The sequence below is a fragment of the Phyllobates terribilis genome, unplaced genomic scaffold (genome assembly GCF_046119375.1).
Source record: "Phyllobates terribilis strain yellow unplaced genomic scaffold, ASM4611937v1 Scaffold_1__5_contigs__length_1240528914, whole genome shotgun sequence".
NCBI classification, from domain to species: Eukaryota; Metazoa; Chordata; class Amphibia; order Anura; family Dendrobatidae; genus Phyllobates; species Phyllobates terribilis.
In genome coordinates this window covers 1,003,079,658-1,003,362,170 of record NW_027362761.1, presented here as the reverse complement: position 1 = coordinate 1,003,362,170, position 282,513 = coordinate 1,003,079,658, and the positions used below count along the sequence as shown (strand labels likewise).

Below are 282,513 nucleotides of genomic sequence, written 5' to 3'. Positions count from 1 at the left end.
AGCCTTCTCTGCTCCTCTTCCTTCCTTCTCCCTCTTCCAGGCCTGGGCCTCTGTTACTAGGCCCGCCTGCGGAGCAGAGCTCACGCTGAGCCCCTGCTCCCTGCCACTTCTGCTCAGACTTCTCTGCACTGAACTAAGATGGTGCCCACCTTTTATTCTCCCCTCTCAATGCACCCAGGAACTGCTTCCTCCCTGCTCCTGCACTACAGGGTTCCCCTTCCTCAGTGTTCCCTCCCCCCACTCCAGCCAGGGACAGGGACTGTCGTGCCCATCTCAGAGACATATTGGTCGCCCTGCCCCACGGCAATGTGGTGTAATGCATGCAGGTGTCGGGTTCTGATCCACACTCCATCCTTACCTGAGAGTGAGATATCACACCTCTGGGTGAGGTGCAATACCTCTGTAGCAACCGAGCCCTCAGGGTGCTACAGTTCCATTTATCTTCAGCCTAGGTGACGTATTGTGATACAGGGCCGTGATTTTGGCTATAAAAGGGTCCCCTAGAACCCTACCCCAAGCTTTTTAAGAGAATCATATATGGCGTGCCAGGAGACTCTATGGAATGCTTTCTCAGCATCCAACGAGAGTATCTAATTACAAATTTTTAACTGCATCTAGCCCAGGAAATACTTTGTGCCTAGTAGCAGTGTCTGCTAGTCAGCGGATTATCCTGGCTGTTAAGCAAGCTACACCACCTGTAGTTTGGACACTTAATTTTTCAAAGGAAATGCTTCGGGACCACGGGATACTCAGTGAAGAGCATCAGGAGGCACCCCAAGGCATAGGGGCTTGGACTGGCAGTAGGATGCCTTGCGGTGGACAGCCGAGCTCGATCCTTATAAAAGCTTTTTAACTGCAGCAGCTTTAGTGGACGCTACTGGAGCTGGAATTACGCGGCTGCTGGCATGAGACTTGCCCTCCAATAGATCCTTGTAAATGGATTTAAAGTGTATTCATTCAAATTAGAGAGAAAATTTAAATTAAAAAGCTTAGAGCTGCCTCCACCACAGGGGGGCTCGCTCGACCCACCAGCGGACAGGCACCAGTATTGGGAGAGGGGGGCTGGCCGTCAGGGTTCACCGCGGCTCTGGCACAAACCCGGCGACACGGAGGTGGCACGGGCAGGAACGGACTGAACGTGTCGGCTTCTCACTTTTTGGATTTTAGAAGGGCATGACATGCCTGTATTTGTGTCTTCCCCTCCTTTTACTCCTCCACCTCTTTTCTTTTCGCATGACTATATGTACTTGTCACTTTTCCATGTGTTAGTTGTGTCTTCTGAGCAGTTTGTCAGCTTTTGGACACCTTTGAAGGTGTTTTCTATGTGCTTTTGTTTGCCTGCCATTGGTTTTAACGGTGTTCGAAGGTGTTCGACGAACAGTTCGGCGAACACACGGGTGTTCGACGAACCGAACCGAACTTGAACACTACGGGGGTGGCTCAACACTACCAAGGACCTCTATGATCTGCAGTCAAATGCTCTACCACTGTGCTATACACCCAAAACTTAAAAAATGCACACTCTTTTTTTTTTTTTTTAAATTACATTAAAGCTATAAGAACTTTACAAAGCTTTACATTGTGATTACTTTTTTTCTTTCCGATGCATTTTTCTTCTCTAAAAATCTTTAATGAATTCAGAAAGTACAGACAAAAAAATCAGGAATTTATATTTCAGAAGTCAATTCTTAGTTTTAGAGTCTTCCAAAGTGCTAAAATTATCATCTTATAGATTTTTTACATTGACTTTTTACAGACAAGGTTTTTCTACCTTTTGGCTGATTTTTTAAATAGATTTCATATGAAGAAAGCACATCAATATGCATTCAACGTTATATGCCTAAAATGTTTTAATGAATAAACAAGTAATAAACCAAGAATTATTTGGTTTAAAAAGATTTATCTTCAGGGGGCACTTGGAGTTGAACCAATGACCACCTGAACTGCAATCAAATGCTCTACCACTGAGCTATACCCCCAAAACTTAAATAATGCTTACTCTTTTTTTTTTTTAAATTACATTAAAGCTATAAGAACTTTTCAAAGTTTTACATTGTGATTACATTTTTTCTTTCCGATGCATTTTACTTCTCTAAAAATCTTTAATAAATTCAAAAAGTACAGACAAATAATCAGGAATTTTTATTTTACAAGTCAATTCTTAGTTTTAGAGTCTTCCAAAGTGCTAAAAGTATCATCTTATAGATTTTTTACATTGACTTTTTACAGACATGGTTTTTCGACCTTTTGGCTGAGTTTTTAAATAGATTTCATATGAAGAAAGCACATCAATATGCATTCATCGTTATATGCCTAAAATGTTTCAATGGATAAACAAGTAATAAAACAAGAATTATCTGGTTTAAAGAGATTTATCTCCAGTGGGTATGCTGAGTTGAACCAAAGACTTCTTGATCTGCAGTCAATTGCTCTACCACTGTGCTATAACCCCAATACTTAAATAAAAGCACACTCTTTTTTTTTTTTTTTAAATTACATTAAAGCTATAAGAACTTTACAAAGTGTTACATTGTGATTACTTTTTTCCTTTCCGATGCATTTTTCTTCTGTAAAAATCTTTAATGAATTCAAAAAGTACAGACAAATAATCAGGAAATTTTATTTTACAAGTCAATTCTTAGTTTTAGAGTCTTCCAAAGTGATAAAAGTTTCATCTTATGGATTTCTAACATTGACTTTTTACAGACAAGGTTTTTCGACCTTTTGGCTGAGTTTTTAAATAGATTTCATATGAAGAAAGCACATCAATATGCATTCAACGTTATATGCCTAAAATGTTTTAATTGATTAACAAGTATTAAAGCAAGAATCATTTGTTTTTAAATTATTTATCTACAGTTAGAAGTTGGAGTTAAACCAAAGACCTCTTGATCTGCAGTCAGTTGCTCTACATCTGAGCTATACCGCCAATACTTAAATAATGCACACTCTTTTTTTTTTTTTTAATTACATTTAAGCTATAAGAACTTTACAAAATTTTACATTGTGATTACTTTTTTTCTTTCCGATGCATTTTTCTTCTCTAAAGATCATTAATGTATTCAAAAAGTACAGACAAATAATGAGGAACTTTTATTTTACAAGTCAATTCTTAGTTTTAGAGTCTTCCAAAGTACTAAAAGTTCCATCTTATAGATTTTTTACATTGACTTTTTACAGACAAGGTTTTTCGACCTTTTGGCTGAGTTTTTATATAGATTTCAAATGAAAAAAGCACATCAATATGCATTCAACGTTATATGCCTAAAATGTTTTAATGGATAAACAAGTAATAAAGCAAGAATTATTTGGTTTGAAAAGTTTTATCTTCATGGGCATTTGGAGTTAAACTAAAGACCTCTTAATCTGCAGTCAAACGCTCTGTCACTGAGATATTCCACCAATAGTTAAGTAATGTGCACTATTTTTTTTAATAACATTAAAGCTATAAGAACTTTACAAAGTTTTACATTGTGATTCCTTTTTTCTTTCCTATGCATTTTTCTACTCTTAAAATCTATAATGAATTCAAAAAGTACAAAAAAATTCTCAGCAATTTTTATTTTACAAGTCAATTCTTAGTTTTAGAGTCTTCCAAAGTACTAAAAGTATCATCTTATAGATTTTTTGCATTGACTTTTTACAGATAAGGTTTTTTGACCTTTTGGCTGATTTTTAAATAGATTTCATATGAAGAAAGCACATCAATATGCATTCAACGTTATATGCCTAAAATGTTTTAATGGATAAACAAGTAATAAAGCAAGAATTATTTGGTTTGAAAAGTTTTATATTCAGGGGGCAGTTGGATTCGAACCAAGAACCACTTGATCTACAGTCAAATGTTCTACCCCTGAGCTGTACCCCCAGTACTTAAAAATCATGCACTATTTTTTTTTTTTAAATTACATTTAAGCTATAAGAACTTTACAAAGTTTTACATTGTGATTACTTTTTTTCTTTCCGATGCATTTTTCTTCTCTAAAAATCTTTAATGAATTCAAAAAGTACAGACAAATAATCAGGAATTTTTATTTTACAAGTCAATTCTCAGTTTTAGAGTCTTCCAAAGTACAAAAAGTATCATCTTATAGATTTTTTACATTGACTTTTTACAGACAAGGTTTTTCGACCTTTTGGCTGAGTTTTTAAATAGATTTCAAATGAAGAAAGCACATCAATATGCATTCAACGTTATTTGCCTAAAATGTTTTAATGGATAAACAAGTAATAAAGTATGTATTATTTGGTTTAAAGAGATTTATCTTCAGCGGGCACGTGTAGTTGAACCAAAGACCTCTTGATCTGCAGTCAAATGCTCTGTCACTGAGATATTCCACCAAAAGTTAAGTTAAAAGCACTATTTTTTTTTAATTACATTAAAGCTATAAGAACTTTACAATGTTTTACATTGTGATTACTTTTTTCTTTCCTATGGATTTATCTACTCTAAAAATCATTAATGTATTCAAAAAGTACAGACAAATAATCAGGAATTTTTATTTTACAAGTCAATTCTTAGTTTTAGAGTCTTCCAAAGTGCTAAAAATATCATCTCATAGATTTTTTACAGACATGGTTTTTCGACCTTTTGGCTGAGTTTTTAAATAGATTTCATATGAAGAAAGCACATCAATATGCATTCAACGTTATATGCCTAAAATGTTTCAATGGATAAACAAGTCATAAAGCAAGAATTATTTGGTTTTAAAAGGTTTATCCTCATGGTGCAGTTGCAGTTGAACCAAGAACCTCTTGATTTGTAGTCAAATGCTCTGCCACTGAGCTATTCCCCAAAAAGTTAAACAACATGCACTATTTTTTTTAATTACATTAAAGCTATAAGAACTTTACAAAGTTTTACATTGTGATTACTTTTTTCTTTCCTATGCATTTTTTTACTCTAAAAATCTATAATGAATTCAAAAAGTACAAAAAAATACTCAGCAATTTTTATTTTACAAGTCAATTCTTAGTTTTAGAGTCTTCCAAAGTGCTAAAAGTATCATCTTATAGATTTTTTTACATTCACTTTTTGCAGACAAGGTTTTTCGACCTTTTGGCTAATTTTTTAAATCTATTGCATATGAAGAAAGCACATCAATATGCATTCAACATTATATGCCTAAAATGTTTTAATGGATAAACAAGTAATAAAGCAAGAATTATTTGGTTTTAAAAGATTCATCTTTAGGGAGCACTAGGAGTGGAACCAAGGACCTCTATGATCTCCAGTCAAATGCTTTACCTCTGAGCTATACACCCAAAATTTAAATAATGCACACTATTTTTTATTTTTTATTTATTATAATTACATTAAAGCTATAAGAACTTTACAAAGCTTTACATTGTGATTACTTTTTTTTCTTTCCGATGCATTTTGCTTCTCTAAAAGTCTTAAATGAATTCTAGAAGTACAGACAAATAATCTGGAATTTTTATTTTTCAAGTCAATTCTAAGATTTAGAGTCTTCGAAAGTGCTAAAAGTATTATCTTTTAGATTTTTAACATTGACTTTTTACAAACAAGGTTTTTCGACCTTTTGACTGATTTTTTAAATCGATTTCATATGAAGAAAGCACATCAATATGCATTCAACGTTTTATGCCTAAAATGTTTTAATGGATAATCAAGTAATAAAGCAAGAATTATTTGGTTTAAAAAGATATATCTTCAGTAAGCACTCAGAGTTGAACCAAGGACCTCTTAATCTGTAGTCAAATGCTCTACCACTGAGCTATACACCCAAACTAAAATAAAGCATACTTTTTTTTTTTTTTAATTACATTAAAGCTATAAGAACTTTAAAAAGCTTTACATTGTGATTACTTTTTTTCTTTCCAATGCATTTTTCTTCTCTAAAAATCTTTAATGAATTCAAAAAGGACAGACAAATAATCAGGAATTTTAATTTTACAAGTCAATTCTTATTTTTAGAGTCTTCCAAAGTGCTAAAAGTATCATCTTATAGATTTTTTACATTGACTTTTTGCAGGCAAGGTTTTTTGACCTTTTTACTGATTTTTTAAATAGATTTCATATGAAGAAAGCACATCAATATGCATTCAACGTTATATGCCTAAAATGTTTTAATGGATGAACAAGTAGTAAAGCTAGAATTATTTGGTTTAAAAAGAATTATCTTCAAGGGGCACTCGGAGTTGAACCAAGGAATACTTCATCTGCAGTCAAATGCTCTACCACTGAGATATACTCCCAATACTTAAATAATGCACACTCCTTTTTTTTTTTTTTTTTTAATTACATTAAAGCTATAAGAACTTTACAAAATTTTACATTGTGATTATTTTTTTCTTTCCGATGCATTTTTCTTCTCTAAAAATCATTAATGTATTCAAAAATTACAGACAAATAATCAGGAATTTTTATTTTACAAGTCAATTCTTAGTTTTAGAGTCTTCCAAAATACTAAAAGTTCCATCTTATAGATTTTTTACATTGACTTTTTACAAACAAGGTTTTGCGACCTTTTGGCTGAGTTTTTAAATAGATTTCATATGAAGAAAGCGCATCAATATGCATTCAACGTTATATGCCTAAAATGTTTTAATGTATGAATAAGTAATAAAGCAAGAATTATTTGGTTTTAAAAGTTTTATCTTCAGGGGCCAGTTGGAGTTGAACCAAGAACCACTTGATCTACAGTCAAACGTTCTACCCCTGAGCTGTACCACGAGCACTTAAAAATCATGCGCTATTTTTTTTTTTTAAATTACATTTAAGCTATAAGAACTTTACAAAGTTTTACAATGTGATTACTTTTTCTTTCCGATGCATTTTTCTTCTCTAAAAATCTTTAATGAATTCAAAAAGTACAGACAAATAATCAAGAATTTTTATTTTACAAGTCAATTCTCAGTTTTAGAGTCTTCCAAAGTACTAAAAGTATCATCTTATAGATTTTTTACATTGACTTTTTACAGACAAGGTTTTTCGACCTTTTGGCTGAGTTTTCAAATAGATTTCAAATGAAGAAAGCACATCAATATGCATTCCATGTTATTTGCCTAAAATGTTTTAATGGATAAACAAGTAATAAAGCATGAATTTTTTGGTTTTAAAAGTACAGACAAATAATCAGGAATTTTTATTTTACAAGTCAATTCTTAGTTTTAGAGTCTTCCAAAGTGCTAAAAGTATCATCTTATAGATTTTTTACATTGACTTTTTACAGACAAGGTTTTTCGACCTTTTTGCTGATTTTTTAAATAGATCTCATATGAAGAAAGCACATCAATATGCATTCAACGTTATATGCCTAAAATGTTTTAATGGATAAACAAGTAATAAAGCAAGAATTATTTGGTTTTAAAAGATATATCTTAACGCGGCAGTTGGAGTTGAACCAAGGACTTCTTGATCTGCAGTTAAATGCTCTGCCACTGAGCTATTCGCCCAATTATTAAACAGCATGCACTATTTTTTTTAATTACATTAAATCTATTAGAACTTTACAAAGTTTTACATTGTGATAACTTTTTTCTTACCTATGCATTTTTCTGCTCTAAAAATCTATAACGAATAGTGTTGAGAGAGCACTAAAATGCTCGGGTGCTCGAAGCTCAGGCCGAGCTCGCCGTGATACTCCGGTGCTCGACCCGAGCAACGAGCCCAATGTTAGTCTATGGGAGACTCGAGCATTTTTGCGGCTGCTCCCGCGGCAGTCTTTTAAAAGCCTAGCAAGTGCCCAAAACGATAGTGACAGTGCTCAAATGACATGGGGACAGCATGGGGATCGACCCAGGGAGCATTTCTGACCCCCAGGTCACTGCTGTTAACAACGTGGTCAGAGGTATTAAGTCACTTTTACAGGCTCAAAATAAAACGTTCAAAAACGAAAGTGAAAGTGCTTTCCTGTGAAATATGTTAAGGATAGTGTTGAGCGATACCTTCCGATATCAGGAAATATCGTATCGGATTGGATCGGACCGATACCCAAAAAGTATCGGATATCGCCGATTCCGATACCGGAAACCAATGCAAGTCAATGGGACACAAATATTGGAATGAAAATAAACTCTTTCTTTCCTTGTAGGTTAATTCTACATGAAGTAAAACAACTAAGAATAATGTAGAATGTATTACGCGAAAAGCCGGCAATTCAGCAGCGGCATACACCAGTACCCAACAATTTACAACAGAAAGAATAGAGCTTCACACATAGATTAGATAGATAGAAACATGTCAGTCACATATATATGAAGTACAGTGACAGTGTTGCTTACTGTACTTGTCATTTAGTGTAAAGGATTTATTTAAAAAAACAATTGTGTTTTCATGCACTGTCTCTTTAAAAAAGCCGACCGGCAATTCAGCTGCGGTACCCGACAATTTATAACAGACAGAATAGAGCTTCACACATAGATTAGATAGATAGAAACATGTCAGTCACATATATATGAAGTACAGTGACAGTGTTGCTTACTGTACTTGTCATTTAGTGTAAAGGATTTATTTAAAAATATAATAGTGTTTTCATGCACCATCTCTTTAAAAAAGCCGGCCGGCAATTCAGCATCTGTACCCGACAATTTAGAATAGAAGGAATAGAGAATCATGCATAGATTAGATAGATAGAAACATGTCAGTCACATATATATGAAGCACAGTGACAGTGTTGATTACTGTACTTGTCATTTAGTGTTAAAATAAAGGATTTATTTAAAAAAAAAATGGCGTGGGGTTCCCCGTAATTTTAGTCTCTAGCGGAGGTTAAGCAGACAGCTGGGGCAGATGTTTGAAGCCTGGGAAGGGGGTAATACCCACGGAGCTTCCCAGGCTACTAATATCAGCCCCCAGCTGAATACCTAGACTTTACTAGCTATTAAAATGGGGGACCCCCTCAAAAAAATGACGTGGGGTCCCCCCTAATTTAATAGCTAGCAAAGGCTAGGCAGACAGCTGGGGGCTGATATTAATAGCCCAGGAAGGGTGCCATGAATATTGGCCCCCTCCCAGGCTAGAAACACCAGCCGTCAGCCGACCCAGAAATGGCGCATCCATAGGATGCGCCAATTCTGGCACTTAGCCTCGCTCTTCCCACTGCCCTGTAGCGGTGGCAGTGGGGTAATAGGGTTGGGGTTGATGTCAGCTTATAATGCCAGCTGACATCAAACCCAGGTTAGTAATGGAGAGGCGTCTATAAGACACCCCCATTACTAACCCCATAGTCAAAGTTACAAAAAAACACAAACACCCAGAATAAAGTTGTAATGCACACGCCCGGGCTGAACGGCGTGTGCGTGTGATTGTAGTGATTCCACTGTACCGTACCGGAGAGTGCCTGGAGGGGCGTAACTAAGTGTCTGCCCGATCCGACCAAGATCGCATGATGGCATACGACGCCAGTGCACCAGGGAGGAACTGAGCAGAGGTACCAGGGTCTACTCCAGGTCAGACTCTGGACACGGCTGTTGGCCCACACCGGGGAATACAGGAACTGGAAGGTTTAGGCTGGCACACTGGTATGCAGATGGGGAGGTACTGGCAGGTACAACAGGTTGGAGCACAGAGAGGATAGAACCCAGTACAGACCTGGACTTCTGGAACAGAACCGCAGAAGCGGTATACAAACACAGCAGGTTGAGAGCAAGACGAGGCCGCCAGGAGCGGAGCAAAGAGTCAAAGCAGAGCGAGGCTGCCGGAGCAGCGAGCAAAGGGTCTGAGCAGAGCGAGACTGCCGGAGCAGCGAGCAAAGGGTAAGAGCAGGGTAGGACTGCCGGAGCAGTGAGCAAGAGGAAACAGAGCGAGACTGCCGGCGCAGCGAGCAAAGGGTCAGAGCAAACTACCGGAGCAGCAATCTAGAGGGAGCAGGGCGAGACTGCCGGAGCAGCGAGCAAGAGGGAGCAGGGCGAGGCTGCCGGAGCAGCGAGCAAAGGGTCAGAGCAGAGTAGGACTGCCGGAGCAGCGAGCAAAGGGTCAGAGCAGAGTAGGACTGCCGGAGCAGCGAGCAAAGGGTAAGAGCAGACTGCCGGAGCAGCGAGCAAGAGGGCAGAGAGCAGAACGAGACTGCCGGAGCAATGAGAAAGAAGGAGCAGAGCGAGACTGCTGGAGCAGTGAGAAAGAAGGAGAGAGCAGAACGAGACTGCCGGAGCAGTGAGAAAGAGGGAGCTGAGTGAGACGAGACTGCCGGAGCAGTGAGCAAGAGCAGAGCAGGACGAGACCGCCTGGAGCGGTGAGCGAAAGCAGATCAGGACGAGGCCGCCTGGAGCGGTGAGCAAGAGCAGAGCAGGACGAGGCCGTCTGGAGCGGAGAGCAAGGCAGAGCAGGGAGGACAGGGCTCTGTTCACACGGAACAGATAGGAAGGGAAAGGCAGAGCCAGATACCCACAGGGTACCTGCAGAGAAGTAGCGAGTGGACCACAAACTCACAAACGGGAGTACAGAGACAACAAGCAGGAGTTAGATACGAGTTCAGACTCTGCAGAAAAAGGAAAGGAACGGACATAGAGAAAAAACAGGTAAAAGATAGGAGAGAGTTCAGACTGGAACTGAGTGTACGGAGGAGACCGACACTGCAGCGGAATACAGGAGCGGGTCTGGGAATACGGCCCCCAGAGAGGCGGGATGAACAGGCAAGGAGCGTGTTCAGACAGGACAGACAAGATACAGGAGCAGGTCTAGGTAATCGGCCCCTAGAAGGCAGGAAGAACAGGCTAGGAGCGTGTTCAGACGGGCCTGGAAATAGAGCCTCCAGGATAGGCAGACAAGAGGCAAGGAACGTGTACAGACTGCAGGTTAGGGTACACAGATAGGACACAGTACAGACATGGGAACAGATACTGCAAGACAGGTAACATAGACAGGACCTGGCATGTCAGAGACAAAAGCCAACTGACAGGGCAAGATGCTCAGGCAGGGATTGATTGGAGCAGCTGGGTTAAATACCAGGTGACAGACAGCAATAGGCTGAGGACGCACAAGGGGTGTGACCCACAGCAGGTACAAAAAGCAGGAAGTGATCGGGCGCTGCCCTTAAGCAGCAGAAACAGACACAAACAGACAGCATGGAGGGAAGTCAGAGAGACATTCTCAAGTGCGTTCTCTTGCACAGTGGGAGATGGACCACTATGCAAAGACGCCGCCAGGTATGTTACAAAAGTCCTTTAATTGAAATAAACACACAATTCTTTATTGTTCTAAATTAAACCATACTTACCATCACGGCCATTCCAGCTGAAGCCAACGATCTCCTGCAATAAAAGAAAAATAATAAAGCAACCTCATCCTTACCTTTCCATGGTTCCCAGGACAGCTTCAGCTCTGCTACATCGAGATGAAAGGCTGGACCACCAGCCTGTCATCCCGCAGACACTGAGAAGCGCAGGCATGCTTGCGCTCCTCAGTGTCTCTCTGTGACGGCATCCAGATGAGCCGAGTTCATGTCCAATGAACTCAGCTCACCTCATGCACGTCACTGACAGCGTGGGAGAATTCTCCTGCACTCAGCGCTTCAGCGTGAGAATTTTCCCACGCTGTCAGTGACGTGCATGAGGTGAGCTGAGTTCATTGGACATGACCTCACCTTATTCACGTCACTGACAGCGTGGGAAAATTCTCACGCTGAAGCGCTGAGTGCAGGAGAATTTTCCCACGCTGTCAGTGACGTGCATGAGGTGAGCCGAGTTCATTGGACATGACCTCGGCTCATCTTTATGCCGTCACAGAGAGACACTGTGGAGCGCAAGCATGCCTGCGCTTCTCAGTGTCTGCGGGATGACAGGCTGGATGGCAGCGTTCTGCTGCGGTCCAGCCTGTCATCTTGATGTAGCAGAGCTGAAGCTGTCGTGGGAACCATGGAAAGGTAAGGTTGAGGTTGCTTTATTATTTTTCTTTTATTGCAGGAGATCGTTGGCTTCAGCTGGAATGGGCGTGATGGTAAGTATAGTTTAATTTAGAACAATAAAGAATTGTGTGTTTATTTCAATTAAAGGACTTTTTTCTGGGTGTTGTGTTTTTTTTAAATACTTTACTAGAAACTCATGGTGGTCATGTCTAATATTGGCGTGACCCCATGAATTTCGGGCTTAGGGCCAGTTGATAATGCCAAGCTGGCCTTAACCCCTTTATTACCCAGTGAGCCACCGCACCAGGGCCCTGGATGAGCTGGGTACAGCGCCAGAAGATGGCGCTTCTATGAACGCGTCATTTTCCGGGGTGGCTGCGGACTGCAATTTGCAGCGGGTGGGGCCCAGAAAGCTTGGGCCTCCCTGCGCTGCGGATTCCAGCCCCCAGCTGCCTAGTTTTACCTGGCTGGACACAAAAATAGGGCGAAGCCCCACCTATTTTTTTTTTAAATTATTTCATGAAATTCATGAAATAATTAAGAAATAAAAGGGCTTCTCTATATTGTTGTGTCCAACCAGGTACAAATAGGCAGCTGGTGGTTGGGGGCAGCCCGTTCCTGCCTGCTGTACCTGGCTGGACGCAAATATTGTGCGAAGCCCCACGTCAATTTTTTTTAAATTATTTCATGAATTTCCTGAAATAATTAAAAAAAAATTGACGTGGGGCTTCGCACTATATTTGTGTCCAGCCAGGTACAGCAGGCAGGAAAGGGCTGCGCCCAACCACCAGCTGCCTATTTGTACCTGGCCGGACACAACAATATAGGGAAGCCCTTTTTTTATTTATTATTTCATGAATTTCATGAAATAATTTAAAAAAAAAAATACGTGGGGCTTCTCCCTATTTGTGTGTCCAGCCAGGTACAACTAGGCAGCTGGGGGCTGGAATCTGCAGCGCAGGGAGGCCCAAGCTTTCTGGGCCTCCCCCCCGCTGCAAATTGCAGTCCGCAGCCACCCCGGAAAATGGCGCGTTCATAGAAGCTGGATGCTGTACCTGGCTGGCATACAAAAATATGGCAAAGCCCACGTCAAAATTTTTGGGAAAAATTAATTAAAAAATAAATAATAATTTAGGGACTGCATCTTAACTCCTCACATGTCATTTAGTGTTAAAATAAATGATTTATTTAAAAAAAAATTGGCGTGGGATCCCCCATAATTTTAGGCTCTAGCGGAGGTTAAGCAGACGGCTGGGGCAGATGTTTGAAGCCTGGGAAGTGGGTAATACCCACGGAGCTTCCCAGACTACTAATATCAGCCCCCAGCTGAATACCTAGCCTTTACTAGCTATTAAAATGGGGGACCCCCCCAAAAAAATGATGTGGGGTACCCCCTAATTTAATAGCTAGCAAAGGCTAGGCAGACAGCTGGGGGCTGAAATTAATAGCCCAGGAAGGGTGCCAAGAATATTGGCCCCCTCCCAGGCTAGAAACACCAGCCATCAGCCGTCCCAGAAATGGCGCATCCATAGGATGCGCCAATTCTGGCGCTTAGCTTCGCTCTTCCACGCTGCCCTGGTGCGGTGGCAGGGGGTAATAGGGTTGGGGTTCATGTCAGCGCCAGCTGCCATGAAGCTCAGGTTAGTAATGATGGGAGTCTATAAGACACCCCCATTACTAACCTACAAAGTGTTAAAAAGAAAAAACACACTACACCCAGAAAAAAATAATTTATTTGAAATAAAACACACAATTTTATTTAATTCTTAGTTTACTAAAAAAAATAGTTACCCGTCCACATTCCTGCGCTGATCTCCCATGCACAGCTGTCACATCTGGAGATGGTGACAGCTGTGCATGGCTGCTGTAAGCTCACACTGCCGGGAACACGTCTGCTTCCGGCAGCGGGAGCCACTAACTGAGGTCACCGGAGTGCATTCAGGCAGCGCAGCTCCGGAGACCTCCTTTACGGCACTGCCGTACCGTGGGAATTTCTCACGATACAGCAGGGCCGTAAAGGAGCTAACCGGAGCAGCGCTGCCTGAACTCCGGCGAACCCGCTTATGCAATGACGGGGCTGCTTTACGGCCCCATCATTCTAGCGCCGGCAGCGGTTCAGAGCGGTCACATTTTATGTGGCTGCTCTAAACTGAAGATCTTCGTGGGACACTTGTGGCCTACTACGGAGGGGTAAGGATAAGGTTGTGGTTTATTATTTTATATTTTATTACAGGAGATCGATGGCTTCGGGGAATTAGGTGTCTAGGTGAGTATAGGTGTAGTTTTTTATTTTTTACTTTATTTTGGGTGGCGATCGGCGGGGACAGGTAATGTATGAAATAATTTATTGTAGGCAACCACTGGCCACCAATGACATGTATTTAACATTTATTGGGGACACAGTAGGGCAATTTAAATAGCAGGATCAGGCTGATGGGAACTACTGCTCCCATCAAGCTGATCTGCTGGCAGGAGTGGACGGGGACAGACATAGGCCGATGGGAGTAGTAGTGTCACATCGGCCTATGTCTGCCTGCACGCACACACCCGCAGACATCGCACAGACACCGCACACACTCGCAAACATCGCACAGACACAGCACACACCCGCAGACATCGCACAGACACCGCACACACTCGCAGACATCGCACAGACACCGCACACACTCGCAGACATCGCACAGACACCGCGCACACCCGCAGACATCGCACAGACACCGCACACACTCGCAGACATCGCACAGACACCGCAGACATCGCACAGACACCGCGCACACCCGCAGACATTGCGCAGACACACGCACAGACACCGCACACATCGCACAGACACCGCACACACCCGCAGACATTGCGCAGACACACGCACAGACACCCCGCACACACTCGCAGACACACGCACAGACACCCACACACACCAATCATGACGGGCTGATCGTCTGGGAGGTGAAGCTGTGCGGCCAGCAAATCACTGTAATGCCCACAAACAACATGGCTGCGGCATTACAGTGACTGGCTGGCAATCCCTGAATGTTCATTGGCTCTGTAAAGAGCACCAAACATGCAGGACGGAGACCCGAGCTCCCGCCTGAGTAACCGGAAATGCTCGGTACTCGCCGAACATCCCGAGTAGCATGATGCTCGGGCGAGTACCGAGCAGTGTCGAGCATGTTCGCTCAACACTAATAACGAATTCAAAAAGTACAAAAAAATGCTCAGCAATTTTTATTTTACAAGTCAAATCTTAGTTTTAGAGTCTTCCAAAGTGCTAAAAGTATCATCTTATAGAATTTTTTAAATAGACTTTTTACAGACAAGGTTTTTCGACCTTTTGGCTGATTTTTTAAATCGATTGCATATGAAGAAAGCACATCAACATGCATTCAACGTTATATGCCTAAAATGTTTAAATGGATAAACAAGTAACAATGCAAGAATTATTTGGTTTAAAAACGTTTATATTTAGAGTGCACTGGGAGTTGAACCAAGGACCTCTTGATCTGCAGTCAAATGCTCTACCACTGAGCTATACACCCAAATCTTAAAGAATGCACACTCTTTTTTTTTTTAAATTACATTAAAGCTATAAGAACTTTACAAAATTTTATATTGTGATTATTTTTTTCTTTCTGATGCATTTTTCTTCTCTAAAAATCTTTAATGAATTCAAAAAGTACAGACAAATAATCTGGAATTTTTATTTTACAAGTCAATTCTTAGTTTTAGAGTCTTCCAAAGTGCTAAAAGTATCATCTTATAGAATTTTTACATTGACTTTTTTACAGACAAGGTTTTTCGACCTTTTGGCTGATTTTGTAAATAGATTTCATATGAAGAAAGCACAACAATATGCATTCAAAGTTATATGCCTATAATGTTTTAATGGATAAACAAGTAATAAAGCAAGAATTATTTTGCTTAAAAAGATTTATCTTCAGGGGGCACTTGGAGCTGAAGCAAAGACCTCTTGACAGCAGTCATATGCTCTACCACTGAGCTATACTCGCAAAACTTAAATATTGCACACTCTTTTTTTTTTTTAAATTACATTAAAACTCTAAGAACTTTACAAAGTTTTACATTGTGATTATTTTTTTCTCTCCGATGTATTTTTCTTCTCTAATAATCTTTAATGAATTCAAAAAGTACAGACAAATAATCAGGAATTTTTATTTTACAAGTCAATTCTTAGTTTTAGAGTCTTCCAAAGTGCTAAAAGTATCATCTTATAGATTTTTTACATTGACTTTTTACAGACAAGGTTTTTCGACCTTTTGGCTGATTTTGTAAATAGATTTCATATGAAGAAAGCACATCAATATGCATTCAACCTTATATGTCTAAAATGTTTTAATGGATAAACAAGTAAAAAAGCAGGAATTATTTGGTTTAAAAAGATTTATCTTCAGGCGGCACTCGGAGTTGAACCAAGGACCTCTTGATTTGCAATCAAATGCTCTGCTACTGAGCTATACCACCAAAACTTAAACGATGCACACTCTTTTTTTTATTTTTTTTTTTAATTACATTAAAGCTATAAGAACTTTACAAAGTTACACATTGTGATTATTTTTTTCTTTCCGATGCATTTTTCTTCTCTAATAATCTTTATTGAATTCAAAAAGTACAGACAAATAATCAGGAATTTTTATTTTACAAGTCAATTCTTAGTTTTAGAGTCTTCCAAAGTGCTAAAAGTATCATCTTATAGAATTTTTACATTGACTTTTTACAGACAAGGTTTTTCGACCTTTTGGCTGATTTTGTAAATAGATTTCATATGAAGAAAGCACATCAATATGCATTCAACGTTATATGCCTAAAATGTTTTAATGGATAAACAAGTAATAAAGCAAAAATTATTTGGTTTAAAAAGCTTTATCCTCATAAGGCAGTTGCAGTTAAACCAAGAACCTTGTGATCTGCAGTCAAATGCTCTGCCACTGACATATTGCCCCAATAGTTAAACAACATGCACTATTTTTTTAATTACATTAAAGCTATAAGAACTTTACAAAGTTTTACATTGTGATTACTTTTTTCTCTCCTATGCATTTTTCTACTCTAAAAATCTATAATGAATTCAAAAAGTACAAAAAAATACTCAGCAATTTTATTTTACAAGTCAATTCTTAGTTTTAGAGTCTTCCAAAGTGCTAAAAGTATCATCTTATAGATATTTTACATTGACATTTTACAGACAAAGTTTTTCGACCTTTTGGCTGATTTTGTAAATAGATTTCATATGAAGAAAGCACATCAATATGCATTCAACGTTATATGCCTAAAATGTTTTAATGGATAAACAAGTAAAAAAGTAAGAATTATTTGGTTTAAAAAGATTCATCTTCAGAGGGCACTCGGAGTTGAACAAACGACCACTTGATCTGCAATAAAATGCTCTACCTCTGAGATATACTCCCAAAACTTAAGTAATGCACACTCTTTTTTTTTTCATTTTTTTTTATTACATTAAAGCTATAAGTACTTTACAAATTTTACATTGTTATTAATTTTTTCTTTCCGATGCATTTTTCTTCTCTAAAAATCTTTAATGAATTCAAAAAGTACAGACAAATAATCATTAATTTTTATTTTACAAGTCAATTCTTAGTTTTAGATTCTTCCAAAGTGCTAAAAGTATCATATTATAGATTTCTTACATTGACTTTATACAGACATGGTTTTTCGACCTTTTGGCTTATTTTTTAAATAGATTTCATATGAAGAAAGGACATCAATATTCATTCAACGTTATATGTTTAAAATGTTTTAATGGATAAACAAGTAATAAAGCAAGAATTAATTAGTTTTAAAAGATTTATCTTCATGGGGCAGTTGGAGTTAAACCAAGGACCCCATGATCGGCAGTCAAATGCTCTGCCACTGAGTTATTCCCCCAATAATTAAATAGCATGCACTATTTTTTTAATTACATTAAAGCTATAAAAACTTTACAAAGTTTTACATTGTGATTACTTTTTCTTTCCTATGCATTTTTCTACTCTAAAAATCTATAATGAATTCAAAAAGAACAGACAAATACTCAGCAATTTATATTTTACAAGTCAATTCTTAGTTTTAGAGTCTTCCAAAGTGCTAAAAGTATCATCTTATAGATTTTTTACATTGACTTTTTACAGACAAGGTTTTTCGACCTTTTGTCTGAGTTTTTAAATCGATTGCATATGAATAAAGCACATCAATATGCATTCAACTTTATATGCCTAAAATGTTTTAATGGATAAACAAGTAATAAAGCAAGAATTATTTTGTTTTAAAAGATTAATCTTCATGGGGCAGCTGGAGTTGAATCAATGACCTCTTGATCTGCAGTCAAATGCTCTACCACTGTGCTATACCCCCAAAACTTAAATAATGCACGCTTTTTTTTTTTTTTTTTATTACACTAAAGCTATAAGAACTTTCCAAAGTTATACATTGTGATATTTTTTTTCTTTCCAATGCATTTTTCTTCTCTAATAATCTTTAGTGAATTCAAAAATTACAGACAAATAATCAGGAATTTTTATTTTACAAGTCAATTCTTGGATTTAGAGTCTTCCAAAGTGCTAAAATTATCATGTTATAGATTTTTTACATTGACTTTTTACAGACATGGTTTTTCGACCATTCAGCTGATTTTTTAAATAGATTTCATATGAAGAAAGCACATCAATATGCATTCAACGTTATATGCCTAAAATGTTTTAATGGATAAACAAGTAATAAAGCAAGGATTATTTGGTTTAAAAAGATTTATCTTCAGGGGGCACTCGGAGTTGAACCAAGGACCTCTTGATCTGCTGTAAAATGCTCTACCACTGAGCTCTACCCCCAAAACTTAAACAATGCACTCATTTTTTTTTTTTTTTTTATTACATTAAAGCTATAAGAACTTTACAAACTTTTACTATGTGATTATTTTTTTCTTTCCAATGCATTTTTCTTCTCTCATAATCTTTAATGAATTCAATAAGTACAGACAAATAATCAGAAATTTTTATTTTACAAGTCAATTCTTAGTTTTAGAGTCTTCCAAAGTGCTAAAAGTATCATCTTATAGATTTTTTACATTGACTTTTTACAGACAAGGTTTTTTGACCTTTTGGCTGATTTTTCAAATAGATTTCATATGAAGAAAGCACATCAATATGCATTCAACGTTATATGCCTAAAATGTTTTAATGGATAAACAAGTAATAAAGCAAAAATTATTTGGTTTAAAAAGATTTATCTTCAGGGGGAACTTGGAGTTGAACCAAGGACCTCTTGATCTGCACTAATATGATCTACAACTGAGCTATACCCCCAAAACTTAAATAAAGCACTCTTTTTTTTTTTAAATTACATCACAGCTAAAAGAACTTTACAAAGTTTTATATTGTGATTATTTTTTTCTTTCCGATGCATTTTTCTTCTCTAAAAATCTTTAATGAATTCAAAAAATACAGACAAATAATCAGGAATTTTTATTTTACAAGTCAATTCTAAGTTTTAGAGTCTTCCAAAGTGCTAAAAGTATCATCTGATAGATTTTTTACATTGACTTTTTACAGACAAGGTTTTTCGACCTTTTGGCTGATTTTTTAAATAGATTTCATATGAAGAAAGCACATCAATATGCATTCAACATTATATGCCTAAAATGTTTTAATGGATAAACAAGTAATAAAGCAAGGATTATTTGGTTTAAAAATATTTATCTTCAGGGGGCATTCGGAGTTGAACCAAGCACCTCTTGATCTGCAGTAAAATGCTCTTCCACTGAGCTACACCCCCAAAACTAAAATAATGCACTCATTATTTTTTTTTTTAATTACATTAAAACTCTAAGAACTTTACAAAGTTTTACATTGTGATTATTTTTTTCTCTCCGATGTATTTTTCTTCTCTAATAATCTTTAATGAATTCAAAAAGTACAGACAAATAATCAGGAATTTTTATTTTACAAGTCAATTCTTAGTTTTAGAGTCTTCCAAAGTGCTAAAAGTATCATCTTATAGATTTTTTACATTGACTTTTTACAGACAACGTTTTTCGACCTTTTGGCTGATTTTGTAAATAGATTTCATATGAAGAAAGCACATCAATATGCATTCAACCTTATATGTCTAAAATGTTTTAATGGATAAACAAGTAAAAAAGCAGGAATTATTTGGTTTAAAAAGATTTATCTTCAGGCGGCACTCGGAGTTGAACCAAGGACCTCTTGATTTGCAATCAAATGCTCTGCTACTGAGCTATACCACCAAAACTTAAACGATGCACACTCTTTTTTTTATTTTTTTTTTTAATTACATTAAAGCTATAAGAACTTTACAAAGTTACACATTGTGATTATTTTTTTCTTTCCGATGCATTTTTCTTCTCTAATAATCTTTATTGAATTCAAAAAGTACAGACAAATAATCAGGAATTTTTATTTTACAAGTCAATTCTTAGTTTTAGAGTCTTCCAAAGTGCTAAAAGTATCATCTTATAGAATTTTTACATTGACTTTTTACAGACAAGGTTTTTCGACCTTTTGGCTGATTTTGTAAATAGATTTCATATGAAGAAAGCACATCAATATGCATTCAACGTTATATGCCTAAAATGTTTTAATGGATAAACAAGTAATAAAGCAAAAATTATTTGGTTTAAAAAGCTTTATCCTCATAAGGCAGTTGCAGTTAAACCAAGAACCTTGTGATCTGCAGTCAAATGCTCTGCCACTGACATATTGCCCCAATAGTTAAACAACATGCACTATTTTTTTAATTACATTAAAGCTATAAGAACTTTACAAAGTTTTACATTGTGATTACTTTTTTCTCTCCTATGCATTTTTCTACTCTAAAAATCTATAATGAATTCAAAAAGTACAAAAAAATACTCAGCAATTTTATTTTACAAGTCAATTCTTAGTTTTAGAGTCTTCCAAAGTGCTAAAAGTATCATCTTATAGATATTTTACATTGACATTTTACAGACAAAGTTTTTCGACCTTTTGGCTGATTTTGTAAATAGATTTCATATGAAGAAAGCACATCAATATGCATTCAACGTTATATGCCTAAAATGTTTTAATGGATAAACAAGTAAAAAAGTAAGAATTATTTGGTTTAAAAAGATTCATCTTCAGAGGGCACTCGGAGTTGAACAAACGACCACTTGATCTGCAATAAAATGCTCTACCTCTGAGATATACTCCCAAAACTTAAGTAATGCACACTCTTTTTTTTTTCATTTTTTTTATTACATTAAAGCTATAAGTACTTTACAAATTTTACATTGTTATTAATTTTTTCTTTCCGATGCATTTTTCTTCTCTAAAAATCTTTAATGAATTCAAAAAGTACAGACAAATAATCATTAATTTTTATTTTACAAGTCAATTCTTAGTTTTAGATTCTTCCAAAGTGCTAAAAGTATCATATTATAGATTTCTTACATTGACTTTATACAGACATGGTTTTTCGACCTTTTGGCTTATTTTTTAAATAGATTTCATATGAAGAAAGGACATCAATATTCATTCAACGTTATATGTTTAAAATGTTTTAATGGATAAACAAGTAATAAAGCAAGAATTAATTAGTTTTAAAAGATTTATCTTCATGGGGCAGTTGGAGTTAAACCAAGGACCCCATGATCGGCAGTCAAATGCTCTGCCACTGAGTTATTCCCCCAATAATTAAATAGCATGCACTATTTTTTTAATTACATTAAAGCTATAAAAACTTTACAAAGTTTTACATTGTGATTACTTTTTCTTTCCTATGCATTTTTCTACTCTAAAAATCTATAATGAATTCAAAAAGAACAGACAAATACTCAGCAATTTATATTTTACAAGTCAATTCTTAGTTTTAGAGTCTTCCAAAGTGCTAAAAGTATCATCTTATAGATTTTTTACATTGACTTTTTACAGACAAGGTTTTTTGACCTTTTGGCTGATTTTTCAAATAGATTTCATATGAAGAAAGCACATCAATATGCATTCAACGTTATATGCCTAAAATGTTTTAATGGATAAACAAGTAATAAAGCAAGAATTATTTTGTTTTAAAAGATTAATCTTCATGGGGCAGCTTGAGTTGAATCAATGACCTCTTGATCTGCAGTCAAATGCTCTACCACTGTGCTATACCCCCAAAACTTAAATAATGCACGCTTTTTTTTTTTTTTTTTATTACACTAAAGCTATAAGAACTTTCCAAAGTTTTACATTGTGATATTTTTTTTCTTTCCAATGCATTTTTCTTCTCTAATAATCTTTAGTGAATTCAAAAATTACAGACAAATAATCAGGAATTTTTATTTTACAAGTCAATTCTTGGATTTAGAGTCTTCCAAAGTGCTAAAATTATCATGTTATAGATTTTTTACATTGACTTTTTACAGACATGGTTTTTCGACCATTCAGCTGATTTTTTAAATAGATTTCATATGAAGAAAGCACATCAATATGCATTCAACGTTATATGCCTAAAATGTTTTAATGGATAAACAAGTAATAAAGCAAGGATTATTTGGTTTAAAAAGATTTATCTTCAGGGGGCACTCGGAGTTGAACCAAGGACCTCTTGATCTGCTGTAAAATGCTCTACCACTGAGCTCTACCCCCAAAACTTAAACAATGCACTCATTTTTTTTTTTTTTTTTATTACATTAAAGCTATAAGAACTTTACAAACTTTTACTATGTGATTATTTTTTTCTTTCCAATGCATTTTTCTTCTCTCATAATCTTTAATGAATTCAATAAGTACAGACAAATAATCAGAAATTTTTATTTTACAAGTCAATTCTTAGTTTTAGAGTCTTCCAAAGTGCTAAAAGTATCATCTTATAGATTTTTTACATTGACTTTTTACAGACAAGGTTTTTTGACCTTTTGGCTGATTTTTCAAATAGATTTCATATGAAGAAAGCACATCAATATGCATTCAACGTTATATGCCTAAAATGTTTTAATGGATAAACAAGTAATAAAGCAAAAATTATTTGGTTTAAAAAGATTTATCTTCAGGGGGAACTCGGAGTTGAACCAAGGACCTCTTGATCTGCACTAATATGATCTACAACTGAGCTATACCCCCAAAACTTAAATAAAGCACTCTTTTTTTTTTTAAATTACATCACAGCTAAAAGAACTTTACAAAGTTTTATATTGTGATTATTTTTTTCTTTCCGATGCATTTTTCTTCTCTAAAAATCTTTAATGAATTCAAAAAATACAGACAAATAATCAGGAATTTTTATTTTACAAGTCAATTCTAAGTTTTAGAGTCTTCCAAAGTGCTAAAAGTATCATCTGATAGATTTTTTACATTGACTTTTTACAGACAAGGTTTTTCGACCTTTTGGCTGATTTTTTAAATAGATTTCATATGAAGAAAGCACATCAATATGCATTCAACATTATATGCCTAAAATGTTTTAATGGATAAACAAGTAATAAAGCAAGGATTATTTGGTTTAAAAATATTTATCTTCAGGGGGCATTCGGAGTTGAACCAAGCACCTCTTGATCTGCAGTAAAATGCTCTTCCACTGAGCTACACCCCCAAAACTAAAATAATGCACTCATTATTTTTTTTTTTAATTACATTAAAGCTATAAGAACTTTACAAAGTTTTACATTGTGATTATTTTTTTCTTTCCGATGCATTTCTCTTCTCTAAAAATCTTTAATGAATTCAAAAAGTACAGACAAATAATCAGGAATTTCTATTTTACAAGTCAATTCTTAGTTTTAGAGTCTTCCAAAGTGCTAAAAGTATCATCTTATAGATTTTTTACACTGACTTTTTACAGACATGGTTTTTTGACCTTTTGGCTGATTTTTTAAATAGATTTCATATGAAGAAAGCACATCAATATGCATTCAATGTTATATGCCTAAAATATTTTAATGTATAAACAAGTAATAAAGCAAGAATTATTTTGTTTAAAAAGATTAATCGTCAGGGGTCACTCAGAGTTAAACCTTGGACCTCTTGATCTATAGTCAAATGCTCTACCACTGAGCTATTCCCCCAAAACTTAAATAATGCACACACTTTTTTTTTTTTAATAACATTAAAGCTATAAGAACTTTACAACGTTTTACATTGTGATTATTTTTTTCTTTCCGATGCATTTTTCTTCTCTAATAATCTTTAATGAATTCAAAAATTACAGAAAAATAATCAGGAATTTTTATTTTACAAGTCAATTCTTAGATTTAAAATCTTCCAAAGTGCTAAAAGTATCATCTTATAGATTTTTTACATTGACATTTTACAGACAAAGTTTTTTGACCTTTTGGCAGATTTTTTAAATAGTTTTCATATGAAGAAATCACATCAATATGCATTCAACTTTAAATGCCTAAAATGTTTTAATGGGTAAACATGTAATAATGCAAGAATTATTTGGTTTAAAAAAATTAATTTTCAGGGGGCACTCGGAGTTAAACCAAGGACTTCTAGATCTGCAGTCAAATGCTCTACAACTGAGCTATACCCCCAAAACTCAAATAATGCACACTCTTTTTTTTTTTTTTTTTAATTACATCAAAGCTATAAGAACTTTTCAAAGTTTTACATTGTGATTATTTTTTTCTTTCCGATGCATTTTTCTTCTCTAATAATCTTTAATGAATTCAAAAATTACAGACAAATAATCAGGAATTTTTATTTTACAAGTCAATTCTTAGTTTTAGAGTCTTTCAAAGTGCTAAAAGTATCATCTTATAGATTTTTTACATTGACTTTTTACAGACAAGGTTTTTCGACCTTTTGACTGATTTTTTAAATAGATTTCATATGAAGAAAGCACATCAATATGCATTCAACGTTATATGCCTAAAATGTTTTAATGGATAAACAAGTAATGATGTAAGAATTATTTGGTTTAAAAAGATTTATTGTCAGGGGGCACTCAGAGTTGAACCAAGAACCTCTTAATCTGCTGTCAATTTCTCTACCACTTAGCTATACCCCCAAAACTTAAATAAAGCGCACTCTTTTTTTTTGTTTTTTTTAATTACATTAAAGCTATAAGAACTTTTCAAAGTTTTACATTGTGATTATTTTTTTCTTTCCGATGCATTTTTCTTCTCTAATAATCTTTAATGAATTCAAAAAGTACAGACAAATAATCAGGAATTTTTATTTTACAAGTCAATTGTTAGTTTTAAAGTCTTCCAAAGTGCTAAAAGTATCATCTTATAGATACTTTACATTGACTTTTTACAGACAATGTTTTTCGACCTTTTGGCTAATCTTTTAAATAGATTTCATATGAAGAAAACACATCAATATGCATTCAACATTATATGCATAAAATGTTTTAATGGATAAACAAGTAATAAAGCAAGAATTATTTGGTTTAAAAAGATTTATTGTCAGAGGGCACTCGGAGTTGAACCAAGGACCTCTTGATCTGCAGTCAAATGCTCTACCACTTAGATATACCCTCAAAACTTAGATAATGCACACGCTTTTTTTTTTTTTTTAAATTACATTAAAGCTATAAGAACTTTACAAAGTTTTACATTGTGATTATTTTTTTCTTTCCGACGCATTTTTCTTCTCTCATAATCTTTAATGAATTCAAAAAGTACAGACAAATAATCAGGAATTTTTATTTTACAAGTCAATTCTTAGTTTTAGAGTCTTCCAAAGTGCTAAAAGTATCATCTTATAGATTTTTTACATTGACTTTTTACAGACAAGGTTTTTCGACCTTTTGGCTGATTTTTTAAATAGATTTCATATGAAGAAAGCACATCAATATGCATTCAACGTTATATGCCTAAAATGTTTTAACGGATAAACAAGTAATAAAGCAAGAATTATTTGGTTTAAAAAAATGTATGTTCAAGGGCCACTCGGAGTTGAACCAAAAACCTCTTGATCTGTAGTCAAATTCTCTACCAGTGAGCTATACCCCCAAAACGTAAATCATGCATACTCTTTTTTTTTTTAATTACATTAAAGCTAAAAGCACTTTACAAAGTTTTACATTGTGACTATTTTTTTCTTTCCGATGCATTTTTCTTCTCTAATAATCTTTAATGAATTCAAAAAGTACAGACAAATAATCAGGAATTTTTATTTTACAAGTCAATTCTTAGTTTTAGAGTTTTCCAAAGTGCTAAAAGTATCATCTTATAAATTTTTTACATTTACTTTTTACAGACAAGGTTTTTCGACCTTTTGGCTGATTTTTTAAATAGATTTCATATGAATAAAGCACATCAATATGCATTCAACATTGTATGCCTAAAATGTTTTAATGGATAAACAAGTAATAAAGCAAGAATTACTTGGTTTAAAAAGATTTATCTTCAGGGGGCACTCGGAGTTGAACCAAGAACCTCTTGATCCGCAGTAAAATGCTTCACCACTTAGCTATACCCCCAAAACTTAAATAATGCACACTCTTTTTTTTTTGTTTTTTAAATTACATTAAAGCTATAAGACCTTTGCAAAGTTTTACATTGTGATTATTTTTTTCTTTCCGATGCATTTTTCTTCTCTAATAATCTTTAATGAATTCAAAAAGTACAAATAATCAGGAATTTTTATTTTACAAGTCAATTCTTAGTTTTAGAGTCTTCCAAAGTGCTAAAAGTATCATCTTATAGATTTTTTACATTGATTTTTTGCAGACAAGGTTTTTCGACCTTTTGGCTGATTTTTTAAATAGATTTCATTTGAAGAAAGCATATCAATATGCATTCAACATTATATGCCTAAAATGTTTTAATGGATAAACAAGTAATAAAGCAAGAATTATTTGGTTTAAAAAGATTTATTGTCAGAGAGCACTTGGAGTTGAACCAAGGTCCTCTTGATCTGCAGTCAAATGCTCTACCTCTTAGATATACAACCAAAACTCAGATAATGCACACTCTTTTTTTTTTTTTTTTTTAATTACATTAAAGCTATAAGAACTTTACAAAGTTTTACATTGTGATTATTTTTTTCTTTCCGATGCATTTTTCTTCTCTAATAATCTTTAATGAATTCAAAAAGTACAAATAATCAAGAATTTTTATTTTACAAGTCAATTCTTAGTTTTAGAGTCTTCCAAAGTGCTAAAAGTATCATCTTATAGATTTTTTACATTGACTTTTTACAGACAAGGTTTTTCGACCTTTTAGCTGATTTTTTAAATAGATATCATATGAAGAAAGCACATCAATATGCATTCAACGTTATATGCCTAAAATGTTTTAACGGATAAACAAGTAATAAAGCAAGAATTATTTGGTTTAAAAAGTAGTATCTTCAGGGGGCACTCGGAGTTGAACCAAGCACTTTATGATCTGCAGTCAAATTTGCTATCACTGAGCTGTACCCCCAAAACTTAAATAATACACAATCTTTTTTTTTTTTAATTACATTAAAGCTAGAAGAACTTTACAAAGTTTTACATTGTGATTATTTTTTTCTTTCCGATGCATTTTTCTTCTTTAATAATCTTTAATGAATTCAAAAAGTACAGACAAATAATCAGGAATTTTTATTTTACAAGTCAATTCTTAGTTTTAGAGTCTTCCAAAGCTCTAAATTTATAATCTTATAAATTTTTTACGTTGACTATTTACAGACAAGGTTTTTCGACCTCTTGGCTGATTTTTTAAATAGAATTCATATGAATAAAGGACATCAATATGCATTCAACATTGTATGCCTAAAATGTTTTAATGTCTAAACAAGTAATAAAGCAAGAATTATTTGGTTTAAGTAGATTTATCTTCAGGAGGCACTTGTAGTTGAACCAAGGACCTCTTGATTTGCAGTCAAATTCTCTACCACTTAGCTATACCCCCAAAACTTAAATAATGCGCACTCTTTTTTTTTTTTTAATTACATTAAAGCTATAAGAACTTTACAAAGTTTTACATTGTGATTATTTTTTTCTTTCCGATTCATTTTTCTTCTCTAATAATCTTTAATGAATTCAAAAAGTACAGACAAATAATCAGGAATTTTTATTTTACAAGTCAATTCTTAGTTTTAGAGTCTTCCAAATTGCTAAAAGTATCATCTTGACTTTTTACAGACAAGGTTTTTTGACCTTTTGGCTGATTTTTTAAATAGATTTCATATGAAGAAAGCACATCAATATGCATTCAACATTATATGCCTAAAATGTTTTAATGGATAAACAAGTAATAAAGCAAGAATTATTTGGTTTAAAAAGATCTATCTTCAGGTGGCACTCAAAGTTGAACCAAGGACCTCTTGTTCCGCAGTCAAATGCTATACCAATGAGCTATACCCCCCAAAACTTAAATAATACACACTCTTTTTTTTTTTTTTATTACATTAAAGCTATAAGAACTAGTGTTGAGCGAACATGCTCGACACTGCTCGGTACTCGCCCCAGCATCACGCTACTCGGGATGTTCGGCGAGCACCGAGCATTTCCGTGTTACTCGGGCGGGAGCTCGCGTCTCCGCCCTGCATGTTTGGCGCTCTTTACAGAGCCAATGAACATGCAGGGATTGCCAGCCAGTCACAGTAATGCCGCAGCCATGTTGTTTGTGGGCATTACAGTGATTGGCTGGCCGCACAGCATCACCTCGAGTATTTAAAACCGGGCGCCGCCATCTTGGACACAGTCGCTCCGGATCAGACAGTGTAGGGACAGAGCTGCTGATTTAGGGAGAGATATATCCTGCAAAATAGTTAGTGTAAGGTCTGTAAAGGCTGCCAGATCAAACAAACAGTCCTTCTCAGGACTAATATCCATCCCAGGTATATCAGGCAGGCAGGCAGGCTGTATAGGAGTTGCAGTGGTTATACCAGCAAACGCTGCATTACAGTCCTGTGTGCTGCTCCTGTTGCTGAAATTGCTGGACTTAGCTCCGGGGGCCAGGAAAAATTCTTTTTTTTTATCTAAATCCTCTTTTTTTTTCCTCCTTCACAATGTACAAATACCCATCTTATTAACCTTTTGGTGTCCCCCCCCCAAAAACAAAAAGTGTGCCTCTGATTTTTCAGACACAAATATATCTGTTGAAAATAGTCTGGTGTAGGCCAGAGAAATAGAAGTGTGGTTTTGCAGTTCCATGAGCCATTTGTATCTAAAAAAAACAGTTTGAGTGTGTCGCTCACTGTTCAGCCGCAAATATATATATTTAAAAATGTCTGGTATACACCAGTAAATTATTACTGTGGTTTTGATGTTCCACGGTAAAACATCTCTATTATCCTGTTTTTGGCATTTTTTGCTGTATAAAAATAATAATAGTGTCTCCCTGATTTTTCAGACACAAATATATCTATTGAAAATAGTCTGGTGTAGGCCAGAGAGACAGAAGTGTGCTTTTGCTGTTCCACGGTAAAAAATCTCTATTATCCTGCTTTTTGCATTTTTTGCTGTAAAAAAAAAAATAATAGTGTCTCCCTGATTTTTCAGACACAAATATATCTGTTGAAAATAGTCTGGTGTAGGCCCGAGAAATACAAGTGTGGTTTTGCAGTTCCACCGTACAAACCTCTGTATTATCCACTTTTGGGCCATTTGTATCTAAAAAAACAGTTTGAGTGTGTCGCTCACTGTTCAGCCGCAAATATATATATATTTTAAAAAGCCTGGTATACACCAGTAAATTATAACTGTGGTTTTGCTGTTCCACAGCAAAAAATCTCTATTATCCTGCTTTTGGCATTTTTTGCCGTAAAAATTAAATAGTGTCTCCTGATTGTTCAGACACAAATATATCTGTTGAAAATAGTCTGGTGTATGCCCGAGAAATACAAGTGTGGTTTTGCAGTTCCACGGTTCAAACCTCTGTATTATCCACTTTTGGGCCATTTGTATCTAAAAAAAACAGTTTGAGTGTGTCGCTCACTGTTCAGCCGCAAATATATAAATATTTAAAAAAGTCTGGTATACACCAGTAAATTATAACTGTGGTTTTGCTGTTCCACGGTAAAACATCTCTATTATCCTTCTTTTGGCATTTTTTGCCGTAAAAAATAAATAGTGTCTCCTGATTGTTCAGACACAAATATATCTGTTGAAAATAGTCTGGTGTAGGCCCGAGAAATACAAGTGTGGTTTTGCAGTTCCACGGTTCAAACCTCTGTATTATCCACTTTTGGGCCATTTGTATGTAAAAAAAAACAGTTTGAGTGTGTCGCTCACTGTTCAGCCGCAAATATATATATATTCAAAAAAGTCTGGTATACACCAGTAAATTATAACTGTGGTTTTGCTGTTCCACGGTAAAACATCTCTATTATCCTGCTTTTGGCACTTTTTGCCGTAAAAAATAAATAGTGTCTCCTGATTGTTCAGACACAAATATATCTGTTGAAAATAGTCTGGTGTAGGCCCGAGAAATACAAGTGTGGCTTTGCAGTTTCACGGTTCAAACCTCTGTATTATCCACTTTTGGGCCATTTGTATCTAAAAAAAACAGTTTGAGTGTGTCGCTCACGGTTCAGCCGCAAATATCTCTATTTAAAAAAGTGTGGTATACCAAAGTAAACAATAACTGTGGTTTTGCCATCCCACGGTAAAAAATCTCTATTATTCAGGTTTTGGTTGATTTTTCCGTAAAGAAAAACAGTAGTGTCTCCTGACTGTTGTGACACAAAAATATATCTGTTGAAAATAGTCTTGTGTAGGCCCGACATCCCAGTGTGGTTTCGCAGTTCCACAGGTCAAATCGCTGTACTATCCAGTTTTGGGCCTTTGGTATCTAAAAAAAAAGCAGTTTGAGTGTGTCGCTCACTGTTCAGCCGCAAATATCTCTATTTAAAAAAGTGTGGTATACCCCAGTAAACAATAACTGTGGTTTTCCTCTTCCACGGTTCTAATCTACTCTTTATTACCCTTTTTCCATTGAGAGTGCAAGTGTAAGCTATTTTACTTCATTTACAATGGGCAAGGCGCGTGGCAAGGGACGTGGAAGTGTACGTTCTGGTGATGGTTCGTGCAGAGGCCGGAGCCGTGGCCAAGGTGAAAATGTGCCACAACCAACAGCCACATCTTCTCGCTCCCACTTCTTGACCGAATTACTAGGGAAGCACAGAACAACACCCGTATTGAGAACTGATCAGTGTGAACAGGTTATTAATTGGATAGCAGACAATACTTCCAGTTACCTGGGCACCACCACCTCCGGTCTGTCTTCCACACGGTCAACTCTTAGTAGCCGTGAGTCTCGACCGCATACTCCTCCTCACCCTGATGCTCCTTCCTCCCACCATGCCGAGTGTCGTCAGACAGCAAGTGATCCCACACTTGGACACTCTGAAGAGCTGTTCACTGGTCCATTTCCATATTTGGGCCCCTCGCCTGATACGCTTGAAGTGGTGGAAGAGGAGATCCCATGTTGCGATGCCCAAATATTTGAACAGCCACGGCTACAGGAAGTCGACGTTGGCAATCTGTCACAAGAGGTGGACGATGACGAGACACAATTGCCAGGAAGTGAGGAGGAGGATCGTGGTGCGCAAGTGGAAGAGGAGGAGGTGGTGGATGATCTAGTAACTGACCCAACGTGGAAGGAGGACATGCAGAGTGAGGCCAGCAGCACACAGGGGGAGGGAGGCAGAGTACCCCAACAAGCAGGAAGAAGCAGTGTGGTGGCCGCAGACAGAAGGCAGGCAACCGTTCCCCGTAACACCAACATGAGGGACGTTGCCAGTACAAGCGGTAGGTCTTCCAGAGTCTGGAATTTTTTGAAAGACTCTGCTGATAACCCCAAAAAGGTCATATGTTCCACCTGCCATGCCAGCATCAGCAGGGGTGACAAAACTACCAGCCTGACCAGCACCAGCATGATCAGGCACATGGCAGCAAGGCACCCGACTTTGTGGGGCAAAACCCAGGGTCCACGACCAGTGTCAGCGGGTGTCACCACTGCTTCTTCCACTGTTGTGCGTGCAATAGAACCCCCTGTTGTGTGTGCAAGGCAATCCCCTGTCCATACTGCATGTAAAGATGCCCCCTCCTCTCAGTCTTCACTTGTTATGGCAGTTTCTCAAGAAACAGCATCAACGTCCACGTCCACGTCCCACCGCAGCATTCAATTGTCCATATCCCAGACCTTTGAACGAAAGCGGAAATTCACAGCTAACGCCCCAAAGGCCACAGTCCTAAATTCGCACATTTCACGGCTGCTTGCATTGGAAATGCTGCCTTTTAGGCTGGTGGAGACGGAATCCTTCCGCAATCTTATGGCGGTGGCCGTCCCTCGGTACTCGGTCCCCAGCCGACACTATTTTGCCCGGTGTGCCATCCCCGCACTACACAAGCACGTGTCCCAAAGCATCTGCCGTGCCCTCAACAACACAGTTACTGGGAGAGTCCACCTGACAACGGACACGTGGACAAGTGCTTGTGGCCAGGGACGGTACATCTCTCTGAGGGCACACTGGGTAAACATAGTGGAAGCCGGGACCCAGTTGGACCTTGGGACGGAACACATCCTCCCCACACCGAGGATTGCGGGCCCTATGTCAGTCAGAGTTGCCCCCACAGTGTACAGCTCCTGCGCATCCTCCTCCTCCTCCTCATGTTCAGCCTCCATCTCAGATATCACCACATCAGTTACAAGCTGGAAGCATTGCAGTACTGCCTCCGCCAAGCGGCAACAGGCTGTGCTGAAACTCATAAGCTTAAGTGATAAACCTCACACTGCTTGTGAGTTGTGGACAGCTGTGAAAGAGCAGGCAGATCTGTGGCTGAGACCGCTGAACCTACATCCCGGCATGGTCGTGTGTCACAATGGCCGTAACCTGGTGGCGGCTTTGAGGCGAGGTGAGATCACACACGTACCATGCCTGGCTCATGTGCTTAACCTCGTGGTTCAGCGGTTTCTTAAATCGTACCCCGAGTTGCCAGATCTGCTCGTGAAAGTACGCCGCCTGTCAGCTCATTTTAGCAAGTCGGCTACAGCTTCCGCCGCCCTAGCTGTGTTGCAGCAGCGTTTGCAGCTTCTGGCACACCGACTGGTGTGTGATGTCCCCACACGTTGGAACTCTACCCTCCACATGTTGCAAAGGATTTGTGAGCAGAAGAGAGTAGCTGTGGAATACCAGCGGCAACAAGGCCGTCGATTTTCAGGTCAGACTCCACACATGACACCTCAGGAGTGGACCTGGATGTCTGACATATGTACCATCCTGACAAACTTTGAGAAGGCCACCAAGATGGTGAGTGGCGATGACACCATCATTAGTGTCAGCATCCCACTTGTCTGTCTTTTGCAACGCTCTCTGCAGAGAATTAAAGCGGAGGCATTACAGCCAGAGTATGATGAGATGGATCAAGAAGCCGTAGCGGGCGATTACACACAGCCCAGCCTCATCTCATCCCAACGTGCATTGGGGGACAATGAGGGAGAGGAGGAGGAGGAGGAGGAAGAAGAACAGGAGCTGCTATCATGCGCTGTAGATGGTAGTACCTGTACAAGTGTCATACCGTCAATTCAGCGTGGGTGGCCTGAGGACAGGGGGGAGGAGGAAGAGGAGGAGGAGGAGGAGAGCATGGTCAGTCGTCATCTTGGTGAGGACACGGAAATCTTGCTCGTTACCAGTCTGGCACGCATGGCTGACTTTATGTTACGCTGCCTTAACCGTGACCCTCGCGTTGTCAAAATGTTGGGTGACAGTTATTACTGGTTGGTGACACTTGTAGACCCCCGCTACAAGGAGAACTTTCACTCTCTTATTCCTGAGGTGGAGAGGTCTACAAAAATGGGGCAATACCAGAAGGCCCTTGCTGCAGAACTCTTAAAAAAATTCCTTTCTGAACACGCTAGCGGCAGAGATCACAGTTCGTTGCCCAACCAAGGCGTACAGGCGAGAGAGATGCAACTCCAATCCAGCAGAGGCAGGGGAACACTGTCAATGTTCTGGGACAGTTTTCTGACACCCGCCCAGCTTACAGGTCCTGAGGCGCGGGGTACTCTCACAAGGAGTGGAAAGTTTCAAAAGATGGTGAGGGAGTACCTTGCTGATCGTACCAGCGTCCTCCGTGATTCATCTGTGCCTTTTAATTATTGGGTATCCAAGCTGGACACTTGGAATGAACTCGCTCTGTACTCCTTGGAGGTCCTGGCCTGCCCTGCCGCTAGCGTGTTATCGGAGCGTGTTTTTAGTGCCGCTGGGGGAATTATAACTGATAAGCGCACTCGCCTGTCAACTGACAATGCTGAAAAGCTGACCCTTATCAAAATGAACAAGGGCTGGATTGGGCCAGACTTCTCATCACCACCAAATGACAGCAGAGTAACATAAAGTCAAATCCACTGTGTTATTTCGGGAGGTGTATTCACATGCACCGCTTCACACCCACACATGGGTATACGCTTCCTCGTTTCGGCTGTTAAATCTTCTTCTCCTTATCCTCAGCCTCCACCACCACTATAAGACAAGGGTGCCAGCATTGCAAGTTCCTCCGTCCTAATTTTTGGCAACTTTTGCTGGGAAAACATAAGCAAATACCATGGGACACCCAGTCCCCAATAATGGGACTTAAGTTTGTAATATGCTGTACTGCATGGCTCTTGTAAGGGGCATTGCAAGTTGCTTTGTCCTAATTTTTGGCAGCTTTTGCTGGGAAATCATAAGCAAATACTATGGGAGACCCACTCCCCAATAATGGGACTTATGTTTGTAACATGCTGTACTGCATGGCTCTAGTAAGGGGCATTGCAAGTTGCTCCATCCTAATTTTTGGCAGCTTTTGCTGGGAAAGCATACGCAAATACTATGGGAGACCCACTCCCCAATAATGGGACTTATGTTTGTAGTATGCTGTACTGCATGGCTCTTGTAAGGGGCATTGCAAGTTGCTCCATCCTAATTTTTGTCAGCTTTTGCTGGGAAAGCATAAGCAAATACTATGGGAGACCCACTCCCCAATAATGGGACTTATGTTTGTAATATGCTGTACTGCATGGCTCTTGTAAGGGGCATTGCAAGTTGCTCAGTCCTAATTTTTGGCAGCTTTTGCTTGCAAGGCATAAGCAAATACTATGGGAGACTCACTCCCCAATAATGGGACTTATGTTTGTAATATGCTGTACTGCATGGCTCTTGTAAGGGGCATTGCAAGTTGCTCCGTCCTAATTTTTGGCAGCTTTTGCTTGCAAGGCATAAGCAAATACTATGGGACACCCACTCCCCAATAATGGGACTTATGTTTGTAATATGCTGTACTGCATGGCTCTTGTAAGGGGCATTGCTAGTTGCTCCGTCCTAATTATTGGCAGCTTTTGCTTGCAAGGCATAAGCAAATACTATGGGACACCCACTCCCCAATAATGGGACTTATGTTTGTAATATGCTGTACTGCATGTGACGCGCCCCCTGGGCCGTGTGTACACGTGTGAGGGATACCCGGTGCCGGGTCTCTGGGGTCTGTAGTCTCCGTGGCGGTGACCCTGTCCCGTGGCTCAGGCTGGTCAAACCAGTGGCAGTCTTTCTTAGGTTTTGAGGTTAATTGTCCGACTGCGCCACCCGTGGATTGCGGTCAGGGAGTACCACCGCTGTGAGGCAGACCGCTGAGGCTGGTGTTGTGTGCGCAGCATAGAATGGGATAACTCCCCTCGGGAATAGTATAGCCTCAGGGCAGTGAGTGTGGATGATGGGGGTGATGGTGTACGAGCGCAGCAGGAACGACTCAGAGTCTTTGCAGTGCAGTTCAGGGTCTTTACTGATGATTATAAGGTAGACCCTCCCTCGAGTACTGGCTAGCATAAGAGGCCTGGTCAGTCTGTGAGCAAGCAGGAGTTCCCGTGGCCAGGTGGAGTTGTAGGCCTCCCTGTCTGTCTGCACTCTTCCTGGCTACCTTGCTGTAAGCGGGTAGAAGTAGCCCACGTCCCTGAGTGTACCGTGTAGTGCTCACCCGTATGGCTGGTGACTTGGGGCCTTCTGTTAGCCTCCGCTCCACGACAGCGGTGCTGGTCCCTTGCTTGTGACTGAGCCTCCGGGCTTCTATGGCCAGAGGACCTGAAATTCCCTGCCGGCTGGTTTCTGCTGCTGGATATATAAGTCCTCACAGCTTCGGACTCCTGTGTCCAGTTCCTATTGTCTTCTGCCAGGGCGAGCTCTGCTCTGCTTCCAGCCCCTGGTCTTTAGCTCCTAGCTCCTACAGAGCTCCTTGCTGTTACTTTCCCTTGCTCTCACTCTGACTCTGACTGTTCTCTGACTCACTCAACCCCGCCCCAGATCCAGTTTATAAGGGCAGAATTCTGTGGTGACTAGACACCTGGGGTGCCACACATGGCTCTTGTAAGGGGCATTGCAGTTCCTCATAATTTTTGGAAAGCCTTCCATTCACTGCTTAGGCCAACAGTGCACGGGAGACCCCGTTGCTATAAATCGAAAAAAAGGTTTAGTTAACGCCCTCTGACCTCCATGTCATTTCCAACGGGCATTGGAGTGGCTCGAAATTTTTGGTAGGCATTGCACTCACTGTATGCCCTATAAATGTGTAGCCGAACTGCTCCTTTTGTTACAGAAACATATCCTACAAGACATATCTGGTTGACTGGCCTTATATTGATGTGAATGGTCCCTGTTCCTCCTGCTCTTTCTCCTTTGCCACCACCTCATCCATCATTTATCACCTGAAGCTTTGTTTTAACGGGAGTCATAGAACTGGGATAGTAGCAGGAAAACATCCAGCAATCCTCGGAGGAGGTAGGATATGCGCCAAAACGCGGACCACCTCAGGCCTAGCCGCTACTACATACATGCGCTTGCATTCCAAGAAAACAAAGCAGATGCTAACTTCTATCATCATCATCATGCTCCTCACCTAGGCACTCTCAACTCCCCTGATGGAGAAGCCAGGGCCCACCGGAGGAGTCTGGTTCTCTGGTGGGCTCGTCCAATGCTGCCCTAAAGCAGGCCATGCTAAGAAAAGTGTGGGGGAAGGTGACAGGAGAAATCAGGGTGGCTGGGGACTGAGTATGGACACCTGGCCGCCACCTGGCGGCTGGGGACCGAGCGTGGACACCCGGCCTCCGGGCGGCTGGGGACAGAGTATGGATACCTCGCTGCCGAAGCGGCCATGAGGTAGTGGCCAGCTTCGGCCTCCTCCAAACTAAAAGGCCCCATTTCAAGTGAAAGCTAGCAGTATGGTATTGCAGCCTGCGGGTGGGTGGGTGGTTGGCTGCTTATTTTCGCTTGCATTGCAAGGAATGGGGGAGGTACAATTGAACACTGCCCTGGGACAAGGACTTGCACGGGGATAGTTGCAAGTCTGCATCTTCTGATGCGGCAAGGATCACTTCTGATGGGCACACTTTTAGGCAGTGACCTGGGTGTCAGAGATGCTTCCAGGGGTCTTCCCCATGCTGTTCCCATGTCTTTCCAGCACTGTATGCATGTGTCACACAGCACATGGCCAGATAAGGTTGTAAAATGTTAAAATGACATTTCCCGGTGAACGCATTTGTCACGGTTGAAAGCAATACAAAAGTGCAAAAACGCATGAAAAATGCTACTTGTGAACATAGCCCAAGGTGTGGAGGAGAATTTTTGTTTTTAGTTATTTATTTTACCTTATACACAAGTTTTTACCCTGGAAAGGAAATTCCTTAACATATTTCACAGGAAAACCGTTTCAGTTTCGTTTTTGAACGTTTTATTGTGAGCCCGCAAAAGTGGCTTAATACCTCTGACCACGTTGTTGACAGCAGTGACCTGGGGGTCAGAAATGCTTCCAGGGGCGATCCCCATGCTGCCCTCATGTCTTTTGAGCACTGTCACTATCGTTTTGGGCACTTTTTAGGCTTTCTACAGACTGCCGGGGGTGCTGCCGCAAAAATGCTCCGGTCTCTCATAGACTAACATTGGGCTTGATGCTCGGGTCGAGCACCCGAGTATTACGGCGAGCTCGGCCAGAGCTTCGAGCACCCGAGCATTTTAGTGATCGCTCAACACTATCAGTCGTCATCTTGGTGAGGACACGGAAGTCTTGCCCGTTACAAATCTGGCACCCAAGGCTGACTTTATGTTACGCTGCCTTAACCGTGACCCTCGCATTGTCAAAATGTTGGGTGACAGTCATTACTGGTTGGTGACACTTTTAGACCCCCTCTACAAGGAGAACTTTCACTCTCTTATTCCTGAGTTGGAGAGGTCTACAAAAATGGGGCAGTACCAGAAGGCTCTTGCTGCAGAACTATTAAAAAATTCCCATCTGAACACGGTAGCGGCAGAGGTCACAGTTCGCTGCCCAACTAAGGCATACAGGCGAGAGAGACGCAACTCCAATCCAGCAGAGGCAGGGGAACACTGTCAATGTTCTAGGACATTTTTCTGAGACCTGGCCAGCTTACAGGCCCTGAGGCGCAGGGTACTCTCACAAGGAGTGGAAAGTTTCAAAAGATGGTGAGGGAGTACCAGCATCCTCTGTGATTCCTCTGTGCCTTTTAATTATTGGGTATCCAAGCTGGACACTTGGAATGAACTCACTCTGTATGCCTTGGAGGTCCTGGCCTGCCCTGCCGCTATCGTGTTATCGGAGCGTGTTTCTAGTACCGCTGGGGGAATTATAACTGATAAGCGCACTCGCCTGTCAACTGACAATGCTGACAAGCTGACCCTTATCAAAATGAACAAGGGCTGGATTGGGCCAGACTTCTCATCACAACCAAATGACAGCAGAGTAACATAAAGTCAAATCCACTGTGTTATTTCGGGAGGTGCTCTTCTCCTTATCCTCAGCCTCCACGACCACTATACCACCAGGGTGACTGTGGTCCATGTTGCCAGCATTGCAAGTTCCTCTGTCCTAATTTTTGGCAGCTTTTGCTTGGAAGGCATAGGCAAAGACTATGGGAGACCCACTCCCCAATAATGGGAATAATGTTTTTAATATGCTGTACTGCATGGCTCTTGTAAGGGGCATTAAATTCGTCTTGTTAAGCTACTGTGACCTCCACGTCTCTTCCAAGGGTCGTTAATATTGTCTTTTTATTCCACTGCGACCTCCACCACTCTTCCAAGTTGCATTAAAAGTGTCTTGTTAAGCTACTGTGACCTCCACGTCTGTTCCACAGGGCGTTGATATATTCTTTTTATTCCACTGTAACCTCCACCACTCTACCAAGGGGCATTGATATTGTCTTTTTATTCCACTGCGACCTCCACCACTCTTCCAAGGGGCATTAAAACCGTCTTGTTAAGCTACTGTGACCTCCACGTCTCTTCCACGGGGCATTGATATTGTCTTTTTATTCCACTGTAGCCTCCACCACTCTTCCAAGGGGCATTAAAACTGTCTTGTTAAACCACTCTGAACTCCACGTCTCTTCCAAGGGGCATTAAAACCATCTTGTTAAGCTACTGTGACCTCCACATCTCTTCCAAGGGGCATTAAAACTGTCTTGTTAAACCACTCTGAACTCCACGTCTCTTCTAAGGGGCATTAAAACCGTCTTGTTAAACCACTCTGAACTCCACAGCTCTTCCAAGGGGCATTGACATGTTGTTTTTAATTGTCTCTAACCTCCATGACTCTTGCAATGGGCATTGCATTTCCTCCTAATTTTTGTCAGCTTTTGCTTTTCAATGCATAGGCGAACACTAAGGGAGACCCACTCCACAATAATAGGTAGAAGGTTTTTAATACGCTGTAATCCACGTCTGTTTCAAGGGACATTGCAGTGCCTAATAATTTTTGGAAAGCCTTCCATTCCCTGCTTAGGCCAGCAGTGTACAGGAGACCCAGTTGCTATAAATGGAAAAACGGTTTAGTTAAGGCCCTCTGACCTCCATGTCACTTCCAAGGGGCATTGGAGTGCCTCGAAATTTTTGGTAGGCATTGCATTTACTGTATGCCTTATAACTGTGTAGCTGAACTGCTCCTTTTGGTACAGAAACATATCCTACAAGACATGTGTGGTTGGCTGGCCTGATATTAATGTGAATGGTCCCTGTTCCTCCTGCTCTTTCTCCTTTGCCACCACCTCATCCATCATTCATCACCTGAAGCTTTGTTTTAACGGGAATCATAGAACTGGGATAGTAGCAGGAAAACATCCAGCAATCCTCGAAGGAGGTAGAATATGCGCCAAAACGCTGACCACCTCAGGCCTAGCTGCTACTACATACATGCGCTTGCATTCCAAGGAACAGAAAGCTAAGGAGGTGGATGGCCTCATGATCATGAATAATTTACTCATTGTGTAGGAGGCCGACCACTGCTGCTGTCTACCTTCTGAACTTTGTGTTGAAGCCTGATTCACCCAGGACCCGCAATCCTCTATGTCTGGAGGACGTGTTGCATCCCAGTGTCCAACTGTGTCCCGGCTTCCACAATATTAACCCAGTGTGAAGGCGTCAGTGAGATGGACCATTCCTGGCCACATTCACTTGTCCACGTGTTTGTGGTTAGGCTGTCCTTCCCACTAAATGCACTGGGGAGGGCACAGGTAATGTTTTGGTATGTGCGCTTGTGTATAAGGCGCACTGGGACAAATAGCGGCGGCTGGGGACCGTTTATGGACACCCGGCCACCCCCACGAGGCTGGGGACTGTGTGTGGGCACCCGGCCGCGGGGCGGCTGGGGACTGAGTATGGACACCCGGCCGCCCCCTGGCGGCTGGGGACCAAGCGTGGACACCCGGCCGCCGGGCAGCTGGGGACTGAGTATGAATACCAGGCTACCGACGCAGCCATGACGTGGCGGCCAGATTCCACCTCCACATGCCTAAAAGGCCCAATTTCAAGTGCAAGCAAGCTAGCAGTATGGTATTGCAGCCTGGGGGTGGGTGGGTGGCAGGCTGCATACTTGCGCTTGTATTGCAAGTTATGGGGGAGGTACAAGTGAACACTGCCCTGGGACAAGGACTTGCACGGGGATAGTTGCAAGTCTGCATCTTCTGATGCGCCAAGGATCACTTCTGATGGGCACACTTTTAGGCAGTGACCTGGGTGTCAGAGATGCTTCCAGGGGTCTTCCCCATGCTGTTCCCATGTCTTTTTAGCACTGTATGCATGTGTCACACAGCACATGGCCAGATAAGGTTGTAAAATGTTAAAATGACATTTCCCGGTGAATGCATTTGTCACGGTTGAAAGCAATACAAACGTGCAAAAACGCATAAAAAATGCTACTTGTGAACATAGCCCAAGGTGTGGAGGAGTATTTTTCTTTTTGGTTATTTATTTTACCTTATACACAAGTCTTTACCCTGGAAAGGATGTTCCTTAACCCCTTTCCGACCTGGTCAGTAATAGTACGCACCAGGTCGGGAAGGCCGGTTCAGCGGGCGCTCCGGCTGTGAGCCCGCACTGAAGCGAGCACATGTCAGCTGATTATTGGAATCGCAATCCACCCGCAACTGTTAACATGTTAAATCTCTGACAGTGGCATTTAACTCGCGCTTCCGGGAGTCCTAAGCCCCGCCCATCAGTGACCCCGTCACGCGATCGCAGGTCACCAATGGGTGGGCATGACTACTCAGGGTCTGCAGCAGACACCTGTGGTTGTCATGTCTCAATTGCTATGAGCGCCACCTAGTCGTCAGCGCTTATAGCAAGTGAGCATTTCTCCTGCATACAAGCGATCTGCTCATCGCTTGTATGCAGTAGAAGCAATCAGACAACTGCTGCTTCTAGTCTCCTCTGGAGACTATAGAAGCAAGCAGAAAGTGTAAAAAAAAAAGTTTTTTAAAAAATAAAAAAAATAAAAAATATATAAAAGTTTAAGTCACCCCCCTTTCGCCCCATTCAAAATAATATATATATATATAAAAAAAAAATCACATACACATATTTGTTATCGCCGCGTTCAGAATCGCCCGATCTATCACTATAAAAGAAGAATTAATACAATCAGTAAACGGCGTAACGAGAAAAAAAATTTAAACGCCAGAAATAATTTTTTTTTGTCGCTACAACTTTGCAATAAAATGCAATAACGGGCGATCAAAACATCGAATCTACCCCAAAATGGTATCAATAAAAACGTCAGCCCGGCACGCAAAAAATAAGCCCTCACCTGGCCCCAGATCCCGAAAAATGGAGAAGCTAAGGGTCTCGGAAAATGGCGTCATTTTTTTTGTTTTTTTTAGCAAGCTTTGGATTTTTTTTTCACCACTTAAATAAAAAAGAACCTATACATGTTTGGTGTCTATGAACTAGTAACGACCTGGAAAATAATGATGGCAGGTCAGTTTTAGCAATCTGTGAACGTGGTAAAAAAAGGACCCAAAAAACAACTGTGGAATTGCATTTTTTTTGCAGTTTCACTGCACTTGGAATTTTTTTCCCATTTTCCAGCACACGATATGGTAAAACCAGTGATGGTATTTAAAAGTACAACTCGTCCCACAAAAAATAAGACCTCACATGGCCATATTGAAAGAAAATTAAAAAAGTTCAGGCTCTATGAAGAAGGGGAGCAAAAAAGGAAAACACAAAAACAGAAAGACCCATGGTCGTTAAGGGGTTAACATATTTCACAGGAAAGCACTTTCACTTTCGTTTTTGAACGTTTTATTGTGAGCCTGTAAAAGTGGCTTAATACCTCTGACCACGTTGTGTACAGCAGTGACCTGGGGGTCAGAAATGCTTCCAGGGGCGATCCCCATGCTGTCCCCATGTCATTTGAGCACTGTCACTATCGTTTTGGGCACTTTTTATGCTTTCTACAGACTGCCGGGGGAGCCGCCGCAAAAATGTTCGGGTCTCCCATAGACTAACATTGGGCTCGTTGCTCGGGTTGAGCACCCGAGTATCACAATGAGCTCGGCCCGAGCTTCGAGCACCCGAGCATTTTAGTGCTAGCTCAACACTAATAAGAACTTTACAAAGTTTTAAATTGTGATTATTTTTTTCTTTCCAATGCATTTTTCTTCTCTAATAATCTTTAATGAATTCAAAAAGTACAGACAAATAATCAGGAATTTTTATTTTACAAGTCAATTCTTGGTTTTAGAGTCTTCCAAAGTGCTAAAAGTATCATCTAATAAATTTTTTACATTGACTTTTTACAGACAAGGTTTTTCGACCTTTTGGCTGTTTTTTCAATAGATTTCATATGAAGAAAGCACATCAATATGCATTCAACATTATGGGCCTAAAATGTTTTAATGGATAAACAAGTAATAAAGCAAGAATTATTTGGTTTAAGAAGATTTATTGTCAGGGGGCCCTCAGAGTTGAACCAAGAACCTCTGCATCTGCAGTCAAATTCTCTACCACTTAGCTATACCCACAAAACTTAAATAAAGCACACTCTTTTTTTTTTTTTTTAATTACATTAAAGCTATAAGAACTTTACAAAGTTTTACATTGTGATTATTTTTTTCTTTCCGATGCATTTTTCTTCTCTAATAATTAGTGTTGAGCATTCCGATACTGAAATATCGGGTATCGGCCGATATTCGCGGTATCGGAATTCCGATACTTAATTCCGATACTTTTGCAATATCGTATACCGGAATCCGAAGTTCCCATAATGCAATGAGCCATTTTCATTTTATTCAGCCAATGAGGATCCTAAGAAGTGTGGGCACATCCTGTTAGGCATGTAGGCATCTTAACTAATGGCATGGCTATGATTGGCTGCTGAAATGATGTCATGATGCACTATAAAAGCCGCCGCCGCCATTTTGAGCTCACTCTGCTGTGAATTCAGTTAGGGATAGGATGCTGCTGTTCTGAGGGACAGTTTTAGCTACCTATTTGGTCTATTCTGCTTTACCCAAGCTACTTTATAAATCGCTGTGCCTTGCAGTGCTAGTGCACAGTTCTCTGTGCTGTTCACCGCTTTCTGCAAGGTCTCTGTGTGTGAGTGCAGCTCACCCTGTAGTGTGTGCTTCAGCCACGTCTGGTTATAGTGCACTCAGTGTGTGTCACTGCCTCATACATTGTCCTTTTTTGCCAATTCATAATTTTTCCTGATATCTCCTATTAGTGTGGTGGTTCCATCCGTATTCAGCTAAATTTGTTCCAAACACACTATATAGGAGTAGATAGAGAAATTTTTTTGGTCTTGCAGCGCTAGTGCACAGTGCTCTGCATCTGTACTGTTCACCGCTGTCTGCAAGGTCTGGTGTGTGAGTGCAGCTCACCCTGTAGTGTGTGCTTCAACCACGTCTGGTTGTAGTGCACTCAGTGTGTGTCACTGCCTCATACATTGTCCTTTTTTGCCAATTCATAATTTTTCCTGATATCTCCTACTAGTGTGGTGGTTCCATCCGTATTCAGCTAAATTGGTTCCAAACACACTATATAGGAGTAGATAGAGAATTTTTTTTGGTCATGCAGCGCTAGTGCACAGTGCTCTGCATCTGTACTGTTCACTGCTGTCTGCAAGGTCTGGTGTGTGAGTGCAGCTCACCCTGTAGTGTGTGCTTCAACCACGTCTGGTTGTAGTGCACTCAGTGTGTGTCACTGCCTCATACATTGTCCTTTTTTGCCAATTCATAATTTTTCCTGATTTCTCCTATTAGTGTGGTGGTTCCATCCGTATTCAGCTAAATTGGTTCCAAACACACTATATAGGAGTAGTTAGAGGAGCCTTTCTGCAGCATTGGGCCCTGCAGCCCCAGCCAGATTAGTATTAGCCTATTTTTTTCAGCCTCATCTATTGCATTGTAGGTTACCTTCCTACATTGTAATAGCTACAAAAAGTTTGTGATACTATCGTTATTACATCTTTAGGCACATCCAGTGTCTTTTTGTGACAAAAAAAACCTAAATAAAGTTCACCAAACACTCCACTTTACAGTTGTGTAGGCCACATTAGCTCATATTAAAGTCTAGTCCACACTTTATAAAATAAGTGTTTCTTATACCTGTTAGCAGCTGTTCAGGAATAAGCACACTAAGCCCTTAGTACTTTTCTGCCTATCTTTATCAGTCTACCAAGATGAAGAAGGCAGGGAGTAAGGCATGTGGTCGTGGGCGTGGGCGTGGGCGTGGAGTTTCTGCAGGGAGAGGACGTGAGGATTCTGTGCCTGCAGGGAGAGGACGTGGGGATTCTGTGCCTGCTGCGGGCACCAGTGACTCAGCATCCCCCAGTTTTACCAGGGAACAGTCCTTTATGCGCAGCTTTGTAGGAGCTAGCCATACCCCACTGCTGCGGGAGGACCAAATTGAAGCCGTTGTCGGATGGATGGCAGCTAACGCATCGACTTCAATTAGTTCCAGATCCTCTCAGGTCCTCAGCACTGAAGAGCACCCATCTGTCTCTTCACCACCTGCCAAATTGCCCAGGCAGTCAGAGAGCCCTGGACAGGAGCCATCTCTACTTCTGTTCTCTGAATCTCTTGGCTTGGAAAGAGGGGGCCAGCCAAGCAGAATTCGAGAATTTGAAGAAGAGGTAGTATGCAGTGATGCGCAACCGTTTTGTCTCTCTGAATCTGAAGAGGCGGGTGGGCCAGTGCCTATGGTCAGCAGCACACCTCAGTACGCATCTGATGATGAGACTCAGGTGCCACTTTCTGGTGCGTACTGTGCTGTCGAGACTACCCAGGAGAAGCAGTTGTTTGAAGAGGGTGGTGTAGATGATGAGGTCCTTGACCCATCATGGCGTGAGGGACAGGAAGGTGGTGGGAGCAGCTCTGAGGAAGAGATTCCCCGAACAGCCCAAAAAGGAGGGAGAGGGAGGGGACAGACTTGGTTGCCTGTAGCCTCCACTTCGGCACCCATTAGGAGCATGGCTCTTCCAAAATCCAAAGCGGGCGCTCCCAAGACTTGCAGTGCCTGGTCCTTTTTTGACACAGTTGCAGATGACATTTGCTTTGTCAAATGCAAGCTGTGTAATCAGAAGGTGAAAAGAGGGAAAAGTGTCAGCAACCTCAATACCACAAATATGTGGAAACATGTGCGGACCAAGCACGTGGTGGAGTTACAAAAACACACTGAAGACCTAGGCCAACCTACAGCGCCACCTACCACCTCTTCAGCTCGTGTTGTAGCCTCTTCCTCCAGCTCACACACAGCTGGTTCGGCTTCCTCACAGGATTGCCATGGAAGAATCTCTGGCACTGTTGTACAGAGACACAGTGTAATTCCACCCACAGCACCACTTTCCCAGTCATCCTCACACTCCCAGGCCAGTCTACAGCCATCGTTAGCACAGCCATGGGAGAAAAGGCGCCCATACTCGGCAAACCACCCCCGAGCACAGGCTCTGAATACTGGCATTGCTAAACTACTGGCCCTTGAAATGCTATCATTCAGGCTGGTGGAGACAGACACATTCTGTAACTTTATGGCATTGGCAGTCCCACAATACAACGTGCCCAGCCGATTTTATTTCAGCAGGCAAGCCTTCCCTGCCCTGCAACATCATGTGGAGGGAAAAATTAAACATGCGCTACAAAACGCCGTCAGTAGCAAGGTCCACCTGACCACCGATGCGTGGACCAGTAAGCATGGACAGGGACGATACCTTTCCCTCACTGCCCATTGGGTAAATGCTGTGGAGCCGGGTACAGATCTTGAGAGTGGCGCTGTACGTGTTCTGCCAACTCCAAGGATTGCAGGAATCCAGTCTGTACACATTGACTCCTCCTCATATTCCAGTTCCTCTGAATCAGCGCTGCAGGAGCCGTCACGGTCTACCTCCACATCGACCCGTGAATGGTTACCTGTTATGGTGACCAATATGAGCACAGCCGTGGCCAAACGTCAACAGGCCGTATTAAAATTAATTTCTTTGGGGAATCGAAGTCACACAGTGCAGGAGCTCTGGAATGCCATCAAGCAGCAGAGCGACGTGTGGTTTGTGCCAGCGAATCTCCAGCCAGGCATGGTAGTGTGTGACAATGGCCGAAATCTGGTGGCAGCTCTGGGACTAGGCAACCTCACTCACATCCCATGTCTGGCACATGTGCTCAACTTGGTCGTGCAGAGTTTTTTGAGGGACTATCCGGATCTTGATGCACTGCTTCACAAGGTCCGCATAGAGTGCGCTCACTTGCGGCGTTCCAGCAATGCAAGATCACGCATTGCAGCTCTGCAGCGCCGATTACGTCTTCCGGAACATCGCATCATATGTGACCTACCCACCAGGTGGAATTCAACGTTACATATGTTGGAGAGGTTGTGTGAGCAGCAGGCAGCAGTAATGGAGTACCAGCTGCAGCAGGCGCAAAGAAGTCGCAGTGCGCGCCGTTCACACTTCACCACCACTGAGTGGGCCTCTATGAAGGACATTTGTCACGTTTTGCGTGCCTTCGATTATTCCACGCGGATGGCGAGTGCAGATGATGCACTAGTCAGCATGACTATCCCCCTTATCTGCCTGCTTGAAAAAACACTGCAAGCACTAAGGGACGAGGTTTTGGAAGAGGTGGAGGATAAGGAGTCACAAATGCCATCTGCTTCTCTACAGTCTGCGCAACGTGGTTCCTCACAAAGGCCTAGGCAGGGGACACTTTGTGAGGAGGATGAGGAGGAGTCAATGGATGAGGAAGACATCTGTCCAGAGGAGGGAGGTACACAATGCTCTAGTAGTCAGTATCTAGAGCGAGGGTGGGGTGATGCAGAGCAGGAAGAGATCACGCCTCAAGCAGGGGACAGCGTTTCTTGGCCAGTTGGCAGTCTGCAGCACATGGTTGATTTCATGCTGCAGTGCCTGAGAAACGACCGCCGCATCGCCCACATTCTCAACACGGCTGATTATTGGGTGTCCACCCTCCTAGATCCTCGCTACCGGGACAGCTTACAAAGCCTCATAACACCGTTGAACCGGGAGCGTAAAATGCGGGAGTACCAAGACGCACTGGTGCATTCCATCATGTTCTCCATTCCAACCGAGAGCAGTGCTGCTAGTGCTTTACAAAGCAGCTCAGTGCGTCGAGGCAGTGGAGGAAGCTCTGCACAAAGAGGGAGCAGAAGCAGCGCCTCAGCACAAGGCAAGACCAGTATGGCCGAAATGTGGCAAAGTTTTGTGTCCCCGCCGCCACAAATGTCTACACCATCACAGACGGCTCCAGTCAGCAGGTGGCAACGTTTCCGTCAGATGGTGACAGACTACATGTCTTGCCCTCTTAGTGTACTCCCAGACGGCTCTTCTCCCTTCAAGTTTTGGGTCTGTAAGCTAGATTCATGGCCAGAGCTAAGTCAGTATGCATTGGAGGTGTTAGCTTGCCCTGCTGCTAGTGTATTATCGGAACGCGTCTTTAGTGCCGCAGGTGGTGTACTAACAGACCGTCGCATGCGACTATCCTCCGAAAACGTTGACCGGCTTACTTTTCTCAAAATGAACAAGGCCTGGATCTCTCATGAATTTGCCAGTCCTCTTCCAGAATAAATAATTGTTGGCAAAAGTATCCAGGTCTCCTGTTCTGTTCATGTTTCTACCACCTGAACTGCAATCCCTGAGCTCCAACACCTCCAGTTGGCGCTCGGAAGTGCCGTCTGCACAGTCAACACTTGCTGCCATGTCATTTTGGTTCAGTAACGTCAGCTGTTCCCCGGCTGTGCGGACGGCAATTTCTCCTGCTCTGTCCACATTCTCACTACTACAGATTTTAAAGTTGCTCCAATTACACCTCTGGCTCCTCTGTTTTCAGTATTATCCCTGAGCTCCAACACCGCCAGTTGGCGCTCGGAAGTGCGGTCTGCACAGTTAACACTTGCTGCCATGTCATTGGGGTTCAGTAACGTCAGCTGTTGCCCTGCTGTGCGGACGGCAATTTCTCCTGCTCTGTCCACATTCTCACTACTACAGATTTTACTACTACTGTTTCCGGGTAGTGTCAACGTCACTTTGCCTCCAATGCGTTGTCCTGTCGTGTTGTGGTTGGGTTAGCCGACTCTATGGTGCCTGCAGTTTAGGTGACTCCTATGTGGTCTGCGGGATCTGGCAATGAAGGCTGGTTCCATAGTGCCTATAGGACAAGCACCCCCTGTAGGACTGTGGGTTTTGGTAACTGCGGCCGGCTCGCGGCCATGAACTTTTTTTTACATGGGTACCTTCTGCTACCCATCTGGGTTCCAGTACCGTCAGCTGGTTCTCGGCAGTGCCTTTGGATTAGGTGCCTCCTTCTCGGTATCCAAGTTCCACCAACGTCTGCTGGTCCTTGGTAGTGCTTTCTGGCACAGGTACCTCCTGCTTAGTAACCGAGTTCCAGTACCGTCAGCTGGTCTTCGGCAGTTCCATTGGCTCTTGTACCTTCTGCTACCCATCCGGGTTCCAGTACCGTCAGCTGGTCCTCGGTAGTTCCATTTACTCTTGTACCTTCTACTACCCATCCGGGTTCCAGTACCGTCAGCTAATTCTCGGCAGTGACTTTGGCATGGGTACTCCCTCCTGCCCAGCCTGGTTCCAGCACGCCAGCTGTTTCCGGGTAGTGTCAACGTCACTTTGCCTCCAATGCGTTGTCCTGTCGTGTTGTGGTCGGGTTAGCCGACTCTATGGTGCCTGCAGTTTAGGTGACTCCTATGTGGGCTGTGGGATCTGGCAATGAAGGCTGGTTCCATAGTGCCAATAGGACAAGCACCCCCTGTAGGACTGTGGGTTTTGGAAACTGCGGCCGGCTCGCGGCCTTGAACTTTTTTTTACATGGGTACCTTCTGCTACCCATCCGGGTTCCAGTACCGTCAGCTGGTTCTCGGCAGTGCCTTTGGATTAGGTGCCTCCTTCTCGGTATCCAAGTTCCACCAACGTCTGCTGGTCCTTGGTAGTGCTTTCTGGCACAGGTACCTCCTGCTTAGTAACCGAGTTCCAGTACCGTCAGCTGGTCTTCGGCAGTTCCATTGGCTCTTGTACCTTCTGCTACCCATCCGGGTTCCAGTACCGTCAGCTGGTCCTCGGTAGTTCCATTTGCTCTTGTACCTTCTACTACCCATCCGGGTTCCAGTACCGTCAGCTGGTTCTCGGCAGTGACTTTGGCACGGGTACTGCCTCCTGCCCAGCCTGGTTCCAGCACGCCAGCTTTTTCCGGGTAGTGTCAACGTCACTTTGCCTCCAATGCGTTGTCCTGTCGTGTTGCGGTCGGGTTAGCCGACTCTATGGTGCCTGCAGTTTAGGTGACTCCTATGTGGGCTGCGGGATCTGGCAATGAAGGCTGGTTCCATAGTGCCAATAGGACAAGCACCCCCTGTAGGACTGTGGGTTTTGGAAACTGCGGCCGACTCGCGGCCTTGAACTTTTTTTTACATGGGTACCTTCTGCTACCCATCCGGGTTCCAGTACCGTCAGCTGGTTCTCGGCAGTGCCTTTGGATTAGGTGCCTCCTTCTCGGTATCCAAGTACCACCAACGTCTGCTGGTCCTTGGTAGTGCTTTCCGGCACAGGTACCTCCTGCTTAGTAACCGAGTTCCAGTACCGTCAGCTGGTCTTCAGCAGTTCCATTGGCTCTTGTACCTTCTGCTACCCATCCGGGTTCCAGTACCGTCAGCTGGTCCTCGGTAGTTCCATTTGCTCTTGTACCTTCTACTACCCATCCGGGTTCCAGTACCGTCAGCTGGTTCTCGGCAGTGACTTTGGCACGGGTACTTCCTCCTGCCCAGCCTGGTTCCAGCACGCCAGCTTTTTCCGGGTAGTGTCAACGTCACTTTGCCTCCAATGCGTTGTCCTGTCGTGTTGCGGTCGGGTTAGCCGACTCTATGGTGCCTGCAGTTTAGGTGACTCCTATGTGGGCTGCGGGATCTGGCAATGAAGGCTGGTTCCATAGTGCCAATAGGACAAGCACCCCCTGTAGGACTGTGGGTTTTGGAAACTGCGGCCGACTCGCGGCCTTGAACTTTTTTTTACATGGGTACCTTCTGCTACCCATCCGGGTTCCAGTACCGTCAGCTGGTTCTCGGCAGTGCCTTTGGATTAGGTGCCTCCTTCTCGGTATCAAAGTTCCACCAACGTCTGCTGGTCCTTGGTAGTGCTTTCCGGCACAGGTACCTCCTGCTTAGTAACCGAGTTCCAGTACCGTCAGCTGGTCTTCGGCAGTTCCATTGGCTCTTGTACCTTCTGCTACCCATCCGGGTTCCAGTACCGTCAGCTGGTTCTCGGCAGTGACTTTGGCACGGGTACTCCCTCCTGCCCAGTCTGGTTCCAGCACGCCAGCTGTTTCCGGGTAGTGTCAACGTCACTTTTCCTCCAATGCGTTGTCCTGTCGTGTTGCGGTCGGGTCAGCCGACTCTATGGTGCCTGCAGTTTAGGTGACTCCTATGTGGGCTGCGGGATCAGGCAATGAAGGCTGGTTCCATAGTGCCAATAGGACAAGCACCCCCTGTAGGACTGTGGGTTTTGGTAACTGCGGCCGGCTCGCGGCCTTGAACTTTTTTTTACATGGGTACCTTCTGCTACCCATCCGGGTTCCAGTACCGTCAGCTGGTTCTCGGCAGTGCCTTTGGATTAGGTGCCTCCTTCTCGGTATCCAAGTCCCACCAACATCTGCTGGTCCTTGGTAGTGCTTTCTGGCACAGGTACCTCCTGCTTAGTAACCGAGTTCCAGTACCGTCAGCTGGTCTTCAGCAGTTCCATTGGCTCTTGTACCTTCTGCTACCCATCCGGGTTCCAGTACCGTCAGCTGGTTCTCGGTAGTTCCTCAGCTTTCTTGTACCTTCTGCTACATTTCCAAGTTCAAGCTTTTTGAAATGGTTCTTGGTAATCACTCTTGATCTCCCTGACGAGGACCCTGAAGATGAGGACCCTGAAGACCAACCCTAAGAAGACGAGGACCCCGAAGACAATGACCCTGAAGACGAGGACCCTGAAGACCACCCCGAAGAAGACGAGGACCCTGAAGACCACCCCGAAGAAGACGAGGACCCTGAAGACCACCCCGAAGAAGACGAGGACCCTGAAGACCACCCCGAAGAAGACGAGGACCCCGAAGACGAGGACCCAGAAGACCAACCCGAAGAAGACGAGGACCCCGAAGACGAGGACCCCCGAAGACGACGACCCTCAAGACCACCCCGAAGAAGACCAAGAAGATGACCCTGAAGAAGTTGACCAAGAGGACAAAGAAGAGAAGACAAGCACCAAGATACAGAAGAACAAGAGACAGAAAACCAAGAAGCAGAAATACAAGAAGCTGCAGAACAAAAAGCGGAAGAACATTAAGCATAAGACTAAAAATCAGAGCAAAAGATAATATCTAAATTATAAGCAGAAGATGACTAAGCAGTGTATGGGGGTGAGTCCGTTCCTCCTCGTGGTGCCCCTGGAAAAGACCTGCTGCTGCAGGCCAAACTGAACGCGGACAAATCCTGTTGTAAATCTTTTGTGACGGGCAGAACGAAAGGTGTAATGTCCAACCTTTTATAGATAACAACTACAGGAATGCCTGTCACAAATAAGAATATGATGAAGAAGAAGAATATGAAAAAGATGAAGAAGTAGAATATGAAGAATGGAAAAAAAAAGAAAAATACGAAGAAGGTGAAGAAGAAGAAGATGAAGAAGGTGAAGAAGAAGAGGATGAAAAAGATGCTGAGGATGATGAAGGAGAAAGTGTGGGAGAATTAAAAAAGAAGGTGAAGAGCATGGAAGTAGTGAAACAAAAATATCTGACAAAATATTGAAATACTTAACATAGTCAATATTTCCGTAACTCAGAACGTCTTAAAAAAAATATTAATTCCTGCTATTCCATTTGATTGGGCTAAACCTCTATGCCTTTATTGTCTCCCCCACCTCCCCCAATACATTCTACATTATTCTTAATTGTTTTCCTTCATGTAGAATTAACCTACAAGGAAAGAAAGGGGTTATTTTCATTCTGATATTTCTGTCCCATTGACTTGCATTGGTTTCCGGTATCGGAATCGGCGATATCCGATACTTTTTCGGTATCGGTCCGATCCAATCCGATCCGATATTTCCCGATATCGGAAGGTATCGCTCAACACTACTAATAATATTTAATGAATTCAAAAAGTACAGACAAATAATCAGGAATTTTTATTTTACAAATCAATTCTTAGTTTTAGAGTCTTCCAAAGTGCTAAAAGTATCATCTTATAGATTTTTTACATTGACTTTTTACAGACAAGGTTTTTTGACCTTTTGGCTCATTTTTTAAATAGATTTCATATAAAGAAAGCACATCAATATGCATTCAGCATTGTATGCCTAAAATGTTTTAATGGATAAACAATTAATAAAGAAAGAATTATTTGATTTAAAAAGTTTTATTGTCAGAGGGCACTCGGAGTTGAACCAAGGACCTCGTGATCTGCAGTCAAATGCTCTACCACTGAGCTATACCCTCAAAACTTAGATTGTGCACACTCTTTTTTTTTTTTTTTTTAATTACAGTAAAGCTATCAGAACTTTACAAAGTTTTACATTGTGATTATTTTTTTCTTTCCGATGCATTTTTCTTCTCTAATAATCTTTAATGAATTCAAAAAGTACAGACAAATAATCAGGAATTTTTATTTTACAAGTCAATTCTTAGTTTTAAAGTCTTCCAAAGTGCTAAAAGTATCATCTTATAGATTTTTTACATTGACTTTTTACAGACAAGGTTTTTCGACCTTTTGGCTGATTTTTTAAATAGATTTCATATGAAGAAAGCACATCAATATGCATTTTAATGGATAAACAAGTAATAAAGCAAGAAATATTTAGTTTAAAGATAATTATCTTCAGGGGGCACTCAGAGTTGAACCAAGGACCACTTCATCTGCAGTCAAATTCTCTACCACTTAGCTATACCCACGAAACTTAAATAATTCACAGTCTTTTTTATTTTTTATTAAATTAAAGCTAGAAGAACTTTACAAAGTTTTACATTGTGATTATTTTTTTCTTTCCGATGCATTTTTCTTCTCTAATAATCTTTAATGAATTCAAAAAGTACAGACAAATAATCAGGAATTTTTATTTTGCAAGTCAATTCTTAGTTTTAGAGTCTTCCAAAGTGCTAAAAGTATCATCTTATAGATTTTTTACATTGACTTTTACAGACAAGGTTTTTTGACCTTTTGGCTAATTTTTTTAAATAGATTTCATATGAATAAAGCACATCAATATGCATTCAACGTTATATGCCTAAAATGTTTTAATGGATAAACAAGAAATAAATCAAGAATTATTTGGTTTAAAAAGATTTATCTTCAGGGGGAACTTGGAGTTGAGCCAAGGACCTCTTGATCTGCAGTCAAATGCTCTGCCACTGAGCTATACCCCCAAAACTTAAGTACTGTACACTCTTTTTTTTTTTTTTAAATTATATTAAAGCTATAAGAACTTTACAAAGTTTTACTTGTGATTATTTTTTCTTTCCGATGCATTTTTCTTCTCTAAAAATCTTTAATGAATTCAAAAAGTACAGACAAATAATCAGGAATTTTTATTTTACAAGTCAATTCTTAGTTTTAGAATCTTCCAAAGTGCTAAAAGTATCATCTTATAGATTTTTTACATTGACTTTTTACAGACAACGTTTTTCGACCTTTTGGCTGATTTTTTAAATAGATTTCATATGAAGAAAGCACATCAATATGCATTCAACGTTATATGATTAAAATGTTTTAATGGATAAACAAGTAATAAAGCAAGGATTATTTGGTTTAAAAAGATATATCTTCAGGGGGCACTTGGAGTTGAACCAACGACCTCTTGATCTGCAGTCAAATGCTCTGCCACTGAGATATACCCCCAAAACTTAAGTACGGCACACTCTTTTTTTTTTTTTTTTAAATTACATTAAAGCTATAAGAACTTTACAAAGTTTTACATTGTGATTATTTTTTCTTTCCAATGCATTTTTCTTCTCTAAAAATCTTTAATGAATTCAAAAAGTACAGACAAATAATCAGGAATTTTTATTTTACAAGCCAATTCTTAGTTTTAGAGTCTTCCAAAGAGCTAAAAGTATCATCTTATAGATTTTTTACATTGACATTTTACAGACAACGTTTTTCGACCTTTTGGCTGATTTTTTAAATAGATTTCATATGAAGAAAGCACATCAATATGCATTCAACGTTATATGCCTAAAATGTTTTAATGGATAAACAAGTAATAAAGCAAGAATTATTTGGTTTAAAAACAATTATCTTCAGGGGGCACTTGGAGTTGAACCAAGGACCTCTTGATCTGCAGTCAAATGCTCTGCCACTGAGCTATACCCCCAAAACTTAAGTACTGCACACTCTTTTTTTTTTTTTTTTAAATTACATTAAAGCTATAAGAACTTTACAAAGTTTTACTTGTGATTATTTTTTCTTTCCGATGCATTTTTCTTCTCTAAAAATCTTTAGTGAATTCAAAAAGTACAGACAAATAATCAGGAATTTTTATTTCACAAGTCAATTCTTAGTTTTAGAGTCTTCCAAAGTGCTAAAAGTATCATCTTATAGATTTTATACATTGACTTTTTACAGACAACGTTTTTCGACCTTTTGGCTGATTTTTTAAATAGATTTCATATGAAGAAAGCACATCAATATGCATTCAACGTTATATGCCTAAAATGTTTTAATGGATAAACAAGTAATAAAGCAAGGATTATTTGTTTTAAAAAGATTTATTTTCAGGGGGCACTTGGAGTTGAACCAAGGACCTCTTGAACTGCAGTCAAATGCTCTGCCACTGAGCCATACCCCCAAAACTTAAGTACTGCACACTCTTTTTTTTTTTTTTTTAAATTACATTAAAGCTATAAGAACTTTACAAAGTTTTATATTGTGATTATTTTTTCTTTCCGATGCATTTTTCTTCTCTAAAAATCTTTAATGAATTCAAAAAGTACAGACAAATAATCAGGAATTTTTATTTTACAAGTCAATTCTTAGTTTTAGAGTCTTCCAAAGAGCTAAAAGTATCATCTTATAGATTTTTTACATTGACATTTTACAGACAACTTTTTTCGACCTTTTGGCTGATTTTTTAAATAGATTTCATATGAAGAAAGCACATCAATATGCATTCAACGTTATATGCCTAAAATGTTTTAATGGATAAACAAGTAATAAAGCAAGAATTATTTTGTTTAAAAAGATTTATCTTCAGGGGGCACTCGGAGTTGAACCAAGGACTTCTTAATCTGCAGTCAAATGTTCTGCCACTGAGCTATACCCCCAAAACTTAAGTAATGCACACTCTTTTTTTTTTAAATTACATTAAAGCTATAAGAACTTTACAAAGCTTTACATTGTGATTATTTTTTCTTTCCGATGCATTTTTGTTCTCTAAAAATCTTTAATAAATTCAAAAAGTACAGACAAATAATCAGGAATTTTTATTTTACAAGTCAATTCTTAGTTTTAGAGTCTTCCAAAGTGCTAAAAGTATCATCTTATAGATTTTTTACATTGACTTTTTACAGACAACGTTTTTCGACCTTTTGGCTGATTTTTTAAATAGATTTCATATGAAGAAAGCACATCAATATGCATTCAACGTTATATGCCTAAAATGTTTTAATGGATAAACAAGTAATAAAGCAAGGATTATTTGGTTTAAAAAGACTTATCTTCAGGTGGCACTCGGAGTTGAACCAAGGACTTTATGATCTGCAATCAAATGCTCTGCCACTGAGCTATACCCCCAAAACTTAAATACTGCACACTCTTTTTTTTTTTTTATTTACATTAAAGCTATAAGAACTTTACAAAGTTTTACATTGTGATTATTTTTTCTTTCCGATGCATTTTTCTTCTCTAAAAATCTTTAATGAATTCAAAAAGTACAGACAAATTATCAGGAATTTTTATTTTACAAGTCAATTCTTAGTTTAAGAGTCTTCCAAAGTGCTAAAAGTATCATCTTATAGATTTTTTACATTGACTTTTTACAGACAATGTTTTTCGACCTTTGGCTGATTTTTTAATTAGATTTCATATGAAGAAAGCACATCAATATGCACTCAACGTTATATGCCTAAAATGTTTTAATGGATAAACAATAAAACAAGGATTATTTGGTTAAAAAAGATTTATCTTTAGGGGGCACTCGGAGTTGAACCAAGGACCTAGTGATCTGCAGTCAAATGCTCTGCCACTGAGATATACCCCCAAAACTTAAGTACCGCACACTCTTTTTTTTTTTTTTTAAATTACATTAAAGCTACAAGAACTTTACAAAGTTTTACATTGTGATTATTTTTTCTTTCCGATGCATTTTTCTTCTCTAAAAATCTTTAATGAATTCAAAAAGTACAGACAAATAATCAGGAATTTTTATTTTACAAGTCAATTCTTAGTTTTAGAGTCTTCCAAAGTGCTAAAAGTATCATCTTATAGATTTTTTACATTGACTTTTTACAGACAACGTTTTTCGACCTTTTGGCTGATTTTTTAAATAGATTTCATATGAAGAAAGCACATCAATATGCATTCAACGTTATATGCCTAAAATGTTTTAATGGATAAACAAGTAATAAAGCAAGAATTATTTGGGTTAAAAAGATTTATCTTCAGGGGGCAATTGGAGTTGAACCAAGGACCTCTTGATCTGCAGGCAAATGCTCTGCCACTGAGATATACCCCCAAAACTTAAGTACTGCACACTCTTTTTTTTTTTTTTTTCAATTACATTAAAGCTATAAGAACTTTACAAAATTTTACATTGTGATTATTTTTTCTTTCCGATGCATTTTTCTTCTCTAAAAATCTTTAATGAATTCAAAAAGTACAGACAAATAATCAGGAATTTTTATTTTACAAGTCAATTCTTAGTTTTAGAATCTTCCAAAGTGCTAAAAGTATCATCTTATAGATTTTTTACATTGACTTTTTACAGACAACGTTTTTCGACCTTTTGGCTGATTTTTTAAATAGATTTCATATGAAGAAAGCACATCAATATGCATTCAACGTTATATGCCTAAAATGTTTTAATGGATAAACAAGTAATAAAGCAAGGATTATTTGGTTTAAAAAGACTTATCTTCAGGGGGCACTCGGAGCTGTACCAAGGACCTCTTGATCTGCAGTCAAATGCTCTGCCACTGAGCTATACCCCCAAAACTTAAGTACTGCACACTCTTTTTTTTTTTTAAATTACATTAAAGCTATAAGAACTTTACAAAGTTTTACATTGTGATTATTTTTTCTTTCCGATGCATTTTTCTTCTCTAAAAATCTTTAATGAATTCAAAAAGTACAGACAAATAATCAGGAATTTTTATTTTACAAGTCAATTCTTAGTTTTAGAGTCTTCCAAAGTGCTAAAAGTATCATCTTATAGATTTTTTACATTGACTTTTTACAGACAATGTTTTTCGACCTTTTGGCTGATTTTTTAAATAGATTTCATATGCAGAAAGCACATCAATATGTATTCAACGTTATATGCCTAAAATGTTTTAATGGATAAACAAGTAATAAAGCAAGGATTATTTGGTTTAAAAAGACTTATCTTCAGGGGACACTTGAAGTTGAACCAAGGACTTCTTAATCTGCAGTCAAATGCTCTGCCACTGAGCTATACCCCCAAATCTTAAGTAATGCACACTCTTTTTTTTTTTTTTTAAATTACATTAAAGCTATAAGAACTTTACAAAGCTTTACATTGTGATTATTTTTTCTTTCCGATGCATTTTTCTTCTCTAAAAATCTTTAATGAATTCAAAAAGTACAGACAAATAATCAGGAATTTTTATTTTACAAGTCAATTCTTAGTTTTAGAGTCTTCCAAAGTGCTAAAAGTATTATCTTATAGATTTTTTACATTGACTTTTTACAGACAACGTTTTTCGACCTTTTGGCTGATTTTTTAAATAGATTTCATATGAAGAAAGCACATCAATATGCATTCAACGTTATATGCCTAAAATGTTTTAATGGATAAACAAGTAATAAAGCTAGAATTATTTGGTTTAAAAAGATTTATCTTCAGGGGGCACTTGGAGTTGAACCAAGGACCTCTTAATCTGCAGTCAAATGCTCTGCCACTGAGCTATACCCCCAAAACTTAAGTACTGCACACTCTTTTTTTTTTTTAAATTACATTAAAGCTATAAGAACTTTACAAAGTTTTACATTGTGATTATTTTTTCTTTCCGATGCATTTTTCTTCTCTAAAAATCTTTAATGAATTCAAAAAGTACAGACAAATAATCAGGAATTTTTATTTTACAAGTCAATTCTTAGTTTTAGAGTCTTCCAAAGTGCTAAAAGTATCATCTTATAGATTTTTTACATTGACTTTTTACAGACAATGTTTTTCGACCTTTTGGCTGATTTTTTAAATAGATTTCATATGCAGAAAGCACATCAATATGTATTCAACGTTATATGCCTAAAATGTTTTAATGGATAAACAAGTAATAAAGCAAGGATTATTTGGTTTAAAAAGACTTATCTTCAGGGGACACTTGAAGTTGAACCAAGGACTTCTTAATCTGCAGTCAAATGCTCTGCCACTGAGCTATACCCCCAAATCTTAAGTAATGCACACTCTTTTTTTTTTTTTTTAAATTACATTAAAGCTATAAGAACTTTACAAAGCTTTACATTGTGATTATTTTTTCTTTCCGATGCATTTTTCTTCTCTAAAAATCTTTAATGAATTCAAAAAGTACAGACAAATAATCAGGAATTTTTATTTTACAAGTCAATTCTTAGTTTTAGAGTCTTCCAAAGTGCTAAAAGTATTATCTTATAGATTTTTTACATTGACTTTTTACAGACAACGTTTTTCGACCTTTTGGCTGATTTTTTAAATAGATTTCATATGAAGAAAGCACATCAATATGCATTCAACGTTATATGCCTAAAATGTTTTAATGGATAAACAAGTAATAAAGCTAGAATTATTTGGTTTAAAAAGATTTATCTTCAGGGGGCACTTGGAGTTGAACCAAGGACCTCTTAATCTGCAGTCAAATGCTCTGCCACTGAGATATACCCCCAAAACTTAAGTACTGCACACTCTTTTTTTTTTTTTTAAATTACATTAAAGCTATTAGAACTTTACAAAGTTTTACATTGTGATTATTTTTTCTTTCCGATGCATTTTTCTTCTCTAAAAATCTTTAATGAATTCAAAAAGTACAGACAAAATAATCAGGAATTTTTATTTTACAAGTCAATTCTTAGTTTTAGAGTCTTCCAAAGTGCTAAAAGTATCATCTTATAGATTTTTTACATTGACTTTTTACAGACAACGTTTTTCGACCTTTTGGCTGATTTTTTAAATAGATTTCATATGAAGAAAGCACATCAATATGCATTCAACGTTATATGCCTAAAATGTTTTAATGGATAAACAAGTAATAAAGCAAGGATTATTTGGTTTAAAAAGACTTATCTTCAGGGGGCACTCGGAGCTGTACCAAGGACCTCTTGATCTGCAGTCAAATGCTCTGCCACTGAGCTATACCCCCAAAACTTAAGTACTGCACACTCTTTTTTTTTTTTTTAAATTACATTAAAGCTATAAGAACTTTACAAAGTTTTACATTGTGATTATTTTTTCTTTCCGATGCATTTTTCTTCTCTAAAAATCTTTAATGAATTCAAAAAGTACAGACAAATAATCAGGAATTTTTATTTTACAAGTCAATTCTTAGTTTTAGAGTCTTCCAAAGTGCTAAAAGTATCATCTTATAGATTTTTTACATTGACTTTTTACAGACAATGTTTTTCGACCTTTTGGCTGATTTTTTAAATAGATTTCATATGCAGAAAGCACATCAATATGCATTCAACGTTATATGCCTAAAATGTTTTAATGGATAAACAAGTAATAAAGCAAGGATTATTTGGTTTAAAAAGATTTATCTTCAGGGGACACTTGAAGTTGAACCAAGGACTTCTTAATCTGCAGTCAAATGCTCTGCCACTGAGCTATACCCCCAAATCTTAAGTAATGCACACTCATTTTTTTTTTTTTAAATTACATTAAAGCTATAAGAACTTTACAAAGTTTTACATTGTGATTATTTTTTCTTTCCGATGCATTTTTCTTCTCTAAAAATCTTTAATGAATTCAAAAAGTACAGACAAATAATCAGGAATTTTTATTTTACAAGTCAATTCTTAGTTTTAGAGTCTTCCAAAGTGCTAAAAGTATCATCTTATAGATTTTTTACATTGACTTTTTACAGACAATGTTTTTCGACCTTTTGGCTGATTTTTTAAATAGATTTCATATGCAGAAAGCACATCAATATGTATTCAACGTTATATGCCTAAAATGTTTTAATGGATAAACAAGTAATAAAGCAAGGATTATTTGGTTTAAAAAGACTTATCTTCAGGGCACACTTGAAGTTGAACCAAGGACTTCTTAATCTGCAGTCAAATGCTCTGCCACTGAGCTATACCCCCAAATCTTAAGTAATGCACACTCTTTTTTTTTTTTTTTAAATTACATTAAAGCTATAAGAACTTTACAAAGCTTTACATTGTGATTATTTTTTCTTTCCGATGCATTTTTCTTCTCTAAAAATCTTTAATGAATTCAAAAAGTACAGACAAATAATCAGGAATTTTTATTTTACAAGTCAATTCTTAGTTTTAGAGTCTTCCAAAGTGCTAAAAGTATTATCTTATAGATTTTTTACATTGACTTTTTACAGACAACGTTTTTCGACCTTTTGGCTGATTTTTTAAATAGATTTCATATGAAGAAAGCACATCAATATGCATTCAACGTTATATGCCTAAAATGTTTTAATGGATAAACAAGTAATAAAGCTAGAATTATTTGGTTTAAAAAGATTTATCTTCAGGGGGCACTTGGAGTTGAACCAAGGACCTCTTAATCTGCAGTCAAATGCTCTGCCACTGAGCTATACCCCCAAAACTTAAGTACTGCACACTCTATTTTTTTTTTTTTAAATTACATTAAAGCTATTAGAACTTTACAAAGTTTTACATTGTCATTATTTTTTCTTTCCGATGCATTTTTCTTCTCTAAAAATCTTTAATGAATTCAAAAAGTACAGACAAATAATCAGGAATTTTTATTTTACAAGTCAATTCTTAGTTTTAGAGTCTTCCAAAGTGCTAAAAGTATCATCTTATAGATTTTTTACATTGACTTTTTACAGACAATGTTTTTCGACCTTTTGGATGATTTTTTAAATAGATTTCATATGCAGAAAGCACATCAATATGCATTCAACGTTATATGCCTAAAATGTTTTAATGGATAAACAAGTAATAAAGCAAGGATTATTTGGTTTAAAAAGATTTATCTTCAGGGGACACTTGAAGTTGAACCAAGGACTTCTTAATCTGCAGTCAAATGCTCTGCCACTGAGCTATACCCCCAAATCTTAAGTAATGCACACTCATTTTTTTTTTTTTAAATTACATTAAAGCTATAAGAACTTTACAAAGTTTTACATTGTGATTATTTTTTCTTTCCGATGCATTTTTCTTCTCTAAAAATCTTTAATGAATTCAAAAAGTACAGACAAATAATCAGGAATTTTTATTTTACAAGTCAATTCTTAGTTTTAGAGTCTTCCAAAGTGCTAAAAGTATCATCTTATAGATTTTTTACATTGACTTTTTACAGACAACGTTTTTTGACCTTTTGGCTGATTTTTTAAAAAGATTTCATAAGAAGAAAGCACATCAATATGCATTCAACGTTTTATGCCTAAAATGTTTTAATGGATGAACAAGTAATAAAGCAAGAATTATTTGGTTTAAAAAGATTTATCTTCAGGGGGCACTTAGAGTTGTACCAAGGACCTCTTGATCTGCAGTCAAATGCTCTGCCACTGAGATATACCACCAAAACTTAAGTACTGCACACTCTTTTTTTTTTTTTTTTAAATTACATTAAAGCTATAAGAACTTTACAAAGTTTTACATTGTGATTATTTTTTCTTTCCGATGCATTTTTCTTCTCTAAAAATCTTTAATGAATTCAAAAAGTACAGACAAATAATCAGGAATTTTTATTTTACAAGTCAATTCTTAGTTTTAGAGTCTTCCAAAGTGCTAAAAGTATCATCTTATAGATTTTTTACATTGACTTTTTACAGACAATGTTTTTCGACCTTTTGGCTGATTTTTTAAATAGATTTCATATGCAGAAAGCACATCAATATGTATTCAACGTTATATGCCTAAAATGTTTTAATGGATAAACAAGTAATAAAGCAAGGATTATTTGGTTTAAAAAGACTTATCTTCAGGGGACACTTGAAGTTGAACCAAGAACTTCTTAATCTGCAGTCAAATGCTCTGCCACTGAGCTATACCCCCAAATCTTAAGTAATGCACACTCTTTTTTTTTTTTTTTAAATTACATTAAAGCTATAAGAACTTTACAAAGCTTTACATTGTGATTATTTTTTCTTTCCGATACATTTTTCTTCTCTAAAAATCTTTAATGAATTCAAAAAGTACAGACAAATAATCAGGAATTTTTATTTTACAAGTCAATTCTTAGTTTTAGAATCTTCCAAAGTGCTAAAAGTATCATCTTATAGATTTTTTACATTGACTTTTTACAGACAACATTTTTCGACCTTTTGGCTGATTTTTTAAATAGATTTCATATGAAGAAAGCACATCAATATGCATTCAACGTTATATGCCTAAAATGTTTTAATGGATAAACAAGTAATAAAGCAAGGATTATTTGTTTTAAAAGGATTTATCTTCAGGAGGCACTCGGCGTTGTACCAAGGACCTCTTGATCTGCAGTCAAATGCTCTGCCACTGAGCTATACCCACAAAACTTAAGTACTGCACACTCTTTTTTTTTTTTAAATTACATTAAAGCTATAAGAACTTTACAAAGTTTTACATTGTGATTATTTTTTCTTTCCGATGCATTTTTCTTCTCTAAAATTCTTTAATGAATTCAAAAAGTACAGACAAATAATCAGGAATTTTTATTTTACAAGTCAATTCTTAGTTTTAGAGTCTTCCAAAGTGCTAAAAGTATCATCTTATAGATTTTTTACATTGACTTTTTACAGACAACGTTTTTTGACCTTTTGGCTGATTTTTTAAAAAGATTTCATAAGAAGAAAGCACATCAATATGCATTCAACGTTTTATGCCTAAAATGTTTTAATGGATGAACAAGTAATAAAGCAAGAATTATTTGGTTTAAAAAGATTTATCTTCAGGGGGCACTTAGAGTTGTACCAAGGACCTCTTGATCTGCAGTCAAATGCTCTGCCACTGAGATATACCCCCAAAACTTAAGTACTGCACACTCTTTTTTTTTTTTTTTTTAAATTACATTAAAGCTATAAGAACTTTACAAAGTTTTACATTGTGATTATTTTTTCTTTCCGATGCATTTTTCTTCTCTAAAAATCTTTAATGAATTCAAAAAGTACAGACAAATAATCAGGAATTTTTATTTTACAAGTCAATTCTTAGTTTTAGAGTCTTCCAAAGTGCTAAAAGTATCATCTTATAGATTTTTTCATTGACTTTTTACAGACAATGTTTTTCGACCTTTTGGCTGATTTTTTAAATAGATTTCATATGCAGAAAGCACATCAATATGTATTCAACGTTATATGCCTAAAATGTTTTAATGGATAAACAAGTAATAAAGCAAGGATTATTTGGTTTAAAAAGACTTATCTTCAGGGGACACTTGAAGTTGAACCAAGGACTTTTTAATCTGCAGTCAAATGCTCTGCCACTGAGCTATACCCCCAAATCTTAAGTAATGCACACTCTTTTTTTTTTTTTTTAAATTACATTAAAGCTATAAGAACTTTACAAAGCTTTCCATTGTGATTATTTTTTCTTTCCGATGCATTTTTCTTCTCTAAAAATCTTTAATGAATTTAAAAAGTACAGACAAATAATCAGGAATTTTTATTTTACAAGTCAATTCTTAGTTTTAGAGTCTTCCAAAGTGCTAAAAGTATTATCTTATAGATTTTTTACATTGACTTTTTACAGACAACGTTTTTCGACCTTTTGGCTGATTTTTTAAATAGATTTCATATGAAGAAAGCACATCAATATGCATTCAACGTTATATGCCTAAAATGTTTTAATGGATAAACAAGTAATAAAGCTAGAATTATTTGGTTTAAAAAGATTTATCTTCAGGGGGCACTTGGAGTTGAACCAAGGACCTCTTAATCTGCAGTCAAATGCTCTGCCACTGAGCTATACCCCCAAAACTTAAGTACTGCACACTCTTTTTTTTTTTTTTTAAATTACATTAAAGCTATTAGAACTTTACAAAGTTTTACATTGTGATTATTTTTTCTTTCCGATGCATTTTTCTTCTCTAAAAATCTTTAATGAATTCAAAAAGTACAGACAAAATAATCAGGAATTTTTATTTTACAAGTCAATTCTTAGTTTTAGAGTCTTCCAAAGTGCTAAAAGTATCATCTTATAGATTTTTTACATTGACTTTTTACAGACAACGTTTTTCGACCTTTTGGCTGATTTTTTAAATAGATTTCATATGAAGAAAGCACATCAATATGCATTCAACGTTATATGCCTAAAATGTTTTAATGGATAAACAAGTAATAAAGCAAGGATTATTTGTTTTAAAAGGATTTATCTTCAGGAGGCACTCGGCGTTGTAATAATGACCTCTTGATATGCAGTCAAATGCTCTGCCACTGAGCTATACCCCCAAAACTTAAGTACTGCACACTCTTTTTTCTTTTTTTTTAATTACATTAAAGCTATAAGAACTTTACAAAGTTTTACATTGTGATTATTTTTTCTTTCCGATGCATTTTTCTTCTCTAAAAATCTTTAATGAATTCAAAAAGTACAGACAAATAATCAGGAATTTTTATTTTACAAGTCAATTCTTAGTTTTAGAGTCTTCCAAAGTGCTAAAAGTATCATCTTATAGATTTTTTACATTGACTTTTTACAGACAATGTTTTTCGACCTTTTGGCTGATTTTTTAAATAGATTTCATATGCAGAAAGCACATCAATATGCATTCAACGTTATATGCCTAAAATGTTTTAATGGATAAACAAGTAATAAAGCAAGGATTATTTGGTTTAAAAAGATTTATCTTCAGGGGACACTTGAAGTTGAACCAAGGACTTCTTAATCTGCAGTCAAATGCTCTGCCACTGAGCTATACCCCCACATCTTAAGTAATACACACTCATTTTTTTTTTTTTAAATTACATTAAAGCTATAAGAACTTTACAAAGCTTTACATTGTGATTATTTTTTCTTTCCGATGCATTTTTCTTCTCTAAAAATCTTTAATGAATTCAAAAAGTACAGACAAATAATCAGGAATTTTTATTTTACAAGTCAATTCTTAGTTTTAGAGTCTTCCAAAGTGCTAAAAGTATCATCTTATAGATTTTTTACATTGACTTTTTACAGACAACGTTTTTCGACCTTTTGGCTGATTTTTTAAATAGATTTCATATGAAGAAAGCACATCAATATGCATTCAACGTTATATGCCTAAAATCTTTTAATGGATAAACAAGTGATAAAGCAAGAATTATTGGGTTTAAAATTATTTATCTTCAGGGGACACTCGGAGTTGAACCAAGGACTTCTTAATCTGCAGTCAAATGCTCTGCCACTGAGCTATACCCCCAAAACTTAAGTAATGCATATTCTTTTTTTTTTTTGTAAATTACATTAAAGCTATAAGAACTTTACAAAGCTTTACATTGTGATTACTTTTTCTTTCCGATGCATTTTTCTTCTCTAAAAATCTTTAATGAATTCAAAAAGTACAGACAAATAATCAGGAATTTTTATTTTACAAGTCAATTCTTAGTTTTAGAGTCATCCAAAGTGCTAAAAGTATCATCTTATAGATTTTTCACATTGACTTTTTACAAACAACGTTTTTCGACCATTTGGCTGATTTTTTAAATAGATTTCATATGAAGAATTCACATCAATATGCATTCAACGTTATATGCCTAAAATGTTTTAATGGATAAACAAGTAATAAAGCAAGAATTATTTGGTTTAAAAAGAGTTATCTTCAGGGGGCATTTGGAGTTGAACCAATGACCTCTTGATATGCAGTCAAATGCTCTGCCACTGAGCTATACCCCCAAAACTTAAGTACTGCACACTCTTTTTTTTTTTTTTTAAATTACATTAAAGCTATAAAAACTTTACAAAGTTTTACATTGTGATTATTTTTTCTTTCCGATGCATTTTTCTTCTCTAAAAATCTTTAATGAATTCAAAAAGTACAGACAAATAATCAGGAATTTTTATTTTACAAGTCAATTCTTAGTTTTAGAGTCTTCCAAAGTGCTAAAAGTATCATCTTATAGATTTTTTACATTGACTTTTTACAGACAACGTTTTTCGACCTTTTGGCTGATTTTTTAAATAGATTTCATATGAAGAAAGCACATCAATATGCATTCAACGTTATATGCCTAAAATGTTTTAATGGATAAACAAGTAATAAAGAAAGAATTATTTGGTTTAAGAAGATTTATCTTCAGGGGGCACTTGGAGTTGAACCAAGGACTTCTTAATCTGCAGTCAAATGCTCTGCCACTGAGCTATACCCCCAAAACTTAAGAACTGCACACTCTTTTTTTTTTTTTTTAAATTAGATTAAAGCTATAAGAACTTTACAAAGTTTTACATTGTGATTATTTTTTCTTTCAGATGCATTTTTCTTCTCTAAAAATCTTTAATGAATTCAAAAAGTACAGACAAATAATCAGGAATTTTTATTTTACAAGTCAATTCTTAGTTTTAGAGTCTTCCAAAGTGCTAAAAGTATCATCTTATAGATTTTTTACATTGACTTTTTACAGACAACGTTTTTCGACCTTTTGGCTGATTTTTTAAATAGATTTCATATGAAGAAAGCACATCAATATGCATTCAACGTTATATGCCTAAAATCTTTTAATGGATAAACAAGTAATAAAGCAAGAATTATTTGGTTTAGAATGATTTATTTTCAGGGGACACTCGGAGTTGAACCAAGGACTTCTTAATCTGCAGTCAAATGCTCTGCCACTGAGCTATACACCCAAAACTTAAGTAATGCATACTCTTTTTTTTTTTTTTAAATTACATTAAAGCTATAAGAACTTTACAAAGCTTTACATTGTGATTATTTTTTCTTTCCGATGCATTTTTCTTCTCTAAAAATCTTTAATGAATTCAAAAAGTACAGACAAATAATCAGGAATTTTTATTTTACAAGTCAATTCTTAGTTTTTGAGTCATCCAAAGTGCTAAAAGTATCATCTTATAGATTTTTCACATTGACTTTTTACAGACAACGTTTTTCGACCATTTGGCTGATTTTTTAAATAGATTTCATATGAAGAAAGCACATCAATATGCATTCAACGTTATATGCCTAAAATGTTTTAATGGATAAACAAGTAATAAAGCAAGAATTATTTGGTTTAAAAACATTTATCTTCAGGGGGCACTCGGAGTTGAACCAAGGACTTCTTAATCTGCAGTCAAATGCTCTGCCACTGAGCTATACCCCCAAAACTTAAGTAATGCACACTCTTTTTTTTTTTTTTAAATTACATTAAAGCTATAAGAACTTTACAAAGCTTTACATTGTGATTATTTTTTCTTTCCGATGCATTTTTCTTCTCTAAAAATCTTTAATGAATTCAAAAAGTACAGACAAATAATCAGGAATTTTTATTTTACAAGTCAATTCTTAGTTTTAGAGTCTTCCAGAGTGCTAAAAGTATCATCTTATAGATTTTTTACATGGACTTTTTACAGACAACATTTTTCGACCTTTTGGCTGATTTTTTAAATAGATTTCATATGAAGAAAGCACATCAATATGCATTCAACGTTATATGCCTAAAATGTTTTAATGGATAAACAAGTAATAAAGCAAGAATTATTTGGTTTAAAAAGATTTATCTTCAGGGGGCACTCGGAGTTGAACCACGGACATCTTAATCTGCAGTCAAATGCTCTGCCACTGAGGTATACCCTCAAAACTTAAGTAATGCACACTCTTTTTTTTTTTTTTTTAAATTACATTAAAGCTATAAGAACTTTACAAAGCTTTACATTGTGATTATTTTTTCTTTCTGATGCATTTTTCTTCTTTAAAAATCTTTAATGAATTCAAAAAGTACAGACAAATAATCAGGAATTTTTATTTTACAAGTCAATTCTTAGTTTTAGAGTCTTCCAAAGTGCTAAAAGTATCAGCTTATAGATTTTTTACATTGACTTTTTACAGACAACGTTTTTCGACCTTTTGGCTGATTTTTTAAATAGATTTCATATGAAGAAAGCACATGAATATGCATTCAACGTTATATGCCTAAAATGTTTTAATGGATAAACAAGTAATAAAGCAACAATTATTTGGTTTAAAACGATTTATCTTCAGGGGGCACGTTTAGTTGAACCAAGGACCTCTTGATCTGCAGTCAAATGCTCTGCCACTGAGCTATACCCCCAAAACTTAAGTACTGCACACTCTTTTTTTTTTCTTTTCAATTACATTAAAGCTATAAGAACTTTACAAAATTTTACATTGTGATTATTTTTTTTTTCCGATGCATTTTTCTTCTCTAAAAATCTTTAATGAATTCAAAAAGTACAGACAAATAATCAGGAATTTTTATTTTACAAGTCAATTCTTAGTTTTAGAGTCTTCCAAAGTGCTAAAAGTATCATCTTATAGATTTTTTACATTGACTTTTTACAGACAATGTTTTTCGACCTTTTGGCTGATTTTTTAAATAGATTTCATATGCAGAAAGCACATCAATATGCATTCAATGTTAAATGCCTAAAATGTTTTAATGGATAAACAAGTAATAAAGCAAGGATTATTTGGTTTAAAAAGATTTATCTTCAGGGGACACTCGAAGTTGAACTAAGGACTTCTTAATCTGCAGTCAAATGCTCTGCCACTGAGCTATACCCCCAAATCTTAAGTAATGCACACTCTTTTTTTTTTTTTTTAAATTACATTAAAGCTATAAGAACTTTACAAAGCTTTACATTGTGATTATTTTTTCTTTCCGATGCATTTTTCTTCTCTAAAAATCTTTAATGAATTCAAAAAGTACAGACAAATAATCAGGAATTTTTATTTTACAAGTCAATTCTTAGTTTTAGAGTCTTCCAAAGTGCTAAAAGTATTATCTTATAGATTTTTTACATTGACTTTTTACAGACAACGTTTTTCGACCTTTTGGCTGATTTTTTAAATAGAATTCATATGAAGAAAGCACATCAATATGCATTCAACGTTATATGCCTAAAATGTTTTAATGGATAAACAAGTAATAAAGCTAGAATTATTTGGTTTAAAAAGATAAATCTTCAGGGGGCACTTGGAGTTGAACCAAGGACCTCTTGATCTGCAGTCAAATGCTCTGCCACTGAGCTATACCCCCAAAACTTAAGTACTGCACACTCTTTTTTTTTTTTTTTAAATTACATTAAAGCTATTAGAACTTTACAAAGTTTTACATTGTGATTATTTTTTCTTTCCGATGCATTTTTCTTCTCTAAAAATCTTTAATGAATTCAAAAAGTACAGACAAATAATCAGGATTTTTTATTTTACAAGTCAATTCTTAGTTTTAGAGTCTTCCAAAGTGCTAAAAGTATCATCTTATAGATTTTTTACATTGACTTTTTACAGACAACGTTTTTCGACCTTTTGGCTGATTTCTTAAATAGATTTCATATGAAGAAAGCACATCAATATGCATTCAACGTTATATGCCTAAAATGTTTTAATGGATAAACAAGTAATAAAGCAAGGATTATTTGGTTTAAAAAGACTTATCTTCAGGGGGCACTCAGAGCTGTACCAAGGACCTCTTGATCTGCAGTCAAATGCTCTGCCACTGAGCTATACCCCCAAAACTTAAGTACTGCACACTCTTTTTTTTTTTTAAATTACATTAAAGCTATAAGAACTTTACAAAGTTTTACATTGTGATTATTTTTTCTTTCCGATGCATTTTTCTTCTCTAAAAATCTTTAATGAATTCAAAAAGTACAGACAAATAATCAGGAATTTTTATTTTACAAGTCAATTCTTAGTTTTAGAGTCTTCCAAAGTGCTAAAAGTATCATCTTATAGATTTTTTACATTGACTTTTTACAGACAAAGTTTTTTGACCTTTTGGCTGATTTTTTAAATTGATTTCATATGAAGAAAGCACATCAATATGCATTCAACGTTTTATGCCTAAAATGTTTTAATGGATGAACAAGTAATAAAGCAAGAATTATTTGGTTTAAAAAGATTTATCTTCAGGGGGCACTTAGAGTTGTACCAAGGACCTCTTGATCTGCAGTCAAATGCTCTGCCACTGAGCTATACCCCCAAAACTTAAGTACTACACACTCTTTTTTTTTTTTTTTTAAATTACATTAAAGCTATAAGAACTTTACAAAGTTTTACATTGTGATTATTTTTTCTTTCCGATGCATTTTTCTTCTCTAAAAATCTTTAATGAATTCAAAAAGTACAGACAAATAATCAGGAATTTTTATTTTACAAGTCAATTCTTAGTTTTAGAGTCTTCCAAAGTGCTAAAAGTATCATCTTATAGATTTTTTACATTGACTTTTTACAGACAACGTTTTTCGACCTTTTGGCTGATTTTTTAAATAGATTTCATATGAAGAAAGCACATCAATATGCATTCAACGTTATATGCCTAAAATCTTTTAATGGATAAACAAGTGATAAAGCAAGAATTATTGGGTTTAAAATTATTTATCTTCAGGGGACACTCGGAGTTGAACCAAGGACTTCTTAATCTGCAGTCAAATGCTCTGCCACTGAGCTATACCCCCAAAACTTAAGTAATGCATATTCTTTTTTTTTTTTGTAAATTACATTAAAGCTATAAGAACTTTACAAAGCTTTACATTGTGATTACTTTTTCTTTCCGATGCATTTTTCTTCTCTAAAAATCTTTAATGAATTCAAAAAGTACAGACAAATAATCAGGAATTTTTATTTTACAAGTCAATTCTTAGTTTTAGAGTCATCCAAAGTGCTAAAAGTATCATCTTATAGATTTTTCACATTGACTTTTTACAAACAACGTTTTTCGACCATTTGGCTGATTTTTTAAATAGATTTCATATGAAGAATTCACATCAATATGCATTCAACGTTATATGCCTAAAATGTTTTAATGGATAAACAAGTAATAAAGCAAGAATTATTTGGTTTAAAAAGAGTTATCTTCAGGGGGCATTTGGAGTTGAACCAATGACCTCTTGATATGCAGTCAAATGCTCTGCCACTGAGCTATACCCCCAAAACTTAAGTACTGCACACTCTTTTTTTTTTTTTTTAAATTACATTAAAGCTATAAAAACTTTACAAAGTTTTACATTGTGATTATTTTTTCTTTCCGATGCATTTTTCTTCTCTAAAAATCTTTAATGAATTCAAAAAGTACAGACAAATAATCAGGAATTTTTATTTTACAAGTCAATTCTTAGTTTTAGAGTCTTCCAAAGTGCTAAAAGTATCATCTTATAGATTTTTTACATTGACTTTTTACAGACAACGTTTTTCGACCTTTTGGCTGATTTTTTAAATAGATTTCATATGAAGAAAGCACATCAATATGCATTCAACGTTATATGCCTAAAATGTTTTAATGGATAAACAAGTAATAAAGAAAGAATTATTTGGTTTAAGAAGATTTATCTTCAGGGGGCACTTGGAGTTGAACCAAGGACTTCTTAATCTGCAGTCAAATGCTCTGCCACTGAGCTATACCCCCAAAACTTAAGTAATGCATACTCTTTTTTTTTTTTTTAAATTACATTAAAGCTATAAGAACTTTACAAAGCTTTACATTGTGATTATTTTTTCTTTCCGATGCATTTTTCTTCTCTAAAAATCTTTAATGAATTCAAAAAGTACAGACAAATAATCAGGAATTTTTATTTTACAAGTCAATTCTTAGTTTTTGAGTCATCCAAAGTGCTAAAAGTATCATCTTATAGATTTTTCACATTGACTTTTTACAGACAACGTTTTTCGACCATTTGGCTGATTTTTTAAATAGATTTCATATGAAGAAAGCACATCAATATGCATTCAACGTTATATGCCTAAAATGTTTTAATGGATAAACAAGTAATAAAGCAAGAATTATTTGGTTTAAAAACATTTATCTTCAGGGGGCACTCGGAGTTGAACCAAGGACTTCTTAATCTGCAGTCAAATGCTCTGCCACTGAGCTATACCCCCAAAACTTAAGTAATGCACACTCTTTTTTTTTTTTTTAAATTACATTAAAGCTATAAGAACTTTACAAAGCTTTACATTGTGATTATTTTTTCTTTCCGATGCATTTTTCTTCTCTAAAAATCTTTAATGAATTCAAAAAGTACAGACAAATAATCAGGAATTTTTATTTTACAAGTCAATTCTTAGTTTTAGAGTCTTCCAGAGTGCTAAAAGTATCATCTTATAGATTTTTTACATGGACTTTTTACAGACAACATTTTTCGACCTTTTGGCTGATTTTTTAAATAGATTTCATATGAAGAAAGCACATCAATATGCATTCAACGTTATATGCCTAAAATGTTTTAATGGATAAACAAGTAATAAAGCAAGAATTATTTGGTTTAAAAAGATTTATCTTCAGGGGGCACTCGGAGTTGAACCACGGACATCTTAATCTGCAGTCAAATGCTCTGCCACTGAGGTATACCCTCAAAACTTAAGTAATGCACACTCTTTTTTTTTTTTTTTTAAATTACATTAAAGCTATAAGAACTTTACAAAGCTTTACATTGTGATTATTTTTTCTTTCTGATGCATTTTTCTTCTTTAAAAATCTTTAATGAATTCAAAAAGTACAGACAAATAATCAGGAATTTTTATTTTACAAGTCAATTCTTAGTTTTAGAGTCTTCCAAAGTGCTAAAAGTATCAGCTTATAGATTTTTTACATTGACTTTTTACAGACAACGTTTTTCGACCTTTTGGCTGATTTTTTAAATAGATTTCATATGAAGAAAGCACATGAATATGCATTCAACGTTATATGCCTAAAATGTTTTAATGGATAAACAAGTAATAAAGCAACAATTATTTGGTTTAAAACGATTTATCTTCAGGGGGCACGTTTAGTTGAACCAAGGACCTCTTGATCTGCAGTCAAATGCTCTGCCACTGAGCTATACCCCCAAAACTTAAGTACTGCACACTCTTTTTTTTTTCTTTTCAATTACATTAAAGCTATAAGAACTTTACAAAATTTTACATTGTGATTATTTTTTTTTTCCGATGCATTTTTCTTCTCTAAAAATCTTTAATGAATTCAAAAAGTACAGACAAATAATCAGGAATTTTTATTTTACAAGTCAATTCTTAGTTTTAGAGTCTTCCAAAGTGCTAAAAGTATCATCTTATAGATTTTTTACATTGACTTTTTACAGACAATGTTTTTCGACCTTTTGGCTGATTTTTTAAATAGATTTCATATGCAGAAAGCACATCAATATGCATTCAATGTTAAATGCCTAAAATGTTTTAATGGATAAACAAGTAATAAAGCAAGGATTATTTGGTTTAAAAAGATTTATCTTCAGGGGACACTCGAAGTTGAACTAAGGACTTCTTAATCTGCAGTCAAATGCTCTGCCACTGAGCTATACCCCCAAATCTTAAGTAATGCACACTCTTTTTTTTTTTTTTTAAATTACATTAAAGCTATAAGAACTTTACAAAGCTTTACATTGTGATTATTTTTTCTTTCCGATGCATTTTTCTTCTCTAAAAATCTTTAATGAATTCAAAAAGTACAGACAAATAATCAGGAATTTTTATTTTACAAGTCAATTCTTAGTTTTAGAGTCTTCCAAAGTGCTAAAAGTATTATCTTATAGATTTTTTACATTGACTTTTTACAGACAACGTTTTTCGACCTTTTGGCTGATTTTTTAAATAGATTTCATATGAAGAAAGCACATCAATATGCATTCAACGTTATATGCCTAAAATGTTTTAATGGATAAACAAGTAATAAAGCTAGAATTATTTGGTTTAAAAAGATAAATCTTCAGGGGGCACTTGGAGTTGAACCAAGGACCTCTTGATCTGCAGTCAAATGCTCTGCCACTGAGCTATACCCCCAAAACTTAAGTACTGCACACTCTTTTTTTTTTTTTTTAAATTACATTAAAGCTATTAGAACTTTACAAAGTTTTACATTGTGATTATTTTTTCTTTCCGATGCATTTTTCTTCTCTAAAAATCTTTAATGAATTCAAAAAGTACAGACAAATAATCAGGATTTTTTATTTTACAAGTCAATTCTTAGTTTTAGAGTCTTCCAAAGTGCTAAAAGTATCATCTTATAGATTTTTTACATTGACTTTTTACAGACAACGTTTTTCGACCTTTTGGCTGATTTCTTAAATAGATTTCATATGAAGAAAGCACATCAATATGCATTCAACGTTATATGCCTAAAATGTTTTAATGGATAAACAAGTAATAAAGCAAGGATTATTTGGTTTAAAAAGACTTATCTACAGGGGGCACTCAGAGCTGTACCAAGGACCTCTTGATCTGCAGTCAAATGCTCTGCCACTGAGCTATACCCCCAAAACTTAAGTACTGCACACTCTTTTTTTTTTTTAAATTACATTAAAGCTATAAGAACTTTACAAAGTTTTACATTGTGATTATTTTTTCTTTCCGATGCATTTTTCTTCTCTAAAAATCTTTAATGAATTCAAAAAGTACAGACAAATAATCAGGAATTTTTATTTTACAAGTCAATTCTTAGTTTTAGAGTCTTCCAAAGTGCTAAAAGTATCATCTTATAGATTTTTTACATTGACTTTTTACAGACAAAGTTTTTTGACCTTTTGGCTGATTTTTTAAATTGATTTCATATGAAGAAAGCACATCAATATGCATTCAACGTTTTATGCCTAAAATGTTTTAATGGATGAACAAGTAATAAAGCAAGAATTATTTGGTTTAAAAAGATTTATCTTCAGGGGGCACTTAGAGTTGTACCAAGGACCTCTTGATCTGCAGTCAAATGCTCTGCCACTGAGCTATACCCCCAAAACTTAAGTACTACACACTCTTTTTTTTTTTTTTTTAAATTACATTAAAGCTATAAGAACTTTACAAAGTTTTACATTGTGATTATTTTTTCTTTCCGATGCATTTTTCTTCTCTAAAAATCTTTAATGAATTCAAAAAGTACAGACAAATAATCAGGAATTTTTATTTTACAAGTCAATTCTTAGTTTTAGAGTCTTCCAAAGTGCTAAAAGTATCATCTTATAGATTTTTTACATTGACTTTTTACAGACAACGTTTTTTGACCTTTTGGCTGATTTTTTAAATTGATTTCATATGAAGAAAGCACATCAATATGCATTCAACGTTTTATGCCTAAAATGTTTTAATGGATGAACAAGTAATAAAGCAAGAATTATTTGGTTTAAAAAGATTTATCTTCAGGGAGAACTTAGAGTTGTACCAAGGACCTCTTGATCTGCTGTCAAATGCTCTGCCACTGAGCTATACCCCCAAAATTTAAGTACTACACACTCTTTTTTTTTTTTTTTTAAATTACATTAAAGCTATAAGAACTTTACAAAGTTTTACATTGTGATTATTTTTTCTTTCCGATGCATTTTTCTTCTCTAAAAATCTTTAATGAATTCAAAAAGTACAGACAAATAATCAGGAATTTTTATTTTACAAGTCAATTCTTAGTTTTAGAGTCTTCCAAAGTGCTAAAAGTATTATCTTATAGATTTTTTACATTGACTTTTTACAGACAACGTTTTTCGACCTTTTGGCTGATTTTTTAAATAGATTTCATATGAAGAAAGCACATCAATATGCATTCAACGTTATATGCCTAAAATGTTTTAATGGATAAACAAGTAATAAAGCTAGAATTATTTGGTTTAAAAAGATTTATCTTCAGGGGGCACTTGGAGTTGAACCAAGGACCTCTTAATCTGCAGTCAAATGCTCTGCCACTGAGCTATACCCCCAAAACTTAAGTACTGCACACTCTATTTTTTTTTTTTTAAATTACATTAAAGCTATTAGAACTTTACAAAGTTTTACATTGTGATTATTTTTTCTTTCCGATGCATTTTTCTTCTCTAAAAATCTTTAATGAATTCAAAAAGTACAGACAAAATAATCAGGAATTTTTATTTTACAAGTCAATTCTTAGTTTTAGAGTCTTCCAAAGTGCTAAAAGTATCATCTTATAGATTTTTTACATTGACTTTTTACAGACAACGTTTTTCGACCTTTTGGCTGATTTTTTAAATAGATTTCATATGAAGAAAGCACATCAATATGCATTCAACGTTATATGCCTAAAATGTTTTAATGGATAAACAAGTAATAAAGCAAGGATTATTTGGTTTAAAAAGACTTATCTTCAGGGGGCACTCGGAGCTGTACCAAGGACCTCTTGATCTGCAGTCAAATGCTCTGCCACTGAGCTATACCCCCAAAACTTAAGTACTGCACACTCTTTTTTTTTTTTTTTAAATTACATTAAAGCTATAAGAACTTTACAAAGTTTTACATTGTGATTATTTTTTCTTTCCGATGCATTTTTCTTCTCTAAAAATCTTTAATGAATTCAAAAAGTACAGACAAATAATCAGGAATTTTTATTTTACAAGTCAATTCTTAGTTTTAGAGTCTTCCAAAGTGCTAAAAGTATCATCTTATAGATTTTTTACATTGACTTTTTACAGACAATGTTTTTCGACCTTTTGGCTGATTTTTTAAATAGATTTCATATGCAGAAAGCACATCAATATGCATTCAACGTTATATGCCTAAAATGTTTTAATGGATAAACAAGTAATAAAGCAAGGATTATTTGGTTTAAAAAGATTTATCTTCAGGGGACACTTGAAGTTGAACCAAGGACTTCTTAATCTGCAGTCAAATGCTCTGCCACTGAGCTATACCCCCAAATCTTAAGTAATGCACACTCATTTTTTTTTTTTTAAATTACATTAAAGCTATAAGAACTTTACAAAGTTTTACATTGTGATTATTTTTTCTTTCCGATGCATTTTTCTTCTCTAAAAATCTTTAATGAATTCAAAAAGTACAGACAAATAATCAGGAATTTTTATTTTACAAGTCAATTCTTAGTTTTAGAGTCTTCCAAAGTGCTAAAAGTATCATCTTATAGATTTTTTACATTGACTTTTTACAGACAACGTTTTTTGACCTTTTGGCTGATTTTTTAAAAAGATTTCATAAGAAGAAAGCACATCAATATGCATTCAACGTTTTATGCCTAAAATGTTTTAATGGATGAACAAGTAATAAAGCAAGAATTATTTGGTTTAAAAAGATTTATCTTCAGGGGGCACTTAGAGTTGTACCAAGGACCTCTTGATCTGCAGTCAAATGCTCTGCCACTGAGATATACCACCAAAACTTAAGTACTGCACACTCTTTTTTTTTTTTTTTTAAATTACATTAAAGCTATAAGAACTTTACAAAGTTTTACATTGTGATTATTTTTTCTTTCCGATGCATTTTTCTTCTCTAAAAATCTTTAATGAATTCAAAAAGTACAGACAAATAATCAGGAATTTTTATTTTACAAGTCAATTCTTAGTTTTAGAGTCTTCCAAAGTGCTAAAAGTATCATCTTATAGATTTTTTACATTGACTTTTTACAGACAATGTTTTTCGACCTTTTGGCTGATTTTTTAAATAGATTTCATATGCAGAAAGCACATCAATATGTATTCAACGTTATATGCCTAAAATGTTTTAATGGATAAACAAGTAATAAAGCAAGGATTATTTGGTTTAAAAAGACTTATCTTCAGGGGACACTTGAAGTTGAACCAAGGACTTCTTAATCTGCAGTCAAATGCTCTGCCACTGAGCTATACCCCCAAATCTTAAGTAATGCACACTCTTTTTTTTTTTTTTTAAATTACATTAAAGCTATAAGAACTTTACAAAGCTTTACATTGTGATTATTTTTTCTTTCCGATGCATTTTTCTTCTCTAAAAATCTTTAATGAATTCAAAAAGTACAGACAAATAATCAGGAATTTTTATTTTACAAGTCAATTCTTAGTTTTAGAATCTTCCAAAGTGCTAAAAGTATCATCTTATAGATTTTTTACATTGACTTTTTACAGACAACATTTTTCGACCTTTTGGCTGATTTTTTAAATAGATTTCATATGAAGAAAGCACATCAATATGCATTCAACGTTATATGCCTAAAATGTTTTAATGGATAAACAAGTAATAAAGCAAGGATTATTTGTTTTAAAAGGATTTATCTTCAGGAGGCACTCGGCGTTGTACCAAGGACCTCTTGATCTGCAGTCAAATGCTCTGCCACTGAGCTATACCCACAAAACTTAAGTACTGCACACTCTTTTTTTTTTTTAAATTACATTAAAGCTATAAGAACTTTACAAAGTTTTACATTGTGATTATTTTTTCTTTCCGATGCATTTTTCTTCTCTAAAAATCTTTAATGAATTCAAAAAGTACAGACAAATAATCAGGAATTTTTATTTTACAAGTCAATTCTTAGTTTTAGAGTCTTCCAAAGTGCTAAAAGTATCATCTTATAGATTTTTTACATTGACTTTTTACAGACAACGTTTTTTGACCTTTTGGCTGATTTTTTAAAAAGATTTCATAAGAAGAAAGCACATCAATATGCATTCAACGTTTTATGCCTAAAATGTTTTAATGGATGAACAAGTAATAAAGCAAGAATTATTTGGTTTAAAAAGATTTATCTTCAGGGGGCACTTAGAGTTGTACCAAGGACCTCTTGATCTGCAGTCAAATGCTCTGCCACTGAGATATACCCCCAAAACTTAAGTACTGCACACTCTTTTTTTTTTTTTTTTTAAATTACATTAAAGCTATAAGAACTTTACAAAGTTTTACATTGTGATTATTTTTTCTTTCCGATGCATTTTTCTTCTCTAAAAATCTTTAATGAATTCAAAAAGTACAGACAAATAATCAGGAATTTTTATTTTACAAGTCAATTCTTAGTTTTAGAGTCTTCCAAAGTGCTAAAAGTATCATCTTATAGATTTTTTGCATTGACTTTTTACAGACAATGTTTTTCGACCTTTTGGCTGATTTTTTAAATAGATTTCATATGCAGAAAGCACATCAATATGTATTCAACGTTATATGCCTAAAATGTTTTAATGGATAAACAAGTAATAAAGCAAGGATTATTTGGTTTAAAAAGATTTATCTTCAGGGGACACTTGAAGTTGAACCAAGGACTTCTTAATCTGCAGTCAAATGCTCTGCCACTGAGCTATACCCCCACATCTTAAGTAATACACACTCATTTTTTTTTTTTTAAATTACATTAAAGCTATAAGAACTTTACAAAGCTTTACATTGTGATTATTTTTTCTTTCCGATGCATTTTTCTTCTCTAAAAATCTTTAATGAATTCAAAAAGTACAGACAAATAATCAGGAATTTTTATTTTACAAGTCAATTCTTAGTTTTAGAGTCTTCCAAAGTGCTAAAAGTATCATCTTATAGATTTTTTACATTGACTTTTTACAGACAACGTTTTTCGACCTTTTGGCTGATTTTTTAAATAGATTTCATATGAAGAAAGCACATCAATATGCATTCAACGTTATATGCCTAAAATCTTTTAATGGATAAACAAGTGATAAAGCAAGAATTATTGGGTTTAAAATGATTTATCTTCAGGGGACACTCGGAGTTGAACCAAGGACTTCTTAATCTGCAGTCAAATGCTCTGCCACTGAGCTATACCCCCAAAACTTAAGTAATGCATATTCTTTTTTTTTTTTGTAAATTACATTAAAGCTATAAGAACTTTGCAAAGCTTTACATTGTGATTACTTTTTCTTTCCGATGCATTTTTCTTCTCTAAAAATCTTTAATGAATTCAAAAAGTACAGACAAATAATCAGGAATTTTTATTTTACAAGTCAATTCTTAGTTTTAGAGTCATCCAAAGTGCTAAAAGTATCATCTTATAGATTTTTCACATTGACTTTTTACAAACAACGTTTTTCGACCATTTGGCTGATTTTTTAAATAGATTTCATATGAAGAAATCACATCAATATGCATTCAACGTTATATGCCTAAAATGTTTTAATGGATAAACAAGTAATAAAGCAAGAATTATTTGGTTTAAAAAGAGTTATCTTCAGGGGGCATTTGGAGTTGAACCAATGACCTCTTGATATGCAGTCAAATGCTCTGCCACTGAGCTATACCCCCAAAACTTAAGTACTGCACACTCTTTTTTTTTTTTTTTAAATTACATTAAAGCTATAAAAACTTTACAAAGTTTTACATTGTGATTATTTTTTCTTTCCGATGCATTTTTCTTCTCTATAAATCTTTAATGAATTCAAAAAGTACAGACAAATAATCAGGAATTTTTATTTTACAAGTCAATTCTTAGTTTTAGAGTCTTCCAAAGTGCTAAAAGTATCATCTTATAGATTTTTTACATTGACTTTTTACAGACAACGTTTTTCGACCTTTTGGCTGATTTTTTAAATAGATTTCATATGAAGAAAGCACATCAATATGCATTCAACGTTATATGCCTAAAATGTTTTAATGGATAAACAAGTAATAAAGCAAGAATTATTTGGTTTAAGAAGATTTATCTTCAGGGGGCACTTGGAGTTGAACCAAGGACTTCTTAATCTGCAGTCAAATGCTCTGCCACTGAGCTATACCCCCAAAACTTAAGAACTGCACACTATTTTTTTTTTTTTTTTAAATTAGATTAAAGCTATAAGAACTTTACAAAGTTTTACATTGTGATTATTTTTTCTTTCAGATGCATTTTTCTTCTCTAAAAATCTTTAATGAATTCAAAAAGTACAGACAAATAATCAGGAATTTTTATTTTACAAGTCAATTCTTAGTTTTAGAGTCTTCCAAAGTGCTAAAAGTATCATCTTATAGATTTTTTACATTGACTTTTTACAGACAACGTTTTTCGACCTTTTGGCTGATTTTTTAAATAGATTTCATATGAAGAAAGCACATCAATATGCATTCAACGTTATATGCCTAAAATCTTTTAATGGATAAACAAGTAATAAAGCAAGAATTATTTGGTTTAGAATGATTTATTTTCAGGGGACACTCGGAGTTGAACCAAGGACTTCTTAATCTGCAGTCAAATGCTCTGCCACTGAGCTATACACCCAAAACTTAAGTAATGCATACTCTTTTTTTTTTTTTTAAATTACATTAAAGCTATAAGAACTTTACAAAGCTTTACATTGTGATTATTTTTTCTTTCCGATGCATTTTTCTTCTCTAAAAATCTTTAATGAATTCAAAAAGTACAGACAAATAATCAGGAATTTTTATTTTACAAGTCAATTCTTAGTTTTTGAGTCATCCAAAGTGCTAAAAGTATCATCTTATAGATTTTTCACATTGACTTTTTACAGACAACGTTTTTCGACCATTTGGCTGATTTTTTAAATAGATTTCATATGAAGAAAGCACATCAATATGCATTCAACGTTATATGCCTAAAATGTTTTAATGGATAAACAAGTAATAAAGCAAGAATTATTTGGTTTAAAAACATTTATCTTCAGGGGGCACTCGGAGTTGAACCAAGGACTTCTTAATCTGCAGTCAAATGCTCTGCCACTGAGCTATACCCCCAAAACTTAAGTAATGCACACTCTTTTTTTTTTTTTTAAATTACATTAAAGCTATAAGAACTTTACAAAGCTTTACATTGTGATTATTTTTTCTTTCCGATGCATTTTTCTTCTCTAAAAATCTTTAATGAATTCAAAAAGTACAGACAAATAATCAGGAATTTTTATTTTACAAGTCAATTCTTAGTTTTAGAGTCTTCCAAAGTGCTAAAAGTATCATCTTATAGATTTTTTACATGGACTTTTTACAGACAACATTTTTCGACCTTTTGGCTGATTTTTTAAATAGATTTCATATGAAGAAAGCACATCAATATGCATTCAACGTTATATGCCTAAAATGTTTTAATGGATAAACAAGTAATAAAGCAAGAATTATTTGGTTTAAAAAGATTTATCTTCAGGGGGCACTCGGAGTTGAACCACGGACATCTTAATCTGCAGTCAAATGCTCTGCCACTGAGCTATACCCTCAAAACTTAAGTAATGCACACTCTTTTTTTTTTTTTTTTAAATTACATTAAAGCTATAAGAACTTTACAAAGCTTTACATTGTGATTATTTTTTCTTTCTGATGCATTTTTCTTCTTTAAAAATCTTTAATGAATTCAAAAAGTACAGACAAATAATCAGGAATTTTTATTTTACAAGTCAATTCTTAGTTTTAGAGTCTTCCAAAGTGCTAAAAGTATCAGCTTATAGATTTTTTACATTGACTTTTTACAGACAACGTTTTTCGACCTTTTGGCTGATTTTTTAAATAGATTTCATATGAAGAAAGCACATGAATATGCATTCAACGTTATATGCCTAAAATGTTTTAATGGATAAACAAGTAATAAAGCAACAATTATTTGGTTTAAAACGATTTATCTTCAGGGGGCACGTTTAGTTGAACCAAGGACCTCTTGATCTGCAGTCAAATGCTCTGCCACTGAGCTATACCCCCAAAACTTAAGTACTGCACACTCTTTTTTTTTTCTTTTCAATTACATTAAAGCTATAAGAACTTTACAAAATTTTACATTGTGATTATTTTTTTTTTCCGATGCATTTTTCTTCTCTAAAAATCTTTAATGAATTCAAAAAGTACAGACAAATAATCAGGAATTTTTATTTTACAAGTCAATTCTTAGTTTTAGAGTCTTCCAAAGTGCTAAAAGTATCATCTTATAGATTTTTTACATTGACTTTTTACAGACAATGTTTTTCGACCTTTTGGCTGATTTTTTAAATAGATTTCATATGCAGAAAGCACATCAATATGCATTCAATGTTAAATGCCTAAAATGTTTTAATGGATAAACAAGTAATAAAGCAAGGATTATTTGGTTTAAAAAGATTTATCTTCAGGGGACACTCGAAGTTGAACTAAGGACTTCTTAATCTGCAGTCAAATGCTCTGCCACTGAGCTATACCCCCAAATCTTAAGTAATGCACACTCTTTTTTTTTTTTTTTAAATTACATTAAAGCTATAAGAACTTTACAAAGCTTTACATTGTGATTATTTTTTCTTTCCGATGCATTTTTCTTCTCTAAAAATCTTTAATGAATTCAAAAAGTACAGACAAATAATCAGGAATTTTTATTTTACAAGTCAATTCTTAGTTTTAGAGTCTTCCAAAGTGCTAAAAGTATTATCTTATAGATTTTTTACATTGACTTTTTACAGACAACGTTTTTCGACCTTTTGGCTGATTTTTTAAATAGATTTCATATGAAGAAAGCACATCAATATGCATTCAACGTTATATGCCTAAAATGTTTTAATGGATAAACAAGTAATAAAGCTAGAATTATTTGGTTTAAAAAGATAAATCTTCAGGGGGCACTTGGAGTTGAACCAAGGACCTCTTGATCTGCAGTCAAATGCTCTGCCACTGAGCTATACCCCCAAAACTTAAGTACTGCACACTCTTTTTTTTTTTTTTTAAATTACATTAAAGCTATTAGAACTTTACAAAGTTTTACATTGTGATTATTTTTTCTTTCCGATGCATTTTTCTTCTCTAAAAATCTTTAATGAATTCAAAAAGTACAGACAAATAATCAGGAATTTTTATTTTACAAGTCAATTCTTAGTTTTAGAGTCTTCCAAAGTGCTAAAAGTATCATCTTATAGATTTTTTACATTGACTTTTTACAGACAACGTTTTTCGACCTTTTGGCTGATTTTTTAAATAGATTTCATATGAAGAAAGCACATCAATATGCATTCAACGTTATATGCCTAAAATATTTTAATGGATAAACAAGTAATAAAGCAACAATTATTTGGGTTAAAAAGATTTACCTTCAGGGGGCACTTGGAGGTGAACCAAGGACCTCTTGATCTGCAGTCAAATGCTCTGCCACTGAGCTATACCCCCAAAACTTAAGTACTGCACACTCTTTTTTTTTTTTTTCAATTACATTAAAGCTATAAGAACTTTACAAAATTTTACATTGTGATTATTTTTTCTTTCCGATGCATTTTTCTTCTCTAAAAATCTTTAATGAATTCAAAAAGTACAGACAAATAATCAGGAATTTTTATTTTACAAGTCAATTCTTAGTTTTAGAGTCTTCCAAAGTGCTAAAAGTATCATCTTATAGATTTTTTACATTGACTTTTTACAGACAATGTTTTTCGACCTTTTGGCTGATTTTTTAAATAGATTTCATATGCAGAAAGCACATCAATATGCATTCAACGTTATATGCCTAAAATGTTTTAATGGATAAACAAGTAATAAAGCAAGGATTATTTGGTTTAAAAAGATTTATCTTCAGGGGACACTTGAAGTTGAACCAAGGACTTCTTAATCTGCAGTCAAATGCTCTGCCACTGAGCTATACCCCCAAATCTTAAGTAATGCACACTCATTTTTTTTTTTTTAAATTACATTAAAGCTATAAGAACTTTACAAAGCTTTACATTGTGATTATTTTTTCTTTCCGATGCATTTTTCTTCTCTAAAAATCTTTAATGAATTCAAAAAGTACAGACAAATAATCAGGAATTTTTATTTTACAAGTCAATTCTTAGTTTTAGAGTCTTCCAAAGTGCTAAAAGTATCATCTTATAGATTTTTTACATTGACTTTTTACAGACAACGTTTTTCGACCTTTTGGCTGATTTTTTAAATAGATTTCATATGAAGAAAGCACATCAATATGCATTCAACGTTATATGCCTAAAATCTTTTAATGGATAAACAAGTGATAAAGCAAGAATTATTGGGTTTAAAATGATTTATTTTCAGGGGACACTCGGAGTTGAACCAAGGACTTCTTAATCTGCAGTCAAATGCTCTGCCACTGAGCTATACCCCCAAAACTTAAGTAATGCATATCCTTTTTTTTTTTTTTAAATTACATTAAAGCTATAAGAACTTTACAAAGCTTAACATTGTGATTACTTTTTCTTTCCGATGCATTTTTCTTCTCTAAAAATCTTTAATGAATTCAAAAAGTACAGACAAATAATCAGGAATTTTTATTTTACAAGTCAATTCTTAGTTTTAGAGTCATCCAAAGTGCTAAAAGTATCATCTTATAGATTTTTCACATTGACTTTTTACAAACAACGTTTTTCGACCATTTGGCTGATTTTTTAAATAGATTTCATATGAAGAAAGCACATCAATATGCATTCAACGTTATATGCCTAAAATGTTTTAATGGATAAACAAGTAATAAAGCAAGAATTATTTGGTTTAAAAAGAGTTATCTTCAGGGGGCATTTGGAGTTGAACCAATGACTTCTTGATATGCAGTCAAATGCTCTGCCACTGAGCTATACCCCCAAAACTTAAGAACTGCACACTCTTTTTTTTTTTTTTTAAATTACATTAAAGCTATAAGAACTTTACAAAGTTTTACATTGTGATTATTTTTTCTTTCCGATGCATTTTTCTTCTCTAAAAATCTTTAATGAATTCAAAAAGTACAGACAAATAATCAGGAATTTTTATTTTACAAGTCAATTCTTAGTTTTAAAGTCTTACAAAGTGCTAAAAGTATCATCTTATAGATTTTTTACATTGACTTTTTACAGACAACGTTTTTCGACCTTTTGGCTGATTTTTAAATAGATTTCATATGAAGAAAGCACATCAATATGCATTCAACGTTATATGCCTAAAATGTTTTAATGGATAAACAAGTAATAAAGCTAGAATTATTTGGTTTAAAAAGATTTATCTTCAGGGGGCACTTGGAGTTGAACCAAGGACCTCTTGTTCTGCAGTCAAATGCTCTGCCACTGAGCTATACCCCCAAAACTTAAGAACTGCACACTCTTTTTTTTTTTTTTTAAATTAGATTAAAGCTATAAGAACTTTACAAAGTTTTACATTGTGATTATTTTTTCTTTCCGATGCATTTTTCTTCTCTAAAAATCTTTAATGAATTCAAAAAGTACAGACAAATAATCAGGAATTTTTATTTTACAAGTCAATTCTTAGTTTTAGAGTCTTCCAAAGTGCTAAAAGTATCATCTTATAGATTTTTTACATTGACTTTTTACAGACAAAGTTTTTTGACCTTTTGGCTGATTTTTTAAATTGATTTCATATGAAGAAAGCACATCAATATGCATTCAACGTTTTATGCCTAAAATGTTTTAATGGATGAACAAGTAATAAAGCAAGAATTATTTGGTTTAAAATGATTTATTTTCAGGGGACACTCGGAGTTGAACCAAGGACTTCTTAATCTGCAGTCAAATGCTCTGCCACTGAGCTATACCCCCAAAACTTAAGTAATGCATACTCTTTTTTTTTTTTTTTAAATTACATTAAAGCTATAAGAACTTTACAAAGCTTTACATTGTGATTATTTTTTCTTTCCGATGCATTTTTCTTCTCTAAAAATCTTTAATGAATTCAAAAAGTACAGACAAATAATCAGGAATTTTTATTTTACAAGTCAATTCTTAGTTTTTGAGTCATCCAAAGTGCTAAAAGTATCATCTTATAGATTTTTCACATTGACTTTTTACAGACAACGTTTTTCGACCATTTGGCTGATTTTTTAAATAGATTTCATATGAAGAAAGCACATCAATATGCATTCAACGTTATATGCCTAAAATGTTTTAATGGATAAACAAGTAATAAAGCAAGAATTATTTGGTTTAAAAAGTTTTATCTTCAGGGGGCACTCGGAGTTGAACCACGGACATCTTAATCTGCAGTCAAATGCTCTGCCACTGAGCTATACCCCCAAAACTTAAGTAATGCACACTCTTTTTTTTTTTTTTTAAATTACATTAAAGCTATAAGAACTTTACAAAGTTTTACATTGTGATTATTTTTTCTTTCCGATGCATTTTTCTTCTTTAAAAATCTTTAATGAATTCAAAAAGTACAGACAAATAATCAGGAATTTTTATTTTACAAGTCAATTTTTAGTTTTAGAGTCTTCCAAAGTGCTAAAAGTATCATCTTATAGATTTTTTACATTGACTTTTTACAGACAACGTTTTTCGACCTTTTGGCTGATTTTTTAAATAGATTTCATATGAAGAAAGCACATCAATATGCATTCAACGTTATATGCCTAAAATGTTTTAATGGATAAACAAGTAATAAAGCAAGGATTATTTGGTTTAAAAAGATTTATCTTCAGGTAGCACTCGGAGTTGAACCAAGGACCTCTTGATCTGCAGTCAAATGCTCTGCCACTGAGCTATACCCCGAAAACTTAAGTGCTGCACACTCTTTTATTTATTTTTTTTAAATTACATTAAAGCTATAAGAACTTTACAAAGTTTTACATTGTGATTATTTTTTCTTTCCGATGCATTTTTCTTCTCTAAAAATCTTTAATGAATTCAAAAAGTACAGACAAATAATAAGGAATTTTTATTTTACAAGTCAATTCTTAGTTTTAGAGTCTTCCAAAGTGCTAAAAGTATCATTTTATAGATTTTTTACATTGACTTTTTACAGACAACGTTTTTCGACCTTTTGGCTGATTTTTTAAATAGATTTCATATGAAGAAAGCACATCAATATGCATTCAACGTTATATGCCTAAAATGTTTTAATGGATAAACAAGTAATAAAGCAAGAATTATTTGGTTTAAAAAGTTTTATCTTCAGGGGGCACTCGGAGTTGAACCAAGGACTTCTCAATCTGCAGTCAAATGCTCTGCCACTGAGATATACCCCCAAAACTTAAGTAATGCACACTCTTTTTTTTTTAAATTACATTAAAGCTATAAGAACTTTACAAAGCTTTACATTGTGATTATTTTTTCTTTCCGATGCATTTTTCTTCTCTAAAAATCATTAATGAATTCAAAAAGTACAGACAAATAATAAGGAATTTTTATTTTACAAGTCAATTCTTAGTTTTAGAGTCCTCCAAAGTGCTAAAAGTATCATCTTATAGATTTTTTACATTGACTTTTTACAGACAACGTTTTTCGACCTTTTCGCTGATTTTTTAAATAGATTTCATATGAAGAAAGCACATCAATATGCATTCAACGTTATATGCCTAAAATGTTTTAATGGATAAACAAGTAATAAAGCAAGAATTATTTGGTTTAAAAAGATTTATCTTCAGGGGGCACTCAGAGTTGAACCAAGGACCTCTTAATCTGCAGTCAAATGCTCTGCCACTGAGCTATACCCCCAAAACTTAAGCACTGCACACTCTTTTTTTTTTTTTTTTTAATTACATTAAAGCTATAAGAACTTTACAAAGCTTTACATTGTGATTATTTTTTCTTTCCGATGCATTTTTCTTCTCTAAAAATCTTTAATGAATTCAAAAAGTACAGACAAATAATCAGGAATTTTTACTTTACAAGTCAATTCTTAGTTTTAGAGTCTTCCAATGTGCTAAAAGTATCATCTTATAGATTTTTTACATTGACTTTTTACAGACAACGTTTTTCGACCTTTTGGCTGATTTTTTAAATAGATTTCATATGAAGAAAGCACATCAATATGCATTCAACATTATATGCCTAAAATGTTTTAATGGATAAACAAGTAAAAAAGAAAGGATTATTTGGTTTAAAAAGATTTATCTTCAGGGGGCACTCGGAGTTGAACCAAGGACCTCTTGATCTGCAGTCAAATGCTCTGCCACTGAGCTATACCCCCAAAACTTAAGTAATGAACACTCTTTTTTTTTTTTTAAATTACATTAAAGCTATAAGAACTTTACAAAGTTTTACATTTTTATTTTACAAGTCAAATCTTAGTTTTACAGTCTTCCAAAGTGCTAAAAGTATCATCTTATAGATTTTTTACATTGACTTTTTACAGACAACGTTTTTCGACCTTTTGGCTGATTTTTTAAATAGATTTCATATGAAGAAAGCACATCAATATGCATTCAACGTTATATGCCTAAAATTTTTTAATGGATAAACAATTAATAAAGCTAGAATTATTTGGCTTAAAAAGGTTTATCTTCAGGGGGCACTCGGAGTTGAACCAAGGACCTCTTAATCTGCAGTCAAATGCTCTGCCACTGAGCTATACCCCCAAAACTTAAGTAATGCACACTATTTTTTTTTTTTTTTTTAATTACATTAAAGCTATAAGAACTTTACAAAGCTTTACATTGTGATTATTTTTTCTTTCCGATGCATTTTTCTTCTCTAAAAATCTTTAATGAATTCAAAAAGTACAGACAAATAATCAGGAATTTTTATTTTACAAGTCAATTCTTAGTTTTAGAGTCTTCCAAAGTGCTAAAAGTATCATCTTATAGATTTTTTACATTGACTTTTTACAGACAACGTTTTTTGACCTTTTGGCTGATTTTTTAAATAGATTTCATATGAAGAAAGCACATCAAAATGCATTCAACGTTATATGCCTAAAATATTTTAATGGATAAACAAGTAATAAAGCAAGAATTATTTGGTTTAAAAAGATTTATCTTCAGGGGGCACTTGGAGTTGAACCAAAGACCTCTTGATCTGCAGTCAAATGCTCTGCCACTGAGATATACCCCCAAAACTTAAGTACTGCACACTCTTTTTTTTTTTTTTTTAATTACATTAAAGCTATAAGAACTTTACAAAGTTTTACATTGTGATTATTTTTTCTTTCCGATGCATTTTTCTTCTCTAAAAATCTTTAATGAATTCAAAAAGTACAGACAAATAATCAGGAATTTTTATTTTACAAGTCAATTCTTAGTTTTAGAGTCTTCCAAAGTGCTAAAAGTATCATCTTATAGATTTTTTACATTGACTTTTTACAGACAATGTTTTTCGACCTTTTGGCTGATTTTTTAAATAGATTTCATATGAAGAAAGCACATCAATATGCATTCAACGTTATATGCCTAAAATGTTTTAATGGATAAACAAGTAATAAAGCAAGAATTATTTGGTTTAAAAGATTTTACTTCAGGGGGCACTTGGAGTTGAACCAAGAACTTCTTAATCTGCAGTCAAATGCTCTGCCACTGAGCTATACCCCCAAAACTTAAGTAATGCACACTATTTTTTTTTTTTTTTTTAATTACATTAAAGCTATAAGAACTTTACAAAGCTTTACATTGTGATTATTTTTTCTTTCCGATGCATTTTTCTTCTCTAAAAATCTTTAATGAATTCAAAAAGTACAGACAAATAATCAGGAATTTTTATTTTACAAGTCAATTCTTAGTTTTAGAGTCTTCCAAAGTGCTAAAAGTATCATCTTATAGATTTTTTACATTGACTTTTTACAGACAACGTTTTTTGACCTTTTGGCTGATTATTTAAATAGATTTCATATGAAGAAAGCACATCAAAATGCATTCAACGTTATATGCCTAAAATATTTTAATGGATAAACAAGTAATAAAGCAAGAATTATTTGGTTTAAAAAGATTTATCTTCAGGGGGCACTTGGAGTTGAACCAAAGACCTCTTGATCTGCAGTCAAATGCTCTGCCACTGAGATATACCCCCAAAACTTAAGTACTGCACACTCTTTTTTTTTTTTTTTAATTACATTAAAGCTATAAGAACTTTACAAAGCTTTACATTGTGATTATTTTTTCTTTCCGATGCATTTTTCTTCTCTAAAAATCTTTAATGAATTCAAAAAGTACAGACAAATAATCAGGAATTTTTACTTTACAAGTCAATTCTTAGTTTTAGAGTCTTCCAATGTGCTAAAAGTATCATCTTATAGATTTTTTACATTGACTTTTTACAGACAACGTTTTTCGACCTTTTGGCTGATTTTTTAAATAGATTTCATATGAAGAAAGCTCATCAATATGCATTCAACGTTATATGCCTAAAATGTTTTAATGGATAAACAAGTAATAAAGCTAGAATTATTTGGTTTAAAAAGCTTTATCTTCAGGGGGCACTCAGAGTTGAACCAAGGACCTCTTAATCTGCAGTCAAATGCTCTGCCACTGAGCTATACCCCCAAAACTTAAGTACTGCACACTCTTTTTTTTTTTTTTTTAATTACATTAAAGCTATAAGAACTTTACAAAGCTTTACATTGTGATTATTTTTTCTTTCCGATGCATTTTTCTTCTCTAAAAATCTTTAATGAATTCAAAAAGTACAGACAAATAATAAGGAATTTTTATTTTACAAGTCAATTCTTAGTTTTAGAGTTTTCCAAAGTGCTAAAAGTATCATCTTATAGATTTTTTACATTGACTTTTTACAATGTTTTTTGACCTTTTGGCTGATTTTTTAAATAGATTTCATATGAAGAAAGCACATCAATATGCATTCAACATTATATGCCTAAAATGTTTTAATGGATAAACAAGTAAAAAAGCAAGGATTATTTGGTTTAAAAAGATTTATCTTCAGGGGGCACTCGGAGTTGAACCAAGGACCTCTTGATCTGCAGTCAAATGCTCTGCCACTGAGCTATACCCCCAAAACTTAAGTAATGGACACTCTTTTTTTTTTTTTAAATTACATTAAAGCTATAAGAACTTTACAAAGTTTTACATTTTTATTTTACAAGTCAATTCTTAGTTTTACAGTCTTCCAAAGTGCTAAAAGTATCATCTTATAGATTTTTTACATTGACTTTTTACAGACAACGTTTTTCGACCTTTTGGCTGATTTTTTAAATAGATTTCATATGAAGAAAGCACATCAATATGCATTCAACGTTATATGCCTAAAATGTTTTAATGGATAAACAATTAATAAAGCTAGAATTATTTGGTTTAAAAAGGTTTATCTTCAGGTGGCACTCGGAGTTGAACCAAGGACCTCTTAATCTGCAGTCAAATGCTCTGCCACTGAGCTATACCCCCAAAACTTAAGTAATGCACACTTTTTTTATTTTATTTTTTTTTTAAATTACATTAAAGCTATAAGAACTTTACAAAGCTTTACATTGTGATTATTTTTTCTTTCCGATGCATTTTTCTTCTCTAAAAATCTTTAATGAATTCAAAAAGTACAGACAAATAATCAGGAATTTTTATTTTACAAGTCAATTCTTAGTTTTAGAGTCTTCCAAAGTGCTAAAAGTTTCATCTTATAGATTTTTAACATTGACTTTTCACAGACAACGTTTTTCGACCTTTTGGCTGATTTTTTAAATAGATTTCATATGAAGAAAGCACATCTATATGCATTCAACGTTATATGCCTAAAATGTTTTAATGGATAAACAAGTAATAAAGCAAGAAATATTTGGTTTAAAAAGATTTATCTTCAGTGGGCGCTCGGAGTTGAACCAAGGACCTCTTAATCTGCAGTTAAATGCTCTGCCACTGAGATATACCCCCAAAACTTAAGTAATGCTCACTTTTTTTTTTTTTTAAATTTCATTAAAGCTATAAGAACTTTACAAAGCTTTACATTGTGATTATTTTTTCTTTTCGATGCATTTTTCTTCTCTAAAAATCTTTAATGAATTCAAAAAGTACAGACAAATAATCAGGAATTTTTATTTTACAAGTCAATTCTTAGTTTTAGAGTCTTCCAAAGTGCTAAAAGTATCATCTTATAGATTTTTTACATTGACTTTTCACAGACAACGTTTTTCGACCTTTTGGCTGATTTTTTAAATAGATTTCATATGAAGAAAGCACATCAATATGCATTCAACGTTATATGCCTAAAATGTTTTAATGGGTAAACAAGTAATAAAGCAAGAATTATTTGGTTTAAAAAGATTTATCTTCAGGGTGCACTTGGAGTTGAAACAAGGACCTCTTAGTCTGCAGTCAAATGCTCTGCCACTGAGATATACCCCCAAAACTTAAGTAATGCACACTCTTTTTTTTTTTTTTAATTACATTAAAGCTATAAGAACTTTACAAAGTTTTACATTGTGATTATTTTTTCTTTCCGATGCATTTTTCTTCTCTAAAAATCTTTAATGAATTCAAAAGGTACAGACAAATAATCAGGAATTTTTATTTTACAAGTCAATTCTTAGTTTTAGAGTCTTCCAAAGTGCTAAAAGTATCATCTTATAGATTTTTTACATTGACTTTTTACAGACAACGTTTTTCGACCTTTTGGCTGATTTTTTAAATAGATTTCATATGAAGAAAGCACATCAATATGCATTCAACGTTATATGCCTAAAATGTTTTAATGGATAAACAAGTAATAAAGCTAGAATTATTTGGTTTAAAAAGAATTAGCTTCAGGAGGCACTCGGAGTTGAACCAAGGACCTCTTGATCTGCAGTCAAATGCTCTGCCACTGAGCTATACCCCAAAAGCTTAAGTAATGCACACTCTTTTTTTTTTTTTTTTAAATTACATTAAAGCTATAAGAACTTTACAAAGTTTTACATTGTGATTATTTTTTCTTTCCGATGCATTTTTCTTCTCTAAAAATCTTTAATGAATTCAAAAAGTACAGACAAATAATCAGGAATTTTTATTTTACAAGTCAATTCTTAGTTTTAGAGTCTTCCAAAGTGCTAAAAGTATCATCTTATAGATTTTTTACATTGACTTTTTACAGACAACGTTTTTCGACCTTTTGGCTGATTTTTTAAATAGATTTCATATGAAGAAAGCACATCAATATGCATTCAACATTATATGCCTAAAATGTTTTAATGGATAAACAAGTAATAAAGCAAGAATTATTTGGTTTAAAAAGATTTATCTTCAGGGTGCACTCGGAGTTGAACCAAGGACCACTTAATCTGCAGTCAAATGCTCTGCCACTGAGATATACCCCCAAAACTTAAGCAATGTGCACTCTTTTTTTTTTTTTTTTTAAATTACATTAAAGCTATAAGAACTTTACAAAGCATTACATTGTGATTATTTTTTCTTTCCGATGCATTTTTCTTCTCTAAAATCTTTAATGAATTCAAAAAGTACAGACAAATAATTAGGAATTTTTATTTTACAAGTCAATTCTTAGTTTTAGAGTCTTCCAAAGTGCTAAAAGTATCATCTTATAGATTTTTTACATTGACTTTTCACAGACAACGTTTTTCGACCTTTTGGCTGATTTTTTAAATAGATTTCATATGAAGAAAGCACATCAATATACATTCAACGTTATATGCCTAAAATGTATTAATGGATAAACAAGTAATAAAGCAAGAATTATTTGGTTTAAAAAGATTTATCGTCAGGGTGCACTTGGAGTTGAACCAAGGACTTCTTGATCTGCAGTCAAATGCTCTGCCACTGAGCTATACCCCCAAAACTTAAGTAATGCACACTCTTTTTTTTTTTTTTTTAAATTACATTAAAGCTATAAGAACTTTACAAAGCTTTACATTGTGATTATTTTTTCTTTCCGATGCATTTTTCTTCTCTAAAAATCTTTAATGAATTCAAAAAGTACAGACAAATAATCAGGAATTTTTATTTTACAAGTCAATTCTTAGTTTTAGAGTCTTCCAAAGTGCTAAAAGTATCATCTTATAGATTTTTAACATTGACTTTTCACAGACAACGTTTTTCGACCTTTTGGCTGATTTTTTAAATAGATTTCATATGAAGAAAGCACATCAATATGCATTCAACGTTATATGCCTAAAATGTTTTAATGGATAAACAAGTAATAAAGCAAGAAATATTTGGTTTAAAAAGATTTATCTTCAGTGGGCACTCGGAGTTGAACCAAGGACCTCTTAATCTGCAGTTAAATGCTCTGCCACTGAGATATACCCCCAAAACTTAAGTAATGCTCACTTTTTTTTTTTTAAATTACATTAAAGCTATAAGAACTTTACCAAGCTTTACATTGTGATTATTTTTTCTTTCCGTTGCATTTTTCTTCTCTAAAAATCTTTAATGAATTCAAAAAGTACAGACAAATAATCAGGAATTTTTATTTTACAAGTCAATTCTTAGTTTTAGAGTCTTCCAAAGTGCTAAAAGTATCATCTTATAGATTTTTTACATTGACTTTTTACAGACGTTTTTCGACCTTTTGGCTGATTTTTTAAATAGATTTCATATGAAGAAAGCACATCAATATGCATTCAACGTTATATGCCTAAAATGTTTTAATGGATAAACAAGTAATAAAGCTAGAATTATTTGGTTTAAAAAGATTTATCTTCAGGGGGCACTCGGAGTTGAACCAAGGACCACTTAATCTGCAGACAAATGCTCTGCCACTGAGATATACCCCCAAAACTTAAGTAATGCACACTCTTTTTTTTTTTTTTTTAAATTACATTAAAGCTATAAGAACTTTACAAAGTTTTACATTGTGATTATTTTTTCTTTCCGATGCATTTTTCTTCTCTAAAAATCTTTAATGAATTCAAAAAGTACAGACAAATAATCAGGAATTTTTATTTTACAAGTCCATTCTTAGTTTTAGAATCTTCCAAAGTGCTAAAAGTATCATCTTATAGATTTTTTACATTGACTTTTTACAGACAACGTTTTTCGACCTTTTGGCTGATTTTTTAAATAGATTTCATATGAAGAAAGCACATCAATATGCATTCAACATTATATGCCTAAAATGTTTTAATGGATAAACAAGTAATAAAGCTAGAATTATTTGGTTTAAAAAGAATTAGCTTCAGGAGGCACTCGGAGTTGAACCAAGGACCTCTTGATGTGCAGTCAAATGCTCTGCCACTGAGCTATACCCCAAAAGCTTAAGTAATGCACACTCTTTTTTTTTTTTTTTTAAATTACATTAAAGCTATAAGAACTTTACAAAGTTTTACATTGTGATTATTTTTTCTTTCCGATGCATTTTTCTTCTCTAAAAATCTTTAATGAATTCAAAAAGTACAGACAAATAATCAGGAATTTTTATTTTACAAGTCAATTCTTAGTTTTAGAATCTTCCAAAGTGCTAAAAGTATCATCTTATAGATTTTTTACATTGACTTTTTACAGACAACGCTTTTCGACCTTTTGGCTGATTTTTTAAATAGATTTCATATGAAGAAAGCACATCAATATGCATTCAACATTATATGCCTAAAATGTTTTAATGGATAAACAAGTAATAAAGCAAGAATTATTTTGGTTTAAAAAGATTTATCTTCAGGGGGCACTCGGAGTTGAACCAAGGACCACTTAATCTGCAGTCAAATGCTCTGCCACTGAGATATACCCCCAAAACTTAAGTAATGCACACTCTTTTTTTTTTTTTTTAAATTACATTAAAGCTATAAGAACTTTACAAAGTTTTACATTATGATTATTTTTTCTTTCCGATGCATTTTTCTTCTCTAAAAATCTTTAATGAATTCAAAAAGTACAGACAAATAATCAGGAATTTTTATTTTACAAGTCAATTCTTAGTTTTAGAATCTTCCAAAGTGCTAAAAGTATCATCTTATAGATTTTTTACATTGACTTTTTACAGACAACGTTTTTCGACCTTTTGGCTGATTTTTTAAATAGATTTCATATGAAGAAAGCACATCAATATGCATTCAACATTATATGCCTAAAATGTTTTAATGGATAAACAAGTAAAAAAGCAAGAATTATTTGGTTTAAAAAGATTTATCTTAAGGGGGCACTCGGAGTTGAACCAAGGACCACTTAATCTGCAGTCAAATGCTCTGCCACTGAGATATACCCCCAAAACTTAAGTAATGCACACTCTTTTTTTTTTTTTTTTAAATTACATTAAAGCTATAAGAACTTTACAAAGTTTTACATTGTGATTATTTTTTCTTTCCGATGCATTTTTCTTCTCTAAAAATCTTTAATGAATTCAAAAAGTACAGACAAATAATCAGGAATTTTTATTTTACAAGTCAATTCTTAGTTTTAGAGTCTTCCAAAGTGCTAAAAGTATCATCTTATAGATTTTTTACATTGACTTTTCACAGACAACGTTTTTCGACCTTTTGGCTGATTTTTTAAATAGATTTCATATGAAGAAAGCACATCAATATGCATTCAACATTATATGCCTAAAATGTTTTAATGGATAAACAAGTAATAAAGCAAGAATTATTTGGTTTAAAAAGATTTATCTTCAGGGGGCACTCGGAGTTGAACCAAGGACCACTTAATCTGCAGTCAAATGCTCTGCCACTGAGATATACCCCCAAAACTTAAGTAATGTACACTCTTTTTTTTTTTTTAAATTACTTTAAAGCTATAAGAACTTTACAAAGCTTTACATTGTGATTATTTTTTCTTTTCGATGCATTTTTCTTCTCTAAAAATCTTTAATGAATTCAAAAAGTACAGACAAATAATCAGGAATTTTTATTTTACAAGTCAATTCTTAGTTTTAGAGTCTTCCAAAGTGCTAAAAGTATCATCTTATAGATTTTTTACATTGACTTTTCACAGACAACGTTTTTCGACCTTTTGGCTGATTTTTTAAATAGATTTCATATGAAGAAAGCACATCAATATGCATTCAACGTTATATGCCTAAAATGTTTTAATGGGTAAACAAGTAATAAAGCAAGAATTATTTGGTTTAAAAAGAATTAGCTTCAGGAGGCACTCGGAGTTGAACCAAGGACCTCTTGATCTGCAGTCAAATGCTCTGCCACTGAGCTATACCCCAAAAACTTAAGTAATGCACACTCTTTTTTTTTTTTTTTTAAATTACATTAAAGCTATAAGAACTTTACAAAGTTTTACATTGTGATTATTTTTTCTTTCCGATGCATTTTTCTTCTCTAAAAATCTTTAATGAATTCAAAAAGTACAGACAAATAATCAGGAATTTTTATTTTACAAGTCAATTCTTAGTTTTAGAATCTTCCAAAGTGCTAAAAGTATCATCTTATAGATTTTTTACATTGACTTTTTACAGACAACGTTTTTCGACCTTTTGGCTGATTTTTTAAATAGATTTCATATGAAGAAAGCACATCAATATGCATTCAACATTATATGCCTAAAATGTTTTAATGGATAAACAAGTAATAAAGCAAGAATTATTTGGTTTAAAAAGATTTATCTTCAGGGGGCACTCGGAGTTGAACCAAGGACCACTTAATCTGCAGTCAAATGCTCTGCCACTGAGATATACCCCCAAAACTTAAGTAATGCACACTCTTTTTTTTTTTTTTTAAATTACATTAAAGCTATAAGAACTTTACAAAGTTTTACATTATGATTATTTTTTCTTTCCGATGCATTTTTCTTCTCTAAAAATCTTTAATGAATTCAAAAAGTACAGACAAATAATCAGGAATTTTTATTTTACAAGTCAATTCTTAGTTTTAGAATCTTCCAAAGTGCTAAAAGTATCATCTTATAGATTTTTTACATTGACTTTTTACAGACAACGTTTTTCGACCTTTTGGCTGATTTTTTAAATAGATTTCATATGAAGAAAGCACATCAATATGCATTCAACATTATATGCCTAAAATGTTTTAATGGATAAACAAGTAAAAAAGCAAGAATTATTTGGTTTAAAAAGATTTATCTTAAGGGGGCACTCGGAGTTGAACCAAGGACCACTTAATCTGCAGTCAAATGCTCTGCCACTGAGATATACCCCCAAAACTTAAGTAATGCACACTCTTTTTTTTTTTTTTTTAAATTACATTAAAGCTATAAGAACTTTACAAAGTTTTACATTGTGATTATTTTTTCTTTCCGATGCATTTTTCTTCTCTAAAAATCTTTAATGAATTCAAAAAGTACAGACAAATAATCAGGAATTTTTATTTTACAAGTCAATTCTTAGTTTTAGAGTCTTCCAAAGTGCTAAAAGTATCATCTTATAGATTTTTTACATTGACTTTTCACAGACAACGTTTTTCGACCTTTTGGCTGATTTTTTAAATAGATTTCATATGAAGAAAGCACATCAATATGCATTCAACATTATATGCCTAAAATGTTTTAATGGATAAACAAGTAATAAAGCAAGAATTATTTGGTTTAAAAAGATTTATCTTCAGGGGGCACTCGGAGTTGAACCAAGGACCACTTAATCTGCAGTCAAATGCTCTGCCACTGAGATATACCCCCAAAACTTAAGTAATGTACACTCTTTTTTTTTTTTTTTTAAATTACATTAAAGCTATAAGAACTTTACAAAGCTTTACATTGTGATTATTTTTTCTTTTCGATGCATTTTTCTTCTCTAAAAATCTTTAATGAATTCAAAAAGTACAGACAAATAATCAGGAATTTTTATTTTACAAGTCAATTCTTAGTTTTAGAGTCTTCCAAAGTGCTAAAAGTATCATCTTATAGATTTTTTACATTGACTTTTCACAGACAACGTTTTTCGACCTTTTGGCTGATTTTTTAAATAGATTTCATATGAAGAAAGCACATCAATATGCATTCAACGTTATATGCCTAAAATGTTTTAATGGGTAAACAAGTAATAAAGCAAGAATTATTTGGTTTAAAAAGATTTATCTTCAGGGTGCACTTGGAGTTGAACCAAGGACCTCTTAGTCTGCAGTCAAATGCTCTGCCACTGAGATATACCCCCAAAACTTAAGTAATGCACACTCTTTTTTTTTTTTTTTAATTACATTAAAGCTATAAGAACTTTACAAAGTTTTACATTGTGATTATTTTTTCTTTCCGATGCATTTTTCTTCTCTAAAAATCTTTAATGAATTCAAAAGGTACAGACAAATAATCAGGAATTTTTATTTTACAAGTCAATTCTTAGTTTTAGAGTCTTCCAAAGTGCTAAAAGTATCATCTTATAGATTTTTTACATTGACTTTTTACAGACAACGTTTTTCGACCTTTTGGCTGATTTTTTAAATAGATTTCATATGAAGAAAGCACATCAATATGCATTCAACGTTATATGCCTAAAATGTTTTAATGGATAAACAAGTGATAAAGCTAGAATTATTTGGTTTAAAAAGAATTAGCTTCAGGAGGCACTCGGAGTTGAACCAAGGACCTCTTGATCTGCAGTCAAATGCTCTGCCACTGAGCTATACCCCAAAAACTTAAGTAATGCACACTCTTTTTTTTTTTTTTTTAAATTACATTAAAGCTATAAGAACTTTACAAAGTTTTAACTTGTGATTATTTTTTCTTTCCGATGCATTTTTCTTCTCTAAAAATCTTTAATGAATTCAAAAAGTACAGACAAATAATCAGGAATTTTTATTTTACAAGTCAATTCTTAGTTTTAGAGTCTTCCAAAGTGCTAAAAGTATCATCTTATAGATTTTTTACATTGACTTTTTACAGACAACGTTTTTCGACCTTTTGGCTGATTTTTTAAATAGATTTCATATGAAGAAAGCACATCAATATGCATTCAACATTATATGCCTAAAATGTTTTAATGGATAAACAAGTAATAAAGCAAGAATTATTTGGTTTAAAAAGATTTATCTTCAGTGGGCACTCGGAGTTGAACCAAGGACCACTTAATCTGCAGTCAAATGCTCTGCCACTGAGATATACCCCCAAAACTTAAGCAATGTGCACTCTTTTTTTTTTTTTTTTTAAATTACATTAAAGCTATAAGAACTTTACAAAGCATTACATTGTGATTATTTTTTCTTTCCGATGCATTTTTCTTCTCTAAAAATCTTTAATGAATTCAAAAAGTACAGACAAATAATCAGGAATTTTTATTTTACAAGTCAATTCTTAGTTTTAGAGTCTTCCAAAGTGCTAAAAGTATCATCTTATAGATTTTTAACATTGACTTTTCACAGACAACGTTTTTCGACCTTTTGGCTGATTTTTTAAATAGATTTCATATGAAGAAAGCACATCAATATGCATTCAACGTTATATGCCTAAAATGTTTTAATGGATAAACAAGTAATAAAGCAAGAAATATTTGGTTTAAAAAGATTTATCTTCAGTGGGCACTCAGAGTTGAACCAAGGACCTCTTAATCTGCAGTTAAATGCTCTGCCACTGAGATATACCCCCAAAACTTAAGTAATGCTCACTTTTTTTTTTTTTTAAATTACATTAAAGCTATAAGAACTTTACCAAGCTTTACATTGTGATTATTTTTTCTTTCCGTTGCATTTTTCTTCTCTAAAAATCTTTAATGAATTCAAAAAGTACAGACAAATAATCAGGAATTTTTATTTTACAAGTCAATTCTTAGTTTTAGAGTCTTCCAAAGTGCTAAAAGTATCATCTTATAGATTTTTTACATTGACTTTTTACAGACGTTTTTCGACCTTTTGGCTGATTTTTTAAATAGATTTCATATGAAGAAAGCACATCAATATGCATTCAACGTTATATGCCTAAAATGTTTTAATGGATAAACAAGTAATAAAGCTAGAATTATTTGGTTTAAAAAGATTTATCTTCAGGGGGCACTCGGAGTTGAACCAAGGACCTTTTGATTTGCAGTCAAATGCTCTGCCACTGAGCTATACCCCCAAAATTTAAGTAATGCACCCTCTTTTTTTTTTTTTTTTTAAATTATATTAAAGCTATAAGAACTTTACAAAGTTTTACATTGTGATTATTTTTTCTTTCCGATGCATTTTTCTTCTCTAAAAATCTTTAATGAATTCAAAAAGTACAGACAAATAATCAGGAATTTTTATTTTACAAGTCCATTCTTAGTTTTAGAATCTTCCAAAGTGCTAAAAGTATCATCTTATAGATTTTTTACATTGACTTTTTACAGACAACGTTTTTCGACCTTTTGGCTGATTTTTTAAATAGATTTCATATGAAGAAAGCACATCAATATGCATTCAACATTATATGCCTAAAATGTTTTAATGGATAAACAAGTAATAAAGCAAGAATTATTTGGTTTAAAAAGATTTATCTTCAGGGGGCACTCGGAGTTGAACCAAGGACCACTTAATCTGCAGTCAAATGCTCTGCCACTGAGATATACCCCCAAAACTTAAGTAATGTACACTCTTTTTTTTTTTTTTTAAATTACTTTAAAGCTATAAGAACTTTACAAAGCTTTACATTGTGATTATTTTTTCTTTTCGATGCATTTTTCTTCTCTAAAAATCTTTAATGAATTCAAAAAGTACAGACAAATAATCAGGAATTTTTATTTTACAAGTCAATTCTTAGTTTTAGAGTCTTCCAAAGTGCTAAAAGTATCATCTTATAGATTTTTTACATTGACTTTTCACAGACAACGTTTTTCGACCTTTTGGCTGATTTTTTAAATAGATTTCATATGAAGAAAGCACATCAATATGCATTCAACGTTATATGCCTAAAATGTTTTAATGGGTAAACAAGTAATAAAGCAAGAATTATTTGGTTTAAAAAGAATTAGCTTCAGGAGGCACTCGGAGTTGAACCAAGGACCTCTTGATCTGCAGTCAAATGCTCTGCCACTGAGCTATACCCCAAAAACTTAAGTAATGCACACTCTTTTTTTTTTTTTTTAAATTACATTAAAGCTATAAGAACTTTACAAAGTTTTACATTGTGATTATTTTTTCTTTCCGATGCATTTTTCTTCTCTAAAAATCTTTAATGAATTCAAAAAGTACAGACAAATAATCAGGAATTTTTATTTTACAAGTCAATTCTTAGTTTTAGAATCTTCCAAAGTGCTAAAAGTATCATCTTATAGATTTTTTACATTGACTTTTTACAGACAACGTTTTTCGACCTTTTGGCTGATTTTTTAAATAGATTTCATATGAAGAAAGCACATCAATATGCATTCAACATTATATGCCTAAAATGTTTTAATGGATAAACAAGTAATAAAGCAAGAATTATTTGGTTTAAAAAGATTTATCTTCAGGGGGCACTCGGAGTTGAACCAAGGACCACTTAATCTGCAGTCAAATGCTCTGCCACTGAGATATACCCCCAAAACTTAAGTAATGCACACTCTTTTTTTTTTTTTTTAAATTACATTAAAGCTATAAGAACTTTACAAAGTTTTACATTATGATTATTTTTTCTTTCCGATGCATTTTTCTTCTCTAAAAATCTTTAATGAATTCAAAAAGTACAGACAAATAATCAGGAATTTTTATTTTACAAGTCAATTCTTAGTTTTAGAATCTTCCAAAGTGCTAAAAGTATCATCTTATAGATTTTTTACATTGACTTTTTACAGACAACGTTTTTCGACCTTTTGGCTGATTTTTTAAATAGATTTCATATGAAGAAAGCACATCAATATGCATTCAACATTATATGCCTAAAATGTTTTAATGGATAAACAAGTAAAAAAGCAAGAATTATTTGGTTTAAAAAGATTTATCTTAAGGGGGCACTCGGAGTTGAACCAAGGACCACTTAATCTGCAGTCAAATGCTCTGCCACTGAGATATACCCCCAAAACTTAAGTAATGCACACTCTTTTTTTTTTTTTTTTAAATTACATTAAAGCTATAAGAACTTTACAAAGTTTTACATTGTGATTATTTTTTCTTTCCGATGCATTTTTCTTCTCTAAAAATCTTTAATGAATTCAAAAAGTACAGACAAATAATCAGGAATTTTTATTTTACAAGTCAATTCTTAGTTTTAGAGTCTTCCAAAGTGCTAAAAGTATCATCTTATAGATTTTTTACATTGACTTTTCACAGACAACGTTTTTCGACCTTTTGGCTGATTTTTTAAATAGATTTCATATGAAGAAAGCACATCAATATGCATTCAACATTATATGCCTAAAATGTTTTAATGGATAAACAAGTAATAAAGCAAGAATTATTTGGTTTAAAAAGATTTATCTTCAGGGGGCACTCGGAGTTGAACCAAGGACCACTTAATCTGCAGTCAAATGCTCTGCCACTGAGATATACCCCCAAAACTTAAGTAATGTGCACTCTTTTTTTTTTTTTTTTAAATTACATTAAAGCTATAAGAACTTTACAAAGCTTTACATTGTGATTATTTTTTCTTTTCGATGCATTTTTCTTCTCTAAAAATCTTTAATGAATTCAAAAAGTACAGACAAATAATCAGGAATTTTTATTTTACAAGTCAATTCTTAGTTTTAGAGTCTTCCAAAGTGCTAAAAGTATCATCTTATAGATTTTTTACATTGACTTTTCACAGACAACGTTTTTCGACCTTTTGGCTGATTTTTTAAATAGATTTCATATGAAGAAAGCACATCAATATGCATTCAACGTTATATGCCTAAAATGTTTTAATGGGTAAACAAGTAATAAAGCAAGAATTATTTGGTTTAAAAAGATTTATCTTCAGGGTGCACTTGGAGTTGAACCAAGGACCTCTTAGTCTGCAGTCAAATGCTCTGCCACTGAGATATACCCCCAAAACTTAAGTAATGCACACTCTTTTTTTTTTTTTTTAATTACATTAAAGCTATAAGAACTTTACAAAGTTTTACATTGTGATTATTTTTTCTTTCCGATGCATTTTTCTTCTCTAAAAATCTTTAATGAATTCAAAAGGTACAGACAAATAATCAGGAATTTTTATTTTACAAGTCAATTCTTAGTTTTAGAGTCTTCCAAAGTGCTAAAAGTATCATCTTATAGATTTTTTACATTGACTTTTTACAGACAACGTTTTTCGACCTTTTGGCTGATTTTTTAAATAGATTTCATATGAAGAAAGCACATCAATATGCATTCAACGTTATATGCCTAAAATGTTTTAATGGATAAACAAGTGATAAAGCTAGAATTATTTGGTTTAAAAAGAATTAGCTTCAGGAGGCACTCGGAGTTGAACCAAGGACCTCTTGATCTGCAGTCAAATGCTCTGCCACTGAGCTATACCCCAAAAACTTAAGTAATGCACACTCTTTTTTTTTTTTTTTTAAATTACATTAAAGCTATAAGAACTTTACAAAGTTTTAACTTGTGATTATTTTTTCTTTCCGATGCATTTTTCTTCTCTAAAAATCTTTAATGAATTCAAAAAGTACAGACAAATAATCAGGAATTTTTATTTTACAAGTCAATTCTTAGTTTTAGAGTCTTCCAAAGTGCTAAAAGTATCATCTTATAGATTTTTTACATTGACTTTTTACAGACAACGTTTTTCGACCTTTTGGCTGATTTTTTAAATAGATTTCATATGAAGAAAGCACATCAATATGCATTCAACATTATATGCCTAAAATGTTTTAATGGATAAACAAGTAATAAAGCAAGAATTATTTGGTTTAAAAAGATTTATCTTCAGGGGGCACTCGGAGTTGAACCAAGGACCACTTAATCTGCAGTCAAATGCTCTGCCACTGAGATATACCCCCAAAACTTAAGCAATGTGCACTCTTTCTTTTTTTTTTTTTAAATTACATTAAAGCTATAAGAACTTTACAAAGCATTACATTGTGATTATTTTTTCTTTCCGATGCATTTTTCTTCTCTAAAAATCTTTAATGAATTCAAAAAGTACAGACAAATAATCAGGAATTTTTATTTTACAAGTCAATTCTTAGTTTTAGAGTCTTCCAAAGTGCTAAAAGTATCATCTTATAGATTTTTAACATTGACTTTTCACAGACAACGTTTTTCGACCTTTTGGCTGATTTTTTAAATAGATTTCATATGAAGAAAGCACATCAATATGCATTCAACGTTATATGCCTAAAATGTTTTAATGGATAAACAAGTAATAAAGCAAGAAATATTTGGTTTAAAAAGATTTATCTTCAGTGGGCACTCGGAGTTGAACCAAGGACCTCTTAATCTGCAGTTAAATGCTCTGCCACTGAGATATACCCCCAAAACTTAAGTAATGCTCACTTTTTTTTTTTTTTAAATTACATTAAAGCTATAAGAACTTTACCAAGCTTTACATTGTGATTATTTTTTCTTTCCGTTGCATTTTTCTTCTCTAAAAATCTTTAATGAATTCAAAAAGTACAGACAAATAATCAGGAATTTTTATTTTACAAGTCAATTCTTAGTTTTAGAGTCTTCCAAAGTGCTAAAAGTATCATCTTATAGATTTTTTACATTGACTTTTTACAGACGTTTTTCGACCTTTTGGCTGATTTTTTAAATAGATTTCATATGAAGAAAGCACATCAATATACATTCAACGTTATATGCCTAAAATGTTTTAATGGATAAACAAGTAATAAAGCTAGAATTATTTGGTTTAAAAAGATTTATCTTCAGGGGGCACTCGGAGTTGAACCAAGGACCTTTTGATCTGCAGTCAAATGCTCTGCCACTGAGCTATACCCCCAAAATTTAAGTAATGCACCCTCTTTTTTTTTTTTTTTTTAAATTATATTAAAGCTATAAGAACTTTACAAAGTTTTACATTGTGATTATTTTTTCTTTCCGATGCATTTTTCTTCTCTAAAAATCTTTAATGAATTCAAAAAGTACAGACAAATAATCAGGAATTTTTATTTTACAAGTCCATTCTTAGTTTTAGAATCTTCCAAAGTGCTAAAAGTATCATCTTATAGATTTTTTACATTGACTTTTTACAGACAACGTTTTTCGACCTTTTGGCTGATTTTTTAAATAGATTTCATATGAAGAAAGCACATCAATATGCATTCAACATTATATGCCTAAAATGTTTTAATGGATAAACAAGTAATAAAGCAAGAATTATTTGGTTTAAAAAGATTTATCTTCAGGGGGCACTCGGAGTTGAACCAAGGACCACTTAATCTGCAGACAAATGCTCTGCCACTGAGATATACCCCCAAAACTTAAGTAATGCACACTCTTTTTTTTTTTTTTTTAAATTACATTAAAGCTATAAGAACTTTACAAAGTTTTACATTGTGATTATTTTTTCTTTCCGATGCATTTTTCTTCTCTAAAAATCTTTAATGAATTCAAAAAGTACAGACAAATAATCAGGAATTTTTATTTTACAAGTCCATTCTTAGTTTTAGAATCTTCCAAAGTGCTAAAAGTATCATCTTATAGATTTTTTACATTGACTTTTTACAGACAACGTTTTTCGACCTTTTGGCTGATTTTTTAAATAGATTTCATATGAAGAAAGCACATCAATATGCATTCAACATTATATGCCTAAAATGTTTTAATGGATAAACAAGTAATAAAGCTAGAATTATTTGGTTTAAAAAGAATTAGCTTCAGGAGGCACTCGGAGTTGAACCAAGGACCTCTTGATGTGCAGTCAAATGCTCTGCCACTGAGCTATACCCCAAAAGCTTAAGTAATGCACACTCTTTTTTTTTTTTTTTTAAATTACATTAAAGCTATAAGAACTTTACAAAGTTTTACATTGTGATTATTTTTTCTTTCCGATGCATTTTTCTTCTCTAAAAATCTTTAATGAATTCAAAAAGTACAGACAAATAATCAGGAATTTTTATTTTACAAGTCAATTCTTAGTTTTAGAATCTTCCAAAGTGCTAAAAGTATCATCTTATAGATTTTTTACATTGACTTTTTACAGACAACGTTTTTCGACCTTTTGGCTGATTTTTTAAATAGATTTCATATGAAGAAAGCACATCAATATGCATTCAACATTATATGCCTAAAATGTTTTAATGGATAAACAAGTAATAAAGCAAGAATTATTTGGTTTAAAAAGATTTATCTTCAGGGGGCACTCGGAGTTGAACCAAGGACCACTTAATCTGCAGTCAAATGCTCTGCCACTGAGATATACCCCCAAAACTTAAGTAATGCACACTCTTTTTTTTTTTTTTTAAATTACATTAAAGCTATAAGAACTTTACAAAGTTTAACATTATGATTATTTTTTCTTTCCGATGCATTTTTCTTCTCTAAAAATCTTTAATGAATTCAAAAAGTACAGACAAATAATCAGGAATTTTTATTTTACAAGTCAATTCTTAGTTTTAGAATCTTCCAAAGTGCTAAAAGTATCATCTTATAGATTTTTTACATTGACTTTTTACAGACAACGTTTTTCGACCTTTTGGCTGATTTTTTAAATAGATTTCATATGAAGAAAGCACATCAATATGCATTCAACATTATATGCCTAAAATGTTTTAATGGATAAACAAGTAAAAAAGCAAGAATTATTTGGTTTAAAAAGATTTATCTTAAGGGGGCACGCGGAGTTGAACCAAGGACCACTTAATCTGCAGTCAAATGCTCTGCCACTGAGATATACCCCCAAAACTTAAGTAATGCACACTCTTTTTTTTTTTTTTTTAAATTACATTAAAGCTATAAGAACTTTACAAAGTTTTACATTGTGATTATTTTTTCTTTCCGATGCATTTTTCTTCTCTAAAAATCTTTAATGAATTCAAAAAGTACAGACAAATAATCAGGAATTTTTATTTTACAAGTCAATTCTTAGTTTTAGAGTCTTCCAAAGTGCTAAAAGTATCATCTTATAGATTTTTTACATTGACTTTTCACAGACGTTTTTCGACCTTTTGGCTGATTTTTTAAATAGATTTCATATGAAGAAAGCACATCAATATGCATTCAACATTATATACCTAAAATGTTTTAATGGATAAACAAGTAATAAAGCAAGAATTATTTGGTTTAAAAAGATTTATCTTCAGGGGGCACTCGGAGTTGAACCAAGGACCACTTAATCTGCAGTCAAATGCTCTGCCACTGAGATATACCCCCAAAACTTAAGTAATGTACACTCTTTTTTTTTTTTTTAAATTACTTTAAAGCTATAAGAACTTTACAAAGCTTTACATTGTGATTATTTTTTCTTTTCGATGCATTTTTCTTCTCTAAAAATCTTTAATGAATTCAAAAAGTACAGACAAATAATCAGGAATTTTTATTTTACAAGTCAATTCTTAGTTTTAGAGTCTTCCAAAGTGCTAAAAGTATCATCTTATAGATTTTTTACATTGACTTTTCACAGACAACGTTTTTCGACCTTTTGGCTGATTTTTTAAATAGATTTCATATGAAGAAAGCACATCAATATGCATTCAACGTTATATGCCTAAAATGTTTTAATGGGTAAACAAGTAATAAAGCAAGAATTATTTGGTTTAAAAAGAATTAGCTTCAGGAGGCACTCGGAGTTGAACCAAGGACCTCTTGATCTGCAGTCAAATGCTCTGCCACTGAGCTATACCCCAAAAACTTAAGTAATGCACACTCTTTTTTTTTTTTTTTTAAATTACATTAAAGCTATAAGAACTTTACAAAGTTTTACATTGTGATTATTTTTTCTTTCCGATGCATTTTTCTTCTCTAAAAATCTTTAATGAATTCAAAAAGTACAGACAAATAATCAGGAATTTTTATTTTACAAGTCAATTCTTAGTTTTAGAATCTTCCAAAGTGCTAAAAGTATCATCTTATAGATTTTTTACATTGACTTTTTACAGACAACGTTTTTCGACCTTTTGGCTGATTTTTTAAATAGATTTCATATGAAGAAAGCACATCAATATGCATTCAACATTATATGCCTAAAATGTTTTAATGGATAAACAAGTAATAAAGCAAGAATTATTTGGTTTAAAAGGATTTATCTTCAGGGGGCACTCGGAGTTGAACCAAGGACCACTTAATCTGCAGTCAAATGCTCTGCCACTGAGATATACCCCCAAAACTTAAGTAATGCACACTCTTTTTTTTTTTTTTTAAATTACATTAAAGCTATAAGAACTTTACAAAGTTTTACATTATGATTATTTTTTCTTTCCGATGCATTTTTCTTCTCTAAAAATCTTTAATGAATTCAAAAAGTACAGACAAATAATCAGGAATTTTTATTTTACAAGTCAATTCTTAGTTTTAGAATCTTCCAAAGTGCTAAAAGTATCATCTTATAGATTTTTTACATTGACTTTTTACAGACAACGTTTTTCGACCTTTTGGCTGATTTTTTAAATAGATTTCATATGAAGAAAGCACATCAATATGCATTCAACATTATATGCCTAAAATGTTTTAATGGATAAACAAGTAAAAAAGCAAGAATTATTTGGTTTAAAAAGATTTATCTTAAGGGGGCACTCGGAGTTGAACCAAGGACCACTTAATCTGCAGTCAAATGCTCTGCCACTGAGATATACCCCCAAAACTTAAGTAATGCACACTCTTTTTTTTTTTTTTTTAAATTACATTAAAGCTATAAGAACTTTACAAAGCTTTACATTGTGATTATTTTTTCTTTCCGATGCATTTTTCTTCTCTAAAAATCTTTAATGAATTCAAAAAGTACAGACAAATAATCAGGAATTTTTATTTTACAAGTCAATTCTTAGTTTTAGAGTCTTCCAAAGTGCTAAAAGTATCATCTTATAGATTTTTTACATTGACTTTTCACAGACAACGTTTTTCGACCTTTTGGCTGATTTTTTAAATAGATTTCATATGAAGAAAGCACATCAATATGCATTCAACATTATATGCCTAAAATGTTTTAATGGATAAACAAGTAATAAAGCAAGAATTATTTGGTTTAAAAAGATTTATCTTCAGGGGGCACTCGGAGTTGAACCAAGGACCACTTAATCTGCAGTCAAATGCTCTGCCACTGAGATATACCCCCAAAACTTAAGTAATGTACACTCTTTTTTTTTTTTTTTTAAATTACATTAAAGCTATAAGAACTTTACAAAGCTTTACATTGTGATTATTTTTTCTTTTCGATGCATTTTTCTTCTCTAAAAATCTTTAATGAATTCAAAAAGTACAGACAAATAATCAGGAATTTTTATTTTACAAGTCAATTCTTAGTTTTAGAGTCTTCCAAAGTGCTAAAAGTATCATCTTATAGATTTTTTACATTGACTTTTCACAGACAACGTTTTTCGACCTTTTGGCTGATTTTTTAAATAGATTTCATATGAAGAAAGCACATCAATATGCATTCAACGTTATATGCCTAAAATGTTTTAATGGGTAAACAAGTAATAAAGCAAGAATTATTTGGTTTAAAAAGGTTTATCTTCAGGGTGCACTTGGAGTTGAACCAAGGACCTCTTAGTCTGCAGTCAAATGCTCTGCCACTGAGATATACCCCCAAAACTTAAGTAATGCACACTCTTTTTTTTTTTTTTTAATTACATTAAAGCTATAAGAACTTTACAAAGTTTTACATTGTGATTATTTTTTCTTTCCGATGCATTTTTCTTCTCTAAAAATCTTTAATGAATTCAAAAGGTACAGACAAATAATCAGGAATTTTTATTTTACAAGTCAATTCTTAGTTTTAGAGTCTTCCAAAGTGCTAAAAGTATCATCTTATAGATTTTTTACATTGACTTTTTACAGACAACGTTTTTCGACCTTTTGGCTGATTTTTTAAATAGATTTCATATGAAGAAAGCACATCAATATGCATTCAACGTTATATGCCTAAAATGTTTTAATGGATAAACAAGTAATAAAGCTAGAATTATTTGGTTTAAAAAGAATTAGCTTCCGGAGGCACTCGGAGTTGAACCAAGGACCTCTTGATCTGCAGTCAAATGCTCTGCCACTGAGCTATACCCCAAAAGCTTAAGTAATGCACACTCTTTTTTTTTTAAATTACATTAAAGCTATAAGAGCTTTACAAAGTTTTACATTGTGATTTTTTTTTCTTTCCGATGCATTTTTCTTCTCTAAAAATCTTTAATGAATTCAAAAAGTACAGACAAATAATCAGGAATTTTTATTTTACAAGTCAATTCTTAGTTTTAGAATCTTCCAAAGTGCTAAAAGTATCATCTTATAGATTTTTTACATTGACTTTTTACAGACAACGTTTTTCGACCTTTTGGCTGATTTTTTAAATAGATTTCATATGAAGAAAGCACATCAATATGCATTCAACATTATATGCCTAAAATGTTTTAATGGATAAACAAGTAATAAAGCAAGAATTATTTGGTTAAAAAGATATATATTCAGGGGGCACTCGGAGTTGAACCAAGGACCACTTAATCTGCAGTCAAATGCTCTGCCACTGAGATATACCCCCAAAACTTAAGTAATGTACACTCTTTTTTTTTTTTTTTTAAATTACATTAAAGCTATAAGAACTTTACAAAGCTTTACATTGTGATTATTTTTTCTTTTCGATGCATTTTTCTTCTCTAAAAATCTTTAATGAATTCAAAAAGTACAGACGAGTAATCAGGAATTTTTATTTTACAAGTCAATTCTTAGTTTTAGAGTCTTCCAAAGTGCTAAAAGTATCATCTTATAGATTTTTTACATTGACTTTTCACAGACAACGTTTTTCGACCTTTTGGCTGATTTTTTAAATAGATTTCATATGAAGAAAGCACATCAATATGCATTCAACGTTATATGCCTAAAATGTTTTAATGGATAAACAAGTAATAAAGCAAGAATTATTTGGTTTAAAAAGATTTATCTTCAGGGGGCACTCGGAGTTGAACCAAGGACCACTTAATCTGCAGTCATATGCTCTGCCACTGAGATATACCCCCAAAACTTAAGTAATGCACACTCTTTTTTTTTTTTTTTTTAAATTACATTAAAGCTATAAGAACTTTACAAAGCTTTACATTGTGATTATTTTTTCTTTCCGATGCATTTTTCTTCTCTAAAAATCTTTAATGAATTCAAAAAGTACAGACAAATAATCAGGAATTTTTATTTTACAAGTCAATTCTTAGTTTTAGAGACTTCCAAAGTGCTAAAAGTATCATATTATAGATTTTTTACAGACAACGTTTTTCGACCTTTTGGCTGATTTTTTAAATAGATTTCATATGAAGAAAGCACATCAATATGCATTCAACGTTATATGCCTAAAATGTTTTAATGGATAAACAAGTAATAAAGCAAGAATTATTTTGTTTAAAAAGATTTATCTTCAGGGGGCACTCGGAGTTGAACCAAAGACCTATTAATCTGCAGTCAAATGCTCTGCCACTGAGATATACCCCCAAAACTTAAGTAATGCGCACTATTTTTTTTTTTTTAAATTACATTAAAGCTATAAGAACTTTACAAAGCTTTACATTGTGATTATTTTTGCTTTCCGATGCATTTTTCTTCTCTAAAGATCTTTAATGAATTCAAAAAGTACAGACAAATAATCAGGAATTTTTATTTTACAAGTCAATTCTTAGTTTTAGAGTCTTCCAAAGTGCTAAAAGTATCATCTTATAGATTTTTTACATTGACTTTTTACAGACAACGTTTTTCGACCTTTTAGCTGATTTTTTAAATAGATTTCATATGAAGAAAGCACATCAATATGCATTCAACGTTATATGCCTAAAATGTTTTAATGGATAAACAAGTAATAAAGCTAGAATTATTTGGTTTAAAAAGATTTATTTTCAGGAGGCACTTGGAGTTGAACCAAGGACCTCTTGATCTGCAGTCAAATGCTCTGCCACTGAGCTATACCCCCAAAACTTAAGTAATGCACCCTCTTTTTTTAAATTACATTAAAGCTATAAGAACTTTACAAAGTTTTACATTGTGATTATTTTTTCTTTCCGATGCATTTTTCTTCTCTAAAAATCTTTAATGAATTCAAAAAGTACAGACAAATAATCAGGAATTTTTATTTTTCAAGTCAATTCTTAGTTTTAGAGTCTTCCAAAGTGCTAAAAGTATCATCTTATAGATTTTTAACATTGACTTTTCACAGACAACGTTTTTCGACCTTTTGGCTGATTTTTTAAATAGATTTCATATGAAGAAAGCACATCAATATGCATTCAACGTTATATGCCTAAAATGTTTTAATGGATAAACAAGTAATAAAGCAAGAAATATTTGGTTTAAAAAGATTTATCTTCAGTGGGCACTCGGAGTTGAACCAAGGACCTCTTAATCTGCAGTCAAATGCTCTGCCACTGAGATATACCCCCAAAACTTAAGTAATGCACCCTCTTTTTATTTTTTTTTTAAATTACATTAAAGCTATAAGAACTTTACCAAGCTTTACATTGTGATTATTTTTTCTTTCCGTTGCATTTTTCTTCTCTAAAAATCTTTAATGAATTCAAAAAGTACAGACAAATAATCAGGAATTTTTATTTTACAAGTCAATTCTTAGTTTTAGAGTCTTCCAAAGTGCTAAAAGTATCATCTTATAGATTTTTTACATTGACTTTTTACAGACGTTTTTCGACCTTTTGGCTGATTTTTTAAATAGATTTCATATGAAGAAAGCACATCAATATGCATTCAACGTTATATGCCTAAAATGTTTTAATGGATAAACAAGTAATAAAGCTAGAATTATTTGGTTTAAAAAGATTTATCTTCAGGGGGCACTCAGAGTTGAACCAAGGACCTCTTGATCTGCAGTCAAATGCTCTGCCACTGAGCTATACCCCCAAAACTTAAGTAATGCACCCTCTTTTTTTTTTTTTTTTTTTTTAAATTACATTAAAGCTATAAGAACTTTACAAAGTTTTACATTGTGATTATTTTTTCTTTCCGATGCATTTTTCTTCTCTAAAAATCTTTAATGAATTCAAAAAGTACAGACAAATAATCAGTAATTTTTATTTTACAAGTCAATTCTTAGTTTTAGAGTGTTCCAAAGTGCTAAAAGTATCATCTTATAGATTTTTTACATTATCTTTTTACAGACAACGTTTTTCGACCTTTTGGCTGATTTTTTAAATAGATTTCATATGAAGAAAGCACATCAATATGCATTCAACGTTATATGCCTAAAATGTTTTAATGGATAAACAAGTAATAAAGCTAGAATTATTTGGTTTAAAAAGATTTATCTTCAGGGTGCACTTGGAGTTGAACCAAGGACTTGTTGATCTGCAGTCAAATGCTCTACCACTGAGCTATACCCCCAAAACTTAAATAATGCACACTCTTTTTTTTTTTTTTTTAAATTACATTAATGCTATAAGAACTTTACAAAGTTTTACATTGTGATTATTTTTTCTTTCCGATGCATTTTTCTTCTCTAAAAATCTTTAATGAATTCAAAAAGTACACACAAATAATCAGGAATTTTTATTTTACAAGTCAATTCTTAGTTTTAGAGTCTTCCAAAGTGCTAAAAGTATCATCTTATAGATTTTTTACATTGACTTTTCACAGACGTTTTTCGACCTTTTGGCTGATTTTTTAAATAGATTTCATATGAAGAAAGCACATCAATATGCATTCAACGTTATATGCCTAAAATGTTTTGATGGATAAACAAGTAATAAAGCATGAATTATTTGGTTTAAAAAGATTTATCTTCAGGGGGCATTCGGAGTTGAACCAAGGACCTCTTAATCTGCAGTCAAATGCTCTGCCACTGAGATATACCCCCAAAACTTAAGTAATGCACACTCTTTTTTTTTTTTTTTTTAAATTACATTAAAGCTATAAGAACTTTACAAAGCTTTACATTGTGATTATTTTTTCTTTCCGATGCATTTTTCTTCTCTAAAAATCTTTAATGAATTCAAAAATTACAGACAAATAATTAGGAATTTTTATTTTACAAGTCAATTCTTAGTTTTAGAGTCTTCCAAAGTGCTAAAAGTATCATCTTATAGATTTTTTACATTGACTTTTTACAGACAACGTTTTTCGACCTTTTGGCTGATTTTTTAAATAGATTTCATATGAAGAAAGCACATCAATATGCATTCAACGTTATATGCCTAAAATGTTTTAATGGATAAACAAGTAATAAAGCTAGAATTATTTGGTTTAAAAAGATTTATCTTCAGGGTGCACTTGGAGTTGAACCAAGGACTTGTTGATCTGCAGTCAAATGCTCTACCACTGAGCTATACCCCCAAAACTTAAGTAATGCACACTCTTTTTTTTTTTTTTTTTTTAATTACATTAAAGCTATAAGAACTTTACAAAGTTTTACATTGTGATTATTTTTTCTTTCCGATGCATTTTTCTTCTCTAAAAATCTTTAATGAAATCAAAAAGTACAGACAAATAATCAGGAATTTTTATTTTACAAGTCAATTCTTAGTCTTAGAGTCTTCCAAAGTGCTAAAAGTATCATCTTATAGATTTTTTACATTGACTTTTTACAGACAACGTTTTTCGACCTTTTGGCTGATTTTTTAAATAGATTTCATATGAAGAAAGCACATCAATATGCATTCAACGTTATATGCCTAAAATGTTTTAATGGATAAACAAGTAATAAAGCTAGAATTATTTGGTTTAAAAAGATTTATCGTCAGGGTGCACTTGGAGTTGAACCAAGGACTTCTTGATCTGCAGTCAAATGCTCTGCCACTGAGCTATACCCCCAAAACTTAAGTAATGCACACTCTTTTTTTTTTTTTTTTAAATTACATTAAAGCTATAAGAACTTTACAAAGCTTTACATTGTGATTATTTTTTCTTTCCGATGCATTTTTCTTCTCTAAAAATCTTTAATGAATTCAAAAAGTACAGACAAATAATCAGGAATTTTTATTTTACAAGTCAATTCTTAGTTTTAGAGTCTTCCAAAGTGCTAAAAGTATCATCTTATAGATTTTTAACATTGACTTTTCACAGACAACGTTTTTCGACCTTTTGGCTGATTTTTTAAATAGATTTCATATGAAGAAAGCACATCAATATGCATTCAACGTTATATGCCTAAAATGTTTTAATGGATAAACAAGTAATAAAGCAAGAAATATTTGGTTTAAAAAGATTTATCATCAGTGGGCACTCGGAGTTGAACCAAGGACCTCTTAATCTGCAGTTAAATGCTCTGCCACTGAGATATACCCCCAAAACTTAAGTAATGCTTACTTTTTTTTTTTTTAAATTACATTAAAGCTATAAGAACTTTACCAAGCTTTACATTGTGATTATTTTTTCTTTCCGTTGCATTTTTCTTCTCTAAAAATCTTTAATGAATTCAAAAAGTACAGACAAATAATCAGGAATTTTTATTTTACAAGTCAATTCTTAGTTTTAGAGTCTTCCAAAGTGCTAAAAGTATCATCTTATAGATTTTTTAAATTGACTTTTTACAGACGTTTTTCGACCTTTTGGCTGATTTTTTAAATAGATTTCATATGAAGAAAGCACATCAATATGCATTCAACGTTATATGCCTAAAATGTTTTAATGGATAAACAAGTAATAAAGCTAGAATTATTTGGTTTAAAAAGATTTATCTTCAGGGGGCACTCGGAGTTGAACCAAGGACCTTTTGATCTGCAGTCAAATGCTCTGCCACTGAGCTATACCCCCAAAATTTAAGTAATGCACCCTCTTTTTTTTTTTTTTTTTTAAATTACATTAAAGCTATAAGAACTTTACAAAGTTTTACATTGTGATTATTTTTTCTTTCCGATGCATTTTTCTTCTCTAAAAATCTTTAATGAATTCAAAAAGTACAGACAAATAATCAGGAATTTTTATTTTACAAGTCAATTCTTAGTTTTAGAGTCTTCCAAAGTGCTAAAAGTATCATCTTATAGATTTTTTACATTGACTTTTTACAGACAACGTTTTTCGACCTTTTGGCTGATTTTTTAAATAGATTTCATATGAAGAAAGCACATCAATATGCATTCAACGTTATATGCCTAAAATGTTTTAATGGATAAACAAGTAATAAAGCTAGAATTATTTGGTTTAAAAAGATTTATCTTCAGGGTGCACTTGGAGTTGAACCAAGGACTTGTTGATCTGCAGTCAAATGCTCTACCACTGAGCTATACCCCCAAAACTTAAGCAATGCACACTCTTTTTTTTTTTTTTTTAAATTACATTAAAGCTATAAGAACTTTACAAAGTTTTACATTGTGATTATTTTTTCTTTCCGATGCATTTTTCTTCTCTAAAAATCTTTAATGAAATCAAAAAGTACAGACAAATAATCAGGAATTTTTATTTTACAAGTCAATTCTTAGTCTTAGAGTCTTCCAAAGTGCTAAAAGTATCATCTTATAGATTTTTTACATTGACTTTTTACAGACAACGTTTTTCGACCTTTTGGCTGATTTTTTAAATAGATTTCATATGAAGAAAGCACATCAATATGCATTCAACGTTATATGCCTAAAATGTTTTAATGGATAAACAAGTAATAAAGCTAGAATTATTTGGTTTAAAAAGATTTATCTTCAGGGTGCACTTGGAGTTGAGCCAAGGACTTGTTGATCTACAGTCAAATGCTCTACCACTGAGCTATACCCCCAAAACTTAAGTAATGCACACTCTTTTTTTTTTTTTTTTTTAAATTACATTAAAGCTATAAGAACTTTACAAAGTTTTACATTGTGATTATTTTTTCTTTCCGATGCATTTTTCTTCTCTAAAAATCTTTAATGAAATCAAAAAGTACAGACAAATAATCAGGAATTTTTATTTTACAAGTCAATTCTTAGTCTTAGAGTCTTCCAAAGTGCTAAAAGTATCATCTTATAGATTTTTTACATTGACTTTTTACAGACAACGTTTTTCGACCTTTTGGCTGATTTTTTAAATAGATTTCATATGAAGAAAGCACATCAATATGCATTCAACGTTATATGCCTAAAATGTTTTAATGGATAAACAAGTAATAAAGCTAGAATTATTTGGTTTAAAAAGATTTATCGTCAGGGTGCACTTGGAGTTGAACCAAGGACTTCTTGATCTGCAGTCAAATGCTCTGCCACTGAGCTATACCCCCAAAACTTAAGTAATGCACACTCTTTTTTTTTTTTTTTTAAATTACATTAAAGCTATAAGAACTTTACAAAGCTTTACATTGTGATTATTTTTTCTTTCCGATGCATTTTTCTTCTCTAAAAATCTTTAATGAATTCAAAAAGTACAGACAAATAATCAGGAATTTTTATTTTACAAGTCAATTCTTAGTTTTAGAGTCTTCCAAAGTGCTAAAAGTATCATCTTATAGATTTTTAACATTGACTTTTCACAGACAACGTTTTTCGACCTTTTGGCTGATTTTTTAAATAGATTTCATATGAAGAAAGCACATCAATATGCATTCAACGTTATATGCCTAAAATGTTTTAATGGATAAACAAGTAATAAAGCAAGAAATATTTGGTTTAAAAAGATTTATCTTCAGTGGGCACTCGGAGTTGAACCAAGGACCTCTTAATCTGCAGTTAAATGCTCTGCCACTGAGATATACCCCCAAAACTTAAGTAATGCTCACTTTTTTTTTTTTTTAAATTACATTAAAGCTATAAGAACTTTACCAAGCTTTACATTGTGATTATTTTTTCTTTCCGTTGCATTTTTCTTCTCTAAAAATCTTTAATGAATTCAAAAAGTACAGACAAATAATCAGGAATTTTTAATTTACAAGTCAATTCTTAGTTTTAGAGTCTTCCAAAGTGCTAAAAGTATCATCTTATAGATTTTTTACATTGACTTTTTACAGACGTTTTTCGACCTTTTGGCTGATTTTTTAAATAGATTTCATATGAAGAAAGCACATCAATATGCATTCAACGTTATATGCCTAAAATGTTTTAATGGATAAACAAGTAATAAAGCTAGAATTATTTGGTTTAAAAAGATTTATCTTCAGGGGGCACTCGGAGTTGAACCAAGGACCTTTTGATCTGCAGTCAAATGCTCTGCCACTGAGCTATACCCCCAAAATTTAAGTAATGCACCCTCTTTTTTTTTTTTTTTTTAAATTACATTAAAGCTATAAGAACTTTACAAAGTTTTACATTGTGATTATTTTTTCTTTCCGATGCACTTTTCTTCTCTAAAAATCTTTAATGAATTCAAAAAGTACAGACAAATAATCAGGAATTTTTATTTTACAAGTCAATTCTTAGTTTTAGAGTCTTCCAAAGTGCTAAAAGTATCATCTTATAGATTTTTTACATTGACTTTTTACAGACAACGTTTTTCGACCTTTTGGCTGATTTTTTAAATAGATTTCATATGAAGAAAGCACATCAATAAGCATTCAACGTTATATGCCTAAAATGTTTTAATGGATAAACAAGTAATAAAGCTAGAATTATTTGGTTTAAACAGATTTATCTTCAGGGCACACTCGGAGTTGTACCAAGGACCTCTTGATCTGCAGTCAAATGCTCTGCCACTGAGCTATACCCCCAAAACTTAAGTAATGCACACTCTTTTTTTTTTTTTTTTTAAATTACATTAAAGCTATAAGAACTTTACAAAGTTTTACATTGTGATTATTTTTTCTTTCCAATGCATTTTTCTTCTTTAAAAATCTTTAATGAATTCAAAAAGTACAGACAAATAATCAGGAATTTTTATTTTACAAGTCAATTCTTAGTTTTAGAGTCTTCCAAAGTGCTAAAAGTATCATCTTATAGATTTTTTACATTGACTTTTTCAGACAACGTTTTTCGACCTTTTGGCTGATTTTTTAAATAGATTTCATATGAAGAAAGCACATCAATATGCATTCAACGTTATATGCCTAAAATGTTTTAATGGATAAACAAGTAATAAAGCTAGAATTATTTGGTTTAAAAAGATTTATCTTCAGGGGGCACTCGGAGTTGAACCAAGGACCTTTTGATCTGCAGTCAAATGCTCTGCCACTGAGCTATACCCCCAAAACTTAAGTAATGCACACTCTTTTTTTTTTTTTTTTAAATTACATTAAAGCTATAAGAACTTTACAAAGTTTTACATTGTGATTATGTTTTCTTTCCAATGCATTTTTCTTCTTTAAAAATCTTTAATGAATTCAAAAAGTACAGACAAATAATCAGGAATTTTTATTTTACAAGTCAATTCTTAGTTTTAGAGTCTTCCAAAGTGCTAAAAGTATCATCTTATAGATTTTTTACATTGACTTTTTCAGACAACGTTTTTCGACCTTTTGGCTGATTTTTTAAATAGATTTCATATGAAGAAAGCACATCAATATGCATTCAACGTTATATGCCTAAAATGTTTTAATGGATAAACAAGTAATAAAGCTAGAATTATTTGGTTTAAAAAGATATATCTTCATGGGGCACTCGGAGTTGAACCAAGGACCTCTTGATATGCAGTCAAATGATCTGCCACTGAGCTATACCCCCAAAACTTAAGAAATGCACCCGCTTTTTTTTTTTTTTTTTAAATTACATTAAAGCTATAAGAACTTTACAAAGTTTTACATTGTGATTATTTTTTCTTTCCGATGCATTTTTCTTCTCTAAAAATCTTTAATGAATTCAAAAAGTACAGACAAATAATCAGGAATTTTTATTTTACAAGTCAATTCTTAGTTTTAGAGTCTTCCAAAGTGCTAAAAGTATCATCTTATAGATTTTTTACATTGACTTTTTGCAGACAACGTTTTTCGACCTTTTGGCTGATTTTTTAAATAGATTTCATAGGAAGAAAGCACATCAATAAGCATTCAACGTTATATGCCTAAAATGTTTTAATGGATAAACAAGTAATAAAGCTAGAATTATTTGGTTTAAAAAGATTTATCTTCAGGGCGCACTCGGAGTTAAACCAAGGACCTCTTGATCTGCACTCAAATGCTCTGCCACTGAGCTATACCCCCAAAACTTAAGTAATGCACACTCTTTTTTTTTTTTTAAATTACATTAAAGCTATAAGAACTTTACAAAGTTTTACATTGTGATTATTTTTTCTTTCCAATGCATTTTTCTTCTTTAAAAATCTTTAATGAATTCAAAAAGTACAGAAAAATAATCAGGAATTTTTATTTTACAAGTCAATTCTTAGTTTTAGAGTCTTCTAAAGTGCTAAAAGTATCATCTTATAGATTTTTTACATTGACTTTTTCAGACAACGTTTTTCGACCTTTTGGCTGATTTTTTAAATAGATTTCATATGAAGAAAGCACATCAATATGCATTCAACGTTATATGCCTAAAATGTTTTAATGGATAAACAAGTAATAAAGCTAGAATTATTTGGTTTAAAAAGATTTATCTTCAGGGTGCACTTGGAGTTGAACCAAGGACTTGTTGATCTGCAGTCAAATGCTCTGCCACTGAGCTATACCCCCAAAACTTAAATAATGCACACTCTTTTTTTTTTTTTTTTAAATTACATTAATGCTATAAGAACTTTACAAAGTTTTACATTGTGATTATTTTTTCTTTCCGATGCATTTTTCTTCTCTAAAAATCTTTAATGAATTCAAAAAGTACACACAAATAATCAGGAATTTTTATTTTACAAGTCAATTCTTAGTTTTAGAGTCTTCCAAAGTGCTAAAAGTATCATCTTATAGATTTTTTACATTGACTTTTCACAGACGTTTTTCGACCTTTTGGCTGATTTTTTAAATAGATTTCATATGAAGAAAGCACATCAATATGCATTCAACGTTATATGCCTAAAATGTTTTGATGGATAAACAAGTAATAAAGCATGAATTATTTGGTTTAAAAAGATTTATCTTCAGGGGGCATTCGGAGTTGAACCAAGGACCTCTTAATCTGCAGTCAAATGCTCTGCCACTGAGATATACCCCCAAAACTTAAGTAATGCACACTCTTTTTTTTTTTTTTTTTAAATTACATTAAAGCTATAAGAACTTTACAAAGCTTTACATTGTGATTATTTTTTCTTTCCGATGCATTTTTCTTCTCTAAAAATCTTTAATGAATTCAAAAATTACAGACAAATAATTAGGAATTTTTATTTTACAAGTCAATTCTTAGTTTTAGAGTCTTCCAAATTGCTAAAAGTATCATCTTATAGATTTTTTACATTGACTTTTTACAGACAACGTTTTTCGACCTTTTGGCTGATTTTTTAAATAGATTTCATATGAAGAAAGCACATCAATATGCATTCAACGTTATATGCCTAAAATGTTTTAATGGATAAACAAGTAATAAAGCTAGAATTATTTGGTTTAAAAAGATTTATCTTCAGGGTGCACTTGGAGTTGAACCAAGGACTTGTTGATCTGCAGTCAAATGCTCTACCACTGAGCTATACCCCCAAAACTTAAGTAATGCACACTCTTTTTTTTTTTTTTTTTTTAATTACATTAAAGCTATAAGAACTTTACAAAGTTTTACATTGTGATTATTTTTTCTTTCCGATGCATTTTTCTTCTCTAAAAATCTTTAATGAAATCAAAAAGTACAGACAAATAATCAGGAATTTTTATTTTACAAGTCAATTCTTAGTCTTAGAGTCTTCCAAAGTGCTAAAAGTATCATCTTATAGATTTTTTACATTGACTTTTTACAGACAACGTTTTTCGACCTTTTGGCTGATTTTTTAAATAGATTTCATATGAAGAAAGCACATCAATATGCATTCAACGTTATATGCCTAAAATGTTTTAATGGATAAACAAGTAATAAAGCTAGAATTATTTGGTTTAAAAAGATTTATCGTCAGGGTGCACTTGGAGTTGAACCAAGGACTTCTTGATCTGCAGTCAAATGCTCTGCCACTGAGCTATACCCCCAAAACTTAAGTAATGCACACTCTTTTTTTTTTTTTTTTAAATTACATTAAAGCTATAAGAACTTTACAAAGCTTTACATTGTGATTATTTTTTCTTTCCGATGCATTTTTCTTCTCTAAAAATCTTTAATGAATTCAAAAAGTACAGACAAATAATCAGGAATTTTTATTTTACAAGTCAATTCTTAGTTTTAGAGTCTTCCAAAGTGCTAAAAGTATCATCTTATAGATTTTTAACATTGACTTTTCACAGACAACGTTTTTCGACCTTTTGGCTGATTTTTTAAATAGATTTCATATGAAGAAAGCACATCAATATGCATTCAACGTTATATGCCTAAAATGTTTTAATGGATAAACAAGTAATAAAGCAAGAAATATTTGGTTTAAAAAGATTTATCTTCAGTGGGCACTCGGAGTTGAACCAAGGACCTCTTAATCTGCAGTTAAATGCTCTGCCACTGAGATATACCCCCAAAACTTAAGTAATGCTTACTTTTTTTTTTTTTAAATTACATTAAAGCTATAAGAACTTTACCAAGCTTTACATTGTGATTATTTTTTCTTTCCGTTGCATTTTTCTTCTCTAAAAATCTTTAATGAATTCAAAAAGTACAGACAAATAATCAGGAATTTTTATTTTACAAGTCAATTCTTAGTTTTAGAGTCTTCCAAAGTGCTAAAAGTATCATCTTATAGATTTTTTACATTGACTTTTTACAGACGTTTTTCGACCTTTTGGCTGATTTTTTAAATAGATTTCATATGAAGAAAGCACATCAATATGCATTCAACGTTATATGCCTAAAATGTTTTAATGGATAAACAAGTAATAAAGCTAGAATTATTTGGTTTAAAAAGATTTATCTTCAGGGGGCACTCGGAGTTGAACCAAGGACCTTTTGATCTGCAGTCAAATGCTCTGCCACTGAGCTATACCCCCAAAATTTAAGTAATGCACCCTCTTTTTTTTTTTTTTTTTAAATTACATTAAAGCTATAAGAACTTTACAAAGTTTTACATTGTGATTATTTTTTCTTTCCGATGCATTTTTCTTCTCTAAAAATCTTTAATGAATTCAAAAAGTACAGACAAATAATCAGGAATTTTTATTTTACAAGTCAATTCTTAGTTTTAGAGTCTTCCAAAGTGCTAAAAGTATCATCTTATAGATTTTTTACATTGACTTTTTACAGACAACGTTTTTCGACCTTTTGGCTGATTTTTTAAATAGATTTCATATGAAGAAAGCACATCAATATGTATTCAACGTTATATGCCTAAAATGTTTTAATGGATAAACAAGTAATAAAGCTAGAATTATTTGGTTTAAAAAGATTTATCTTCAGGGTGCACTTGGAGTTGAACCAAGGACTTGTTGATCTGCAGTCAAATGCTCTACCACTGAGCTATACCCCCAAAACTTAAGCAATGCACACTCTTTTTTTTTTTTTTTTTAAATTACATTAAAGCTATAAGAACTTTACAAAGTTTTACATTGTGATTATTTTTTCTTTCCGATGCATTTTTCTTCTCTAAAAATCTTTAATGAAATCAAAAAGTACAGACAAATAATCAGGAATTTTTATTTTACAAGTCAATTCTTAGTCTTAGAGTCTTCCAAAGTGCTAAAAGTATCATCTTATAGATTTTTTACATTGACTTTTTACAGACAACGTTTTTCGACCTTTTGGCTGATTTTTTAAATAGATTTCATATGAAGAAAGCACATCAATATGCATTCAACGTTATATGCCTAAAATGTTTTAATGGATAAACAAGTAATAAAGCTAGAATTATTTGGTTTAAAAAGATTTATCTTCAGGGTGCACTTGGAGTTGAACCAAGGACTTGTTGATCTACAGTCAAATGCTCTACCACTGAGCTATACCCCCAAAACTTAAGTAATGCACACTCTTTTTTTTTTTTTTTTTTAAATTACATTAAAGCTATAAGAACTTTACAAAGTTTTACATTGTGATTATTTTTTCTTTCCGATGCATTTTTCTTCTCTAAAAATCTTTAATGAAATCAAAAAGTACAGACAAATAATCAGGAATTTTTATTTTACAAGTCAATTCTTAGTCTTAGAGTCTTCCAAAGTGCTAAAAGTATCATCTTATAGATTTTTTACATTGACTTTTTACAGACAACGTTTTTCGACCTTTTGGCTGATTTTTTAAATAGATTTCATATGAAGAAAGCACATCAATATGCATTCAACGTTATATGCCTAAAATGTTTTAATGGATAAACAAGTAATAAAGCTAGAATTATTTGGTTTAAAAAGATTTATCGTCAGGGTGCACTTGGAGTTGAACCAAGGACTTCTTGATCTGCAGTCAAATGCTCTGCCACTGAGCTATACCCCCAAAACTTAAGTAATGCACACTCTTTTTTTTTTTTTTTTAAATTACATTAAAGCTATAAGAACTTTACAAAGCTTTACATTGTGATTATTTTTTCTTTCCGATGCATTTTTCTTCTCTAAAAATCTTTAATGAATTCAAAAAGTACAGACAAATAATCAGGAATTTTTATTTTACAAGTCAATTCTTAGTTTTAGAGTCTTCCAAAGTGCTAAAAGTATCATCTTATAGATTTTTAACATTGACTTTTCACAGACAACGTTTTTCGACCTTTTGGCTGATTTTTTAAATAGATTTCATATGAAGAAAGCACATCAATATGCATTCAACGTTATATGCCTAAAATGTTTTAATGGATAAACAAGTAATAAAGCAAGAAATATTTGGTTTAAAAAGATTTATCTTCAGTGGGCACTCGGAGTTGAACCAAGGACCTCTTAATCTGCAGTTAAATGCTCTGCCACTGAGATATACCCCCAAAACTTAAGTAATGCTCACTTTTTTTTTTTTTTAAATTACATTAAAGCTATAAGAACTTTACCAAGCTTTACATTGTGATTATTTTTTCTTTCCGTTGCATTTTTCTTCTCTAAAAATCTTTAATGAATTCAAAAAGTACAGACAAATAATCAGGAATTTTTAATTTACAAGTCAATTCTTAGTTTTAGAGTCTTCCAAAGTGCTAAAAGTATCATCTTATAGATTTTTTACATTGACTTTTTACAGACGTTTTTCGACCTTTTGGCTGATTTTTTAAATAGATTTCATATGAAGAAAGCACATCAATATGCATTCAACGTTATATGCCTAAAATGTTTTAATGGATAAACAAGTAATAAAGCTAGAATTATTTGGTTTAAAAAGATTTATCTTCAGGGGGCACTCGGAGTTGAACCAAGGACCTTTTGATCTGCAGTCAAATGCTCTGCCACTGAGCTATACCCCCAAAATTTAAGTAATGCACCCTCTTTTTTTTTTTTTTTTTAAATTACATTAAAGCTATAAGAACTTTACAAAGTTTTACATTGTGATTATTTTTTCTTTCCGATGCACTTTTCTTCTCTAAAAATCTTTAATGAATTCAAAAAGTACAGACAAATAATCAGGAATTTTTATTTTACAAGTCAATTCTTAGTTTTAGAGTCTTCCAAAGTGCTAAAAGTATCATCTTATAGATTTTTTACATTGACTTTTTACAGACAACGTTTTTCGACCTTTTGGCTGATTTTTTAAATAGATTTCATATGAAGAAAGCACATCAATAAGCATTCAACGTTATATGCCTAAAATGTTTTAATGGATAAACAAGTAATAAAGCTAGAATTATTTGGTTTAAACAGATTTATCTTCAGGGCACACTCGGAGTTGTACCAAGGACCTCTTGATCTGCAGTCAAATGCTCTGCCACTGAGCTATACCCCCAAAACTTAAGTAATGCACACTCTTTTTTTTTTTTTTTTTTAAATTACATTAAAGCTATAAGAACTTTACAAAGTTTTACATTGTGATTATTTTTTCTTTCCAATGCATTTTTCTTCTTTAAAAATCTTTAATGAATTCAAAAAGTACAGACAAATAATCAGGAATTTTTATTTTACAAGTCAATTCTTAGTTTTAGAGTCTTCCAAAGTGCTAAAAGTATCATCTTATAGATTTTTTACATTGACTTTTTCAGACAACGTTTTTCGACCTTTTGGCTGATTTTTTAAATAGATTTCATATGAAGAAAGCACATCAATATGCATTCAACGTTATATGCCTAAAATGTTTTAATGGATAAACAAGTAATAAAGCTAGAATTATTTGGTTTAAAAAGATTTATCTTCAGGGGGCACTCGGAGTTGAACCAAGGACCTTTTGATCTGCAGTCAAATGCTCTGCCACTGAGCTATACCCCCAAAACTTAAGTAATGCACACTCTTTTTTTTTTTTTTTTAAATTACATTAAAGCTATAAGAACTTTACAAAGTTTTACATTGTGATTATTTTTTCTTTCCAATGCATTTTTCTTCTTTAAAAATCTTTAATGAATTCAAAAAGTACAGACAAATAATCAGGAATTTTTATTTTACAAGTCAATTCTTAGTTTTAGAGTCTTCCAAAGTGCTAAAAGTATCATCTTATAGATTTTTTACATTGACTTTTTCAGACAACGTTTTTCGACCTTTTGGCTGATTTTTTAAATAGATTTCATATGAAGAAAGCACATCAATATGCATTCAACGTTATATGCCTAAAATGTTTTAATGGATAAACAAGTAATAAAGCTAGAATTATTTGGTTTAAAAAGATATATCTTCATGGGGCACTCGGAGTTGAACCAAGGACCTCTTGATATGCAGTCAAATGATCTGCCACTGAGCTATACCCCCAAAACTTAAGAAATGCACCCGCTTTTTTTTTTTTTTTTTAAATTACATTAAAGCTATAAGAACTTTACAAAGTTTTACATTGTGATTATTTTTTCTTTCCGATGCATTTTTCTTCTCTAAAAATCTTTAATGAATTCAAAAAGTACAGACAAATAATCAGGAATTTTTATTTTACAAGTCAATTCTTAGTTTTAGAGTCTTCCAAAGTGCTAAAAGTATCATCTTATAGATTTTTTACATTGACTTTTTGCAGACAACGTTTTTCGACCTTTTGGCTGATTTTTTAAATAGATTTCATAGGAAGAAAGCACATCAATAAGCATTCAACGTTATATGCCTAAAATGTTTTAATGGATAAACAAGTAATAAAGCTAGAATTATTTGGTTTAAAAAGATTTATCTTCAGGGCGCACTCGAAGTTAAACCAAGGACCTCTTGATCTGCAGTCAAATGCTCTGCCACTGAGCTATACCCCCAAAACTTAAGTAATGCACACTCTTTTTTTTTTTTTAAATTACATTAAAGCTATAAGAACTTTACAAAGTTTTACATTGTGATTATTTTTTCTTTCCAATGCATTTTTCTTCTTTAAAAATCTTTAATGAATTCAAAAAGTACAGAAAAATAATCAGGAATTTTTATTTTACAAGTCAATTCTTAGTTTTAGAGTCTTCTAAAGTGCTAAAAGTATCATCTTATAGATTTTTTACATTGACTTTTTCAGACAACGTTTTTCGACCTTTTGGCTGATTTTTTAAATAGATTTCATATGAAGAAAGCACATCAATATGCATTCAACGTTATATGCCTAAAATGTTTTAATGGATAAACAAGTAATAAAGCTAGAATTATTTGGTTTAAAAAGATTTATCTTCAGGGGGCACTCGGAGTTGAACCAAGGACCTTTTGATCTGCAGTCAAATGCTCTGCCACTGAGCTATACCCCCAAAACTTAAGTAATGCACCCTCTTTTTTTTTTTTTTTTTTAAATTACATTAAAGCTATAAGAACTTTACAAAGTTTTACATTGTGATTATTTTTTCTTTCCGATGCATTTTTCTTCTGTAAAAATCTTTAATGAATTCAAAAAGTACAGACAAATAATCAGGAATTTTTATTTTACAAGTCAATTCTTAGTTTTAGAGTCTTCCAAAGTGCTAAAAGTATCATCTTATAGATTTTTTACATTGACTTTTTACAGACAACGTTTTTCGACCTTTTGGCTGATTTTTTAAATAGATTTCATATGAAGAAAGCACATCAATAAGCATTCAACGTTATATGCCTAAAATGTTTTAATGGATAAACAAGTAATAAAGCTAGAATTATTTGGTTTAAAAAGATTTATCTTCAGGGCGCACTCGGAGTTGAACCAAGGACCTCTTGATCTGCAGTCAAATGCTCTGCCACTGAGTTATACCCCCAAAACTTAAGTAATGCACACTCTTTTTTTTTTTTTTAAATTACATTAAAGCTATAAGAACTTTACAAAGTTTTACATTGTGATTATTTTTTCTTTCCAATGCATTTTTCTTCTTTAAAAATCTTTAATGAATTCAAAAAGTACAGACAAATAATCAGGAATTTTTATTTTACAAGTCAATTCTTAGTTTTAGAGTCTTCCAAAGTGCTAAAAGTATCATCTTATAGATTTTTTACATTGACTTTTTCAGACAACGTTTTTCGACCTTTTGGCTGATTTTTTAAATAGATTTCATATGAAGAAAGCACATCAATATGCATTCAACGTTATATGCCTAAAATGTTTTAATGGATAAACAAGTAATAAAGCTAGAATTATTTGGTTTAAAAAGATTTATCTTCAGGGGACACTCGGAGTTGAACCAAGGACCTTACGATCTGCAATCAAATGCTCTGCCACTGAGCTATACCCCCAAAACTTAAGTAATGCACCCTCTTTTTTTTTTTTTTTTTTAAATTACATTAAAGCTATAAGAACTTTACAAAGTTTTACATTGTGATTATTTTTTCTTTTCGATGCATTTTTCTTCTGTAAAAATCTTTAATGAATTCAAAAAGTACAGACAAATAATCAGGAATTTTTATTTTACAAGTCAATTCTTAGTTTTAGAGTCTTCCAAAGTGCTAAAAGTATCATCTTATAGATTTTTTACATTGACTTTTTCAGACAACGTTTTTCGACCTTTTGGCTGATTTTTTAAATAGATTTCATATGAAGAAAGCACATCAATATGCATTCAACGTTATATGCCTAAAATGTTTTAATGGATAAACAAGTAATAAAGCTAGAATTATTTGGTTTAAAAAGATTTATCTTCAGGGGGCACTCGGAGTTGAACCAAGGACCTTTTGATCTGCAGTCAAATGCTCTGCCACTGAGCTATACCCCCAAAACTTAAGTAATGCACCCTCTTTTTTTTTTTTTAAACTACATTAAAGCTATAAGAACTTTACAAAGTTTTACATTGTGATTATTTTTTCTTTCCGATGCATTTTTCTTCTCTAAAAATCTTTAATGAATTCAAAAAGTACAGACAAATAATCAGGAATTTTTATTTTACAAGTCAATTCTTAGTTTTAGAGTCTTCCAAAGTGCTAAAAGTATCATCTTATAGATTTTTTACATTGACTTTTTACAGACAACGTTTTTCGACCTTTTGGCTGATTTTTTAAATAGATTTCATATGAAGAAAGCACATCAATATGCATTCAACGTTATATGCCTAAAATGTTTTAATGGATAAACAAGTAATAAAGCTAGAATTATTTGGTTTAAAAAGATTTATCTTCATGGGGCACTCGGAGTTGAACCAAGGATCTCTTGATCTGCAGTCAAATGCTCTGCCACTGAGCTATACCCCCAAAACTTAAGTAATGCACCGCTTTTTTTTTTTTTTTTTTTTAAATTACATTAAAGCTATAAGAACTTTACAACGTTTTACATTGTGATTATTCTTTCTTTCCGAAGCATTTTTCTTCTCTAAAAATCTTTAATGAATTCAAAAAGTACAGACAAATAATCAGTAATTTTTATTTTACAAGTCAATTCTTAGTTTTAGAGTGTTCCAAAGTTCTAAAAGTATCATCTTATAGATTTTTTACATTGACTTTTTCAGACAACGTTTTTCGACCTTTTGGCTGATTTTTTAAATAGATTTCATATGAAGAAAGCACATCAATATGCATTCAACGTTATATGCCTAAAATGTTTTAATGGATAAACAAGTAATAAAGCTAGAATTATTTGGTTTAAAAAGATTTATCTTCAGGGGGCACTCAGAGTTGAACCAAGGACCTTTTGATCTGCAGTCAAATGCTCTGCCACTGAGCTATACCCCCAAAACTTAAGTAATGCACCCTCTTTTTTTTTTTTTTTTTAAATTACATTAAAGCTATAAGAACTTTACAAAGTTTTACATTGTGATTATTTTTTCTTTCCGATGCATTTTTCTTCTGTAAAAATCTTTAATGAATTCAAAAAGTACAGACAAATAATCAGGAATTTTTATTTTACAAGTCAATTCTTAGTTTTAGAGTCTTCCAAAGTGCTAAAAGTATCATCTTATAGATTTTTTACATTGACTTTTTACAGACAACGTTTTTCGACCTTTTGGCTGTTCTTTTAAATAGATTTCATATGAAGAAAGCACATCAATAAGCATTCAACGTTATATGCCTAAAATGTTTTAATGGATAAACAAGTAATAAAGCTAGAATTATTTGGTTTAAAAAGATTTATCTTCAGGGCGCACTCGGAGTTGAACCAAGGACCTCTTGATCTGCAGTCAAATGCTGTGCCACTGAGCTATACCCCCAAAACTTAAGTAATGTACCCTCTTTTTTTTTTTTTTTTTTTAAATTACATTAAAGCCATAAGAACTTTACAAAGTTTTACATTGTGATTATTTTTTCTTTCCGATGCATTTTTCTTCTCTAAAAATCTTTAATGAATTCAAAAAGTACAGACAAATAATCAGGAATTTTTATTTTACAAGTCAATTCTTAGTTTTAGAGTCTTCCAAAGTGCTAAAAGTATCATCTTATAGATTTTTTACATTGACTTTTTACAGACAACGTTTTTCGACCTTTTGGCTGATTTTTTAAATAGATTTCATATGAAGAAAGCACATCAATATGCATTCAACGTTATATGCCTAAAATGTTTTAATGGATAAACAAGTAATAAAGCTAGAATTATTTGGTTTAAAAAGATTTATCTTCATGGGGCACTCGGAGTTGAACCAAGGATCTCTTGATCTGCAGTCAAATGCTCTGCCACTGAGCTATACCCCCAAAACTTAAGTAATGCACCCGCTTTTTTTTTTTTTTTTTTTTAAATTACATTAAAGCTATAAGAACTTTACAACGTTTTACATTGTGATTATTCTTTCTTTCCGAAGCATTTTTCTTCTCTAAAAATCTTTAATGAATTCAAAAAGTACAGACAAATAATCAGTAATTTTTATTTTACAAGTCAATTCTTAGTTTTAGAGTGTTCCAAAGTTCTAAAAGTATCATCTTATAGATTTTTTACATTGACTTTTTCAGACAACGTTTTTCGACCTTTTGGCTGATTTTTTAAATAGATTTCATATGAAGAAAGCACATCAATATGCATTCAACGTTATATGCCTAAAATGTTTTAATGGATAAACAAGTAATAAAGCTAGAATTATTTGGTTTAAAAAGATTTATCTTCAGGGGGCACTCGGAGTTGAACCAAGGACCTTTTGATCTGCAGTCAAATGCTCTGCCACTGAGCTATACCCCCAAAACTTAAGTAATGCACCCTCTTTTTTTTTTTTTTTTTAAATTACATTAAAGCTATAAGAACTTTACAAAGTTTTACATTGTGATTATTTTTTCTTTCCGATGCATTTTTCTTCTGTAAAAATCTTTAATGAATTCAAAAAGTACAGACAAATAATCAGGAATTTTTATTTTACAAGTCAATTCTTAGTTTTAGAGTCTTCCAAAGTGCTAAAAGTATCATCTTATAGATTTTTTACATTGACTTTTTACAGACAACGTTTTTCGACCTTTTGGCTGTTCTTTTAAATAGATTTCATATGAAGAAAGCACATCAATAAGCATTCAACGTTATATGCCTAAAATGTTTTAATGGATAAACAAGTAATAAAGCTAGAATTATTTGGTTTAAAAAGATTTATCTTCAGGGCGCACTCGGAGTTGAACCAAGGACCTCTTGATCTGCAGTCAAATGCTGTGCCACTGAGCTATACCCCCAAAACTTAAGTAATGTACCCTCTTTTTTTTTTTTTTTTTTTAAATTACATTAAAGCCATAAGAACTTTACAAAGTTTTACATTGTGATTATTTTTTCTTTCCGATGCATTTTTCTTCTCTAAAAATCTTTAATGAATTCAAAAAGTACAGACAAATAATCAGGAATTTTTATTTTACAAGTCAATTCTTAGTTTTAGAGTCTTCCAAAGTGCTAAAAGTATCATCTTATAGATTTTTTACATTGACTTTTTACAGACAACGTTTTTCGACCTTTTGGCTGATTTTTTAAATAGATTTCATATGAAGAAAGCACATCAATATGCATTCAACGTTATATGCCTAAAATGTTTTAATGGATAAACAAGTAATAAAGCTAGAATTATTTGGTTTAAAAAGATTTATCTTCAGGGCGCACTTGGAGTTGAACCAAGGACCTCTTGATCTGCAGTCAAATGCTCTGCCACTGAGCTATACCCCCAAAACTTAAGTAATGCACCCTCTTTTTTTTTTTTTTTTTTAAATTACATTAAAGCTATAAGAACTTTACAAAGTTTTACATTGTGATTATTTTTTCTTTCCGATGCATTTTTCTTCTGTAAAAATCTTTAATGAATTCAAAAAGTACAGACAAATAATCAGGAATTTTTATTTTACAAGTCAATTCTTAGTTTTAGAGTCTTCCAAAGTGCTAAAAGTATCATCTTATAGATTTTTTACATTGACTTTTTACAGACAACGTTTTTCGACCTTTTGGCTGATTTTTTAAATAGATTTCATATGAAGAAAGCACATCAATATGCATTCAACGTTATATGCCTAAAATGTTTTAATTTATAAACAAGTAATAAAGCTAGAATTATTTGGTTTAAAAAGATTTATCTTCAGGGGGCACTCGGAGTTGAACCAACGACCTCTTGGTCTTCAGTCAAATGCTCTGCCACTGAGCTATACCCCCAAAACTAAAGTAATGCACACTTTTTTTTTTTTTTTGTTAAATTACATTAAAGCTATAAGAACTTTACAAAGTTTTACATTGTGATTATTTTTTCTTTCCGATGCATTTTTCTTCTTTAAAAATCTTTAATGAATTCAAAAAGTACAGACAAATAATCAGGAATTTTTATTTTACAAGTCAATTCTTAGTTTTAGAGTCTTCCAAAGTGCTAAAAGTATCATCTTATAGATTTTTAACATTGACTTTTTCAGACAACGTTTTTCGACCTTTTGGCTGATTTTTTAAATAGATTTCATATGAAGAAAGCACATCAATATGCATTCAACGTTATATGCCTAAAATGTTTTAATGGATAAACAAGTAATAAAGCTAGAATTATTTGGTTTAAAAAGATTTATCTTCAGGGGGCACTCGGAGTTGAACCAAGGACCTCTTGATCTGCAGTCAAATGCTCTGCCACTGAGCTATACCCCCAAAACTTAAGTAATGCACCCGCTTTTTTTTTTTTTTTAAATTACATTAAAGCTATAAGAACTTTACAAAGTTTTACATTGTGATTATTTTTTCTTTCCGATGCATTTTTCTTCTTTAAAAATCTTTAATGAATTCAAAAAGTACAGACAAATAATCAGGAATTTTTATTTTACAAGTCAATTCTTAGTTTTAGAGTCTTTCATAGTGCTAAAAGTATCATCTTATAGATTTTTTACATTAACTTTTTACAAACAACGTTTTTCGACCTTTTGGCTGATTTTTTAAATAGATTTCATATGAAGAAAGCACATCAATATGCATTCAACGTTATATGCCTAAAATGTTTTAATGGATAAACAAGTAATAAAGCTAGAATAATTTGGTTTAAAGAGATTTATCTTCAGGGGGCACTTGGAGTTGAACCAAGGACCTCTTGATCTGTAGTCAAATGCTCTGCCACTGAGATATACCCCCAAAACTTAAGTAATACACACTTTTTTTTTTTTTTTTTTAAATTACATTAAAGCTATAAGAACTTTACAAAGTTTTACATTGTGATTATTTTTTCTTTCCGATGCATTTTTCTTCTTTAAAAATCTTTAATGAATTCAAAAAGTGCAGACAAATAATCAGGAATTTTTATTTTACAAGTCAATTCTTAGTTTTAGAGTCTTCCAAAGTGCTAAAAGTATCATCTTATAGATTTTTTACATTGACTTTTTCAGACAACGTTTTTCGACCTTTTGGCTGATTTTTTAAATAGATTTCATATGAAGAAAGCACATCAATATGCATTCAACGTTATATGCCTAAAATGTTTTAATGGATAAACAAGTAATAAAGCTAGAATTATTTGGTTTAAAAAGATTTATCTGCAGGGGCACTCGGAGTTGAAAAAATGACCTCTTGATCTGCAGTCAAATGCTCTGCCACTGAGATATACCCCCAAAACTTCAGTAATGCACACTCTTTTTTTTTTTTTTTTTTAATTACATTAAAGCTATAAGAACTTTACAAAGTTTTACATTGTGATTATTTTTTCTTTCCGATGCATTTTTCTTCTCTAAAAATCTTTAATGAATTCAAAAAGTACAGACAAATAATCAGGAATTTTTATTTTACAAGTCAATTCTTAGTTTTAGAGTCTTCCAAAGTGCTAAAAGTATCATCTTATAGATTTTTTACATTGACTTTTTCAGACAACGTTTTTCGACCTTTTGGCTGATTTTTTAAATAGATTTCATATGAAGAAAGCACATCAATATGCATTCAACGTTATATGCCTAAAATGTTTTAATGGATAAACAAGTAATAAAGCTAGAATAATTTGGTTTAAAAAGATTTATCTTCAGGGGGCACTCGGAGTTGAACCAAGGACCTCTTGATCTGCAGTCAAATGCGCTGCCACTGAGCTATACCCCCAAAACTTAAGTAATGCACACTCTTTTTTTTTTTTTAAATTACATTAAAGCTATAAGAACTTTACAAAGTTTTACATTGTGAATAATTTTTCTTTCCGATGCATTTTTCTTCTCTAAAAATCTTTAATGAATTCAAAAAGTACAGACAAATAATCAGGAATTTTTATTTTACAAGTCAATTCTTAGTTTTAGAGTCTTCCAAAGTGCTAAAAGTATCATCTTATAGATTTTTTACATTGACTTTTTACAGACAACGTTTTTCGACCTTTTGGCAGATTTTTTAAATAGATTTCATATGAAGAAAGCACATCAATATGCATTCAACGTTATATGCCTAAAATGTTTTAATGGATAAACAAGTAATAAAGCTAGAATTACTTGGTTTAAAAAGATTTATCTTCAGGGCGCACTCGGAGTTGAACCAAGGACCTCTTGATCTGCAGTCAAATGCTCTGCCACTGAGATATACCCCCAAAACTTAAGCAATACACACTTTTTTTTTTTTTTTTTTAAATTACATTAAAGCTATAAGAACTTTACAAAGTTTTACATTGTGATTATTTTTTCTTTCCGATGCATTTTTCTTCTTTAAAAATCTTTAATGAATTCAAAAAGTGCAGACAAATAATCAGGAATTTTTATTTTACAAGTCAATTCTTAGTTTTAGAGTCTTCCAAAGTGCTAAAAGTATCATCTTATAGATTTTTTACATTGACTTTTTCAGACAACGTTTTTCGACCTTTTGGCTGATTTTTTAAATAGATTTCATATGAAGAAAGCACATCAATATGCATTCAACGTTATATGCCTAAAATGTTTTAATGGATAAACAAGTAATAAAGCTAGAATTATTTGGTTTAAAAAGATTTATCTTCAGGGGCACTCGGAGTTGAACCAATGACCTCTTGATCTGCAGTCAAATGCTCTGCCACTGAGATATACCCCCAAAACTTCAGTAATGCACACTCTTTTTTTTTTTTTTTTTAAATTACATTAAAGCTATAAGAACTTTACAAAGTTTTACATTGTGATTATTTTTTCTTTCCGATGCATTTTTCTTCTCTAAAAATCTTTAATGAATTCAAAAAGTACAGACAAATAATCAGGAATTTTTATTTTACAAGTCAATTCTTAGTTTTAGAGTCTTCCAAAGTGCTAAAAGTATCATCTTATAGATTTTTTACATTGACTTTTTCAGACAACGTTTTTCGACCTTTTGGCTGATTTTTTAAATAGATTTCATATGAAGAAAGCACATCAATATGCATTCAACGTTATATGCCTAAAATGTTTTAATGGATAAACAAGTAATAAAGCTAGAATAATTTGGTTTAAAAAGATTTATCTTCAGGGGGCACTCGGAGTTGAACCAAGGACCTCTTGATCTGCAGTCAAATGCGCTGCCACTGAGATATACCCCCAAAACTTAAGTAATGCACACTCTTTTTTTTTTTTTAAATTACATTAAAGCTATAAGAACTTTACAAAGTTTTACATTGTGATTAATTTTTCTTTCCGATGCATTTTTCTTCTCTAAAAATCTTTAATGAATTCAAAAAGTACAGACAAATAATCAGGAATTTTTATTTTACAAGTCAATTCTTAGTTTTAGAGTCTTCCAAAGTGCTAAAAGTATCATCTTATAGATTTTTTTACATTGACTTTTTACAGACAACGTTTTTCGACCTTTTGGCTGATTTTTTAAATAGATTTCATATGAAGAAAGCACATCAATATGTATTCAACGTTATATGCCTAAAATGTTTTAATGGATAAACAAGTAATAAAGCTAGAATTATTTGGTTTAAAAAGATTTATCTTCAGGGGGCACTCAGAGTTGAACCAAGGACCTTTTGATCTGCAGTCAAATGCTCTGCCACTGAGCTATACCCCCAAAACTTAAGTAATGCACCCTCTTTTTTTTTTTTTTTTTAAATTACATTAAAGCTATAAGAACTTTACAAAGTTTTACATTGTGATTATTTTTTCTTTCCGATGCATTTTTCTTCTGTAAAAATCTTTAATGAATTCAAAAAGTACAGACAAATAATCAGGAATTTTTATTTTACAAGTCAATTCTTAGTTTTAGAGTCTTCCAAAGTGCTAAAAGTATCATCTTATAGATTTTTTACATTGACTTTTTACAGACAACGTTTTTCGACCTTTTGGCTGTTCTTTTAAATAGATTTCATATGAAGAAAGCACATCAATAAGCATTCAACGTTATATGCCTAAAATGTTTTAATGGATAAACAAGTAATAAAGCTAGAATTATTTGGTTTAAAAAGATTTATCTTCAGGGCGCACTCGGAGTTGAACCAAGGACCTCTTGATCTGCAGTCAAATGCTGTGCCACTGAGCTATACCCCCAAAACTTAAGTAATGTACCCTCTTTTTTTTTTTTTTTTTTTAAATTACATTAAAGCCATAAGAACTTTACAAAGTTTTACATTGTGATTATTTTTTCTTTCCGATGCATTTTTCTTCTCTAAAAATCTTTAATGAATTCAAAAAGTACAGACAAATAATCAGGAATTTTTATTTTACAAGTCAATTCTTAGTTTTAGAGTCTTCCAAAGTGCTAAAAGTATCATCTTATAGATTTTTTACATTGACTTTTTACAGACAACGTTTTTCGACCTTTTGGCTGATTTTTTAAATAGATTTCATATGAAGAAAGCACATCAATATGCATTCAACGTTATATGCCTAAAATGTTTTAATGGATAAACAAGTAATAAAGCTAGAATTATTTGGTTTAAAAAGATTTATCTTCATGGGGCACTCGGAGTTGAACCAAGGATCTCTTGATCTGCAGTCAAATGCTCTGCCACTGAGCTATACCCCCAAAACTTAAGTAATGCACCCGCTTTTTTTTTTTTTTTTTTTTAAATTACATTAAAGCTATAAGAACTTTACAACGTTTTACATTGTGATTATTCTTTCTTTCCGAAGCATTTTTCTTCTCTAAAAATCTTTAATGAATTCAAAAAGTACAGACAAATAATCAGTAATTTTTATTTTACAAGTCAATTCTTAGTTTTAGAGTGTTCCAAAGTTCTAAAAGTATCATCTTATAGATTTTTTACATTGACTTTTTCAGACAACGTTTTTCGACCTTTTGGCTGATTTTTTAAATAGATTTCATATGAAGAAAGCACATCAATATGCATTCAACGTTATATGCCTAAAATGTTTTAATGGATAAACAAGTAATAAAGCTAGAATTATTTGGTTTAAAAAGATTTATCTTCAGGGGGCACTCGGAGTTGAACCAAGGACCTTTTGATCTGCAGTCAAATGCTCTGCCACTGAGCTATACCCCCAAAACTTAAGTAATGCACCCTCTTTTTTTTTTTTTTTTTAAATTACATTAAAGCTATAAGAACTTTACAAAGTTTTACATTGTGATTATTTTTTCTTTCCGATGCATTTTTCTTCTGTAAAAATCTTTAATGAATTCAAAAAGTACAGACAAATAATCAGGAATTTTTATTTTACAAGTCAATTCTTAGTTTTAGAGTCTTCCAAAGTGCTAAAAGTATCATCTTATAGATTTTTTACATTGACTTTTTACAGACAACGTTTTTCGACCTTTTGGCTGTTCTTTTAAATAGATTTCATATGAAGAAAGCACATCAATAAGCATTCAACGTTATATGCCTAAAATGTTTTAATGGATAAACAAGTAATAAAGCTAGAATTATTTGGTTTAAAAAGATTTATCTTCAGGGCGCACTCGGAGTTGAACCAAGGACCTCTTGATCTGCAGTCAAATGCTGTGCCACTGAGCTATACCCCCAAAACTTAAGTAATGTACCCTCTTTTTTTTTTTTTTTTTTTAAATTACATTAAAGCCATAAGAACTTTACAAAGTTTTACATTGTGATTATTTTTTCTTTCCGATGCATTTTTCTTCTCTAAAAATCTTTAATGAATTCAAAAAGTACAGACAAATAATCAGGAATTTTTATTTTACAAGTCAATTCTTAGTTTTAGAGTCTTCCAAAGTGCTAAAAGTATCATCTTATAGATTTTTTACATTGACTTTTTACAGACAACGTTTTTCGACCTTTTGGCTGATTTTTTAAATAGATTTCATATGAAGAAAGCACATCAATATGCATTCAACGTTATATGCCTAAAATGTTTTAATGGATAAACAAGTAATAAAGCTAGAATTATTTGGTTTAAAAAGATTTATCTTCAGGGCGCACTTGGAGTTGAACCAAGGACCTCTTGATCTGCAGTCAAATGCTCTGCCACTGAGCTATACCCCCAAAACTTAAGTAATGCACCCTCTTTTTTTTTTTTTTTTTTAAATTACATTAAAGCTATAAGAACTTTACAAAGTTTTACATTGTGATTATTTTTTCTTTCCGATGCATTTTTCTTCTGTAAAAATCTTTAATGAATTCAAAAAGTACAGACAAATAATCAGGAATTTTTATTTTACAAGTCAATTCTTAGTTTTAGAGTCTTCCAAAGTGCTAAAAGTATCATCTTATAGATTTTTTACATTGACTTTTTACAGACAACGTTTTTCGACCTTTTGGCTGATTTTTTAAATAGATTTCATATGAAGAAAGCACATCAATATGCATTCAACGTTATATGCCTAAAATGTTTTAATTTATAAACAAGTAATAAAGCTAGAATTATTTGGTTTAAAAAGATTTATCTTCAGGGGGCACTCGGAGTTGAACCAACGACCTCTTGGTCTTCAGTCAAATGCTCTGCCACTGAGCTATACCCCCAAAACTAAAGTAATGCACACTTTTTTTTTTTTTTTGTTAAATTACATTAAAGCTATAAGAACTTTACAAAGTTTTACATTGTGATTATTTTTTCTTTCCGATGCATTTTTCTTCTTTAAAAATCTTTAATGAATTCAAAAAGTACAGACAAATAATCAGGAATTTTTATTTTACAAGTCAATTCTTAGTTTTAGAGTCTTCCAAAGTGCTAAAAGTATCATCTTATAGATTTTTAACATTGACTTTTTCAGACAACGTTTTTCGACCTTTTGGCTGATTTTTTAAATAGATTTCATATGAAGAAAGCACATCAATATGCATTCAACGTTATATGCCTAAAATGTTTTAATGGATAAACAAGTAATAAAGCTAGAATTATTTGGTTTAAAAAGATTTATCTTCAGGGGGCACTCGGAGTTGAACCAAGGACCTCTTGATCTGCAGTCAAATGCTCTGCCACTGAGCTATACCCCCAAAACTTAAGTAATGCACCCGCTTTTTTTTTTTTTTTAAATTACATTAAAGCTATAAGAACTTTACAAAGTTTTACATTGTGATTATTTTTTCTTTCCGATGCATTTTTCTTCTTTAAAAATCTTTAATGAATTCAAAAAGTACAGACAAATAATCAGGAATTTTTATTTTACAAGTCAATTCTTAGTTTTAGAGTCTTTCATAGTGCTAAAAGTATCATCTTATAGATTTTTTACATTAACTTTTTACAAACAACGTTTTTCGACCTTTTGGCTGATTTTTTAAATAGATTTCATATGAAGAAAGCACATCAATATGCATTCAACGTTATATGCCTAAAATGTTTTAATGGATAAACAAGTAATAAAGCTAGAATAATTTGGTTTAAAGAGATTTATCTTCAGGGGGCACTTGGAGTTGAACCAAGGACCTCTTGATCTGTAGTCAAATGCTCTGCCACTGAGATATACCCCCAAAACTTAAGTAATACACACTTTTTTTTTTTTTTTTTTAAATTACATTAAAGCTATAAGAACTTTACAAAGTTTTACATTGTGATTATTTTTTCTTTCCGATGCATTTTTCTTCTTTAAAAATCTTTAATGAATTCAAAAAGTGCAGACAAATAATCAGGAATTTTTATTTTACAAGTCAATTCTTAGTTTTAGAGTCTTCCAAAGTGCTAAAAGTATCATCTTATAGATTTTTTACATTGACTTTTTCAGACAACGTTTTTCGACCTTTTGGCTGATTTTTTAAATAGATTTCATATGAAGAAAGCACATCAATATGCATTCAACGTTATATGCCTAAAATGTTTTAATGGATAAACAAGTAATAAAGCTAGAATTATTTGGTTTAAAAAGATTTATCTGCAGGGGCACTCGGAGTTGAAAAAATGACCTCTTGATCTGCAGTCAAATGCTCTGCCACTGAGATATACCCCCAAAACTTCAGTAATGCACACTCTTTTTTTTTTTTTTTTTTAATTACATTAAAGCTATAAGAACTTTACAAAGTTTTACATTGTGATTATTTTTTCTTTCCGATGCATTTTTCTTCTCTAAAAATCTTTAATGAATTCAAAAAGTACAGACAAATAATCAGGAATTTTTATTTTACAAGTCAATTCTTAGTTTTAGAGTCTTCCAAAGTGCTAAAAGTATCATCTTATAGATTTTTTACATTGACTTTTTCAGACAACGTTTTTCGACCTTTTGGCTGATTTTTTAAATAGATTTCATATGAAGAAAGCACATCAATATGCATTCAACGTTATATGCCTAAAATGTTTTAATGGATAAACAAGTAATAAAGCTAGAATAATTTGGTTTAAAAAGATTTATCTTCAGGGGGCACTCGGAGTTGAACCAAGGACCTCTTGATCTGCAGTCAAATGCGCTGCCACTGAGCTATACCCCCAAAACTTAAGTAATGCACACTCTTTTTTTTTTTTTAAATTACATTAAAGCTATAAGAACTTTACAAAGTTTTACATTGTGAATAATTTTTCTTTCCGATGCATTTTTCTTCTCTAAAAATCTTTAATGAATTCAAAAAGTACAGACAAATAATCAGGAATTTTTATTTTACAAGTCAATTCTTAGTTTTAGAGTCTTCCAAAGTGCTAAAAGTATCATCTTATAGATTTTTTACATTGACTTTTTACAGACAACGTTTTTCGACCTTTTGGCAGATTTTTTAAATAGATTTCATATGAAGAAAGCACATCAATATGCATTCAACGTTATATGCCTAAAATGTTTTAATGGATAAACAAGTAATAAAGCTAGAATTACTTGGTTTAAAAAGATTTATCTTCAGGGCGCACTCGGAGTTGAACCAAGGACCTCTTGATCTGCAGTCAAATGCTCTGCCACTGAGATATACCCCCAAAACTTAAGCAATACACACTTTTTTTTTTTTTTTTTTAAATTACATTAAAGCTATAAGAACTTTACAAAGTTTTACATTGTGATTATTTTTTCTTTCCGATGCATTTTTCTTCTTTAAAAATCTTTAATGAATTCAAAAAGTGCAGACAAATAATCAGGAATTTTTATTTTACAAGTCAATTCTTAGTTTTAGAGTCTTCCAAAGTGCTAAAAGTATCATCTTATAGATTTTTTACATTGACTTTTTCAGACAACGTTTTTCGACCTTTTGGCTGATTTTTTAAATAGATTTCATATGAAGAAAGCACATCAATATGCATTCAACGTTATATGCCTAAAATGTTTTAATGGATAAACAAGTAATAAAGCTAGAATTATTTGGTTTAAAAAGATTTATCTTCAGGGGCACTCGGAGTTGAACCAATGACCTCTTGATCTGCAGTCAAATGCTCTGCCACTGAGATATACCCCCAAAACTTCAGTAATGCACACTCTTTTTTTTTTTTTTTTTAAATTACATTAAAGCTATAAGAACTTTACAAAGTTTTACATTGTGATTATTTTTTCTTTCCGATGCATTTTTCTTCTCTAAAAATCTTTAATGAATTCAAAAAGTACAGACAAATAATCAGGAATTTTTATTTTACAAGTCAATTCTTAGTTTTAGAGTCTTCCAAAGTGCTAAAAGTATCATCTTATAGATTTTTTACATTGACTTTTTCAGACAACGTTTTTCGACCTTTTGGCTGATTTTTTAAATAGATTTCATATGAAGAAAGCACATCAATATGCATTCAACGTTATATGCCTAAAATGTTTTAATGGATAAACAAGTAATAAAGCTAGAATAATTTGGTTTAAAAAGATTTATCTTCAGGGGGCACTCGGAGTTGAACCAAGGACCTCTTGATCTGCAGTCAAATGCGCTGCCACTGAGATATACCCCCAAAACTTAAGTAATGCACACTCTTTTTTTTTTTTTAAATTACATTAAAGCTATAAGAACTTTACAAAGTTTTACATTGTGATTAATTTTTCTTTCCGATGCATTTTTCTTCTCTAAAAATCTTTAATGAATTCAAAAAGTACAGACAAATAATCAGGAATTTTTATTTTACAAGTCAATTCTTAGTTTTAGAGTCTTCCAAAGTGCTAAAAGTATCATCTTATAGATTTTTTTACATTGACTTTTTACAGACAACGTTTTTCGACCTTTTGGCTGATTTTTTAAATAGATTTCATATGAAGAAAGCACATCAATATGTATTCAACGTTATATGCCTAAAATGTTTTAATGGATAAACAAGTAATAAAGCTAGAATTATTTGGTTTAAAAAGATTTGTCTTCAGGGTGCACTTGGAGTTGAACCAAGGACCTCTTGATCTGCAGTCAAATGCTCTGCCACTGAGCTATTCCCCCAAAACTTAAGTAATGCACACTCTTTTTTTTTTTTTTTTTTAAATTACATTAAAGCTATAAGAACTTTACAAAGTTTTACATTGTGATTCATTTTTCTTTCCGATGCATTTTTCTTCTCTAAAAATCTTTAATGAATTCAAAAAGTACAGACAAATAATCAGGAATTTTTATTTTACAAGTCAATTCTTAGTTTTAGAGTCTTCCAAAGTGCTAAAAGTATCATCTTATAGATTTTTTACATTGACTTTTTACAGACAACATTTTTCGACCTTTTGGCTGATTTTTTAAATAGATTTCATATGAAGAAAGCACATCAATATGCATTCAACGTTATATGCCTAAAATGTTTTAATGGATAAACAAGTAATAAAGCTAGAATTATTTGGTTTAAAAAGATTTATCTTCATGGGGCACTCGGAGTTGAACCAAGGACCTCTTGATCTGCAGTCAAATGCTCTGCCACTGAGCTATACCCCCAAAACTTAAGTAATGCATCCGCTTTTTTTTTTTTTTTTTTTTAAATTACATTAAAGCTATAAGAACTTTACAACGTTTTACATTGTGATTATTTTTTCTTTCCGATGCATTTTTCTTCTCTAAAAATCTTTAATGAATTCAAAAAGTACAGACAAATAATCAGGAATTTTTATTTTACAAGTCAATTCTTAGTTTTAGAGTCTTCCAAAGTGCTAAAAGTATCATCTTATAGATTTTTTACATTGACTTTTTACAGACAACGTTTTTCGACCTTTTGGCTGATTTTTTAAATAGATTTCATATGAAGAAAGCACATCAATATGCATTCAACGTTATATGCCTAAAATGTTTTAATTTATAAACAAGTAATAAAGCTAGAATTATTTGGTTTAAAAAGATTTATCTTCAGGGGGCACTCGGAGTTGAACCAACGACCTCTTGGTCTTCAGTCAAATGCTCTGCCACTGAGCTATACCCCCAAAACTAAAGTAATGCACACTTTTTTTTTTTTTTTGTTAAATTACATTAAAGCTATAAGAACTTTACAAAGTTTTACATTGTGATTATTTTTTCTTTCCGATGCATTTTTCTTCTTTAAAAATCTTTAATGAATTCAAAAAGTACAGACAAATAATCAGGAATTTTTATTTTACAAGTCAATTCTTAGTTTTAGAGTCTTCCAAAGTGCTAAAAGTATCATCTTATAGATTTTTAACATTGACTTTTTCAGACAACGTTTTTCGACCTTTTGGCTGATTTTTTAAATAGATTTCATATGAAGAAAGCACATCAATATGCATTCAACGTTATATGCCTAAAATGTTTTAATGGATAAACAAGTAATAAAGCTAGAATTATTTGGTTTAAAAAGATTTATCTTCAGGGCGCACTCGGAGTTGAACCAAGGACCTCTTGATCTGCAGTCAAATGCTCTGCCACTGAGATATACCCCCAAAACTTAAGCAATACACACTTTTTTTTTTTTTTTTTTAAATTACATTAAAGCTATAAGAACTTTACAAAGTTTTACATTGTGATTATTTTTTCTTTCCGATGCATTTTTCTTCTTTAAAAATCTTTAATGAATTCAAAAAGTGCAGACAAATAATCAGGAATTTTTATTTTACAAGTCAATTCTTAGTTTTAGAGTCTTCCAAAGTGCTAAAAGTATCATCTTATAGATTTTTTACATTGACTTTTTCAGACAACGTTTTTCGACCTTTTGGCTGATTTTTTAAATAGATTTCATATGAAGAAAGCACATCAATATGCATTCAACGTTATATGCCTAAAATGTTTTAATGGATAAACAAGTAATAAAGCTAGAATTATTTGGTTTAAAAAGATTTATCTTCAGGGGCACTCGGAGTTGAACCAATGACCTCTTGATCTGCAGTCAAATGCTCTGCCACTGAGATATACCCCCAAAACTTCAGTAATGCACACTCTTTTTTTTTTTTTTTTTAAATTACATTAAAGCTATAAGAACTTTACAAAGTTTTACATTGTGATTATTTTTTCTTTCCGATGCATTTTTCTTCTCTAAAAATCTTTAATGAATTCAAAAAGTACAGACAAATAATCAGGAATTTTTATTTTACAAGTCAATTCTTAGTTTTAGAGTCTTCCAAAGTGCTAAAAGTATCATCTTATAGATTTTTTACATTGACTTTTTCAGACAACGTTTTTCGACCTTTTGGCTGATTTTTTAAATAGATTTCATATGAAGAAAGCACATCAATATGCATTCAACGTTATATGCCTAAAATGTTTTAATGGATAAACAAGTAATAAAGCTAGAATAATTTGGTTTAAAAAGATTTATCTTCAGGGGGCACTCGGAGTTGAACCAAGGACCTCTTGATCTGCAGTCAAATGCGCTGCCACTGAGATATACCCCCAAAACTTAAGTAATGCACACTCTTTTTTTTTTTTTAAATTACATTAAAGCTATAAGAACTTTACAAAGTTTTACATTGTGATTAATTTTTCTTTCCGATGCATTTTTCTTCTCTAAAAATCTTTAATGAATTCAAAAAGTACAGACAAATAATCAGGAATTTTTATTTTACAAGTCAATTCTTAGTTTTAGAGTCTTCCAAAGTGCTAAAAGTATCATCTTATAGATTTTTTTACATTGACTTTTTACAGACAACGTTTTTCGACCTTTTGGCTGATTTTTTAAATAGATTTCATATGAAGAAAGCACATCAATATGTATTCAACGTTATATGCCTAAAATGTTTTAATGGATAAACAAGTAATAAAGCTAGAATTATTTGGTTTAAAAAGATTTGTCTTCAGGGTGCACTTGGAGTTGAACCAAGGACCTCTTGATCTGCAGTCAAATGCTCTGCCACTGAGCTATTCCCCCAAAACTTAAGTAATGCACACTCTTTTTTTTTTTTTTTTTTAAATTACATTAAAGCTATAAGAACTTTACAAAGTTTTACATTGTGATTCATTTTTCTTTCCGATGCATTTTTCTTCTCTAAAAATCTTTAATGAATTCAAAAAGTACAGACAAATAATCAGGAATTTTTATTTTACAAGTCAATTCTTAGTTTTAGAGTCTTCCAAAGTGCTAAAAGTATCATCTTATAGATTTTTTACATTGACTTTTTACAGACAACATTTTTCGACCTTTTGGCTGATTTTTTAAATAGATTTCATATGAAGAAAGCACATCAATATGCATTCAACGTTATATGCCTAAAATGTTTTAATGGATAAACAAGTAATAAAGCTAGAATTATTTGGTTTAAAAAGATTTATCTTCATGGGGCACTCGGAGTTGAACCAAGGACCTCTTGATCTGCAGTCAAATGCTCTGCCACTGAGCTATACCCCCAAAACTTAAGTAATGCATCCGCTTTTTTTTTTTTTTTTTTTTAAATTACATTAAAGCTATAAGAACTTTACAACGTTTTACATTGTGATTATTTTTTCTTTCCGATGCATTTTTCTTCTCTAAAAATCTTTAATGAATTCAAAAAGTACAGACAAATAATCAGGAATTTTTATTTTACAAGTCAATTCTTAGTTTTAGAGTCTTCCAAAGTGCTAAAAGTATCATCTTATAGATTTTTTACATTGACTTTTTACAGACAACGTTTTTCGACCTTTTGGCTGATTTTTTAAATAGATTTCATATGAAGAAAGCACATCAATATGCATTCAACGTTATATGCCTAAAATGTTTTAATTTATAAACAAGTAATAAAGCTAGAATTATTTGGTTTAAAAAGTTTTATCTTCAGGGGGCACTCGGAGTTGAACCAACGACCTCTTGGTCTTCAGTCAAATGCTCTGCCACTGAGCTATACCCCCAAAACTAAAGTAATGCACACTTTTTTTTTTTTTTTGTTAAATTACATTAAAGCTATAAGAACTTTACAAAGTTTTACATTGTGATTATTTTTTCTTTCCGATGCATTTTTCTTCTTTAAAAATCTTTAATGAATTCAAAAAGTACAGACAAATAATCAGGAATTTTTATTTTACAAGTCAATTCTTAGTTTTAGAGTCTTCCAAAGTGCTAAAAGTATCATCTTATAGATTTTTAACATTGACTTTTTCAGACAACGTTTTTCGACCTTTTGGCTGATTTTTTAAATAGATTTCATATGAAGAAAGCACATCAATATGCATTCAACGTTATATGCCTAAAATGTTTTAATGGATAAACAAGTAATAAAGCTAGAATTATTTGGTTTAAAAAGATTTATCTTCAGGGGGCACTCGGAGTTGAACCAAGGACCTCTTGATCTGCAGTCAAATGCTCTGCCACTGAGCTATACCCCCAAAACTTAAGTAATGCACACTTTTTTTTTTTTTTTAAATTACATTAAAGCTATAAGAACTTTACAAAGTTTTACATTGTGATTATTTTTTCTTTCCGATGCATTTTTCTTCTTTAAAAATCTTTAATGAATTCAAAAAGTACAGACAAATAATCAGGAATTTTTATTTTACAAGTCAATTCTTAGTTTTAGAGTCTTTCAAAGTGCTAAAAGTATCATCTTATAGATTTTTTACATTAACTTTTTACAAACAACGTTTTTCGACCTTTTGGCTGATTTTTTAAATAGATTTCATATGAAGAAAGCACATCAATATGCATTCAACGTTATATGCCTAAAATGTTTTAATGGATAAACAAGTAATAAAGCTAGAATAATTTGGTTTAAAGAGATTTATCTTCAGGGGGCACTTGGAGTTGAACCAAGGACCTCTTGATCTGTAGTCAAATGCTCTGCCACTGAGATATACCCCCAAAACTTAAGTAATACACACTTTTTTTTTTTTTTTTTTAAATTACATTAAAGCTATAAGAACTTTACAAAGTTTTACATTGTGATTATTTTTTCTTTCCGATGCATTTTTCTTCTTTAAAAATCTTTAATGAATTCAAAAAGTGCAGACAAATAATCAGGAATTTTTATTTTACAAGTCAATTCTTAGTTTTAGAGTCTTCCAAAGTGCTAAAAGTATCATCTTATAGATTTTTTACATTGACTTTTTCAGACAACGTTTTTCGACCTTTTGGCTGATTTTTTAAATAGATTTCATATGAAGAAAGCACATCAATATGCATTCAACGTTATATGCCTAAAATGTTTTAATGGATAAACAAGTAATAAAGCTAGAATTATTTGGTTTAAAAAGATTTATCTGCAGGGGCACTCGGAGTTGAAAAAATGACCTCTTGATCTGCAGTCAAATGCTCTGCCACTGAGATATACCCCCAAAACTTCAGTAATGCACACTCTTTTTTTTTTTTTTTTTTAATTACATTAAAGCTATAAGAACTTTACAAAGTTTTACATTGTGATTATTTTTTCTTTCCGATGCATTTTTCTTCTCTAAAAATCTTTAATGAATTCAAAAAGTACAGACAAATAATCAGGAATTTTTATTTTACAAGTCAATTCTTAGTTTTAGAGTCTTCCAAAGTGCTAAAAGTATCATCTTATAGATTTTTTACATTGACTTTTTCAGACAACGTTTTTCGACCTTTTGGCTGATTTTTTAAATAGATTTCATATGAAGAAAGCACATCAATATGCATTCAACGTTATATGCCTAAAATGTTTTAATGGATAAACAAGTAATAAAGCTAGAATAATTTGGTTTAAAAAGATTTATCTTCAGGGGGCACTCGGAGTTGAACCAAGGACCTCTTGATCTGCAGTCAAATGCGCTGCCACTGAGCTATACCCCCAAAACTTAAGTAATGGACACTCTTTTTTTTTTTTTAAATTACATTAAAGCTATAAGAACTTTACAAAGTTTTACATTGTGATTAATTTTTCTTTCCGATGCATTTTTCTTCTCTAAAAATCTTTAATGAATTCAAAAAGTACAGACAAATAATCAGGAATTTTTATTTTACAAGTCAATTCTTAGTTTTAGAGTCTTCCAAAGTGCTAAAAGTATCATCTTATAGATTTTTTACATTGACTTTTTACAGACAACGTTTTTCGACCTTTTGGCAGATTTTTTAAATAGATTTCATATGAAGAAAGCACATCAATATGCATTCAACGTTATATGCCTAAAATGTTTTAATGGATAAACAAGTAATAAAGCTAGAATTATTTGGTTTAAAAAGATTTATCTTCAGGGCGCACTCGGAGTTGAACCAAGGACCTCTTGATCTGCAGTCAAATGCTCTGCCACTGAGATATACCCCCAAAACTTAAGTAATACACACTTTTTTTTTTTTTTTTTTAAATTACATTAAAGCTATAAGAACTTTACAAAGTTTTACATTGTGATTATTTTTTCTTTCCGATGCATTTTTCTTCTTTAAAAATCTTTAATGAATTCAAAAAGTGCAGACAAATAATCAGGAATTTTTATTTTACAAGTCAATTCTTAGTTTTAGAGTCTTCCAAAGTGCTAAAAGTATCATCTTATAGATTTTTTACATTGACTTTTTCAGACAACGTTTTTCGACCTTTTGGCTGATTTTTTAAATAGATTTCATATGAAGAAAGCACATCAATATGCATTCAACGTTATATGCCTAAAATGTTTTAATGGATAAACAAGTAATAAAGCTAGAATTATTTGGTTTAAAAAGATTTATCTTCAGGGGCACTCGGAGTTGAACCAATGACCTCTTGATCTGCAGTCAAATGCTCTGCCACTGAGATATACCCCCAAAACTTCAGTAATGCACACTCTTTTTTTTTTTTTTTTTTAAATTACATTAAAGCTATAAGAACTTTACAAAGTTTTACATTGTGATTATTTTTTCTTTCCGATGCATTTTTCTTCTCTAAAAATCTTTAATGAATTCAAAAAGTACAGACAAATAATCAGGAATTTTTATTTTACAAGTCAATTCTTAGTTTTAGAGTCTTCCAAAGTGCTAAAAGTATCATCTTATAGATTTTTTACATTGACTTTTTACAGACAACGTTTTTCGACCTTTTGGCAGATTTTTTAAATAGATTTCATATGAAGAAAGCACATCAATATGCATTCAACGTTATATGCCTAAAATGTTTTAATGGATAAACAAGTAATAAAGCTAGAATTATTTGGTTTAAAAAGATTTATCTTCAGGGCGCACTCAGAGTTGAACCAAGGACCTCTTGTTCTGCAGTCAAATGCTCTGCCACTGAGCTATACCCCCAAAACTTAAGTAATACACACTTTTTTTTTTTTTTTTAAATTACATTAAAGCTATAAGAACTTTACAAAGTTTTACATTGTGATTATTTTTTCTTTCCGATGCATTTTTCTTCTTTAAAAATCTTTAATGAATTCAAAAAGTACAGACAAATAATCAGGAATTTTTATTTTACAAGTCAATTCTTAGTTTTAGAGTCTTCCAAAATGCTAAAAGTATCATCTTATAGATTTTTTACATTGACTTTTTCAGACAACGTTTTTCGACCTTTTGGCTGATTTTTTAAATAGATTTCATATGAAGAAAGCACATCAATATGCATTCAACGTTATATGCCTAAAATGTTTTAATGGATAAACAAGTAATAAAGCTAGAATTATTTGGTTTAAAAAGATTTATCTTCAGGGGGCACTCGGAGTTGAACCAAGGACCTCTTGATCTGCAGTCAAATGCTCTGCCACTGAGCTATACCCCCAAAACTTAAGTAATGCACACTCTTTTTTTTTTTTTAAATTACATTAAAGCTATAAGAACTTTACAAAGTTTTACATTGTGATTATTTTTTCTTTCCGATGCATTTTTCTTCTTTAAAAATCTTTAATGAATTCAAAAAGTACAGACAAATAATCAGGAATTTTTATTTTACAAGTCAATTCTTAGTTTTAGAGTCTTTCAAAGTGCTAAAAGTATCATCTTATAGATTTTTTACATTAACTTTTTACAAACAACGTTTTTCGACCTTTTGGCTGATTTTTTAAATAGATTTCATATGAAGAAAGCACATCAATATGCATTCAACGTTATATGCCTAAAATGTTTTAATGGATAAACAAGTAATAAAGCTAGAATAATTTGGTTTAAAGAGATTTATCTTCAGGGGGCACTTGGAGTTGAACCAAGGACCTCTTGATCTGCAGTCAAATGCTCTGCCACTGAGCTATACCCCCAAAACTTAAGCAATGCACACTCTTTTTTTTTTTTTTTAAATTACATTAAAGCTATAAGAACTTTACAAAGTTTTACATTGTGATTAATTTTTCTTTCCGATGCATTTTTCTTCTCTAAAAATCTTTAATGAATTCAAAAAGTACAGACAAATAATCAGGAATTTTTATTTTACAAGTCAATTCTTAGTTTTAGAGTCTTCCAAAGTGCTAAAAGTATCATCTTATAGATTTTTTACATTGACTTTTTACAGACAACGTTTTTCGACCTTTTGGCTGATTTTTTAAATAGATTTCATATGAAGAAAGCACATCAATATGCATTCAACGTTATATGCCTAAAATGTTTTAATGGATAAAGAAGTAATAAAGCTAGAATTATTTGGTTTAAAAAGATTTGTCTTCAGGGTGCACTTGGAGTTGAACCAAGAACCTCTTGATCTGCAGTCAAATGCTCTGCCACTGAGCTATACCCCCAAAACTTAAGTAATACACACTTTTTTTTTTTTTTTTTTTAAATTACATTAAAGCTATAAGAACTTTACAAAGTTTAACATTGTGATTATTTTTTCTTTCCGATGCATTTTTCTTCTTTAAAAATCTTTAATGAATTAAAAAAGTACAGACAAATAATAAGGAATTTTTATTTTACAAGTCAATTCTTAGTTTTAGAGTCTTCCAAAGTGCTAAAAGTATCATCTTATAGATTTTTTACATTGACTTTTTCAGACAACGTTTTTCGACCTTTTGGCTGATTTTTTAAATAGATTTCATATGAAGAAAGCACATCAATATGCATTCAACGTTATATGCCTAAAATGTTTTAATGGATAAACAAGTAATAAAGCTAGAATTATTTGGTTTAAAAAGATTTATCTTCAGGGGGCACTCAGAATTGAACCAAGGACCTCTTGATCTGCAGTCAAATGCTCTGCCACTGAGCTATACCCCCAAAACTTAAGTAATGCACACTCTTTTTTTTTTTTTTTTAAATTACATTAAAGCTATAAGAACTTTACAAAGTTTTACATTGTGATTATTTTTTCTTTCCGATGCATTTTTCTTCTTTAAAAATCTTTAATGAATTCAAAAAGTACAGACAAATAATCAGGAATTTTTATTTTACAAGTCAATTCTTAGTTTTAGAGTCTTCCAAAGTGCTAAAATATCATCTTATAGATTTTTTACATTGACTTTTTCAGACAACGTTTTTCGACCTTTTGGCTGATTTTTTAAATAGATTTCATATGAAGAAAGCACATCAATATGCATTCAACGTTATATGCCTAAAATGTTTTAATGGATAAACAAGTAATAAAGCTAGAATTATTTGGTTTAAAAAGATTTATCTTCAGGGGGCACTCGGAGTTGAACTAAGGACCTCTTGATCTGCAGTCAAATGCTCTGCCACTGAGATATACCCCCAAAACTTAAGTAATGCACACTCTTTTTTTTTTTTTTTTTAAATTACATTAAAGCTATAAGAACTTTACAAAGTTTTACATTGTGATTATTTTTTCTTTCCGATGCATTTTTCTTCTTTAAAAATCTTTAATGAATTCAAAAAGTACAGACAAATAATCAGGAATTTTTATTTTACAAGTCAATTCTTAGTTTTAGAGTCTTTCAAAGTGCTAAAAGTATCATCTTATAGATTTTTTACATTGACTTTTTACAGACGTTTTTCGACCTTTTGGCTGATTTTTTAAATAGATTTCATATGAAGAAAGCACATCAATATGCATTCAACGTTATATGCTTAAATGTTTTAATGGATAAACAAGTAATAAAGCTAGAATAATTTGGTTTAAAAAAAATTTATCTTCAGGGGGCACTCGGAGTTGAACCAAGGACCTCTTGATCTGCAGTCAAATGCTCTGCCACTGAGCTATACCCCCAAAACTTAAGTAATGCATCCTCTTTTTTTCTTTTTTTTTTAATTACATTAAAGCTATAAGAACTTTACAAAGTTTTACATTGTGATTATTTTTTCTTTCCGATGCATTTTTCTTCTCTAAAAATCTTTAATGAATTCAAAAAGTACAGACAAATAATCAGGAATTTTTATTTTACAAGTCAATTCTTAGTTTTAGAGTCTTCCAAAGTGCTAAAAGTATCATCTTATAGATTTTTTACATTGACTTTTTACAGACAACGTTTTTCGACCTTTTGGCTGATTTTTTAAATAGATTTCATATGAAGAAAGCACATCAATATGCATTCAACGTTATATGCCTAAAATGTTTAATGGATTAACAAGTATTAAAGCTAGAATTATTTGGTTTAAAAAGATTTATCTTCAGGGGGCACTCGGAGTTGAACCAAGGACCTCTTGATCTGCAGTCAAATGCTCTGCCACTGAGCTATACCCCCAAAACTTAAGTAATGCACACTCTTTTTTTTTTTAAATTACATTAAAGCTATAAGAACTTTACAAAGTTTTACATTGTGATTATTTTTTCTTTCCGATGCATTTTTCTTCTCTAAAAATCTTTAATGAATTCAAAAAGTACAGACAAATAATCAGGAATTTTTATTTTACAAGTCAATTCTTAGTTTTAGAGTCTTCCAAAGTGCTAAAAGTATCATCTTATAGATTTTTTACATTGACTTTTTACAGACAACGTTTTTCGACCTTTTGGCTGATTTTTTAAATAGATTTCATATGAAGAAAGCACATCAATATGCATTCAACGTTATATGCCTAAAATGTTTTAATGGATAAACAAGTAATAAAGCTAGAATAATTTGGTTTAAAAAGATTTATCTTCAGGGGGCACTCGGGGTTGAACCAAGGACCTCTTGATCTGCAGTCAAATGCTCTGCCACTGAGCTATACCCCCAAAACTTAAGTAATGCACACTTTTTTTTTTTTTTTTTTTAAATTACATTAAAGCTATAAGAACTTTACAAAGTTTTACATTGTGATTATTTTTTCTTTCCGATGCATTTTTCTTCTTTAAAAATCTTTAATGAATTCAAAAAGTACAGACAAATAATCAGGAATTTTTATTTTACAAGTCAATTCTTAGTTTTAGAGTCTTCCAAAGTGCTAAAAGTATCATCTTATAGATTTTTTACATTGACTTTTTACAGACAACGTTTTTCGACCTTTTGGCTGATTTTTTAAATAGATTTCATATGAAGAAAGCACATCAATATGCATTCAACGTTATATGCCTAAAATGTTTTAATGGATAAACAAGTAATAAAGCTAGAATAATTTGGTTTAAAAAGATTTATCTTCAGGGGGCACTTGGGGTTGAACCAAGGACCTCTTGATTTGCAGTCAAATGCTCTGCCACTGAGCTATACCCCCAAAACTTAAGTAATGCACACTTTTTTTTTTTTTTTTTTAAATTACATTAAAGCTATAAGAACTTTACAAAGTTTTACATTGTGATTATTTTTTCTTTCCGATGCATTTTTCTTCTTTAAAAATCTTTAATGAATTCAAAAAGTACAGACAAATAATCAGGAATTTTTATTTTACAAGTCAATTCTTAGTTTTAGAGTCTTCCAAAGTGCTAAAAGTATCATCTTATAGATTTTTTACATTGACTTTTTACAGACAACGTTTTTCGACCTTTTGGCTGATTTTTTAAATAGATTTCATATGAAGAAAGCACATCAATATGCATTCAACGTTATATGCCTAAAATGTTTTAATAGATAAACAAGTAATAAAGCTAGAATAATTTGGTTTAAAAAGATTTATCTTCAGGGGGCACTCGGGGTTGAACCAAGGACCTCTTGATCTGCAGTCAAATGCTCTGCCACTGAGCTATACCCCCAAAACTTAAGTAATGCAAACTTTTTTTTTTTTTTTTTTAAATTACATTAAAGCTATAAGAACTTTACAAAGTTTTACATTGTGATTATTTTTTCTTTCCGATGCATTTTTCTTCTTTAAAAATCTTTAATGAATTCAAAAAGTACAGACAAATAATCAGGAATTTTTATTTTACAAGTCAATTCTTAGTTTTAGAGTCTTCCAAAGTGCTAAAAGTATCATCTTATAGATTTTTTACATTGACTTTTTACAGACAACGTTTTTCGACCTTTTGGCTGATTTTTTAAATAGATTTCATATGAAGAAAGCACATCAATATGCATTCAACGTTATATGCCTAAAATGTTTTAATGGATAAACAAGTATTAAAGCTAGAATTATTTGGTTTAAAAAGATTTATCTTCAGGGGGCACTCGCAGTTGAACCAAGGACCTCTTGATCTGCAGTCAAATGCTCTGCCACTGAGCTATACCCCCAAAACTTAAGTAATGCACATTCTTTTTTTTTTTTAAATTACATTAAAGCTATAAGAACTTTACAAAGTTTTACATTGTGATTATTTTTTCTTTCCGATGCATTTTTCTTCTCTAAAAATCTTTAATGAATTCAAAAAGTACAGACAAATAATCAGGAATTTTTATTTTACAAGTCAATTCTTAGTTTTAGAGTCTTCCAAAGTGCTAAAAGTATCATCTTATAGATTTTTTACATTGACTTTTTACAGACAACGTTTTTCGACCTTTTGGCTGATTTTTTAAATAGATTTCATATGAAGAAAGCACATCAATATGCATTCAACGTTATATGCCTAAAATGTTTTAATGGATAAACAAGTAATAAAGCTAGAATAATTTGGTTTAAAAAGATTTATCTTCAGGGGGCACTCGGGGTTGAACCAAGGACCTCTTGATCTGCAGTCAAATGCTCTGCCACTGAGCTATACCCCCAAAACTTAAGTAATGCACACTTTTTTTTTTTTTTTTTAAATTACATTAAAGCTATAAGAACTTTACAAAGTTTAACATTGTGATTATTTTTTCTTTCCGATGCATTTTTCTTCTTTAGAAATCTTTAATGAATTCAAAAAGTACAGACAAATAATCAGGAATTTTTATTTTACAAGTCAATTCTTAGTTTTAGAGTCTTCCAAAGTGCTAAAAGTATCATCTTATAGATTTTTTACATTGACTTTTTACAGACAACGTTTTTCGACCTTTTGGCTGATTTTTTAAATAGATTTCATATGAAGAAAGCACATCAATATGCATTCAACGTTATATGCCTAAAATGTTTTAATGGATAAACAAGTATTAAAGCTAGAATTATTTGGTTTAAAAAGATTTATCTTCAGGGGGCACTCGCAGTTGAACCAAGGACCTCTTGATCTGCAGTCAAATGCTCTGCCACTGAGCTATACCCCCAAAACTTAAGTAACGCACACTCTTTTTTTTTTTTAAATTACATTAAAGCTATAAGAACTTTACAAAGTTTTACATTGTGATTATTTTTTCTTTCCGATGCATTTTTCTTCTCTAAAAATCTTTAATGAATTCAAAAAGTACAGACAAATAATCAGGAATTTTTATTTTACAAGTCAATTCTTAGTTTTAGAGTCTTCCAAAGTGCTAAAAGTATCATCTTATAGATTTTTTACATTGACTTTTTACAGACAACGTTTTTCGACCTTTTGGCTGATTTTTTAAATAGATTTCATATGAAGAAAGCACATCAATATGCATTTAACGTTATATGCCTAAAATGTTTTAATGGATAAACAAGTAATAAAGCTAGAATAATTTGGTTTAAAAAGATTTATCTTCAGGGGGCACTCGGGGTTGAACCAAGGACCTCTTGATCTGCAGTCAAATGCTCTGCCACTGAGCTATACCCCCAAACCTTAAGTAATGCACACTTTTTTTTTTTTTTTTTTAAATTACATTAAAGCTATAAGAACTTTACAAAGTTTTACATTGTGATTATTTTTTCTTTCCGATGCATTTTTCTTCTTTAAAAATCTTTAATGAATTCAAAAAGTACAGACAAATAATCAGGAATTTTTATTTTACAAGTCAATTCTTAGTTTTAGAGTCTTCCAAAGTGCTAAAAGTATCATCTTATAGATTTTTTACATTGACTTTTTACAGACAACGTTTTTCGACCTTTTGGCTGATTTTTTAAATAGATTTCATATGAAGAAAGCACATCAATATGCATTCAACGTTATATGCCTAAAATGTTTTAATGGATAAACAAGTATTAAAGCTAGAATTATTTGGTTTAAAAAGATTTATCTTCAGGGGGCACTCGCAGTTGAACCAAGGACCTCTTGATCTGCAGTCAAATGCTCTGCCACTGAGCTATACCCCCAAAACTTAAGTAATGCACACTCTTTTTTTTTTTTAAATTACATTAAAGCTATAAGAACTTTACAAAGTTTTACATTGTGATTATTTTTTCTTTCCGATGCATTTTTCTTCTCTAAAAATCTTTAATGAATTCAAAAAGTACAGACAAATAATCAGGAATTTTTATTTTACAAGTCAATTCTTAGTTTTAGAGTCTTCCAAAGTGCTAAAAGTATCATCTTATAGATTTTTTACATTGACTTTTTACAGACAACGTTTTTCGACCTTTTGGCTGATTTTTTAAATAGATTTCATATGAAGAAAGCACATCAATATGCATTCAACGTTATATGCCTAAAATGTTTTAATGGATAAACAAGTAATAAAGCTAGAATAATTTGGTTTAAAAAGATTTGTCTTCAGGGTGCACTTGGAGTTGAACCAAGGACCTCTTGATCTGCAGTCAAATGCTCTGCCACTGAGCTATTCCCCCAAAACTTAAGTAATGCACACTCTTTTTTTTTTTTTTTTTTAAATTACATTAAAGCTATAAGAACTTTACAAAGTTTTACATTGTGATTCATTTTTCTTTCCGATGCATTTTTCTTCTCTAAAAATCTTTAATGAATTCAAAAAGTACAGACAAATAATCAGGAATTTTTATTTTACAAGTCAATTCTTAGTTTTAGAGTCTTTCAAAGTGCTAAAAGTATCATCTTATAGATTTTTTACATTAACTTTTTACAAACAACGTTTTTCGACCTTTTGGCTGATTTTTTAAATAGATTTCATATGAAGAAAGCACATCAATATGCATTCAACGTTATATGCCTAAAATGTTTTAATGGATAAACAAGTAATAAAGCTAGAATAATTTGGTTTAAAGAGATTTATCTTCAGGGGGCACTTGGAGTTGAACCAAGGACCTCTTGATCTGCAGTCAAATGCTCTGCCACTGAGCTATACCCCCAAAACTTAAGCAATGCACACTCTTTTTTTTTTTTTTAAATTACATTAAAGCTATAAGAACTTTACAAAGTTTTACATTGTGATTAATTTTTCTTTCCGATGCATTTTTCTTCTCTAAAAATCTTTAATGAATTCAAAAAGTACAGACAAATAATCAGGAATTTTTATTTTACAAGTCAATTCTTAGTTTTAGAGTCTTCCAAAGTGCTAAAAGTATCATCTTATAGATTTTTTACATTGACTTTTTACAGACAACGTTTTTCGACCTTTTGGCTGATTTTTTAAATAGATTTCATATGAAGAAAGCACATCAATATGCATTCAACGTTATATGCCTAAAATGTTTTAATGGATAAAGAAGTAATAAAGCTAGAATTATTTGGTTTAAAAAGATTTGTCTTCAGGGTGCACTTGGAGTTGAACCAAGAACCTCTTGATCTGCAGTCAAATGCTCTGCCACTGAGCTATACCCCCAAAACTTAAGTAATACACACTTTTTTTTTTTTTTTTTTTAAATTACATTAAAGCTATAAGAACTTTACAAAGTTTAACATTGTGATTATTTTTTCTTTCCGATGCATTTTTCTTCTTTAAAAATCTTTAATGAATTAAAAAAGTACAGACAAATAATAAGGAATTTTTATTTTACAAGTCAATTCTTAGTTTTAGAGTCTTCCAAAGTGCTAAAAGTATCATCTTATAGATTTTTTACATTGACTTTTTCAGACAACGTTTTTCGACCTTTTGGCTGATTTTTTAAATAGATTTCATATGAAGAAAGCACATCAATATGCATTCAACGTTATATGCCTAAAATGTTTTAATGGATAAACAAGTAATAAAGCTAGAATTATTTGGTTTAAAAAGATTTATCTTCAGGGGGCACTCAGAATTGAACCAAGGACCTCTTGATCTGCAGTCAAATGCTCTGCCACTGAGCTATACCCCCAAAACTTAAGTAATGCACACTCTTTTTTTTTTTTTTTTTAAATTACATTAAAGCTATAAGAACTTTACCAAGTTTTACATTGTGATTATTTTTTCTTTCCGATGCATTTTTCTTCTTTAAAAATCTTTAATGAATTCAAAAAGTACAGACAAATAATCAGGAATTTTTATTTTACAAGTCAATTCTTAGTTTTAGAGTCTTCCAAAGTGCTAAAATATCATCTTATAGATTTTTTACATTGACTTTTTCAGACAACGTTTTTCGACCTTTTGGCTGATTTTTTAAATAGATTTCATATGAAGAAAGCACATCAATATGCATTCAACGTTATATGCCTAAAATGTTTTAATGGATAAACAAGTAATAAAGCTAGAATTATTTGGTTTAAAAAGATTTATCTTCAGGGGGCACTCGGAGTTGAACTAAGGACCTCTTGATCTGCAGTCAAATGCTCTGCCACTGAGATATACCCCCAAAACTTAAGTAATGCACACTCTTTTTTTTTTTTTTTTTAAATTACATTAAAGCTATAAGAACTTTACAAAGTTTTACATTGTGATTATTTTTTCTTTCCGATGCATTTTTCTTCTTTAAAAATCTTTAATGAATTCAAAAAGTACAGACAAATAATCAGGAATTTTTATTTTACAAGTCAATTCTTAGTTTTAGAGTCTTTCAAAGTGCTAAAAGTATCATCTTATAGATTTTTTACATTGACTTTTTACAGACGTTTTTCGACCTTTTGGCTGATTTTTTAAATACATTTCATATGAAGAAAGCACATCAATATGCATTCAACGTTATATGCTTAAATGTTTTAATGGATAAACAAGTAATAAAGCTAGAATAATTTGGTTTAAAAAGATTTATCTTCAGGGGGCACTCGGAGTTGAACCAAGGACCTCTTGATCTGCAGTCAAATGCTCTGCCACTGAGCTATACCCCCAAAACTTAAGTAATGCATCCTCTTTTTTTCTTTTTTTTTTAATTACATTAAAGCTATAAGAACTTTACAAAGTTTAACATTGTGATTATTTTTTCTTTCCGATGCATTTTTCTTCTTTAGAAATCTTTAATGAATTCAAAAAGTACAGACAAATAATCAGGAATTTTTATTTTACAAGTCAATTCTTAGTTTTAGAGTCTTCCAAAGTGCTAAAAGTATCATCTTGTAGATTTTTTACATTGACTTTTTACAGACAACGTTTTTCGACCTTTTGGCTGATTTTTTAAATAGATTTCATATGAAGAAAGCACATCAATATGCATTCAACGTTATATGCCTAAAATGTTTTAATGGATAAACAAGTATTAAAGCTAGAATTATTTGGTTTAAAAAGATTTATCTTCAGGGGGCACTCGCAGTTGAACCAAGGACCTCTTGATCTGCAGTCAAATGCTCTGCCACTGAGCTATACCCCCAAAACTTAAGTAATGCACACTCTTTTTTTTTTTAAATTACATTAAAGCTATAAGAACTTTACAAAGTTTTACATTGTGATTATTTTTTCTTTCCGATGCATTTTTCTTCTCTAAAAATCTTTAATGAATTCAAAAAGTACAGACAAATAATCAGGAATTTTTATTTTACAAGTCAATTCTTAGTTTTAGAGTCTTCCAAAGTGCTAAAAGTATCATCTTATAGATTTTTTACATTGACTTTTTACAGACAACGTTTTTCGACCTTTTGGCTGATTTTTTAAATAGATTTCATATGAAGAAAGCACATCAATATGCATTTAACGTTATATGCCTAAAATGTTTTAATGGATAAACAAGTAATAAAGCTAGAATAATTTGGTTTAAAAAGATTTATCTTCAGGGGGCACTCGGGGTTGAACCAAGGACCTCTTGATCTGCAGTCAAATGCTCTGCCACTGAGCTATACCCCCAAACCTTAAGTAATGCACACTTTTTTTTTTTTTTTTTTAAATTACATTAAAGCTATAAGAACTTTACAAAGTTTTACATTGTGATTATTTTTTCTTTCCGATGCATTTTTCTTCTTTAAAAATCTTTAATGAATTCAAAAAGTACAGACAAATAATCAGGAATTTTTATTTTACAAGTCAATTCTTAGTTTTAGAGTCTTCCAAAGTGCTAAAAGTATCATCTTATAGATTTTTTACATTGACTTTTTACAGACAACGTTTTTCGACCTTTTGGCTGATTTTTTAAATAGATTTCATATGAAGAAAGCACATCAATATGCATTCAACGTTATATGCCTAAAATGTTTTAATGGATAAACAAGTATTAAAGCTAGAATTATTTGGTTTAAAAAGATTTATCTTCAGGGGGCACTCGCAGTTGAACCAAGGACCTCTTGATCTGCAGTCAAATGCTCTGCCACTGAGCTATACCCCCAAAACTTAAGTAATGCACACTCTTTTTTTTTTTTAAATTACATTAAAGCTATAAGAACTTTACAAAGTTTTACATTGTGATTATTTTTTCTTTCCGATGCATTTTTCTTCTCTAAAAATCTTTAATGAATTCAAAAAGTACAGACAAATAATCAGGAATTTTTATTTTACAAGTCAATTCTTAGTTTTAGAGTCTTCCAAAGTGCTAAAAGTATCATCTTATAGATTTTTTACATTGACTTTTTACAGACAACGTTTTTCGACCTTTTGGCTGATTTTTTAAATAGATTTCATATGAAGAAAGCACATCAATATGCATTCAACGTTATATGCCTAAAATGTTTTAATGGATAAACAAGTAATAAAGCTAGAATAATTTGGTTTAAAAAGATTTGTCTTCAGGGTGCACTTGGAGTTGAACCAAGGACCTCTTGATCTGCAGTCAAATGCTCTGCCACTGAGCTATTCCCCCAAAACTTAAGTAATGCACACTCTTTTTTTTTTTTTTTTTTAAATTACATTAAAGCTATAAGAACTTTACAAAGTTTTACATTGTGATTCATTTTTCTTTCCGATGCATTTTTCTTCTCTAAAAATCTTTAATGAATTCAAAAAGTACAGACAAATAATCAGGAATTTTTATTTTACAAGTCAATTCTTAGTTTTAGAGTCTTTCAAAGTGCTAAAAGTATCATCTTATAGATTTTTTACATTAACTTTTTACAAACAACGTTTTTCGACCTTTTGGCTGATTTTTTAAATAGATTTCATATGAAGAAAGCACATCAATATGCATTCAACGTTATATGCCTAAAATGTTTTAATGGATAAACAAGTAATAAAGCTAGAATAATTTGGTTTAAAGAGATTTATCTTCAGGGGGCACTTGGAGTTGAACCAAGGACCTCTTGATCTGCAGTCAAATGCTCTGCCACTGAGCTATACCCCCAAAACTTAAGCAATGCACACTCTTTTTTTTTTTTTTAAATTACATTAAAGCTATAAGAACTTTACAAAGTTTTACATTGTGATTAATTTTTCTTTCCGATGCATTTTTCTTCTCTAAAAATCTTTAATGAATTCAAAAAGTACAGACAAATAATCAGGAATTTTTATTTTACAAGTCAATTCTTAGTTTTAGAGTCTTCCAAAGTGCTAAAAGTATCATCTTATAGATTTTTTACATTGACTTTTTACAGACAACGTTTTTCGACCTTTTGGCTGATTTTTTAAATAGATTTCATATGAAGAAAGCACATCAATATGCATTCAACGTTATATGCCTAAAATGTTTTAATGGATAAAGAAGTAATAAAGCTAGAATTATTTGGTTTAAAAAGATTTGTCTTCAGGGTGCACTTGGAGTTGAACCAAGAACCTCTTGATCTGCAGTCAAATGCTCTGCCACTGAGCTATACCCCCAAAACTTAAGTAATACACACTTTTTTTTTTTTTTTTTTTAAATTACATTAAAGCTATAAGAACTTTACAAAGTTTAACATTGTGATTATTTTTTCTTTCCGATGCATTTTTCTTCTTTAAAAATCTTTAATGAATTAAAAAAGTACAGACAAATAATAAGGAATTTTTATTTTACAAGTCAATTCTTAGTTTTAGAGTCTTCCAAAGTGCTAAAAGTATCATCTTATAGATTTTTTACATTGACTTTTTCAGACAACGTTTTTCGACCTTTTGGCTGATTTTTTAAATAGATTTCATATGAAGAAAGCACATCAATATGCATTCAACGTTATATGCCTAAAATGTTTTAATGGATAAACAAGTAATAAAGCTAGAATTATTTGGTTTAAAAAGATTTATCTTCAGGGGGCACTCAGAATTGAACCAAGGACCTCTTGATCTGCAGTCAAATGCTCTGCCACTGAGCTATACCCCCAAAACTTAAGTAATGCACACTCTTTTTTTTTTTTTTTTTAAATTACATTAAAGCTATAAGAACTTTACCAAGTTTTACATTGTGATTATTTTTTCTTTCCGATGCATTTTTCTTCTTTAAAAATCTTTAATGAATTCAAAAAGTACAGACAAATAATCAGGAATTTTTATTTTACAAGTCAATTCTTAGTTTTAGAGTCTTCCAAAGTGCTAAAATATCATCTTATAGATTTTTTACATTGACTTTTTCAGACAACGTTTTTCGACCTTTTGGCTGATTTTTTAAATAGATTTCATATGAAGAAAGCACATCAATATGCATTCAACGTTATATGCCTAAAATGTTTTAATGGATAAACAAGTAATAAAGCTAGAATTATTTGGTTTAAAAAGATTTATCTTCAGGGGGCACTCGGAGTTGAACTAAGGACCTCTTGATCTGCAGTCAAATGCTCTGCCACTGAGATATACCCCCAAAACTTAAGTAATGCACACTCTTTTTTTTTTTTTTTTTAAATTACATTAAAGCTATAAGAACTTTACAAAGTTTTACATTGTGATTATTTTTTCTTTCCGATGCATTTTTCTTCTTTAAAAATCTTTAATGAATTCAAAAAGTACAGACAAATAATCAGGAATTTTTATTTTACAAGTCAATTCTTAGTTTTAGAGTCTTTCAAAGTGCTAAAAGTATCATCTTATAGATTTTTTACATTGACTTTTTACAGACGTTTTTCGACCTTTTGGCTGATTTTTTAAATACATTTCATATGAAGAAAGCACATCAATATGCATTCAACGTTATATGCTTAAATGTTTTAATGGATAAACAAGTAATAAAGCTAGAATAATTTGGTTTAAAAAGATTTATCTTCAGGGGGCACTCGGAGTTGAACCAAGGACCTCTTGATCTGCAGTCAAATGCTCTGCCACTGAGCTATACCCCCAAAACTTAAGTAATGCATCCTCTTTTTTTCTTTTTTTTTTAATTACATTAAAGCTATAAGAACTTTACAAAGTTTTACATTGTGATTATTTTTTCTTTCCGATGCATTTTTCTTCTCTAAAAATCTTTAATGAATTCAAAAAGTACAGACAAATAATCAGGAATTTTTATTTTACAAGTCAATTCTTAGTTTTAGAGTCTTCCAAAGTGCTAAAAGTATCATCTTGTAGATTTTTTACATTGACTTTTTACAGACAACGTTTTTCGACCTTTTGGCTGATTTTTTAAATAGATTTCATATGAAGAAAGCACATCAATATGCATTCAACGTTATATGCCTAAAATGTTTAATGGATTAACAAGTATTAAAGCTAGAATTATTTGGTTTAAAAAGATTTAACTTCAGGGGGCACTCGGAGTTGAACCAAGGACCTCTTGATCTGCAGTCAAATGCTCTGCCACTGAGCTATACCCCCAAAACTTAAGTAATGCACACTCTTTTTTTTTTTAAATTACATTAAAGCTATAAGAACTTTACAAAGTTTTACATTGTGATTATTTTTTCTTTCCGATGCATTTTTCTTCTCTAAAAATCTTTAATGAATTCAAAAAGTACAGACAAATAATCAGGAATTTTTATTTTACAAGTCAATTCTTAGTTTTAGAGTCTTCCAAAGTGCTAAAAGTATCATCTTATAGATTTTTTACATTGACTTTTTACAGACAACGTTTTTCGACCTTTTGGCTGATTTTTTAAATAGATTTCATATGAAGAAAGCACATCAATATGCATTCAACGTTATATGCCTAAAATGTTTTAATGGATAAACAAGTAATAAAGCTAGAATAATTTGGTTTAACAAGATTTATCTTCAGGGGGCACTTGGGGTTGAACCAAGGACCTCTTGATTTGCAGTCAAATGCTCTGCCACTGAGCTATACCCCCAAAACTTAAGTAATGCACACTTTTTTTTTTTTTTTTTTAAATTACATTAAAGCTATAAGAACTTTACAAAGTTTTACATTGTGATTATTTTTTCTTTCCGATGCATTTTTCTTCTTTAAAAATCTTTAATGAATTCAAAAAGTACAGACAAATAATCAGGAATTTTTATTTTACAAGTCAATTCTTAGTTTTAGAGTCTTCCAAAGTGCTAAAAGTATCATCTTATAGATTTTTTACATTGACTTTTTACAGACAACGTTTTTCGACCTTTTGGCTGATTTTTTAAATAGATTTCATATGAAGAAAGCACATCAATATGCATTCAACGTTATATGCCTAAAATGTTTTAATAGATAAACAAGTAATAAAGCTAGAATAATTTGGTTTAAAAAGATTTATCTTCAGGGGGCACTCGGGGTTGAACCAAGGACCTCTTGATCTGCAGTCAAATGCTCTGCCACTGAGCTATACCCCCAAAACTTAAGTAATGCAAACTTTTTTTTTTTTTTTTTTAAATTACATTAAATCTATAAGAACTTTACAAAGTTTTACATTGTGATTATTTTTTCTTTCCGATGCATTTTTCTTCTTTAAAAATCTTTAATGAATTCAAAAAGTACAGACAAATAATCAGGAATTTTTATTTTACAAGTCAATTCTTAGTTTTAGAGTCTTCCAAAGTGCTAAAAGTATCATCTTATAGATTTTTTACATTGACTTTTTACAGACAACGTTTTTCGACCTTTTGGCTGATTTTTTAAATAGATTTCATATGAAGAAAGCACATCAATATGCATTCAACGTTATATGCCTAAAATGTTTTAATGGATAAACAAGTATTAAAGCTAGAATTATTTGGTTTAAAAAGATTTATCTTCAGGGGGCACTCGCAGTTGAACCAAGGACCTCTTGATCTGCAGTCAAATGCTCTGCCACTGAGCTATACCCCCAAAACTTAAGTAATGCACATTCTTTTTTTTTTTTAAATTACATTAAAGCTATAAGAACTTTACAAAGTTTTACATTGTGATTATTTTTTCTTTCCGATGCATTTTTCTTCTCTAAAAATCTTTAATGAATTCAAAAAGTACAGACAAATAATCAGGAATTTTTATTTTACAAGTCAATTCTTAGTTTTAGAGTCTTCCAAAGTGCTAAAAGTATCATCTTATAGATTTTTTACATTGACTTTTTACAGACAACGTTTTTCGACCTTTTGGCTGATTTTTTAAATAGATTTCATATGAAGAAAGCACATCAATATGCATTCAACGTTATATGCCTAAAATGTTTTAATGGATAAACAAGTAATAAAGCTAGAATAATTTGGTTTAAAAAGATTTATCTTCAGGGGGCACTCGGGGTTGAACCAAGGACCTCTTGATCTGCAGTCAAATGCTCTGCCACTGAGCTATACCCCCAAAACTTAAGTAATGCACACTTTTTTTTTTTTTTTTTAAATTACATTAAAGCTATAAGAACTTTACAAAGTTTAACATTGTGATTATTTTTTCTTTCCGATGCATTTTTCTTCTTTAGAAATCTTTAATGAATTCAAAAAGTACAGACAAATAATCAGGAATTTTTATTTTACAAGTCAATTCTTAGTTTTAGAGTCTTCCAAAGTGCTAAAAGTATCATCTTATAGATTTTTTACATTGACTTTTTACAGACAACGTTTTTCGACCTTTTGGCTGATTTTTTAAATAGATTTCATATGAAGAAAGCACATCAATATGCATTCAACGTTATATGCCTAAAATGTTTTAATGGATAAACAAGTATTAAAGCTAGAATTATTTGGTTTAAAAAGATTTATCTTCAGGGGGCACTCGCAGTTGAACCAAGGACCTCTTGATCTGCAGTCAAATGCTCTGCCACTGAGCTATACCCCCAAAACTTAAGTAACGCACACTCTTTTTTTTTTTTAAATTACATTAAAGCTATAAGAACTTTACAAAGTTTTACATTGTGATTATTTTTTCTTTCCGATGCATTTTTCTTCTCTAAAAATCTTTAATGAATTCAAAAAGTACAGACAAATAATCAGGAATTTTTATTTTACAAGTCAATTCTTAGTTTTAGAGTCTTCCAAAGTGCTAAAAGTATCATCTTATAGATTTTTTACATTGACTTTTTACAGACAACGTTTTTCGACCTTTTGGCTGATTTTTTAAATAGATTTCATATGAAGAAAGCACATCAATATGCATTTAACGTTATATGCCTAAAATGTTTTAATGGATAAACAAGTAATAAAGCTAGAATAATTTGGTTTAAAAAGATTTATCTTCAGGGGGCACTCGGGGTTGAACCAAGGACCTCTTGATCTGCAGTCAAATGCTCTGCCACTGAGCTATACCCCCAAAACTTAAGTAATGCACACTTTTTTTTTTTTTTTTTTAAATTACATTAAAGCTATAAGAACTTTACAAAGTTTTACATTGTGATTATTTTTTCTTTCCGATGCATTTTTCTTCTTTAAAAATCTTTAATGAATTCAAAAAGTACAGACAAATAATCAGGAATTTTTATTTTACAAGTCAATTCTTAGTTTTAGAGTCTTCCAAAGTGCTAAAAGTATCATCTTATAGATTTTTTACATTGACTTTTTACAGACAACGTTTTTCGACCTTTTGGCTGATTTTTTAAATAGATTTCATATGAAGAAAGCACATCAATATGCATTCAACGTTATATGCCTAAAATGTTTTAATGGATAAACAAGTATTAAAGCTAGAATTATTTGGTTTAAAAAGATTTATCTTCAGGGGGCACTCGCAGTTGAACCAAGGACCTCTTGATCTGCAGTCAAATGCTCTGCCACTGAGCTATACCCCCAAAACTTAAGTAATGCACACTCTTTTTTTTTTTTAAATTACATTAAAGCTATAAGAACTTTACAAAGTTTTACATTGTGATTATTTTTTCTTTCCGATGCATTTTTCTTCTCTAAAAATCTTTAATGAATTCAAAAAGTACAGACAAATAATCAGGAATTTTTATTTTACAAGTCAATTCTTAGTTTTAGAGTCTTCCAAAGTGCTAAAAGTATCATCTTATAGATTTTTTACATTGACTTTTTACAGACAACGTTTTTCGACCTTTTGGCTGATTTTTTAAATAGATTTCATATGAAGAAAGCACATCAATATGCATTCAACGTTATATGCCTAAAATGTTTTAATGGATAAACAAGTAATAAAGCTAGAATAATTTGGTTTAAAAAGATTTATCTTCAGGGGGCACTTGGGGTTGAACCAAGGACCTCTTGATTTGCAGTCAAATGCTCTGCCACTGAGCTATACCCCCAAAACTTAAGTAATGCACACTTTTTTTTTTTTTTTTTAAATTACATTAAAGCTATAAGAACTTTACAAAGTTTTACATTGTGATTATTTTTTCTTTCCGATGCATTTTTCTTCTTTAAAAATCTTTAATGAATTCAAAAAGTACAGACAAATAATCAGGAATTTTTATTTTACAAGTCAATTCTTAGTTTTAGAGTCTTCCAAAGTGCTAAAAGTATCATCTTATAGATTTTTTACATTGACTTTTTACAGACAACGTTTTTCGACCTTTTGGCTGATTTTTTAAATAGATTTCATATGAAGAAAGCACATCAATATGCATTCAACATTATATGCCTAAAATGTTTTAATGGATAAACAAGTATTAAAGTTAGAATTATTTGGTTTATAAAGATTTATCTTCAGGGGGCACTCGGAGTTGAACCAAGGACCTCTTGATCTGCAGTCAAATGCTCTGCCACTGAGCTATACCCCCAAAACTTAAGTAACGCACACTCTTTTTTTTTTTTAAATTACATTAAAGCTATAAGAACTTTACAAAGTTTTACATTGTGATTATTTTTTCTTTCCGATGCATTTTTCTTCTTTAAAAATCTTTAATGAATTCAAAAAGTACAGACAAATAATCAGGAATTTTTATTTTACAAGTCAATTCTTAGTTTTAGAGTCTTCCAAAGTGCTAAAAGTATCATCTTATAGATTTTTTACATTGACTTTTTCAGACAACGTTTTTCGACCTTTTGGCTGATTTTTTAAATAGATTTCATATGAAGAAAGCACATCAATATGCATTCAACGTTATATGCCTAAAATGTTTTAATGGATAAACAAGTAATAAAGCTAGAATTATTTGGTTTAAAAAGATTTATCTTCAGGGGGCACTCGGAGTTGAACCAAGGACCTCTTGATCTGCAGTCAAATGCTCTGCCACTGAGCTATGCCCCCAAAACTTAAGTAATACACACTCTTTTTTTTTTTTTTTTAAATTACATTAAAGCTATAAGAACTTTACAAAGTTTTACATTGTGATTATTTTTTCTTTCCGATGCATTTTTCTTCTTTAAAAATCTTTAATGAATTCAAAAAGTACAGACAAATAATCAGGAATTTTTATTTTACAAGTCAATTCTTAGTTTTAGAGTCTTTCAAAGTGCTAAAAGTATCATCTTATAGATTTTTTACATTGACTTTTTACAGACAACGTTTTTCGACCTTTTGGCTGATTTTTTAAATAGATTTCATATGAAGAAAGCACATCAATATGCATTCAACGTTATATGCCTAAAATGTTTTAATGGATAAACAAGTAATAAAGCTAGAATAATTTGGTTTAAAAAGATTTATCTTCAGGGGGCACTCGGAGTTGAACCAAGGACCTATTGATCTGCAGTCAAATGCTCTGCCACTGAACTATACCTCCAAAACTTAAGTAATGCACCCTCTTTTTTTTTTTTTTTTTTTTTAATTACATTAAAGCTATAAGAACTTTACAAAGTTTAACATTGTGATTATTTTTTCTTTCTGATGCATTTTTCTTCTCTAAAAATCTTTAATGAATTCAAAAAGTACAGACAAATAATCAGGAATTTTTATTTTACAAGTCAATTCTTAGTTTTAGAGTCTTCCAAAGTGCTAAAAGTATCATCTTATAGATTTTTTACATTGACTTTTTACAGACAACGTTTTTCGACCTTTTGGCTGATTTTTTAAATAGATTTCATATGAAGAAAGCACATCAATATGCATTCAACGTTATATGCCTAAAATGTTTTAATGGATAAACTAGTAATAAAGCTAGAATTATTTGGTTTAAAAAGATTTATCTTCAGGGCGCACTCGGAGTTGAACCAAGGACCTCTTGATCTGCAGTCAAACAGCTCTGCCGCTGAGCTATACCCCCAAAACTTAAGTAATGCACATTTTTTTTTTTTCTTTTTTAAATTACATTAAAGCTATAAGAACTTTACAAAGTTTTACATTGTGATTATTTTTTCTTTCCGATGCATTTTTCTTCTGTAAAAATCTTTAATGAATTCAAAAAGTACAGACAAATAATCAGGAATTTTTATTTTACAAGTCAATTCTTAGCTTTAGAGTCCTCCAAAGTGCTAAAAGTATCATCTTATAGATTTTTTACATTGACTTTTTACAGACAACGTTTTTCGACCTTCTGGCTGATTTTTTAAATAGATTTCATATGAAGAAAGCACATCAATATGCATTCAACGTTATATGCCTAAAATGTTTTAATGGATAAACAAGTAATAAAGCTAGAATAATTTGGTTTAAAAAGATTTATCTTCAGTGGGCATTCGGAGTTGAACCAAGGACCTCTTGATCTGCAGTCAAATGCTCTGCCACTGAGCTATACCCCCAAAACTTAAGTAATGCAAACTCTTTTTTTTTTTTTTTTTTAAATTACATTAAAGCTATAAGAACTTTACAAAGTTTTACATTGTGATTATTTTTTCTTTCCGATGCATTTTTCTTCTCTAAAAATCTTTAATGAATTCAAAAAGTACAGACAAATAATCAGGAATTTTTATTTTACAAGTCAATTCTTAGTTTTAGAGTCTTCCAAAGTGCTAAAAGTATCATCTTATAGATTTTTTACATTGACTTTTTACAGACAACGTTTTTCGACCTTTTGGCTGATTTTTTAAATAGATTTCATATGAAGAAAGCACATCAATATGCATTCAACGTTATATGCCTAAAATGTTTTAATGGATAAACAAGTAATAAAGCTAGAATTATTTGGTTTAAAAAGATTTATCTTCAGGGGGCACTCGGAGTTGAACCAAGGACCTCTTGATCTGCAGTCAAATGCTCTGCCACTGAGCTATACCCCCAAATCTTAAGTAATGCACACTCTTTTTTTTTTTTTTTTTAAATTACATTAAAGCTATAAGAACTTTACAAAGTTTTACATTGTGATTATTTTTTCTTTCCGATGCATTTTTCTTCTTTAAAAATCTTTAATGAATTCAAAAAGTACAGACAAATAATCAGGAATTTTTATTTTACAAGTCAATTCTTAGTTTTAGAGTCTTCCAAAGTGCTAAAAGTATCATCTTATAGATTTTTTACATTGACTTTTTACAGACAACGTTTTTCGACCTTTTGGCTGATTTTTTAAATAGATTTCATATGAAGAAAGCACATCAATATGCATTCAACGTTATATGCCTAAAATGTTTTAATGGATAAACAAGTAATAAAGCTAGAATAATTTAGTTTAAAAAGATTTATCTTCAGGGGGCACTTGGAGTTGAACCAAGGACCTCTTGATTTGCACTCAAATGCTCTGCCACTGAGCTATACCCCCAAAACTTAAGTAATGCACACTCTTTTTTTTTTTTTTTTTAAATTACATTAAAGCTATAAGAACTTTACAAAGTTTTACATTGTGATTATTTTTTCTTTCCGATGCATTTTTCTTCTTTAAAAATCTTTAATGAATTCAAAAAGTTCAGACAAATAATCAGGAATTTTTATTTTACAAGTCAATTCTTAGTTTTAGAGTCTTCCAAAGTGCTAAAAGTATCATCTTATAGATTTTTTACATTGACTTTTTACAGACAACCTTTTTCGACCTTTTGACTGATTTTTTAAATAGATTTCATATGAAGAAAGCACATCAATATGCATTCAACGTTATATGCCTAAAATGTTTTAATGGATAAACAAGTAATAAAGCTAGAATAATTTGGTTTAAAAAGATTTATCTTCAGGGGGCACTCGGAGTTGAACCAAGGACCTCTTGATCTGCAGTCAAATGCTCTGCCACTGAGCTATACCTCCAAAACTTAAGTAATGCACCCTCTTTTTTTTTTTTTTTTTATTACATTAAAGCTATAAGAACTTTACAAAGTTTAACATTGTGATTATTTTTTCTTTCCGATGCATTTTTCTTCTCTAAAAATCTTTAATGAATTCAAAAAGTACAGACAAATAATCAGGAATTTTTATTTTACAAGTCAATTCTTAGTTTTAGAGTCTTACAAAGTGCTAAAAGTATCATCTTATAGATTTTTTACATTGACTTTTTACAGACAACGTTTTTCGACCTTTTGGCTGATTTTTTAAATAGATTTCATATGAAGAAAGCACATAAATATGCATTCAACGTTATATGCCTAAAATGTTTTAATGGATAAACAAGTAATAAAGCTAGAATTATTTGGATTAAAAAGATTTATCTTCAGGGGGCACTTGGAGTTGAACCAAGAACCTCTTAATCTGCAGTCAAATGCTCTGCCACTGAGCTATACCCCCAAAACTTAAGTAATGCACCCTCTTTTTTTTTTTTTTTTTTTTTATTACATTAAAGCTATAAGAACTTTACAAAGTTTTACATTGTGATTATTTTTTCTTTCCGATGCATTTTTCTTCTCTAAAAATCTTTAATGAATTCAAAAAGTACAGACAAATAATCAGGAATTTTTATTTTACAAGTCAATTCTTAGTTTTAGAGTCTTCCAAAGTGCTAAAAGTATCATCTTATAGATTTTTTACATTGACTTTTTACAGACAACGTTTTTCGACCTTTTGGCTGATTTTTTAAATAGATTTCATATGAAGAAAGCACATCAATAAGCATTCAACGTTATATGCCTAAAATGTTTTAATGGATAAACAAGTAATAAAGCTAGAATTATTTGGTTTAAAAAGATTTATCTTCAGGGCGCACTCGAAGTTGAACCAAGGACCTCTTGATCTGCAGTCAAATGCTCTGCCACTGAGCTATACCCCCAAAACTTAAGTAATGCACACTCTTTTTTTTTTTTTTTTTATAAATTACATTAAAGCTATAAGAACTTTACAAAGTTTTACATTGTGATTATTTTTTCTTTCCAATGCATTTTTCTTCTTTAAAAATCTTTAATGAATTCAAAAAGTACAGACAAATAATCAGGAATTTTTATTTTACAAGTCAATTCTTAGTTTTAGAGTCTTCCAAAGTGCTAAAAGTATCATCTTATAGATTTTTTACATTGACTTTTTACAGACAACGTTTTTCGACCTTTTGGCTGATTTTTTAAATAGATTTCATATGAAGAAAGCACATCAATATGCATTCAACGTTATATGCCTAAAATGTTTTAATGGATAAACAAGTAATAAAGCTAGAATTATTTAGTTTAAAAAGATTTATCTTCAGGGGGCACTCGGAGTTGAACCAAGGACCTCTTGATCTGCAGTCAAATGCTCTGCCACTGAGCTATACCCCCAAAACTTAAGTAATGCACACTCTTTTTTTTTTTTTTTTTTTAAATTACATTAAAGCTATAAGAACTTTACAAAGTTTTACATTGTGATTATTTTTTCTTTCTGATGCATTTTTCTTCTTTAAAAATCTTTAATGAATTCAAAAAGTACAGACAAATAATCAGGAATTTTTATTTTACAAGTCAATTCTTAGTTTTAGAGTCTTCCAAAGTGCTAAAAGTATCATCTTATAGATTTTTTACATTGACTTTTTACAGACAACGTTTTTCGACCTTTTGGCTGATTTTTTAAATAGATTTCATATGAAGAAAGCACATCAATAAGCATTCAACGTTATATGCCTAAAATGTTTTAATGGATAAACAAGTAATAAAGCTAGAATTATTTGGTTTAAAAAGATTTATCTTCAGGGCGCACTCGAAGTTGAACCAAGGACCTCTTGATCTGCAGTCAAATGCTCTGCCACTGAGCTATACCCCCAAAACTTAAGTAATGCACACTCTTTTTTTTTTTTTTTTTATAAATTACATTAAAGCTATAAGAACTTTACAAAGTTTTACATTGTGATTATTTTTTCTTTCCAATGCATTTTTCTTCTTTAAAAATCTTTAATGAATTCAAAAAGTACAGACAAATAATCAGGAATTTTTATTTTACAAGTCAATTCTTAGTTTTAGAGTCTTCCAAAGTGTTAAAAGTATCATCTTATAGATTTTTTACATTGACTTTTTCAGACAACGTTTTTCGACCTTTTGGCTGATTTTTTAAATAGATTTCATATGAAGAAAGCACATCAATATGCATTCAACGTTATATGCCTAAAATGTTTTAATGGATAAACAAGTAATAAAGCTAGAATTATTTGGTTTAAAAAGATTTATCTTCAGTGGGCACTCGGAGTTGAACCAAGGACCTTTTGATCTGCAGTCAAATGCTCTGCCACTGAGCTATACCCCCAAAACTTAAGTAATGCACCCTCTTTTTTTTTTTTTTTTTTAAATTACATTAAAGCTATAAGAACTTTACAAAGTTTTACATTGTGATTATTTTTTCTTTCCGATGCATTTTTCTTCTTTAAAAATCTTTAATGAATTCAAAAAGTACAGACAAATAATCAGGAATTTTTATTTTACAAGTCAATTCTTAGTTTTAGAGTCTTCCAAAGTGCTAAAAGTATCATCTTATAGATTTTTTACATTGACTTTTTACAGACAACGTTTTTCGACCTTTTGGCTGATTTTTTAAATAGATTTCATATGAAGAAAGCACATCAATATGCATTCAACGTTATATGCCTAAAATGTTTTAATGGATAAACAAGTATTAAAGCTAGAATTATTTGGTTTAAAAAGATTTATCTTCAGGGGGCACTCGGAGTTGAACCAAGGACCTCTTGATCTGCAGTCAAATGCTCTGCCACTGAGCTATACCCCCAAAACTTAAATAATGCACACTCTTTTTTTTTTTTAAATTACATTAAAGCTATAAGAACTTTACAAAGTTTTACATTGTGATTATTTTTTCTTTCCGATGCATTTTTCTTCTTTAAAAATCTTTAATGAATTAAAAAAGTACAGACAAATAATCAGGAATTTTTATTTTACAAGTCAATTCTTAGTTTTAGAGTCTTTCAAAGTGCTAAAAGTATCATCTTATAGATTTTTTACATTGACTTTTAACAAACAACGTTTTTCGACCTTTTGGCTGATTTTTTAAATAGATTTCATATGAAGAAAGCACATCAATATGCATTCAACGTTATATGCCTAAAATGTTTTAATGGATAAACAAGTATTAAAGCTAGAATTATTTGGTTTAAAGAGATTTATCTTCAGGGGGCACTCGGAGTTGAACCAAGGACCTCTTGATCTGCAGTCAAATGCTCTGCCACTGAGCTATACCCCCAAAACTTAAGTAATGCACACTCTTTTTTTTTTTTAAATTACATTAAAGCTATAAGAACTTTATAAGTTTTACATTGTGATTATTTTTTCTTTCCGATGCATTTTTCTTCTCTAAAAATCTTTAATGAATTCAAAAAGTACAGACAAATAATCAGGAATTTTTATTTTACAAGTCAATTCTTAGTTTTAGAGTCTTCCAAAGTGCTAAAAGTATCATCTTATAGATTTTTTACATTGACTTTTTACAGACAACGTTTTTCGACCTTTTGGCTGATTTTTTAAATAGATTTCATATGAAGAAAGTACATCAATATGCATTCAACGTTATATGCCTAAAATGTTTTAATGGATAAACAAGTAATAAAGCTAGAATTATTTGGTTTAAAAAGATTTATTTTCAGGGGGCACTCGAAGTTGAACCAAGGACCTCTTGATCTGCAGTCAAATGCTCTGCCACTGAGCTATACCCCCAAAACTGACGTAATGCACACTCTTTTTTTTTTTTTTTTTAAATTACATTAAAGCTATAAGAACTTTACAAAGTTTTACATTGTGATTATTTTTTCTCTCCGATGCATTTTTCTTCTCTAAAAATCTTTAATGAATTCAAAAAGTACAGACAAATAATCAGGAATTTTTATTTTACAAATCAATTCTTAGTTTTAGAGTCTTCCAAAGTGCTAAAAGTATCATCTTATAGATTTTTTACATTGACTTTTTACAGACAACGTTTTTCGACCTTTTGGCTGATTTTTAAATAGATTTCATATGAAGAAAGCACATCAATATGCATTCAACGTTATATGCCTAAAATGTTTTAATGGATAAACAAGTAATAAAGCTAGAATTATTTGGTTTAAAAAGATTTATCTTCAAGGGGCACTCGGGGTTGAACCAAGGACCTCTTGATCTGCAGTCAAATGCTCTGCCACTGAGCTATACCCCCAAAACTTAAGTAATGCACACTTTTTTTTTTTTTTTTAAATTACATTAAAGCTATAAGAACTTTACAAAGTTTTACATTGTGATTATTTTTTCTTTCCGATGCATTTTTCTTCTTTAAAAATCTTTAATGAATTCAAAAAGTACAGACAAATAATCAGGAATTTTTATTTTACAAGTCAATTCTTAGTTTTAGAGTCTTCCAAAGTGCTAAAAGTATCATCTTATAGATTTTTTACATTGACTTTTTACAGACAACGTTTTTCGACCTTTTGGCTGATTTTTTAAATAGATTTCATATGAAGAAAGCACATCAATATGCATTCAACGTTATATGCCTAAAATGTTTTAATGGATAAACAAGTATTAAAGTTACAATTATTTGGTTTATAAAGATTTATCTTCAGGGGGCACTCGGAGTTGAACCAAGGACCTCTTGAGCTGCAGTCAAATGCTCTGCCACTGAGCTATACCCCCAAAACTTAAGTAATGCACACTCTTTTTTTTTTTTAAATTACATTAAAGCTATAAGAACTTTACAAAGTTTTACATTGTGATTATTTTTTCTTTCCGATGCATTTTTCTTCTCTAAAAATCTTTAATGAATTCAAAAAGTACAGACAAATAATCAGGAATTTTTATTTTACAAGTCAATTCTTAGTTTTAGAGTCTTCCAAAGTGCTAAAAGTATCATCTTATAGATTTTTTACATTGACTTTTTACAGACAACGTTTTTCGACCTTTTGGCTGATTTTTTAAATAGATTTCATATGAAGAAAGCACATCAATATGCATTCAACGTTATATGCCTAAAATGTTTTAATGGATAAACAAGTAATAAAGCTAGAATAATTTGGTTTAAAAAGATTTATCTTCAGGGGGCACTCGGGGTTGAACCAAGGACTTCTTGATCTGCAGTCAAATGCTCTGCCACTGAGCTATACCCCCAAAACTTAAGTAATGCACACTTTTTTTTTTTTTTTTAAATTACATTAAAGCTATAAGAACTTTACAAAGTTTTACATTGTGATTATTTTTTCTTTCCGATGCATTTTTCTTCTTTAAAAATCTTTAATGAATTCAAAAAGTACAGACAAATAATCAGGAATTTTTATTTTACAAGTCAATTCTTAGTTTTAGAGTCTTCCAAAGTGCTAAAAGTATCATCTTATAGATTTTTTACATTGACTTTTTACAGACAACGTTTTTCGACCTTTTGGCTGATTTTTTAAATAGATTTCATATGAAGAAAGCACATCAATATGCATTCAACGTTATATGCCTAAAATGTTTTAATGGATAAACAAGTATTAAAGTTACAATTATTTGGTTTATAAAGATTTATCTTCAGGGGGCACTCGGAGCTGAACCAAGGACCTCTTGAGCTGCAGTCAAATGCTCTGCCACTGAGCTATACCCCCAAAACTTAAGTAATGCACACTCTTTTTTTTTTTTAAATTACATTAAAGCTATAAGAACTTTACAAAGTTTTACATTGTGATTATTTTTTCTTTCCGATGCATTTTTCTTCTCTAAAAATCTTTAATGAATTCAAAAAGTACAGACAAATAATCAGGAATTTTTATTTTACAAGTCAATTCTTAGTTTTAGAGTCTTCCAAAGTGCTAAAAGTATCATCTTATAGATTTTTTACATTGACTTTTTACAGACAACGTTTTTCGACCTTTTGGCTGATTTTTTAAATAGATTTCATATGAAGAAAGCACATCAATATGCATTCAACGTTATATGCCTAAAATGTTTTAATGGATAAACAAGTAATAAAGCTAGAATAATTTGGTTTAAAAAGATTTATCTTCAGGGGGCACTCGGGGTTGAACCAAGGACTTCTTGATCTGCAGTCAAATGCTCTGCCACTGAGCTATACCCCCAAAACTTAAGTAATACACACTCTTTTTTTTTTTTTTTTAAATTACATTAAAGCTATAAGAACTTTACAAAGTTTTACATTGTGATTATTTTTTCTTTCCGATGCATTTTTCTTCTTTAAAAATCTTTAATGAATTCAAAAAGTACAGACAAATAATCAGGAATTTTTATTTTACAAGTCAATTCTTAGTTTTAGAGTCTTTCAAAGTGCTAAAAGTATCATCTTATAGATTTTTTACATTGACTTTTTACAAACAACGTTTTTCGACCTTTTGGCTGATTTTTAAATAGATTTCATATGAAGAAAGCACATCAATATGCATTCAACGTTATATGCCTAAAATGTTTTAATGTATAAACAAGTATTAAAGCTAGAATTATTTGGTTTAAAAAGATTTATCTTCAGGGGGCACTCGGAGTTGAACCAAGGATCTCTTAATCTGCAGTCAAATGCTCTGCCACTGAGCTATACCCCCAAAATTTAAGTAATGCAGACTCTTTTTTTTTTTAAATTACATTAAAGCTATAAGAACTTTACAAAGTTTTACATTGTGATTATTTTTTCTTTCCGATGCATTTTTCTTCTCTAAAAATCTTTAATGAATTCAAAAAGTACAGACAAATAATCAGGAATTTTTATTTTACAAATCAATTCTTAGTTTTAGAGTCTTCCAAAGTGCTAAAAGTATCATCTTATAGATTTTTTACATTGACTTTTTACAGACAACGTTTTTCGACCTTTTGGCTGATTTTTAAATAGATTTCATATGAAGAAAGCACATCAATATGCATTCAACGTTATATGCCTAAAATGTTTTAATGGATAAACAAGTAATAAAGCTAGAATTATTTGGTTTAAAAAGATTTATCTTCAAGGGGCACTCGGGGTTGAACCAAGGACCTCTTGATCTGCAGTCAAATGCTCTGCCACTGAGCTATACCCCCAAAACTTAAGTAATGCACACTTTTTTTTTTTTTTTTAAATTACATTAAAGCTATAAGAACTTTACAAAGTTTTACATTGTGATTATTTTTTCTTTCCGATGCATTTTTCTTCTTTAAAAATCTTTAATGAATTCAAAAAGTACAGACAAATAATCAGGAATTTTTATTTTACAAGTCAATTCTTAGTTTTAGAGTCTTCCAAAGTGCTAAAAGTATCATCTTATAGATTTTTTACATTGACTTTTTACAGACAACGTTTTTCGACCTTTTGGCTGATTTTTTAAATAGATTTCATATGAAGAAAGCACATCAATATGCATTCAACGTTATATGCCTAAAATGTTTTAATGGATAAACAAGTATTAAAGCTAGAATTATTTGGTTTAAAAAGATTTATCTTCAGGGGGCACTCGCAGTTGAACCAAGGACCTCTTGATCTGCAGTTAAATGCTCTGCCACTGAGCTATACCCCCAAAACTTAAGTAATGCACACTCTTTTTTTTTTTTAAATTACATTAAAGCTATAAGAACTTTACAAAGTTTTACATTGTGATTATTTTTTCTTTCCGATGCATTTTTCTTCTCTAAAAATCTTTAATGAATTCAAAAAGTACAGACAAATAATCAGGAATTTTTATTTTACAAGTCAATTCTTAGTTTTAGAGTCTTCCAAAGTGCTAAAAGTATCATCTTATAGATTTTTTACATTGACTTTTTACAGACAACGTTTTTCGACCTTTTGGCTGATTTTTTAAATAGATTTCATATGAAGAAAGCACATCAATATGCATTCAACGTTATATGCCTAAAATGTTTTAATGGATAAACAAGTAATAAAGCTAGAATAATTTGGTTTAAAAAGATTTATCTTCAGGGGGCACTTGGGGTTGAACCAAGGACCTCTTGATTTGCAGTCAAATGCTCTGCCACTGAGCTATACCCCCAAAACTTAAGTAATGCACACTTTTTTTTTTTTTTTTTAAATTACATTAAAGCTATAAGAACTTTACAAAGTTTTACATTGTGATTATTTTTTCTTTCCGATGCATTTTTCTTCTTTAAAAATCTTTAATGAATTCAAAAAGTACAGACAAATAATCAGGAATTTTTATTTTACAAGTCAATTCTTAGTTTTAGAGTCTTCCAAAGTGCTAAAAGTATCATCTTATAGATTTTTTACATTGACTTTTTACAGACAACGTTTTTCGACCTTTTGGCTGATTTTTTAAATAGATTTCATATGAAGAAAGCACATCAATATGCATTCAACATTATATGCCTAAAATGTTTTAATGGATAAACAAGTATTAAAGTTAGAATTATTTGGTTTATAAAGATTTATCTTCAGGGGGCACTCGGAGTTGAACCAAGGACCTCTTGATCTGCAGTCAAATGCTCTGCCACTGAGCTATACCCCCAAAACTTAAGTAACGCACACTCTTTTTTTTTTTTAAATTACATTAAAGCTATAAGAACTTTACAAAGTTTTACATTGTGATTATTTTTTCTTTCCGATGCATTTTTCTTCTTTAAAAATCTTTAATGAATTCAAAAAGTACAGACAAATAATCAGGAATTTTTATTTTACAAGTCAATTCTTAGTTTTAGAGTCTTCCAAAGTGCTAAAAGTATCATCTTATAGATTTTTTACATTGACTTTTTCAGACAACGTTTTTCGACCTTTTGGCTGATTTTTTAAATAGATTTCATATGAAGAAAGCACATCAATATGCATTCAACGTTATATGCCTAAAATGTTTTAATGGATAAACAAGTAATAAAGCTAGAATTATTTGGTTTAAAAAGATTTATCTTCAGGGGGCACTCGGAGTTGAACCAAGGACCTCTTGATCTGCAGTCAAATGCTCTGCCACTGAGCTATGCCCCCAAAACTTAAGTAATACACACTCTTTTTTTTTTTTTTTTAAATTACATTAAAGCTATAAGAACTTTACAAAGTTTTACATTGTGATTATTTTTTCTTTCCGATGCATTTTTCTTCTTTAAAAATCTTTAATGAATTCAAAAAGTACAGACAAATAATCAGGAATTTTTATTTTACAAGTCAATTCTTAGTTTTAGAGTCTTTCAAAGTGCTAAAAGTATCATCTTATAGATTTTTTACATTGACTTTTTACAGACAACGTTTTTCGACCTTTTGGCTGATTTTTTAAATAGATTTCATATGAAGAAAGCACATCAATATGCATTCAACGTTATATGCCTAAAATGTTTTAATGGATAAACAAGTAATAAAGCTAGAATAATTTGGTTTAAAAAGATTTATCTTCAGGGGGCACTCGGAGTTGAACCAAGGACCTATTGATCTGCAGTCAAATGCTCTGCCACTGAACTATACCTCCAAAACTTAAGTAATGCACCCTCTTTTTTTTTTTTTTTTTTTTTAATTACATTAAAGCTATAAGAACTTTACAAAGTTTAACATTGTGATTATTTTTTCTTTCTGATGCATTTTTCTTCTCTAAAAATCTTTAATGAATTCAAAAAGTACAGACAAATAATCAGGAATTTTTATTTTACAAGTCAATTCTTAGTTTTAGAGTCTTCCAAAGTGCTAAAAGTATCATCTTATAGATTTTTTACATTGACTTTTTACAGACAACGTTTTTCGACCTTTTGGCTGATTTTTTAAATAGATTTCATATGAAGAAAGCACATCAATATGCATTCAACGTTATATGCCTAAAATGTTTTAATGGATAAACTAGTAATAAAGCTAGAATTATTTGGTTTAAAAAGATTTATCTTCAGGGCGCACTCGGAGTTGAACCAAGGACCTCTTGATCTGCAGTCAAACAGCTCTGCCGCTGAGCTATACCCCCAAAACTTAAGTAATGCACATTTTTTTTTTTTCTTTTTTAAATTACATTAAAGCTATAAGAACTTTACAAAGTTTTACATTGTGATTATTTTTTCTTTCCGATGCATTTTTCTTCTGTAAAAATCTTTAATGAATTCAAAAAGTACAGACAAATAATCAGGAATTTTTATTTTACAAGTCAATTCTTAGTTTTAGAGTCCTCCAAAGTGCTAAAAGTATCATCTTATAGATTTTTTACATTGACTTTTTACAGACAACGTTTTTCGACCTTCTGGCTGATTTTTTAAATAGATTTCATATGAAGAAAGCACATCAATATGCATTCAACGTTATATGCCTAAAATGTTTTAATGGATAAACAAGTAATAAAGCTAGAATAATTTGGTTTAAAAAGATTTATCTTCAGTGGGCATTCGGAGTTGAACCAAGGACCTCTTGATCTGCAGTCAAATGCTCTGCCACTGAGCTATACCCCCAAAACTTAAGTAATGCAAACTCTTTTTTTTTTTTTTTTTTAAATTACATTAAAGCTATAAGAACTTTACAAAGTTTTACATTGTGATTATTTTTTCTTTCCGATGCATTTTTCTTCTCTAAAAATCTTTAATGAATTCAAAAAGTACAGACAAATAATCAGGAATTTTTATTTTACAAGTCAATTCTTAGTTTTAGAGTCTTCCAAAGTGCTAAAAGTATCATCTTATAGATTTTTTACATTGACTTTTTACAGACAACGTTTTTCGACCTTTTGGCTGATTTTTTAAATAGATTTCATATGAAGAAAGCACATCAATATGCATTCAACGTTATATGCCTAAAATGTTTTAATGGATAAACAAGTAATAAAGCTAGAATTATTTGGTTTAAAAAGATTTATCTTCAGGGGGCACTCGGAGTTGAACCAAGGACCTCTTGATCTGCAGTCAAATGCTCTGCCACTGAGCTATACCCCCAAATCTTAAGTAATGCACACTCTTTTTTTTTTTTTTTTTAAATTACATTAAAGCTATAAGAACTTTACAAAGTTTTACATTGTGATTATTTTTTCTTTCCGATGCATTTTTCTTCTTTAAAAATCTTTAATGAATTCAAAAAGTACAGACAAATAATCAGGAATTTTTATTTTACAAGTCAATTCTTAGTTTTAGAGTCTTCCAAAGTGCTAAAAGTATCATCTTATAGATTTTTTACATTGACTTTTTACAGACAACGTTTTTCGACCTTTTGGCTGATTTTTTAAATAGATTTCATATGAAGAAAGCACATCAATATGCATTCAACGTTATATGCCTAAAATGTTTTAATGGATAAACAAGTAATAAAGCTAGAATAATTTAGTTTAAAAAGATTTATCTTCAGGGGGCACTTGGAGTTGAACCAAGGACCTCTTGATTTGCACTCAAATGCTCTGCCACTGAGCTATACCCCCAAAACTTAAGTAATGCACACTCTTTTTTTTTTTTTTTTTAAATTACATTAAAGCTATAAGAACTTTACAAAGTTTTACATTGTGATTATTTTTTCTTTCCGATGCATTTTTCTTCTTTAAAAATCTTTAATGAATTCAAAAAGTTCAGACAAATAATCAGGAATTTTTATTTTACAAGTCAATTCTTAGTTTTAGAGTCTTCCAAAGTGCTAAAAGTATCATCTTATAGATTTTTTACATTGACTTTTTACAGACAACCTTTTTCGACCTTTTGACTGATTTTTTAAATAGATTTCATATGAAGAAAGCACATCAATATGCATTCAACGTTATATGCCTAAAATGTTTTAATGGATAAACAAGTAATAAAGCTAGAATAATTTGGTTTAAAAAGATTTATCTTCAGGGGGCACTCGGAGTTGAACCAAGGACCTCTTGATCTGCAGTCAAATGCTCTGCCACTGAGCTATACCTCCAAAACTTAAGTAATGCACCCTCTTTTTTTTTTTTTTTTTATTACATTAAAGCTATAAGAACTTTACAAAGTTTAACATTGTGATTATTTTTTCTTTCCGATGCATTTTTCTTCTCTAAAAATCTTTAATGAATTCAAAAAGTACAGACAAATAATCAGGAATTTTTATTTTACAAGTCAATTCTTAGTTTTAGAGTCTTACAAAGTGCTAAAAGTATCATCTTATAGATTTTTTACATTGACTTTTTACAGACAACGTTTTTCGACCTTTTGGCTGATTTTTTAAATAGATTTCATATGAAGAAAGCACATAAATATGCATTCAACGTTATATGCCTAAAATGTTTTAATGGATAAACAAGTAATAAAGCTAGAATTATTTGGATTAAAAAGATTTATCTTCAGGGGGCACTTGGAGTTGAACCAAGAACCTCTTAATCTGCAGTCAAATGCTCTGCCACTGAGCTATACCCCCAAAACTTAAGTAATGCACCCTCTTTTTTTTTTTTTTTTTTTTTATTACATTAAAGCTATAAGAACTTTACAAAGTTTTACATTGTGATTATTTTTTCTTTCCGATGCATTTTTCTTCTCTAAAAATCTTTAATGAATTCAAAAAGTACAGACAAATAATCAGGAATTTTTATTTTACAAGTCAATTCTTAGTTTTAGAGTCTTCCAAAGTGCTAAAAGTATCATCTTATAGATTTTTTACATTGACTTTTTACAGACAACGTTTTTCGACCTTTTGGCTGATTTTTTAAATAGATTTCATATGAAGAAAGCACATCAATAAGCATTCAACGTTATATGCCTAAAATGTTTTAATGGATAAACAAGTAATAAAGCTAGAATTATTTGGTTTAAAAAGATTTATCTTCAGGGCGCACTCGAAGTTGAACCAAGGACCTCTTGATCTGCAGTCAAATGCTCTGCCACTGAGCTATACCCCCAAAACTTAAGTAATGCACACTCTTTTTTTTTTTTTTTTTATAAATTACATTAAAGCTATAAGAACTTTACAAAGTTTTACATTGTGATTATTTTTTCTTTCCAATGCATTTTTCTTCTTTAAAAATCTTTAATGAATTCAAAAAGTACAGACAAATAATCAGGAATTTTTATTTTACAAGTCAATTCTTAGTTTTAGAGTCTTCCAAAGTGCTAAAAGTATCATCTTATAGATTTTTTACATTGACTTTTTACAGACAACGTTTTTCGACCTTTTGGCTGATTTTTTAAATAGATTTCATATGAAGAAAGCACATCAATATGCATTCAACGTTATATGCCTAAAATGTTTTAATGGATAAACAAGTAATAAAGCTAGAATTATTTAGTTTAAAAAGATTTATCTTCAGGGGGCACTCGGAGTTGAACCAAGGACCTCTTGATCTGCAGTCAAATGCTCTGCCACTGAGCTATACCCCCAAAACTTAAGTAATGCACACTCTTTTTTTTTTTTTTTTTTTAAATTACATTAAAGCTATAAGAACTTTACAAAGTTTTACATTGTGATTATTTTTTCTTTCCGATGCATTTTTCTTCTTTAAAAATCTTTAATGAATTCAAAAAGTACAGACAAATAATCAGGAATTTTTATTTTACAAGTCAATTCTTAGTTTTAGAGTCTTCCAAAGTGCTAAAAGTATCATCTTATAGATTTTTTACATTGACTTTTTACAGACAACGTTTTTCGACCTTTTGGCTGATTTTTTAAATAGATTTCATATGAAGAAAGCACATCAATATGCATTCAACGTTATATGCCTAAAATGTTTTAATGGACAAACAAGTAATAAAGCTAGAATTATTTAGTTTAAAAAGATTTATCTTCAGGGGGCACTTGGAGTTGAACCAAGGACCTCTTGATCTGCAGTCAAATGCTCTGCCACTGAGCTATACCCCCAAAACTTAAGTAATGCACACTCTTTTTTTTTTTTTTTTTAAATTACATTAAAGCTATAAGAACTTTACAAAGTTTTACATTGTGATTATTTTTTCTTTCTGATGCATTTTTCTTCTTTAAAAATCTTTAATGAATTCAAAAAGTACAGACAAATAATCAGGAATTTTTATTTTACAAGTCAATTCTTAGTTTTAGAGTCTTCCAAAGTGCTAAAAGTATCATCTTATAGATTTTTTACATTGACTTTTTACAGACAACGTTTTTCGACCTTTTGGCTGATTTTTTAAATAGATTTCATATGAAGAAAGCACATCAATAAGCATTCAACGTTATATGCCTAAAATGTTTTAATGGATAAACAAGTAATAAAGCTAGAATTATTTGGTTTAAAAAGATTTATCTTCAGGGCGCACTCGAAGTTGAACCAAGGACCTCTTGATCTGCAGTCAAATGCTCTGCCACTGAGCTATACCCCCAAAACTTAAGTAATGCACACTCTTTTTTTTTTTTTTTTATAAATTACATTAAAGCTATAAGAACTTTACAAAGTTTTACATTGTGATTATTTTTTCTTTCCAATGCATTTTTCTTCTTTAAAAATCTTTAATGAATTCAAAAAGTACAGACAAATAATCAGGAATTTTTATTTTACAAGTCAATTCTTAGTTTTAGAGTCTTCCAAAGTGTTAAAAGTATCATCTTATAGATTTTTTACATTGACTTTTTCAGACAACGTTTTTCGACCTTTTGGCTGATTTTTTAAATAGATTTCATATGAAGAAAGCACATCAATATGCATTCAACGTTATATGCCTAAAATGTTTTAATGGATAAACAAGTAATAAAGCTAGAATTATTTGGTTTAAAAAGATTTATCTTCAGTGGGCACTCGGAGTTGAACCAAGGACCTTTTGATCTGCAGTCAAATGCTCTGCCACTGAGCTATACCCCCAAAACTTAAGTAATGCACCCTCTTTTTTTTTTTTTTTTTTAAATTACATTAAAGCTATAAGAACTTTACAAAGTTTTACATTGTGATTATTTTTTCTTTCCGATGCATTTTTCTTCTTTAAAAATCTTTAATGAATTCAAAAAGTACAGACAAATAATCAGGAATTTTTATTTTACAAGTCAATTCTTAGTTTTAGAGTCTTCCAAAGTGCTAAAAGTATCATCTTATAGATTTTTTACATTGACTTTTTACAGACAACGTTTTTCGACCTTTTGGCTGATTTTTTAAATAGATTTCATATGAAGAAAGCACATCAATATGCATTCAACGTTATATGCCTAAAATGTTTTAATGGATAAACAAGTATTAAAGCTAGAATTATTTGGTTTAAAAAGATTTATCTTCAGGGGGCACTCGGAGTTGAACCAAGGACCTCTTGATCTGCAGTCAAATGCTCTGCCACTGAGCTATACCCCCAAAACTTAAATAATGCACACTCTTTTTTTTTTTTAAATTACATTAAAGCTATAAGAACTTTACAAAGTTTTACATTGTGATTATTTTTTCTTTCCGATGCATTTTTCTTCTTTAAAAATCTTTAATGAATTAAAAAAGTACAGACAAATAATCAGGAATTTTTATTTTACAAGTCAATTCTTAGTTTTAGAGTCTTTCAAAGTGCTAAAAGTATCATCTTATAGATTTTTTACATTGACTTTTAACAAACAACGTTTTTCGACCTTTTGGCTGATTTTTTAAATAGATTTCATATGAAGAAAGCACATCAATATGCATTCAACGTTATATGCCTAAAATGTTTTAATGGATAAACAAGTATTAAAGCTAGAATTATTTGGTTTAAAGAGATTTATCTTCAGGGGGCACTCGGAGTTGAACCAAGGACCTCTTGATCTGCAGTCAAATGCTCTGCCACTGAGCTATACCCCCAAAACTTAAGTAATGCACACTCTTTTTTTTTTTTAAATTACATTAAAGCTATAAGAACTTTACAAGTTTTACATTGTGATTATTTTTTCTTTCCGATGCATTTTTCTTCTCTAAAAATCTTTAATGAATTCAAAAAGTACAGACAAATAATCAGGAATTTTTATTTTACAAGTCAATTCTTAGTTTTAGAGTCTTCCAAAGTGCTAAAAGTATCATCTTATAGATTTTTTACATTGACTTTTTACAGACAACGTTTTTCGACCTTTTGGCTGATTTTTTAAATAGATTTCATATGAAGAAAGTACATCAATATGCATTCAACGTTATATGCCTAAAATGTTTTAATGGATAAACAAGTAATAAAGCTAGAATTATTTGGTTTAAAAAGATTTATTTTCAGGGGGCACTCGAAGTTGAACCAAGGACCTCTTGATCTGCAGTCAAATGCTCTGCCACTGAGCTATACCCCCAAAACTGACGTAATGCACACTCTTTTTTTTTTTTTTTTTAAATTACATTAAAGCTATAAGAACTTTACAAAGTTTTACATTGTGATTATTTTTTCTCTCCGATGCATTTTTCTTCTCTAAAAATCTTTAATGAATTCAAAAAGTACAGACAAATAATCAGGAATTTTTATTTTACAAATCAATTCTTAGTTTTAGAGTCTTCCAAAGTGCTAAAAGTATCATCTTATAGATTTTTTACATTGACTTTTTACAGACAACGTTTTTCGACCTTTTGGCTGATTTTTAAATAGATTTCATATGAAGAAAGCACATCAATATGCATTCAACGTTATATGCCTAAAATGTTTTAATGGATAAACAAGTAATAAAGCTAGAATTATTTGGTTTAAAAAGATTTATCTTCAAGGGGCACTCGGGGTTGAACCAAGGACCTCTTGATCTGCAGTCAAATGCTCTGCCACTGAGCTATACCCCCAAAACTTAAGTAATGCACACTTTTTTTTTAAATTACATTAAAGCTATAAGAACTTTACAAAGTTTTACATTGTGATTATTTTTTCTTTCCGATGCATTTTTCTTCTTTAAAAATCTTTAATGAATTCAAAAAGTACAGACAAATAATCAGGAATTTTTATTTTACAAGTCAATTCTTAGTTTTAGAGTCTTCCAAAGTGCTAAAAGTATCATCTTATAGATTTTTTACATTGACTTTTTACAGACAACGTTTTTCGACCTTTTGGCTGATTTTTTAAATAGATTTCATATGAAGAAAGCACATCAATATGCATTCAACGTTATATGCCTAAAATGTTTTAATGGATAAACAAGTATTAAAGTTACAATTATTTGGTTTATAAAGATTTATCTTCAGGGGGCACTCGGAGTTGAACCAAGGACCTCTTGAGCTGCAGTCAAATGCTCTGCCACTGAGCTATACCCCCAAAACTTAAGTAATGCACACTCTTTTTTTTTTTTAAATTACATTAAAGCTATAAGAACTTTACAAAGTTTTACATTGTGATTATTTTTTCTTTCCGATGCATTTTTCTTCTTTAAAAATCTTTAATGAATTCAAAAAGTACAGACAAATAATCAGGAATTTTTATTTTACAAGTCAATTCTTAGTTTTAGAGTCTTTCAAAGTGCTAAAAGTATCATCTTATAGATTTTTTACATTGACTTTTTACAAACAACGTTTTTCGACCTTTTGGCTGATTTTTAAATAGATTTCATATGAAGAAAGCACATCAATATGCATTCAACGTTATATGCCTAAAATGTTTTAATGTATAAACAAGTATTAAAGCTAGAATTATTTGGTTTAAAAAGATTTATCTTCAGGGGGCACTCGGAGTTGAACCAAGGATCTCTTAATCTGCAGTCAAATGCTCTGCCACTGAGCTATACCCCCAAAATTTAAGTAATGCAGACTCTTTTTTTTTTTTAAATTACATTAAAGCTATAAGAACTTTACAAAGTTTTACATTGTGATTATTTTTTCTTTCCGATGCATTTTTCTTCTCTAAAAATCTTTAATGAATTCAAAAAGTACAGACAAATAATCAGGAATTTTTATTTTACAAATCAATTCTTAGTTTTAGAGTCTTCCAAAGTGCTAAAAGTATCATCTTATAGATTTTTTACATTGACTTTTTACAGACAACGTTTTTCGACCTTTTGGCTGATTTTTAAATAGATTTCATATGAAGAAAGCACATCAATATGCATTCAACGTTATATGCCTAAAATGTTTTAATGGATAAACAAGTAATAAAGCTAGAATTATTTGGTTTAAAAAGATTTATCTTCAAGGGGCACTCGGGGTTGAACCAAGGACCTCTTGATCTGCAGTCAAATGCTCTGCCACTGAGCTATACCCCCAAAACTTAAGTAATGCACACTTTTTTTTTTTTTTTAAATTACATTAAAGCTATAAGAACTTTACAAAGTTTTACATTGTGATTATTTTTTCTTTCCGATGCATTTTTCTTCTTTAAAAATCTTTAATGAATTCAAAAAGTACAGACAAATAATCAGGAATTTTTATTTTACAAGTCAATTCTTAGTTTTAGAGTCTTCCAAAGTGCTAAAAGTATCATCTTATAGATTTTTTACATTGACTTTTTACAGACAACGTTTTTCGACCTTTTGGCTGATTTTTTAAATAGATTTCATATGAAGAAAGCACATCAATATGCATTCAACGTTATATGCCTAAAATGTTTTAATGGATAAACAAGTATTAAAGTTACAATTATTTGGTTTATAAAGATTTATCTTCAGGGGGCACTCGGAGTTGAACCAAGGACCTCTTGAGCTGCAGTCAAATGCTCTGCCACTGAGCTATACCCCCAAAACTTAAGTAATGCACACTCTTTTTTTTTTTTAAATTACATTAAAGCTATAAGAACTTTACAAAGTTTTACATTGTGATTATTTTTTCTTTCCGATGCATTTTTCTTCTCTAAAAATCTTTAATGAATTCAAAAAGTACAGACAAATAATCAGGAATTTTTATTTTACAAGTCAATTCTTAGTTTTAGAGTCTTCCAAAGTGCTAAAAGTATCATCTTATAGATTTTTTACATTGACTTTTTACAGACAACGTTTTTCGACCTTTTGGCTGATTTTTTAAATAGATTTCATATGAAGAAAGCACATCAATATGCATTCAACGTTATATGCCTAAAATGTTTTAATGGATAAACAAGTAATAAAGCTAGAATAATTTGGTTTAAAAAGATTTATCTTCAGGGGGCACTCGGGGTTGAACCAAGGACTTCTTGATCTGCAGTCAAATGCTCTGCCACTGAGCTATACCCCCAAAACTTAAGTAATACACACTCTTTTTTTTTTTTTTTTAAATTACATTAAAGCTATAAGAACTTTACAAAGTTTTACATTGTGATTATTTTTTCTTTCCGATGCATTTTTCTTCTTTAAAAATCTTTAATGAATTCAAAAAGTACAGACAAATAATCAGGAATTTTTATTTTACAAGTCAATTCTTAGTTTTAGAGTCTTTCAAAGTGCTAAAAGTATCATCTTATAGATTTTTTACATTGACTTTTTACAAACAACGTTTTTCGACCTTTTGGCTGATTTTTAAATAGATTTCATATGAAGAAAGCACATCAATATGCATTCAACGTTATATGCCTAAAATGTTTTAATGTATAAACAAGTATTAAAGCTAGAATTATTTGGTTTAAAAAGATTTATCTTCAGGGGGCACTCGGAGTTGAACCAAGGATCTCTTAATCTGCAGTCAAATGCTCTGCCACTGAGCTATACCCCCAAAATTTAAGTAATGCAGACTCTTTTTTTTTTTTAAATTACATTAAAGCTATAAGAACTTTACAAAGTTTTACATTGTGATTATTTTTTCTTTCCGATGCATTTTTCTTCTCTAAAAATCTTTAATGAATTCAAAAAGTACAGACAAATAATCAGGAATTTTTATTTTACAAGTCAATTCTTAGTTTTAGAGTCTTCCAAAGTGCTAAAAGTATCATCTTATAGATTTTTTACATTGACTTTTTACAGACAACGTTTTTCGACATTTTAGCTGATTTTTTAAATAGATTTCATATGAAGAAAGCACATCAATATGCATTCAACATTATATGCCTAAAATGTTTTAATGGATAAACAAGTAATAAAGCTAGAATAATTTGGTTTAAAAAGGTTTATCTTCCGGGGGGCACTCGGGGTTGAACCAAGGATCTCTTGATCTGCAGTCAAATGCTCTGCCACTGAGCTATACCCCCAAAACTTAAGTAATGCACACTTTTTTTTTTTTTTTTAAATTACATTAAACTATAAGAACTTTACAAAGTTTTACATTGTGATTATTTTTTCTTTCCGATGCATTTTTCTTCTTTAAAAATCTTTAATGAATTCAAAAAGTAGAGACAAATAATCAGGAATTTTTATTTTACAAGTCAATTCTTAGTTTTAGAGTCTTTCAAAGTGCTAAAAGTATCATCTTATAGATTTTTTACATTGACTTTTTACAGACAACGTTTTTCGACCTTTTGGCTGATTTTTTAAATAGATTTCATATGAAGAAAGCACATCAATATGCATTCAACGTTATATGCCTAAAATGTTTTAATGGATAAACAAGTAATAAAGCTAGAATAATTTGGTTTAAAAAGATTTATCTTCAGGGGGCACTCGGAGTTGAACCAAGGACCTCTGTGATCTGCAGTCAAATGCTCTGCCACTGAGCTATACCTCCAAAACTTAAGTAATGCACCCTCTTTTTTTTTTTTTTTTTTTTTAAATTACATTAAAGCTATAAGAACTTTACAAAGTTTTACATTGTGATTATTTTTTCTCTCCGATGCATTTTTCTTCTCTAAAAATCTTTAATGAATTCAAAAAGTACAGACAAATAATCAGGAATTTTTATTTTACAAATCAATTCGTAGTTTTAGAGTCTTCCAAAGTGCTAAAAGTATCATCTTATAGATTTTTTACATTGACTTTTTACAGACAACGTTTTTCGACCTTTTGGCTGATTTTTAAATAGATTTCATATGAAGAAAGCACATCAATATGCATTCAACGTTATATGCCTAAAATGTTTTAATGGATAAACAAGTAATAAAGCTAGAATTATTTGGTTTAAAAAGATTTATCTTCAAGGGGCACTCGGGGTTGAACCAAGGACCTCTTGATCTGCAGTCAAATGCTCTGCCACTGAACTATACCTCCAAAACTTAAGTAATGCACCCTCTTTTTTTTTTTTTTTTTTTTTTAATTACATTAAAGCTATAAGAACTTTACAAAGTTTAACATTGTGATTATTTTTTCTTTCCGATGCATTTTTCTTCTCTAAAAATCTTTAATGAATTCAAAAAGTACAGACAAATAATCAGGAATTTTTATTTTACAAGTCAATTCTTAGTTTTAGAGTCTTCCAAAGTGCTAAAAGTATCATCTTATAGATTTTTTACATTGACTTTTTACAGACAACGTTTTTCGACCTTTTGGCTGATTTTTTAAATAGATTTCATATGAAGAAAGCACATCAATATGCATTCAACGTTATATGCCTAAAATGTTTTAATGGATAAACAAGTAATAAAGCTAGAATAATTTAGTTTAAAAAGATTTATCTTCAGGGGGCACTCGGAGTTGAACCAAGGACCTCTTGATCTGCAGTCAAATGCTCTGCCACTGAGCTATACCCCCAAAACTTAAGTAATGCACACTTTTTTTTTTTTTTTTTAAATTACATTAAAGCTATAAGAACTTTACAAAGTTTTACATTGTGATTATTTTTTCTTTCCGATGCATTTTTCTTCTTTAAAAATCTTTAATGAATTCAAAAAGTACAGACAAATAATCAGGAATTTTTATTTTACAAGTCAATTCTTAGTTTTAGAGTCTTTCAAAGTGCTAAAAGTATCATCTTATAGATTTTTTACATTGACTTTTTACAAACAACGTTTTTCGACCTTTTGGCTGATTTTTAAATAGATTTCATATGAAGAAAGCACATCAATATGCATTCAACGTTATATGCCTAAAATGTTTTAATGTATAAACAAGTATTAAAGCTAGAATTATTTGGTTTAAAAAGATTTATCTTCAGGGGGCACTCGGAGTTGAACCAAGGATCTCTTAATCTGCAGTCAAATGCTCTGCCACTGAGCTATACCCCCAAAATTTAAGTAATGCAGACTCTTTTTTTTTTTTAAATTACATTAAAGCTATAAGAACTTTACAAAGTTTTACATTGTGATTATTTTTTCTTTCCGATGCATTTTTCTTCTCTAAAAATCTTTAATGAATTCAAAAAGTACAGACAAATAATCAGGAATTTTTATTTTACAAGTCAATTCTTAGTTTTAGAGTCTTCCAAAGTGCTAAAAGTATCATCTTATAGATTTTTTACATTGACTTTTTACAGACAACGTTTTTCGACCTTTTGGCTGATTTTTAAATAGATTTCATATGAAGAAAGCACATCAATATGCATTCAACGTTATATGCCTAAAATGTTTTAATGGATAAACAAGTAATAAAGCTAGAATTATTTGGTTTAAAAAGATTTATCTTCAAGGGGCACTCGGGGTTGAACCAAGGACCTCTTGATCTGCAGTCAAATGCTCTGCCACTGAGCTATACCCCCAAAACTTAAGTAATGCACACTTTTTTTTTTTTTTTTAAATTACATTAAAGCTATAAGAACTTTACAAAGTTTTACATTGTGATTATTTTTTCTTTCCGATGCATTTTTCTTCTTTAAAAATCTTTAATGAATTCAAAAAGTACAGACAAATAATCAGGAATTTTTATTTTACAAGTCAATTCTTAGTTTTAGAGTCTTCCAAAGTGCTAAAAGTATCATCTTATAGATTTTTTACATTGACTTTTTACAGACAACGTTTTTCGACCTTTTGGCTGATTTTTTAAATAGATTTCATATGAAGAAAGCACATCAATATGCATTCAACGTTATATGCCTAAAATGTTTTAATGGATAAACAAGTATTAAAGTTACAATTATTTGGTTTATAAAGATTTATCTTCAGGGGGCACTCGGAGTTGAACCAAGGACCTCTTGAGCTGCAGTCAAATGCTCTGCCACTGAGCTATACCCCCAAAACTTAAGTAATGCACACTCTTTTTTTTTTTTAAATTACATTAAAGCTATAAGAACTTTACAAAGTTTTACATTGTGATTATTTTTTCTTTCCGATGCATTTTTCTTCTCTAAAAATCTTTAATGAATTCAAAAAGTACAGACAAATAATCAGGAATTTTTATTTTACAAGTCAATTCTTAGTTTTAGAGTCTTCCAAAGTGCTAAAAGTATCATCTTATAGATTTTTTACATTGACTTTTTACAGACAACGTTTTTCGACCTTTTGGCTGATTTTTTAAATAGATTTCATATGAAGAAAGCACATCAATATGCATTCAACGTTATATGCCTAAAATGTTTTAATGGATAAACAAGTAATAAAGCTAGAATAATTTGGTTTAAAAAGATTTATCTTCAGGGGGCACTCGGGGTTGAACCAAGGACCTCTTGATCTGCAGTCAAATGCTCTGCCACTGAGCTATACCCCCAAAACTTAAGTAATACACACTCTTTTTTTTTTTTTTTTAAATTACATTAAAGCTATAAGAACTTTACAAAGTTTTACATTGTGATTATTTTTTCTTTCCGATGCATTTTTCTTCTTTAAAAATCTTTAATGAATTCAAAAAGTACAGACAAATAATCAGGAATTTTTATTTTACAAGTCAATTCTTAGTTTTAGAGTCTTTCAAAGTGCTAAAAGTATCATCTTATAGATTTTTTACATTGACTTTTTACAAACAACGTTTTTCGACCTTTTGGCTGATTTTTAAATAGATTTCATATGAAGAAAGCACATCAATATGCATTCAACGTTATATGCCTAAAATGTTTTAATGTATAAACAAGTATTAAAGCTAGAATTATTTGGTTTAAAAAGATTTATCTTCAGGGGGCACTCGGAGTTGAACCAAGGATCTCTTAATCTGCAGTCAAATGCTCTGCCACTGAGCTATACCCCCAAAATTTAAGTAATGCAGACTCTTTTTTTTTTTTAAATTACATTAAAGCTATAAGAACTTTACAAAGTTTTACATTGTGATTATTTTTTCTTTCCGATGCATTTTTCTTCTCTAAAAATCTTTAATGAATTCAAAAAGTACAGACAAATAATCAGGAATTTTTATTTTACAAGTCAATTCTTAGTTTTAGAGTCTTCCAAAGTGCTAAAAGTATCATCTTATAGATTTTTTACATTGACTTTTTACAGACAACGTTTTTCGACATTTTAGCTGATTTTTTAAATAGATTTCATATGAAGAAAGCACATCAATATGCATTCAACATTATATGCCTAAAATGTTTTAATGGATAAACAAGTAATAAAGCTAGAATAATTTGGTTTAAAAAGGTTTATCTTCCGGGGGGCACTCGGGGTTGAACCAAGGATCTCTTGATCTGCAGTCAAATGCTCTGCCACTGAGCTATACCCCCAAAACTTAAGTAATGCACACTTTTTTTTTTTTTTTTAAATTACATTAAACTATAAGAACTTTACAAAGTTTTACATTGTGATTATTTTTTCTTTCCGATGCATTTTTCTTCTTTAAAAATCTTTAATGAATTCAAAAAGTACAGACAAATAATCAGGAATTTTTATTTTACAAGTCAATTCTTAGTTTTAGAGTCTTTCAAAGTGCTAAAAGTATCATCTTATAGATTTTTTACATTGACTTTTTACAGACAACGTTTTTCGACCTTTTGGCTGATTTTTTAAATAGATTTCATATGAAGAAAGCACATCAATATGCATTCAACGTTATATGCCTAAAATGTTTTAATGGATAAACAAGTAATAAAGCTAGAATAATTTGGTTTAAAAAGATTTATCTTCAGGGGGCACTCGGAGTTGAACCAAGGACCTCTGTGATCTGCAGTCAAATGCTCTGCCACTGAGCTATACCTCCAAAACTTAAGTAATGCACCCTCTTTTTTTTTTTTTTTTTTTTTAAATTACATTAAAGCTATAAGAACTTTACAAAGTTTTACATTGTGATTATTTTTTCTCTCCGATGCATTTTTCTTCTCTAAAAATCTTTAATGAATTCAAAAAGTACAGACAAATAATCAGGAATTTTTATTTTACAAATCAATTCTTAGTTTTAGAGTCTTCCAAAGTGCTAAAAGTATCATCTTATAGATTTTTTACATTGACTTTTTACAGACAACGTTTTTCGACCTTTTGGCTGATTTTTAAATAGATTTCATATGAAGAAAGCACATCAATATGCATTCAACGTTATATGCCTAAAATGTTTTAATGGATAAACAAGTAATAAAGCTAGAATTATTTGGTTTAAAAAGATTTATCTTCAAGGGGCACTCGGGGTTGAACCAAGGACCTCTTGATCTGCAGTCAAATGCTCTGCCACTGAACTATACCTCCAAAACTTAAGTAATGCACCCTCTTTTTTTTTTTTTTTTTTTTTAATTACATTAAAGCTATAAGAACTTTACAAAGTTTAACATTGTGATTATTTTTTCTTTCCGATGCATTTTTCTTCTCTAAAAATCTTTAATGAATTCAAAAAGTACAGACAAATAATCAGGAATTTTTATTTTACAAGTCAATTCTTAGTTTTAGAGTCTTCCAAAGTGCTAAAAGTATCATCTTATAGATTTTTTACATTGACTTTTTACAGACAACGTTTTTCGACCTTTTGGCTGATTTTTTAAATAGATTTCATATGAAGAAAGCACATCAATATGCATTCAACGTTATATGCCTAAAATGTTTTAATGGATAAACAAGTAATAAAGCTAGAATAATTTAGTTTAAAAAGATTTATCTTCAGGGGGCACTCGGAGTTGAACCAAGGACCTCTTAATCTGCAGTCAAATGCTCTGCCACTGAGCTATACCCCCAAAACTTAAGTAATGCACACTCTTTTTTTTTTTTTTTTAAATTACATTAAAGCTATAAGAACTTTACAAAGTTTTACATTGTGATTATTTTTTCTTTCCGATGCATTTTTCTTCTTTAAAAATCTTTAATGAATTCAAAAAGTTCAGACAAATAATCAGGAATTTTTATTTTACAAGTCAATTCTTAGTTTTAGAGTCTTCCAAAGTGCTAAAAGTATCATCTTATAGATTTTTTACATTGACTTTTTACAGACAACGTTTTTCGACCTTTTGGCTGATTTTTTAAATAGATTTCATATGAAGAAAGCACATCAATATGCATTCAACGTTATATGCCTAAAATGTTTTAATGGATAAACAAGTAATAAAGCTAGAATAATTTGGTTTAAAAAGATTTATCTTCAGGGGGCACTCGGAGTTGAACCAAGGACCTCTTGATCTGCAGTCAAATGCTCTGCCACTGAGCTATACCCCCAAAACTTAAGTAATGCACACTCTTTTTTTTTTTTTTTTTAAATTACATTAAAGCTATAAGAACTTTACAAAGTTTTACATTGTGATTATTTTTTCTTTCCGATGCATTTTTCTTCTTTAAAAATCTTTAATGAATTCAAAAAGTACAGACAAATAATCAGGAATTTTTATTTTACAAGTCAATTCTTAGTTTTAGAGTCTTCCAAAGTGCTAAAAGTATCATCTTATAGATTTTTTACATTGACTTTTTACAGACAACGTTTTTCGACCTTTTGGCTGATTTTTTAAATAGATTTCATATGAAGAAAGCACATCAATATGCATTCAACGTTATATGCCTAAAATGTTTTAATGGATAAACAAGTAATAAAGCTAGAATAATTTAGTTTAAAAAGATTTATCTTCAGGGGGCACTCGGAGTTGAACCAAGGACCTCTTGATCTGCAGTCAAATGCTCTGCCACTGAACTATACCTCCAAAACTTAAGTAATGCACCCTCTTTTTTTTTTTTTTTTTTTTTTAATTACATTAAAGCTATAAGAACTTTACAAAGTTTAACATTGTGATTATTTTTTCTTTCCGATGCATTTTTCTTCTCTAAAAATCTTTAATGAATTCAAAGAGTACAGACAAATAATCAGGAATTTTTATTTTACAAGTCAATTCCTAGTTTTAGAGTCTTACAAAGTGCTAAAAGTATCATCTTATAGATTTTTTACATTGACTTTTTACAGACAACGTTTTTCGACCTTTTGGCTGATTTTTTAAATAGATTTCATATGAAGAAAGCACATCAATATGCCTTCAACTTTATATGCCTAAAATGTTTTAATGGATAAACAAGTAATAAAGCTAGAATTATTTGGTTTAAAAAGATTTATCTTCAGGGGGCACTCGGAGTTCAACCAAGGACCTCTTGATCTGCAGTCAAATGCTCTGCCACTGAGCTATACCCCCAAAACTTAAGTAATGCACACTCTTTTTTTTTTTTAATTATATTAAAGCTATAAGAACTTTACAAAGTTTTACATTGTGATTATTTTTTCTTTCCGATGCATTTTTCTTCTCTAAAAATCTTTAATGAATTCAAAAAGTACAGACAAATAATCAGGAATTTTTATTTTACAAGTCAATTCTTAGTTTTAGAGTCTTCCAAAGTGCTAAAAGAATCATCTTATAGATTTTTTACATTGACTTTTTACAGACAACGTTTTTCGACCTTTTGGCTGATTTTTTAAATAGATTTCATATGAAGAAAGAACATCAATATGCATTCAACATTATATGCCTAAAATGTGTTAATGGATAAACAAGTAATAAAGCTAGAATTATTTGGTTTAAAAAGATTTATCTTCAGGGCGCACTCGGAGTTGAACCAAGGACCTCTTGATCTGCAGTCAAATGCTCTGCCACTGAGCTATACCCCCAAAACTTAAGTAATGCACACTCTTTTTTTTTTTTTTTTTAAATTACATTAAAGCTATAAGAACTTTACAAAGTTTTACATTGTGATTATTTTTTCTTTCCGATGCATTTTTCTTCTTTAAAAATCTTTAATGAATTCAAAAAGTACAGACAAATAATCAGGAATTTTTATTTTACAAGTCAATTCTTAGTTTTAGAGTCTTCCAAAGTGCTAAAAGTATCATCTTATAGATTTTTTACATTGACTTTTTACAGACAACGTTTTTCGACCTTTTGGCTGATTTTTTAAATAGATTTCATATGAAGAAAGCACATCAATATGCATTCAACGTTATATGCCTAAAATGTTTTAATGGATAAACAAGTAATAAAGCTAGAATAATTTAGTTTAAAAAGATTTATCTTCAGGGGGCACTCGGAGTTGAACCAGGGACCTCTTGATCTGCAGTCAAATGCTCTGCCACTGAACTATACCTCCAAAATTAAGTAATGCACCCTCTTTTTTTTTTTTTTTTTTTTTTTAATTACATTAAAGCTATAAGAACTTTACAAAGTTTAACATTGTGATTATTTTTTCTTTCCGATGCATTTTTCTTCTCTAAAAATCTTTAATGAATTCAAAAAGTACAGACAAATAATCAGGAATTTTTATTTTACAAGTCAATTCCTAGTTTTAGAGTCTTACAAAGTGCTAAAAGTATCATCTTATAGATTTTTTACATTGACTTTTTACAGACAACGTTTTTCGACCTTTTGGCTGATTTTTTAAATAGATTTCATATGAAGAAAGCACATCAATATGCCTTCAACTTTATATGCCTAAAATGTTTTAATGGATAAACAAGTAATAAAGCTAGAATTATTTGGTTTAAAAAGATTTATCTTCAGGGGGCACTCGGAGTTCAACCAAGGACCTCTTGATCTGCAGTCAAATGCTCTGCCACTGAGCTATACCCCCAAAACTTAAGTAATGAACACTCTTTTTTTTTTTTAATTATATTAAAGCTATAAGAACTTTACAAAGTTTTACATTGTGATTATTTTTTCTTTCCGATGCATTTTTCTTCTCTAAAAATCTTTAATGAATTCAAAAAGTACAGACAAATAATCAGGAATTTTTATTTTACAAGTCAATTCTTAGTTTTAGAGTCTTCCAAAGTGCTAAAAGTATCATCTTATAGATTTTTTACTTTGACTTTTTACAGACAACGTTTTTCGACCTTTTGGCTGATTTTTTAAATAGATTTCATATGAAGAAAGAACATCAATATGCATTCAACATTATATGCCTAAAATGTGTTAATGGATAAACAAGTAATAAAGCTAGAATTATTTGGTTTAAAAAGATTTATCTTCAGGGCGCACTCGGAGTTGAACCAAGGACCTCTTGATCTGCAGTCAAATGCTCTGCCACTGAGCTATACCCCCAAAACTTAAGTAATGCACACTTTTTTTTTTTTTTTTAAATTACATTAAAGCTATAAGAACTTTACAAAGTTTTACATTGTGATTATTTTTTCTTTCCGATGCATTTTTCTTCTTTAAAAATCTTTAATGAATTCAAAAAGTACAGACAAATAATCAGGAATTTTTATTTTACAAGTCAATTCTTAGTTTTAGAGTCTTCCAAAGTGCTAAAAGTATCATCTTATAGATTTTTTACATTGACTTTTTACAGACAACGTTTTTCGACCTTTTGGCTGATTTTTTAAATAGATTTCATATGAAGAAAGCACATCAATATGCATTCAACGTTATATGCCTAAAATGTTTTAATGGATAAACAAGTAATAAAGCTAGAATTATTTAGTTTAAAAAGATTTATCTTCAGGGGGCACTCGGAGTTGAACCAAGGACCTCTTGATCTGCAGTCAAATAGCTCTGCCACTGAGCTATACCCCCAAAACTTAAGTAATGCACACTTTTTTTTTTTTTTTTAAATTACATTAAAGCTATAAGAACTTTACAAAGTTTTACATTGTGATTATTTTTTCTTTCCGATGCATTTTTCTTCTGTAAAAATCTTTAATGAATTCAAAAAGTACAGACAAATAATCAGGAATTTTTATTTTACAAGTCAATTCTTAGTTTTAGAGTCCTCCAAAGTGCTAAAAGTATCATCTTATAGATTTTTTACATTGACTTTTTACAGACAACGTTTTTCGACCTTTTGGCTGATTTTTTAAATAGATTTCATATGAAGAAAGCACATCAATATGCATTCAACGTTATATGCCTAAAATGTTTTAATGGATAAACAAGTAATAAAGCTAGAATAATTTGGTTTAAAAAGATTTATCTTCAGTGGGCATTCGGAGTTGAACCAAGGACCTCTTGATCTGCAGTCAAATGCTCTGCCACTGAGCTATACCCCCAAAACTTAAGTAATGCACACTCTTTTTTTTTTTTTTTTTTTAAATTACATTAAAGCTATAAGAACTTTACAAAGTTTTACATTGTGATTATTTTTTCTTTCCGATGCATTTTTCTTCTCTAAAAATCTTTAATGAATTCAAAAAGTACAGACAAATAATCAGGAATTTTTATTTTACAAGTCAATTCTTAGTTTTAGAGTCTTCCAAAGTGCTAAAAGTATCATCTTATAGATTTTTTACATTGACTTTTTACAGACAACGTTTTTCGACCTTTTGGCTGATTTTTTAAATAGATTTCATATGAAGAAAGCACATCAATATGCATTCAACATTATATGCCTAAAATGTTTTAATGGATAAACAAGTAATAAAGCTAGAATTATTTGGTTTAAAAAGATTTATCTTCAGGGGGCACTCGGAGTTGAACCAAGAACCTCTTAATCTGCAGTCAAATGCTCTGCCACTGAGCTATACCCCCAAAACTTAAGTAATGCACCCTTTTTTTTTTTTTTTTTTTTTTTTTAATTACATTAAAGCTATAAGAACTTTACAAAGTTTTACATTGTGATTATTTTTTCTTTCCGATGCATTTTTCTTCTCTAAAAATCTTTAATGAATTCAAAAAGTACAGACAAATAATCAGGAATTTTTATTTTACAAGTCAATTCTTAGTTTTAGAGTCTTCCAAAGTGCTAAAAGTATCATCTTATAGATTTTTTACATTGACTTTTTACAGACAACGTTTTTCGACCTTTTGGCTGATTTTTTAAATAGATTTCATATGAAGAAAGCACATCAATATGCATTCAACGTTATATGCCTAAAATGTTTTAATGGATAAACAAGTAATAAAGCTAGAATAATTTAGTTTAAAAAGATTTATCTTCAGGGGGCACTCGGAGTTGAACCAAGGACCTCTTGATCTGCAGTCAAATGCTCTGCCACTGAGCTATACCCCCAAAACTTAAGTAATGCACACTCTTTTTTTTTTTTTTTTTAAATTACATTAAAGCTATAAGAACTTTACAAAGTTTTACATTGTGATTATTTTTTCTTTCCGATGCATTTTTCTTCTTTAAAAATCTTTAATGAATTCAAAAAGTTCAGACAAATAATCAGGAATTTTTATTTTACAAGTCAATTCTTAGTTTTAGAGTCTTCCAAAGTGCTAAAAGTATCATCTTATAGATTTTTTACATTGACTTTTTACAGACAACGTTTTTCGACCTTTTGGCTGATTTTTTAAATAGATTTCATATGAAGAAAGCACATCAATATGCATTCAACGTTATATGCCTAAAATGTTTTAATGGATAAACAAGTAATAAAGCTAGAATAATTTAGTTTAAAAAGATTTATCTTCAGGGGGCACTCGGAGTTGAACCAAGGACCTCTTGATCTGCAGTCAAATGCTCTGCCACTGAACTATACCTCCAAAACTTAAGTAATGCACCCTCTTTTTTTTTTTTTTTTTTTTTTTAATTACATTAAAGCTATAAGAACTTTACAAAGTTTAACATTGTGATTATTTTTTCTTTCCGATGCATTTTTCTTCTCTAAAAATCTTTAATGAATTCAAAAAGTACAGACAAATAATCAGGAATTTTTATTTTACAAGTCAATTCCTAGTTTTAGAGTCTTACAAAGTGCTAAAAGTATCATCTTATAGATTTTTTACATTGACTTTTTACAGACAACGTTTTTCGACCTTTTGGCTGATTTTTTAAATAGATTTCATATGAAGAAAGCACATCAATATGCCTTCAACGTTATATGCCTAAAATGTTTTAATGGATAAACAAGTAATAAAGCTAGAATTATTTGGTTTAAAAAGATTTATCTTCAGGGGGCACTCGGAGTTCAACCAAGGACCTCTTGATCTGCAGTCAAATGCTCTGCCACTGAGCTATACCCCCAAAACTTAAGTAATGCACACTCTTTTTTTTTTTAAATTATATTAAAGCTATAAGAACTTTACAAAGTTTTACATTGTGATTATTTTTTCTTTCCGATGCATTTTTCTTCTCTAAAAATCTTTAATGAATTCAAAAAGTACAGACAAATAATCAGGAATTTTTATTTTACAAGTCAATTCTTAGTTTTAGAGTCTTCCAAAGTGCTAAAAGTATCATCTTATAGATTTTTTACTTTGACTTTTTACAGACAACGTTTTTCGACCTTTTGGCTGAGTTTTTAAATAGATTTCATATGAAGAAAGAACATCAATATGCATTCAACATTATATGCCTAAAATGTTTTAATGGATAAACAAGTAATAAAGCTAGAATTATTTGGTTTAAAAAGATTTATCTTCAGGGCGCACTCGGAGTTGAACCAAGGACCTCTTGATCTGCAGTCAAATGCTCTGCCACTGAGCTATACCCCCAAAACTTAAGTAATGCACACTTTTTTTTTTTTTAATTACATTAAAGCTATAAGAACTTTACAAAGTTTTACATTGTGATTATTTTTTCTTTCCGATGCATTTTTCTTCTTTAAAAATCTTTAATGAATTCAAAAAGTACAGACAAATAATCAGGAATTTTTATTTTACAAGTCAATTCTTAGTTTTAGAGTCTTCCAAAGTGCTAAAAGTATCATCTTATAGATTTTTTACATTGACTTTTTACAGACAACGTTTTTCGACCTTTTGGCTGATTTTTTAAATAGATTTCATATGAAGAAAGCACATCAATATGCATTCAACGTTATATGCCTAAAATGTTTTAATGGATAAACAAGTAATAAAGCTAGAATAATTTAGTTTAAAAAGATTTATCTTCAGGGGGCACTCGGAGTTGAACCAAGGACCTCTTGATCTGCAGTCAAATGCTCTGCCACTGAGCTATACCCCCAAAACTTAAGTAATGCACACTCTTTTTTTTTTTTTTTTTAAATTACATTAAAGCTATAAGAACTTTACAAAGTTTAACATTGTGATTATTTTTTCTTTCCGATGCATTTTTCTTCTCTAAAAATCTTTAATGAATTCAAAAAGTACAGACAAATAATCAGGAATTTTTATTTTACAAGTCAATTCTTAGTTTTAGAGTCTTCCAAAGTGCTAAAAGTATCATCTTATAGATTTTTTACATTGACTTTTTACAGACAACGTTTTTCGACCTTTTGGCTGATTTTTTAAATAGATTTCATATGAAGAAAGCACATCAATATGCATTCAACGTTATATGCCTAAAATGTTTTAATGGATAAACAAGTAATAAAGCTAGAATAATTTAGTTTAAAAAGATTTATCTTCAGGGGGCACTCGGAGTTGAACCAAGGACCTCTTGATCTGCAGTCAAATGCTCTGCCACTGAACTATACCTCCAAAACTTAAGTAATGCACCCTCTTTTTTTTTTTTTTTTTTTTTTAATTACATTAAAGCTATAAGAACTTTACAAAGTTTAACATTGTGATTATTTTTTCTTTCCGATGCATTTTTCTTCTCTAAAAATCTTTAATGAATTCAAAAAGTACAGACAAATAATCAGGAATTTTTATTTTACAAGTCAATTCTTAGTTTTAGAGTCTTCCAAAGTTCTAAAAGTATCATCTTATAGATTTTTTACATTGACTTTTTACAGACAACGTTTTTCGACCTTTTGGCTGATTTTTTAAATAGATTTCATATGAAGAAAGCACATCAATATGCATTCAACGTTATATGCCTAAAATGTTTTAATGGATAAACAAGTAATAAAGCTAGAATTATTTAGTTTAAAAATATTTATCTTCAGGGGGCACTCGGAGTTGAACCAAGGACCTCTTGATCTGCAGTCAAATGCTCTGCCACTGAGCTATACCCCCAAAACTTAAGTAATGCACACTCTTTTTTTTTTTTTTTTAAATTACATTAAAGCTATAAGAACTTTACAAAGTTTTACATTGTGATTATTTTTTCTTTCCGATGCATTTTTCTTCTTTAAAAATCTTTAATGAATTCAAAAAGTACAGACAAATAATCAGGAATTTTTATTTTACAAGTCAATTCTTAGTTTTAGAGTCTTCCAAAGTGCTAAAAGTATCATCTTATAGATTTTTTACATTGACTTTTTACAGACAACATTTTTCGACCTTTTGGCTGATTTTTTAAATAGATTTCATATGAAGAAAGCACATCAATATGCATTCAACGTTATATGCCTAAAATGTTTTAATGGATAAACAAGTAATAAAGCTAGAATAATTTAGTTTAAAAAGATTTATCTTCAGGGGGCACTCGGAGTTGAACCAAGGACCTCTTGATCTGCAGTCAAATGCTCTGCCACTGAGCTATACCCCCAAAACTTAAGTAATGCACACTCTTTTTTTTTTTTTTTTTAAATTACATTAAAGCTATAAGAACTTTACAAAGTTTTACATTGTGATTATTTTTTCTTTCCGATGCATTTTTCTTCTTTAAAAATCTTTAATGAATTCAAAAAGTACAGACAAATAATCAGGAATTTTTATTTTACAAGTCAATTCTTAGTTTTAGAGTCTTCCAAAGTGCTAAAAGTATCATCTTATAGATTTTTTACATTGACTTTTTACAGACAACATTTTTCGACCTTTTGGCTGATTTTTTAAATAGATTTCATATGAAGAAAGCACATCAATATGCATTCAACGTTATATGCCTAAAATGTTTTAATGGATAAACAAGTAATAAAGCTAGAATAATTTAGTTTAAAAAGATTTATCTTCAGGGGGCACTCGGAGTTGAACCAAGGACCTCTTGATCTGCAGTCAAATGCTCTGCCACTGAACTATACCTCCAAAACTTAAGTAATGCACCCTCTTTTTTTTTTTTTTTTTTTTTTTAATTACATTAAAGCTATAAGAACTTTACAAAGTTTAACATTGTGATTATTTTTTCTTTCCGATGCATTTTTCTTCTCTAAAAATCTTTAATGAATTCAAAAAGTACAGACAAATAATCAGGAATTTTTATTTTACAAGTCAATTCCTAGTTTTAGAGTCTTACAAAGTGCTAAAAGTATCATCTTATAGATTTTTTACATTGACTTTTTACAGACAACGTTTTTCGACCTTTTGGCTGATTTTTTAAATAGATTTCATATGAAGAAAGCACATCAATATGCCTTCAACTTTATATGCCTAAAATGTTTTAATGGATAAACAAGTAATAAAGCTAGAATTATTTGGTTTAAAAAGATTTATCTTCAGGGGGCACTCGGAGTTCAACCAAGGACCTCTTGATCTGCAGTCAAATGCTCTGCCACTGAGCTATACCCCCAAAACTTAAGTAATGCACACTCTTTTTTTTTTTTAATTATATTAAAGCTATAAGAACTTTACAAAGTTTTACATTGTGATTATTTTTTCTTTCCGATGCATTTTTCTTCTCTAAAAATCTTTAATGAATTCAAAAAGTACAGACAAATAATCAGGAATTTTTATTTTACAAGTCAATTCTTAGTTTTAGAGTCTTCCAAAGTGCTAAAAGTATCATCTTATAGATTTTTTACATTGACTTTTTACAGACAACATTTTTCGACCTTTTGGCTGATTTTTTAAATAGATTTCATATGAAGAAAGCACATCAATATGCATTCAACGTTATATGCCTAAAATGTTTTAATGGATAAACAAGTAATAAAGCTAGAATAATTTAGTTTAAAAAGATTTATCTTCAGGGGGCACTCGGAGTTGAACCAAGGACCTCTTGATCTGCAGTCAAATGCTCTGCCACTGAGCTATACCCCCAAAACTTAAGTAATGCACACTCTTTTTTTTTTTTTTTTTTTAAATTACATTAAAGCTATAAGAACTTTACAAAGTTTTACATTGTGATTATTTTTTCTTTCCGATGCATTTTTCTTCTTTAAAAATCTTTAATGAATTCAAAAAGTACAGACAAATAATCAGGAATTTTTATTTTACAAGTCAATTCTTAGTTTTAGAGTCTTCCAAAGTGCTAAAAGTATCATCTTATAGATTTTTTACATTGACTTTTTACAGACAACATTTTTCGACCTTTTGGCTGATTTTTTAAATAGATTTCATATGAAGAAAGCACATCAATATGCATTCAACGTTATATGCCTAAAATGTTTTAATGGATAAACAAGTAATAAAGCTAGAATAATTTAGTTTAAAAAGATTTATCTTCAGGGGGCACTCGGAGTTGAACCAAGGACCTCTTGATCTGCAGTCAAATGCTCTGCCACTGAACTATACCTCCAAAACTTAAGTAATGCACCCTCTTTTTTTTTTTTTTTTTTTTTTTAATTACATTAAAGCTATAAGAACTTTACAAAGTTTAACAATGTGATTATTTTTTCTTTCCGATGCATTTTTCTTCTCTAAAAATCTTTAATGAATTCAAAAAGTACAGACAAATAATCAGGAATTTTTATTTTACAAGTCAATTCCTAGTTTTAGAGTCTTACAAAGTGCTAAAAGTATCATCTTATAGATTTTTTACATTGACTTTTTACAGACAACGTTTTTCGACCTTTTGGCTGATTTTTTAAATAGATTTCATATGAAGAAAGCACATCAATATGCCTTCAACGTTATATGCCTAAAATGTTTTAATGGATAAACAAGTAATAAAGCTAGAATTATTTGGTTTAAAAAGATTTATCTTCAGGGGGCACTCGGAGTTCAACCAAGGACCTCTTGATCTGCAGTCAAATGCTCTGCCACTGAGCTATACCCCCAAAACTTAAGTAATGCACACTCTTTTTTTTTTTTAATTATATTAAAGCTATAAGAACTTTACAAAGTTTTACATTGTGATTATTTTTTCTTTCCGATGCATTTTTCTTCTCTAAAAATCTTTAATGAATTCAAAAAGTACAGACAAATAATCAGGAATTTTTATTTTACAAGTCAATTCTTAGTTTTAGAGTCTTCCAAAGTGCTAAAAGTATCATCTTATAGATTTTTTACTTTGACTTTTTACAGACAACGTTTTTCGACCTTTTGGCTGATTTTTTAAATAGATTTCATATGAAGAAAGAACATCAATATGCATTCAACATTATATGCCTAAAATGTTTTAATGGATAAACAAGTAATAAAGCTAGAATTATTTGGTTTAAAAAGATTTATCTTCAGGGCGCACTCGGAGTTGAACCAAGGACCTCTTGATCTGCAGTCAAATGCTCTGCCACTGAGCTATACCCCCAAAACTTAAGTAATGCACACTCTTTTTTTTTTTTTTTTTAAATTACATTAAAGCTATAAGAACTTTACAAAGTTTTACATTGTGATTATTTTTTCTTTCCGATGCATTTTTCTTCTTTAAAAATCTTTAATGAATTCAAAAAGTACAGACAAATAATCAGGAATTTTTATTTTACAAGTCAATTCTTAGTTTTAGAGTCTTCCAAAGTGCTAAAAGTATCATCTTATAGATTTTTTACATTGACTTTTTACAGACAAAGTTTTTCGACCTTTTGGCTGATTTTTTAAATAGATTTCATATGAAGAAAGAACATCAATATGCATTCAACATTATATGCCTAAAATGTTTTAATGGATAAACAAGTAATAAAGCTAGAATTATTTGGTTTAAAAAGATTTATCTTCAGGGCGCACTCGGAGTTGAACCAAGGACCTCTTGATCTGCAGTCAAATGCTCTGCCACTGAGCTATACCCCCAAAACTTAAGTAATGCACACTCTTTTTTTTTTTTAATTATATTAAAGCTATAAGAACTTTACAAAGTTTTACATTGTGATTATTTTTTCTTTCCGATGCATTTTTCTTCTCTAAAAATCTTTAATGAATTCAAAAAGTACAGACAAATAATCAGGAATTTTTATTTTACAAGTCAATTCTTAGTTTTAGAGTCTTCCAAAGTGCTAAAAGTATCATCTTATAGATTTTTTACTTTGACTTTTTACAGACAACGTTTTTCGACCTTTTGGCTGATTTTTTAAATAGATTTCATATGAAGAAAGAACATCAATATGCATTCAACATTATATGCCTAAAATGTTTTAATGGATAAACAAGTAATAAAGCTAGAATTATTTGGTTTAAAAAGATTTATCTTCAGGGCGCACTCGGAGTTGAACCAAGGACCTCTTGATCTGCAGTCAAATGCTCTGCCACTGAGCTATACCCCCAAAACTTAAGTAATGCACACTTTTTTTTTTTTTTTTTTTAATTACATTAAAGCTATAAGAACTTTACAAAGTTTTACATTGTGATTATTTTTTCTTTCCGATGCATTTTTCTTCTTTAAAAATCTTTAATGAATTCAAAAAGTACAGACAAATAATCAGGAATTTTTATTTTACAAGTCAATTCTTAGTTTTAGAGTCTTCCAAAGTGCTAAAAGTATCATCTTATAGATTTTTTACATTGACTTTTTACAGACAAAGTTTTTCGACCTTTTGGCTGATTTTTTAAATAGATTTCATATGAAGAAAGAACATCAATATGCATTCAACATTATATGCCTAAAATGTTTTAATGGATAAACAAGTAATAAAGCTAGAATTATTTGGTTTAAAAAGATTTATCTTCAGGGCGCACTCGGAGTTGAACCAAGGACCTCTTGATCTGCAGTCAAATGCTCTGCCACTGAGCTATACCCCCAAAACTTAAGTAATGCACACTCTTTTTTTTTTTTAATTATATTAAAGCTATAAGAACTTTACAAAGTTTTACATTGTGATTATTTTTTCTTTCCGATGCATTTTTCTTCTCTAAAAATCTTTAATGAATTCAAAAAGTACAGACAAATAATCAGGAATTTTTATTTTACAAGTCAATTCTTAGTTTTAGAGTCTTCCAAAGTGCTAAAAGTATCATCTTATAGATTTTTTACTTTGACTTTTTACAGACAACGTTTTTCGACCTTTTGGCTGATTTTTTAAATAGATTTCATATGAAGAAAGAACATCAATATGCATTCAACATTATATGCCTAAAATGTTTTAATGGATAAACAAGTAATAAAGCTAGAATTATTTGGTTTAAAAAGATTTATCTTCAGGGCGCACTCGGAGTTGAACCAAGGACCTCTTGATCTGCAGTCAAATGCTCTGCCACTGAGCTATACCCCCAAAACTTAAGTAATGCACACTTTTTTTTTTTTTTTTTTTAATTACATTAAAGCTATAAGAACTTTACAAAGTTTTACATTGTGATTATTTTTTCTTTCCGATGCATTTTTCTTCTTTAAAAATCTTTAATGAATTCAAAAAGTACAGACAAATAATCAGGAATTTTTATTTTACAAGTCAATTCTTAGTTTTAGAGTCTTCCAAAGTGCTAAAAGTATCATCTTATAGATTTTTTACATTGACTTTTTACAGACAACGTTTTTCGACCTTTTGGCTGATTTTTTAAATAGATTTCATATGAAGAAAGCACATCAATATGCATTCAACGTTATATGCCTAAAATGTTTTAATGGATAAACAAGTAATAAAGCTAGAATAATTTAGTTTAAAAAGATTTATCTTCAGGGGGCACTCGGAGTTGAACCAAGGACCTCTTGATCTGCAGTCAAATGCTCTGCCACTGAGCTATACCCCCAAAACTTAAGTAATGCACACTCTTTTTTTTTTTTTTTTTAAATTACATTAAAGCTATAAGAACTTTACAAAGTTTAACATTGTGATTATTTTTTCTTTCCGATGCATTTTTCTTCTCTAAAAATCTTTAATGAATTCAAAAAGTACAGACAAATAATCAGGAATTTTTATTTTACAAGTCAATTCTTAGTTTTAGAGTCTTCCAAAGTGCTAAAAGTATCATCTTATAGATTTTTTACATTGACTTTTTACAGACAACGTTTTTCGACCTTTTGGCTGATTTTTTAAATAGATTTCATATGAAGAAAGCACATCAATATGCATTCAACGTTATATGCCTAAAATGTTTTAATGGATAAACAAGTAATAAAGCTAGAATAATTTAGTTTAAAAAGATTTATCTTCAGGGGGCACTCGGAGTTGAACCAAGGACCTCTTGATCTGCAGTCAAATGCTCTGCCACTGAGCTATACCCCCAAAACTTAAGTAATGCACACTCTTTTTTTTTTTTTTTTTAAATTACATTAAAGCTATAAGAACTTTACAAAGTTTAACATTGTGATTATTTTTTCTTTCCGATGCATTTTTCTTCTCTAAAAATCTTTAATGAATTCAAAAAGTACAGACAAATAATCAGGAATTTTTATTTTACAAGTCAATTCTTAGTTTTAGAGTCTTCCAAAGTGCTAAAAGTATCATCTTATAGATTTTTTACATTGACTTTTTACAGACAACGTTTTTCGACCTTTTGGCTGATTTTTTAAATAGATTTCATATGAAGAAAGCACATCAATATGCATTCAACGTTATATGCCTAAAATGTTTTAATGGATAAACAAGTAATAAAGCTAGAATTATTTAGTTTAAAAATATTTATCTTCAGGGGGCACTCGGAGTTGAACCAAGGACCTCTTGATCTGCAGTCAAATGCTCTGCCACTGAGCTATACCCCCAAAACTTAAGTAATGCACACTCTTTTTTTTTTTTTTTTTAAATTACATTAAAGCTATAAGAACTTTACAAAGTTTTACATTGTGATTATTTTTTCTTTCCGATGCATTTTTCTTCTTTAAAAATCTTTAATGAATTCAAAAAGTACAGACAAATAATCAGGAATTTTTATTTTACAAGTCAATTCTTAGTTTTAGAGTCTTCCAAAGTGCTAAAAGTATCATCTTATAGATTTTTTACATTGACTTTTTACAGACAACATTTTTCGACCTTTTGGCTGATTTTTTAAATAGATTTCATATGAAGAAAGCACATCAATATGCATTCAACGTTATATGCCTAAAATGTTTTAATGGATAAACAAGTAATAAAGCTAGAATAATTTAGTTTAAAAAGATTTATCTTCAGGGGGCACTCGGAGTTGAACCAAGGACCTCTTGATCTGCAGTCAAATGCTCTGCCACTGAGCTATACCCCCAAAACTTAAGTAATGCACACTCTTTTTTTTTTTTTTTTTAAATTACATTAAAGCTATAAGAACTTTACAAAGTTTTACATTGTGATTATTTTTTCTTTCCGATGCATTTTTCTTCTTTAAAAAGCTTTAATGAATTCAAAAAGTACAGACAAATAATCAGGAATTTTTATTTTACAAGTCAATTCTTAGTTTTAGAGTCTTCCAAAGTGCTAAAAGTATCATCTTATAGATTTTTTACATTGACTTTTTACAGACAACATTTTTCGACCTTTTGGCTGATTTTTTAAATAGATTTCATATGAAGAAAGCACATCAATATGCATTCAACGTTATATGCCTAAAATGTTTTAATGGATAAACAAGTAATAAAGCTAGAATTATTTGGTTTAAAAAGATTTATCTTCAGGGGGCACTCGGAGTTCAACCAAGGACCTCTTGATCTGCAGTCAAATGCTCTGCCACTGAGCTATACCCCCAAAACTTAAGTAATGCACACTCTTTTTTTTTTTTAATTATATTAAAGCTATAAGAACTTTACAAAGTTTTACATTGTGATTATTTTTTCTTTCCGATGCATTTTTCTTCTCTAAAAATCTTTAATGAATTCAAAAAGTACAGACAAATAATCAGGAATTTTTATTTTACAAGTCAATTCTTAGTTTTAGAGTCTTCCAAAGTGCTAAAAGTATCATCTTATAGATTTTTTACTTTGACTTTTTACAGACAACGTTTTTCGACCTTTTGGCTGATTTTTTAAATAGATTTCATATGAAGAAAGAACATCAATATGCATTCAACATTATATGCCTAAAATGTTTTAATGGATAAACAAGTAATAAAGCTAGAATTATTTGGTTTAAAAAGATTTATCTTCAGGGCGCACTCGGAGTTGAACCAAGGACCTCTTGATCTGCAGTCAAATGCTCTGCCACTGAGCTATATCCCCAAAACTTAAGTAATGCACACTTTTTTTTTTTTTTTTTAAATTACATTAAAGCTATAAGAACTTTACAAAGTTTTACATTGTGATTATTTTTTCTTTCCGATGCATTTTTCTTCTTTAAAAATCTTTAATGAATTCAAAAAGTACAGACAAATAATCAGGAATTTTTATTTTACAAGTCAATTCTTAGTTTTAGAGTCTTCCAAAGTGCTAAAAGTATCATCTTATAGATTTTTTACATTGACTTTTTACAGACAACGTTTTTCGACCTTTTGGCTGATTTTTTAAATAGATTTCATATGAAGAAAGCACATCAATATGCATTCAACGTTATATGCCTAAAATGTTTTAATGGATAAACAAGTAATAAAGCTAGAATAATTTAGTTTAAAAAGATTTATCTTCAGGGGGCACTCGGAGTTGAACCAAGGACCTCTTGATCTGCAGTCAAATGCTCTGCCACTGAACTATACCTCCAAAACTTAAGTAATGCACCCTCTTTTTTTTTTTTTTTTTTTTTTTAATTACATTAAAGCTATAAGAACTTTACAAAGTTTAACATTGTGATTATTTTTTCTTTCCGATGCATTTTTCTTCTCTAAAAATCTTTAATGAATTCAAAAAGTACAGACAAATAATCAGGAATTTTTATTTTACAAGTCAATTCCTAGTTTTAGAGTCTTACAAAGTGCTAAAAGTATCATCTTATAGATTTTTTACATTGACTTTTTACAGACAACGTTTTTCGACCTTTTGGCTGATTTTTTAAATAGATTTCATATGAAGAAAGCACATCAATATGCCTTCAACGTTATATGCCTAAAATGTTTTAATGGATAAACAAGTAATAAAGCTAGAATTATTTGGTTTAAAAAGATTTATCTTCAGGGGGCACTCGGAGTTCAACCAAGGACCTCTTGATCTGCAGTCAAATGCTCTGCCACTGAGCTATACCCCCAAAACTTAAGTAATGCACACTCTTTTTTTTTTTTAATTATATTAAAGCTATAAGAACTTTACAAAGTTTTACATTGTGATTATTTTTTCTTTCCGATGCATTTTTCTTCTCTAAAAATCTTTAATGAATTCAAAAAGTACAGACAAATAATCAGGAATTTTTATTTTACAAGTCAATTCTTAGTTTTAGAGTCTTCCAAAGTGCTAAAAGTATCATCTTATAGATTTTTTACTTTGACTTTTTACAGACAACGTTTTTCGACCTTTTGGCTGATTTTTTAAATAGATTTCATATGAAGAAAGAACATCAATATGCATTCAACATTATATGCCTAAAATGTTTTAATGGATAAACAAGTAATAAAGCTAGAATTATTTGGTTTAAAAAGATTTATCTTCAGGGCGCACTCGGAGTTGAACCAAGGACCTCTTGATCTGCAGTCAAATGCTCTGCCACTGAGCTATACCCCCAAAACTTAAGTAATGCACACTTTTTTTTTTTTTTTTTAAATTACATTAAAGCTATAAGAACTTTACAAAGTTTTACATTGTGATTATTTTTTCTTTCCGATGCATTTTTCTTCTTTAAAAATCTTTAATGAATTCAAAAAGTACAGACAAATAATCAGGAATTTTTATTTTACAAGTCAATTCTTAGTTTTAGAGTCTTCCAAAGTGCTAAAAGTATCATCTTATAGATTTTTTACATTGACTTTTTACAGACAACGTTTTTCGACCTTTTGGCTGATTTTTTAAATAGATTTCATATGAAGAAAGCACATCAATATGCATTCAACGTTATATGCCTAAAATGTTTTAATGGATAAACAAGTAATAAAGCTAGAATAATTTAGTTTAAAAAGATTTATCTTCAGGGGGCACTCGGAGTTGAACCAAGGACCTCTTGATCTGCAGTCAAATGCTCTGCCACTGAACTATACCTCCAAAACTTAAGTAATGCACCCTCTTTTTTTTTTTTTTTTTTTTTTAATTACATTAAAGCTATAAGAACTTTACAAAGTTTAACATTGTGATTATTTTTTCTTTCCGATGCATTTTTCTTCTCTAAAAATCTTTAATGAATTCAAAAAGTACAGACAAATAATCAGGAATTTTTATTTTACAAGTCAATTCCTAGTTTTAGAGTCTTACAAAGTGCTAAAAGTATCATCTTATAGATTTTTTACATTGACTTTTTACAGACAACGTTTTTCGACCTTTTGGCTGATTTTTTAAATAGATTTCATATGAAGAAAGCACATCAATATGCCTTCAACGTTATATGCCTAAAATGTTTTAATGGATAAACAAGTAATAAAGCTAGAATTATTTGGTTTAAAAAGATTTATCTTCAGGGGGCACTCGGAGTTCAACCAAGGACCTCTTGATCTGCAGTCAAATGCTCTGCCACTGAGCTATACCCCCAAAACTTAAGTAATGCACACTCTTTTTTTTTTTTAATTATATTAAAGCTATAAGAACTTTACAAAGTTTTACATTGTGATTATTTTTTCTTTCCGATGCATTTTTCTTCTCTAAAAATCTTTAATGAATTCAAAAAGTACAGACAAATAATCAGGAATTTTTATTTTACAAGTCAATTCTTAGTTTTAGAGTCTTCCAAAGTGCTAAAAGTATCATCTTATAGATTTTTTACTTTGACTTTTTACAGACAACGTTTTTCGACCTTTTGGCTGATTTTTTAAATAGATTTCATATGAAGAAAGAACATCAATATGCATTCAACATTATATGCCTAAAATGTTTTAATGGATAAACAAGTAATAAAGCTAGAATTATTTGGTTTAAAAAGATTTATCTTCAGGGCGCACTCGGAGTTGAACCAAGGACCTCTTGATCTGCAGTCAAATGCTCTGCCACTGAGCTATACCCCCAAAACTTAAGTAATGCACACTCTTTTTTTTTTTTTTTTTAAATTACATTAAAGCTATAAGAACTTTACAAAGTTTTACATTGTGATTATTTTTTCTTTCCGATGCATTTTTCTTCTTTAAAAATCTTTAATGAATTCAAAAAGTACAGACAAATAATCAGGAATTTTTATTTTACAAGTCAATTCTTAGTTTTAGAGTCTTCCAAAGTGCTAAAAGTATCATCTTATAGATTTTTTACATTGACTTTTTACAGACAAAGTTTTTCGACCTTTTGGCTGATTTTTTAAATAGATTTCATATGAAGAAAGAACATCAATATGCATTCAACATTATATGCCTAAAATGTTTTAATGGATAAACAAGTAATAAAGCTAGAATTATTTGGTTTAAAAAGATTTATCTTCAGGGCGCACTCGGAGTTGAACCAAGGACCTCTTGATCTGCAGTCAAATGCTCTGCCACTGAGCTATACCCCCAAAACTTAAGTAATGCACACTCTTTTTTTTTTTTTTTTTAAATTACATTAAAGCTATAAGAACTTTACAAAGTTTTACATTGTGATTATTTTTTCTTTCCGATGCATTTTTCTTCTTTAAAAATCTTTAATGAATTCAAAAAGTACAGACAAATAATCAGGAATTTTTATTTTACAAGTCAATTCTTAGTTTTAGAGTCTTCCAAAGTGCTAAAAGTATCATCTTATAGATTTTTTACATTGACTTTTTACAGACAAAGTTTTTCGACCTTTTGGCTGATTTTTTAAATAGATTTCATATGAAGAAAGCACATCAATATGCATTCAACGTTATATGCCTAAAATGTTTTAATGGATAAACAAGTAATAAAGCTAGAATAATTTAGTTTAAAAAGATTTATCTTCAGGGGGCACTCGGAGTTGAACCAAGGACCTCTTGATCTGCAGTCAAATGCTCTGCCACTGAGCTATACCCCCAAAACTTAAGTAATGCACACTCTTTTTTTTTTTTTTTTTTAATTACATTAAAGCTATAAGAACTTTACAAAGTTTTACATTGTGATTATTTTTTCTTTCCGATGCATTTTTCTTCTTTAAAAATCTTTAATGAATTCAAAAAGTTCAGACAAATAATCAGGAATTTTTATTTTACAAGTCAATTCTTAGTTTTAGAGTCTTCCAAAGTGCTAAAAGTATCATCTTATAGATTTTTTACATTGACTTTTTACAGACAACGTTTTTCGACCTTTTGGCTGATTTTTTAAATAGATTTCATATGAAGAAAGCACATCAATATGCATTCAACGTTATATGCCTAAAATGTTTTAATGGATAAACAAGTAATAAAGCTAGAATAATTTAGTTTAAAAAGATTTATCTTCAGGGGGCACTCGGAGTTGAACCAAGGACCTCTTGATCTGCAGTCAAATGCTCTGCCACTGAACTATACCTCCAAAACTTAAGTAATGCACCCTCTTTTTTTTTTTTTTTTTTTTTTTAATTACATTAAAGCTATAAGAACTTTACAAAGTTTAACATTGTGATTATTTTTTCTTTCCGATGCATTTTTCTTCTCTAAAAATCTTTAATGAATTCAAAAAGTACAGACAAATAATCAGGAATTTTTATTTTACAAGTCAATTCCTAGTTTTAGAGTCTTACAAAGTGCTAAAAGTATCATCTTATAGATTTTTTACATTGACTTTTTACAGACAACGTTTTTCGACCTTTTGGCTGATTTTTTAAATAGATTTCATATGAAGAAAGCACATCAATATGCCTTCAACGTTATATGCCTAAAATGTTTTAATGGATAAACAAGTAATAAAGCTAGAATTATTTGGTTTAAAAAGATTTATCTTCAGGGGGCACTCGGAGTTCAACCAAGGACCTCTTGATCTGCAGTCAAATGCTCTGCCACTGAGCTATACCCCCAAAACTTAAGTAATGCACACTCTTTTTTTTTTTTAATTATATTAAAGCTATAAGAACTTTACAAAGTTTTACATTGTGATTATTTTTTCTTTCCGATGCATTTTTCTTCTCTAAAAATCTTTAATGAATTCAAAAAGTACAGACAAATAATCAGGAATTTTTATTTTACAAGTCAATTCTTAGTTTTAGAGTCTTCCAAAGTGCTAAAAGTATCATCTTATAGATTTTTTACTTTGACTTTTTACAGACAACGTTTTTCGACCTTTTGGCTGATTTTTTAAATAGATTTCATATGAAGAAAGAACATCAATATGCATTCAACATTATATGCCTAAAATGTTTTAATGGATAAACAAGTAATAAAGCTAGAATTATTTGGTTTAAAAAGATTTATCTTCAGGGCGCACTCGGAGTTGAACCAAGGACCTCTTGATCTGCAGTCAAATGCTCTGCCACTGAGCTATACCCCCAAAACTTAAGTAATGCACACTCTTTTTTTTTTTTTTTTTAAATTACATTAAAGCTATAAGAACTTTACAAAGTTTTACATTGTGATTATTTTTTCTTTCCGATGCATTTTTCTTCTTTAAAAATCTTTAATGAATTCAAAAAGTACAGACAAATAATCAGGAATTTTTATTTTACAAGTCAATTCTTAGTTTTAGAGTCTTCCAAAGTGCTAAAAGTATCATCTTATAGATTTTTTACATTGACTTTTTACAGACAAAGTTTTTCGACCTTTTGGCTGATTTTTTAAATAGATTTCATATGAAGAAAGCACATCAATATGCATTCAACGTTATATGCCTAAAATGTTTTAATGGATAAACAAGTAATAAAGCTAGAATAATTTAGTTTAAAAAGATTTATCTTCAGGGGGCACTCGGAGTTGAACCAAGGACCTCTTGATCTGCAGTCAAATGCTCTGCCACTGAGCTATACCCCCAAAACTTAAGTAATGCACACTCTTTTTTTTTTTTTTTTTAAATTACATTAAAGCTATAAGAACTTTACAAAGTTTTACATTGTGATTATTTTTTCTTTCCGATGCATTTTTCTTCTTTAAAAATCTTTAATGAATTCAAAAAGTTCAGACAAATAATCAGGAATTTTTATTTTACAAGTCAATTCTTAGTTTTAGAGTCTTCCAAAGTGCTAAAAGTATCATCTTATAGATTTTTTACATTGACTTTTTACAGACAACGTTTTTCGACCTTTTGGCTGATTTTTTAAATAGATTTCATATGAAGAAAGCACATCAATATGCATTCAACGTTATGTGCCTAAAATGTTTTAATGGATAAACAAGTAATAAAGCTAGAATAATTTGGTTTAAAAAGATTTATCTTCAGGGGGCACTCGGAGTTGAACCAAGGACCTCTTGATCTGCAGTCAAATGCTCTGCCACTGAGCTATACCTCCAAAACTTAAGTAATGCACCCTCTTTTTTTTTTTTTTTTTTTTTTAATTACATTAAAGCTAAAAGAACTTTACAAAGTTTAACATTGTGATTATTTTTTCTTTCCGATGCATTTTTCTTCTCTAAAAATCTTTAATGAATTCAAAAAGTACAGACAAATAATCAGGAATTTTTATTTTACAAGTCAATTCTTAGTTTTAGAGTCTTCCAAAGTGCTAAAAGTATCATCTTATAGATTTTTTACATTGACTTTTTACAGACAACGTTTTTCGACCTTTTGGCTGATTTTTTAAATAGATTTCATATGAAGAAAGAACATCAATATGCATTCAACATTATATGCCTAAAATGTTTTAATGGATAAACAAGTAATAAAGCTAGAATTATTTGGTTTAAAAAGATTTATCTTCAGGGCGCACTCGGAGTTGAACCAAGGACCTCTTGATCTGCAGTCAAATGCTCTGCCACTGAGCTATACCCCCAAAACTTAAGTAATGCACACTTTTTTTTTTTTTTTTTAAATTACATTAAAGCTATAAGAACTTTACAAAGTTTTACATTGTGATTATTTTTTCTTTCCGATGCATTTTTCTTCTTTAAAAATCTTTAATGAATTCAAAAAGTACAGACAAATAATCAGGAATTTTTATTTTACAAGTCAATTCTTAGTTTTAGAGTCTTCCAAAGTGCTAAAAGTATCATCTTATAGATTTTTTACATTGACTTTTTACAGACAACGTTTTTCGACCTTTTGGCTGATTTTTTAAATAGATTTCATATGAAGAAAGCACATCAATATGCATTCAACGTTATATGCCTAAAATGTTTTAATGGATAAACAAGTAATAAAGCTAGAATTATTTGGTTTAAAAAGATTTATCTTCAGGGGGCACTCGGAGTTGAACCAAGAACCTCTTAATCTGCAGTCAAATGCTCTGCCACTGAGCTATACCCCCAAAACTTAAGTAATGCACCCTCTTTTTTTTTTTTTTTTTAATTACATTAAAGCTATAAGAACTTTACAAAGTTTTACATTGTGATTATTTTTTCTTTCCGATGCATTTTTCTTCTCTAAAAATCTTTAATGAATTCATAAAGTACAGACAAATAATCAGGAATTTTTATTTTACAAGTCAATTCTTAGTTTTAGAGTCTTCCAAAGTGCTAAAAGTATCATCTTATAGATTTTTTACATTGACTTTTTACAGACAACGTTTTTCGACCTTTTGGCTGATTTTTTAAATAGATTTCATATGAAGAAAGCACATCAATATGCATTCAACGTTATATGCCTAAAATGTTTTAATGGATAAACAAGTAATAAAGCTAGAATTATTTAGTTTAAAAAGATTTATCTTCAGGGGGCACTCGGAGTTGAACCAAGGACCTCTTGATCTGCAGTCAAATGCTCTGCCACTGAGCTATACCCCCAAAACTTAAGTAATGCACACTCTTTTTTTTTTTTTTTTTAAATTACATTAAAGCTATAAGAACTTTACAAAGTTTTACATTGTGATTATTTTTTCTTTACGATGCATTTTTCTTCTTTAAAAATCTTTAATGAATTCAAAAAGTTCAGACAAATAATCAGGAATTTTTATTTTACAAGTCAATTCTTAGTTTTAGTGTCTTCCAAAGTGCTAAAAGTATCATCTTATAGATTTTTTACATTGACTTTTTTCAGACAACATTTTTCGACCGTTTGGCTGATTTTTTAAATAGATTTCATATGAAGAAATCACATCAATATGCATTCAACATTATATGCCTAAAATGTTTTAATGGATAAACAAGTAATAAAGCTAGAATTATTTGGTTTAAAAAGATATATTTTCAGGGGGCACTCGGAGTTGAACCAAGGACCTCTTGATCTGCAGTCAAATGCTCTGCCACTGAGCTATACCCCCAAAACTTAAGTAATGCACACTCTTCTTTTTTTTTTTCTTTTAAATTACATTAAAGCTATAAGAACTTTACAAAGTTTTACATTGTGATTCTTTTTTCTTTCCGATGCATTTTTCTTCTCTAAAAATCTTTAATGAATTCAAAAAGTACAGACAAATAATCAGGAATTTTTATTTTACAAGTCAATTCTTAGTTTTAGAGTCTTCCAAAGTGCTAAAAGTATCATCTTAAAGATTTTTTACATTGACTTTTTACAGACAACGTTTTTCGACCTTTTGGCTGATTTTTTAAATAGATTTCATATGAAGAAAGCACATAAATATGCATTCAACGTTATATGCCTAAAATGTTTTAATGGATAAACAAGTAATAAAGCTAGAATTATTTGGTTTAAAAAGATTTATCTTCAGGGCGCACTCGGAGTTGAACCAAGGACCTCTTGATCTGCAGTCAAATAGCTCTGCCACTGAGCTATACCCCCAAAACTTAAGTAATGCACACTTTTTTTTTTTTTTTTTTTAAATTACAATAAAGCTATAAGAACTTTACAAAGTTTTACATTGTGATTCTTTTTTCTTTTCGATGCATTTTTCTTCTCTAAAAATCTTTAATGAATTCAAAAAGTACAGACAAATAATCAGGAATTTTTATTTTACAAGTCAATTCTTAGTTTTAGAGTCTTCCAAAGTGCTAAAAGTATCATCTTAAAGATTTTTTACATTGACTTTTTACAGACAACGTTTTTCGACCTTTTGGCTGATTTTTTAAATAGATTTCATATGAAGAAAGCACATAAATATGCATTCAACGTTATATGCCTAAAATGTTTTAATGGATAAACAAGTAATAAAGCTAGAATTATTTGGTTTAAAAAGATTTATCTTCAGGGCACACTCGGAGTTGAATCAAGGATCTCTTGATCTGCAGTCAAATAGCTCTGCCACTGAGCTATACCCCCAAAACTTAAGTAATGCACACTTTTTTTTTTTTTTTTTAAATTACATTAAAGCTATAAGAACTTTACAAAGTTTTACATTGTGATTATTTTTTCTTTCCGATGCATTTTTCTTCTCTAAAAATCTTTAATGAATTCAAAAAGTACAGACAAATAATCAGGAATTTTTATTTTACAAGTCAATTCTTAGTTTTAGAGTCTTACAAAGTGCTAAAAGTATCATCTTATAGATTTTTTACATTGACTTTTTCCAGACAACGTTTTTCGACCTTTTGGCTGATTTTTTAAATAGATTTCATATGAAGAAAGCACATCAATATGCATTCAACGTTATATGCCTAAAATGTTTTAATGGATAAACAAGTAATAAAGCTAGAATTATTTGGTTTAAAAAGATTTATCTTCAGGGGGCACTCGGAGTTGAACCAAGGACCTCTTGATCTGCAGTCAAATGCTCTGCCACTGAGCTATACCTCCAAAACTTAAGTAATGCACCCTCTTTTTTTTTTTTTTTATTTTTTTAATTACATTAAAGCTATAAGAACTTTACAAAGTTTAACATTGTGATTATTTTTTCTTTCCGATGCATTTTTCTTCTCTAAAAATCTTTAATGAATTCAAAAAGTACAGACAAATAATCAGGAATTTTTATTTTACAAGTCAATTCTTAGTTTTAGAGTCTTCCAAAGTGCTAAAAGTATCATCTTATAGATTTTTTACATTGACTTTTTACAGACAACGTTTTTCGACCTTTTGGCTGATTTTTTAAATAGATTTCATATGAAGAAAGAACATCAATATGCATTCAACATTATATGCCTAAAATGTTTTAATGGATAAACAAGTAATAAAGCTAGAATTATTTGGTTTAAAAAGATTTATCTTCAGGGCGCACTCGGAGTTGAACCAAGGACCTCTTGATCTGCAGTCAAATGCTCTGCCACTGAGCTATACCCCCAAAACTTAAGTAATGCACACTTTTTTATTTGTTTTTTTTTAAATTACATTAAAGCTATAAGAACTTTACAAGGTTTTACATTGTGATTATTTTTTCTTTCCGATGCATTTTTCTTCTTTAAAAATCTTTAATGAATTCAAAAAGTACAGACAAATAATCAGGAATTTTTATTTTACAAGTCAATTCTTAGTTTTAGAGTCTTCCAAAGTTCTAAAAGTATCATCTTAAAGATTTTTTACATTGACTTTTTACAGACAACGTTTTTCGACCTTTTGGCTGATTTTTTAAATAGATTTCATATGAAGAAAGCACATCAATATGCATTCAACGTTATATGCCTAAAATGTTTTAATGGATAAACAAGTAATAAAGCTAGAATTATTTGGTTTAAAAAGATTTATCTTCAGGGCGCACTCGGAGTTGAACCAAGGACCTCTTGATCTGCAGTCAAATAGCTCTGCCACTGAGCTATACCCCCAAAACTTAAGTAATGCACTCTCTTTTTTTTTTTTTTTTTTAAATTACATTAAAGCTATAAGAACTTTACAAAGTTTTACATTGTGATTATTTTTTCTTTCCGATGCATTTTTCTTCTCTAAAAATCTTTAATGAATTCAAAAAGTACAGACAAATAATCAGGAATTTTTATTTTACAAGTCAATTCTTAGTTTTAGAGTCTTCCAAAGTGCTAAAAGTATCATCTTATAGATTTTTTACATTGACTTTTTACAGACAACGTTTTTTGACCTTTTGGCTGATTTTTTAAATAGATTTCATATGAAGAAAGCACATCAATATGCATTCAACGTTATATGCCTAAAATGTTTTAATGGATAAACAAGTAATAAAGCTAGAATAATTTGGTTTAAAAAGATTTATCTTCAGGGGGCACTCGGAGTTGAACCAAGGACCTCTTGATCTGCAGTCAAATGCTCTGCCACTGAGCTATACCCCCAAAACTTAAGTAATGCACACTCTTTTTTTTTAAATTACATTAAAGCTATAAGAACTTTACAAAGTTTTACATTGTGATTATTTTTTCTTTCCGATGCATTTTTCTTCTTTAAAAATCTTTAATGAATTCAAAAAGTTCAGACAAATAATCAGGAATTTTTATTTTACAAGTCAATTCTTAATTTTAGTGTCTTCCAAAGTGCTAAAAGTATCATCTTATAGATTTTTTACATTGACTTTTTTCAGACAACATTTTTCGACCTTTTGGCTGATTTTTTAAATAGATTTCATATGAAGAAAGCACATCAATATGCATTCAACATTATATGCCTAAAATGTTTTAATGGTAAACAAGTAATAAAGCTAGAATTATTTGGTTTAAAAAGATATATCTTCAGGGGGCACTCGGAGTTGAACCAAGAACCTCTTGATCTGCAGTCAAATGCTCTGCCACTGAGCTATACCCCCAAAACTTAAGTAATGCACACTCTTCTTTTTTTTTTTCTTTTAAATTACATTAAAGCTATAAGAACTTTACAAAGTTTTACATTGTGATTCTTTATTCTTTCCGATGCATTTTTCTTCTCTAAAAATCTTTAATGAATTCAAATAGTACAGACAAATAATCAGGAATTTTTATTTTACAAGTCAATTCTTAGTTTTAGAGTCTTCCAAAGTGCTAAAAGTATCATCTTAAAGATTTTTTACATTGACTTTTTACAGACAACGTTTTTCGACCTTTTGGCTGATTTTTTAAATAGATTTCATATGAAGAAAGCACATAAATATGCATTCAACGTTATATGCCTAAAATGTTTTAATGGATAAACAAGTAATAAAGCTAGAATTATTTGGTTTAAAAAGATTTATCTTCAGGGCGCACTCGGAGTTGAACCAAGGACCTCTTGATCTGCAGTCAAATGGCTCTGCCACTGAGCTATACCCCCAAAACTTAATTAATGCACACTTTTTTTTTTTTTTTAAATTACATTAAAGATATAAGAACTTTACAAAGTTTTACATTGTGATTCTTTTTTCTTTCCGATGCATTTTTCTTCTCTAAAAATCTTTAATGAATTCAAAAAGTACAGACAAATAATCAGGAATTTTTATTTTACAAGTCAATTCTTAGTTTTAGAGTCTTCCAAAGTGCTAAAAGTATCATCTTATAGATTTTTTACATTGACTTTTTACAGACAACGTTTTTCGACCTTTTGGCTGATTTTTTAAATAGATTTCATATGAAGAAAACACATCAATATGCATTCAACGTTATATGCCTAAAATGTTTTAATGGATAAACAAGTAATAAAGCTAGAATAATTTGGTTTAAAAACATTTATCTTCAGGGGGCACTCGGAGTTGAACCAAGGACCTCTTGATCTGCAGTCAAATGCTCTGCCACTGAGATATACCCCCAAAACTTAAGTAATGCACACTCTTTTTTTTTTTTTTTTTTTTTAAATTACATTAAAGCTATAAGAACTTTACAAAGTTTTACATTGTGATTATTTTTTCTTTCCGATGCATTTTTCTTCTCTAAAAATCTTTAATGAATTCAAAAAGTACAGACAAATAATCAGGAATTTTTATTTTACAAGTCAATTCTTAGTTTTAGAGTCTTCCAAAGTGCTAAAAGTATCATCTTATAGATTTTTTACATTGACTTTTTACAGACAACGTTTTTCGACCTTTTGGCTGATTTTTTAAATAGATTTCATATGAAGAAAGCACATCAATATGCATTCAACGTTATATGCCTAAAATGTTTTAATGGATAAACAAGTAATAAAGCTAGAATTATTTGGTTTAAAAAGATTTATCTTCAGGGGGCACTCGGAGTTGAACCAAGGACCTCTTGATCTGCAGTCAAATGCTCTGCCACTGAGCTATACCCCCAAAACTTAAGTAATGCACACTCTTTTTTTTTTTTTTTTTTAAATTACATTAAAGCTTTAAGAACTTTACAAAGTTTTACATTGTGATTATTTTTTCTTTCCGATGCATTTTTCTTCTCTAAAAATCTTTATTGAATTCAAAAAGTACAGACAAATAATCAGGAATTTTTATTTTACAAGTCAATTCTTAGTTTTAGAGTCTTCCAAAGTGCTAAAAGTATCATCTTATAGATTTTTTACATTGACTTTTTACAGACAACGTTTTTCGACCTTTTGGCTGATTTTTTAAATAGATTTCATATGAAGAAAGCACATCAATATGCATTCAACGTTATATGCCTAAAATGTTTTAATGGATAAACAAGTAATAAAGCTAGAATTATTTGGTTTAAAAAGATTTATCTTCAGGGGGCACTCGGAGTTGAACCAAGGACCTCTTGATCTGCAGTCAAATGCTCTGCCACTGAGCTATACCCCCAAAACTTAAGTAATGCACACTCTTTTTTTTTTTTTTTTTTAAATTACATTAAAGCTTTAAGAACTTTACAAAGTTTTACATTGTGATTATTTTTTCTTTCCGATGCATTTTTCTTCTCTAAAAATCTTTATTGAATTCAAAAAGTACAGACAAATAATCAGGAATTTTTATTTTACAAGTCAATTCTTAGTTTTAGAGTCTTCCAAAGTGCTAAAAGTATCATCTTATAGATTTTTTACATTGACTTTTTACAGACAACGTTTTTCGATCTTTTGGCTGATTTTTTAAATAGATTTCATATGAAGAAAGCACATCAATATGCATTCAACGTTATATGCCTAAAATGTTTTAATGGATAAACAAGTAATAAAGCTAGAATTATTTGGTTTAAAAAGATTTATCTTCAGGGGGCACTCGGAGTTGAACCAAGGACATCTTAATCTGTAGTCAAATGCTCTGCCACTGAGCTATACCCCCAAAACTTAAGTAATGCACTCTCTTTTTTTTTTTTTTTTTTTTAATTACATTAAAGCTATAAGAACTTTACAAAGTTTTACATTCTGATTATTTTTTCTTTCCGATGCATTTTTCTTCTTTAAAAATCTTTAATGAATTCAAAAAGTACAGACAAATAATCAGGAATTTTTATTTTACAAGTCAATTCTTAGTTTTAGTGTCTTCCAAAGTGCTAAAAGTATCATCTTATAGATTTTTTACATTGACTTTTTTCCGACAACATTTTTCGACCTTTTGGCTGATTTTTTAAATAGATTTCATATGAAGAAAGCACATCAATATGCATTCAACATTATATGCCTAAAATGTTTTAATGGATAAACAAGTAATAAAGCAAGAATTATTTGGTTTAAAAAGATTTATCTTCAGGGGGCACTCGGAGTTGAACCAAGGACCTCTTGATCTGCAGTCAAATGCTCTGCCACTGAGCTATACCCCCAAAACTTAAGCAATGCACACTCTTTTTTTTTTTTTCTTTTAAATTACATTAAAGCTATAAGAACTTTACAAAGTTTTACATTGTGATTATTTTTTCTTTCCGATGCATTTTTCTTCTCTAAAAATCTTTAATGAATTCAAAAAGTACAGACAAATAATCAGGAATTTTTATTTTACAAGTCAATTCTTAGTTTTAGAGTCTTCCAAAGTGCTAAAAGTATCATCTTATAGATTTTTTACATTGACTTTTTACAGACAACGTTTTTCGACCTTTTTTCTGATTTTTTAAATAGATTTCATATGAAGAAAGCACATCAATATGCATTCAACGTTATATGCCTAAAATGTTTTAATGGATAAACAAGTAATAAAGCTAGAATTATTTAGTTTAAAAAGATTTATCTTCAGGGGGCACTCGGAGTTGAACCAAGGACCTCTTGATCTGCAGTCAAATGCTCTGCCACTGAGCTATACCCCCAAAACTTAAGTAATGCACACTCTTTTTTTTTTTTTTTTTAAATTACATTAAAGCTATAAGAACTTTACAAAGTTTTACATTGTGATTCTTTTTTCTTTCCGATGCATTTTTCTTCTCTAAAAATCTTTAATGAATTCAAAAAGTACAGACAAATAATCAGGAATTTTTATTTTACAAGTCAATTCTTAGTTTTAGAGTCTTCTAAAGTGCTAAAAGTATCATCTTAAAGATTTTTTACATTGACTTTTTACAGACAACGTTTTTCGACCTTTTGGCTGATTTTTTAAATAGATTTCATATGAAGAAAGCACATAAATATGCATTCAACGTTATATGCCTAAAATGTTTTAATGGATAAACAAGTAATAAAGCTAGAATTATTTGGTTTAAAAAGATTTATCTTCAGGGCGCACTCGGAGTTGAACCAAGGACCTCTTGATCTGCAGTCAAATAGCTCTGCCACTGAGCTATACCCCCAAAACTTAAGTAATGAACACTTTTTTTTTTTTTTTTTTAAATTACATTAAAGCTATAAGAACTTTACAAAGTTTTACATTGTGATTCTTTTTTCTTTCCGATGCATTTTTCTTCTCTAAAAATCTTTAATGAATTCAAAAAGTACAGACAAATAATCAGGAATTTTTATTTTACAAGTCAATTCTTAGTTTTAGAGTCTTCCAAAGTGCTAAAAGTATCATCTTATAGATTTTTTACATTGACTTTTTACAGACAATGTTTTTCGACCTTTTGGCTGATTTTTTAAATAGATTTCATATGAAGAAAGCACATCAATATGCATTCAACGTTATATGCCTAAAATGTTTTAATGGATAAACAAGTAATAAAGCTAGAATAATTTTGGTTTAAAAAGATTTATCTTCAGGGGGCACTCGGAGTTGAACCAAGGACCTCTTGATCTGCAGTCAAATGCTCTGCCACTGAGCTATACCCCCAAAACTTAAGTAATGCACACTCTTTTTTTTTTTTTTTTTAATTACATTAAAGCTTTAAGAACTTTACAAAGTTTTACATTGTGATTATTTTTTCTTTCCGATGCATTTTTCTTCTTTAAAAATCTTTAATGAATTCAAAAAGTACAGACAAATAATCAGGAATTTTTATTTTACAAGTCAATTCTTAGTTTTAGTGTCTTCCAAAGTGCTAAAAGTATCATCTTATAGATTTTTAACATTGACTTTTTTCCGACAACATTTTTCGACCTTTTGGCTGATTTTTTAAACAGATTTCATATGAAGAAAGCACATCAATATGCATTCAACATTATATGCCTAAAATGTTTTAATGGATAAACAAATAATAAAGCTAGAATTATTTGGTTTAAAAAGATTTATCTTCAGGGGGCACTCGGAGTTGAACCAAGGACCTCTAGATCTGCAGTCAAATGCTCTGCCACTGAGCTATACCCCCAAAACTTAAGTAATGCACACTCTTTTTTTTTTTTTCTTTTAAATTACATTAAAGCTATAAGAACTTTACAAAGTTTTACATTGTGATTCTTTTTTCTTTCCGATGCATTTTTCTTCTCTAAAAATCTTTAATGAATTCAAAAAGTACAGACAAATAATCAGGAATTTTTATTTTACAAGTCAATTCTTAGTTTTAGAGTCTTCCAAAGTGCTAAAAGTATCATCTTATAGATTTTTTACATTGACTTTTTACAGACAACGTTTTTCGACCTTTTGGCTGATTTTTTAAATAGATTTCATATGAAGAAAGCACATCAATATGCATTCAATGTTATATGCCTAAAATGTTTTAATGGATAAACAAGTAATAAAGCTAGAATAATTTGGTTTAAAAAGATTTTTCTTCAGTGGGCACTCGGAGTTGAACCAAGGACCTCTTGGTCTGCAGTCAAATGCTCTGCCACTGAGCTATACCCCCAAAACTTAAGTAATGCACCCTCTTTTTTTTTTTTTTTTTTTTTTTTTAATTACATTAAAGCTATAAGAACTTTACAAAGTTTTACATTGTGATTATTTTTTCTTTCCGATGCATTTTTCTTCTCTAAAAATCTTTAATGAATTCAAAAAGTACAGACAAATAATCAGGAATTTTTATTTTACAAGTCAATTCTTAGTTTTAGAGTCCTCCAAAGTGCTAAAAGTATCATCTTATAGATTTTTTACATTGACTTTTTACAGACAACGTTTTTCGACCTTTTGGCTGATTTTTTAAATAGATTTCATATGAAGAAAGCACATCAATATGCATTCAACGTTATATGCCTAAAATGTTTTAATGGATAACAAGTAATAAAGCTAGAATTATTTGGTTTAAAAAGATTTATCTTCAGGGGGCACTCGGAGTTGAACCAAGGACCTCTTGATCTGCAGTCAAATGCTCTGCCACTGAGCTATACCCCTAAAACTTAAGTAATGCACACTCTTTTTTTTTTTTTTTTTTTTTTAATTACATTAAAGCTATAAGAACTTTACAAAGTTTAACATTGTGATTATTTTTTCTTTCCGATGCATTTTTCTTCTCTAAAAATCTTTAATGAATTCAAAAAGTACAGACAAATAATCAGGAATTTTCATTTTACAAGTCAATTCTTAGTTTTAGAGTATTCCGAAGTGCTAAAAGTATCATCTTATAGATTTTTTACATTGACTTTTTACAGACAACGTTTTTCGACCTTTTGGCTGATTTTTTAAATAGATTTCATATGAAGAAAGCACATCAATATGCATTCAACGTTATATGCCTAAAATGTTTTAATGGATAAACAAGTAATAAAGCTAGAATTATTTGGTTTAAAAAGATTTATCTTCAGGGGGCACTCGGAGTTGAACCAAGGACCTCTTGATCTGCAGTCAAATGCTCTGCCACTGAGCTACACCCCCAAAACTTAATTAATGCACACTCTTTTTTTTTTTTTTTTTTAATTACATTAAAGCTATAAGAACTTTACAAAGTTTTACATTGTGATTATTTTTTCTTTCCGATGCATTTTTCTTCTCTAAAAATCTTTAATGAATTCAAAAAGTACAGACAAATAATCAGGAATTTTTATTTTACAAGTCAATTCTTAGTTTTAGAGTCTTACAAAGTGCTAAAAGTATCATCTTATAGATTTTTTACATTGACTTTTTACAGACAACGTTTTTCGACCTTTCGGCTGATTTTTTAAATAGATTTCATATGAAGAAAGCACATCAATATGCATTCAACGTTATATGCCTAAAATGTTTTAATGGATAACAAGTAATAAAGCTAGAATTATTTGGTTTAAAAAGATTTATCTTCAGGGGGCACTCGGAGTTGAACCAAGGACCTCTTGATCTGCAGTCAAATGCTCTGCCACTGAGCTATACCCCTAAAACTTAAGTAATGCACACTCTTTTTTTTTTTTTTTTTTAAATTACATTAAAGCTTTAAGAACTTTACAAAGTTTTACATTGTGATTATTTTTTCTTTCCGATGCATTTTTCTTCTCTAAAAATCTTTAATGAATTCAAAAAGTACAGACAAATAATCAGGAATTTTTATTTTACAAGTCAATTCTTAGTTTTAGAGTCTTCCAAAGTGCTAAAAGTATCATCTTATAGATTTTTTACATTGACTTTTTTCCGACAACATTTTTCGACCTTTTGGCTGATTTTTTAAATAGATTTCATATGAAGAAAGCACATCAATATGCATTCAACATTATATGCCTAAAATGTTTTAATGGATAAACAAGTAATAAAGCTAGAATTATTTGGTTTAAAAAGATTTATCTTCAGGGGGCACTCGGAGTTGAACCAAGGACCTCTTGATCTGCAGTCAAATGCTCTGCCACTGAGCTATACCCCCAAAACTTAAGTAATGCACACTCTTTTTTTTTTTTCTTTTAAATTACATTAAAGCTATAAGAACTTTACAAAGTTTTACATTGTGATTATTTTTTCTTTCCGATGCATTTTTCTTCTCTAAAAATCTTTAATGAATTCAAAAAGTACAGACAAATAATCAGGAATTTTTATTTTACAAGTCAATTCTTAGTTTTAGAGTCCTCCAAAGTGCTAAAAGTATCATCTTATAGATTTTTTACATTGACTTTTTACAGACAACGTTTTTCGACCTTTTGGCTGATTTTTTAAATAGATTTCATATGAAGAAAGCACATCAATATGCATTCAACGTTATATGCCTAAAATGTTTTAATGGATAAACAAGTAATAAAGCTAGAATAATTTGGTTTAAAAAGATTTATCTTCAGGGGGCACTCGGAGTTGAACCAAGGACCTCTTGATCTGCAGTCAAATGCTCTGCCACTGAGATATACCCCCAAAACTTAAGTAATGCACACTCTTTTTTTTTTTTTTTTTTAAATTACATTAAAGCTATAAGAACTTTACAAAGTTTTACATTGTGATTATTTTTTCTTTCCGATGCATTTTTCTTCTCTAAAAATCTTTAATGAATTCAAAAAGTACAGACAAATAATCAGGAATTTTTATTTTACAAGTCAATTCTTAGTTTTAGAGTCTTCCAAAGTGCTAAAAGTATCATCTTATAGATTTTTTACATTGACTTTTTACAGACAACGTTTTTCGACCTTTTGGCTGATTTTTTAAATAGATTTCATATGAAGAAAGCACATCAATATGCATTCAACGTTATATGCCTAAAATGTTTTAATGGATAAACAAGTAATAAAGCTAGAATTATTTGGTTTAAAAAGATTTATCTTCAGGGGGCACTCGGAGTTGAACCAAGGACCTCTTGATCTGCAGTCAAATGCTCTGCCACTGAGCTATACCCCGAAAAACTTAAGTAATGCACACTCTTTTTTTTTTTTTTTTTTAAATTACATTAAAGCTTTAAGAACTTTACAAAGTTTTACATTGTGATTATTTTTTCTTTCCGATGCATTTTTCTTCTCTAAAAATCTTTATTGAATTCAAAAAGTACAGACAAATAATCAGGAATTTTTATTTTACAAGTCAATTCTTAGTTTTAGAGTCTTCCAAAGTGCTAAAAGTATCATCTTATAGATTTTTTACATTGACTTTTTACAGACAACGTTTTTCGACCTTTTGGCTGATTTTTTAAATAGATTTCATATGAAGAAAGCACATCAATATGCATTCAACGTTATATGCCTAAAATGTTTTAATGGATAAACAAGTAATAAAGCTAGAATTATTTGGTTTAAAAAGATTTATCTTCAGGGGGCACTCGGAGTTGAACCAAGGACCTCTTGATCTGCAGTCAAATGCTTTGCCACTGAGCTATACCCCCAAAACTTAAGTAATGCACACTCTTTTTTTTTTTTTTTTTTAAATTACATTAAAGCTTTAAGAACTTTACAAAGTTTTACATTGTGATTATTTTTTCTTTCCGATGCATTTTTCTTCTCTAAAAATCTTTATTGAATTCAAAAAGTACAGACAAATAATCAGGAATTTTTATTTTACAAGTCAATTCTTAGTTTTAGAGTCTTCCAAAGTGCTAAAAGTATCATCTTATAGATTTTTTACATTGACTTTTTACAGACAACGTTTTTCGATCTTTTGGCTGATTTTTTAAATAGATTTCATATGAAGAAAGCACATCAATATGCATTCAACGTTATATGCCTAAAATGTTTTAATGGATAAACAAGTAATAAAGCTAGAATTATTTGGTTTAAAAAGATTTATCTTCAGGGGGCACTCGGAGTTGAACCAAGGACCTCTTAATCTGTAGTCAAATGCTCTGCCACTGAGCTATACCCCCAAAACTTAAGTAATGCACTCTCTTTTTTTTTTTTTTTTTTTTAATTACATTAAAGCTATAAGAACTTTACAAAGTTTTACATTCTGATTATTTTTTCTTTCCGATGCATTTTTCTTCTTTAAAAATCTTTAATGAATTCAAAAAGTACAGACAAATAATCAGGAATTTTTATTTTACAAGTCAATTCTTAGTTTTAGTGTCTTCCAAAGTGCTAAAAGTATCATCTTATAGATTTTTTACATTGACTTTTTTCCGACAACATTTTTCGACCTTTTGGCTGATTTTTTAAATAGATTTCATATGAAGAAAGCACATCAATATGCATTCAACATTATATGCCTAAAATGTTTTAATGGATAAACAAGTAATAAAGCAAGAATTATTTGGTTTAAAAAGATTTATCTTCAGGGGGCACTCGGAGTTGAACCAAGGACCTCTTGATCTGCAGTCAAATGCTCTGCCACTGAGCTATACCCCCAAAACTTAAGCAATGCACACTCTTTTTTTTTTTTTCTTTTAAATTACATTAAAGCTATAAGAACTTTACAAAGTTTTACATTGTGATTATTTTTTCTTTCCGATGCATTTTTCTTCTCTAAAAATCTTTAATGAATTCAAAAAGTACAGACAAATAATCAGGAATTTTTATTTTACAAGTCAATTCTTAGTTTTAGAGTCTTCCAAAGTGCTAAAAGTATCATCTTAAAGATTTTTTACATTGACTTTTTACAGACAACGTTTTTCGACCTTTTGGCTGATTTTTTAAATAGATTTCATATGAAGAAAGCACATAAATATGCATTCAACGTTATATGCCTAAAATGTTTTAATGGATAAACAAGTAATAAAGCTAGAATTATTTGGTTTAAAAAGATTTATCTTCAGGGCGCACTCGGAGTTGAACCAAGGACCTCTTGATCTGCAGTCAAATAGCTCTGCCACTGAGCTATACCCCCAAAACTTAAGTAATGCACACTTTTTTTTTTTTTTTTTTAAATTACATTAAAGCTATAAGAACTTTACAAAGTTTTACATTGTGATTCTTTTTTCTTTCCGATGCATTTTTCTTCTCTAAAAATCTTTAATGAATTCAAAAAGTACAGACAAATAATCAGGAATTTTTATTTTACAAGTCAATTCTTAGTTTTAGAGTCTTCCAAAGTGCTAAAAGTATCATCTTATAGATTTTTTACATTGACTTTTTACAGACAATGTTTTTCGACCTTTTGGCTGATTTTTTAAATAGATTTCATATGAAGAAAGCACATCAATATGCATTCAACGTTATATGCCTAAAATGTTTTAATGGATAAACAAGTAATAAAGCTAGAATAATTTTGGTTTAAAAAGATTTATCTTCAGGGGGCACTCGGAGTTGAACCAAGGACCTCTTGATCTGCAGTCAAATGCTCTGCCACTGAGCTATACCCCCAAAACTTAAGTAATGCACACTCTTTTTTTTTTTTTTTTTAATTACATTAAAGCTTTAAGAACTTTACAAAGTTTTACATTGTGATTATTTTTTCTTTCCGATGCATTTTTCTTCTTTAAAAATCTTTAATGAATTCAAAAAGTACAGACAAATAATCAGGAATTTTTATTTTACAAGTCAATTCTTAGTTTTAGTGTCTTCCAAAGTGCTAAAAGTATCATCTTATAGATTTTTAACATTGACTTTTTTCCGACAACATTTTTCGACCTTTTGGCTGATTTTTTAAACAGATTTCATATGAAGAAAGCACATCAATATGCATTCAACATTATATGCCTAAAATGTTTTAATGGATAAACAAATAATAAAGCTAGAATTATTTGGTTTAAAAAGATTTATCTTCAGGGGGCACTCGGAGTTGAACCAAGGACCTCTAGATCTGCAGTCAAATGCTCTGCCACTGAGCTATACCCCCAAAACTTAAGTAATGCACACTCTTTTTTTTTTTTTCTTTTAAATTACATTAAAGCTATAAGAACTTTACAAAGTTTTACATTGTGATTCTTTTTTCTTTCCGATGCATTTTTCTTCTCTAAAAATCTTTAATGAATTCAAAAAGTACAGACAAATAATCAGGAATTTTTATTTTACAAGTCAATTCTTAGTTTTAGAGTCTTCCAAAGTGCTAAAAGTATCATCTTATAGATTTTTTACATTGACTTTTTACAGACAACGTTTTTCGACCTTTTGGCTGATTTTTTAAATAGATTTCATATGAAGAAAGCACATCAATATGCATTCAATGTTATATGCCTAAAATGTTTTAATGGATAAACAAGTAATAAAGCTAGAATAATTTGGTTTAAAAAGATTTTTCTTCAGTGGGCACTCGGAGTTGAACCAAGGACCTCTTGATCTGCAGTCAAATGCTCTGCCACTGAGCTATACCCCCAAAACTTAAGTAATGCACCCTCTTTTTTTTTTTTTTTTTTTTTTTTAATTACATTAAAGCTATAAGAACTTTACAAAGTTTTACATTGTGATTATTTTTTCTTTCCGATGCATTTTTCTTCTCTAAAAATCTTTAATGAATTCAAAAAGTACAGACAAATAATCAGGAATTTTTATTTTACAAGTCAATTCTTAGTTTTAGAGTCTTACAAAGTGCTAAAAGTATCATCTTATAGATTTTTTACATTGACTTTTTTTTTACAGACAACGTTTTTCGACCTTTTGGCTGATTTTTTAAATAGATTTCATATGAAGAAAGCACATCAATATGCATTCAACGTTATATGCCTAAAATGTTTTAATGGATAAACATGTAATAAAGCTAGAATTATTTGGTTTAAAAAGATTTATCTTCAGGGGGCATTCGGAGTTGAACCAAGGACCTCTTGATTTGCAGTCAAATGCTCTGCCACTGAGCTATACCTTCAAAACTTAAGTAATGCACACTCTTTTTTTTTTTTTTTTTTAATTACATTAAAGCTTTAAGAACTTTACAAAGTTTTACATTGTGATTATTTTTTCTTTCCGATGCATTTTTCTTCTTTAAAAATCTTTAATGAATTCAAAAAGTACAGACAAATAATCAGGAATTTTTATTTTACAAGTCAATTCTTAGTTTTAGTGTCTTCCAAAGTGCTAAAAGTATCATCTTATAGATTTTTAACATTGACTTTTTTCCGACAACATTTTTCGACCTTTTGGCTGATTTTTTAAACAGATTTCATATGAAGAAAGCACATCAATATGCATTCAACATTATATGCCTAAAATGTTTTAATGGATAAACAAATAATAAAGCTAGAATTATTTGGCTTAAAAAGATTTATCTTCAGGGGGCACTCGGAGTTGAACCAAGGACCTCTTGATCTGCAGTCAAATGCTCTGCCACTGAGCTATACCCCCAAAACTTAAGTAATGCACACTCTTTTTTTTTTTTCTTTTAAATTACATTAAAGCTATAAGAACTTTACAAAGTTTTACATTGTGATTCTTTTTTCTTTCCGATGCATTTTTCTTCTCTAAAAATCTTTAATGAATTCAAAAAGTACAGACAAATAACCAGGAATTTTTATTTTACAAGTCAATTCTTAGTTTTAGAGTCTTCCAAAGTGCTAAAAGTATCATCTTATAGATTTTTTACATTGACTTTTTACAGACAACGTTTTTCGATCTTTTGGCTGATTTTTTAAATAGATTTCATATGAAGAAAGCACATCAATATGCATTCAATGTTATATGCCTAAAATGTTTTAATGGATAAACAAGTAATAAAGCTAGAATTATTTGGTTTAAAAAGATTTATCTTCAGGGGGCACTCGGAGTTGAACCAAGGACCTCTTAATCTGTAGTCAAATGCTCTGCCACTGAGCTATACCCCCAAAACTTAAGTAATGCACTCTCTTTTTTTTTTTTTTTTTTTTAATTACATTAAAGCTATAAGAACTTTACAAAGTTTTACATTCTGATTATTTTTTCTTTCCGATGCATTTTTCTTCTTTAAAAATCTTTAATGAATTCAAAAAGTACAGACAAATAATCAGGAATTTTTATTTTACAAGTCAATTCTTAGTTTTAGAGTCTTCCAAAGTGCTAAAAGTATCATCTTATAGATTTTTTACATTGACTTTTTACAGACAACGTTTTTCGACCTTTTGGCTGATTTTTTAAATAGATTTCATATGAAGAAAGCACATCAATATGCATTCAACGTTATATGCCTAAAATGTTTTAATGGATAAACAAGTAATAAAGCTAGAATTATTTGGTTTAAAAAGATTTATCTTCAGGGGGCACTCGGAGTTGAACCAAGGACCTCTTGATCTGCAGTCAAATGCTCTGCCACTGAGCTATACCCCCAAAACTTAATTAATGCACACTCTTTTTTTTTTTTTTTTTTAATTACATTAAAGCTATAAGAACTTTACAAAGTTTTACATTGTGATTATTTTTTCTTTCCGATGCATTTTTCTTCTCTAAAAATCTTTAATGAATTCAAAAAGTACAGACAAATAATCAGGAATTTTTATTTTACAAGTCAATTCTTAGTTTTAGAGTCTTACAAAGTGCTAAAAGTATCATCTTATAGATTTTTTACATTGACTTTTTACAGACAACGTTTTTCGACCTTTTGGCTGATTTTTTAAATAGATTTCATATGAAGAAAGCACATCAATATGCATTCAACGTTATATGCCTAAAATGTTTTAATGGATAAACAAGTAATAAAGCTAGAATTATTTGGTTTAAAAAGATTTATCTTCAGGGGGCACTCGGAGTAGAACCAAGGACCTCTTGATCTGCAGTCAAATGCTCTGCCACTGAGCTACACCCCCAAAACTTAATTAATGCACACTCTTTTTTTTTTTTTTTTTTAATTACATTAAAGCTATAAGAACTTTACAAAGTTTTACATTGTGATTATTTTTTCTTTCCGATGCATTTTTCTTCTCTAAAAATCTTTAATGAATTCAAAAAGTACAGACAAATAATCAGGAATTTTCATTTTACAAGTCAATTCTTAGTTTTAGAGTCTTCCGAAGTGCTAAAAGTATCATCTTATAGATTTTTTACATTGACTTTTTACAGACAACGTTTTTCGACCTTTTGGCTGATTTTTTAAATAGATTTCATATGAAGAAAGCACATCAATATGCATTCAACGTTATATGCCTAAAATGTTTTAATGGATAAACAAGTAATAAAGCTAGAATTATTTGGTTTAAAAAGATTTATCTTCAGGGGGCACTCGGAGTTGAACCAAGGACCTCTTGATCTGCAGTCAAATGCTCTGCCACTGAGCTATACCCCCAAAACTTAATTAATGCACACTCTTTTTTTTTTTTTTTTTTAATTACATTAAAGCTATAAGAACTTTACAAAGTTTTACATTGTGATTATTTTTTCTTTCCGATGCATTTTTCTTCTCTAAAAATCTTTAATGAATTCAAAAAGTACAGACAAATAATCAGGAATTTTTATTTTACAAGTCAATTCTTAGTTTTAGAGTCTTACAAAGTGCTAAAAGTATCATCTTATAGATTTTTTACATTGACTTTTTACAGACAACGTTTTTCGACCTTTTGGCTGATTTTTTAAATAGATTTCATATGAAGAAAGCACATCAATATGCATTCAACGTTATATGCCTAAAATGTTTTAATGGATAAACAAGTAATAAAGCTAGAATTATTTGGTTTAAAAAGATTTATCTTCAGGGGGCACTCGGAGTAGAACCAAGGACCTCTTGATCTGCAGTCAAATGCTCTGCCACTGAGCTACACCCCCAAAACTTAATTAATGCACACTCTTTTTTTTTTTTTTTTTTAATTACATTAAAGCTATAAGAACTTTACAAAGTTTTACATTGTGATTATTTTTTCTTTCCGATGCATTTTTCTTCTCTAAAAATCTTTAATGAATTCAAAAAGTACAGACAAATAATCAGGAATTTTTATTTTACAAGTCAATTCTTAGTTTTAGAGTCTTACAAAGTGCTAAAAGTATCATCTTATAGATTTTTTACATTGACTTTTTACAGACAACGTTTTTCGACCTTTCGGCTGATTTTTTAAATAGATTTCATATGAAGAAAGCACATCAATATGCATTCAACGTTATATGCCTAAAATGTTTTAATGGATAACAAGTAATAAAGCTAGAATTATTTGGTTTAAAAAGATTTATCTTCAGGGGGCACTCGGAGTTGAACCAAGGACCTCTTGATCTGCAGTCAAATGCTCTGCCACTGAGCTATACCCCTAAAACTTAAGTAATGCACACTCTTTTTTTTTTTTTTTTTTAAATTACATTAAAGCTTTAAGAACTTTACAAAGTTTTACATTGTGATTATTTTTTCTTTCCGATGCATTTTTCTTCTCTAAAAATCTTTAATGAATTCAAAAAGTACAGACAAATAATCAGGAATTTTTATTTTACAAGTCAATTCTTAGTTTTAGAGTCTTCCAAAGTGCTAAAAGTATCATCTTATAGATTTTTTACATTGACTTTTTACAGACAACGTTTTTCGACCTTTTGGCTGATTTTTTAAATAGATGTCATATGAAGAAAGCACATCAATATGCATTCAACGTTATATGCCTAAAATGTTTTAATGGACAAACAAGTAATAAAGCTAGAATTATTTGGTTTAAAAAGATTTATCTTCAGGGCGCACTCGGAGTTGAACCAAGGACCTCTTGATCTGCAGTCAAATGCTCTGCCACTGAGCTATACCCCCAAAACTCAAGTAATGCACATTTTTTTTTTTTTTTTAAATTACATTAAAGCTATAAGAACTTTACAAAGTTTTACATTGTGATTATTTTTTCTTTCCTATGCATTTTTCTTCTTTAAAAATCTTTAATGAATTCAAAAAGTACAGACAAATAATCAGGAATTTTTATTTTACAAGTCAATTCTTAGTTTTAGAGTCTTCCAAAGTGCTAAAAGTATCATCTTATAGATTTTTTACATTGACTTTTTTCAGACAACATTTTTCGACCTTTTGGTTGATTTTTTAAATAGATTTCATATGAAGAAAGCACATCAATATGCATTCAACATTATATGCCTAAAATGTTTTAATGGATAAACAAGTAATAAAGCTAGAATTATTTGGTTTAAAAAGATTTATCTTCAGGGGGCACTCGGAGTTGAACCAAGGACCTCTTGATCTGCAGTCAAATGCTCTGCCACTGAGCTATACCCCCAAAACTTAAGTAATGCACACTCTTTTTTTTTTTTTTTTTTAAATTACATTAAAGCTATAAGAACTTTACAAAGTTTTACATTGTGATTCTTTTTTCTTTCCGATGCATTTTTCTTCTCTAAAAATCTTTAATGAATTCAAAAAGTACAGACAAATAATCAGGAATTTTTATTTTACAAGTCAATTCTTAGTTTTAGAGTCTTCCAAAGTGCTAAAAGTATCATCTTAAAGATTTTTTACATTGACTTTTTACAGACAACGTTTTTCGACCTTTTGGCTGATTTTTTAAATAGATTTCATATGAAGAAAGCACATCAATATGCATTCAACGTTATATGCCTAAAATGTTTTAATGGATAAACAAGTAATAAAGCTAGAATTATTTGGTTTAAAAAGATTTATCTTCAGGGGGCACTCGGAGTTGAACCAAGGACCTCTTGATCTGCAGTCAAATGCTCTGCCACTGAGCTATACCCCCAAAACTTAATTAATGCACACTCTTTTTTTTTTTTTTTTTAATTACATTAAAGCTATAAGAACTTTACAAAGTTTTACATTGTGATTATTTTTTCTTTCCGATGCATTTTTCTTCTCTAAAAATCTTTAATGAATTCAAAAAGTACAGACAAATAATCAGGAATTTTTATTTTACAAGTCAATTCTTAGTTTTAGAGTCTTACAAAGTGCTAAAAGTATCATCTTATAGATTTTTTACATTGACTTTTTACAGACAACGTTTTTCGACCTTTCGGCTGATTTTTTAAATAGATTTCATATGAAGAAAGCACATCAATATGCATTCAACGTTATATGCCTAAAATGTTTTAATGGATAACAAGTAATAAAGCTAGAATTATTTGGTTTAAAAAGATTTATCTTCAGGGGGCACTCGGAGTTGAACCAAGGACCTCTTGATCTGCAGTCAAATGCTCTGCCACTGAGCTATACCCCTAAAACTTAAGTAATGCACACTCTTTTTTTTTTTTTTTTTTAAATTACATTAAAGCTATAAGAACTTTACAAAGTTTTACATTGTGATTATTTTTTCTTTCCGATGCATTTTTCTTCTCTAAAAATCTTTAATGAATTCAAAAAGTACAGACAAATAATCAGGAATTTTTATTTTACAAGTCAATTCTTAGTTTTAGAGTCTTCCAAAGTGCTAAAAGTATCATCTTATAGATTTTTTACATTGACTTTTTACAGACAACGTTTTTCGACCTTTTGGCTGATTTTTTAAATAGATTTCATATGAAGAAAGCACATCAATATGCATTCAACGTTATATGCCTAAAATGTTTTAATGGACAAACAAGTAATAAAGCTAGAATTATTTGGTTTAAAAAGATTTATCTTCAGGGCGCACTCAGAGTTGAACCAAGGACCTCTTGATCTGCAGTCAAATGCTCTGCCACTGAGCTATACCCCCAAAACTCAAGTAATGCACATTTTTTTTTTTTTTTTTAAATTACATTAAAGCTATAAGAACTTTACAAAGTTTTACATTGTGATTATTTTTTCTTTCCTATGCATTTTTCTTCTTTAAAAATCTTTAATGAATTCAAAAAGTACAGACAAATAATCAGGAATTTTTATTTTACAAGTCAATTCTTAGTTTTAGAGTCTTCCAAAGTGCTAAAAGTATCATCTTATAGATTTTTTACATTGACTTTTTTCAGACAACATTTTTCGACCTTTTGGTTGATTTTTTAAATAGATTTCATATGAAGAAAGCACATCAATATGCATTCAACATTATATGCCTAAAATGTTTTAATGGATAAACAAGTAATAAAGCTAGAATTATTTGGTTTAAAAAGATTTATCTTCAGGGTGCACTCGGAGTTGAACCAAGGACTTCTTGATCTGCAGTCAAATGCTCTGCCACTGAGCTATACCCCCAAAACTTAAGTAATGCACACTCTTTTTTTTTTTTTTTTTTAAATTACATTAAAGCTATAAGAACTTTACAAAGTTTTACATTGTGATTCTTTTTTCTTTCCGATGCATTTTTCTTCTCTAAAAATCTTTAATGAATTCAAAAAGTACAGACAAATAATCAGGAATTTTTATTTTACAAGTCAATTCTTAGTTTTAGAGTCTTCCAAAGTGCTAAAAGTATCATCTTAAAGATTTTTTACATTGACTTTTTACAGACAACGTTTTTCGACCTTTTGGCTGATTTTTTAAATAGATTTCATATGAAGAAAGCACATAAATATGCATTCAACGTTATATGCCTAAAATGTTTTAATGGATAAACAAGTAATAAAGCTAGAATTATTTGGTTTAAAAAGATTTATCTTCAGGGTGCACTCGGAGTTGAACCAAGGACCTCTTGATCTGCAGTCAAATAGCTCTGCCACTGAGCTATACCCCCAAAACTTAAGTAATGCACACTTTTTTTTTTTTTTTTTTTAAATTACATTAAAGCTATAAGAACTTTACAAAGTTTTACATTGTGATTATTTTTTCTTTCCGATGCGTTTTTCTTCTCTAAAAATCTTTAATGAATTCAAAAAGTACAGACAAATAATCAGGAATTTTTATTTTACAAGTCAATTCTTAGTTTTAGAGTCTTCCAAAGTGCTAAAAGTATCATCTTATAGATTTTTTACATTGACTTTTTACAGACAACGTTTTTCGACCTTTTGGCTGATTTTTTAAATAGATTTCATATGAAGAAAGCACATCAATATGCATTCAACGTTATATGCCTAAAATGTTTTAAAGGATAAACAAGTAATAAAGCTAGAATAATTTGGTTTAAAAAGATTTATCTTCAGGGGGCACTCGGAGTTGAACCAAGGACCTCTTGATATGCAGTCAAATGCTCTGCCACTGAGGTATACCCCCAAAACTTAAGTAATGCACACTCTTTTTTTTTTTTTTTTTTAAATTACATTAAAGCTATAAGAACTTTACAAAGTTTTACATTGTGATTATTTTTTCTTTCCGATGCATTTTTCTTCTCTAAAAATCTTTAAAGAATTCAAAAAGTACAGACAAATAATCAGGAATTTTTATTTTACAAGTCAATTCTTAGTTTTAGAGTATTACAAAGTGCTAAAAGTATCATCTTATAGATTTTTTACATTGACTTTTTACAGACAACGTTTTTCGACCTTTTGGCTGATTTTTTAAATAGATTTCATATGAAGAAAGCACATCAATATGCATTCAACGTTATATGCCTAAAATGTTTTAATTGATAAACAAGTAATAAAGCTAGAATTATTTGGTTTAAAAAGATTTATCTTCAGGGGGCACTCGGAGTTGAACCAAGGACCTCTTGATCTGCAGTCAAATAGCTCTGCCACTGAGCTATACCCTCAAAACTTAAGTAATGCACACTTTTTTTTTTTTTTTTTAAATTACATTAAAGCTATAAGAACTTTACAAAGTTTTACATTGTTATTATTTTTTCTTTCCGATGCATTTTCCTTCTTTAAAAATCTTTAATGAATTCAAAAAGTACAGACAAATAATCAGGAATTTTTATTTTACAAGTCAATTCTTAGTTTTAGAGTCTTCCAAAGTGCTAAAAGTATCATCTTATAGATTTTTTACATTGACTTTTTCAGACGTTTTTCGACCTTTTGGCTGATTTTTTAAATAGATTTCATATGAAGAAAGCACATGAATATGCATTCAACGTTATATGCCTAAAATGTTTTAATGGATAAACAAGTAATAAAGCTAGAATTATTTGGTTTAAAAAGATTTATCTTCAGGGTGCACTCGGAGTTGAACCAATGACCTCTTAATCTGCAATCAAATAGCTCGGCCACTGAGCTATACCCCCAAAACTTATCTAATGCACACTTTTTTTTTTTTTTTTTTTTTAATTACATTAAAGCTATAAGAACTTTACAAAGTTTTACATTGTGATTATTTTTTCTTTCCGATGCATTTTTCTTCTTTAAAAATCTTTAATGAATTCAAAAAGTACAGACAAATAATCAGGAATTTTTATTTTACAAGTCAATTCTTAGTTTTAGTGTCTTCCTAAGTGCTAAAAGTATGATCTTATAGATTTTTTACATTGACTTTTTCAGACAACGTTTTTCGACCTTTTGGCTGATTTTTTAAATAGATTTCATATGAAGAAAGCACATCAATATGCATTCAACGTTATATGCCTAAAATGTTTTAATGGATAAACAAGTAATAAAGCTAGAATTATTTGGTTTAAAAAGATTTATCTTCAGGGTGCACTCGGAGTTGAACCAATGACCTCTTAATCTGCAATCAAATAGCTCGGCCACTGAGCTCTACCCCCAAAACTTAAGTAATGCACACTTTTTTTTTTTTTTTTTTAAATTACATTAAAGCTATAAGAACTTTACAAAGTTTTACATTGTGATTATTTTTTCTTTCCGATGCATTTTTCTTCTTTAAAAATCTTTAATGAATTCAAAAAGTACAGACAAATAATCAGGAATTTTTATTTTACAAGTCAATTCTTAGTTTTAGTGTCTTCCTAAGTGCTAAAAGTATGATCTTATAGATTTTTTACATTGACTTTTTTCAGACAACGTTTTTCGACCTTTTGGCTGATTTTTTAAATAGATTTCATATGAAGAAAGCACATCAATATGCATTCAACGTTATATGCCTAAAATGTTTTAATGGATAAACAAGTAACAAAGCTAGAATTATTTGGTTTAAAAAGATTTATCTTCAGGGCGCACTCGGAGTTGAACCAAGGACCTCTTGATCTGCAGTCAAATAGCTCTGCCACTGAGCTATACCCCCAAAACTTAAGTAATGCACACTTTTTTTTTTTTTTTAAATTACATTAAAGCTATAAGAACTTTACAAAGTTTTACATTGTGATTATTTTTTCTTTCCGATGCATTTTTCTTCTCTAAAAATCTTTAATGAATTCAAAAAGTACAGACAAATAATCAGGAATTTTTATTTTACAAGTCAATTCTTAGTTTTAGAGTCTTACAAAGTGCTAAAAGTATCATCTTATAGATTTTTTACATTGACTTTTTACAGACAACGTTTTTCGACCTTTCGGCTGATTTTTTAAATAGATTTCATATGAAGAAAGCACATCAATATGCATTCAACGTTATATGCCTAAAATGTTTTAATGGATAACAAGTAATAAAGCTAGAATTATTTGGTTTAAAAAGATTTATCTTCAGGGGGCACTCGGAGTTGAACCAAGGACCTCTTGATCTGCAGTCAAATAGCTTTGCCACTGAGCTATACCCCCAAAACTTAAGTAATGCACACTTTTTTTTTTTTTTTAAATTACATTAAAGCTATAAGAACTTTACAAAGTTTTACATTGTGATTATTTTTTCTTTCCGATGCATTTTTCTTCTCTAAAAATCTTTAATGAATTCAAAAAGTACAGACAAATAATCAGGAATTTTTATTTTACAAGTCAATTCTTAGTTTTAGAGTCTTACAAAGTGCTAAAAGTATCATCTTATAGATTTTTTACATTGACTTTTTACAGACAACGTTTTTCGACCTTTCGGCTGATTTTTTAAATAGATTTCATATGAAGAAAGCACATCAATATGCATTCAATGTTATATGCCTAAAATGTTTTAATGGATAACAAGTAATAAAGCTAGAATTATTTGGTTTAAAAAGATTTATCTTCAGGGGGCACTCGGAGTTGAACCAAGGACCTCTTGATCTGCAGTCAAATGCTCTGCCACTGAGCTATACCCCTAAAACTTAAGTAATGCACACTCTTTTTTTTTTTTTTTTTTAAATTACATTAAAGCTTTAAGAACTTTACAAAGTTTTACATTGTGATTATTTTTTCTTTCCGATGCATTTTTCTTCTCTAAAAATCTTTAATGAATTCAAAAAGTACAGACAAATAATCAGGAATTTTTATTTTACAAGTCAATTCTTAGTTTTAGAGTCTTCCAAAGTGCTAAAAGTATCATCTTATAGATTTTTTACATTGACTTTTTACAGACAACGTTTTTCGACCTTTTGGCTGATTTTTTAAATAGATGTCATATGAAGAAAGCACATCAATATGCATTCAACGTTATATGCCTAAAATGTTTTAATGGACAAACAAGTAATAAAGCTAGAATTATTTGGTTTAAAAAGATTTATCTTCAGGGCGCACTCGGAGTTGAACCAAGGACCTCTTGATCTGCAGACAAATGCTCTGCCACTGAGCTATACCCCCAAAACTCAAGTAATGCACATTTTTTTTTTTTTTTTTAAATTACATTAAAGCTATAAGAACTTTACAAAGTTTTACATTGTGATTATTTTTTCTTTCCTATGCATTTTTCTTCTTTAAAAATCTTTAATGAATTCAAAAAGTACAGACAAATAATCAGGAATTTTTATTTTACAAGTCAATTCTTAGTTTTAGAGTCTTCCAAAGTGCTAAAAGTATCATCTTATAGATTTTTTACATTGACTTTTTTCAGACAACATTTTTCGACCTTTTGGTTGATTTTTTAAATAGATTTCATATGAAGAAAGCACATCAATATGCATTCAACATTATATGCCTAAAATGTTTTAATGGATAAACAAGTAATAAAGCTAGAATTATTTGGTTTAAAAAGATTTATCTTCAGGGGGCACTCGGAGTTGAACCAAGGACCTCTTGATCTGCAGTCAAATGCTCTGCCACTGAGCTATACCCCCAAAACTTAAGTAATGCACACTCTTTTTTTTTTTTTTTTTTAAATTACATTAAAGCTATAAGAACTTTACAAAGTTTTACATTGTGATTCTTTTTTCTTTCCGATGCATTTTTCTTCTCTAAAAATCTTTAATGAATTCAAAAAGTACAGACAAATAATCAGGAATTTTTATTTTACAAGTCAATTCTTAGTTTTAGAGTCTTCCAAAGTGCTAAAAGTATCATCTTAAAGATTTTTTACATTGACTTTTTACAGACAACGTTTTTCGACCTTTTGGCTGATTTTTTAAATAGATTTCATATGAAGAAAGCACATCAATATGCATTCAACGTTATATGCCTAAAATGTTTTAATGGATAAACAAGTAATAAAGCTAGAATTATTTGGTTTAAAAAGATTTATCTTCAGGGGGCACTCGGAGTTGAACCAAGGACCTCTTGATCTGCAGTCAAATGCTCTGCCACTGAGCTATACCCCCAAAACTTAATTAATGCACACTCTTTTTTTTTTTTTTTTTAATTACATTAAAGCTATAAGAACTTTACAAAGTTTTACATTGTGATTATTTTTTCTTTCCGATGCATTTTTCTTCTCTAAAAATCTTTAATGAATTCAAAAAGTACAGACAAATAATCAGGAATTTTTATTTTACAAGTCAATTCTTAGTTTTAGAGTCTTACAAAGTGCTAAAAGTATCATCTTATAGATTTTTTACATTGACTTTTTACAGACAACGTTTTTCGACCTTTCGGCTGATTTTTTAAATAGATTTCATATGAAGAAAGCACATCAATATGCATTCAACGTTATATGCCTAAAATGTTTTAATGGATAACAAGTAATAAAGCTAGAATTATTTGGTTTAAAAAGATTTATCTTCAGGGGGCACTCGGAGTTGAACCAAGGACCTCTTGATCTGCAGTCAAATGCTCTGCCACTGAGCTATACCCCTAAAACTTAAGTAATGCACACTCTTTTTTTTTTTTTTTTTTAAATTACATTAAAGCTTTAAGAACTTTACAAAGTTTTACATTGTGATTATTTTTTCTTTCCGATGCATTTTTCTTCTCTAAAAATCTTTAATGAATTCAAAAAGTACAGACAAATAATCAGGAATTTTTATTTTACAAGTCAATTCTTAGTTTTAGAGTCTTCCAAAGTGCTAAAAGTATCATCTTATAGATTTTTTACATTGACTTTTTACAGACAACGTTTTTCGACCTTTTGGCTGATTTTTTAAATAGATTTCATATGAAGAAAGCACATCAATATGCATTCAACGTTATATGCCTAAAATGTTTTAATGGACAAACAAGTAATAAAGCTAGAATTATTTGGTTTAAAAAGATTTATCTTCAGGGCGCACTCGGAGTTGAACCAAGGACCTCTTGATCTGCAGTCAAATGCTCTGCCACTGAGCTATACCCCCAAAACTCAAGTAATGCACATTTTTTTTTTTTTTTTTAAATTACATTAAAGCTATAAGAACTTTACAAAGTTTTACATTGTGATTATTTTTTCTTTCCTATGCATTTTTCTTCTTTAAAAATCTTTAATGAATTCAAAAAGTACAGAAAAATAATCAGGAATTTTTATTTTACAAGTCAATTCTTAGTTTTAGAGTCTTCCAAAGTGCTAAAAGTATCATCTTATAGATTTTTTACATTGACTTTTTTCAGACAACATTTTTCGACCTTTTGGTTGATTTTTTAAATAGATTTCATATGAAGAAAGCACATCAATATGCATTCAACATTATATGCCTAAAATGTTTTAATGGATAAACAAGTAATAAAGCTAGAATTATTTGGTTTAAAAAGATTTATCTTCAGGGGGCACTCGGAGTTGAACCAAGGACCTCTTGATCTGCAGTCAAATGCTCTGCCACTGAGCTATACCCCCAAAACTTAAGTAATGCACACTCTTTTTTTTTTTTTTTTTTAAATTACATTAAAGCTATAAGAACTTTACAAAGTTTTACATTGTGATTCTTTTTTCTTTCCGATGCATTTTTCTTCTCTAAAAATCTTTAATGAATTCAAAAAGTACAGACAAATAATCAGGAATTTTTATTTTACAAGTCAATTCTTAGTTTTAGAGTCTTCCAAAGTGCTAAAAGTATCATCTTAAAGATTTTTTACATTGACTTTTTACAGACAACGTTTTTCGACCTTTTGGCTGATTTTTTAAATAGATTTCATATGAAGAAAGCACATAAATATGCATTCAACGTTATATGCCTAAAATGTTTTAATGGATAAACAAGTAATAAAGCTAGAATTATTTGGTTTAAAAAGATTTATCTTCAGGGTGCACTCGGAGTTGAACCAAGGACCTCTTGATCTGCAGTCAAATAGCTTTGCCACTGAGCTATACCCCCAAAACTTAAGTAATGCACACTTTTTTTTTTTTTTTTTAAATTACATTAAAGCTATAAGAACTTTACAAAGTTTTACATTGTGATTATTTTTTCTTTCCGATGCATTTTTCTTCTCTAAAAATCTTTAAAGAATTCAAAAAGTACAGACAAATAATCAGGAATTTTTATTTTACAAGTCAATTCTTAGTTTTAGAGTCTTACAAAGTGCTAAAAGTATCATCTTATAGATTTTTTACATTGACTTTTTACAGACAACGTTTTTCGACCTTTTGGCTGATTTTTTAAATAGATTTCATATGAAGAAAGCACATCAATATGCATTCAACGTTATATGCCTAAAATGTTTTAATGGATAAACAAGTAATAAAGCTAGAATTATTTGGTTTAAAAAGATTTATCTTCAGGGGGCACTCGGAGTTGAACCAAGGACCTCTTGATCTGCAATCAAATGCTCTGCCACTGAGCTATACCCCCAAAACTTAAGTAATGCACACTCTTTTTTTTTTTAAATTACATTAAAGCTATAAGAACTTTACAAAGTTTTACATTGTGATTATTTTTTCTTTCCGATGCATTTTTCTTCTCTAAAAATCTTTAATGAATTCAAAAAGTACAGACAAATAATCAGGAATTTTTATTTTACAAGTCAATTCTTAGTTTTAGAGTCTTCCAAAGTGCTAAAAGTATCATCTTATAGATTTTTTACATTGACTTTTTACAGACAACGTTTTTCGACCTTTTGGCTGATTTTTTAAATATGCCTAAAATGTTTTAATGGATAAACAAGTAATAAAGCTAGAATTATTTGGTTTAAAAAGATTTATCTTCAGGGGGCACTCGGAGTTGAACCAAGGACCTCTTGATTTGCAGTCAAATGCTCTGCCGCTGAGCTATACCCCCAAAACTTAAGTAATGCACACTCTTTTTTTTTTAAATTACATTAAAGCTATAAGAACTTTACAAAGTTTTACATTGTGATTATTTTTTCTTTCCGATGCATTTTTCTTCTCTAAAAATCTTTAATGAATTCAAAAAGTACAGACAAATAATCAGGAATTTTTATTTTACAAGTCAATTCTTAGTTTTAGAGTCTTCCAAAGTGCTAAAAGTATCATCTTATAGATTTTTTACATTGACTTTTTACAGACAACGTTTTTCGACCTTTTGGCTGATTTTTTAAATAGATTTCATATGAAGAAAGCACATCAATATGCATTCAACGTTATATGCCTAAAATGTTTTAATGGACAAACAAGTAATAAAGCTAGAATTATTTGGTTTAAAAAGATTTATCTTCAGGGCGCACTCAGAGTTGAACCAAGGACCTCTTGATCTGCAGTCAAATGCTCTGCCACTGAGCTATACCCCCAAAACTCAAGTAATGCACATTTTTTTTTTTTTTTTTAAATTACATTAAAGCTATAAGAACTTTACAAAGTTTTACATTGTGATTATTTTTTCTTTCCTATGCATTTTTCTTCTTTAAAAATCTTTAATGAATTCAAAAAGTACAGACAAATAATCAGGAATTTTTATTTTACAAGTCAATTCTTAGTTTTAGAGTCTTCCAAAGTGCTAAAAGTATCATCTTATAGATTTTTTACATTGACTTTTTTCAGACAACATTTTTCGACCTTTTGGTTGATTTTTTAAATAGATTTCATATGAAGAAAGCACATCAATATGCATTCAACATTATATGCCTAAAATGTTTTAATGGATAAACAAGTAATAAAGCTAGAATTATTTGGTTTAAAAAGATTTATCTTCAGGGTGCACTCGGAGTTGAACCAAGGACTTCTTGATCTGCAGTCAAATGCTCTGCCACTGAGCTATACCCCCAAAACTTAAGTAATGCACACTCTTTTTTTTTTTTTTTTTTAAATTACATTAAAGCTATAAGAACTTTACAAAGTTTTACATTGTGATTCTTTTTTCTTTCCGATGCATTTTTCTTCTCTAAAAATCTTTAATGAATTCAAAAAGTACAGACAAATAATCAGGAATTTTTATTTTACAAGTCAATTCTTAGTTTTAGAGTCTTCCAAAGTGCTAAAAGTATCATCTTAAAGATTTTTTACATTGACTTTTTACAGACAACGTTTTTCGACCTTTTGGCTGATTTTTTAAATAGATTTCATATGAAGAAAGCACATAAATATGCATTCAACGTTATATGCCTAAAATGTTTTAATGGATAAACAAGTAATAAAGCTAGAATTATTTGGTTTAAAAAGATTTATCTTCAGGGTGCACTCGGAGTTGAACCAAGGACCTCTTGATCTGCAGTCAAATAGCTCTGCCACTGAGCTATACCCCCAAAACTTAAGTAATGCACACTTTTTTTTTTTTTTTTTTAAATTACATTAAAGCTATAAGAACTTTACAAAGTTTTACATTGTGATTATTTTTTCTTTCCGATGCGTTTTTCTTCTCTAAAAATCTTTAATGAATTCAAAAAGTACAGACAAATAATCAGGAATTTTTATTTTACAAGTCAATTCTTAGTTTTAGAGTCTTCCAAAGTGCTAAAAGTATCATCTTATAGATTTTTTACATTGACTTTTTACAGACAACGTTTTTCGACCTTTTGGCTGATTTTTTAAATAGATTTCATATGAAGAAAGCACATCAATATGCATTCAACGTTATATGCCTAAAATGTTTTAAAGGATAAACAAGTAATAAAGCTAGAATAATTTGGTTTAAAAAGATTTATCTTCAGGGGGCACTCGGAGTTGAACCAAGGACCTCTTGATATGCAGTCAAATGCTCTGCCACTGAGGTATACCCCCAAAACTTAAGTAATGCACACTCTTTTTTTTTTTTTTTTTAAATTACATTAAAGCTATAAGAACTTTACAAAGTTTTACATTGTGATTATTTTTTCTTTCCGATGCATTTTTCTTCTCTAAAAATCTTTAAAGAATTCAAAAAGTACAGACAAATAATCAGGAATTTTTATTTTACAAGTCAATTCTTAGTTTTAGAGTATTACAAAGTGCTAAAAGTATCATCTTATAGATTTTTTACATTGACTTTTTACAGACAACGTTTTTCGACCTTTTGGCTGATTTTTTAAATAGATTTCATATGAAGAAAGCACATCAATATGCATTCAACGTTATATGCCTAAAATGTTTTAATTGATAAACAAGTAATAAAGCTAGAATTATTTGGTTTAAAAAGATTTATCTTCAGGGGGCACTCGGAGTTGAACCAAGGACCTCTTGATCTGCAGTCAAATAGCTCTGCCACTGAGCTATACCCTCAAAACTTAAGTAATGCACACTTTTTTTTTTTTTTTTTAAATTACATTAAAGCTATAAGAACTTTACAAAGTTTTACATTGTTATTATTTTTTCTTTCCGATGCATTTTCCTTCTTTAAAAATCTTTAATGAATTCAAAAAGTACAGACAAATAATCAGGAATTTTTATTTTACAAGTCAATTCTTAGTTTTAGAGTCTTCCAAAGTGCTAAAAGTATCATCTTATAGATTTTTTACATTGACTTTTTCAGACGTTTTTCGACCTTTTGGCTGATTTTTTAAATAGATTTCATATGAAGAAAGCACATGAATATGCATTCAACGTTATATGCCTAAAATGTTTTAATGGATAAACAAGTAATAAAGCTAGAATTATTTGGTTTAAAAAGATTTATCTTCAGGGTGCACTCGGAGTTGAACCAATGACCTCTTAATCTGCAATCAAATAGCTCGGCCACTGAGCTATACCCCCAAAACTTATCTAATGCACACTTTTTTTTTTTTTTTTTTTTAATTACATTAAAGCTATAAGAACTTTACAAAGTTTTACATTGTGATTATTTTTTCTTTCCGATGCATTTTTCTTCTTTAAAAATCTTTAATGAATTCAAAAAGTACAGACAAATAATCAGGAATTTTTATTTTACAAGTCAATTCTTAGTTTTAGTGTCTTCCTAAGTGCTAAAAGTATGATCTTATAGATTTTTTACATTGACTTTTTTCAGACAACGTTTTTCGACCTTTTGGCTGATTTTTTAAATAGATTTCATATGAAGAAAGCACATCAATATGCATTCAACGTTATATGCCTAAAATGTTTTAATGGATAAACAAGTAATAAAGCTAGAATTATTTGGTTTAAAAAGATTTATCTTCAGGGTGCACTCGGAGTTGAACCAAGGACCTCTTGATCTGCAGTCAAATAGCTTTGCCACTGAGCTATACCCCCAAAACTTAAGTAATGCACACTTTTTTTTTTTTTTTTTTTAAATTACATTAAAGCTATAAGAACTTTACAAAGTTTTACATTGTGATTATTTTTTCTTTCCGATGCATTTTTCTTCTCTAAAAATCTTTAAAGAATTCAAAAAGTACAGACAAATAATCAGGAATTTTTATTTTACAAGTCAATTCTTAGTTTTAGAGTCTTACAAAGTGCTAAAAGTATCATCTTATAGATTTTTTACATTGACTTTTTACAGACAACGTTTTTCGACCTTTTGGCTGATTTTTTAAATAGATTTCATATGAAGAAAGCACATCAATATGCATTCAACGTTATGTGCCTAAAATGTTTTAATGGATAAACAAGTAATAAAGCTAGAATTATTTGGTTTAAAAAGATTTATCTTCAGGGGGCACTCGGAGTTGAACCAAGGACCTCTTGATCTGCAATCAAATGCTCTGCCACTGAGCTATACCCCCAAAACTTAAGTAATGCACACTCTTTTTTTTTTTAAATTACATTAAAGCTATAAGAACTTTACAAAGTTTTACATTGTGATTATTTTTTCTTTCCGATGCATTTTTCTTCTCTAAAAATCTTTAATGAATTCAAAAAGTACAGACAAATAATCAGGAATTTTTATTTTACAAGTCAATTCTTAGTTTTAGAGTCTTCCAAAGTGCTAAAAGTATCATCTTATAGATTTTTTACATTGACTTTTTACAGACAACGTTTTTCGACCTTTTGGCTGATTTTTTAAATATGCCTAAAATGTTTTAATGGATAAACAAGTAATAAAGCTAGAATTATTTGGTTTAAAAAGATTTATCTTCAGGGGGCACTCGGAGTTGAACCAAGGACCTCTTGATTTGCAGTCAAATGCTCTGCCGCTGAGCTATACCCCCAAAACTTAAGTAATGCACACTCTTTTTTTTTAAAATTACATTAAAGCTATAAGAACTTTACAAAGTTTTACATTGTGATTATTTTTTCTTTCCGATGCATTTTTCTTCTCTAAAAATCTTTAATGAATTCAAAAAGTACAGACAAATAATCAGGAATTTTTATTTTACAAGTCAATTCTTAGTTTTAGAGTCTTCCAAAGTGCTAAAAGTATCATCTTATAGATTTTTTACATTGACTTTTTACAGACAACGTTTTTCGACCTTTTGGCTGATTTTTTAAATAGATTTCATATGAAGAAAGCACATCAATATGCATTCAACGTTATATGCCTAAAATGTTTTAATGGACAAACAAGTAATAAAGCTAGAATTATTTGGTTTAAAAAGATTTATCTTCAGGGCGCACTCAGAGTTGAACCAAGGACCTCTTGATCTGCAGTCAAATGCTCTGCCACTGAGCTATACCCCCAAAACTCAAGTAATGCACATTTTTTTTTTTTTTTTTAAATTACATTAAAGCTATAAGAACTTTACAAAGTTTTACATTGTGATTATTTTTTCTTTCCTATGCATTTTTCTTCTTTAAAAATCTTTAATGAATTCAAAAAGTACAGACAAATAATCAGGAATTTTTATTTTACAAGTCAATTCTTAGTTTTAGAGTCTTCCAAAGTGCTAAAAGTATCATCTTATAGATTTTTTACATTGACTTTTTTCAGACAACATTTTTCGACCTTTTGGTTGATTTTTTAAATAGATTTCATATGAAGAAAGCACATCAATATGCATTCAACATTATATGCCTAAAATGTTTTAATGGATAAACAAGTAATAAAGCTAGAATTATTTGGTTTAAAAAGATTTATCTTCAGGGTGCACTCGGAGTTGAACCAAGGACTTCTTGATCTGCAGTCAAATGCTCTGCCACTGAGCTATACCCCCAAAACTTAAGTAATGCACACTCTTTTTTTTTTTTTTTTTTAAATTACATTAAAGCTATAAGAACTTTACAAAGTTTTACATTGTGATTCTTTTTTCTTTCCGATGCATTTTTCTTCTCTAAAAATCTTTAATGAATTCAAAAAGTACAGACAAATAATCAGGAATTTTTATTTTACAAGTCAATTCTTAGTTTTAGAGTCTTCCAAAGTGCTAAAAGTATCATCTTAAAGATTTTTTACATTGACTTTTTACAGACAACGTTTTTCGACCTTTTGGCTGATTTTTTAAATAGATTTCATATGAAGAAAGCACATAAATATGCATTCAACGTTATATGCCTAAAATGTTTTAATGGATAAACAAGTAATAAAGCTAGAATTATTTGGTTTAAAAAGATTTATCTTCAGGGTGCACTCGGAGTTGAACCAAGGACCTCTTGATCTGCAGTCAAATAGCTCTGCCACTGAGCTATACCCCCAAAACTTAAGTAATGCACACTTTTTTTTTTTTTTTTTTAAATTACATTAAAGCTATAAGAACTTTACAAAGTTTTACATTGTGATTATTTTTTCTTTCCGATGCGTTTTTCTTCTCTAAAAATCTTTAATGAATTCAAAAAGTACAGACAAATAATCAGGAATTTTTATTTTACAAGTCAATTCTTAGTTTTAGAGTCTTCCAAAGTGCTAAAAGTATCATCTTATAGATTTTTTACATTGACTTTTTACAGACAACGTTTTTCGACCTTTTGGCTGATTTTTTAAATAGATTTCATATGAAGAAAGCACATCAATATGCATTCAACGTTATATGCCTAAAATGTTTTAAAGGATAAACAAGTAATAAAGCTAGAATAATTTGGTTTAAAAAGATTTATCTTCAGGGGGCACTCGGAGTTGAACCAAGGACCTCTTGATATGCAGTCAAATGCTCTGCCACTGAGGTATACCCCCAAAACTTAAGTAATGCACACTCTTTTTTTTTTTTTTTTTTAAATTACATTAAAGCTATAAGAACTTTACAAAGTTTTACATTGTGATTATTTTTTCTTTCCGATGCATTTTTCTTCTCTAAAAATCTTTAAAGAATTCAAAAAGTACAGACAAATAATCAGGAATTTTTATTTTACAAGTCAATTCTTAGTTTTAGAGTATTACAAAGTGCTAAAAGTATCATCTTATAGATTTTTTACATTGACTTTTTACAGACAACGTTTTTCGACCTTTTGGCTGATTTTTTAAATAGATTTCATATGAAGAAAGCACATCAATATGCATTCAACGTTATATGCCTAAAATGTTTTAATTGATAAACAAGTAATAAAGCTAGAATTATTTGGTTTAAAAAGATTTATCTTCAGGGGGCACTCGGAGTTGAACCAAGGACCTCTTGATCTGCAGTCAAATAGCTCTGCCACTGAGCTATACCCTCAAAACTTAAGTAATGCACACTTTTTTTTTTTTTTTTTAAATTACATTAAAGCTATAAGAACTTTACAAAGTTTTACATTGTTATTATTTTTTCTTTCCGATGCATTTTCCTTCTTTAAAAATCTTTAATGAATTCAAAAAGTACAGACAAATAATCAGGAATTTTTATTTTACAAGTCAATTCTTAGTTTTAGAGTCTTCCAAAGTGCTAAAAGTATCATCTTATAGATTTTTTACATTGACTTTTTCAGACGTTTTTCGACCTTTTGGCTGATTTTTTAAATAGATTTCATATGAAGAAAGCACATGAATATGCATTCAACGTTATATGCCTAAAATGTTTTAATGGATAAACAAGTAATAAAGCTAGAATTATTTGGTTTAAAAAGATTTATCTTCAGGGTGCACTCGGAGTTGAACCAATGACCTCTTAATCTGCAATCAAATAGCTCGGCCACTGAGCTATACCCCCAAAACTTATCTAATGCACACTTTTTTTTTTTTTTTTTTTTAATTACATTAAAGCTATAAGAACTTTACAAAGTTTTACATTGTGATTATTTTTTCTTTCCGATGCATTTTTCTTCTTTAAAAATCTTTAATGAATTCAAAAAGTACAGACAAATAATCAGGAATTTTTATTTTACAAGTCAATTCTTAGTTTTAGTGTCTTCCTAAGTGCTAAAAGTATGATCTTATAGATTTTTTACATTGACTTTTTTCAGACAACGTTTTTCGACCTTTTGGCTGATTTTTTAAATAGATTTCATATGAAGAAAGCACATCAATATGCATTCAACGTTATATGCCTAAAATGTTTTAATGGATAAACAAGTAATAAAGCTAGAATTATTTGGTTTAAAAAGATTTATCTTCAGGGTGCACTCGGAGTTGAACCAATGACCTCTTAATCTGCAATCAAATAGCTCGGCCACTGAGCTATACCCCCAAAACTTAAGTAATGCACACTTTTTTTTTTTTTTTTTTTTAAATTACATTAAAGCTATAAGAACTTTACAAAGTTTTACATTGTGATTATTTTTTCTTTCCGATGCATTTTTCTTCTTTAAAAATCTTTAATGAATTCAAAAAGTACAGACAAATAATCAGGAATTTTTATTTTACAAGTCAATTCTTAGTTTTAGTGTCTTCCTAAGTGCTAAAAGTATGATCTTATAGATTTTTTACATTGACTTTTTTCAGACAACGTTTTTCGACCTTTTGGCTGATTTTTTAAATAGATTTCATATGAAGAAAGCACATCAATATGCATTCAACGTTATATGCCTAAAATGTTTTAATGGATAAACAAGTAACAAAGCTAGAATTATTTGGTTTAAAAAGATTTATCTTCAGGGCGCACTCGGAGTTGAACCAAGGACCTCTTGATCTGCAGTCAAATAGCTCTGCCACTGAGCTATACCCCCAAAACTTAAGTAATGCACACTTTTTTTTTTTTTTTAAATTACATTAAAGCTATAAGAACTTTACAAAGTTTTACACTGTTATTATTTTTTCTTTCCGATGCATTTCTCTTCTTTAAAAATCTTTAATGAATTCAAAAAGTACAGACAAATAATCAGGAATTTTTATTTTACAAGTCAATTCTTAGTTTTAGAGTCTTCCAAAGTGCTAAAAGTATCATCTTATAGATTTTTTACATTGACTTTTTCAGACAACGTTTTTTGACCTTTTGGCTGATTTTTTAAATAGATTTCATATGAAGAAAGCACATCAATATGCATTTAACGTTATATGCCTAAAATGTTTTAATGGATAAACAAGTAATAAAGCTAGAATTATTTGGTTTAAAAAGATTTATCTTGAGGGCGCACTCGGAGTTGAACCAAGGACCTCTTGATCTGCAGTCAAATAGCTCGGCCACTGAGCTATACCCCCAAAACTTAAGTAATGCACACTTTTTTTTTTTTTTTTTTTAATTACATTAAAGCTATAAGAACTTTACAAAGTTTTACATTGTGATTATTTTTTCTTTCCGATGCATTTTTCTTCTTTAAAAATCTTTAATGAATTCAAAAAGTACAGACAAATAATCAGGAATTTTTATTTTACAAGTCAATTCTTAGTTTTAGAGTCTTCCAAAGTGCTAAAAGTATCATCTTATAGATTTTTTACATTGACTTTTTACAGACAACGTTTTTCGACCTTTTGGCTGATTTTTTAAATAGATTTCATATGAAGAAAGCACATCAATATGCATTCAACGTTATATGCCTAAAATGTTTTAATGGATAAACAAGTAACAAAGCTAGAATTATTTGGTTTAAAAAGATTTATCTTCAGGGCGCACTCGGAGTTGAACCAAGGACCTCTTGATCTGCAGTCAAATAGCTCTGCCACTCAGCTATACCCCCAAAACTTAAGTAATGCACACTTTTTTTTTTTTTTAAATTACATTAAAGCTATAAGAACTTTACAAAGTTTTACATTGTTATTATTTTTTCTTTCCGATGCATTTCTCTTCTTTAAAAATCTTTAATGAATTCAAAAAGTACAGACAAATAATCAGGAATTTTTATTTTACAAGTCAATTCTGAGTTTTAGAGTCTTCCAAAGTGCTAAAAGTATCATCTTATAGATTTTTTACATTGACTTTTTCAGACAACGTTTTTCGACCTTTTGGCTGATTTTTTAAATAGATTTCATATGAAGAAAGCACATCAATATGCATTTAACGTTATATGCCTAAAATGTTTTAATGGATAAACAAGTAATAAAGCTAGAATTATTTGGTTTAAAAAGATTTATCTTCAGGGTGCACTCGGAGTTGAACCAAGGACCTCTTAATCTGCAATCAAATAGCTCGGCCACTGAGCTATACCCCCAAAACTTAAGTAATGCACACTTTTTTTTTTTTTTTTTTTAAATTACATTAAAGCTATAAGAACTTTACAAAGTTTTACATTGTGATTATTTTTTCTTTCCGATGCATTTTTCTTCTTTAAAAATCTTTAATGAATTCAAAAAGTACAGACAAATAATCAGGAATTTTTATTTTACAAGTCAATTCTTAGTTTTAGTGTCTTCCTAAGTGCTAAAAGTATGACCTTATAGATTTTTTACATTGACTTTTTTCAGACAACGTTTTTCGACCTTTTGGCTGATTTTTTAAATAGATTTCATATGAAGAAAGCACATCAATATGCATTCAACGTTATATGCCTAAAATGTTTTAATGGATAAACAAGTAACAAAGCTAGAATTATTTGGTTTAAAAAGATTTATCTTCAGGGCGCACTCGGAGTTGAACCAAGGACCTCTTGATCTGCAGTCAAATAGCTCTGCCACTCAGCTATACCCCCAAAACTTAAGTAATGCACACTTTTTTTTTTTTTTTAAATTACATTAAAGCTATAAGAACTTTACAAAGTTTTACATTGTTATTATTTTTTCTTTCCGATGCATTTCTCTTCTTTAAAAATCTTTAATGAATTCAAAAAGTACAGACAAATAATCAGGAATTTTTATTTTACAAGTCAATTCTTAGTTTTAGAGTCTTCCAAAGTGCTAAAAGTATCATCTTATAGATTTTTTACATTGACTTTTTCAGACAACGTTTTTCGACCTTTTGGCTGATTTTTTAAATAGATTTCATATGAAGAAAGCACATCAATATGCATTTAACGTTATATGCCTAAAATGTTTTAATGGATAAACAAGTAATAAAGCTAGAATTATTTGGTTTAAAAAGATTTATCTTGAGGGCGCACTCGAAGTTGAACCAAGGACCTCTTGATCTGCAGTCAAATAGCTCGGCCTCTGAGCTATACCCCCAAAACTTAACTAATGCACACTTTTTTTTTTTTTTTTTAAATTACATTAAAGCTATAAGAACTTTACAAAGTTTTACATTGTTATTATTTTTTCTTTCCGATGCATTTTTCTTCTTTAAAAATCTTTAATGAATTCAAAAAGTACAGACAAATAATCAGGAATTTTTATTTTACAAGTCAATTCTTAGTTTTAGAGTCTTCCAAAGTGCTAAAAGTATCATCTTAAAGATTTTTTACATTGACTTTTTACAGACAACGTTTTTCGACCTTTTGGCTGATTTTTTAAATAGATTTCATATGAAGAAAGCACATAAATATGCATTCAACGTTATATGCCTAAAATGTTTTAATGGATAAACAAGTAATAAAGCTAGAATTATTTGGTTTAAAAAGATTTATCTTCAGGGTGCACTCGGAGTTGAACCAAGGACCTCTTGATCTGCAGTCAAATAGCTCTGCCACTGAGCTATACCCCCAAAACTTAAGTAATGCACACTTTTTTTTTTTTTTTTTTAAATTACATTAAAGCTATAAGAACTTTACAAAGTTTTACATTGTGATTATTTTTTCTTTCCGATGCGTTTTTCTTCTCTAAAAATCTTTAATGAATTCAAAAAGTACAGACAAATAATCAGGAATTTTTATTTTACAAGTCAATTCTTAGTTTTAGAGTCTTCCAAAGTGCTAAAAGTATCATCTTATAGATTTTTTACATTGACTTTTTACAGACAACGTTTTTCGACCTTTTGGCTGATTTTTTAAATAGATTTCATATGAAGAAAGCACATCAATATGCATTCAACGTTATATGCCTAAAATGTTTTAAAGGATAAACAAGTAATAAAGCTAGAATAATTTGGTTTAAAAAGATTTATCTTCAGGGGGCACTCGGAGTTGAACCAAGGACCTCTTGATATGCAGTCAAATGCTCTGCCACTGAGGTATACCCCCAAAACTTAAGTAATGCACACTCTTTTTTTTTTTTTTTTTTAAATTACATTAAAGCTATAAGAACTTTACAAAGTTTTACATTGTGATTATTTTTTCTTTCCGATGCATTTTTCTTCTCTAAAAATCTTTAAAGAATTCAAAAAGTACAGACAAATAATCAGGAATTTTTATTTTACAAGTCAATTCTTAGTTTTAGAGTATTACAAAGTGCTAAAAGTATCATCTTATAGATTTTTTACATTGACTTTTTACAGACAACGTTTTTCGACCTTTTGGCTGATTTTTTAAATAGATTTCATATGAAGAAAGCACATCAATATGCATTCAACGTTATATGCCTAAAATGTTTTAATTGATAAACAAGTAATAAAGCTAGAATTATTTGGTTTAAAAAGATTTATCTTCAGGGGGCACTCGGAGTTGAACCAAGGACCTCTTGATCTGCAGTCAAATAGCTCTGCCACTGAGCTATACCCTCAAAACTTAAGTAATGCACACTTTTTTTTTTTTTTTTTAAATTACATTAAAGCTATAAGAACTTTACAAAGTTTTACATTGTTATTATTTTTTCTTTCCGATGCATTTTCCTTCTTTAAAAATCTTTAATGAATTCAAAAAGTACAGACAAATAATCAGGAATTTTTATTTTACAAGTCAATTCTTAGTTTTAGAGTCTTCCAAAGTGCTAAAAGTATCATCTTATAGATTTTTTACATTGACTTTTTCAGACGTTTTTCGACCTTTTGGCTGATTTTTTAAATAGATTTCATATGAAGAAAGCACATGAATATGCATTCAACGTTATATGCCTAAAATGTTTTAATGGATAAACAAGTAATAAAGCTAGAATTATTTGGTTTAAAAAGATTTATCTTCAGGGTGCACTCGGAGTTGAACCAATGACCTCTTAATCTGCAATCAAATAGCTCGGCCACTGAGCTATACCCCCAAAACTTATCTAATGCACACTTTTTTTTTTTTTTTTTTTTAATTACATTAAAGCTATAAGAACTTTACAAAGTTTTACATTGTGATTATTTTTTCTTTCCGATGCATTTTTCTTCTTTAAAAATCTTTAATGAATTCAAAAAGTACAGACAAATAATCAGGAATTTTTATTTTACAAGTCAATTCTTAGTTTTAGTGTCTTCCTAAGTGCTAAAAGTATGATCTTATAGATTTTTTACATTGACTTTTTTCAGACAACGTTTTTCGACCTTTTGGCTGATTTTTTAAATAGATTTCATATGAAGAAAGCACATCAATATGCATTCAACGTTATATGCCTAAAATGTTTTAATGGATAAACAAGTAATAAAGCTAGAATTATTTGGTTTAAAAAGATTTATCTTCAGGGTGCACTCGGAGTTGAACCAATGACCTCTTAATCTGCAATCAAATAGCTCGGCCACTGAGCTATACCCCCAAAACTTAAGTAATGCACACTTTTTTTTTTTTTTTTTTTTAAATTACATTAAAGCTATAAGAACTTTACAAAGTTTTACATTGTGATTATTTTTTCTTTCCGATGCATTTTTCTTCTTTAAAAATCTTTAATGAATTCAAAAAGTACAGACAAATAATCAGGAATTTTTATTTTACAAGTCAATTCTTAGTTTTAGTGTCTTCCTAAGTGCTAAAAGTATGATCTTATAGATTTTTTACATTGACTTTTTTCAGACAACTTTTTTCGACCTTTTGGCTGATTTTTTAAATAGATTTCATATGAAGAAAGCACATCAATATGCATTCAACGTTATATGCCTAAAATGTTTTAATGGATAAACAAGTAACAAAGCTAGAATTATTTGGTTTAAAAAGATTTATCTTCAGGGCGCACTCGGAGTTGAACCAAGGACCTCTTGATCTGCAGTCAAATAGCTCTGCCACTGAGCTATACCCCCAAAACTTAAGTAATGCACACTTTTTTTTTTTTTTTAAATTACATTAAAGCTATAAGAACTTTACAAAGTTTTACACTGTTATTATTTTTTCTTTCCGATGCATTTCTCTTCTTTAAAAATCTTTAATGAATTCAAAAAGTACAGACAAATAATCAGGAATTTTTATTTTACAAGTCAATTCTTAGTTTTAGAGTCTTCCAAAGTGCTAAAAGTATCATCTTATAGATTTTTTACATTGACTTTTTCAGACAACGTTTTTTGACCTTTTGGCTGATTTTTTAAATAGATTTCATATGAAGAAAGCACATCAATATGCATTTAACGTTATATGCCTAAAATGTTTTAATGGATAAACAAGTAATAAAGCTAGAATTATTTGGTTTAAAAAGATTTATCTTGAGGGCGCACTCGGAGTTGAACCAAGGACCTCTTGATCTGCAGTCAAATAGCTCGGCCACTGAGCTATACCCCCAAAACTTAAGTAATGCACACTTTTTTTTTTTTTAATTACATTAAAGCTATAAGAACTTTACAAAGTTTTACATTGTGATTATTTTTTCTTTCCGATGCATTTTTCTTCTTTAAAAATCTTTAATGAATTCAAAAAGTACAGACAAATAATCAGGAATTTTTATTTTACAAGTCAATTCTTAGTTTTAGAGTCTTCCAAAGTGCTAAAAGTATCATCTTATAGATTTTTTACATTGACTTTTTACAGACAACGTTTTTCGACCTTTTGGCTGATTTTTTAAATAGATTTCATATGAAGAAAGCACATCAATATGCATTCAACGTTATATGCCTAAAATGTTTTAATGGATAAACAATTAACAAAGCTAGAATTATTTGGTTTAAAAAGATTTATCTTCAGGGCGCACTCGGAGTTGAACCAAGGACCTCTTGATCTGCAGTCAAATAGCTCTGCCACTGAGCTATACCCTCAAAACTTAAGTAATGCACACTTTTTTTTTTAAATTGCATCAAAGCTATAAGAACTTTACAAAGTTTTACATTGTTATTATTTTTTCTTTCCGATGCATTTTTCTTCTTTAAAAATCTTTAATGAATTCAAAAAGTACAGACAAATAATCAGGAATTTTTATTTTACAAGTCAATTCTTAGTTTTAGAGTCTTCCAAAGTGCTAAAAGTATCATCTTATAGATTTTTTACATTGACTTTTTCAGACAACGTTTTTCGACCTTTTGGCTGATTTTTTAAATAGATTTCATATGAAGTAAGCACATCAATATGCATTCAACGTTATATGCCTAAAATGTTTTAATGGATAAACAAGTAATAAAGCTAGAATTATTTGGTTTAAAAAGATTTATCTTCAGGGTGCACTCGGAGTTGAACCAAGGACCTCTTAATCTGCAATCAAATAGCTCGGCCACTGAGCTATACCCCCAAAACTTAAGTAATGCACACTTTTTTTTTTTTTTTTTAAATTACATTAAAGCTATAAGAACTTTACAGAGTTTTACATTGTGATTATTTTTTCTTTCCGATGCATTTTTCTTCTTTAAAAATCTTTAATGAATTCAAAAAGTACAGACAAATAATCAGGAATTTTTATTTTACAAGTCAATTCTTAGTTTTAGTGTCTTCCTAAGTGCTAAAAGTATGATCTTATAGATTTTTTACATTGACTTTTTTCAGACAACTTTTTTCGACCTTTTGGCTGATTTTTTAAATAGATTTCATATGAAGAAAGCACATCAATATGCATTCAACGTTATATGCCTAAAATGTTTTAATGGATAAACAAGTAACAAAGCTAGAATTATTTGGTTTAAAAAGATTTATCTTCAGGGCGCACTCGGAGTTGAACCAAGGACCTCTTGATCTGCAGTCAAATAGCTCTGCCACTCAGCTATACCCCCAAAACTTAAGTAATGCACACTTTTTTTTTTTTTTTAAATTACATTAAAGCTATAAGAACTTTACAAAGTTTTACATTGTTATTATTTTTTCTTTCCGATGCATTTCTCTTCTTTAAAAATCTTTAATGAATTCAAAAAGTACAGACAAATAATCAGGAATTTTTATTTTACAAGTCAATTCTGAGTTTTAGAGTCTTCCAAAGTGCTAAAAGTATCATCTTATAGATTTTTTACATTGACTTTTTCAGACAACGTTTTTCGACCTTTTGGCTGATTTTTTAAATAGATTTCATATGAAGAAAGCACATCAATATGCATTTAACGTTATATGCCTAAAATGTTTTAATGGATAAACAAGTAATAAAGCTAGAATTATTTGGTTTAAAAAGATTTATCTTCAGGGTGCACTCGGAGTTGAACCAAGGACCTCTTAATCTGCAATCAAATAGCTCGGCCACTGAGCTATACCCCCAAAACTTAAGTAATGCACACTTTTTTTTTTTTTTTTTTTAAATTACATTAAAGCTATAAGAACTTTACAAAGTTTTACATTGTGATTATTTTTTCTTTCCGATGCATTTTTCTTCTTTAAAAATCTTTAATGAATTCAAAAAGTACAGACAAATAATCAGGAATTTTTATTTTACAAGTCAATTCTTAGTTTTAGTGTCTTCCTAAGTGCTAAAAGTATGACCTTATAGATTTTTTACATTGACTTTTTTCAGACAACGTTTTTCGACCTTTTGGCTGATTTTTTAAATAGATTTCATATGAAGAAAGCACATCAATATGCATTCAACGTTATATGCCTAAAATGTTTTAATGGATAAACAAGTAACAAAGCTAGAATTATTTGGTTTAAAAAGATTTATCTTCAGGGCGCACTCGGAGTTGAACCAAGGACCTCTTGATCTGCAGTCAAATAGCTCTGCCACTCAGCTATACCCCCAAAACTTAAGTAATGCACACTTTTTTTTTTTTTTTTAAATTACATTAAAGCTATAAGAACTTTACAAAGTTTTACATTGTTATTATTTTTTCTTTCCGATGCATTTCTCTTCTTTAAAAATCTTTAATGAATTCAAAAAGTACAGACAAATAATCAGGAATTTTTATTTTACAAGTCAATTCTTAGTTTTAGAGTCTTCCAAAGTGCTAAAAGTATCATCTTATAGATTTTTTACATTGACTTTTTCAGACAACGTTTTTCGACCTTTTGGCTGATTTTTTAAATAGATTTCATATGAAGAAAGCACATCAATATGCATTTAACGTTATATGCCTAAAATGTTTTAATGGATAAACAAGTAATAAAGCTAGAATTATTTGGTTTAAAAAGATTTATCTTGAGGGCGCACTCGAAGTTGAACCAAGGACCTCTTGATCTGCAGTCAAATAGCTCGGCCTCTGAGCTATACCCCCAAAACTTAACTAATGCACACTTTTTTTTTTTTTTTTTAAATTACATTAAAGCTATAAGAACTTTACAAAGTTTTACATTGTTATTATTTTTTCTTTCCGATGCATTTTTCTTCTTTAAAAATCTTTAATGAATTCAAAAAGTACAGACAAATAATCAGGAATTTTTATTTTACAAGTCAATTCTTAGTTTTAGAGTCTTCCAAAGTGCTAAAAGTATCATCTTATAGATTTTTTACATTGACTTTTTCAGACAACGTTTTTCGACCTTTTGGCTGATTTTTTAAATAGATTTCATATGAAGAAAGCACATCAATATGCATTCAACGTTATATGCCTAAAATGTTTTAATGGATAAACAAGTAATAAAGCTAGAATTATTTGGTTTAAAAAGATTTATCTTCAGGGTGCACTCGGAGTTGAACCAAGGACCTCTTAATCTGCAATCAAATAGCTCGGCCACTGAGCTATACCCCCAAAACTTAAGTAATGCACACTTTTTTTTTTTTTTTTTTTAAATTACATTAAAGCTATAAGAACTTTACAGAGTTTTACATTGTGATTATTTTTTCTTTCCGATGCATTTTTCTTCTTTAAAAATCTTTAATGAATTCAAAAAGTACAGACAAATAATCAGGAATTTTTATTTTACAAGTCAATTCTTAGTTTTAGTGTCTTCCTAAGTGCTAAAAGTATGATCTTATAGATTTTTTACATTGACTTTTTTCAGACAACTTTTTTCGACCTTTTGGCTGATTTTTTAAATAGATTTCATATGAAGAAAGCACATCAATATGCATTCAACGTTATATGCCTAAAATGTTTTAATGGATAAACAAGTAACAAAGCTAGAATTATTTGGTTTAAAAAGATTTATCTTCAGGGCGCACTCGGAGTTGAACCAAGGACCTCTTGATCTGCAGTCAAATAGCTCTGCCACTCAGCTATACCCCCAAAACTTAAGTAATGCACACTTTTTTTTTTTTTTTAAATTACATTAAAGCTATAAGAACTTTACAAAGTTTTACATTGTTATTATTTTTTCTTTCCGATGCATTTCTCTTCTTTAAAAATCTTTAATGAATTCAAAAAGTACAGACAAATAATCAGGAATTTTTATTTTACAAGTCAATTCTTAGTTTTAGAGTCTTCCAAAGTGCTAAAAGTATCATCTTATAGATTTTTTACATTGACTTTTTCAGACAACGTTTTTCGACCTTTTGGCTGATTTTTTAAATAGATTTCATATGAAGAAAGCACATCAATATGCATTTAACGTTATATGCCTAAAATGTTTTAATGGATAAACAAGTAATAAAGCTAGAATTATTTGGTTTAAAAAGATTTATCTTCAGGGTGCACTCGGAGTTGAACCAAGGACCTCTTAATCTGCAATCAAATAGCTCGGCCACTGAGCTATACCCCCAAAACTTAAGTAATGCACACTTTTTTTTTTTTTTTTTTTAAATTACATTAAAGCTATAAGAACTTTACAAAGTTTTACATTGTGATTATTTTTTCTTTCCGATGCATTTTTCTTCTTTAAAAATCTTTAATGAATTCAAAAAGTACAGACAAATAATCAGGAATTTTTATTTTACAAGTCAATTCTTAGTTTTAGTGTCTTCCTAAGTGCTAAAAGTATGACCTTATAGATTTTTTACATTGACTTTTTTCAGACAACGTTTTTCGACCTTTTGGCTGATTTTTTAAATAGATTTCATATGAAGAAAGCACATCAATATGCATTCAACGTTATATGCCTAAAATGTTTTAATGGATAAACAAGTAACAAAGCTAGAATTATTTGGTTTAAAAAGATTTATCTTCAGGGCGCACTCGGAGTTGAACCAAGGACCTCTTGATCTGCAGTCAAATAGCTCTGCCACTCAGCTATACCCCCAAAACTTAAGTAATGCACACTTTTTTTTTTTTTTTAAATTACATTAAAGCTATAAGAACTTTACAAAGTTTTACATTGTTATTATTTTTTCTTTCCGATGCATTTCTCTTCTTTAAAAATCTTTAATGAATTCAAAAAGTACAGACAAATAATCAGGAATTTTTATTTTACAAGTCAATTCTTAGTTTTAGAGTCTTCCAAAGTGCTAAAAGTATCATCTTATAGATTTTTTACATTGACTTTTTCAGACAACGTTTTTCGACCTTTTGGCTGATTTTTTAAATAGATTTCATATGAAGAAAGCACATCAATATGCATTTAACGTTATATGCCTAAAATGTTTTAATGGATAAACAAGTAACAAAGCTAGAATTATTTGGTTTAAAAAGATTTATCTTCAGGGCGCACTCGGAGTTGAACCAAGGACCTCTTGATCTGCAGTCAAATAGCTCTGCCACTCAGCTATACCCCCAAAACTTAATTAATGCACACTTTTTTTTTTTTTTTAAATTACATTAAAGCTATAAGAACTTTACAAAGTTTTACATTGTTATTATTTTTTCTTTCCGATGCATTTCTCTTCTTTAAAAATCTTTAATGAATTCAAAAAGTACAGACAAATAATCAGGAATTTTTATTTTACAAGTCAATTCTTAGTTTTAGAGTCTTCCAAAGTGCTAAAAGTATCATCTTATAGATTTTTTACATTGACTTTTTCAGACAACGTTTTTCGACCTTTTGGCTGATTTTTTAAATAGATTTCATATGAAGAAAGCACATCAATATGCATTTAACGTTATATGCCTAAAATGTTTTAATGGATAAACAAGTAATAAAGCTAGAATTATTTGGTTTAAAAAGATTTATCTTCAGGGTGCACTCGGAGTTGAACCAAGGACCTCTTAATCTGCAATCAAATAGCTCGGCCACTGAGCTATACCCCCAAAACTTAAGTAATGCACACTTTTTTTTTTTTTTTAAATTACATTAAAGCTATAAGAACTTTACAAAGTTTTACATTGTGATTATTTTTTCTTTCCGATGCATTTTTCTTCTTTAAAAATCTTTAATGAATTCAAAAAGTACAGACAAATAATCAGGAATTTTTATTTTACAAGTCAATTCTTAGTTTTAGTGTCTTCCTAAGTGCTAAAAGTATGACCTTATAGATTTTTTACATTGACTTTTTTCAGACAACGTTTTTCGACCTTTTGGCTGATTTTTTAAATAGATTTCATATGAAGAAAGCACATCAATATGCATTCAACGTTATATGCCTAAAATGTTTTAATGGATAAACAAGTAACAAAGCTAGAATTATTTGGTTTAAAAAGATTTATCTTCAGGGCGCACTCGGAGTTGAACCAAGGACCTCTTGATCTGCAGTCAAATAGCTCTGCCACTCAGCTATACCCCCAAAACTTAAGTAATGCACACTTTTTTTTTTTTTTTAAATTACATTAAAGCTATAAGAACTTTACAAAGTTTTACATTGTTATTATTTTTTCTTTCCGATGCATTTCTCTTCTTTAAAAATCTTTAATGAATTCAAAAAGTACAGACAAATAATCAGGAATTTTTATTTTACAAGTCAATTCTTAGTTTTAGAGTCTTCCAAAGTGCTAAAAGTATCATCTTATAGATTTTTTACATTGACTTTTTCAGACAACGTTTTTCGACCTTTTGGCTGATTTTTTAAATAGATTTCATATGAAGAAAGCACATCAATATGCATTTAACGTTATATGCCTAAAATGTTTTAATGGATAAACAAGTAATAAAGCTAGAATTATTTGGTTTAAAAAGATTTATCTTGAGGGCGCACTCGAAGTTGAACCAAGGACCTCTTGATCTGCAGTCAAATAGCTCGGCCTCTGAGCTATACCCCCAAAACTTAAGTAATGCACACTTTTTTTTTTTTTTTTTTTAATTACATTAAAGCTATAAGAACTTTACAAAGTTTTACATTGTGATTATTTTTTCTTTCCGATGCATTTTTCTTCTTTAAAAATCTTTAATGAATTCAAAAAGTACAGACAAATAATCAGGAATTTTTATTTTACAAGTCAATTCTTAGTTTTAGTGTCTTCCTAAGTGCTAAAAGTATGATCTTATAGATTTTTTACATTGACTTTTTTCAGACAACGTTTTTCGACCTTTTGGCTGATTTTTTAAATAGATTTCATATGAAGAAAGCACATCAATATGCATTCAACGTTATATGCCTAAAATGTTTTAATGGATAAACAAGTAACAAAGCTAGAATTATTTGGTTTAAAAAGATTTATCTTCAGGGCGCACTCGGAGTTGAACCAAGGACCTCTTGATCTGCAGTCAAATAGCTCTGCCACTGAGATATACCCCCAAAACTTAAGTAATGCACACTTTTTTTTCTTTTTTAAATTACATTAAAGCTATAAGAACTTTACAAAGTTTTACATTGTTATTATTTTTTCTTTCCGATGCATTTCTCTTCTTTAAAAATCTTTAATGAATTCAAAAAGTACAGACAAATAATCAGGAATTTTTATTTTACAAGTCAATTCTTAGTTTTAGAGTCTTCCAAAGTGCTAAAAGTATCATCTTATAGATTTTTTACATTGACTTTTTCAGACAACGTTTTTCGACCTTTTGGCTGATTTTTTAAATAGATTTCATATGAAGAAAGCACATCAATATGCATTTAACGTTATATGCCTAAAATGTTTTAATGGATAAACAAGTAATAAAGCTAGAATTATTTGGTTTAAAAAGATTTATTTTGAGGGCGCACTCGAAGTTGAACCAAGGACCTCTTGATCTGCAGTCAAATAGCTCGGCCTCTGAGCTATACCCCCAAAACTTAAGTAATGCACACTTTTTTTTTTTTTTTTTTTTAATTACATTAAAGCTATAAGAACTTTACAAAGTTTTACATTGTGATTATTTTTTCTTTCGATTGCATTTTTCTTCTTTAAAAATCTTTAATGAATTCAAAAAGTACAGACAAATAATCAGGAATTTTTATTTTACAAGTCAATTCTTAGTTTTAGAGTCTTCCAAAGTGCTAAAAGTATCATCTTATAGATTTTTTACATTGACTTTTTACAGACAACGTTTTTCGACCTTTTGGCTGATTTGTTAAATAGATTTCATATGAAGAAAGCACATCAATATGCATTCAACGTTATATGCCTAAAATGTTTTAATGGATAAACAAGTAATAAAGCTAGAATTATTTGGTTTAAAAAGATTTATCTTCAGGGGGCACTCGGAGTTGAACCAAGGACCTGTTGATATGCAGTCAAATGCTCTGCCACTGAGCTATACCCCCAAAACTTAAGTAATGCACACTCTTTTTTTTTTTTTTTTAAATTACATTAAAGCTATAAGAACTTTACAAAGTTTTACATTGTGATTATTTTTTCTTTCCGATGCATTTTTCTTCTTTAAAAATCTTTAATGAATTCAAAAAGTACAGACAAATAATCAGGAATTTTTATTTTACAAGTCAATTCTTAGTTTTAGTGTCTTCCAAAGTGCTAAAAGTATGATCTTATAGATTTTTTACATTGACTTTTTTCAGACAACGTTTTTCGACCTTTTGGCTGCTTTTTTAAATAGATTTTATATGAAGAAAGCACATCAATATGCATTCAACGTTATATGCCTAAAATGTTTTAATGGATAAACAAGTAACAAAGCTAGAATTATTTGGTTTAAAAAGATTTATCTTCAGGGCGCACTTGGAGTTGAACCAAGGACCTCTTGATCTGCAGTCAAATAGCTCTGCCACTGAGCTATACCCCCAAAACTTAAGTAATGCACACTCTTTTTTTTTTTTTTTTTTAAATTACATTAAAGCTTTAAGAACTTTACAAAGTTTTACATTGTGATTATTTTTTCTTTCCGATGCATTTTTCTTCTCTAAAAATTTTTAATGAATTCAAAAAGTACAGACAAATAATCAGGAATTTTTATTTTACAAGTCAATTCTTAGTTTTAGTGTCTTACAAAATGCTAAAAGTATCATCTTATAGTTTTTTTACATTGACTTTTTACAGACAACGTTTTTCGACCTTTTGGCTGATTTTTTAAATAGATTTCATATGAAGAAAGCACATCAATATGCATTCAACGTTATATGCCTAAAATGTTTTAATGGATAAACAAGTAATAAAGCTAGAATTATTTGGTTTAAAAAGATTTATCTTCAGGGGGCACTCGGAGTTGAACCAAGGACCTCTTGATCTGCAGTCAAATTCTCTGCCACTGAGCTATACCTCCAAAACTTAAGTAATGCACCCTCTTTTTTTTTTTTTTATTTTTTTAATTACATTAAAGCTATAAGAACTTTACAAAGTTTAACATTGTGATTATTTTTTCTTTCCGATGCATTTTTCTTCTTTAAAAATCTTTAATGAATTCAAAAAGTACAGACAAATAATCAGGAATTTTTATTTTACAAGTCAATTCTTAGTTTTAGAGTCTTCCAAAGTGCTAAAAGTATCATCTTATAGATTTTTTACATTGACTTTTTACAGACAACTTTTTTCGACCTTTTGGCTGATTTTTTAAATATGCCTAAAATGTTTTAATGGATAAACAAGTAATAAAGCTAGAATTATTTGGTTTAAAAACATTTATCTTCAGGGGGCACTCGGAGTTGAACCAAGGACCTCTTGATCTGCAGTCAAATTCTCTGCCACTGAGCTATACCTCCAAAACTTAAGTAATGCACCCTCTTTTTTTTTTTTTTATTTTTTTAATTACATTAAAGCTATAAGAACTTTACAAAGTTTAACATTGTGATTATTTTTTCTTTCCGATGCATTATTCTTCTTTAAAAATCTTTAATGAATTCAAAAAGTACAGACAAATAATCAGGAATTTTTATTTTACAAGTCAATTCTTAGTTTTAGAGTCTTCCAAAGTGCTAAAAGTATCATCTTATAGATTTTTTACATTGACTTTTTACAGACAACTTTTTTCGACCTTTTGGCTGATTTTTTAAATATGCCTAAAATGTTTTAATGGATAAACAAGTAATAAAGCTAGAATTATTTGGTTTAAAAAGATTTATCTTCAGGGGGCACTCGGAGTTGAACCAAGGACCTCTTGATCTGCAGTCAAATGCTCTGCCACTGAGCTATACCCCCAAAACTTAAGTAATGCACACTCTTTTTTTTTTTTTTTTTTAAATTACATTAAAGCTTTAAGAACTTTACAAAGTTTTACATTGTGATTATTTTTTCTTTCCGATGCATTTTTCTTCTCTAAAAATCTTTAATGAATTCAAAAAGTACAGACAAATAATCAGGAATTTTTATTTTACAAGTCAATTCTTAGTTTTAGAGTCTTCCAAAGTGCTAAAAGTATCATCTTATAGATTTTTTACATTGACTTTTTACAGACAACGTTTTTCGACCTTTTGGCTGATTTGTTAAATAGATTTCATATGAAGAAAGCACATCAATATGTATTCAACGTTATATGCCTAAAATGTTTTAATGGATAAACAAGTAATAAAGCTAGAATTATTTGGTTTAAAAAGATTTATCTTCAGGGGGCACTCGGAGTTGAACCAAGGACCTGTTGATATGCAGTCAAATGCTCTGCCACTGAGCTATACCCCCAAAACTTAAGTAATGCACACTCTTTTTTTTTTTTTTTTAAATTACATTAAAGCTATAAGAACTTTACAAAGTTTTACATTGTGATTATTTTTTCTTTCCGATGCATTTTTCTTCTTTAAAAATCTTTAATGAATTCAAAAAGTACAGACAAATAATCAGGAATTTTTATTTTACAAGTCAATTCTTAGTTTTAGTGTCTTCCAAAGTGCTAAAAGTATGATCTTATAGATTTTTTACATTGACTTTTTTCAGACAACGTTTTTCGACCTTTTGGCTGCTTTTTTAAATAGATTTTATATGAAGTAAGCACATCAATATGCATTCAACGTTATATGCCTAAAATGTTTTAATGGATAAACAAGTAACAAAGCTAGAATTATTTGGTTTAAAAAGATTTATCTTCAGGGCGCACTCGGAGTTGAACCAAGGACCTCTTGATCTGCAGTCAAATAGCTCTGCCACTGAGCTATACCCCCAAAACTTAAGTAATGCACACTCTTTTTTTTTTTTTTTTTTAAATTACATTAAAGCTTTAAGAACTTTACAAAGTTTTACATTGTGATTATTTTTTCTTTCCGATGCATTTTTCTTCTCTAAAAATCTTTAATGAATTCAAAAAGTACAGACAAATAATCAGGAATTTTTATTTTACAAGTCAATTCTTAGTTTTAGAGTCTTCCAAAGTGCTAAAAGTATCATCTTATAGATTTTTTACATTGACTTTTTACAGACAACGTTTTTCGACCTTTTGGCTGATTTGTTAAATAGATTTCATATGAAGAAAGCACATCAATATGCATTCAACGTTATATGCCTAAAATGTTTTAATGGATAAACAAGTAATAAAGCTAGAATTATTTGGTTTAAAAATATTTATCTTCAGGGGGCACTCGGAGTTGAACCAAGGACCTCTTAATATGCAGTCAAATGCTCTGCCACTGAGCTATACCCCCACAACTTAAGTAATGCACCCTCTTTTTTTTTTTTTTTTTATTACATTATAGCTATAAGAACTTTACAAAGTTTTACATTGTGATTATTTTTTCTTTCCGATGCATTTTTCTTCTCTAAAAATCTTTAATGAATTCAAAAAGTACAGACAAATAATCAGGAATTTTTATTTTACAAGTCAATTCTTAGTTTTAGTGTCTTACAAAATGCTAAAAGTATCATCTTATAGATTTTTTACATTGACTTTTTACAGACAACGTTTTTCGACCTTTTGGCTGATTTTTTAAATAGATTTCATATGAAGAAAGCACATCAATATGCATTCAACGTTATATGCCTAAAATGTTTTAATGGATAAACAAGTAATAAATCTAGAATTATTTGGTTTAAAAAGATTTATCTTCAGGGCGCACTCGGAGTTAAACCAAGGACCTCTTGATCTGCAGTCAAATGCTCTGCCACTGAGCTATACCCCCAAAACTTAAGTAATGCACATTTTTTTTTTTTTTTTAAATTACATTAAAGCTATAAGAACTTTACAAAGTTTTACATTGTGATTCTTTTTTCTTTCCGATGCATTTTTCTTCTCTAAAAATCTTTAATGAATTCAAAAAGTACAGACAAATAATCAGGAATTTTTATTTTACAAGTCAATTCTTAGTTTTAGAGTCTTCCAAAGTGCTAAAAGTATCATCTTATAGATTTTTTACATTGACTTTTTCAGACAACGTTTTTCGACCTTTTTGCTGATTTTTTAAATAGATTTCATATGAAGAAAGCACATCAATATGCATTTAACGTTATATGCCTAAAATGTTTTAATGGATAAAAAAGTAATAAAGCTAGAATTATTTGGTTTAAAAAGATTTATCTTCAGGGTGCACTTGGAGTTGAACCAAGGACCTCTTAATCTGCAATCAAATAGCTCGGCCACTGAGCTATACCCCCAAAACTTAAGTAATGCACCCTTTTTTTTTTTTTTTTTTTAAATTACATTAAAGCTATAAGAACTTTACAAAGTTTTACATTGTGATTATTTTTTCTTTCCGATGCATTTTTCTTCTTTAAAAATCTTTAATGAATTCAAAAAGTACAGACAAATAATCAGGAATTTTTATTTTACAAGTCAATTCTTAGTTTTAGTGTCTTCCTAAGTGCTAAAAGTATGATCTTATAGATTTTTTACATTGACTTTTTTCAGACAACGTTTTTCGACCTTTTGGCTGATTTTTTAAATAGATTTCATATGAAGAAAGCACATCAATATGCATTCAACGTTATATGCCTAAAATGTTTTAATGGATAAACAAGTAACAAAGCTAGAATTATTTGGTTTAAAAAGATTTATCTTCAGTGCGCACTCGGAGTTGAACCAAGGACCTCTTGATCTGCAGTCAAATAGCTCTGCCACTGAGCTATACCCCCAAAACTTAAGTAATGCACACTTTTTTTTTTTTTTAAATTACATTAAAGCTATAAGAACTTTACAAAGTTTTACATTGTTATTATTTTTTCTTTCCGATGCATTTCTCTTCTTTAAAAATCTTTAATGAATTCAAAAAGTACAGACAAATAATCAGGAATTTTTATTTTACAAGTCAATTCTTAGTTTTAGAGTCTTCCAAAGTGCTAAAAGTATCATCTTATAGATTTTTTACATTGACTTTTTCAGACAACGTTTTTCGACCTTTTGGCTGATTTTTTAAATAGATTTCATATGAAGAAAGCACATCAATATGCATTTAACGTTATATGCCTAAAATGTTTTAATGTATAAACAAGTAATAAAGCTAGAATTTTTTGGTTTAAAAAGATTTATCTTGAGGGCGCACTCAGAGTTGAACCAAGGACCTCTTGATCTGCAGTCAAATAGCTCGGCCACTGAGCTATACCCCCAAAACTTAAGTAATGCACACTTTTTTTTTTTTTTTTTTTTTAATTACATTAAAGCTATAAGAACTTTGCAAAGTTTTACATTGTGATTATTTTTTCTTTCCGATGCATTTTTCTTCTTTAAAAATCTTTAATGAATTCAAAAAGTACAGACAAATAATCAGGAATTTTTATTTTACAAGTCAATTCTTAGTTTTAGAGTCTTCCAAAGTGCTAAAAGTATCATCTTGTAGATTTTTTACATTGACTTTTTACAGACAACTTTTTTCGACCTTTTGGCTGATTTTTTAAATATGCCTAAAATGTTTTAATGGATAAACAAGTAATAAAGCTAGAATTATTTGGTTTAAAAAGATTAGTCTTCAGGGGGCACTCGGAGTTGAACCAAGGACCTCTTAATCTGCAGTCAAATGCTCTGCCACTGAGCTATACCCCCAAAACTTAAGTAATGAACACTCTTTTTTTTTTTTTTTTTTAAATTACATTAAAGCTATAAGAACTTTACAAAGTTTTACATTGTGATTCTTTTTTCTTTCCGATGCATTTTTCTTCTCTAAAAATCTTTAATGAATTCAAAAAGTACAGACAAATAATCAGGAATTTTTATTTTACAAGTCAATTCTTAGTTTTAGAGTCTTCCAAAGTGCTAAAAGTATCATCTTATAGATTTTTTACATTGACTTTTTCAGACAACGTTTTTCGACCTTTTTGCTGATTTTTTAAATAGATTTCATATGAAGAAAGCACATCAATATGCATTTAACGTTATATGCCTAAAATGTTTTAATGGATAAAAAAGTAATAAAGCTAGAATTATTTGGTTTAAAAAGATTTATCTTCAGGGTGCACTCGGAGTTGAACCAAGGACCTCTTATTCTGCAATCAAATAGCTCGGCCACTGAGCTATACCCCCAAAACTTAAGTAATGCACACTTTTTTTTTTTTTTTTTTTAAATTACATTAAAGCTATAAGAACTTTACAAAGTTTTACATTGTGATTATTTTTTCTTTCCGATGCATTTTTCTTCTTTAAAAATCTTTAATGAATTCAAAAAGTACAGACAAATAATCAGGAATTTTTATTTTACAAGTCAATTCTTAGTTTTAGTGTCTTCCTAAGTGCTAAAAGTATGATCTTATAGATTTTTTACATTGACTTTTTTCAGACAACGTTTTTCGACCTTTTGGCTGATTTTTTAAATAGATTTCATATGAAGAAAGCACATCAATATGCATTCAACGTTATATGCCTAAAATGTTTTAATGGATAAACAAGTAACAAAGCTAGAATTATTTGGTTTAAAAAGATTTATCTTCAGGGCGCACTCGGAGTTGAACCAAGGACCTCTTGATCTGCAGTCAAATAGCTCTGCCACTGAGCTATACCCCCAAAACTTAAGTAATGCACACTTTTTTTTTTTTTTTAAATTACATTAAAGCTATAAGAACTTTACAAAGTTTTACATTGTTATTATTTTTTCTTTCCGATGCATTTCTCTTCTTTAAAAATCTTTAATGAATTCAAAAAGTACAGACAAATAATCAGGAATTTTTATTTTACAAGTCAATTCTTAGTTTTAGAGTCTTCCAAAGTGCTAAAAGTATCATCTTATAGATTTTTTACATTGACTTTTTCAGACAACGTTTTTCGACCTTATGGCTGATTTTTTAAATAGATTTCATATGAAGAAAGCACATCAATATGCATTTAACGTTATATGCCTAAAATGT

At 31.0% G+C, this 282,513-nt stretch overlaps 124 non-coding genes across 124 annotated transcripts; all 124 read right to left on the bottom strand.

Moving 5' to 3' along the window:
• Positions 1-52,881: 52,881 nt before the first annotated feature.
• TRNAC-GCA (transfer RNA cysteine (anticodon GCA)) lies at positions 52,882-52,953 on the bottom strand. The gene has a single exon. It is a non-coding gene; the product is annotated as a tRNA-Cys (tRNA).
• Positions 52,954-54,752: 1,799 nt separating this feature from the next.
• On the bottom strand, positions 54,753-54,824 carry TRNAC-GCA (transfer RNA cysteine (anticodon GCA)). Its single transcript has one exon. It is a non-coding gene; the product is annotated as a tRNA-Cys (tRNA).
• Positions 54,825-55,226: 402 nt separating this feature from the next.
• TRNAC-GCA (transfer RNA cysteine (anticodon GCA)) lies at positions 55,227-55,298 on the bottom strand. The gene has a single exon. It is a non-coding gene; the product is annotated as a tRNA-Cys (tRNA).
• A 3,232-nt stretch (positions 55,299-58,530) lies between these two features.
• On the bottom strand, positions 58,531-58,602 carry TRNAC-GCA (transfer RNA cysteine (anticodon GCA)). The gene has a single exon. It is a non-coding gene; the product is annotated as a tRNA-Cys (tRNA).
• A 2,767-nt stretch (positions 58,603-61,369) lies between these two features.
• Positions 61,370-61,441, bottom strand: TRNAC-GCA (transfer RNA cysteine (anticodon GCA)). Its single transcript has one exon. It is a non-coding gene; the product is annotated as a tRNA-Cys (tRNA).
• Positions 61,442-64,685: 3,244 nt separating this feature from the next.
• On the bottom strand, positions 64,686-64,757 carry TRNAC-GCA (transfer RNA cysteine (anticodon GCA)). The gene has a single exon. It is a non-coding gene; the product is annotated as a tRNA-Cys (tRNA).
• Positions 64,758-69,897: 5,140 nt separating this feature from the next.
• On the bottom strand, positions 69,898-69,969 carry TRNAC-GCA (transfer RNA cysteine (anticodon GCA)). The gene has a single exon. It is a non-coding gene; the product is annotated as a tRNA-Cys (tRNA).
• A 4,664-nt stretch (positions 69,970-74,633) lies between these two features.
• On the bottom strand, positions 74,634-74,705 carry TRNAC-GCA (transfer RNA cysteine (anticodon GCA)). Its single transcript has one exon. It is a non-coding gene; the product is annotated as a tRNA-Cys (tRNA).
• Positions 74,706-76,528: 1,823 nt separating this feature from the next.
• Positions 76,529-76,600, bottom strand: TRNAC-GCA (transfer RNA cysteine (anticodon GCA)). The gene has a single exon. It is a non-coding gene; the product is annotated as a tRNA-Cys (tRNA).
• Positions 76,601-84,110: 7,510 nt separating this feature from the next.
• TRNAC-GCA (transfer RNA cysteine (anticodon GCA)) lies at positions 84,111-84,182 on the bottom strand. The gene has a single exon. It is a non-coding gene; the product is annotated as a tRNA-Cys (tRNA).
• A 5,136-nt stretch (positions 84,183-89,318) lies between these two features.
• Positions 89,319-89,390, bottom strand: TRNAC-GCA (transfer RNA cysteine (anticodon GCA)). Its single transcript has one exon. It is a non-coding gene; the product is annotated as a tRNA-Cys (tRNA).
• Positions 89,391-89,706: 316 nt separating this feature from the next.
• On the bottom strand, positions 89,707-89,778 carry TRNAC-GCA (transfer RNA cysteine (anticodon GCA)). The gene has a single exon. It is a non-coding gene; the product is annotated as a tRNA-Cys (tRNA).
• A 2,294-nt stretch (positions 89,779-92,072) lies between these two features.
• TRNAC-GCA (transfer RNA cysteine (anticodon GCA)) lies at positions 92,073-92,144 on the bottom strand. The gene has a single exon. It is a non-coding gene; the product is annotated as a tRNA-Cys (tRNA).
• A 9,793-nt stretch (positions 92,145-101,937) lies between these two features.
• On the bottom strand, positions 101,938-102,009 carry TRNAC-GCA (transfer RNA cysteine (anticodon GCA)). The gene has a single exon. It is a non-coding gene; the product is annotated as a tRNA-Cys (tRNA).
• A 4,668-nt stretch (positions 102,010-106,677) lies between these two features.
• Positions 106,678-106,749, bottom strand: TRNAC-GCA (transfer RNA cysteine (anticodon GCA)). The gene has a single exon. It is a non-coding gene; the product is annotated as a tRNA-Cys (tRNA).
• Positions 106,750-113,772: 7,023 nt separating this feature from the next.
• On the bottom strand, positions 113,773-113,844 carry TRNAC-GCA (transfer RNA cysteine (anticodon GCA)). The gene has a single exon. It is a non-coding gene; the product is annotated as a tRNA-Cys (tRNA).
• A 3,713-nt stretch (positions 113,845-117,557) lies between these two features.
• TRNAC-GCA (transfer RNA cysteine (anticodon GCA)) lies at positions 117,558-117,629 on the bottom strand. The gene has a single exon. It is a non-coding gene; the product is annotated as a tRNA-Cys (tRNA).
• A 2,300-nt stretch (positions 117,630-119,929) lies between these two features.
• Positions 119,930-120,001, bottom strand: TRNAC-GCA (transfer RNA cysteine (anticodon GCA)). The gene has a single exon. It is a non-coding gene; the product is annotated as a tRNA-Cys (tRNA).
• Positions 120,002-120,880: 879 nt separating this feature from the next.
• On the bottom strand, positions 120,881-120,952 carry TRNAC-GCA (transfer RNA cysteine (anticodon GCA)). Its single transcript has one exon. It is a non-coding gene; the product is annotated as a tRNA-Cys (tRNA).
• A 3,716-nt stretch (positions 120,953-124,668) lies between these two features.
• Positions 124,669-124,740, bottom strand: TRNAC-GCA (transfer RNA cysteine (anticodon GCA)). Its single transcript has one exon. It is a non-coding gene; the product is annotated as a tRNA-Cys (tRNA).
• An 880-nt stretch (positions 124,741-125,620) lies between these two features.
• Positions 125,621-125,692, bottom strand: TRNAY-GUA (transfer RNA tyrosine (anticodon GUA)). The gene has a single exon. It is a non-coding gene; the product is annotated as a tRNA-Tyr (tRNA).
• A 1,348-nt stretch (positions 125,693-127,040) lies between these two features.
• TRNAC-GCA (transfer RNA cysteine (anticodon GCA)) lies at positions 127,041-127,112 on the bottom strand. The gene has a single exon. It is a non-coding gene; the product is annotated as a tRNA-Cys (tRNA).
• An 880-nt stretch (positions 127,113-127,992) lies between these two features.
• Positions 127,993-128,064, bottom strand: TRNAC-GCA (transfer RNA cysteine (anticodon GCA)). Its single transcript has one exon. It is a non-coding gene; the product is annotated as a tRNA-Cys (tRNA).
• Positions 128,065-129,413: 1,349 nt separating this feature from the next.
• On the bottom strand, positions 129,414-129,485 carry TRNAC-GCA (transfer RNA cysteine (anticodon GCA)). The gene has a single exon. It is a non-coding gene; the product is annotated as a tRNA-Cys (tRNA).
• A 1,353-nt stretch (positions 129,486-130,838) lies between these two features.
• TRNAC-GCA (transfer RNA cysteine (anticodon GCA)) lies at positions 130,839-130,910 on the bottom strand. Its single transcript has one exon. It is a non-coding gene; the product is annotated as a tRNA-Cys (tRNA).
• Positions 130,911-133,219: 2,309 nt separating this feature from the next.
• TRNAC-GCA (transfer RNA cysteine (anticodon GCA)) lies at positions 133,220-133,291 on the bottom strand. Its single transcript has one exon. It is a non-coding gene; the product is annotated as a tRNA-Cys (tRNA).
• A 1,359-nt stretch (positions 133,292-134,650) lies between these two features.
• Positions 134,651-134,722, bottom strand: TRNAF-GAA (transfer RNA phenylalanine (anticodon GAA)). Its single transcript has one exon. It is a non-coding gene; the product is annotated as a tRNA-Phe (tRNA).
• A 402-nt stretch (positions 134,723-135,124) lies between these two features.
• Positions 135,125-135,196, bottom strand: TRNAC-GCA (transfer RNA cysteine (anticodon GCA)). Its single transcript has one exon. It is a non-coding gene; the product is annotated as a tRNA-Cys (tRNA).
• Positions 135,197-135,598: 402 nt separating this feature from the next.
• TRNAC-ACA (transfer RNA cysteine (anticodon ACA)) lies at positions 135,599-135,670 on the bottom strand. The gene has a single exon. It is a non-coding gene; the product is annotated as a tRNA-Cys (tRNA).
• Positions 135,671-139,871: 4,201 nt separating this feature from the next.
• On the bottom strand, positions 139,872-139,943 carry TRNAC-GCA (transfer RNA cysteine (anticodon GCA)). The gene has a single exon. It is a non-coding gene; the product is annotated as a tRNA-Cys (tRNA).
• A 1,359-nt stretch (positions 139,944-141,302) lies between these two features.
• Positions 141,303-141,374, bottom strand: TRNAF-GAA (transfer RNA phenylalanine (anticodon GAA)). Its single transcript has one exon. It is a non-coding gene; the product is annotated as a tRNA-Phe (tRNA).
• A 402-nt stretch (positions 141,375-141,776) lies between these two features.
• On the bottom strand, positions 141,777-141,848 carry TRNAC-GCA (transfer RNA cysteine (anticodon GCA)). Its single transcript has one exon. It is a non-coding gene; the product is annotated as a tRNA-Cys (tRNA).
• Positions 141,849-142,250: 402 nt separating this feature from the next.
• On the bottom strand, positions 142,251-142,322 carry TRNAC-ACA (transfer RNA cysteine (anticodon ACA)). Its single transcript has one exon. It is a non-coding gene; the product is annotated as a tRNA-Cys (tRNA).
• A 3,725-nt stretch (positions 142,323-146,047) lies between these two features.
• Positions 146,048-146,119, bottom strand: TRNAF-GAA (transfer RNA phenylalanine (anticodon GAA)). Its single transcript has one exon. It is a non-coding gene; the product is annotated as a tRNA-Phe (tRNA).
• A 2,779-nt stretch (positions 146,120-148,898) lies between these two features.
• On the bottom strand, positions 148,899-148,970 carry TRNAF-GAA (transfer RNA phenylalanine (anticodon GAA)). The gene has a single exon. It is a non-coding gene; the product is annotated as a tRNA-Phe (tRNA).
• A 402-nt stretch (positions 148,971-149,372) lies between these two features.
• On the bottom strand, positions 149,373-149,444 carry TRNAC-GCA (transfer RNA cysteine (anticodon GCA)). Its single transcript has one exon. It is a non-coding gene; the product is annotated as a tRNA-Cys (tRNA).
• Positions 149,445-149,844: 400 nt separating this feature from the next.
• Positions 149,845-149,916, bottom strand: TRNAC-ACA (transfer RNA cysteine (anticodon ACA)). Its single transcript has one exon. It is a non-coding gene; the product is annotated as a tRNA-Cys (tRNA).
• Positions 149,917-152,686: 2,770 nt separating this feature from the next.
• TRNAC-GCA (transfer RNA cysteine (anticodon GCA)) lies at positions 152,687-152,758 on the bottom strand. The gene has a single exon. It is a non-coding gene; the product is annotated as a tRNA-Cys (tRNA).
• A 400-nt stretch (positions 152,759-153,158) lies between these two features.
• Positions 153,159-153,230, bottom strand: TRNAC-GCA (transfer RNA cysteine (anticodon GCA)). Its single transcript has one exon. It is a non-coding gene; the product is annotated as a tRNA-Cys (tRNA).
• An 877-nt stretch (positions 153,231-154,107) lies between these two features.
• Positions 154,108-154,179, bottom strand: TRNAC-GCA (transfer RNA cysteine (anticodon GCA)). The gene has a single exon. It is a non-coding gene; the product is annotated as a tRNA-Cys (tRNA).
• An 874-nt stretch (positions 154,180-155,053) lies between these two features.
• TRNAC-GCA (transfer RNA cysteine (anticodon GCA)) lies at positions 155,054-155,125 on the bottom strand. Its single transcript has one exon. It is a non-coding gene; the product is annotated as a tRNA-Cys (tRNA).
• Positions 155,126-155,528: 403 nt separating this feature from the next.
• Positions 155,529-155,600, bottom strand: TRNAC-GCA (transfer RNA cysteine (anticodon GCA)). The gene has a single exon. It is a non-coding gene; the product is annotated as a tRNA-Cys (tRNA).
• Positions 155,601-155,998: 398 nt separating this feature from the next.
• On the bottom strand, positions 155,999-156,070 carry TRNAC-GCA (transfer RNA cysteine (anticodon GCA)). Its single transcript has one exon. It is a non-coding gene; the product is annotated as a tRNA-Cys (tRNA).
• A 404-nt stretch (positions 156,071-156,474) lies between these two features.
• TRNAC-GCA (transfer RNA cysteine (anticodon GCA)) lies at positions 156,475-156,546 on the bottom strand. Its single transcript has one exon. It is a non-coding gene; the product is annotated as a tRNA-Cys (tRNA).
• Positions 156,547-156,949: 403 nt separating this feature from the next.
• Positions 156,950-157,021, bottom strand: TRNAC-GCA (transfer RNA cysteine (anticodon GCA)). Its single transcript has one exon. It is a non-coding gene; the product is annotated as a tRNA-Cys (tRNA).
• An 874-nt stretch (positions 157,022-157,895) lies between these two features.
• TRNAC-GCA (transfer RNA cysteine (anticodon GCA)) lies at positions 157,896-157,967 on the bottom strand. The gene has a single exon. It is a non-coding gene; the product is annotated as a tRNA-Cys (tRNA).
• An 873-nt stretch (positions 157,968-158,840) lies between these two features.
• TRNAC-GCA (transfer RNA cysteine (anticodon GCA)) lies at positions 158,841-158,912 on the bottom strand. Its single transcript has one exon. It is a non-coding gene; the product is annotated as a tRNA-Cys (tRNA).
• Positions 158,913-160,263: 1,351 nt separating this feature from the next.
• On the bottom strand, positions 160,264-160,335 carry TRNAC-GCA (transfer RNA cysteine (anticodon GCA)). Its single transcript has one exon. It is a non-coding gene; the product is annotated as a tRNA-Cys (tRNA).
• An 876-nt stretch (positions 160,336-161,211) lies between these two features.
• On the bottom strand, positions 161,212-161,283 carry TRNAC-GCA (transfer RNA cysteine (anticodon GCA)). The gene has a single exon. It is a non-coding gene; the product is annotated as a tRNA-Cys (tRNA).
• Positions 161,284-162,157: 874 nt separating this feature from the next.
• On the bottom strand, positions 162,158-162,229 carry TRNAC-GCA (transfer RNA cysteine (anticodon GCA)). Its single transcript has one exon. It is a non-coding gene; the product is annotated as a tRNA-Cys (tRNA).
• Positions 162,230-163,103: 874 nt separating this feature from the next.
• TRNAC-GCA (transfer RNA cysteine (anticodon GCA)) lies at positions 163,104-163,175 on the bottom strand. The gene has a single exon. It is a non-coding gene; the product is annotated as a tRNA-Cys (tRNA).
• Positions 163,176-164,526: 1,351 nt separating this feature from the next.
• On the bottom strand, positions 164,527-164,598 carry TRNAC-GCA (transfer RNA cysteine (anticodon GCA)). Its single transcript has one exon. It is a non-coding gene; the product is annotated as a tRNA-Cys (tRNA).
• Positions 164,599-165,474: 876 nt separating this feature from the next.
• TRNAC-GCA (transfer RNA cysteine (anticodon GCA)) lies at positions 165,475-165,546 on the bottom strand. The gene has a single exon. It is a non-coding gene; the product is annotated as a tRNA-Cys (tRNA).
• An 874-nt stretch (positions 165,547-166,420) lies between these two features.
• On the bottom strand, positions 166,421-166,492 carry TRNAC-GCA (transfer RNA cysteine (anticodon GCA)). The gene has a single exon. It is a non-coding gene; the product is annotated as a tRNA-Cys (tRNA).
• Positions 166,493-166,895: 403 nt separating this feature from the next.
• Positions 166,896-166,967, bottom strand: TRNAC-GCA (transfer RNA cysteine (anticodon GCA)). Its single transcript has one exon. It is a non-coding gene; the product is annotated as a tRNA-Cys (tRNA).
• Positions 166,968-167,365: 398 nt separating this feature from the next.
• TRNAC-GCA (transfer RNA cysteine (anticodon GCA)) lies at positions 167,366-167,437 on the bottom strand. The gene has a single exon. It is a non-coding gene; the product is annotated as a tRNA-Cys (tRNA).
• A 403-nt stretch (positions 167,438-167,840) lies between these two features.
• TRNAC-GCA (transfer RNA cysteine (anticodon GCA)) lies at positions 167,841-167,912 on the bottom strand. The gene has a single exon. It is a non-coding gene; the product is annotated as a tRNA-Cys (tRNA).
• An 874-nt stretch (positions 167,913-168,786) lies between these two features.
• On the bottom strand, positions 168,787-168,858 carry TRNAC-GCA (transfer RNA cysteine (anticodon GCA)). Its single transcript has one exon. It is a non-coding gene; the product is annotated as a tRNA-Cys (tRNA).
• Positions 168,859-169,731: 873 nt separating this feature from the next.
• On the bottom strand, positions 169,732-169,803 carry TRNAC-GCA (transfer RNA cysteine (anticodon GCA)). Its single transcript has one exon. It is a non-coding gene; the product is annotated as a tRNA-Cys (tRNA).
• Positions 169,804-170,677: 874 nt separating this feature from the next.
• TRNAC-GCA (transfer RNA cysteine (anticodon GCA)) lies at positions 170,678-170,749 on the bottom strand. Its single transcript has one exon. It is a non-coding gene; the product is annotated as a tRNA-Cys (tRNA).
• Positions 170,750-171,151: 402 nt separating this feature from the next.
• On the bottom strand, positions 171,152-171,223 carry TRNAC-GCA (transfer RNA cysteine (anticodon GCA)). The gene has a single exon. It is a non-coding gene; the product is annotated as a tRNA-Cys (tRNA).
• Positions 171,224-171,621: 398 nt separating this feature from the next.
• TRNAC-GCA (transfer RNA cysteine (anticodon GCA)) lies at positions 171,622-171,693 on the bottom strand. The gene has a single exon. It is a non-coding gene; the product is annotated as a tRNA-Cys (tRNA).
• A 1,835-nt stretch (positions 171,694-173,528) lies between these two features.
• On the bottom strand, positions 173,529-173,600 carry TRNAC-GCA (transfer RNA cysteine (anticodon GCA)). Its single transcript has one exon. It is a non-coding gene; the product is annotated as a tRNA-Cys (tRNA).
• A 2,310-nt stretch (positions 173,601-175,910) lies between these two features.
• On the bottom strand, positions 175,911-175,982 carry TRNAC-GCA (transfer RNA cysteine (anticodon GCA)). Its single transcript has one exon. It is a non-coding gene; the product is annotated as a tRNA-Cys (tRNA).
• A 1,360-nt stretch (positions 175,983-177,342) lies between these two features.
• Positions 177,343-177,414, bottom strand: TRNAC-GCA (transfer RNA cysteine (anticodon GCA)). Its single transcript has one exon. It is a non-coding gene; the product is annotated as a tRNA-Cys (tRNA).
• Positions 177,415-177,813: 399 nt separating this feature from the next.
• On the bottom strand, positions 177,814-177,885 carry TRNAC-GCA (transfer RNA cysteine (anticodon GCA)). The gene has a single exon. It is a non-coding gene; the product is annotated as a tRNA-Cys (tRNA).
• A 1,346-nt stretch (positions 177,886-179,231) lies between these two features.
• TRNAC-GCA (transfer RNA cysteine (anticodon GCA)) lies at positions 179,232-179,303 on the bottom strand. Its single transcript has one exon. It is a non-coding gene; the product is annotated as a tRNA-Cys (tRNA).
• Positions 179,304-182,533: 3,230 nt separating this feature from the next.
• TRNAC-GCA (transfer RNA cysteine (anticodon GCA)) lies at positions 182,534-182,605 on the bottom strand. Its single transcript has one exon. It is a non-coding gene; the product is annotated as a tRNA-Cys (tRNA).
• Positions 182,606-183,007: 402 nt separating this feature from the next.
• TRNAC-GCA (transfer RNA cysteine (anticodon GCA)) lies at positions 183,008-183,079 on the bottom strand. Its single transcript has one exon. It is a non-coding gene; the product is annotated as a tRNA-Cys (tRNA).
• Positions 183,080-183,477: 398 nt separating this feature from the next.
• Positions 183,478-183,549, bottom strand: TRNAC-GCA (transfer RNA cysteine (anticodon GCA)). Its single transcript has one exon. It is a non-coding gene; the product is annotated as a tRNA-Cys (tRNA).
• Positions 183,550-185,384: 1,835 nt separating this feature from the next.
• Positions 185,385-185,456, bottom strand: TRNAC-GCA (transfer RNA cysteine (anticodon GCA)). Its single transcript has one exon. It is a non-coding gene; the product is annotated as a tRNA-Cys (tRNA).
• A 2,310-nt stretch (positions 185,457-187,766) lies between these two features.
• TRNAC-GCA (transfer RNA cysteine (anticodon GCA)) lies at positions 187,767-187,838 on the bottom strand. Its single transcript has one exon. It is a non-coding gene; the product is annotated as a tRNA-Cys (tRNA).
• A 406-nt stretch (positions 187,839-188,244) lies between these two features.
• TRNAC-GCA (transfer RNA cysteine (anticodon GCA)) lies at positions 188,245-188,316 on the bottom strand. Its single transcript has one exon. It is a non-coding gene; the product is annotated as a tRNA-Cys (tRNA).
• A 1,357-nt stretch (positions 188,317-189,673) lies between these two features.
• TRNAC-GCA (transfer RNA cysteine (anticodon GCA)) lies at positions 189,674-189,745 on the bottom strand. Its single transcript has one exon. It is a non-coding gene; the product is annotated as a tRNA-Cys (tRNA).
• Positions 189,746-190,144: 399 nt separating this feature from the next.
• Positions 190,145-190,216, bottom strand: TRNAC-GCA (transfer RNA cysteine (anticodon GCA)). The gene has a single exon. It is a non-coding gene; the product is annotated as a tRNA-Cys (tRNA).
• A 1,339-nt stretch (positions 190,217-191,555) lies between these two features.
• On the bottom strand, positions 191,556-191,627 carry TRNAC-GCA (transfer RNA cysteine (anticodon GCA)). The gene has a single exon. It is a non-coding gene; the product is annotated as a tRNA-Cys (tRNA).
• A 1,340-nt stretch (positions 191,628-192,967) lies between these two features.
• Positions 192,968-193,039, bottom strand: TRNAC-GCA (transfer RNA cysteine (anticodon GCA)). The gene has a single exon. It is a non-coding gene; the product is annotated as a tRNA-Cys (tRNA).
• Positions 193,040-195,816: 2,777 nt separating this feature from the next.
• TRNAC-GCA (transfer RNA cysteine (anticodon GCA)) lies at positions 195,817-195,888 on the bottom strand. Its single transcript has one exon. It is a non-coding gene; the product is annotated as a tRNA-Cys (tRNA).
• A 1,344-nt stretch (positions 195,889-197,232) lies between these two features.
• TRNAC-GCA (transfer RNA cysteine (anticodon GCA)) lies at positions 197,233-197,304 on the bottom strand. The gene has a single exon. It is a non-coding gene; the product is annotated as a tRNA-Cys (tRNA).
• A 399-nt stretch (positions 197,305-197,703) lies between these two features.
• Positions 197,704-197,775, bottom strand: TRNAC-GCA (transfer RNA cysteine (anticodon GCA)). The gene has a single exon. It is a non-coding gene; the product is annotated as a tRNA-Cys (tRNA).
• A 2,305-nt stretch (positions 197,776-200,080) lies between these two features.
• Positions 200,081-200,152, bottom strand: TRNAC-GCA (transfer RNA cysteine (anticodon GCA)). The gene has a single exon. It is a non-coding gene; the product is annotated as a tRNA-Cys (tRNA).
• Positions 200,153-200,555: 403 nt separating this feature from the next.
• Positions 200,556-200,627, bottom strand: TRNAC-GCA (transfer RNA cysteine (anticodon GCA)). The gene has a single exon. It is a non-coding gene; the product is annotated as a tRNA-Cys (tRNA).
• Positions 200,628-205,313: 4,686 nt separating this feature from the next.
• Positions 205,314-205,385, bottom strand: TRNAC-GCA (transfer RNA cysteine (anticodon GCA)). Its single transcript has one exon. It is a non-coding gene; the product is annotated as a tRNA-Cys (tRNA).
• Positions 205,386-207,209: 1,824 nt separating this feature from the next.
• TRNAC-GCA (transfer RNA cysteine (anticodon GCA)) lies at positions 207,210-207,281 on the bottom strand. Its single transcript has one exon. It is a non-coding gene; the product is annotated as a tRNA-Cys (tRNA).
• Positions 207,282-208,165: 884 nt separating this feature from the next.
• Positions 208,166-208,237, bottom strand: TRNAC-GCA (transfer RNA cysteine (anticodon GCA)). The gene has a single exon. It is a non-coding gene; the product is annotated as a tRNA-Cys (tRNA).
• A 403-nt stretch (positions 208,238-208,640) lies between these two features.
• On the bottom strand, positions 208,641-208,712 carry TRNAC-GCA (transfer RNA cysteine (anticodon GCA)). The gene has a single exon. It is a non-coding gene; the product is annotated as a tRNA-Cys (tRNA).
• Positions 208,713-210,067: 1,355 nt separating this feature from the next.
• Positions 210,068-210,139, bottom strand: TRNAC-GCA (transfer RNA cysteine (anticodon GCA)). Its single transcript has one exon. It is a non-coding gene; the product is annotated as a tRNA-Cys (tRNA).
• A 3,723-nt stretch (positions 210,140-213,862) lies between these two features.
• On the bottom strand, positions 213,863-213,934 carry TRNAC-GCA (transfer RNA cysteine (anticodon GCA)). Its single transcript has one exon. It is a non-coding gene; the product is annotated as a tRNA-Cys (tRNA).
• Positions 213,935-214,338: 404 nt separating this feature from the next.
• TRNAC-GCA (transfer RNA cysteine (anticodon GCA)) lies at positions 214,339-214,410 on the bottom strand. The gene has a single exon. It is a non-coding gene; the product is annotated as a tRNA-Cys (tRNA).
• A 404-nt stretch (positions 214,411-214,814) lies between these two features.
• Positions 214,815-214,886, bottom strand: TRNAC-GCA (transfer RNA cysteine (anticodon GCA)). The gene has a single exon. It is a non-coding gene; the product is annotated as a tRNA-Cys (tRNA).
• Positions 214,887-215,290: 404 nt separating this feature from the next.
• Positions 215,291-215,362, bottom strand: TRNAC-GCA (transfer RNA cysteine (anticodon GCA)). Its single transcript has one exon. It is a non-coding gene; the product is annotated as a tRNA-Cys (tRNA).
• A 4,675-nt stretch (positions 215,363-220,037) lies between these two features.
• TRNAC-GCA (transfer RNA cysteine (anticodon GCA)) lies at positions 220,038-220,109 on the bottom strand. Its single transcript has one exon. It is a non-coding gene; the product is annotated as a tRNA-Cys (tRNA).
• A 1,831-nt stretch (positions 220,110-221,940) lies between these two features.
• TRNAC-GCA (transfer RNA cysteine (anticodon GCA)) lies at positions 221,941-222,012 on the bottom strand. The gene has a single exon. It is a non-coding gene; the product is annotated as a tRNA-Cys (tRNA).
• Positions 222,013-223,845: 1,833 nt separating this feature from the next.
• On the bottom strand, positions 223,846-223,917 carry TRNAC-GCA (transfer RNA cysteine (anticodon GCA)). Its single transcript has one exon. It is a non-coding gene; the product is annotated as a tRNA-Cys (tRNA).
• A 404-nt stretch (positions 223,918-224,321) lies between these two features.
• Positions 224,322-224,393, bottom strand: TRNAC-GCA (transfer RNA cysteine (anticodon GCA)). The gene has a single exon. It is a non-coding gene; the product is annotated as a tRNA-Cys (tRNA).
• Positions 224,394-227,187: 2,794 nt separating this feature from the next.
• On the bottom strand, positions 227,188-227,259 carry TRNAC-GCA (transfer RNA cysteine (anticodon GCA)). Its single transcript has one exon. It is a non-coding gene; the product is annotated as a tRNA-Cys (tRNA).
• Positions 227,260-227,654: 395 nt separating this feature from the next.
• On the bottom strand, positions 227,655-227,726 carry TRNAC-GCA (transfer RNA cysteine (anticodon GCA)). Its single transcript has one exon. It is a non-coding gene; the product is annotated as a tRNA-Cys (tRNA).
• Positions 227,727-229,085: 1,359 nt separating this feature from the next.
• TRNAC-GCA (transfer RNA cysteine (anticodon GCA)) lies at positions 229,086-229,157 on the bottom strand. Its single transcript has one exon. It is a non-coding gene; the product is annotated as a tRNA-Cys (tRNA).
• Positions 229,158-229,562: 405 nt separating this feature from the next.
• TRNAC-GCA (transfer RNA cysteine (anticodon GCA)) lies at positions 229,563-229,634 on the bottom strand. The gene has a single exon. It is a non-coding gene; the product is annotated as a tRNA-Cys (tRNA).
• Positions 229,635-230,039: 405 nt separating this feature from the next.
• TRNAC-ACA (transfer RNA cysteine (anticodon ACA)) lies at positions 230,040-230,111 on the bottom strand. Its single transcript has one exon. It is a non-coding gene; the product is annotated as a tRNA-Cys (tRNA).
• A 406-nt stretch (positions 230,112-230,517) lies between these two features.
• Positions 230,518-230,589, bottom strand: TRNAC-GCA (transfer RNA cysteine (anticodon GCA)). The gene has a single exon. It is a non-coding gene; the product is annotated as a tRNA-Cys (tRNA).
• Positions 230,590-230,994: 405 nt separating this feature from the next.
• TRNAC-GCA (transfer RNA cysteine (anticodon GCA)) lies at positions 230,995-231,066 on the bottom strand. Its single transcript has one exon. It is a non-coding gene; the product is annotated as a tRNA-Cys (tRNA).
• An 881-nt stretch (positions 231,067-231,947) lies between these two features.
• TRNAC-GCA (transfer RNA cysteine (anticodon GCA)) lies at positions 231,948-232,019 on the bottom strand. The gene has a single exon. It is a non-coding gene; the product is annotated as a tRNA-Cys (tRNA).
• Positions 232,020-233,861: 1,842 nt separating this feature from the next.
• TRNAC-GCA (transfer RNA cysteine (anticodon GCA)) lies at positions 233,862-233,933 on the bottom strand. Its single transcript has one exon. It is a non-coding gene; the product is annotated as a tRNA-Cys (tRNA).
• An 880-nt stretch (positions 233,934-234,813) lies between these two features.
• Positions 234,814-234,885, bottom strand: TRNAC-GCA (transfer RNA cysteine (anticodon GCA)). The gene has a single exon. It is a non-coding gene; the product is annotated as a tRNA-Cys (tRNA).
• A 1,359-nt stretch (positions 234,886-236,244) lies between these two features.
• On the bottom strand, positions 236,245-236,316 carry TRNAC-GCA (transfer RNA cysteine (anticodon GCA)). The gene has a single exon. It is a non-coding gene; the product is annotated as a tRNA-Cys (tRNA).
• Positions 236,317-236,721: 405 nt separating this feature from the next.
• On the bottom strand, positions 236,722-236,793 carry TRNAC-ACA (transfer RNA cysteine (anticodon ACA)). The gene has a single exon. It is a non-coding gene; the product is annotated as a tRNA-Cys (tRNA).
• A 406-nt stretch (positions 236,794-237,199) lies between these two features.
• On the bottom strand, positions 237,200-237,271 carry TRNAC-GCA (transfer RNA cysteine (anticodon GCA)). Its single transcript has one exon. It is a non-coding gene; the product is annotated as a tRNA-Cys (tRNA).
• An 882-nt stretch (positions 237,272-238,153) lies between these two features.
• TRNAC-GCA (transfer RNA cysteine (anticodon GCA)) lies at positions 238,154-238,225 on the bottom strand. The gene has a single exon. It is a non-coding gene; the product is annotated as a tRNA-Cys (tRNA).
• A 1,842-nt stretch (positions 238,226-240,067) lies between these two features.
• Positions 240,068-240,139, bottom strand: TRNAC-GCA (transfer RNA cysteine (anticodon GCA)). The gene has a single exon. It is a non-coding gene; the product is annotated as a tRNA-Cys (tRNA).
• A 404-nt stretch (positions 240,140-240,543) lies between these two features.
• Positions 240,544-240,615, bottom strand: TRNAC-ACA (transfer RNA cysteine (anticodon ACA)). The gene has a single exon. It is a non-coding gene; the product is annotated as a tRNA-Cys (tRNA).
• A 406-nt stretch (positions 240,616-241,021) lies between these two features.
• TRNAC-GCA (transfer RNA cysteine (anticodon GCA)) lies at positions 241,022-241,093 on the bottom strand. Its single transcript has one exon. It is a non-coding gene; the product is annotated as a tRNA-Cys (tRNA).
• An 880-nt stretch (positions 241,094-241,973) lies between these two features.
• TRNAC-GCA (transfer RNA cysteine (anticodon GCA)) lies at positions 241,974-242,045 on the bottom strand. The gene has a single exon. It is a non-coding gene; the product is annotated as a tRNA-Cys (tRNA).
• A 1,828-nt stretch (positions 242,046-243,873) lies between these two features.
• TRNAC-GCA (transfer RNA cysteine (anticodon GCA)) lies at positions 243,874-243,945 on the bottom strand. Its single transcript has one exon. It is a non-coding gene; the product is annotated as a tRNA-Cys (tRNA).
• A 405-nt stretch (positions 243,946-244,350) lies between these two features.
• Positions 244,351-244,422, bottom strand: TRNAC-GCA (transfer RNA cysteine (anticodon GCA)). The gene has a single exon. It is a non-coding gene; the product is annotated as a tRNA-Cys (tRNA).
• Positions 244,423-250,523: 6,101 nt separating this feature from the next.
• Positions 250,524-250,595, bottom strand: TRNAC-GCA (transfer RNA cysteine (anticodon GCA)). Its single transcript has one exon. It is a non-coding gene; the product is annotated as a tRNA-Cys (tRNA).
• Positions 250,596-251,000: 405 nt separating this feature from the next.
• Positions 251,001-251,072, bottom strand: TRNAC-GCA (transfer RNA cysteine (anticodon GCA)). Its single transcript has one exon. It is a non-coding gene; the product is annotated as a tRNA-Cys (tRNA).
• Positions 251,073-252,424: 1,352 nt separating this feature from the next.
• Positions 252,425-252,496, bottom strand: TRNAC-GCA (transfer RNA cysteine (anticodon GCA)). Its single transcript has one exon. It is a non-coding gene; the product is annotated as a tRNA-Cys (tRNA).
• An 880-nt stretch (positions 252,497-253,376) lies between these two features.
• TRNAC-GCA (transfer RNA cysteine (anticodon GCA)) lies at positions 253,377-253,448 on the bottom strand. The gene has a single exon. It is a non-coding gene; the product is annotated as a tRNA-Cys (tRNA).
• Positions 253,449-253,802: 354 nt separating this feature from the next.
• On the bottom strand, positions 253,803-253,874 carry TRNAC-GCA (transfer RNA cysteine (anticodon GCA)). Its single transcript has one exon. It is a non-coding gene; the product is annotated as a tRNA-Cys (tRNA).
• Positions 253,875-257,598: 3,724 nt separating this feature from the next.
• On the bottom strand, positions 257,599-257,670 carry TRNAC-GCA (transfer RNA cysteine (anticodon GCA)). Its single transcript has one exon. It is a non-coding gene; the product is annotated as a tRNA-Cys (tRNA).
• A 354-nt stretch (positions 257,671-258,024) lies between these two features.
• Positions 258,025-258,096, bottom strand: TRNAC-GCA (transfer RNA cysteine (anticodon GCA)). The gene has a single exon. It is a non-coding gene; the product is annotated as a tRNA-Cys (tRNA).
• Positions 258,097-277,389: 19,293 nt separating this feature from the next.
• TRNAC-GCA (transfer RNA cysteine (anticodon GCA)) lies at positions 277,390-277,461 on the bottom strand. Its single transcript has one exon. It is a non-coding gene; the product is annotated as a tRNA-Cys (tRNA).
• A 3,685-nt stretch (positions 277,462-281,146) lies between these two features.
• TRNAC-GCA (transfer RNA cysteine (anticodon GCA)) lies at positions 281,147-281,218 on the bottom strand. The gene has a single exon. It is a non-coding gene; the product is annotated as a tRNA-Cys (tRNA).
• Positions 281,219-282,513: the final 1,295 nt, after the last annotated feature.